Below are 288,358 nucleotides of genomic sequence, written 5' to 3' on the forward strand. Positions count from 1 at the left end.
CACCTTCGGTGCTTGGCTCCCAACATCGCTGCTGCTAACTTCAGTACATTTTTTTTATTTTTAGTAGCCTAGCTTGATAGACCTTTGATATGGCTACTGATGACGCCAAACCAGAAACCACTTATCTACGCGGAAGTGCTGCCACGGCCATTGTTTATAAACACTGTAATTTGTACTATAAAATGTACTTAATTTAGCTACTGTATATTTGTTCAAAGTACCTCTTAACAATTTACACTTCCCGTTTTATTCTACTGTAGCTCCTTGACACATTTAATTATCCAGTTGTATAACAATAGTATCTTCAGTACATTAAAATTTAATAAGTAATGCTCATTAACCACACCAGATAAGGGCTTCTCCTAATGATAGAAAAAATTCACCAAAATTAGAAATTGCTGTTGCACACAGGCTAGGCAATTTAGGAAAACATACAATAGTCAAATTGAAATGTAACTTAAAACCAAATAATATAATTCCATATTCCAGATGTCAAAGATTTTTATAAATCTCTGAATCCCAAAACCAGCAGCGTAGCAGACAGAAATGAGTGGAGACAAATGCTTCTCCATCACGCCACAGTACACAATGTACCAAGCCTTCAGCTTATCATCACATCAAAATGTTTGTGAGAATTATTTTTAGAAATGGAAAAAAAGTCTTGAATTGAGGGGGGGGCGGGGTGAGGAGAGATTGCACTTGTTTGCTGGTGCTCATGGGCCGGGCTAGGCGAGGCAGAGGGAGGAAAAAGCCTTTTTGTCTGAGTTAGGGATTCACTGGATTTCCCAAGCAGTCCCCAGAGAACTCATTCAACGCCCGAGATGGGGGACGCCTTTTTTTCCGCAACATTCATCTCTTGGCCTCGAGTCTGCAGACAGGCGGACGCTCGCGGTTCTGACGTCCCTCCCGCGAGAAATGACCTTTGACCTCTGTGAGCGCATTGCGTCTCTCTCCTTTGCCTCCACAGCAGCCTGTGTTTGGGAAACAAAGGGAGGAAACTGCCTCTAAACCAGTCACCAGCTGTTGAGGACCCACAACACCAGAATGATTTTTTTATTTGCATGTGAAGTGGCGCGTTTCAGTTTTGAGACACCAGCTGACTATGCTCGATCTGTGCGTGTCTGCTCCTAGGCTAGACCGATAGGCCTCTGATGACAAGTCAATATGATTGTCAGTATTGAGGTAACAGGATCTGTAGTTCTTGCTTAGGTACAAAAATTTGTGTATGCAGACTGTTCAACTGGAATGGAATTTCGTTTTGCTACAAGAATGGGGGGGGGCAGGTATGCTAAACATGCACCTCTCACCTAGAGGTCGTATGTCATCCCCACCTTACACCTGTAAAAACATGACTTCTAACAGCACTATGGCTTTCAAACACAGTATCTGACAAAAAACACTTTAAAAGGGGGGGGGGGCTGTCAGTGTTGCGAGCCACTTGTCTTTCCTGTTCTGCAGTTAAACCCTTTTTTAAGCACCATGTGCAAGATACGGGTTATTCACAAGAGACATATTCAGCCCTAGCTGAAGGTGTAACAAAAGGCGATGCCTCACAGGACTGTTTGAGCTTTGAGAAAAGACAAAGCTCAATTCCAAGTGTAAGCAAGTTATCACATTCCTTGAAGGAGTAAAGGCTGAGCTACTGGGCTTTGCAAACACCAACAAAGGGCTGGGTCTTTATAAACGCATGGCTGGATGAAGGCATCGCTGGTTTTTTGTGTGTGGGCAAACCCCGGCATTTTTTATATTTTGTTATCGCGACTGATTTGTGCCACACTTTCTGTGAAGTCACTGCATTAGTATTCACATTCTTTTTGTTTATCTCGAGGATCACAGACACTTTCATGTTCTTTCAGCTTCTTCATGCCACGGGCCAGACAAAACATCAGGGTAGCTGTGCTATGCTGTCAATCTCACTTCTTTAGGATGCTACTGTGGAATTCCCACCTATAAAGGTACATTAAGATGTTAAAAAGAGCAGCAGGGAGTGTCTGCCAGGTGGTAAAATGGCAGACAGCAGGGATTGAAAGGGGTGAGATTTCCACGATAATGTCTGAAAAAAGAGCACAAGGCTTTTCAAAATAATATTTATTTACTTTTAAAGCACCCCATGCCTTACGCGTGTAAAGTCTCCCAAATTTGTGATAAATGGAATTACTCACTATGTACAGAACACTAAATTAAAGAATATAATTTGGTTCCCATTTCAAACATTGCTTATGCCATTTTGTTTTTTAACTTGAGTTTTAAAAATGTAAACAAACCCTGAGGCCTACAACATGGGGAAATTCACTATTGGGGTTGGTGGCTCTCATGGTCACAAATGGTCCCAAGTCCCCCTTTTTTGGAGGTGCTTACTGTTCTCTGGAGTCAGGGGTGTGGTTTTAAGTTGTTTATGTATTCATGTAGCCTATTCACATTCAACTGAAGTTAGGAACATCTGCAACAGCGACATGACATACCCCTCGTTTAATATAAAGGCAATACCCAGGAAATGCTCACATAGAATGTCACTGCAACTGGCTTGGACTGCACCACATAATACAGTTAGCTACTTAAAATTATCTAACATTGCATAAAAAATACGGCAGGTTAGATTTTTCTTTTGCCATTGGCTGAGCAGTTACCCAGTTGAAAAACAGTTACAGCCAAGGAATAGTTGTGACATCTTTATTTGAAGCCATTCAGATCGAAATCTCATTCCCTGACAAAAAAAAGAAAGACGTTATACCCTGCTCACCTGTTGAAATTTGCCAAGGGGATTGAGAGGCCCAAAGCCATTTCACAGACTAACAGTCACCTGAACTACGCACCTGCGCCACAGTCGCTGTGGCTTGGTGCACGGGGGAAGTTCCAGGCGGCTGGTGACAAGAATCACTGTAGGGAACAGGCACACGCCTTCCCTCAGGTGTCTGCGGTGGCATCAGGGAACGCAGCTAATCTATTTAACGACCTCGATCGCTGTATGACTCCAGTAAATAATAAAGCAAATGGGTATGGCGTTCAGCTCATTTACACGCAGGCTTAGCATTTAATTAGCACCAAGCTCCAGCTGGATTTAACCTACGCAGTGTTAAAAGACCTGGACTGGCAAGTGCATTTTTATTCTGCATTCCACTTCCAGGCCAGCCCAGCCCAGGACACCACTCAGCCACCAGACCCTGGCTGAGTTCTGCAGGCTCTAAATAGCTGCAGGGGTTTCTGGAAAGGGTGGGGGGGGGGGGCTTTTCTGTACAAAATCATAAAAACGCACACTAAAAGAAATGCAGTGTTGAATTTCCAGTCTTTGGCTGGTTCAAATGAAATCACATTTTTATGGGTTCCTTGTTTTTTCTTATGTGGAAATAGAATGAAAAGTGAACCACATTCTAATTTTCAGGAAAAATGAAGTCAACAATTTACCTCTCAAAGTAGTAGGCCTAAATTGTGCAGTTTTGCAAACTTTTTCATTGTTGTCAAATTCAGTTGTCTTGACACACCCTAGAAACTCAAAGGAAGGTTTTCAGAAGTTGAAATTCGACCCTCAGCTGTTTTCTGAGGTAATGCAAAAACCGGAGGAACAGCTCAAATTTGACGTTTCATTCGGCAAGAGACACACTGTAGCACACTCGCACAAATTGTTCGGCATTTCACCCGGGACACAAAAAATAACCGCAAAAATAAAACGGGCTCCTCTCCAAAGTATCTTAACTCTACTCACGCTGTACGTTTTTCCAACCACCTTTCACATCCCAGCAACCTACACAGCTGGTTCTTGTCATTCTGCCAGCTTGGGTGTGCTTTGATTTGACTCACATGATTCTTAGTGAGCAGGCTGTCATTCAGACTTTGCCACGTGCCAAAACATAGCTCAGTTCATACCTGCAATTCTCACTCCAAAAATATACATGGCAACATTTATAAAATTGCTTACCACAATCCTACTATGACAGTTTCTTGTTTTAACATTACCTTACAATTACCGTAAGTGTCTAGCAGATACCATTATTATGGCACCTTATAGCTCCAATTAAGTTCATTTGCTTGGTGTGATCAACTGGGATTAGCTAAATGTATAACTAAATATATTATCCTTTTGCGTAGCTAGACGCTGAAGGGACAAAGCCAGTATCAAATTTTCAAGATTTTAACTCATCCAAAGGGCTGGATGTTTCCTACACTGCATCCAATGAAAAAAAAAAACATGTTTTGATATATTCTGTTAAAATTTAAAAGAGATCAGATTTAATAGCCATTTTCAAAGTGAAAGCACACTAGCATCAAAATTTACTAGTCCTGGACTACATTTAATTCTGAATGAAGATTCTCAATAAACAATTCAATTTACTCCATGACTAAGCTTAATCAGTGTCTATGAAACCAACATTAAAGGTTCAAAACAGAACCTTTAGAGTTCCTCGGGATGAAACTGTGGAGGAATCCTAAAAAGTTTATTAACATTACATTACATTTATTTGGCAGACGCTTTTATCCAAAGTGGCGTACAAAAAGTGCATTTCAACTACAAAACACAGGTTCAATAAGATACAATACTTATTTTGTACAGCTATTTCTAGCCAAGAACACAGTTTATGTCACACAGTGAATACTATTATGACCTAACGTCTGCAAAGCCAACTAGGCAGAAGAACAAGTTCAGTATTAGGACAAATACAAATGACAATTTCTAGCCAAGAACACAGATTAGTTCACACAGTGAACACTATTCTGACCTAACCTCTGCAAAGCCAACTAGGCAGAAGAACAAGCTACAGTATTAGGACAAATACAAATTGCAATTACAAATTAAGGAACCATTGAACTGCAGGAGAACAAAACATTATTTTGGTTGTTTGTTGTTCTCCCGCAACTAAGTGGTTTTGTGAGTAACCTATTAGGATTCCAGCAAATTTTCAACTTCAACTACGCACCTCTCATTTTTATAGCATAAGCTATATAACATCATGTAAGAATAAAATAACTAGTCTATATTTTTGACAAACATTTTGAGCCCGGAGAGTAACAACGACTTTGCATGGGAGCATTGCGTATTTGTGCCAATGGCCTGAATTTAAAGGAAATGTTAATTTCTCTCAAAGCTATAGTGTTTTGATTACCAGCGGCCCTTTGTTGTAGAGGTGCTAGAAACACCTGCATAATTTAAGCGTAAGTGTAATATAATAAACAAAGATCTCCACCTAATAAAATATATTAAGCAACTGCTTGCAAACCTCAGCAAGTTATAAAAACTTGAAACCGACTGTTTGAAACTGCAAGCTTCCGCTTACTCCCTTCCCACAGCGTGCACCTTTGATCATGTGTTCGGTGATGGCAGGAGTTACAGTGTTAGTCATAGTAGTGGTACTGATGTTGAGAAGCATTTGTCATATGAAGGACGATTCGCAATTTCTGAGATAACTGTAAGCCTATATAATATGGAAATAGAATTTTAATACAAAATGCGTAATAATAATGTAAGTGGATCTTGTGGAACAAACGTGATCCAAGTCAAATGGAGAGTCAAGTCAAGAATGTAAACAGAAAATAAATGAGACTGGAAACGTGTGCGGGGCTAAAATCTGCAGCATGCCAAATAAAAATAAGAGTTAGGGTCACTGTTGGTTGCTGTGACTGGTTTGTTAGTTGACAGTTTAATCAACATTAACATTAAAATAACATCAACTTATTTAGCTAGCTACATTATACATTCCGATGCAATGATACAAGATTTGCAGCCTTTAAGACCACTATAGTATCATGTTCTCAAACGCCAAACAATTCACAAGACAGCAATTCTGTCCAGGCTTATGTTCGCAACTCCGCAGTTATCCTACCTGTAGGCGCACTGTCGAATATCCGTACGTCGTAAGCCCCGGAGCAGCGGTAGTTGGCCGCAGTCCCGTTGTCCCAGACCACCACCACTTCCTCTGGACTTTCAAAACTCCGCACTGTCCCGACGTGGCCCTCTCCACCGTCCTGTTTCCCCCACTTCCAGTCCGGTCCTCGGATCACTCTAGCACCAACGCCTTCCATCATGACACGGTTATTCCTGCCGGTGGTCATTTACGAGCAGATACCTCAAGAGAGATTATTGCCAGTTTTTACTTAGGTGTGTAGGACTGGATGTTTTCTAACGCTGCGCATTTAGTTTCCTGGCTAGCTAACACGCGCCTGACCGCTGCAAATGAGTGTCTGATTGCGTTAAATTGAACAAAATCCAGATACCTGGCGTTAAGTGCTAACTTGACAACGTTCGCTGAACTCGCCACGTTAGCTTAACGTTACCCACACCTGACTGCTTTTTCCGTATTCAGAGGTCTTCCACGACTGGAAATTCAACAATTTCACAGCATCTTGCTAGCCAACGTTACCAGCGAAAAGAAACGCAATGCATCCAAAATGTCAGACTCGTTTGCTAAACAGACACTTGCCAACTGTTTAGACTATGACTTAGTAATAGCACTACAGTACAAGCTAACTGTACAGGAAGCTGAACACTAAGATGACAACATTACTAGTTATGCTAGCTAGCTAACGGCGACCTAGACAACAAATAAAGGCAACTCGCTTGACAGATAAATGTATCTTAATAGAACGTTAACGTATTTTGAAATCGAAAGAGGTTTTATCAGCAGTTAAATTAGATATCAGGGTTTGAATATCTCGCTAATGTTCACCCAGCTGGCGATAAACAAAATAACACCTCGAAGTTGCAAAACTTTACTCATTAACGCTAACGGTAAGGTAACTTACTAGACTATTGATAGCCAGCCTTCATGTGTGATCTTCGCCAGGAAGCAGAATAACTGAATGCTTAGAAAATTATACCGATCCCATTAACATAACACTACGCGATTTCAAAGCACCTACAGCTATCTTGATTTCTAGTTATTCTCCTTTCCAAGAAGTAGCTAACGGTATCCCTTTAAAACGGGGGGCCTGACTCAAAATGGGGGTGCTGCTACTGACTGAAGCTTTCAAAACAAAGTATGCTTGGATGGCAAGCGTTTTATTTTCCAAACTTCTTCTCGTCACCGGTTTTTCTGTAGCAGTTCACAAAAAAACGTTCCGAACCCCCCGTTTTCGTTGTTTTACCTTCCTAGGAAAATCCACTCTTTTTTCAATGCTACCTAACGTTAGCTAGCCAGCAAGCTAGTTAACCAGCACGGAATGGGAGATCTTTGTATTGCTTTCCACAAAAATTCAGCGGCAGAACTTCATTCCACCCTCTCCACGAAAACATTTACCTGTCTAGTGTCCTTTTTGCGAATGAATCTTTCTCATGTTTGCACCAGTATAACAGATTTGTGAATTTCCGTCTCTGATTAAGTATTTTAAGGTGGTTCGTTGTAGCAGAAACTCAAGACAAACGCGTCGCCATTATTGTCAATCAGAGCCCAAGTAGACGGAGGAGGAGACTGTGTGGAAAAAGCAGTTGCCGTGCGCGGCGCCTGACGTAACATTGGGATGGACCAAAGGAAAAGCGTGGCAGACGAAGACGCCAGCGTTGCTTTTCTCATCGCATTCAACGCGCACTGTCCACTGATTGAATTGTGAAGCCCATGTGAGACAATAAAGCCTATAATAGTTGAGTGCGTGTTTTGAGCGGACAAAAGCAACAACCGTAACAAAGTACGCGGTGAAAAACAATTTAAGGATACTTTTAATCTAAATAATGCCATGATGTTCTTCATGATTTCCCAGTTAGGGAATGTGTATGTTTACAAAATAAGAGCAAAGAAGTCCAGTCCCTTAGCTCCACCACTCCACAAAGTAACTGCTTTACTTTTAGCTACAAACTGTTGCTCCACATTTGTCTTCCCTGCTGATCTTTATTACAGGATCTAGCAAGAAAACAATGGCTTAATGGAAGCTTGCACAGAACGCTGCAATGGCCTGATTGACAAAAATAGAAATCAGGATATAACTAACTTTGAGTGAACTATCACTATCTTGAAAATTAGTACATAAAAAGTTTAGCAACAAACAAAATTTAATAATCATAAAATGTTACTTCTAACAGGCTCTATGATGATATGATTCATGTTGACAATCCTGTTGTTAAAGAGGGCAAATTCCATGTGCATTGGCAATCTGCTACTCTTTCAGTGATAGTGATGTTTTTGTTGTTCTTGTTGTTTATATAGTTGTTGTTGCATTGTACTGCACCACAGTTTTAGTCTATTGATGATGTGATAATGATTAATCTGTTATCAAATGCACAGGGTTTATGTCCAATATTGCTTTTCCTTCCATGTCATCATTACCTTAATAATACAAATACAAAGCGCATTAACAACAAAGAAGGAACTTTGCTTTATAAGAATTAGGATATTGTTGATACCCGAAACACCAGAAATACAAACATGCCTATAATGCAGTAAGGCTTATGATAGTATATATTTGGACTTCCAAAGATAAGTACCACAAGAGAAAATTTATTCAGTGGGAATTACGTGAGTCATTTCAGAGTTTTGAACTGGCTTCAGGGAAGAACATAAACAGAAAGAGTAGCGTTTGGAGTGGAATCTGAGCATGCTACTGTGGGACCATGCATGGAGTTTCACAATGATTGCTGTTGGGATTTCTGCTTTTCTTTATGCAGATTATCTTGATGTGCAGATAGTATAAAACCAGTGGTTTATCTTACAGTTTAACACTTACCTTTTTTTTGGTGGGCAGGAGGCATTCAACAGAATCCAAAAGTGGTTGGAAACCTGGCAAATGAAATACAGTATAACTTAATTCTACAACTATAATGTGTTCACAGGCAACTGGATGATGGGATAGATCATAACAAGAGTGTAAATCAAAGGAAGTTATATCGATGTTATACAATGTTAGACCCCACTTAGACAATTGTGTGCAGTTCAGGATATGTGGAAATTGGCAAAATATGAGTTCTGTATGAATATCAGGAAGTATTGTTTTTACAACTTGCCATTGGGTAGAATTGCCTGCCATGTCATGTAATAGATGCAGTGCTAGTCACTCTCCAGTTTGTAGGCAAATGGCAAGCACTAGATATTCTCTAATTTGTTGGTAAATAATGAGCATAGATGAACTGAATGGCCTGTTCTCACCATTATATGTTCTCATGTTCTTGTCACAAAATACCTACAGTCATTTAAGACAATGAAAGGAAAAATTACGCTATGAACGAGATTTTTTCAACCTCTTCTGTCCCTTCAACATATTCCACCTTTCCCACATCTTCTGGTAAAAACAGCAACATCTAATTTCATTGGATGAAATATGAAAATTCTCAGAGAAGTGATTTCCAGAATGTAAATCAAGTTTATAAAATACAAAAAGACATTCATAGCCATGCTCGGTTTTGTGGAAATCTTCATATTGAACACAAAACCCAAACCAAATAGACTAGCATATAATGATACAGGGATGCTATTTTTAGTTAATGCTCGCCAAGTTTTAGAATATACAGCTTGTGTATTTATTGTCTGAGGGAGCTGTTGTGATGAACAGCTGCATGGAACTTCTGTTGCATCAGCAGATCTGTTATTTGTTGTAATATAAACACTGAGCCTGCAATTAAACCAGATGTGTTTGGATGTGGTCTACTTCACCCTTCTCTGTCTTTCAACTACTTTCCCATTTTGTAGAGAAAGAATTTTTGTTTCTTTATGTTTGTTACATTTAAAAATACAATATTGCACACAAGTAGACAATGAAAGGATATGATAGAAGAAATAGGTATAGATTTTGCAATTAGTATATTCTAATAGATAACATGATGTACTATATAGTTCTTGTTTTTCTTTTCATTAATATTATTGTTGGTGTTGTTGATAATCACAATGTATATTTATAGCATAAATATACACTGTGATTATCAATAACAATAACAATAATAATAATAATAATAATGTTAACTATCATTTTAAGCATAGTATATTAACAAGTTCTGGTTAATATTACATAAATGATTAATTTGATTAAGTACAGTAAGTATTATTTTAAAATGATTTAGTAAGGAAAATATTTCTGTAAAAATATTCTGGCTCATTGTTAAACCAGTAATGAAACACATTTCCTAAGTAGACTGAATGATTGATAAATAAATAAATAAATAAATAAATAAATAAATAAAATCAGTCAGCTAACAGCATACATTATATACACGTCAACTACTTGAATCATTTCTATTATTTGTGAAGCAGTCTCTCTGAGTTCCACACAGTTCTGTTATTGTATTCAAATGCAGAGCTTTTTATAAGCTGTTCACAGTTTATGATAAAGTAAGAGGTATAGTAGCTCTTCCTAAATGGTACATAATTCTAAATTATAGCACATTACATAAATTACATTCTGACATTCGGAAAATCACTTTCTTCTGTATATAAATGTAATTTATGACTACTACCGTAGGATGGCAGCAAAGTCAAAACAAAGTCATTGCAATTTCATTCAGTGGCTTTTCCTATGCAGAGCATCTTTTTCCGATTGGCGAAGACCCAGAATAAAGAAAATATGGGCAAACTTGAATGCGTATAAGCAATAGCTTTTAATAGGGGAAAAAAAAACTTTTAAAAAATTATCTTCTTATTTAACAGGATGCACCATTTATAAAACGTCTTGGACTGAGATAGTTATGGCTACCTGCTGTGCATAAACTATGACAAAGCAGTCTGAAATTAAATGTCATATTTTGGAACATTACATGACTTCCAGAATGGTCTTGGTTAATTTCGATCAGTATCCTATGATGTGCAATATTCTATGTCTGCAAATAGCCTACAATACTAACAATTTTTGTTAAGCTTTCAAACACGTGATTTTCTGCTGGTGTTCTCCATTTAATTCCACCGGTTCGCTTATTTTTAAATCTGACAAATAAAGGTTATCGACGAATTAATTCAATATTAGCCTAGTCAACGTCATTATTTTAACAACGTGGTGTGCTCGCTAATTCAGCATGCATGTTTTTTGAAGACAAAATAATTTGTGTTTTCCCTCTGAAAACGCAAACCAGCGTATTTCGCGCAGCCTACGGCCTACTTCGTGCTCCATCTGTTATATTCACCGGTCCTCAGTGACCGATGTGTCCTCCACCATCCTCCCGAATGTGAGATACAGTGGTGACGGCCCACTTCTGCTCAGGCGCAGGCGTGGGTAAAATGCTGAAAGCCGTCTGCGCAGGTTCAGTCGGCATCGGTCTGTACCATGGAATGTCCTTACTGCAGGTGGTGCTCAGTTCATTCTGAGCGTGTGACGCTACTCTCGCAGCCTCTTGCAGGTTGATAAAGGAGCACCATCCCCTGCCTCTCTATTTTCTGTCGTCTTTCACTGACGCTCTCATCCTGTTCTCACACCGCCGAACGCCCTTAACTGCCCTCCAACGCGTGGTAACCGGGACTTGGCAATGATCGCACTGGCGTTCAATTTCAACGTTTTGACAAGGGACCTGTCATTATATCTGGAAAATCAAGTCAAAGTCGGGCTTTTCGGGTCTGGAGTGGGACTGTCCTTAGTACTCGGCTTCAGCGCCGCGTACGCTTGTTACTACTTGATCTCGGTAGCTAAGGTAGGGTCGCAGGATGTCGAATCGCTGTAGCCTATAGCTTGCTATGTTAAGTGATAAACGGGAAACCGAAGACTAAAATAACCTTTGATGTATGCTGTTGGTCATATAGCCTACCCTTAATGTGACTGTATAGGCTACTGAATATCAACGTTCTTTTTGCAGAGATTACATGTACATATTTCACTGTATTTATATTTTGGCAAATAATAATAATGATGATGATAATTTATTTTATTGGTGCTTTCGACGCAAAAATAAATGCATTGTGCAACACCGCAGCTGTAGCTTTCGTGTTTTCCGGTGTTTTATCTGGTTGCTTTATTACTCAATAGAAGCTTACTGTACCTGTGAATCCTTTGCCATTTTAATTTTCATTAAAGTAATACTTTTTATTCGATATGTTTCTGTGCTTATCTACAAAACAGGCACTTAATGCATGTGGGCTTCTCAAGCCATTTCACGTTGAATGGACACATAATGGGTAGTATAATTAATTAAAATTACTGGGTGAGCACATGTAATCAACTGCTGTTATGTTTGGAGGCATGGGGATTTTCTGATGTGGAAACAATGTAAATTGTAAAATACAGTAAGGTTAATATTTTGTATTTGTCTCGTAAGTGTTTGTGTCACAGACTATGTGCGTTTCTTCATAGTTTATATACTGTAAGTACAAAGGTTGCAGAACGCTCATTATAGACTTAGAGCTACTGGTTATTGCGCCATGACCCTAGGCAACTAATCATATGCGAAATATGGCATGTTCTGAATAGCCTTTAAATTCAATCTAAGCATAGAATAGTTTTATCAGAGTTTTCTACAAGAGTCTCATGATGTTATGCAAGAGATGTACAGAATTAATGGCTATTCAAGTATATGGAAGGGTGACAATAGCTTATGCTGAAATAGCCTGGGCTGACATTGTCGTATTGATCAGTGGTTGGGAGCTAGGCTTTGATTGTCTGTTTCAGCTGACACATGCTCTGATGTTCTTTAAAAACTGCTTTAGCAGAAGGATCACACAAAATGACTTCCACCTATCAAAGTAGGCGTTCAGTGCTGAATATGATTTGACTTCCTCCCAGAACTCAGGGCACTCCTTGCTATGTTCCATACTTTTCATAATTACCATATCAACTTAATAAACATAGAATTATGGAGGATGAATACGTGCACATGTACAATATTAGTATTGTTTTTGTATTCATGTAATATACGACATTTTTAGAGCAATTGCATGTTAAAATGATTCTGTGCCAACATTTGGAAGGAAACAAATCCAGCAACACTTAGAGGATTCCATGTGACAGCACTGCTGTTTAAAATGAGGCCGGGTTGGTTTGTTGACATTTTGGTGCCATTTTCCACAGGAAAGTGAGTTCTTATACATCCTGCCTTGTTTTTCAGAAACCACAACTTATTGCCGGAGGGAAGAAATTCTACCAATTTCTGAAGGAGCAATGCCCCGTGGTGTCAGAGACATACTATCCCACCTTCTGGTGCTGGGAGAGTCGGGTTCAAACGCTGCTCAGACCCTTTGTCACAGCAAAGCCAGTGGTCTGCTACAGAAAGTAAGACTTGATTTACGGTATTGATAATAATAATAATAATAATAATTATCATTATTATTATTATTATTGTTGTTATTATCATTATTATTATTATTATTATTATTACAGTACCTTATTTTTTAATGCAATTTTTGAGCAACTTTGTCTTGAAGAATGGGACGGAGTCCAAAGTTGTTCTTGTTTATCACTATTTTATTTGTAGTCAGATGAAGTATATGCAGTATTCTCAGAATTACGACCATGTTGGAATGTGTCCACCATCTGGGATTTCACACCACATCTCAGGTGCAGGTTGTCCAACAGATAGTTTGGCACCGTGGACTTCAATACCCTCTGATGTCATAGGAGTCAGAAGAAGTGTATAAGTGCAGAACCCAAGCCAGGTTTTTTTCACTGCGCTCTGGGATTATCAAGATTATAAATGGTTGGCATGATTACCTAATGGGCTGCTGTTGCGTGAGGTTTGATTCTTTTTCATCCACTTTTCAGCATGCAGGATAAATCTCCTGTTCTCCTGTTTGGCTGAGTTTCCACACGACATTGAAAGGAATCTTTTGTGCTTGTGCCGGCTCAGCCTTCCCTCTATAGCTCTTGGACTTTTTCTCCAAGATTGCAGCTTGGTCCTTCACGTTGCATGCTAATTTATTAAGGGTATTTTAAAGTCCGCTGGCTAATAGTTAGCGGGAACAAAAGAATAGAGGAGAAAATCGGAATTTGGTCTCTTTTGATCAAGCTGCAAACCCATTGGGGTCCCTGCTGCCCCGAACAGTCAACAAACACCAGACTCAGGGAAAGCAGAACACAAACCCAGTCTCAGTAGGGCTTCATCAGCTCTGCTCAAATAAATATGTCTTGCACTCAGGTGAAAAATGGAATGTATCCCATCTCAGAATTCTGTTAAGATTAATGTGTTTTAAGGCATTGATTTTCATTTTGATGACTGCGTATAAATGCAGCTGCTAAAAGCAACCTGGGCTCATTACACTGCCCCCATGCTAATGGACTGTAGAATGCAAAATGTGGTTTGGCATCAAAGTTCCCCAACAAATTTAATTTTTCATTATAAAAGGTGGTTGATGCAATAAAGATTTGTATGACCAGGACCCATTTCATAACAACCATAATGGTGGTAACAGTAAGTAGTATTTTAGTGCAATGGCTGGATTTTGGCCGTTTGGAATAGGGACTCCGTGCTTCTATGCCAGAATCTGCAAGGCAAGGCCACTATCAGCCTGACATGACTTCAGCATATGACACTCACCGAGTGAATACTGTAAAAATTACTCTTCAGTAATTTTGTTGTTAGCATTGAAAATACACCACATACACATATAAACACTCACACACACACAAAGGACAGGTGACAGTGTAAAAATCATTGCGAGCAGGACAGCCTCTTCTCAAAAAAGACGTCTGGCAAGCCACACGTTCCAGTTGCTGCTTTACAGCACCTGTAAATGAATAGACTTTGAACTGTGGTCTGATGAGGTGAAGAGCAGCACATGGTGGCACAGGTACTTCCCTACACTTTGCGTGGGACTCCGACCCTTTGGACCACTATCTAATCAAGAAGCACGTTTAACGAATGTATCACTGGTCCTTTGAATTTATTATACCGTTCCTTCAGTTGCTTTTGATCTAGGGCCAACCACCTTTCACGCAGCAACCACAGCTTCCCCATGCCTTGTCACATGATGTCAGAACCCCAGTGGAGCGCTTGTAGATAATGGTAGATAATTCTCAAATCAGTGACGGGCAGTCAGGGTCATCACTGTAGGCACTGTCTGCCTTGTGAAAATCCTGAATAATACCACTGAATTGTGCATGATTTTCCATTAACCTTTATCGACATAATTTTCTGCAATAGTGTACAGCATTCTTGGTCATATAAATACCACTAATGTGTGGTGAGCTTTGTGGTTTGAAAGGTACTGTAGGACATGCCTCTGAAGGCAGAAGTTTATGTGTCTTTCCATCAGCTTTCTTCACAGGCTTTTTTTATTTTACATGACGCAGTGAGAGCAGGTGACTCAGTGATGGCAATAACACCTAGCGCCTACCTAAGAGACGCTACATCCCTGTCTCAAATTCAGCATGACAGAAATTCAATGTTGCTTACAGGCCTTGCCAGCTGACAGATAATTCCAGAATTTGGCAGTGCCAGGCGAAAAATGGACTCCTGTCTCTCAACGGAACGATGCATTAACTTGTCTATAAGCTCCCCCCCTCCCCCAGCTTTTTAAGGAGGTTGGTCCGGTAGCTGCAGCCAGTTCACGGACTGGCCTTTAGCAGTTGTATTGCAGTTCCGTGCCAGCGGCCTCTTTCAGTGCTTCCTGTTGGTCTGTTTGACTGATTGCACGGGGTACCATCTGACCGCGGTCGCCCAGCCCGAATATTGATTCTCCATTAAAACCCAAGGCCTCTGTAATAGTCCCCAGTGACCACGCCTCCCTGTGGCATTCCCTTCCCACTATCTGCATAGTCAAATCACAGAAGAAGTATTGTGTAAATAAAGCAGGTGTCAGCAAGCTGGGCTGATGGGAGTACGCCATTGCGTCTGTTCAGTCCCCTTGACAAAAGTAGCAATTCATCTGCGGAACGACTGGTAGGCAATGAGAGTGTATCAAAGGCGCTTTGGAGCCAGCTCTTACAGTGAGTGCGCTGACCTGCTAACTTAGCACAAATAAATGGCCCTCTGTTGTTGTCCAAGTCATAATGCTTTTACTCGGCATTACGTGACTGGTGTTAAATCCTGAAGCGTAAGGAACGTATGGTGGAAAGGCGCCAGTTTCGCAGCTTTCAGTCTTTTGTTTTGGAAATATGCGATAATGCGCTGGCATTAGAATGATGCTGCCATTTGTTTCGGCATCATTCCACTGATGCCAATTTATGTTCATATATGAAATCAGAAATGCAAGGGAGGGATTTATCAATATTATATATTTAAATATTTGAATGTATTTACAGTAAAGGCAGATGCACTGTAAAATTTGCACGCAACAAAACTATGTTGTAATCTATGTAGAGATATATGGCATGTGAAAATCTATGAAAATATTGAGCTGATGTTTTGATACACTTTTGATATTCTCTCAAAACGTAACCCTTCCTAAACAGGCATTGTTGCTGCCTTGTAGATTAGGCGTCTTAACCAATGTCTTGGTAGGAGAATTTGTCTCTGGGAATGTCATAGATTTAAGGGATTCAGGGAAGAATTTTACAGTTTTTCGTACGTGAGCATAAATCGTTTTTTTTTTTTAACTCTCTCTGGAAAATTGCCTACTAAGAAGCACTGATTGTAACTGGCCTATACAAAATAAATATTTATCAATTCACAAAAGATTTATCAAAAAATAATGTAGCCAGACATGTATTGCGGTAATATATTGTGGCACCCAATCAGGGTGTGCTTTACTACATGTTGTGTCTGCTTTGTCTCTGTGTATACAGTGAGCTCATTAAAGCAGCAGATGGTGGCCAGATTTCTTTGGATTGGTTCGATAACGATGACAGCACCACCCACCCGGACCCAGCCATCCGGCCCACCATCCTGCTGCTGCCTGGGCTCACCGGAACCAGTCGGGAATCCTACATCCTGCACATGGTCCAACAGAGCCGAGAGCTGGGCTACAGGTGGGTAGCAGCCTGCGCTGGTGAAGACCTTGTGCAATGCTCATCCAGTCAATAAAAATTAATTAAGGCTTCGTTTAATTTCAGAAAAGTCTCAGTGAGTTCAATTAAAGCAGCATTGGACCTGCTGGCTAATTGGCTAAGAATGGACATTAATATGAAGCAGCTCCATTAACTGTGACTCCTGTGTCTAGCAAATTAGGATTACAGAGGATCTGTTTAAGAAGACCAGCCAGTTATACTTGCTGAAGCATAACAGAAAAATAAAAGCACAGAAATCACAAAGATTTAAGTTTGAAAAATTGATAAACAGCGAAACAGCCACAGACAGCGCTTGGCTTGAAAAAAGACTACAGTCCTTCTCAGTACATTTTTTAAAAATGTGCGGTATCACCTTGATAACTCAGGAAGAGGTGGGGAAGTGGGAGGTGGGAGGATCGTTGGGGGTGTTGTGCTCCAGCTATGGGTCTGTTAACCTGGTTGTTAGATGTCAGTTATCAGTTCATTTGCTTTGAACTCGCTCACCTCTGTGTGAGGATGGACAGACTGTCAATCACAGCACAGTAGCAATTAAACTCAACTGATTCAATTAGCATTTTAAAGCAATCCAAAGGGATCCCAAATGATATACTCAGCTTGGTTTTGTACTTAATGCAGTGCTGACTGTATCAGAGCCAGTTGTGGGCAGGAGTCCTTCATGGTGATACGTAGTTGGCCATAGTGTCCGCTGTTCCACAATAGTCCATTAGCTACCGCAGTTACAACTTGTCTGCTCCAGTTGTACAGTCCTTCAGTACAGTGACTAACTCAGCTCACCTGGTGGACTGCAGTTTCAGTGCTAGTGAACAGTTAAAAAGGGATGGGCCTACAGTTACATTACAGTTACATTGAAAGAGTTCAAAAATAGTAGTAAAATAATAGTAGAAAAGGATAACAAAGTAAATACAAGTAAATTCAGCTTAGCCTCAAACTAGCCTCCTTGAAAAGGCAATCCACCTTCACATGAACTTCCTAACAGTACACAGCTTTGTGACCACCTTGGAAGATCTCTTTGGAAGGAGTCCATTTTAGTACATACTTCATCCTTGTTTGAAATTTGTTAGAGGTAGTCTCAACCAGAGTGGTTCAAGCAGGGATGACAGGTAATGTCAGAAGGACACTGCAGGTGTTGCCCGTGTGCAGTTTATGCCGGCAGTGAGGCCAGGTGTGTGCTGTGTAAATCTGGACTGCTTACGGAGCTTCTCTTGCGCAAGAGATGCAGAGCATTGCAGTTTGGGCCCGCCCATTCACCCAACCTGTCCTCATTCTTTCAGATGGAGCAGGGAGGCCAGCTCAGCATCTTCCCAACTCTGTGCCTCCCGTCTTTATAGCTTAATGAATTACAGCTTACATCAAGCAGCTTTGCAGCTTAGCCAGCCATGCTTTCCCTTGCGCAGCAAGGCTCTCACAGACACACACACACACACACACACACCCCAGAGACACACACATGCATGCACGCACACACAGACACACACACACGCACACGCACACACACACACACCCCAGAGACACACACATGCATGCACGCACACACAGACACACACACAAGCACAGGCACACACACACACACCCCAGAGACACACACATGCATGCACGCACACACAGACACACACACACACACACGCACACAAATTCACTCCTACCCCCACCCAACTGCTGATTTTCAAAGGTAAACCAGGATAGGTTATGCTGATAAAGTTTCCATTCTGAGGACATGAACTTCTCTAGAGGGTGGACCATGGGGGGGGGGGGGGGGCTTGCTTTGTCTCTAGTGGGGTGAGAATCCGTTATCATCACTCATATCATAAGTACTGAGGTACTGCATTTTCCCCATTCCCCTGCCCCCAGTGTCAGTGAGTTTAAACGAAACGCCCACGCTCAGTAGGTGACGTGAAGGGAGGGTGACCTTGCTGCAAGCCTCGGTTTTCAGAAGACTGAGGAACATTGTGTGTGTTTAGGGTCAGTTGGCATTAGGTTTGGAAGGCCCCTCTCAGAAAGCCCTTTGAAGGATAAAAACATGGCCCTTCAGGCCAGAAATGTGGATTTGCATCAAGCATGCTGAAGCTAAGAGCAGAAAGGTCCACTGGCATTTGGAGGTATGTTGCCCTTAACAACAGGTTTAAAGGAGCAGGCTTTGAAAAGAATATGTTCTCTAAATATGAAAGACTGCAGAAGAACTGTGTAATTGCAATTTAGTTGGCAAAATACATACAGTATACACACAGTATACAGTATGTTATATTAAGTGCAATTATATGCCACATATAAATTAGTACATGCCTTTTGTTTCAGATGTGTGGTGTTCAACAACAGAGGGGTGTCTGGTGAAAGACTCTTGGTAAGGAAGCAATATGTAAACATTTACACACACACACACATGCACACAAACACACACACATATATGCTGTATCTATAATCTGTAACACATTTCTGCAGCCGATTGCAGGTGCTAAGTACTTCAAGTCAAATGTAATTACATTTCACTCGCCTACATGGTGCCTTTTGTATAAAAAAGTAGTTGCAATCGATAGGTGAAGTCATAAGTATAAATGTTTATCTAATTAATTTTTTAAATGTATATTTTGGACGATATAATCATGTTAATTGAAAAGCTTTTTGTATGCATGGTGTTAGCTGTTGAAAAGAGCTCAAGGGCATGTCAGGACACATCTACTCTTATAATAAGTTTACTCCGTTATTCTGGAGAGACGGATGCTGTATTCCGCTGTACATACTGCAGTCTGATTACAGCGTGTAAATTGCATGGTTTCATGAGCTGCAAATGACTAACTGTCAATGTGAAATGCTTGATGTGCACATTAATTCCTAAAATGTGAGGTGAATCAGCCAAAAATTCAATTGGTGAAACACACAAATTTGTCAAAGATATCTCCTGTTTCCCCTTGGTAATTCATCGACATTATACAGTTATACTTGAATACGTTCTGTTTTTATCTCAGCCTAGTGGAAGTGCACAAAACACAGGTGATAGGTAGTTATACCAACAGCACGCAGTAATGGTCAGGGAGCCAAAATGGTGGGTCAGATACCACTTCTCTCGCAGTTAATCTGAACCACTCCACTTAATCAAGCAATTTAAATGAGAATAATGTTTGTATTAGTTTTATAGATGTTCATGCATATTCATTACCTGCACTCTACAGATTTGGACATTATTTTCTAAGCACTCACCAGCTCTCAGGTTTTCCGCTTAGCTGTTCAGGGGCCTGTGCCAAATTCAGTAGTGCTGAGGAGTGCTGAAATCCTCTGGGGGAAAGTATTCGGCTATGAAAGTGCCGGCCTGCCGCGTGTGGGGAAAACGCACCAGGAAACCACGCTGCTGGGAATTGCGCCGTAGCAACGCAAATCTGCAGCCTCGCGAGGACTGATTTAGGATTATTTATTTCTTTTTATTTTGGTCATTTGGTGCTAAAACACTGATCCCAGGTCAGTATTATCCATCTGTTCTGGGATTAATGACACCTGCAGTCTCAGCCTCCTATGAACGACCTTGGCATATGTGTGCGCAGAGGCCATTTTGAGCAGCTGTGCATTAAAGCAAGGGTATATCTTTTGGATTTACGATGCTGACACCATGCTATCATTGTATAGCAATATCATGCTCCTCTGTCTTACTTTGCTGATGCCTTAATGCAGGGTTTATTGCTGCGTTTCATTTTTACATGCTATGCAACCTGTTCATTAAGATGGATGTTATTGGAGCAGGTGAAGCAAATGAGTGCAACAGCAGAGAATTTGGGCCTGTGACTTTGTTTCAGTGTGCATAGCTCTAACAACCACGCCATGCAATGTCTGCCGCGATTACTACATCACTACATCCATCCAACACTAGTAGGTCATTCAGAAAAATATCAGCATTGTTTTCATCCAAATATCAATATGCAAGCCATCTGATCTGTGGGATGGGTACAATGATTCCAATGTCCTATTTGATCTGCCATGAAAGCAGGTCTAAATAAATAGCTGTGTTGTCCGTTTTCTTGTACAGCCAATATTTGATTTAAGAGGGTCTCTCGTGGCAGTTTCTGGAAAGTGAAACATTGATGGTCTTGCGTATTCCTTGGAACATGTCCCACTTGTCAAGGAATTTTTGCAAGCTACCTACATAACTAGCTGGCTTTTTAATGGCCATATTTTTTAAATAACCTTTTTAATACAAATTAGAGAGGCCATGAAGTTAATTTTGTCATTGCAATCAGTTGTGAATGTTTACTTCTTTGATGAGCTGCTGTGTTTATTGCTTTGCTGTGTGGACAGTGAGGACAGCAGTTCGCAGTTCCCAGTTCAGACTTCTATTGCCTTTCCTTTGCTTCCACCCATAAGTCTACATGCTATCTAATTATGTAATAGAGTTGCACATATTATGTAATCATAAGCAGCTATCACCATATTTGCCATTATGTGGTTCTCTCCCAAATTGTGATGAAAAGCCTGCATGTATACAGTAAATGTATAACATGTTTCTCATTTTAAAAACGTTAAAAACCTTAAAAAAACTGATGAATCACGCATTGATTGATAGCAAAGATAGTAGCAGAGAATTTAGAGAATCTAGAGGCTTTGTGCTTGCTAACTGCTGTAGGAATGCAGACTGAGCATCTCGCTGTTGTATTTAAATTGAGATGTGTCTGTATGGAGCCCCTTATAATGTGGTTCCGGTGTCCTTTTCTGCTTCCAATCAATTGCTTTCGAGCATCATGTCCGTTGGCTTCCTGGCTAAAGTCCTGACAGGACCATGCCATATACAGATTAATTAGGCTTTTGCTTCAGCTGAAACACAAGACTACGTTTCTGATAGTGACCTGTCTGAATCTTCCAGCATGACTCTCATAAAGAGGAGAACTGGGGCTGCTGAGTGGCTTTTCTTGGTAAGACACTGTTCTAGTGTGTGGATAGGCCCCACGGTTTGGTATCAAGTCCAGACAGGTGGAAAACCCAGGCACCAGTCCTCTCCAGTATTTTGTTCCAATCACCTGGATATGCTAATAAACACAATTCTTCAGCCAGGAGGTAGAACTATTATCAGCTGGCCTAGTTGGCGGGTGAAAGAAACACATGGCAGGACCATTTCTTTCTGACCCCTGGACTTTCATCCTCTGAGTCCAGGCAGTGCCCGTGCCGACTGCAGCCAGCAGCCCCACAGGGCGGGACATAATTTTAATCACGCCATCATCCAGGGAGGAGTGGCTGATCAGGTCCTCACAGTGTGCCTGCACCAGCTGCACATGAAACATCCCAATGCAATGTCTGTGCAAGCTAAAATGTCTGGTATCGGTCGATAATTAGGTTATTGCTATGTTACCTTCCACCTAGTCAATGAATATCTAATCAGTACTCTGCCATAAGGGATTACATTGCAATCTTTGAACTATGAGTCATGTCAAGTGAACAATGTAACTGTTATACATTACGCACAGCTCACCTCCAATATATATTTATGCAAATGCGGGTGTGCCTGTGTGCTTGTGCACATGCGTGAATTTCTGTATTTGTTTTTAGTGAATGGTTGCTCTCATTCTCCAGTCTGTTAAAATCTGATGATTTTGGGTTCTCTGTTCCAGACCCCGCGGACGTACTGTGCGGCCAACACGGAGGACCTGGAGGCTGTCATCGCGCACGTCCAGGGCACCCACGTGGCCGCGCCGCTGATGGCCGCCGGCGTCTCCATGGGAGGGTACGCGTCACCTCCGCCCTCCCCCCCGAGCCCCGTCCGCTTGAATAACCTCCATTCTCCCTGACCCCATTCATGCATCGCGCAGCAGTTAAAGCCGCGGTATCGATTGCCTGTTGCTTAGATTCGCGATGCGCGCAGAACAGGATCTCGAACACTTGAGCCACTGAAAAATTTATGCGGAGATGCTGTCGAGGTGACACAGGCTTATCCATTGTCTCATCAGCTGAAACCCAGCCCTGGCGCAGACCAGAAGGAAGCGTAACTCTCCTCTTCCCTGAACCGAAGAAAAAAATAGAGCAGCCTCTTTCGCTGGCGAATTAATGCAGGCAGTTAATGCACAGCGTCAGGAGAAACGATAATGCAGCAGTCTAGTCTAGTTTCTGTCACGTGACCCACCCACTTCCCCTTTCCAGTTCTGCCAGGAGGAATATTCATTGTTACTCTTTCTTTTAACTGTATTGAATGTGTTCTGCACGATTAATAAGAGTTTGTAATAATTCATGTGCCTGTGCTCTGCTAAGAATCCTAATATTGTGGAACTGGAGTTGGATGAATAGTTTGGAAAAAAGCCCCTTGCATGTTAAAACTAATTTGACCAGCTGTTGCAAGAACAACACCTTACTGTACCTCTAAAAATGATGATTGACAGACTGTATATGAGCTCAATTGTTTTGCTCATTTTGTTTCTGATGTAGTCCCTACAGTATGAAAAAACAACATTTCCCAGATTCCTTTACTTCAACCTCCCCAACAGGATGATGCTGGCCAACTACCTGGGCCAGAAGGGGCAGGACACGTGCTTGCGTGGGGTGGTGGTGTTCTCAGCCGGCTGGGACGTGTTTGAGTGCACCGCCTCATTGGAGAAGCCCTTGGACCGATTTCTCTTCAACTCCTACCTCACAAGCTGCCTGCAGGCCTCTGTTGATAGGTCAGTGTGGGTATAAGGTGTGGCCTCCAAAGTGGAAGCACAGACCTGCAGGTGTGGCGATGAGCCCAGCCTGACACTGCTCTCTGCCTGTGCCAGCAGATTTCTGGCGCAGCTGCATTGGCAAAGTTTTCAATGACGAAACATATCTGACCCAGTAGTCATGTCGAGCAGCTGTTACAGTCACTGAACGTGGACAGCCTGTAACTGACTTGCATTGCTGCAGGGAATTTGGCTGTCTACAGTTGCATTGTGTAGAAAGCAGGGAAGGTTCTAGAAACAGCTCCCTGTGATTTTTAGTCGACTTTGCAAAACACGTCAATCTCGCTCATGTATATTTACCTCGTGACCCTCCCGTTGCATTAAATCATTCATTGTGATGACGAGTGAGTATTATGCAAGCACAGGGCAAAGAAAGCATCACATAGAGGGGCCACAGACGATTCTGCCACAGCGCCGGCGCAGTGCACGCTCCTGGCTGGTAACTCGAGCGCTGGTCGCCGCGTTTCTGCGTCATGTGACCACAGCCCTCCGTGCTTGGCACAGCCGGGCAGCGGGTTGAGTTCCCTCACTGACGTCACGCGCCAGGACCGGACAGATACATGCTGGTTCTGCCTCCCCAACTAGCTGACAACCGCTACAGGCTCCAGATACGCTCACTGCCTGTCTGCTTTGAGAATAAACCTGCTTTAGTGTGTTTGGTTCTGCTGGTGGAAAACAATGGAGCAATATGAGGCAGATATAGAAGTTACATGGTAGAAACACTACACACGGTTTTAAAAGCTAATTAAAAAATACCCACAAAGAAAATTGAGTTGGAATCACTGTTGGGACTGGTCATAGCAAGCTCTGTGGTTTGATATCTTTCACACCTGAATGACAAAACAGTCAATTTTCCTTACAGAAATAGAATATACTGTATATATTTTAAATATGTAGCTGTTTTTAATGTAAAATGATAATTCACAGTAATGCATTTTTAATCATAGGGCTATGCATTCCAATACCTGAAAAGGCAATGATTTGTATATCTGGTCATATATAGCAAAGTGTAATAGTGATCATGTATTATATTTAAATGTATATTCAGTATTTCCCATTTCTGTAAGGGTCGGCCTACCCATTAATCACAATCCAGGGATGATAAGGTGTTCCTCTGTTCTGGTGGAGATGAGCATAGGACCAGCAAAAGCTTAAGGGCTGGGACCAGGTTGCAGGATTACAGGAAATTTAGTTCTTCCTCCAGTCTGGTCTTTCTCATGCAAGTGTTTATGGCGAGTAAAAAATCTTTGTGGCGTGCTGCAGATATTTGATATGTCACCCACCCCTGTGGACAGACCTAAAGCATGACATATGACGTAAGCATGAAGTACAGTTTTGTTTGAAACAGCGCTAGCACTGATTGCCTAAGTGTGAATGAAACATACGTTTACTCTTTACAGACACCGGCCTGTGCTTGAGAAAATATTTGACATTGACCACATAATGAAGGTAGGACATTGTTGACTTGGCCCTTAAAAACAGATCTTTAAAAACGAGGTTAAATTTAGCAAACAAAATGAATCTGTGCTTTTCATGTTCTTTTGACCTTTAACTATTTGCCATTTTGAATGGCTTCACACAGACATCACTATCAGAACAATCTGATAGGAATCCAAGTGAGTCATAGGAATCCTCAGACCTGAGTCTAAAGATGGCTGTAACTGAAGGTTTTTTATTTCTAACATGGCATCAGTGTGACCAGTCTTCAGTTTTTTCAATTATCTCAATCAAAACAGAAAGGCTTATAGTGACTGAAAATGGCTCAGAAAGACATCCGAATCTGTCCTTCCACATGAATGTGTCTGCATGTAAAATCTTAATATCAAAACCAAATGGCATTCAGAAACTCTCAAACAAACCCATATTTCAGTCTGGTTGCATTTCCTTTCTGTTAGGCTTTGATGTCTAAGCAATAGCACTGGCTTATAGTATATCCACTCGGCACCACATCACCAAATGTCTCAAACCCTCTGCAGGCGAAGACTGTGAGGCAGTTTGACGAGCGGTTCACCTCCATCATGTTTGGCTACCGGTCCAATGAGGATTATTATAGGGATGCCAGTCCCATCCACAAACTAAATTCTGTGCAGGTGCCCATGCTGTGTCTTAATGCCGCAGATGATGTCTTCTCCCCCAACCACGGTAAGAGTTTTATATAGAAAGCAGACTTTAATCCAAGCGCATCATTGCTGCTGTAAAGTACATTGTTACAGCTGTTAATACAGCAGGGTTCACTACATACTGGCATGGATACTATGTAAGATCCAATTGTTTAAGATAGTGTCCATTTATAAATCTGTATATATACTGTCGCAATTCAGGTTAAGCACATTGCTGGGTATAACCCAACCTGTAACCTTTAGGTCCTGGCAAATCCGCATAAAACAATCCTATCCAATAAGACATTCCAAATTGGGCATGCACGCAGGGATTTGCTGTCTGACATAGAGCCATGGTAGTTTGTACATTAAATTAAATGATTCCCTTGAGTATTTTGGACAGGATGTTTAATTGGTTCTTTTTACTGTTTCTCTAAAAGATTTTTTGATTATTGGGATTCAACTGGTGGAGCCATTGTTGGAATTCTGTTTCTATATAGAATCATGTGCATCCTCAGGGACTGTGTTGCCACAGCAGCAGAAAATTAAGGGGAGCATTGACCAGTGCGTCCGTGGCATGCTCAGACCAATGAAGCGTCATGCTTCATTGTACCAAAAGAATCCCATACTTGAAAATGTTCGGACATGCCCAACACAAAACAGTTTGTTCACAGAAACCAGCAGCACATTCAAGTGCTGGATGAATGAGGTGGTCTTAGCATTCAGTGAAAACAAAGCTCACAGGCAATGCATGGTGATAAATTTTCTTCAAAAGGCAGGGCAGTTACTCACTGCTGAATTGTTCCCAAAACTGACTGCAGCAACCGTTCGGTGTAGTGGCGGTCATCAATCTTGTATCAAATTTTAACCCTCCCCCCCTCACGGGGATTGTAAATGACAGCTGTGGGACTGAAATTGCCAGAAACACCATTTGTCTTGTCTATTTTAAAATGGTACAAAAGGTGCATTATAAACCAAGATATGGATTTTTATTGAGTGGATACCTCTGGCTTCTTCACAAAGGTCTGCTAGGAGCCCATACAGTAATTGCGACTGGCCTCTGGTACATTAGAAGGATATGGGCTTAACCTGAGAAGGGATTTCTAAAACATGTGATCCGTTTCTGTATGGCCTGCTTCTCAGAAATAATCCTTAAACTGTGGCCTTATGTGGAAGTAAAAGAGCAGTGTGTTTCTTTCGGCCTTGCAGCGTTCCCCGTGGAGGTGGTGAAGCAGAACCCTCACGTGGCGCTGCTCATTACCGACCACGGTGGACACATCGGCTTCCTGGAGGGCATCTGGCCCTGGCGAAGCACCTACATGGACCGCGTCTTCAGGCAGTTCACCCAGGCCATCTTCGAGCACGAGAGCCAGCTGCGGGACCTTTAACCTCCCCGTCCCAGGCCAGCACCGTCCACCCCCCTCTCCAGTCTACCATGTGCAAAAAATACACGGCAGCGTACATTTCCAAAACCAGAAACGCACAATCGAGGTTCATTCGGTGTTAATGGCAAGGTGCAGAGTTCATGTTCAACAGCATAAACTCACATGCCCAACATTTTAACCTGTCCTTAGTCCTGCTGTGATTCCTAGGAGAATCCTGCAGATTATTCAGTTTTTACAGAACTACTGTAACAACTCATGTCACTTTTATGTTACAACATTTTATAAAAGGTGAACTCCACAAAAAGTCTTCATTTCATAAGTTGTCCCTAATGTTTAAAGCAGTTGATGCTTGCTGAATAATGTCTTGAATGTCTTGGTAACCTGATAATCTGGAAAGAAAGCACTGAGAGTCATGTGACCAGTAGCTAAAATCTGCATAGCACCAGTGCAGATCCACTGATCCTTATGTTATCTGAATAGGTAATCCAACAATCATTAATTTGTCATTTTGTCTTCAACTAATTTTTTTATAGTTCATTTTATTTTTTGAGGGGAGGGGGGGGATATTATTCTTAGCTTTTGGTTTTAGTCAGTCCTCAGGGCTTTTATTTTCAGTGCCGTGAAAACGTATTTGCCCCCTTCCTGATTTATTTTATTACTGCATATTTGTCACATTTAATGGTTTCAGATTGTTATACAAATGTAATATTAGACAAAGGGAAACTGAGTAAAAAAATAAAACACATTTTAAAAATTATTATTTAATTTATTAAATAAGTTATTAAACACTCTCATCACCCATGTGAACAGGTAATTGCCCCTTTAGGTACTCAGTCAACCAGTTAATCAAATCTCATCTATATGATCTTAAACCATTCGATGTGACAAATATGCAATAATATAGGAAATCAGGAAGGGCCAGATACTTTCTCACGGCACTGTACTTGCATTAGCACCCATTTTGGCTTTTGTTTGTTTTGTCATTTTTAGTTCTCCTTCTCCTTAATAGGCAGGGTACCCCTCACCAGATCACCATCAGTATTCTGTGTTCTCTTGAAATGTGATACACTCCATGCAGTGGACTAACTTTTTCCAGCTTCTTGCAGGTTGCACACAAAACCATCTTAACATGTACGTACACCCATAGTCCACCATTTGTCACCGATGAGGAGAGTGAAATTGTGATTTGCAGTTCCACAACCGTCAACTCCCATTAAAAATTGGTATACGTTGACATTTCATTTGATCTCATACTTTGGCTACTTTACCAATACAGTTAATGGCTGCTGTGAGTCGTAATGAATTAACATATAAATACCGCACGGGTAACACTTGAACCGCTCATATATGTTGTGACACTGATGTCTTGAGGAAGCCTTAATCCTTACCTTGGTAATATCTGACCCTTGTTTTTTGGGTAACCACTGCGGCTGGGGCTTAAATCAGATGATGTCTCTGCTCTACCCTTGAAAAGGTGCTTTTACCGTCATTTTGTTGCTCGTAAAGGTATAATCATGTCAAACACATTTGTTTTCAACGACGTTTTGTGCTGCGCGTAGCAGTGTGTAAGAGATAGGAATCGTAACAGCAGTTGCCCTGGATACGGACATCTGTTTTGCAAATACAAACGTATGACCGAGGCAGTGCATGATGTATCACTTTGTTCTGGCGGTATTTCTACGTTACTTCATTACGAAACTCTGGCTGGCGTGTTCTGGCTTCCTGTTGCATGAGCTGTCCATCTTTCAATATGCTGTCTTGAACCTTAGAACTAACAGACGTCATACCAGTAGCACAAAGGACATCATTTATTGCAACTTAATCCTGTCACATTCATGCCTATATAAGGATATTCTATTTAACACATTCATGCAGCAATACGATTTTAATATAAAATGCAAAATATCAATGTACAAATTTATGTACACCTGTATGGATTGTAAGTGCATAAGCTGTATTTAATAAATTATTAAATCCAATGCCATTTTGTTGTCTTTTTCCTAAAAAGGTTTTTTAACCACTTCTGTAGCACCCCCCCAAATATGCTGAAAAAAGACAAAATTCTGGACAAATCCTGGTATAAATTTGGTGAAAATACCACTACAAATGAGCATTCTGTGTTGTTTTTTCAAAGCTATGCATTTTCAAAAAGCCCATTTGGAGACTTCAAAAGGACACTTGGTAATCCAAATATAGTATGGGTTTTTAGAGGTATACAATACCCCCCCATCTACCTGTCCTTGCTCTCTTTGCAACCTCTGGTAGCAGCAGGTCTGGAAGATTGTAGAAAATAATTACATTAACTATCTAGTTCACTAATCCATTGATTGAGGTCCATATAAAATAGGATATAAAAAGTCATTCAATGAATATTGAGTCTTTTTTAGGAATAGTCTCAATAACTTTTTTTGCCGGTGTGCAACATTCTTGGCGTGCATCCGAAAAAAGCTATGGTTTATTTATGCAGGAGAAATGGTAAATGGACTGCATTTATATAGCGCTTTTATCCAAAGCGCTTTACAATTGATGCCTCTCATTCTCCAGAGCAGTTAGGGGTTAGGGGTTAGGTCTTGCTCAAGGACACTTCGACATGCCCAGGGGGAGAAATGGCAACGTCCGAAATCATATACTATGGACTACATGCTATATTATGTATGCTGTAATTAATCTTCCTTAGTATGTGAGTAAAAAGTATGATGGCTTTTCAGACAAGAGTCTAAAAAGCCATATTACATCATCATAGTAACGCGCCACTTCCTTTCTGAACTTTGCACGTTAATGATGCTGTGTACCGAAGATGTTGACGGCATGCAAGCAACCTTGCGGCATCTTGCCCTGTCTTGAAATTACCACTCGTCTTAAAAATGGTGCACGTTTAAGTACATTATATAACACTAATTCTGCAGTGTAGCCTGCATTACAATAAAAACTAGCTAGGTGATGCGACTTTGTGTAGGGAAAACAGAAAAAAGTTTCAAAATGTAAATATAATCACTGGTTTTAACTGCTTTCTGCTAAGCATAGTGTAAGACAATTTATAGAACTCTGCTCCTTATTAGACCTCCAAAAGGAGAACAGGCTGTTTACTGTGCTGACAGGGAGTCAGCAAGTGTGATTAAGAGGCAGTGCTCAGTTGCAAAACATCCGATTGGATTAGCATTATGTAAACCTTAGATTCTCCATAATACAGTGTAATCATGTTTTGTATTGTTGGAAAGCTGATGTCACGGGGAACGAGTTGGTGTCTCAGCTACAAAGGTTAACCCAGTGTAATATACTTACAGAGATTGTGCAGGCAGGATTCATTGTACCGTTTTGTCATGATTGTGTCTTTATTCGATGACTTGAGGTTTTTACTTGTATATTAGGAGACAAGTGCAATCAAATGCGTATAGCCATTACACCAATTGCATTTTGCACCATTGTAAATTGTCATTACTGCTGAACACACTGAACAATAAACTGCATTTCTTTTAACCTTTTCTTCATTGACTCTTATCACTGCACACCTGCCAGTTTAATGTCCTAATACACACATAGAACTTAGGATATCTGCACCCTGTAGTTACTCGCCTATACACTAGTGTCATAGCAGGATACACAATTGTATTTATTTAGGCTACACAGGCCAGAAAAACGTCCGCATCTACCAAGCTAGATAGCAATCCGTATAGAGACACACGACTGGCAGACAGCAGTCTCCTCTGTCTATGCATAACTGTTAGCACAGAGGAAAGGTTAAAATACAATTTTGGAGTCAGATAATCCAGATAACATTAAATTAATCTTGTTCCTGTAGCACTGGGTGAGACTACACATCTTTGGTGTGAGGAGAGGTTAAGTTCTGGTTTCTTTCTGTTGGTGACTTTGACGCACCATTTGGTATTTCTGAGGGGTTCCTTACAGTAGTGAAAGGTAATACTAACATTTGAATTGTTCAACTCTTTCGCCTTTTTGGGTTGAATGGCCCTCCGCCATTATTAGCTGATGTCTGGTTGCTTTGGTCGTGAAGTATTGTAATGTAGCATGACGTCTAAGTCTTTTTTGCATACTGTTTAATGCATACTACATTTTCAGACATTCGATCACATTCTCTCTCTCCTTCTCTCTCTCTCTCTTGCTTATTTCTCCCCCCTCTTCCCTTACCATAAAAACCTAACATGTATTTCAACACAGTGACTCAGGTCTTACTGGGCAGCTTGGTGATCTAGGACAAAGAGAACCTAAATGTTGTCAGCCTGGCTTTTTCAGCATTCTTTGTTTCAGTTCAGAAGGTAATAAACTGCCTGATCCTATTTTTTCAGGATCCAGTCAGCAGGGCCCTGGACAGATGGCCTCTGTTCTTAGGCACTTGTCATTTAAGGTCAGCTGATGGCATGATGGTGAACATTTTCAATGACGAGAAGCCAGGCCTTTAGTCCCAGGAACCTGGCGGCCTTCCTCCATTAAACTGCTTATGGCCATATGTTCTGCAGTCCAGTATGAGAGCAAGCTTGGGTGCCGTAGCCAAACAGGACAGGAGAGTGTGATTCCGACTTGTTAGCTGTTAACTTGTTATGCCGCATTTTGATGATGTAGCATTCTGTCAGGCAACCAGTATATATCATTTATAGTACCACTGAATCAGGGTATCTTGACATGCTGAATTTTTTTTTGAAGACTTCACTGTATCAGACATATTTATCCATTCACCCAGTGATATCATTAAAGGGCACCTGGGGATTTTGTATGAGAGATTCATTTGCCATTTAATATTTATCTTTATTAGAGCATGAAATCAATTTGAAGCTTCTTTAAAAGCTCCGCATTTGAAAATGAACCCTAGGGAAAACATTTTATAAGGTTTGTCAAGCGCACACACCAGATCTGTGGCCCTTTCATGGTTGGTTTGCAAATGTATTGTTTGTTTTTGACAAAAATGTCCAATCTCGGGATCCCCAGTGGATCCTCAGGATCCAGATAGGCCTGTTGTGAGCAAAGTCTGTTCCCTTCATTGGACTTTCTGGTTGGGTGAGCTTATTGGCCAGGATTTCTTGGTTTACACCTGAATTACTTACTCCCAGCCAGATGCCCACAGGCAATCAGTTGTTGTCACTGAAAGATTCTACCCTTGCTTGGGTTCAATTTTTCTTTTTTAAATAACTCATGTAAAGCTTGAACTGGACTCCTCGGAGGACAATGACATCACCTTGCAGTGCCTGATTGGTGTATTCTGAGGAAAAACTAAAAACATTCCATTTCTGTTTCCCATGGGATCCAATCACACCCCTCGTAGAAGCCAGCACAGCCCAAGCAGTGTTCATTTGGGAAGCTCAGGGTCGTAAAATGAAAGGAGAGGGAATGAAGCAGAGATTATAACTCCCCCACCCCCACCCCCCCCTCAGTTTCTGCACTTTATCAGCTTCAACATTACATTACATTACAGGCATTTGGGTCAGTGTTTCCCAACCTTTTTCTTTCATGGCACACTTTCACAAATTTTCAGAATATCATGGCACGCCACTCTCAAAATTACTAGCACCAGTGCAGTACTGACGTTGATGTCACGTGTCAAGAGTGAGCCTAAATGTTCTTTTGGGGGTTTATTTTTGTGAAGTATTTATTTTGCCTTTTGTGAATGGGATTTGTTCATTTGAACTTTTACATTGTTTAAATGATTTTTCACACAGCACATCGGTTGGGAAATGCTGATTTAGATGACTCTCTTATCTAGAGCGACTGACACAGCTTTTACAGTTTTTACATAGTATTAAAATATATTTACAGCTGGATATATGCTAAAGCAATCCAGGTTAAGTACCTTGCTCAAGGGTACAACAGCAGTGTCCTAACTGGTAATCAAACCTGGCTGCAGCCTTTAGGTTACAGGCCCATTTCTTTATTCAGCTTACTGCATTGCTGTCCCAACGTGACAACTATTCGCCTGCTCAGTGCCAGCCTTCCCTGGGAGTTGGGTTGCCAAAAATATCTTTGCGCTGTTCCACAGCAGTCTCGAGTTTTGAGGAAAAAGCGCTGTCCTTAAACGACCAGATTAGAAATAGCACTGTTGGGCGGTGGGTGAAAGATTTGGATGTTGAACACATGGCTCTCTCACGACCTCACACTGACCTTCACTGTCTGATTAGACACCATTTTCTTCAGCTGTATTCCATGCTAGTTATAAACTGTTCAGGAAGGTTGGCCTGTATGAGCAATTCATTTTGAGTGATGCAGCATATTATCTGCCCAGTTGCCATCTGCACTTATGGCAATTATCTAAAATTCACAGAAAGTATATAACCTCACCCTTACTGATTATGGTCAATGCATTTGTTTTCACAGGCTTACAGCTGATTTTATCCTGTTTCATTCCTATCTCTCTCTCTTTCTCTATTATGATTTATTAGACTAATTGCTAGAATGATTGGAAGTATGATGTCAGCATTAATGCAGGACTCTCAGTGGAAGAATCAGGGAGTGAATTACAGTGGGGCTTGGGGGGTCTGACCCATCTAATTGAGACTTGATCTGCCACTCATGACACTAAGAGAGAACATACTGCAGGATTTGAATTACAGGGGAGACAGGGGGAGCTCAGCTCCCCTGAGAGAGTACCGAGCCCCCCAGTGTGCTATACCCCCCCCCCATTCATGATCTCACAGACCCAAGCCCCCCCCCCCCCCCCCCTTTTTTTTTAAAAACAAGCCAAAGTGCAATTCAATCTCTGAGAGGAATTATGGTTTGATGACCTGGAAGCCTGGAGAGGGTGGGTTTTTTTTTTTTTGCTTTCTTGCTCATAGCTGTATTGCACCTGAATTCATATTCTGAGAAGGCCTTCGTCCATCTGCTTCTTCCTGTCAGCCACAGGTTTGTTTGAGTACATGCAGTCGATTTGTTCATAAAAATTTACACCTGTCCCTCAGGAGGAAAAAAAGGAGAGAAGCAGAATTGTTTTCCCAACGAAACTGTAATTTTAAAGAAATTTTCTTCTTGTCCTTTACGCCTTCTGAACACCTCGGTGGAAGCAAAGAAGGGGGATGGGGGAGGGGTGGACCTATGCTCATGATGTACAGTTTTTCTCAAAAACAGGCTATGTCATGGTCTGGATATAGTCTATTTTTGTGAAATTTGTGATATAGAGAATCAAAATATAGTGATGGGTTCGGAGTGTTTCTCCTCTGGAATTTGTGACGCCATATTGTATCAGGCAACACTAAGGGCATAGGTTGTTTAGAGAACAAAGAGATAGGCCCTCGCAGATAGGATGGACATGTATACCCAGTCAAGGCCCCAGAGGGTATTTAAACCAGGCTAGAAGACCAGCGGGGTGTGGGTCGCTGTACCGTGTGTTGTGTTTCAGTGACCTTCCCATTGCCCAGTGTGATTACAATAAACTTTTACTTTCTTCAGTAAAGTGTTTGTTGTCTTGGTGAGTTCCTCCATCGTCCTGACTTTGACTCCATGGGAAGAAGCTGGGTCCTAACAATTGAAATCTGTTCTAGATGAACAAGATAATACCAGTGGTCTCGGAGTACCCAGAGCTCTGCAACTGTGCAATTAAAGGGGAACTGAACATTATTTTGAGAGGAAATTAGATTTGAAAAAAAGCTCTCCAAGTTGCAAAAACATATAGATAAATAAAGCATTTGTCTAAAAAAGCCGTCTAAAAACATGCTGCAGTCAATAAAAACATATGCGAGCCACACATACTATCATTCCATAAGGCCGTTTACAGAAATGGGCCCAAAGGAAAACAAACTCTTTACTGTGCCAGGTTTGTCAGGTAAAGGTAACCAACACAACATTCACAAAACATCTAATTTGGACATATTAATTTGGACATATTATTGCAAGTACCATTTTGGGGAATAGCTATTCATGGATAAGTTCTGGGTGGTTTGTTTAATTTCACCGCAACAGCGCCCACTAGCGAACATGACCATACTCTTCTCTTCAGGAAAAATTTGGCACAAAATTTGTTCACGTTTACTCTTTGGTGGGAAGCCAAGCTGGATTGTTTGTTTCCTCTACTCCCTTAGCTCGTAAGAGGTGCTGTTACCAGAAAATGTTTACACACGTTTTTTCTCTATATAAAAAAAAACATTGGAACAGGGCACTGCCAGGCCTTGTGTCCCCTTGACACAGTGGGAGTTCATGGCTCACAGCTCCACAAAGAGATATCACCTGTGTGAAGACCGCACGTCTTTTAGGATGACTCATCTGCCGTTTTCATTTATTTATTTTTTGGAAAATGTATTACAGCAGGTGGACTTCGGTAATGCTGACTTGCAGCTACCAGGGGTATCACTTTATATTTTCGTTCCAGGCACTTTTGTTCAGAACAACTTTCATCTTCACTTTGCACACTGTGACCCACTTTAGCAGCTGGCTATGCCGTTAGGGTGAGGCACAGTGCTCAAGGGCAGTGTATCCAGCTGGGATTTAAACAAATGACCAGCTGGGCCAGAGGCTGATACTCTAACCCCTATGGGACATACCACTGTTGTACAAGGTTGCCACAAGCATTTTGTTCTACAGAGGTGCACTATCACACGCCAAGGGAGACACCCCGGGGAGGGAGATGCGGCAGTGCCGGGGAACATCGTTGTCTGTCGCATGGAGAGAGAGAGGGCACCCACACAAACATGAAATCAAATAAACGACCCTCTTCACTCTTCCCCCTCATGGGTTCCGGGCAAAAACAGTAAACTAAAACAACAAGCTAAAATAACAAAGACAAAAGTAAAACGGCACGACCACTTTCCCATGCGTCGCCCGTAGCTGACCCGCCTTCCCAGCCAGGTCCAGCTCCTCCAGCATCCCAGCTGAGGATTGCTTTTTTTTTTTTTTCTTCTTCTTCTTCTTTCTCTCTTTCGTGCTCAAAATAAAATAAAACAAAACTCATGCCTACACCCTTGGTGTGAGCTCCCAGTCCCAGCCCCAAACTGTGGAGAGCAGCACACCTTTAAGCACCTGGGCTGATTAGCTAATGCAGCCCAGGTGCGTGTGCTCTCCACCAGCCGGCGCAGCCGAGACCAATCCGAGACTGCTACATGCACATTTCCCTGGATCCTGTTCACATTCTTTGTGAGAGTCGGTGATGTATCGGCACTTTGACTTGGTAGCAGAATTGATTGGTTGATTGATTGAAAGTGTATCTGAAGGAATATTCCCTGAGCCTTGGAATGCCTTGAATCTGTTTAACCCAACTATCATTAACAATGCTGGTATGCTGATTATGCTGGGAAACTGAAAAACAATGTCTGCGGAAGAATAGTACTGTTCGAGTTTGCCTCCAATTCACTTACAGGCCCTCCAAGGTCAAGCAAGTGTTCCTTGGAAAACTTCCTGCAATTTAACAGCATGATTTATCGAGGCATTCCACAGAAAAGTCTTGTGTTCATGTGACAAATCGTGACTGTTCTTTCCTTGAGAGATGAAAGCAAATAAGAACATTTTAGCCAAAAATCATTATCAACCTAATTGTTATTGTAATTCATGTTTCAAAGTTAAGAATACTGAAAATACAAAAAGGCACACCGTGCATATTTTTTTAAATGTTTTTTTCCCCCTGCAAGTCACAAATCTCAAAGTGCATTGAGATCTCATTTAATATTAGCAGCTATGCTTGCATTATTCTCCCCAACTGAACCAAATGTAGTTTTCACTCCTTGAAGCAACAGAGACTTGACTCCTGAAAATGCTTCCAATTTAATGTTTCTAAAAAGAACTACAACCAAAAGCCCTCATTTGATATGTTTTTTTTCTTTTTTGTGCATGCACAATTGAGCATTCACTACTATAAGCCTGAAACCAAACCCATGTTGTCTGATCCATGACAGTGTGATGACCCCCTACTCTGCTCCCAGTGCTGCTCATTGTGGTATTGTTCACAGGTGCCTGAAGTGTAGAGCAGAGGGTCGTTGGTGCAATTGGGAGCACCTGTGTCCAGGGCTCCCAGAGAGATTAAGATGCCTGTCTCCAGTTTGATTGAGAGCTCTCTGCCCACTGTTTGGTTTCTGTTTTGGTGTTGGCTGTGTTTTTGGTATAATTAGGTTATTTTAAACATATTTTAAATGTGAATTTGCTTTTTAAATGCTTCAGTGTGCGTCTCCCTTTTTGTCATGCCCTTGAGCCAGGTCGTGACAATAGGGAATAGTCTTGCTACAAGCCAAAACTTTTCATTCAAGTGAGCAGACATGTATAAACCCACTTAAAGACTGAAACTGAATCATCCTGGAATTTTCATCTGTGTATATCCTAGCGTTGTTTATGCACGTAGTCCGGATGCCGTTCAAAACGCAAGTGAATAGAAAGGCAAAGACAAGATTTTAGCCCATCGTCCTCCATAAAAACTATTCATTTAGGCGGCCACTTTAGCCATCTGCAATCGTGCAAATGTGACGCAATTTCACCCAATGAAATGTGAATATAAAGTGACTATTTCAAAAGTCCTAAATGTAATTCATTCTGAAAGCTGGAGGCTTTCAATGATTTCTGATGGAAGAGAAAATTCTGTCAAAAACGCGGCAGTAACTACAGACAAAACCTCCTTCTGAATAAAGCATGTGACATGGGATACAATCTGTTAAGTACCTGACAAAAAGAACTTATTTTAATACCATTTTATTACATTCATTTAATCCAACCAAAAAAAAAAAAAAAACATCACAATTCTAAGTCGTGTGTTCACAGAATCAACGAAACAGTAAACATGAGGTAGATCACTCAGGCGACAAGGACGCCGTTGGTATAAAAAGGAAACAAATACAATATTTATTTAAAACCAACAGCAATTACATACGACATTTTGAAAAGCAAATTGTGTAACATGCCATCTTCTTGTTAAACGTTGAGTTTTAACGGTCAGATTGTTTCTTTAGATGGGCACTGCTATAATTTTTTTTTGTTGCACTAATAACGGATTTGAATGTATTGCACATTCACTTATGAATGAATTTTTGGCAGCGTACGTGCACAGTGGCTGGGTGATTCTAGTCTAATTTACTGTTCATAAATCTTCCATTCACTGAAACATCCTGATCAGTCCAAAGCAGTCAACAGGGCCATACTGACAATGCCTAATCGGGACACAAATAAGATACACAGCCAGCAAACTACCACATACCCCGCAATGTACCAGCATGAAAATAATACCCAAACAGTGCTGAGCAAAGCTACTGCTGCAGGTTTCAACCAAGCTTAAAAGGACTACAGAATGCAGCTTGGGCAAACACTGTATGGCTACCTCCATAAGAAAAAGCTTGATTATCAGTTCAAGATAGCTTGTGCAGTAATAATGAATCCATTAAAAAACATGACTGAATCTCATTTAAATAAAATATTTCTAATAACAGAAATGCAAGAGTTACCCATAAATGACACAACAATGAATCTCATCCTGGATCCTTTGTGCCTTAGCCATCACAAAACAGTAATATTTTCATTATCAATATTTGCCGGAAAAAAGTGACCATGGACTACAAAATCACAAAACCCTTAACATTTCTAGGTTTGGTTTAGTGTACTAGTTTTCTTATAATGTAAACAAAGCTTATCACATTTTATGATAGTATCAATTTCTGTAAAACGTGCCAGGTGACCCCATCAAGACACAGGATATACCGTTATTTCCCACACACTGTTTAGGATCCACACAGTTTTATGTTGTGGTTTCAGATTATTTGAAGTGGAATGACATGACATCACACTATGTGAAAGTCAAGGTAGGCATCTCAAAACAGCTTACGTGTGGATGCCCTGAGCACAATGGGCTAGACTGAATCATTTCCCTTTTTACAAACTGACATGGTGTAAAACTTGATATGGTGCCCTTTGATTTTTTTTGTATGAAAGGTGGACCGAATGAATTTGCCCACATGAGTTTAAAACTCCCCATCAGAGTAACCCACTCACTGACAAAGGCAGTACACTGAAAGATCGGAATCTTTTAGCTTCATTTCAAGAAATTCAGTGAGGGTGTCCCTGTCATAAATTAGTTTCAGATTTTTATTGACCTAGTTCCACTGTTTTTACCATTTAAACTTACAGCATGATCCCATTTTTACTGAAAATTACAGAAAAGTGGTTAAAGCATGACACAACAGGAGAACATGACATGTGACCAGAGAGTGTTTCAGGTTGAATACCCCTGATTAAAGTAGTGAACCTGAACAGCGTCTGTAAATACTGATATGTATACATATCTTTCAAAAAGTAAGGACTTGCAATCAGAGCTCTATTAAATCTAGGCAGGAAAATGACAGAAGGCATATTGTACGGAATACCCTGTGCACTTACATACAGAAATATTCCTACCCCCGTTGGTGGGTATTTATAAATCTGCATGTTGATTTGACCTAGTGATGACTGCAGTAAACAGCTTTTTCTCCCTCAGTCTCAGGTTTCTGTGAGAAAAACCTGTGTTTGCAATAAAAATCGGTTTCAGGTAGATGAGGTATAGCTGAAGCCATCAATACTTTCAGGCACGTAACACTATGCAAGAGCTGGTCTACAGGCACGTAATGTGTAAACAGAACAGTTTGGGCAAAGCACACGGCAAAAGCTTGCTGTTAGTCACAAAGGTAGTGATAGCTGTACTCAAGGGGGGGGGGTGGATTTTGTCTTTTGCCAGTGTTATGACACTCCCTTAAGGCAGTGCATGAACCGTGTCTGAAATACTTTTCAGACACGGGTCTGAACGACACAAGCCAAACGGCAGCAAAGAGTCTAGCACATGAAATCCAGTCTTCCCACTAGCCAGAGCCATTAGTCATTTGTTAGCAACTGTGCTTAAAATAATAAATGTAAAACTACAAGAGGCTGGGTCTGTGTGGTGAGGGTTGCCAGGTTGTAAGATTGAAGGCACAATAGAAAGAGCAGTAAAATGCGTTCATACTGCATCGTTTGGCATCCCAAAGAGGTTTTGACTTTGCTCAAGGCTAGTCTTTGGTCACGGTTTGATTCATGACATACTCCTGTGGCAGTGTTGTTTGATGGATGCTTGCTGGCCTCCGCATGTGTGGAGGAGGGGGGGGAAAGAAGAATACTACAGAGTCAGAGATGGTGCCTTATCTCTGAAGTCCAGATGTTGCGAAACCTTGCTCAACACAATGCGAAAACAGTGACATTCAAAGCGTCCATTACTTTGCCTTAAAAAGTAACACCTAACTTAAGCCACATTTACACCCTGAGAGAGAGTGTCCGTTGAGTACAGGATATACAACAGCTGGGGCGGGGCTTCCCTGTTTGCAACACATAAGAGTCCTTCCCATAAATAAAACACACAAAAATAACATTCAAGTCAGCTCCTGGGAAAACCGTGCAAAAAAAATAAAATAAAAAACTAAACAAAAAAAAGAAAAGAAAAAGACCCTCCCTCGGCCTTGCTTCGGCCCATGATTTTGCATTGCTGAGGGTCGTACTCTGAATTGCAGTCGGGACAGGCGGAGGACGCCCGAGGGGGTCCTCACGAGTCTGGGTCCGCGTAGGTCCCCGTTATAGTGCAGCATGGAGTGTGCAGAGCGTGCACGTCTGCGCTGGCTGGAGATCGGCGGCCGCTGGGCCTGGCCGCTCTTCCGCTCCGGCCACGGGAAATGATTGTTGGTCCGGCGCCCGGCCGGACACGTTCTCCGCAAGTGATTATCGTCTTGCGGGGAGGAAGGAGGGCGGGGTTAGGCAGGTGGAGGGCGGGGTCGGGGTGCGGGGGTTCAGAGAGGCGGGGTCAGATGTGCCGGCCCGTCAGGAAGTAGAGGGGCTGATCCTCGCTGCAGTTGGCCGTCTGGAACTCGTCCCGGAGACGGAACTGCCACTCGTCCTCCAGTTCCAGCCTGACGATGGTCTGCCGCAGGGAGCTGCGGTCCTGTGAGATCACACACAGCGTGGCACCTGCGGCGGAGAGAGAGAGAGAGAGAGAGAGAGAGAGAGAGAGCTGGATAAGCTGTAGGATAGCTGAGAATGACATTGGCTCACTACCTATCCATCTGAGTTGTAGGGGTGGACCTTCTTAGCCCACATTGCTTATTAACATTTTGGTCTCTCGATGTTTATCTGTTGTCATGGGTATATCTGTTACTATATGGTTGTCACCATATGCTGCAGTACAAATTGGCAAATAGACATAATAAAGACTAACTGACTGACTGAGTAACTGACTAAATAACTAAACAAACAAAACAAAACAAATAGAATACAATCAGCTTTGCCACCGTGCACACGAGGAGTGCTCAGTACTATGCGCCACACGTGCACTGAGACGCGGGTGCAGTTAACGCTCACCTTTGAGGAACCGGAACTTGCTGAGAAGGCTCGGGACCACGAATGAGTCGGCCAGGTACAGAAGCAGCCCACTGAACACCACGCCCCGGTGATCCACGCAGGCAGGCTGCGGCCGCGAACTCACGTAACACACCAACACCTGCGGAACCGCACACACACGCGCACACACACACACACACACGCGCACACACCACAGTCATTTCTCAGTCCTCGTCAAAGAACCACTCCTTTCTTTTTCCAAGCTATGGTGTCTGAGTTCAGCGTAAAAGTTACAGTACTCGACACCATGTTCATACAATAGTATCTAGAGGCACAGTACCTGCAGAACATTCAATATTAACCAAAACTAATGGAAGCTCTTTTTCATTTAAAAGTTTGATCAACAGAAAAGCACTACTGAACATTATGTGCAAGAAAAAAAACTGGTATTGTGACAGTTTCAACCATACAAACGCGTTCTTAGAATCAGGTCTACACTATGCACTAAAGCGATTGGTCGGATTCTATAGTAATATAATCCAGCCATTCTGACATTTTTGGAAGGGCTGGCTAGGATCCAGATCACATTTGGAGGGTGCAGAAGATGCCCAAAGCTCTGTGGTCGCCTTGCGGTGCACTGAAGACCGTGGCCTGACACGGTCAGTCCCTCACCTCAGGACCGAGGTTGAGGTAGCTGTCGATGGACAGCAGCGGGTGGCTGTGGTTGCGCACTGCCTTGGGGAAGAGCCTGTGGCCGCTGTGCTGCAGGAACTTCTCCAGCAGGAAGTGGGGCGGGGCCGCGAGCAGCATGTGCTCGCTGTCCGGGGCGCAAACGTACTGGGAAGGGCTGATGGGGGCCGGGTTCTCTGACACCTGTAGAGAGCAACACACCAGGCTAATTACGAGCTGCACCAACATGCGCACAAAAGCACACACAGGTGTACTCACAGATGTGAGTGCATGTGTACAAGACAGTAAGTGTAGCTAAAACAGGGGCTAGGTAGTTAAACAGCTATATTACCAGATTGTAAAACAGCATGTCCATGATGATGAGTAGGACTACATTAGCCAACAGCTGATATATAGCTAGCTTGGATACACTAGTAGCCAGTTAGCACATTTGTAAGCTGTGTAGTTGTCCTAGTACACAGTTGGTGTGACTACACTAGCATATAGCCAATTAGCATGGCTACATTAGCAGTCTGTTAGCAATGAAACAACCCTGTCAGCGACACAGGCTAAAGGACAGCATGCTGATTGATTACCAGGATCTTGGGCGTGACGCTGAAGTCCCTGTGTCCCCCTGAAGGGATGCGCTTCTTCATCAGGCTGAAGCTGTTAAAGCGGCAGAGGAGCAGGCCGCTGCTGTGGGCCTGCAGGTTAAAGTCCACCTCCTCACAACTGTACCTGCACTCACATACACACAGGGAGAGAGACCGATCAGAACCACACACACACACACACAGGGAGAGAGACCGATCAGAACCAGACACACACACACACACACATACACACAGGGAGAGACCAATCAGAACCAGACATGTACAGGCACACACGTATGCACAGACCAGACACACGCAGGCACACACACAGGGAGAGAGACAGATGAGAACCAGACACATGCACGCACACACGCACACATGTACACACAGGCTGTTTATAACCCATAGATTAAATGTGGTTTGGATCTGCCCATTTCTAAATCTGTCTTTGGCAAAAATCATTTTCCAATGCTATGTTTCTCTTCACAACATCAACGAGTTTAGCTGTTAGACACTTTTACCAGGAGCAACGGAACCAGGAGCAGAGTCTGTCACGCTAGCATGGCAGCAGCGGCTGCAGCGGTAATAGCAGCGGTAGCCCAGCCCTCTCACCGGTTCAGGTCATACTGGACGTTCTGCGTCAGGTCCACGTTGAGCATCACAAAGTGGTGCAGGTGGCACCGGGAGAAGGGGGCGGTCCCGCGCCGGGCGGCCAGCTGGCTGCTCCACTTGCGCACCCCGCAGAGGGCGTACAGCGTGATCTTGGGCGTGGCCTCCATGTGCTGCAGCACGGCCTTGAGTGAGACGTTGGTGTAGCCGTGCGACCCCTCCACCGCGTCACTGTCAGAGGGACAAGCCGACAGTTAGCGCATCAGATTTCACATACAGGGCACTATTTCAGCACACAGTCAATACTGTAATATACTGAATACTGTGAATACTGAATCCCATCCAATTAATAAAATGAGTTAACTGTCATTTGACTCTTGCAAGAACCCAAAACAGCCTTGACAAGATGAATGTTTACAAAAGACCCCAAGAGAAAACAGAAATACATTCCATAGCAAAACGACTTTCATTTTAACAAAATGCTGTCAAGCTTAACACGGCCTGCATACATAGTTTATTTTTGTTTTACAGAGTGTACATTATTTTCAGCCTGAATATATCAAAACACCAAACATGAAATGACAGAAATGAAATTGCATTGTACATTGTGTTGGGGAGTTTTGAAAAGAATGGTCATCAAAAAATGATTATTCAAAAGAATAACTGAATAAAAATCTAGAACAGTACTAGTATTCCCTTAAAACAATGTCAACTACTAACATTAAAATTTGTAATAATACTAAGCCAGTCAACAGAAAAACTTGTCCCATTGTTACAGGAAGCATAAAAATAGATAAAAATGATTGCAGTGGTGTTCATCTATAAATATGGTTCTGCAGTGTCACTGCATGTTGCATGTGCATGCAGATGCCTGCTCAGGCTCAGCGCGCGAGCTTGCGCGGGTTAGCACGCTTAGTACCTGCTCTGTTCCTGGGGCTGATGGGTGTTCCACAGCACGCACGAGTCATCCATCATGACCACGAAGGGCCACACGTCCTTCCTCCTCCTCCCCTGCGCCTCCTGGCGGCTCCTCTCCCGCTCCAGGTTCTGGTGGGACAGCTCCTTAATGAGGAACCGGGCAGCTCCTGAGAGGAAGAGAGCAAGCCGTCCTACTCCATTCCACAGGGAAAAGCGGCATTCGCGACTCCATGTCCAGGACAGGGTGCATGGCCTGGGATGGGCAGCTTTATGCATGAGCTAAAAGTTTTGTTCAAAAATATAATAACTCCAAACATAAATCACTTTTATTGCATGTTAAGTCTACCATACTTGTGATTATTGTGGAGAGGGGAGATGCTCAGAAATATAAAAATGGTATACAAAAATGATACATTTGCAAAACAGTAAGCACTTTCTAAGTTAACTTACACTGGCTTAGTTAGAAAAGCTAACTGTTTCATAATTGTTACATGTCAATCATAAAGCCAGGCAGCTAGCATGGTAAAAGTCTAACAAATGGGGTGAAAGAAGCAGTAGACTTCTCTGTGCATTGGACTGCAGAATGCTTTTACATTCTATCCGGTTTATTCATAAAAGCAGCAGCTGGTAACAGCTTTGCATCATGCAGAATACGTGCAGTGCTCGATTTGATAAATTCATAAAGGTTGCTTCTGAATAATTACTCAAACAGCGTTAGTGTATCTTTACTTTGATCGTCACAGCACAATAAATGGAAACAGATACATTAATCTACCTGCAAACATCTATATGAAACGTCTGTATTACTGAAATGTACATTAAAAGATTATGTCATTTTTAAGTTTTGCATTAAAACTGCACTGGGGCGATAATCAACAAGCCTTAATGCGTTTAGGGAACTACCACTGAGGATGGTACTGACCCACTCCGGAACTGTTGAATGAGGCGGGGAGCACCAGAAGGATGTGGTTAGGCCAGTACTTCCTGTAGAGGGGCATCTCGTACTCCTTCACCACCAGGATGTGCAGATGGGCAGCACCCTCCATAGCATGGAAGATGTTGAGCAGACCATGCTCCTGGCGCCCCCTGGTGGGGGTGAAGATTGGGCTCTTCAGCAGGTCAGGGCCCTGTGACAAACCAAAAGAGTCAGGCTCCCTGTAATCCTGTGCTATTGGTGAGTCACAATGATCAGCGCTTTGAAAGGTTTAAATCATTAGTGACAAATTTTGAGGCAAACTGATTGACCTGCATATGTTTTAGCTAGCCCATTCCTGTCTCGTATTTATTATTGTGATTTACTTGTATTTTGTTGAATGTTGTATGTCTGACGCTGTGTATTGACTTATGCTGCTGCCTATCTTGACCAGGTCATGCTTGCAGAAGATTTTAGATTTAAGATTTTAATCTGAATGCGCCTTCCTGGTTAAATAAAGGTGAGTAACCACGGTGCTGTCGCCCGGGGTGACAGCAGGCCCGCTCACCTTGTCGGAGACCAGGGGAAGGCGCATGCTCTCCAGCTGACGGCCCTGCTGGCTGAAGATGAAGTGGTGCTCCTTCGACTTGGGAATGAGAAAGTGCAGTTGGAGCTCCTCCCCCAGGCGGGCGGAGCTGATGGTGTATGAGTGGAAGGTGTAGTCCGACACCTGCAAGTACGCACACACACATATACGCAAAATAAACAAACATACAAAAAGGGGAGACAGAGCTACGATTAATATTGGACAAGGAGAACAAATACAGGGGAACACAATTCTTGTGACAGTGAGGCAGTGGTGAGGCGTGTCTTATTCCTAAATCATTCTGTGATATAAATACATTTTCTGTACATGTCAATACAGTAATCTGACTGAAATATATTGAATATTGGTATATTTGAATCAAATCCTTGAGGCAGAATAAGTACCATCTGGAAGAATTACAAAAAATGCTCTGCCTCATCACATAAATCAGTTGGAGTTGGGTTTGCCAGCTACCTCAAATATTAACAAGCTAGTTCACAAACCGTCATTATAGTACCAGCCCCCCTAGCTAGTCCGACAGTACTGTTATTCACATACAAAATGGGCAAACTTCTCTCAAATTTGTTATCATAAAATTAACAAAAGCTAACCTCCTCCATACCCCCAGACTGTGTCCAAGCCAAGCCCCTTTATAATCAACCATTTACACAATTTCTGCTGCACAATTTAACCTCAGATGTGGGATAGACTATAAATATATAAATTCTGACCTGAGTCACAAGGCTTGCCTCTCTGTAGTGATGGCACTGTTCGCAGTGGTGAAATGCATTGTGGGCAGCAAACTTTGTCAACATCACTGACATTGTGCCATGCTTAGCAGGCCCCTCTTGCTTGGTTTCAGAGCTCTGGCCTGTACACAAAAAAATATATGAATACAGAAACGTGAGTGGTCACATATTCTGAAATCAAAGTTACAAAACGTAAGGATACGCATTTTATGAATTTTCTGCCTGGTGGACTGACCTTGTGCGGACTTCGGCATGCATTCACTATAAATGGGGCTGGCCCGTCTGAACTTGGGATCTCGAGGGAAAAGGTCAAAGGCCATTTTTTGGATCTCTTCAACGTCTGGCCACTTCATGCTGGTGGGTAGCGTGGTCTGTGAGCTCTCCACTTGGTCTGGAGAGAGGTGAGAAAAGAGTTCGCACATTAGGATGGTCACGTGCCCATAGGTGTGTTCCGGACAGAAAAAGAAGGCCTTCCTCACCAGCTCCGAGCTCGTCCTCGTCATAAACCTCCACTTCCTGCAGGCGGATCAGCATGCGGAACAGGACGCGCAGGAAGTGCAGGTAGGCCCCAGTCTTTCCCACCTAGAAAAGCACCAACATCACATAAGCCACTGGCCGAGACTGGGCGGTCTGTCGCTATAACACTATCAGAGATACAGAGCCTGTTCTAAGCTCTAACTAAGATTCAGACTTCAGTCTGTGTGTTCATGTAGGGCCCACACAACCTCTGATGCCCTGCCATTGTGTTTATATCCAACAACCACTGGCAAGAGATATTCAGATTCAACTGATTGGATGGAACTGAGGAGCGGGAGGTAAAAGAGGCGGAGCCTTGCCTGCGGTGGTCCACTGAGCATGAGGCGGCGGGGGTGGGGCGGGACCGGGCCGGCGTGGCCCGCCTGGTTGCTGTGGTCGGCGTGGTGCTGCCGGGCGCTGGTCCACTTGCGGTAATAGAGGGACTGCTCGGGCCCCGGGACGTCCTGGCGCAGGGGGGGCCGCAGGGGGCTGCTCCAGGCCACGTCGGCGTGGGGGAGGAGGGAGGAGGAGCGCAGCTGGCCCCCGCGCTCGCCCGCCAGCAGGCTGTAGGCGGCCCGCGACAGGATGACGGTGCGGGGCGTGGCGGCGAGGGGGCTGCCGCAGCGGGGGGGCTGGCTGGACTGGCTGGGCCGCTGGGCCGAGGACGAGGGCGAGGAGGGGGAGGAGGAGGAGGAGCAGGAGGGAGAGGAGTACGTGGACTGGGGGGCCGAGGAGTTGGGGCTGGACAGCTGGCTGCCCTGGGAGTCGCACTCCTGTTTAACCCCCCCGTGGGCGACGCCCCCTTCCTCTGCCTCCGCACCACCAGGCCCAGAGGCGCAGCTGGAGGTGGAGGGCTTCTGGGTGGAGGAGCTCACGCCATTCTCTGTGACGGAGCCTAGAATGGGGGGATGGAGGGAGGGAGAGGGGAGAAGTGGTGAAATAAACCAAAGGAATGCACTCTCCTCCAAGAGAAGTTAATTTTTTCATACCTTTTCATACTAACGCAGAATTTTTGACACCACAAATATCAAGAGCCAACAAATATTAATCTTGGAACAGAAACAGTTGTGTTTTATTGGGTTTTCACAGGGCCACATCAAACACAACCTTTTGCTCGAACCAAAGTGCTCAGAGCAGATAAACATACCTAATGTCAACTATGCTTAACTTGAAATGTTTCAATAAAACTCAAATATGTCAGGATAGACAGTGTGCAGGGGCCCTCTTTTAAAAAAAGAAAAGCATTTGTTTCTTTTTAGCAAGCAAATAGTCCCGTGAGGACCAGGCTATGTCCAGGATGAGCGTACAGCGGCGGCGGAGGGATATCAGACGCTCACCTGAGGTTCCCGTGACGGCGCTGCCGTTGCTCTGCGGCCTCTCCAGATCCATGGCGAGGTCGTCGGGGTCGCTGGGGCCGGGTGTGGTGCTGGAGCCCCCGTCCTCCGCCTCCGCGGGCCCCCAGGGCTCCTGCTTGGCCCTCCCGGACACGTGCGTGCAGGCCAGGCCCACCTCCTGCTCCAGCGCGGTGCGCGTCAGGTAGCTGGAGTCGATCAGGCGCAGGTCGCAGTACTTCAGAGATCTGAGAAACGCACAAACCGCTCATCAGCCCGCGCACACGTGGGAGCCCTTCCCCGAGCACTGATCACAGATCAGTCTTACAGAGGGGTCAGAAGGAGGTGTTTGTGATGTCATCACTTACCTCACTCCCCTGTTACTAGACCAGAAGGCACTTAAATAAAGGCTGTCGTAATATGCAGGTCAAACACACAGAACCCATAGTTTATGAGGTGGATGATTCTGATGATTTTGCACAGCTCATCGTACTTGAACGTAAATTGGTGGACTGGGGCTCCACACACGGTGGATGTTTCTAATCAGGTATCAGGTAATCCATATAATATGCAAAATTACTGAACGTGTGGAATCATTGTATAGGGATGATTTTGTCATTCACATTGATAAGACTGTACCCAAGGAATTTGTTAGCCTGTAATAAGGCTGGTCTCTAGGTGTCACTCTCTCTTTGGGATTGAATTACATGGGAACAGACAAGTAAATACGCTCATTGTCATACCATACAGCTCTGGACATTTTTTTAAACATTTTTTTCCAGGGCTCTATATAATTCATACAATGCCCAAGCATACCCCTAAATCAGGGGTGTCCAATCTTACCCGAAAAGGGCCGGTGCCTGATTCAACTAATTAACTAATCATGGTCTGCAATCAAGTCCAATCAGGTGTCTTAGAGCAGGGTTTAAACAACAACATGCACCCAGACTGGCCCTTTTCAGATAAGATGGGACACCCCTACCATAAATATTTACAGTGCTGTGAAAAAGTATTTGCCCCCTTCCTGATTTCCTCTATTATTGCATATGTGTCACACTGAATGGTTTCAGATCTTCAGACAAAATGTAATATAAGTCACACGGGACCTGAGTAAACGCAAAAACACATTTAAAAAAATGTTTTATTTATTTAATGAATTAAGTTATCAAACAGTGATTGCCCCTTTGAACAGCAATAATAGAGGACATCAGGAAGGGGGAAAGTACTTGTTCATGGCACTGCACTGTATGTCGCCAGCACCTAATATGAACTTGGGCATAAATCTTAAAATATGAAATATGCAGAATGGGTCTTTGTATGTGGGGGGCATGGAGTAAGCATGGGTACGCAGCTCCCTGCAGAAAGAGGGCGTGGCACCTTGGGAAGGTCTCTCCCAGGGGGTCCTTCCCAGTCAGGATGACGATGCAGGGCAGCCCCTCCAGGTCCTCATAGGTGTGCGGCACCCAGTCCTCACTGTCACAGCCCCGCCAAGCCTGAGAGACAGAGCACAGCCGCGCAGACACACACACACACGCGCGCACGCACGCGCACATACACACACACCCACACACAGACACACAAAGACAAAGGCACAGATTTATCACAATAATATTTAAACTCGCTAGAGTGTAATTGGCTCTCGTCTGTGAAAACCATTAGGTGAAGGTCCTTTTCTCCTGCTAATGGTTCTTTTCTATTTTCTCCTTGCATATTAAGGGTCATTAGAAAATCGGTTGACGGGAAGATATAATGATGGGGGTGAAATTATCTGTTTTACTGAACTAAAAGCCACACAGTATACTACGATTCTGGACCCGCAGTTACTCAGACTGGGGGGAAGTGGGTCTGTCTGGGTGCACTTTTTTCTACTCATGGTCAGGAGGTCACACATTTTAGTTGCTCAGAACAAATCATGGCCTATGTTGCCCAATTAGAAGTTAAAACACAAAAATCCTCAAAATAGAAACAGAAAATATAGCACAGAAAATACATATAGATATAAGTTGCGATTTAACATTTGAAAATGATTCCATTGCTCACCTTTAGACGGGCGATGAAATGGGGCGGGAGACTGAGCTCGGAGGCGGGGCTTCCCAGCAGCACGGCGAATCGGAATTGGAGCCCCAGCCTGTCGCGCACCTCCTCCAGCCGCTCGCGCGCCAGCATGGCCAGCTGCAGGGAGGGGACCCGCAGCAGGAGCATGTGGCCCCGCCCGCCCTGGCCCCGCCCCGGGGACCCGATCAGGTCCTCCACGATGGCCCGCGTCTCGGGGGTGGTGTGGTCCCACAGCGCCGGGGCGGCCATCAGCGCCATCAGGGCCTCGGTGTACTGCTGGATCAGCAGGTAGCTGCGCACCACCATGCTGTGCAGGTGGAGGTGCCTGAGGCAGCCAGACGCGACCAGTTAGACCAGGCCCGGGTAATTCTGCTCCTGATGGGTCTGTGTGTACGCAGGTTTTCTTTCCACCAATTACCCTAGCTAAATGAGCTAACTGGCTGTATACGCCAACACTGGTTCACTAGTATATTAGATCACAGTAACACGTTTTATGCCTGAAAATGCATTGGTTTTATTGTCTTTCGATGAGGGGGGTACATATGGCACTGTGGGATGTGGGATGCTCATGCTGAAGCACTGAGACAATTTTGAGCGCTGGTGTTTCCGGCCCACCTGTTGAAGACTGACCTGTCCAGCAGGGCGTTGACCATCTTCTCAAAGGCGTCGTCGCAACGCAGGATGGGGCTGGCCACGCCCCATTGCAGTGAGCGGCTGTAGTCGCTCAGGCCAAAGTACACCTGCTCCTCGGGCGAGGTCTCCCCCTGGTGGACAGACACAGGACAGCCATCAGCACATCGCTTCTCAGCTTGCCATCGACGAGATTGGATGAAAAGGCTCAGTCAAGAGCCACAATGGACAATTCACAAAGGGGAACAGCGCTTTCTGTGTTCAGTTTCCAGGAGGGGCACTGCCACTGTACCCTTGAGAACGGCCCAGTTCCTCCCAAATCACACAACAAATGGCTGATGGAAATGGTGCAAAGGGGCCAATGACAACTGTAGCTTATCTTTTGTTAAAAAAAGTAGAGCAGACAGTTAAAGGACAGAGCAGACCGTATTAGGCAGAGGGGTACGGGGAGTCTCGTATATAGCTTGTGAGCCGCCAGCCCAACGGAGTGCAACACACCTCACCAAAAATTAAAAACCTTAATCATAATGAGTAACACTGATCACAGACGAAAAGTCCAGGGGTCAGAAAGTCCTGCCATGTGTTTCTTCCACCCATGAGTTCAGCCAGCTGATTTCGCTAATTAATTCTACCTCCTGGTGGAAAAATTGTGCTAATTCGCAAATCCAGGTGATTGGAACAAAACACTGGGGAGTACTTTAATATCTGGACATGGATTTTGCACCGCTGCCTTTGGCTCAACAGTGCTACCATTTTAGGAGCATTTGCCCCTGAGAATGCATGTGTGCTAACTGAAAAAATCATTTTGGAGCTCATCGCCTAAGTGGGATACATTAGTGTGCTAATAATGTTAGCATAGGGCCTGGTATGGTCACTGTGCGGTACGGGCCACTCACCGGGCTGTCGTGCTGGGGCCAGTGCATCTCGTTGTGGATGCTGATGCGGGTCTGCTGGGTCTGCAGGGTGAAGGGGAAGGAGCTGACCTGGAGCACCAGCAGGTTGGTGGCCTCCAGGACCTCCTGGCAGTTCACCACGCGGTCGGCCAGGCCCTGCGGCTCGCCGTGGCAGGCCGAGCCCAGGAGCGCGCTGCGGGGGAGAGGTACGCACGGGGAGCGGGGGTCAGAGGCAGCACACACCCCCGCCCTTCAGCCGAGCGCTCGTGTATCCCTTTCACTAAAACCCCATCACAATCTTGTTTTGGAATTCATCTTTTGAGCTCTTACGTTAGCGTTCTGCTAGCCGTTCTAGAATGAGGAGCACAGCCTGTAAGCATGTGCCCATTTTACACACGGACGGCCAGACAAAACTATACGAGAGCTTATTATTCTTTGATTGACAAAAACACTTTAATTCCTGGAATACCCAGCTTGATGAATGGACAATGACAAATGTACCATTGTTGTTCTTTGTACAAATAGCTGATGGAAATCGTACAAAGGGGCTGATGACCTTCGCAATAAAAAGCTTTTCTTTTGTTAAAAAAGTAGAGCAGACAGTTAAAGGACAGGTAGTAGGCAGAGGGGTACGAGGGAGTCACAGCCCAACAGACTGCAACACACCTCACCAACAATTAAAAACCTTAATCATAATGAGTATGACTGCATGGTCTCACAGCCTACACAGCCCATACAATTCGCGGCACCTTATTATGACATCACGAGAAGGTGTGGCCGAAGTCATGGAGCCTTACCTAGTCAGGTCTACATGTGAGTTGTCATGGATGAGGATGTGGAGGGTGCAGGGATTCTGCCTGACCCTCCGCAGAAAGGCCTCGATTTTGGGGTGGACTTCGCTATCCAGACGAACAACATATTTGTCTGACTTCTGATGGGCAGAGACGGCGTCCTCGACACCAAGATCTGTCAGAATTCCTGGAACAGCCAGAGGTGACAGGAGGAAGAGGACAAAGCAGGTAAATAAATAAAATTGTTTGGGACAGATGCTATTTTTACATGACGACTGCACTGCATTACAAAAAAGCCACCATTGACTTATTGGCCAAGATGCGGTTGTTCTTTCAGTTAGTCTTAGCCCCACCTACCCGATTGTCTGATTCGCTGTGCTGTCTGGTGCATCAGCACCTGGGAGGGCGGGACCAGTACGAGGAAATCCACTTTGCAGAAGCGGCTCAGGTCCAGGCTCTGATTGGCTGATTCAGAGATGGAGCAGACCTGGGAGAGGAGGCAGTGTGCCACGCCCACTTGCGGAGGGTAGATCTGAAATGCCTCAGTGATTGGATCTGCAAGCGGGTTTGGGGGATTTGTTAATTTCATCTTGTCATCTACTTACAGTTTAGTACCACAAGATCTCTTGCCATGTAAATGAATAAGTTTTACAGAGACAGAATGAGAGAAAGAGAGAGAGAGAGAGAGAGCTCACCCAAGTCTGCAGTGGGCACCATAGCTGCAGCCTCCTGTGTGTGGATGCAGTCGCTGATGTCTGCATGGAAGGGTGGGGTCACCAGCTCACCCCTCCTCTGCTGGAATCTGGCCAGCTGCCTGTCCAGGCTGTCCCCTGTGAAACAGCATCGCACCACCGTTACTCCCCCCACGCTGACCCCACTGTGGCCTTAGTCAAAGGGAGGAGCCTCTGAAGCACGTGGCTGATGATTGGACAGGCTGGTATGGAAGGTAGCGCTGTGTAAGACTTCTCTCATCAAATCTGACATGCTCTCAGGGTTCCATTCAACTGCTGAGCCTCAGGAAATGGAAATGTAGATATTCAGTTTTACAATATGAATTATGATTATTATTTTTAACAAGGCATGTGGGTAAATGGATCGTAAATAAACTGCATTTATATAGCGCTTTTATCTAAAGCGCTTTACAATTGATGCCTCTCATTCACCAGAGCAGTTAGGGGTTAGGTGTATTGCTCAGGGACACTTCGACACACCCAGGGCGGGGATCGAACCGGCGGGGATCAAACCGGCAACCCTCCGACTGCCGGACAACTGCTCTTACCTCCTGAGCTATGTCGCCCCCACAGCCCACATGGCACAACTCCAGCCCATTATCTGGCAGGCAACCCTTTGAAAATTATTTCCAACTCATACTGTACGATCTGTAATACCAGTTCTACTGGTACTTTTTTACATATCTTCTGGGATTGTTGTTCTGGATATTTTGGGTTAGATCATGTGACTGGTTCTTAAGTTGCTGCTACAAACATCTATATTGTGTTTTTTGTAGTTTTTTGTTATCTTGATACAAGGACTGACTGGATGACAATTAGTTTTTTTCCAGTGAGACATGATTTCTTACAAATAAATGGCTGAAAGCATTGCTTAAAATAGTAATGGTTGTTCATAAAACCATTATTTATTGACTAAATAATAGTTTCACTAACAAACATTGCTATTTTAATCGTGTGAACGGAAATGGACATGTGGCAGATAGAGGAGGCGAAGACTGAGGAGACTGACCTAGGGAGGTGGTTCTAAAGTGGGAGGCCAGGTCGCTGACTTTGCCCGTGATGAGCTCATAGCTGATCTCCTTCAGGAGCTCATTGGTGGTGAGCATGCTCTCTGCCAGGGCTCTGGACTGGTACTTTCCTGGAGAGAGAAAAATATAATTTCATGCATCTGATACACAGAAACATATATACACACATTCACATGCACAAATGCACTACAAAAAACATGCAGACACACAAACATGTGAAAACACACACACACACACACACACACATTCAAATTCTAAAAATACATACATAATGCATAAATATATAACTACATTGTACAATATAATCTGAAATCATGTTTGGAGCAGTATGAATGTAAATGTTCATATAGAATATGAATGCAGCAGTAACTGTAAATCCTGAATGTGGACTGTTTCGGGGGCCCATAGAGGACGGCGCACTCACCCAGCACCAGCACGCAGAACTCTGTCCCGCGCTCCGGGGAGGCGCAGATGACCGCCACGTAGTCGGGGCGACGGGGCCGGCGCGGGGCCTCGCCCAGCGAGCGCAGCGCCTCGGAGATGCCCTCCCCGAGCGAGCTGTGGGCCAGCAGGACCTGCACCGAGTCGCCCGAAACGCTGGCCGCCAGACGCGCCAGCCAGCCCAGCTGGGCCGGGGGCACGGACGCCCCGGCCTGGCCCTGCCGCATCACCCGCAGGGCGATCTGCTCAAACTCCTCCCGCAGCGGGATGTGGTCCGGGCCTGCGGGACGAGAGAGAACATGGAGCGTGTGGGGTAAGGGGTGGAGGAAGGACCGCAGCACACTGTTCGCTTTGCTGGACCCTCACCCGCGAGGCCTCAGTGTATCGTTCCCAAGCATTACGGGTAACATAATCACTGAAGGTTCATTTGATTTTTATTTAGGATAGAATGTCAGCTAGAATCCTACAAAGTGACCGGTCAGCTGATCAGGTATGAAACTGGATGGGCCATATGCAGTTATGTCTCCTCATTACCAGTACCACTGATGCAAACAGGCTTCAAACCAGACCTGAGTCAAATAATCATTTAAAATATGTTATGCCCATTCAAATTTGGCCATGGTCTTCTTCAAACTGAAGCAATTCACCCGTCCCACTTAAAAAACTGGAAAATACTATCAAAATTAGACAAAAGGAAATACCTTGTCACTGTTTCTAAAGACTGCAATGTGGAAAAATCAACAGTGTTTGATATAAAGAAAATTCAGGACAAAACAAAAAAGATAGGAAGGGATGCCAAAGTGGAACCATTCTGAAAGCTGATGTTGAAAAACAAATGAACGTCCCAACGAGATCTAAATTACTGCTGCTTTGATTTTTGGTTATTACCTTAAACTAAGGTTTAAGTCAGAGATCTTACCTAGCCGCACCAGGTACTGCAGTGTGAGCAGGACCATGACCTCTGTGTTGGGAAGCTGGCCGCTCGGCACACCAAGTTCCTCCAGGCTCTCCCCGCTCAGTTGTCCGCACTTGTAGCAGCTCACCAGTAGGGGGCTCACCACGATGTCCCCCACATTGCCAAAGAAGTATGGTAAAGTACCACAACCTGGAGTCAAACGGAGAGTGAGGCAAGAGTAAATATTGATCCAACTCACAGAAGCGTGAACACGCTCTCATACACATGGGCACCAGCTGCCTTTCAGTTTTATTAGGTCACAAAGTATTCTCTGACAAACTTCACTGGAAAACCAACATGATACACCTGAAGCGCTTTCTAGGAATAATAAGAATGTATTTTTGAACTGAATCTATGATAATGATAACCGCTTAAGGGAATTACGGGGAAGGTAACAATATTTAGACATTTAGATAAACTTTAACTAAAATCAGATAAACTCCCGTTGGGGTGTCCTGATGTGAACTGTATGTTAAAAAGCACTGTTATGCAGGATACAATCAGAAAAGAGTAAATCAACAAGATGTAAGGAAAGAAACATATAAAAAATAAAACTACAATAAGATCTGAACTTTGATAACATAGTCAGATGTTTGATTAGGTCAAACTGGCACAGGAATACAGCAGTCTAGCTCAACTTATCATGCCTGAATTGTGAAAAAAACATGTTCAATTCAAAAAATAACACAGACACACGCACACACACACATACACAACACAAATATTCATAAAAGATGCTAGAAGGAATTCTCAGCTGTAGGCCTCAGAAAAGCTAACTTTTTTGTCTTAGTGTGAGAAGCAACTACTGGCTGTGATAGGTGCAGGTTTTTGTCACATGACAATATGCACCTATGAGGATGACGGGCCGGACGCCAGAGATGCTGAGGAGGTTGTCGGGGACTATGACAGTCTCTCCGGCAGGGAGGGGCTGGGGCTGTAGGACTCCTGATGGCGGTGACCGAGGGGTAGGGACTGGGTAGGATTCTGAGGACAAATAATGTGACACGGACATTCAGAAACTGCACAGGTACAAAAGCAAACAGACATTCTCAGAAACACGCACAGTTGACAAGTACGAGCCCATTTGAAGGTCAGTATATACTTGTATAATCAATGAAAGCCAGAGACACTGTTAACACATGTATGAAAGCAAGCCTGGATCAGATCAGCTGAAAAATATGCGCACAAGACCTGCCATCTCATTACTTTCCCCCGCTTTCTGATTGGAGGAGCAAGCACATAAAAGGTCCCTAAAGACACTACACCCCCCCACCAGTCCAGTGGAGACCTCCTTGAGCCATCCAATTTCACATTTCTTCTGCACTGACCTCTGACCCCGTTCCCATGGAAATACAGGATCAATGGTTTCTTGACCAAAGAAAATGCCATAGCCCTTTTCCCATGTCAGGGTGGCTGCCTGGGACAGCTACTTGAAATGAAATCAATAGATAATACAAGAGACATCTATATCCCCTGCCCACACAAGGACACACATTTAGTAGGCCAAGGCTGCGTTAAGTCACTGTAGGGAACAATTTAAGGCCCTGTATCACACCAATACACTTTATTATGGAGGAGCATTGACTACACCGGTACAGTCTCATAACAACTTAGTATCCATTACTGACAAAGGACCCCTATGATACTCCCACATTGAGTATTGAATAATAAAGTACGGTATGAATTTGGAAATTATTATGAGAGCCAATTATGAAGCAGTATAGTCCAATCAATATATTTCCTCCTTAATATGGATTAGTTGTGCCTTGTTACAAAGGCCTTGATCATTGTAAACCATTGACTGTTTTTCTGTAATTTTGGATAATAGTGCTGCTGAAAATGCTTCTCTTTTTTATGACATGTACACTAGAAAGAATTACACTTGTTACCCTTAGAACCCATATTAGTTCTCTAGGTTGACATTTGTTTTATGTTTTAACTTAAATTCTGATGGTCAGTACCTATATTAGGTAATGCATAACATGTTCACAATGTAAGTACAGCACCTCAGGCTCAACCTCACTATGAGAGCACTGTATGTTAATTTGGGACTAGGCTCCAGGAGTCCTGTTGGGTGAGTGTTGGATAATGAGGGTTGCAATCGTGGGTACTGGTCGACAGGGTGGTTTGGACCCGTCTGGCTCTTACCCGACAGACGGGCCATGGGCCTGACGGCTGGTGCTGGAGCAGCGGGGACGGGCACAGGAGACCCCGGGTGCCAGCTACGATGGCGCTTCTTAGGGGGGCCCGAGTTCATGGCGGACGAAGCTGGTGGGGAAACAAAAAATGGGCAAAGGATTCAACCGTGGACTGGATGAGCAGGGTATGAGCCAAACCACAACACCTCTTCCCAAAGCACAGCATCCCCATCACTGTTCTGGGACACTGGGTTTACTCCAATTTGGCCAGTCTCTAGCCAGTCAACCAAAGCCAGTTCCTCAAACCTCTCATAAGAGTAATAATATTTTAGCTCTGATGTAAGATGAGTAATCAGCTCAACAGGCAAATATCCTGAAACTTTATTTACTTGTTGAAGAAATGTCATCTCTGCATTACTCCCTGTAGGGGTGAGACCCACCTGAGTTGTGCTGGGCTGGTTCAGGCATTCGGTATCCAGTGCTCTGGCTGATGGCCTGGGTCCCTGTGGGTGGGGCTATGGAGGGGCTTAGCATGCCCACTCTTCCTCCATTAGTCAAGCTGCTGGTCAGGCCATTAACCCGCAGAGCAGTGGGAACTGCAGTTCAACCAAAACATAAATTCACAAAATCAGCTGCCCATTTTTCACTTAATCTTTTTTCAGTAAAAAAATCCTTTTTCATCTATTATTCTATTGCTGTGTCCCTTTAATGGTCAATTTGTAAAACTGGATTCCACATGAATGAACCACAGCTAGAAGAGATATTAGCTAAGGTCTCTGACCCTACAAAAGCCCAGAACCTTTTTAAACACACACCATTTTAAATTATTTCCAAAAGGATGCAAATATTAAAACATGGCCCTCAAGCAATAATAATAAGAATATGTAGCATGTCATCAAATTTATTATTTTTGTTCATACATCAAGTACACACACATATACACATATATATATGTATCATTTCAATATATTTAATTTATGCCTGCATAATGCTGGCATAATTATGACAACATCTGTTTATTACCAGAATTGAAAGCTCATGACAAGCATTATACATCTCTGTCATAACGCATGCTGCATATTTTATGAAGAACATTTCAAATTAACTGTCACAAAGTGTCTTTTTTATTGTCAGTGTAGTAACATCTGTATTAAACTAATACAGTCATGACCAACCAACAACCAACTGTCACTGTTGTTATGTCTCACTTTTTTTACAACTACAAATATGAACTTATCTCTATATACCTTACATTAATGTATTTATTATAATACATATATTTTAACAGCTAAACAGGCAGTGTGGCAATGTACAAGGTCTGAAATGATCTGCTGACATAATTAGAATGCACGGCTCCCTAATAACCATCCATAACAAACACTTGTCATTCAGAAAGCGTAGATGAAGCCATGCCGATATTGGCACCGAGCTTCAGCTGCATTAATACAGAGTTTTGCAAACTGTTTAAGAGGAAATGAGAGTCGATGAGGACCGGTGAATTATTGATTTACTTTCTGCGCAGGGTTATCGATAATTCATTGGTGCGGCGTGTCACGCGTCAAGCGTTCACAGGGCCCCAGCGACACGACTGTAACGATCTGTTTACATGGCAGTGGCCGTCGGCCTCGTTATCTTGGAAATGGTCTAACGGCCTCAACAGCAGTAATGCACTGAAAACTAATTATAGGGTGTTTCCTTGGTGTCGATGTCGTCGTATCCAGGCAGTAGAGGCAGCTAATCCTAACGACCTCCACCAAAGCTCCCATAACCCCTTGCATCTGTCCAAATAAACATGCCTCCCACACGGTACTGTTATTGCATGTCGTTTTAAGCACATTTTTAATTTTAAATATATTTACATAGATATGACAGGGAACGAATGCGTGATCATGTCCTTTTTCACTTTTATTTCCATTCAATATTTTTTAAGGGGTGGTTAAACTGTATTTTGGACAGTACAACTCTGGCCTCTCAGTCTTTATTAATTCTTTCTAGCCATTACTTTTGATGTGACAAAGGTCAAAACATATAGGATTATTTTACCTTTGACATGAAATACAGGATTTCAGACAAAAAAACAATTGTGATAATTTCAAGAATTTCAGAAATTCATCATAAAATGAGCAACAAAAACTGCAGAGTGAGAACAAAAATGAATCGTTTGGAACAATTCAGCATATTTCAAATTGCCTGTAGGAATGTATCTTTGATTGAGCATGGAATAAACTCACTGGTTGTAATTTAGGTGAGAGTGCTGAGTGACAGGAAATCCCTGAGGCAAGTCAGCCATTTTGAATACAGAGTACATAAATGGAATGAGAAGGCGTAAGAACATTAAGATGCCCCTTCATCCCATTCACAGCACGCCTGTCATTTTAACAACTGCCAAAAAAGTATAAAACATATAACATAGCCTGGTTTTGAACAACCCAGAGGTCTCAAGTTGTATCATGAATCCTGGTATGTAATCCCATGAAATAACAACATTCTATCTGTGTGAAATAAAATAGGAGAGGATTACTCCACATAAAGAAAAAGCCCTGTACCTATAGGCAAAGTCTTGGTCCCTTGGGGTGGGGTCGAGTCCCTTGGTTTGGGGAATAGGCACTCCCTCGCCAGGTCCTGGCCCACACGTGGTCCGGTGGTAGTTGTGGATTGGCTCCCAGTCAGAAGGGAATCTGTGGGGACACAGGTTGGGGGGGTTGGGTCATTGTGCTTTAACAACTATCCTATAGGACCACAGAAAAACCTGGTTCAATTGGACTAATCCTCCAGTAAACAGACATTAGCACCAGCTGTGAGTACGTTTATTCTTAGCGTAATTACTGCATAAGACATTACTGTGCTAAATGACATATTACTAAATTTAGTAATGCACTCTGGTTGGAACAAAGGGCAGTAAAGCTTCAACAACACCCCTTCACATGCCTTTAGTTAAATTATGACCCAAAATGTTTTTTTACAACAATGAACAGCATTCATATATTTTTCAAATAACACCTTGATATCACAATTTTATGTGAGTAATGAACAAAATAACACATTCTGGCTTGGTCTTAAAATTGCCAGAACCTTGATCAAGAAAATAATTCATGATGAATTCTGCAAAGTAACTACAACAAGGTTGCCATAGCTAATTTAGCTACCTATAATACAGTCCCATCACCATTAATAAACATTTCATTTAACCTGAATGAACATTTATCATAAAGCTATTTAAGACAGTGCTAGAAACTAATAAATAACAACACATAAAGATTTAACAGAATCGAAATGCAACAAGCTAAATGTAGTTACAAAATTTTGTCATCAATTTTTAAAAAAGGCATAGTACAGATGGCCCATGGTATCATTTAAAACAGTGTGTGACACAATTCATCACTATCAATAGCTGCACTATTGCTTGCTTCTTCTCTCAGACATGCTGTTTTCCATCCGAGCACAGATGTGACTCATCCCTGCTTTATGCACTCTTTTTCTCCCACTGCTGTTTGCTAAACACTCGGAGCTTCCTGCCAGATGTCGTTTGAGACAGCACGGGTCTCTTATCCACGTTTTTGTGCTCCATCGCAGTCCTTCCTGACGGAGCGTGACCACCCGAGCTGGGAGCAGGATGTTTGGCCAGGCGTTTGATAGCGGGCTGGGCCCTACCGCCAGAGAGTTTCAGCACTCCTGACTCGAACCGCTAACTCTACGCTGTCTGTAGCTAAGGGCGTCCGTCTAATGAGTAAATTAATAAATGTTCGCTCAGCAAACTTTGAGATGCTTCTAACTGTCTGGCAAATTCACCGCAAAATGGCTCCGAAAAGGCTCAAAAACATCTCCTATGAAATGATGAAGAATTACAATGCTGGCCCCTGTGGCAGAACGTCACCCCTCACTGTTTAGGGTTGTAAGGCTTCTTTATTACATGCATGCATGCATGGAGAGATCTCTACACGCAGGACAGCAAAACATCCCTGGGGGAAAGGGCAATGCTTATTGGTAAAAACACAATATATACACAAACCTCTAGTCATGTACGCCATAGTTCATCTAAAGCTCATCTAAAATTCAGTGTTTTCTCTCTTCTTATTTCTCTTTTCGCCAAGTTATACAATCAGCAAAAGCACATATACACTTACACTATACACTTGTATTGAACTTCCACACCCCCCATATCACCCATATCTTCCTCAAATTTGGTATGATCAGTCCCAGCTGTGGGCTTCACCTATTGCTGGAAGAAAATTGTTCTAAAGCATGCTTGCTGGCCCCACCTGCACCAGAAGCAATGCTAATAACCTGAAGCGACCGTGTCATCGCTCTTAGCCACGTGTCTGTGTGTGGCCCACCTGAGGGAGAGAAGGGGGAGGAGTCACGGCCGCTCGTCACCCCTTTATCCTGGTTTTTTGGTGAGGATGAGGAGCTGGGCTTTGACGGGGAAACAGTACTGCCGGACTGCTTTGTTTTACAGTCTGAAGTAGAGAGAAAAAAAAGTGCATCAGTACTGCATCAATTATGTCTTCTCTGCCATTGCTCATACAATACTTACTGGTTTTTCTGAACTACCATAAAAATGTGTAAATTGTGACAAAATGTAATACTGTATTAAATGTAGAATTAAGGTTCAAGTTAACACTGCTCAACTGGGTAAAAGAAGAAGAACTCAGTTTTGTGTTTTAAAACAGGCAGGTAAGAACAGCCCCTGTGTCACCTTTCCAGCAGATGAGTGGTCCTTTACACAGAGCACCCTGAGAGTTCTGCACAAGGTAGTACTTTAAGTGCTTCTGTTTCTTAGGTTGTGTGGCCAGCTTCAGGTTGATGTGGTTTGAAAATTCCGTGAAGTAGCGGAACCCCTTCTCCCCACAACCCACGCAATTCCCTGAAAATCCTGATAGGACACACAGAGAAATGCACCTTTGTTTTTACAATCCATTCTGAAGAAGGAAAACAAGGGATTTTGCACAGGAGCAATTATTTCTCATTTTGTTCCAGTTAATTCAATATGAATCTCTAAATGCTATGAAAACAATAACAGGCTCAACACACAAATTATTTAATAACATGAATTTTACATTTTAAAAAAAGGCTTCTGTTTACTTCCAAAATGTAGAAAGCTTAATGAGATAGCAACATTTTCAACCAATCCCACTGGACATAATCAACAGTGAAGAAATAAATGATTCAGTAAATCTAAAGTAAACTTGCAATGTGAACATTTTCTGAAATGAAAAACAAGCAGGACTAAATGTTCCTGTTCCCAGAATAGTCCAAGCTGCTAATGAACAAGAAGTCCCTATGAGGAGACACACCGCTATTAAAACTAGCCGATGCCTTTAATGTGATTTCAATATTGGTTTTAATGAGGACAGTTTATCTCCGTAAAAGCCCAAATCCCCAGACAGCCATTAAAGGAGCCCTTTGTCTTCTGGTACTGACCTAAAAGTGCATTTTTCCCGTTGTCGTCCGGCAGAAAGCGCCTGTCCACTAAGCAGACCAGTATGTGTCCGGGGATGTTGGGTGACTTAGCCCCAACTAGTTCAAACCCGGCAGGAACCTCGATATGTTCCGTCCCCATGGAGACCAGACGCAGGTCTTTCCCGGCCTGGCAGAACCCTAAGGACACAGAGCAGACTCTTCATTTTACCATGCCAAGTCTGGAATAGTGTAGCAATATTAATTTATGCTAGCGCATGTTACTAGTAGCAGTTCTTATAAACCAATACATGTTACAGTAGCAGTACATTTTTAGTTTCATTTTTATCACAAGCATTCATTACATATCAGCACAGGCCATTTTCCAAGCTAATAACAACAACAACAACAACAACAACAACTATTTTGGTACAAATGCAGGTAAATACATATCAGTAATAGTTCATTATTTGTCAGATGTACAATACATTATGCAAATATAATGAAAAACTATCATGTAAGTGTGACGCTCCTGCTGTGGTAGGATATTAGAGGCCCAGTAGGTCTCTGTGTCTTGGTTTCTCTCTGAATATGCAGGTCAATACACTTGTTCTATAACAAAGGCCTGTTTAAAGTTCATTACTGCCAGTGTGCACTTGACCACTCCAGCACATATAAATCGTGGAAGTACAACAGTAGGCAAACAGGTGACGTGATGGGGAAACGAGATGCAATGCATTGTGGGATTGCAGGTGTACCGTCCAGGGTGCAGGAGCCATCAGGGGGAGGGCCCTGTAGGTAAGGGATGGGGGTGGCGCTGGGGTCGGAGGCTTCCTCGTCCTCGTCCTCCTCCTCATCCTCCATGTCCTCCTCCTTGGTGCTGTTGGAGGCTTGGCTGGGGCGGAGCTCCTGGCCAGTCCGCTCCGAGTACTGCAGGGAGATCTCCATCCTGGGCTTCATGTCTGTGAGGAATGCAGCCAAGCAAATTACAAATGAGCACCAGTATCACCATGCTAAAGAAACACAGGGGACTCTGGGTAGAAGATCAGAATAATTGTGGCTAATTTTTATTACACTTTTGTATTTGAAGTCAGATCTGTTGTACGTCTCTTTCAGAGCAATTCCAGAGCAATAAAATTGGGGGTTACCTTTCGGCCATTGTGTTTTTATTGTGATCAATGGGCGGTTTTAAAGGCCATAGTTAAGCCCCCCATGCAAAGAACAGGGGTGCGTTCAAAAGGTCATGCATTAGGCTGTCGGGTAGCATGGCCGGCTAAAGCGCTCAGCGATTTTCCCCACGGTCTAAGTGGCAATCCACGACATCGCTGGTGCAGAATGTGGCCAGCAGCCCCGATTCTACAGCTCGAAACCGCGAAGCGCATTCGACAAGCTCTGGACTCCACTTCCCATCAGGCCCTTTGGAAAAGCCGGCTGCGCCTACCTTCGGGGTTGCCGCGGTAATGCTCTGGCTCCAGGTAGAGCTGGGTGAAGAAGGGGCGCGGAGCTGCGCTGCTAGAGCGCAGGGAGGCCTCAATGGAGCTGTGGAGCGCCTCCTCAAAGCGGGCTGACTTCAGCTGGCCAGCATACGAGTTCCCCATTCTCTGCAGGGGCAAACGAGACATCCAAACAAGGCATCAGCTGCAGAGAGCACGTAGCACGTAAGCACAATCCACCTCCCCCCGCGTCACATCAATGACAAGTATATGAAAAGTGTCTGAAGATCTGCTTCAAGGTCATAGTATCCTGCTGAAATGAGAGGAATGCAGAGAGACAGAAGGCTGACCAGGGGCACACCAATTTAAACGAAGCCACTCCTACTTGGGGCAATAGAACACACCCCCTAACAACCAACTGGCAAACGTTAGTGAGGACAAAGGTTAAAGGGAAAATGAAATAAATCTCAGACTTTTCAAACTGGGAGATTGTCACACTACATCTGTTGCTTTTGCAGAGAATTGCATGGCATAGAGATACGTATGGATGGTTATGGATAGATTATGTTTGTTAAATTTAGTTAAAATGCACACTACTCTTAATATACTCCCCAAAACAAGGATTTATTATGTGCTAATGTTTCAGTCCAAATGGTTTACTGAAAAAGGTACGAATAACAAACGTCAGACATAATTATTTTGGGAGAGTACGAATGCACGTTTACTTTTTTAATGATCTATTTTGTCTCTGCTTAGAACCCAGATGCATGTTTTGCAAAGCTCAGCACAATTAACACATTTGAGAATGGTTACGTGAGTCAGTAATTTTAGGTTTACATTGAGAGAGGAAAAAGTTACATCCAAGTGAATGAGAAGGAACCAAAAGCACTTCATGAGGTTTCAGGTTTCATGGCCCCATACGGTCTACCATTGAAACAGCTGTCCTTGAACTGAATTTGGCAAGGGGCCGGACTCCCAGCAAGAGAAGGCAGATTGTGCTGCATCTTTGCTTTAGAGAGGATTGGTGCCAAGCTCTCTTTGGCCCAATTCAAATTCACAATATTGCCACGTACTCTTCCAGCATACATTATTCTTAAACTAATAAGCTCATGAGTACCAGGGAGCACAGTTTAAACCCACAGTCTGGTGGTTAAATGTGTAGGATTTAGTAAAAGGTTACCATTTTGTTTTTTCCCCAACCATTAGCTTTTTTACTCACAAACTGAAATGTAAGCAGCATGACAATCCTGAGTAGTCTGAAATTTTAATAAAAACCCACTGAATTTTCAGACGAGACAAATATCCACGCCGTTCATTTTTGGTTACCATTTAAGATTCTAAGATTCTAACTTTCAAGAACCTTGTGTGCTTCTTTCTTCATTTATGAATCCTTGTATTTACAACTTTGAAACTACTATAAACCAACAAGGGCATATTTCACAAGCCCTGAATGGACCCGAGCAGCGATGAAATTATACAAAAGTCATCGGCTGAATGGGACGTTAGGGCTAGTCAACAAACACAACACCCCATCTCAAATATCAGAAACACAGCGCTTCAAGAATAAAGTCCTTCGTCAATTGAAATAGCGGGTTTAGACAATGTTTAACAGCGCTTTATCAGTTCTTTTGGTGATGGGCTGAAAAAAATAAATCGTGGCAGTTTCAAGGGCTTGTGTAAAAAACGTTTTTTGGCAGCACATTGAAGTCACAGCACTTTGGAAAGAGGATACCAGAGTTGAGGTCAATTCCATTTAAATTCAGTAAAATCCTCGCAGAGCATGATAAACTGAATTTCTATTTGTTTCCTTAATTTATTGACTTCAAATGGATTTGACCCAAACCTTGAAGGATACCGTCACTTCAAAGCGTACAGTGAGATGTTTTTTATCAATGCCTATCACTCTGCATGATATGTTATCATAACTAACACGAGACTAGATGGATTTACCATGAGGTAAGTATTCTGGGAATTTGGTAAGATGTTTTTCCCCAAATCTAGCTGGCCCAGACTATTGAGGAAAACACAGACATGCGCTGGGGTTGGAGGCAGACCTTCACCAATCTGGAAAAGTCCGGAAGGACCGGTCACTATGCAGGACCTGAGCACAGATAGTCAGCCAGAATGAGCCGAGACCCAAGGCTCGTCATTGGCTGGATCCCCGCAGGAGCCCAGAATAACAGTTTCCAGCCCTGCTTTGACAGCGATAAGCTGCTTAACCCAATGGAATCATGGTGCTTTGGTGCTCACAACCAGCCATACAGAAGCAGAAAGAGGGAGAGATGGAGAGGAGGAGCACCACCTAAGAAGTTTAGATGACCTCCTGTCTGTTGCAAAGGCCTTAGACATTAAAGGACCACACCCAGGGCCCCACATGCCCAAGAATACATCGCTCCGGTCCTTGTGTGAAGATAAGAGAAAAGACCAAAAGGAGATGGCAGTACCTGCACTCAAATGCCAGAAATAGGTCTGTCATCAATGAGATCTCTGTTTACCTCTCCCATGCCATTCCTGAGCTCCCAGAAACAAAAGCATCACCGATAAGCCAACCCCAGTGCCTGGGTGGCAAAGCTAGACCACTGTACACTGACCCAGGGGCATTGGTGAGAAACACAAAGCACGCATCAGCAAAGCTTTGATTAAAGGCTGTGGGAGACCACGTTTCAGGGCTTTGTACAAGAGGTTTCCGGTAAAAGTGATCCTCTTAATTTGGTTACAATTTCATGGTGCAAAAATGACATTGTTTTGCAAAAAATTCTTTTATTTAAAAAAAATAAGCCTTTGGGATCTTCAGAGCAAAGAATCCCCAGTACAGTTCATACTGTTTGTACAGGGCAAATTCTCACACTGCGTATTCAATATCTGAAAGCTCAGGGAAAACAATAACACACGCGATCCGGCTGACCAATGGTGTGACTTCATAACTCGGCCGACCAATGGTGTAACTTCATCACTCACTCAGTCACTCACTCACTCAGTCACAGACATTCGCGTTTGTAGGGCTGGCCCCGCTGTTGCGTTCCAGCCAAAAAAGTGGCAATGACCCGAAATGTATCAAAGCATCTTCCTGAAACCCCATGCTGTACAGCACCTCTCCACCACTGGCATTCCAGCGACCACTTTGCTTCACCGTATTCCACAGACACGAGGACGGCAGACCTCATAACACGTGTTCTTACAGAGCACGAGAGACGCTGGGCGTCGGGGTCCAGTTACCTTGCGATGTGGCTCTCAGATGCAATGGGACATGTTCATCGCTGCCCCCTGTAGGTCAGGTCAGTGCTCAACTGTGCCACTCTACCATCTGGGGAGAAAAAAAATAAAAATGAGGTGCTGCCATATGAAATGCCAGGAATTCCCACAACATAAAGCCCTTCCAGTGGGAAAGAATAAGCATTTTCTGCAAAAGGAATAATAATTAAATGAAATGGTGATTATTAAAAATATAACTACTCCAAAAAAACTACTGAATGTGACCACTATGCAACATGCAAGCCTGAAAGCTACAACCAAGTACATTACGGAAAATGGCTACTGAAACACTTCACTTAAATAAACTGTTAAAAGATATCTGCAGGGAAACTGCTGCTTGGCTCTTTCTGTTAAGGCACTGTTCCATTAGATCGAGTGTCAGCATACTGTCCTGTTCAGCTGCACGTGACCCTTCTTCCTCCAATCCATGTGTGTACGAACTCAGGTTGCGAGCACAGACTAACATCACATGCTTCAGGAGAGCACACGTTTGTTTGTATTTAACTACGCATTTTTACTGAACCAAATCGGCAATAGATGAAATTGCACACTTCCTTGACAATTATTTTGCTTTTAACATTCTTAGCTAACGCTATAACTTGAAATACTTATGACCTCAGTGCTTCAGGTGGTTAGATGAATGAACTCAATATGCATAAAAGATCAAAGGTCATGGAAAGGTGAAAACACAAAAGGGCGCTCTTATTTACCCAATTTTGTTTGCACTGCACACTAGTAGACTTGATGGTACATACTCACCAGTGTGCTTACAGTACATAAAATACTTGCAAGCACACAATATTCTTGCACATAGTATGCAGTCAAGAACATATATAAATATAATAGGTACTGACAACAGTGATACAGAACACACAGCAATGTTTACCCAAGATGAAACCAGCAAAGCCTTGCAAAGCGCATTATAGCCACCGACTGTCAGAGGGTTTGAACTTCATCCTGCCAAACGTGGGTTAATCTGACTGAGAATGGCATCTGCTCTGACAATGAGTGCAAACTAGGGATTTGAAAACCCTGCTTTGCCTTGACCGTATACAGTACCAGATTACCCTTGGTGAATGATTACCCAAAGCTGACTGAGCTAATCAAATAGCTACAAGCTGAATGCAGGGGGTGAGAGAAAGGACAGAAAGCAGGGTAGTTTCAGAAGCAGAGCCTGACTATCAGAGAGCTACTTCAGTGGAAAACACTCAGACAACGGTCCGGATAAGGCCGGAAATAATAAGGCCGAAAAACATCTTCCAGCCTGCATTACGGAGAGCTTCAGATTGTTTTTGCCTCTGATTTGAAGAACTAGGCTGACAGAGCAGCTGAGCTGTGTGAGAAGGGAAAGACTTGTAATCTTGCTGGTCCTTCAGGCGTGGTCGGCAGGGGCTGCTGATCCCTCGCCACCTGAACACTGATTGGTGCCAATGACATTCAAGTGGCTCTCGACCAACTGCTGAACTGGCAGGAGACTTTGTCTGTCAGCAAACAGAACTATGGGTAATGTCACACATCATGCATTTTCTCCTCTTTCAAAAAAGGATTCAGAAATGGATTTCAAAAAAAGATAATTTGTTAGCATTTTTGCTGCTGATGACCAATTAATTTTCCTTTTGGCCACAATTTTTTTTCACCAATCAACTGAATTTTCTTCAGTTCTAACACTGTGCGATACTGCTATGGTGGCGTACACACAGTGAATGTGAGTACGTAAGATCTCAGAGGCCACATCTGTTTTCCCTGTTCGAGACTATTTAAGTGTCTCAATTTTGTAACTTAGCAACACGGCCTATTTTTTTGCCAGTTCTGCGTGGCCGAATGCGGCACATCTCCTCATGCAGTTTGAACAGTTTGTTCAACATTTATTTGTTTAACAGGTAATTTCAATGAATTACATGTGTTTTAGTCCGACCTCAGCCCCAAATTACAATCGCCACGGTTGTTTTTCCACCTCAACACTTAACCTCAACATAAAGCCAGTTCTAGTATTGAATAGTAAAACAGCCAAATTCAACTACCCCAAATCCCTCCCTTCCCTCTCCATGCCCCCCCCAACCACAATTTCTTTCCACTTCATTTGCATAATGACAATACATACAAATGCTTTAGCCACCTTACACCACTGCTACATTACTGATAAATACAAAGGGCAGTACTTATTGACTGCGCTCTGCATTTAGATAATTGGGAAAACGTACTGTACATGGAAGCAAGAGGAGGCTTGCCGTCTGACCCTCGAGTTAGAGCATTACAGGCCAACGCTCATCGTACCTCACCAAAAACATCCGCAAACACAAAATTGACCCGGGCCCAATTCTGGCACTCTGTCCCCCGCGCCGGACCAGTCCGGCGGAGGGCCCTGCAGACGCCGCAGTCCACCGCCAGCAGCCGCTGCACCGCAGCGCAGGGAAACGCAACGGCCGGTTGTTTCAAAGCCTCCGTGGGGTAAAAGCAAGGCAGCAATGAACCTCGGCTAGTTGTGCGCGAGAGGGAGCAGACAGTGGGAACTGGATTACCGGGGGAGGGGGAGAGAAGGCCAAAGCGGTGGCTCTCCTGCGAAAGAGGCGTTAAAAGCCCAGCTCATTAACACCACCAAGGACGTTTATAAGACTAACAATACGGTCTTATAAACCTTGACACCAGAGAAGAAACAGAACCCAGGAGACTGATTCCCCAAGCCCTTACCTGCCATCTGATCCACTGAGGTTCCTGAGGTTCCTCCTAAGTATTCTCAGAAGACAACCTTGTACTCCACACCCAGCAGAGAGAGAAAATTACACTCAAGCCCTGTGTTTCATTGTAGTCATTAGGTCCACCTAAGATGAGGCCGGGGGAAAAATATCCAAGCAGAAACAGGCTTTGGTTTAACGCAAGATGCCTCACATGGCCTTTGGTGAATCGGCCACCGGTTCCTGTGTGATACTCCTCAGTTCTGACATCAAGCTCTTGTCCCCTGCTCAAAAGCTTAAAAATCTGCAATCTCTCTCTTTCTCTCTCTCTCTCTCTCAAACACACACACACAAACACACAAACACACCCTTCCCCCAGTCCCACCCCTCCTGATTCTGCCATTTGCTCTGAAGGGGGTGGGGGTGGAAGAGGGGGTAGGGGTGGGAGCACACATGGGCTCATCCATCGTGGCCCCGCTGACCCCCCGTGGTGGCAGATGCGCTTATAGGGCCGCCCTGCTGCAGAGGCTTCAATGTGGCCGCATACGAACCGGGAACCGTGGACTATGACCGCGTCAGTGACACCAAACAGGGTCCATAAACCAAAATACAATAAAAAATCTCCCACCCCATCTCTGTCTCTCTGTCCCTCTCTCTCTCTGTCTCTCTCTCTCTCTCTCTCTTTTATTGGGGCCAGTTTAAAGGACAGGCAGCCTTTGAGTATGCAGGGTCAAAGCTTATACCTCATGTCCCAGTGCAGGTCCAAGATTGGGCTGCTCCACAGGGTGTGCATTACAGACACTACTCACGCTGCTGGAATACTTGTCCAGTGGTGGGAATGCTGGCTTAATAAAGGACTCGGATGAAAAAAAAAAATTCCCTGTTCATTTTTTTAAAACTCTGGATACACAGGCCAACGTACCTTTTGTGTAAATTATGTGATTTCCCTATCCTTTTACACCGACGACTAACGCGGTGACCAATCTATGACCTCTCACTCACTTAGGAACCATTTATTGGGGGTGGGAGGGGGCTTCCCATTCAAACAGCAAATATCATTCTCAATCTGGTTGCTTAAACAGCTTGAGAACAATGTTCTGCAAATGCTATCACAGGGTCTTCAGAACACTAAAGGAACACGAAGCACTAGAGATGAGATGCAAACAGCCTCCCTCCAAAATGACAATAAATAAGGGCTTGGGCACAACTTTCAGCAGGAAAGGGGGGCCATTTTGCTCGGCAGACTGGTTACTGAAGCAACCTGGATGCTGTTTTGACTAGGTGAACGCCAGCCTTTGTTCATTATATAAGGCGACCTTGGGGAGGGAGGAATGATTTTACACAGGAAGTGAATGAATGAACAAATGAACGAATGAATAAATGAATGCAGAAGGCACAGTCTTGGATTTCAAGCTCCTGAAGAAGCTGTCTTGATTTCATCAACTGGCAGAATGATTGCACATTCACATGCTAACACAAAAATATACGCTACACTTAGAAAACAACAGAGCATCACAAAACCAAAGAAAAAAGCAAATGAAAATAAAAAAATGATAAAGAAACCAGAGAAAAATACAAAAGTTCTTAAAAACAACAGTGTTGGTGTTTTTGTGGATTATTATAATTTTTTTTAACTAAAAGGGCTTCAATTTACCAGTACCCAGAGTAACACCCAAAGCCAAAGTCTCTCCCTGTATGTTGAAAGATCACATGACGGGAAAGGCCCTCAAAAACAGAAGTGGAGTAAACCAAGGGCTTGTTGAGTAAACAGCAGAAGGTTAGAATCAACCTTAAGGAACACCAGCATGGCTGCAAGCTTCTTCTAATTACTGCTACAGCTCTACAGAAACACACTGCTTCAGCAACCGGGATTTTCCTTCTCATTAGTGGGATCAAATGAGGGCTAATCCCGCCCGGGCGGCTCTAAACCTATGCCCCAGATAGCATGGATAGCTGATCGTAGGGAAAAGGGCTACCTGAGTGTAGTATAACAAACGTGCGGTTTCAAAGCATGAGACGTGACCTTGCATGAAAGGACAACAGTAAGCTTATTGAGCCGTTTTACAAAATAAGATGGAAACATTAAAACAGATGGGTGCTCCATCAATTATGAAAATGAAACTGACATTAAAATCTCAAATAGGTAAAAGGCTCTACTGCAGCCCAAGAGTAAGCACAGCACAAGGGAAAGTAATGCTGTGTGGATGCCTACTATTCAAGCATTTGCTAAACAAAAGTCCTTACAGTACATAGAGAACATCTTATGTAGTCCAGTCTATAGCCGCGTTTCCACCGCAGGAACTATACCCCGGAACTAGGAACCTTTTGAGGAACTCAGTGCGTTTCCACCGCAGGAACTAGGGTCTAAATTTAGTTCTGGGGGCTTTGTTTTACCCCCCAAAACGTTCCTGCTCGGGGGGTAGTACTTTCCGAAAGTACAGGAACCTTTTGGGTGGAGCTTGCAGCGCTGAACTTTTCTGATTGGTCGAGTACTCGTAGCATTTGTGTTGTATTTATTTTCCGCCATTACCCGCCATGTTTGAAAATATGCAGCGGCAAACCAATTTATTTTCATAATAACTTAAAATCAAACTTGTATGTTATGCGGCGCAGTAGCCTACTTTTGGTTATAGCCTGTCAACGTCTTGGAATTATAACGTGTGCTCTTCTGTTCTTTTCTTGCTTTAGTATTCGTTTTATAAAATGCTAAGCATTCGTGCTGGGACAGCATATTACGTAGGCTACCAAAACATTCAAACGGATTAATTCGGTTGCTGAATATTTTCTTCCGGATTTTCTTTGTTAGCCCGTTGTAATTGACTCAAAACGTTTGATACAGTTATGTGAGGTATGCGGTAGTTCTGCATAATTAACATTGGTGATACAGTAAAAGCAAACTGGAAATCACCGCACTTTTTATCCGGGTAAAATAACAGGTTAATTATAGTAATCTTCCCTTTAGCTTTTTCAGACTGCTGTAATTTTACTCAATTTTACTGCCATTTTTCAATTCCACGAAACTCATTTATGGTGCATGGTTCGCATCTGGAGGGCACACTTCGCTGCTCGGCTAGCAGTAACTTCGAAGGAAAGCAAACGGTGGCTGTACCACTACTAATTTACATTTTCACGCAAGTCCGAGTTTTCGTTCTATTCTTGTCATTTTGCGATTAGCCTATATGGAATTGACGACGAGAAAGTAATAAAACAGCAAATTGTTTACAACGTGTGCATGTTTTCTGCTGTTAATTAATGTGTTTGAGAGGATATATGAAAATCAATAAATACAAAAGTAACCATATATAGTCATTGTTGGTAACCCGTTGTATATAAGTGGAATAAACCCCTCCGGGCTGTCCCGGTTATTAGAAAATAATGTAGGCTACTTCGGTGGTAGTATGGGGTTACAGAAGAAATCATATGACAGATGGACCGACGACAACGTCAGTGGGCTAATTTGCCTAATCTTCGCGGTACTTTAGACCCCGGTGGAAACGCAGACAACCATTGGCTGAAGGAACCTTTTAGTTCCTGGTAAAGTAGTTCCTGGGACTGAAAGTTCCGGGTAATTTTGGTGGAAACGCGGCTTATAACATATTACCTAGTTCTCGGGATTCAAACATGGAAGCCCACTAGTTTTCATTCCAGTTCCTTGACTCAGAGCATAAAACCAAAGGAAACAGAAGCTTTGGCCTGATGATGAACAGAAGAGTTTGTCTAAACATTACTCATGAGTCCCATCCCTCTTTTTCCCCTTCTTTAACTGCATGGAGAATGTTTCCCTGGAGAAAGCCTTTCCATTTACTGCTAGAGAATGTCACGACATAACCCGACTCCTCGTTCTGTCCAACTCCGCCCTGGCTTTCAATACCAAGGACACAAATGTGACCAAATTTAACAAATGAAATCAATAGTTTAATTGACAAAAACACATGAACAGATAGCCTTGATGGAAAAAGAAAATAAATTGCATCTTTGGTTCTTCTCAGGCCACATGCAGTAAATTATTTATTTATTTTTTTAAATTTCTAACAGATGCAGGTGGACATTTTGGGCTAAACCTTTATCGCACTTTATCGCACTGATGAAGGCTTGGCTGACTGCAATAAAAATAAACTGCTGAAACTAGAACAAAATAGAAAGGTTAGCACTGACTGCTTTGTTCTATATTAACAATACAATTCAGAGTTCAGGCTTCTCTTTCTTTCGTCATTGACAAATACAGAAATGAACACAAATGCACCATGTACCGAGCTAGCAGTGTTTTCTGACAAAATCTGGTTCAGAATATATGACTATATTGGCAGAGAGAACAAAGCACAGGCATCTTGTGACCTAGCGCAACCCTGTACTCATTTTTGGGAACCCGCGGTCTCCAGAGACACTGGAATGCAGGTTTGATTTCTGAGCCCTCCTCCTTTTTGGAGATTGTTTCCTTGAATGGCGCTCCAGCGCTTTGCATCAGTGAGTAGAAGCCTGTTTATCTCACAGGACACAATAAACACACGGGGTCAGGGCTGTAAAGCTGCGCTCTTGTTTTTACAGCACGCCCACCTACCCCACTTCTTAGCGTATCTGCTAAAGCTCACATCGATTCAGCCCACGGCCACAATTTATCAAAACTTCAAACTGTAGCAGCAGTGTTTGAGTAATGCTAACGTACTCTGAAAATAGCATAGAGCATTTGTGATCAGCAGGCATGGTGGGTGCTTTAGACTAGTACAATTGTATTGTTCAAGATGTAAATATGAATAGGACTTAGTGGGAGATGTGGAATTTTCCAGAACTTTCCAGAGAGAACTGAGCACCCCTGGATTTGGAGCTACAACAGAGGTTTTCCAATTATTCAGAATTAACCACTGCAATAATTCTGCAGAGGCATAATGTTCATACAAAATGCTTAATGCGGAAAAAGAAAGCCTAAAAGCAAAGCTGGCCATAAATGTGTCCCACATGACACCTTTTAATCTCATTCTGAAGATCTGCTTTTGACAAATGAGCATCAGGTGAATGAGGGGAGTGTACGAGGAGCGGGGGAGGGAGGGGGTGCTAAAACACACGCCGAGGCACCTCCCTCGCTCGGCCAAGTTGCTGCTCCTGCGTGTTGACTCTGACCTCCCTGCGAGAGGCTCCCGCAGGAAGCGCGCTCGGCGAGGCCCCGCTCAGACCGCCCGCCGGGCCCCCGAAGTGCGAAAAGGCAGCGGCGCGGCTCGCTCAGGCGTCACGCACCCGGCCACGCAAACAAAAGGCCGCATTCCCCCTGAATGCCATCACTGACATCGGCAGCAGAGCAGAGGCACAGCCGGGGGGGTGGGGGTGGGGGGGATCCCGGCCTGGGGGCAGATTAGTCCCAGGACTATTGGGGGAGGTGGAGGAGGCAGGGGGTGGGGCTTACGCAGAGACAAAAGGAGCATTTGGGCAGATGAAGAAGTCATCATCATTAAGCCACTGGGGGGTTTACTGTCCAGTTATAAAAAACTCTTTTTAAAACCAAGGAGAGAGGATTTCAAAGGGGGTCGGGGCTCCAAGGCAGGCGCTGGGGCTGCCTGGGGATTGCGGGGCCAATCCATTAGGGGCCAGTCGGCCTTTGTGTGCAAACAGGGCTGAGGGGAGCACTGACCTTGCCACATACGCCACCGATGGGGATGGGTTTAAGGGCAAGGTATTTAACCTTAAACCAAATCCTGTCCTTAGACAAAGGTCAGGATAATCTATTAACAACGGCCCCTGGACAGCCCCTCATTAGAAACTTCCCAAACTCAATAAAGAGGAATGAAAATGTTAACCCTTAGAAAGCGTCTGATAAACTCACTAAACAGGAAAACTTTTAGGCTCTTTAATCACGTCCAGAGGGAATGGAATGGATATAGTTAGTATAAAGTTTATCATGATCAAAACACCATAAACACCAAACTGTTAAACTGTCAAATTTGGACATTAACTATTGAGACAGTGGCTTGAACTTGAATGAAGGGCAGTGACAACTTTCTTTCTATTGACTGCGGATAAGAAAGCAAGATGATTTACAGGTTTTCTTATAGAAAGAGAACAGGACAGACCATTTAAATGCCCATCACAAATAATGAACATTTTCTGAGGTAAAAATCAAAATCAAAAGTATTGTCACTGGAATTAAACTTATGAATATAAACAAGAGCTCACTCATTTTCAGAGTCTGCACTGTGGAGTTTCATGCAAATGTATTTCCAGAATTTAAAAAAACATTCTAATTCAATGAAAAGCAATTACAGTTAAAGAATTGGATGGGTTATTGCACCACAGAACGTTCTTCAGTGAACTGTCATCAGCGAAGAAAATATGGCCTGTTGAAACAAGGGGCTCATTATTCCTGCTTAGTGCATTAAGAACAGTTAAGAGTGGTCAGCAGTCTGGACTGCTGTCTACCACTGCTGATTCAGCAAGATGAGCCACTGAATTTGAAAACAGATGGTAACCAATCCACCCCCACACCCAGTACTCACACACAGCAGTGCCACACACACGCACACACACACATGCAAACACACGCGCACAAACACACGTGTGCGCACACACACACAAGCACACTCACACATACACAACATTACACACAGTACCCACAAAAAAAGACACATGCACTTACACAAACACAAACACACACACATTTGCATACATTATTACACACACACACACACACAATACTGTACAGACTGTACCCCAAAACACAGGTGTCATAAGGTGCCCCTTCCACCAGCTGGCCTCTGAGTCAGTATGTGATTACAGTCATTGTACAGTCGTTTCTGCCCACTCCTCCCTGGGATGGACTAACCCGTGGCCATCTGGGCTACGGCGGGCCAGTGAGGTCATTGTGACCTTGCTAACTCCTCCGGTCGGTGTAATATTACCGAGCTAGGGGACACACAGAGGAGCCGCTGAATCTTTACCTTGCGCCAGCCGTGAGGTAGCTAATGCAGCAACACTCAAGGTAAGAGCTCTTGAATAGCAAGCATCCATGGACATCCACGAACACCAAATGCTAAAGCACATCCATTTCATTCTCTGGCTGCTTCAGGCAATAATTATATGTCACATATCATGATATTTTACAACCACTGCCCCTCATTTAAAATTAAAATTTATATAGTAGTTCATAATTTCCTTTTTTAACCCAAATTTATTTCAGATGCATTTTTCCTGTACTGACAGCAACGCCTTTGACTACTCAACAGAGAGAAGAAATTAAATTCAGCATGAGGACCTTTCAAAATCTTGCGTTTCTATGACAACACCCTTTGACAACATTCAGGCAGATCTCATTAATTCTTTTAAGCAAGCACAAATCATTTTCACTTCTAACAGTCCTCAAGATCACCAAATCACAGTGGGATTTCAGACTATATGACACAAGATGTAATTTGTGAATTCTGGATAGACATTTGTCTTTGTGGAGATAGAAGACCTCCTAATCTTGGGGCAGCTTATGACCCAACAAATCTTGTACCGTGGATGCATCTGGGTTTTTCCGTTTTCTGGAAACTTAGGTACAGCAGGGTACCCCTCTTATGTTGTAGTGAGAATCACTATTAAAGTGTAGTGAGTTACTACTAAGGTGTAGTGAGAGTTACTACTAAGGTGTAGTAAAGGGAAGTAGAGCAGTATCCAGCTGCTCATTGCTTCAGTCTCTGCTCTGACCCCCCCCCCCCCCCCCACCCCCCCACCCCATTTATTGGTCTGTTCCACCCTCTATCTGAGAGTGGACTTGGCCGAGGCAGGGGGGTGGATGGTCTTCTTTAAATGGCCCTTTAGACAGGCATATTTGTTACAGGGTGTAAAAGGGCAGTTTTAAAGCCGTGTTTAATGTTGGTCCTGTATTATCAGGACACTGCGTCTTATCAGGCGATGGGGGAAGGGGGTCAGCCAGGGGTCAATACCAGAATTGGGAATTTGAATTTGTGCGATTTTGGAGTGGGTGTGTGAGCTGGTCTGCAGGGCTACTAATGGATTAAAAAAGCAATTCCTTTGGAAATGCACCCAGTAGTTACACAGGTACACTATCATCCTGAGCTTTCCTTAATATTCTCCAGAGGATGTTTTCCTGACTTTCATCAATCGCCCTTCCTTGCTCAGAGCAGTGGGTAGTTCTTACGATGATCCTACAGTGTTACAGTACAGCCACCCACCTCTACCCCCTTCCCCCAATGGCTCCTGATTTCCTTAAAAGGACCCTTCAATAGAACTGGCGCGTCAACAATGAGGGTCCCTTGAGCCGCAAGCCAGGGATCTCCTTTCCCAACCCCCGCTTCCTGTGAGGGTGAGCCTACACATCCATCATCCCCCTCTTCCTGACTACGAATGCTGCTGTCACAGTGGTCACTGCTGCCAATGGACGAGGGGGGGGGAAGTGTTCATTCTGATTGATAAGGGCCCGTCGCCCCGGGTTACAAAGCCAGTACCTTTTAATCCCATTCCGTCTCACCACAGCAGTGGCCATCCTGGCCTTGCAGACACACTGCCATTGTCTTTATGGGAACAACAGATCTGCACTGCTTTTGTTAAGTGCTAAGCAATTTACGCCAACAGGGATTCTGCTATCACATTTAGTGTACTGCACAATAATATCATAAATAATACAGCATAAAATATCACAGTGAGCTCATTCAGGGAAGCCACATAGACAATATATCATCCTAAGTCTCATTCATGAGTTTATGAGTCTCTGTTCTTAATCTTAAGAACCATATATTCTACTATGCTGAAACCTACACAACAAGGGTCATGCAATAAAAATAAAATAAATATTTTTGAAAATATTTTGATTACAACATGTTGTATTACTTCAAAAATTAAAATCCTTCAGTTTCTTTTTCTGCTGGGTCTCAGGAATATATGACATATACTTATAGTAACTGGAGAGTTTTTACTGGGTTTTAAAGGGATAGTTCATCTGTACTTTTTTCTGTTTAGTATACTTTTTGAATTGGGCCAGACAGTTTTTTATGTGAAAGTTATTTCACAAAAGTTTATTCGAAAGTCAACGTGCCTTCCACATGACTTGAATACTGGCAGTGACACAGAAATGCTGTGTGTTAGGGCTAACCTATAAACTTATAAAAAGTGGAGTCAGCACTCAAAACACAAAAGGATGTCACGCCTTTGGAAGGTGTCGACAACCAACCAAATCCAGAACAGGGATTTGGCTCTCTCCCTTACAAAAGTGGGTAATCGCTGTGAAAAAATCATAATTTGAAAGTGGGGTTTAAATAATATTGACCTACTCATTGAAAAACTATTTAAAATATATGCTTATATTTATCTTCCTGGGAAGTTAACACAGACGTTTCTGACTGCACCAGGTCTTTGTGTTAAAATAGAAGTTGAAGACAAAAAAGAAAAGATAGCTGAATGGATCTTTACCTTCTAAAGCAGCGACACCCATCGAGATGCCTTTCTGCACATTCATGCAGTCTTCCCACCGCAAGACCAAGAGCCTGACCCTCACTGAGATCTGCCCTAAAACCCTGCCCTTCCCAGGTAAATATCTGGCGTGGTATTATTATCAAAGCTGCATGCTGGGAGAATTGTTGTTCCCTGTGACCAGGAGACTAAACAGGCAGCTGGAATATCTGGTTCTCAACTAAGTTGGAATCCTAGGATGGAGCGGAAACAGACACAAGTTCCAAACCTGTAGAAACCTTTGATCTGCGTGTTTAACACCAGCTCCAGATGGGGAAATCTGTTTCAAAATTTCCTTTTCACATTTCACTTACAAAGGAATTTTACATCACAAAAAGAAGAAAGTGAGAGACATTTCCAGAGAAGGAGAGCTACGCACTCTACTTTAGTTTAAGTCACAGGCTCTGGATAAGTGAGAAATCCAGTAGACTAAAGAGAACTACACAGGCTTACTCCCCAAATTAGTTATTAATTACTGTGGCAATCATAGGCACTGGGGTAAATGACTGAACATTTCACTTGAGACATTTTTTAAAGTTGATTTTGTCAACTTGGTCGTCCAGGCTGGAGAAGTCGATGTGCTTGTAAGCCACCAGTTATTTAATTAATGATTAACAACCAGTCTATGGCCAAAGAGATTGACAACATCAATTGAAAGTCTAAAAGACTTGAATTAGTTACAGGGTTATAAAACTAGTATCGTTTACACTTTTTTCAAACAGATCTCTACATTTTGCATATCATTAGTGTCACACAAAAAGCTTCCATCTCAAAAAATGGAACAGGAACAACAACAAAAAAAGCTTATTTTAAAAACTTACTGGATGAACTCTCATACTGTCCATGCTGCTTGTACAATGTCAACAATATGCAATACTATGCAGGCCCATCAAACATTTTTTTTAAATTTTTTTACACAGAGTAAACAAATGTTACAGCACAATCAGGTGATAAGCTATTCTCAATAAATACACATAATCACAGGGCTGACGTACTGGAAAAACCCATTCCAGTAGGTCAACAGCTATTGAATTTAAGCATGTTGAATTTTTATTATCTTTTATCCACGGGCAGTGCACTGTTGATACAGGGCCACAGAACACGTAAATCCATTTAACATCTATAGAATTCCTGACAAGAAGCAAATGTGTTTTGCTTTTTTAATGAACTGGAAAGCAACCTTGAAGCATCATCTCACACACAAGTTGAATAATCTAATGTGGAAGTTTTCACATACAGCACAAAGGAAGTAGTTTACAGATGTGAGCTAGGGAGTGTCTACCAGAATAACATTTTATAGCCCCAGTAAAACAAACCACAGGGATGAAGAGAGCGTCCTGAACTTTTGCGCTATTGGACTTGAACGAGCGTGCCTCCCAGTGAATGTACTGAAGCTTCTATACACGTTCTTTCTGCAGCTGACATCTTGTTGAAATCTCCCACCAACTGATACCAACAATTAACACAATAAAATAACGTCCATCTCTGTCATACTCATCTGCAAGCTGCTCATGGCAGGCATGATTTTTAAGGTACGACTGTGCTTTCATTACATGCGCTCTATTAGCACCACCACCCACTGTTTAGGAGACCCTGTATGGTTTGCTTTGAGATTTGTTTCCAACTAAATTCTGCACTGATTATAGTTATGCTACTAGCCAACTGCTGTTTATAAATTATGAGGCCTTGGAAGTCTGGCGCTACACTAACCTTGATCTACTGGATACAGAGTCCACAAGATGCTTTAGTGTGCAATAAGAGTAGGAACAGACCATGATAACACTTCAATAACATTTTAGAAATGTTGTCACAACGTTATCAGCTTGTGGCTAGGTGTACAGCAGCAAAATGATCCAACCAGAGGAGACAATGATAAAGATACACTGTTCAGCAACAGAACTAAGTTTTATTTCTGAATATTAGACTTGAGTATAACTATAAGGCTAGTTTATCATTGCTCACAAATATCAAGTACTGTTTTGAATGTCAAACTGTTCCCACGAGAAACCAGAAACACAAATTTTAAGAAAATGAAGATCTCCCCTGCCTCATACTGCTCGGCTTATGTTGATTCACAGGCAGGTGGAGACAATCAAGCAATCAGGCAATCAGGCAACTACCTCCACCTACACTACCCAGACCAGCAGAGGCAGGGGACGTAACAGTATAAACTAGGATCTTGTCACGCACATTCAAAAACCATTATTGAGCAACAAGGATAAAGTCAGAATTATGAAAATCAAACATTACAAGAATTAAAAAATGTTCACTCTCATACAGAACTATTTTTTCTAAATTATCATATTAATCAGTGTGTTGATTAAAATACACATTTTAAATTTGAGCATTTTCGCAGAAATTTGCTTGAACAGATTGCAGAGTTTGTAGTTAACACCACTGTCCCTGCTGTCGACTACATAGAATTTACTCAGAACAATGAATGACGTTCTCACCAAGTAAATGTGTCCGTGTAGCCTTGCAACACAGACCCGGGTCCTCTGCCTCAGAATTGGAAGGATGCTGAGCGGTTGGAAATGCGCAAAAACTAAACCACAGATCACATAGTACTATGTTCTAAGTTCTTCAGAGGATCAGGCCTGATCTGTAAGGCTTGTTCTGTACTGAATGAGTCCTGGTTCAATCAGCTGTGTGAGTGGCTGAATATCCCCCAGGCAGTGGAGTACTGAACAAAACTACCACAAAGCACAGGCTGTGCTGTGTCATGTCAGTGCCGTGATTTTTGGCTGCATGTCATGTTCCTCCTGTGTGTGTGTGTGTGTGTGTGTGTGTGTGCAAGCGTGAATGATAAACAGAAAAAGAAAATGTGTGTATGTGTGCGTGTGTGTCCGTGTGTGTGTGTGTGCGCAAGAAAAAAATAGACACACCGAGAGTGGGACAGAGACAGACTGTATATGTATGTGTGTAAGAGTGTTTCAAGAGAGATAGTGTATATGTGTGCATGTGTGATAAATAGGTAAAGAAAATGTTAGCGCGTAAGAGAGTAGAAACAGAGAGACTGGGTTTTTCTGTGCATACATGTGTGTGTGTAAATGAGACAAAGAGAGTGTGTATGTGTGTGCGTGAGGGGGAGAGAGAGAGAGAGAGAGAGAGAGAGAGAGAGAGAGAGAACAGGAATGTGTCTCAGGGAGAATGAGCGGACAGCCCTGGGCGTGACCTCTCTTGGCGGGAGTGAGCAATGTTGGCGGCGCGGAGGGTCTGGTCACAGTGACCTTGCACAGGCCGTTACAGCCCGGGGCAGCCCACATCCAGAGCAGCCCTCCAGCCCTGGTCCTGGCAGAGCAGCGCAACACTGACCTTGGTCTGCAGCGCGGACTGAGCCAGCGCAGCCCCACGCCGGCCGCGCTAACTCCGCCGCCACGTTGGGAGAGCGTTCCATGCCGGCTGGGACGACACTAGGGCCGGGTTTACAGCACGTCAGATGACGTAATAACTGGCGAATGACGACAAGTACATCCCAAAATAAAGTCTACGCAAAACCATGTTCAATACCATATAACAGAAGTCAAACGAGCACTCTCAGTCTCAAGTCCACTGGAAGTGTAAGCACTGCATACTGTACATGATTCATAAAACAGCTTATGAGGCCACAGGCATCCAACACTGTTTGCTATTACCTTATAGTACATGTTACAAAGTCTGAATGTCAGCCCAGGCTAATGATTTCCAGGATATTTAAGAAGAAAAACAACAACAAAAAAACTGAACAAGGGAAACAGCATAATCGCATCACGTACCCAAAATAAATAATCACTGGAAGGCCACGTCACCCAGGAGTCTTCATAAATTGATTTGTTGCCATAAGTAGTAGGAGAAATCAACCATTACATGGCAGAGAACACAGATAGCTTTGTACTGAAGCCTGCTCTTAGCCTCAAGCGAGCTGATTAAAATGCAAAATGTTTTCTGAACACTGTACTTTTCATTTAAATGACTCCTGTTGCCTTGGTTGAGTAGGCAGGTGACTGGTGTCATTACACAGAAAGATCTGAGACTGTTCTCACAACGGTCGCTGCTGCTTTTCGATAGGCTCCTGGGTCCTCCGCCTCAGAATTGAATGAACCACAGACTGACTGCAAATGCACAAAAACTACAAGTTAAGCACACAGTGATGTGTATCCCACGCATGAGTACACGCACGCTAGTCTACGCGGGTCGTTCTGTCCGGCGTAGTGGCTCGTTAAAAACACGGCGTGTGAGTGCTTGCACCTTCCTCTGTCCGTGGAGTACACTGTGAAACTGCTACAAAGCAGTGGCTGTGCCCCGTCAAGACCGATCCGTCATTTTTGGCTGTATGTCATGTTCTTCCAGCATGTATTTGCATCTCGGTGCAGAACAATCTGAGCTGATGGGCAGAACAGTGTGTACCGGACCACTTGACAAGGGAAAGAAAATCACAGCTGGAGCTTTGATCATTTCATAACTGCCTGAATTTCAACAGGGAATAATGAGCAGCAAAGTAGTCATTACAACTACTGGCTTATGAACTTGCTGGCTTAGGAAGACACTTTCATCCCAGATACACACTGTGAACGCCTAACAGAAAACATCAATGGTTTACATGAATTTATGTTGTTTGAAGCCTGTGAATTAGTAGAGGATGAAGTCTCAAACAGGGGTTGATATAAAGATGTTACAGCACAGCAGGTACTGTGACTGTGTAAAAATGGTGCTAGCTCAGGAAAAGGTGCTTTTCCAGCATATTGTTGTATGGTACTGAGATGGCTCAACAATAAAGCTAGTGCTAGCTTGCCTGCTAATGGAGGGAAGGACATAGTCCAATGCAAAAAATGACAAAAAGGAAACTCATACTCACATATGCCTAGAGTGTTGTTACAAACTAGCCAGCTAATGTTAATATCTTTATCCATTCAGTAAGAAATGCAGTATTAGTGCTAGGAACAATTATGTTCCAGGTTTGACCAGCTAATGTTAACATTTAGCTGATGTAGTAAAATTCATTACATTGTAGCTGATCTAACCCTCAGGACATTGAAAGTTGAGGATAATTTCGATGGACAAAATTGACCATAGTCCCTTATATGCATGTGTTGTTACTTAAATATCATGATTGTAATATCAACAAATATACCTTAACTCATTTCCAAAAGATTTAAAATAAACATTTTAGCAATTTTGTCATGTTCAGAAAAGTCTTTCTTTTAGTTTGGCATTGTAATGCGCTACACTCCCAAAAAGAGTTGAATAAAGATTTTTTAATGAACTCTGGAAGCTTGAAGCAAGGTAAAGTCTGAAATGGCTGTGTACACTGTCTTTCAAGATAGGAACCCTTTTACATCATGTGATCTGGGTGGGGGTATTATTTTCTACAGATTGTAAAAATACAAGACCATTATTTTTGGATTAATGTTTCCTTTTGAGTAAGTGGAACAAATCCAAAACATTCTCTGAAATTTGTTTTACAAAGATTTACGAACACTCAACTGCTGAAGACATTAGCTAATAATAACACAGTTGCTTACTCCATTGACCTTTCCCCCCTGCTGGTTACTGTAGCTGACAAACAGTAGCTAGCTAGCCATGCTATGCTCATGCTGTGGAATGGACACTACATGACTTTGTAGTCATCAAATAAATGGCAATGGGATCAAAGAGTAATCAGATGTAAAAATCTGCGCCCGCAAATTAAAGTTCAGCTCAGGTTGTAACTTGTAAACAGGTGTCAAAGGGTACATTTTCAGGTGAGTTGTTAAAACACACAGCTAGTCAACTACAGGACTCCAATAGCTAACTGAAAAGGGCCTGACCGAGCCACTCACAACCCCAGCCTCAGCTCCAGTTGGGCTAGATGATTTAAGATAAGACCAAATAAGACCAGTTTGTCTACTTAGGAACAAGATGTCTGCCTTGATCTTAGATCTCCCCCCACCTTCTCCCTGGAAGAGAGCAGATTCCTGCGTCGGCCTACAGCGTCCTAAGCCACGCGTCGACGCGGGAGATAACCTGCGGCAGGGCAGGATAAGCATCCGTCACCGCCACGCTCTGGACCCACTGTGACCTGCCAGGAAGACGGTAGCCTGGGGTTTGGAATGAAACTTGCAGGCTTCTTGGATGAGTGTAGGCCACAGGCTCCCCCCACATCAGCCCTGGACTTTCAGGTTTGGCTTGGGTGAGCGCCACACACCCGTGAGTCGCATGCATCACAAAGGCGCTGTCAATTTCACAGTCACAGCACACAGCAAGGGGCATTCACCTTGTGGGCATCCTGTAATCACTCAGCTTTGTACAAGCCCACCCCATCCTGTCACAGAATCAGCCAATAAGCTAATGGCTGGCTGTTCCCAAAGCAATGAACCATTTGCCACTGGTGAAAGAAGGATCCGCCCCCACAAAGAAAAGTATGAATGCCTCTATCCTAAAGATTTAACCAACCTGTTTTTCAGGATAAAACAGGTTACATTTTGTTTGCTGAATGTGGTGTGCTCTCATAACTTAGCACAGATCACCATTTGTCCAGAAATGACTAAATTGCCAAACATGATGCTTGCCCGGCATAAGGGACTTCAATGTCCACTGAAATGGGTCTGTTGCCGCTTTCATACAAAAAACACAGAACACTGCCATTACAACTGAACTGGCAATCCAGTGGCTTCTAGCTACGAAGTATGGCAACGGTGATACTGTGCGCTGCATAGGCTATCATTTATTTGGTGTCCTTGCTCCCTTCAGTTTTTTTATTTTAGAACTAACACAGCCTATTGATGGATATCTTACTGAAACAAGTCAAATTCTGCATGTTCAATCCAGCAATGTTACAGCTTTGCTCATACTGTTGAAATGGAACATTTACTAGGTCTTGAGCTGAACCAATCGCCGGAGCAACTGTTCCAGAATGCCGACTCCGGCTACCATTCACACATGACCCCTAAGCAGTAAAGTTCTGGAACACTGCTGCTTAAGGCCGTATGTGTGAAAAGGGCTTTTATGAGAGAGAGAGAGTGAGAGAGAGCGAGAGAGACAGAGAGAGAGAGACAGAGAGAGGGAGAGAGAGTGAGAGAGACAGAGAGAGAGAGAGCAAGAGCGAGAGAGACAATTCTCCTTTAAATTCACGTCTGAAAAAAAAATCATAATTTAAAATAAATGCAAACATTAAAATTTAATTTAATTAATTAGCAGTTGATTATTGCATTATTTAAAATATATGAATCAATGTAGCCTATATTTTAGGTATGTTTACCTTACAAACGGCATGCAATTGCATTAAATAATGAAGAAATATAGTACACTTGAGTTTGAGTTTGATAATGAATTTGAATTTGAGAGATAGAGGCTGAGAGGGTCAGTAATCAAAGAGTCAAGTTCACGGCCCGCGTCACCGGTGACTCTCACAAGAATTTATCCTCACGCGAGCCCGCCCCAGCCAAGCCGCTACCCCACAGCACACACCCACTAAAGCTAAGCTTTTCCAAAAATGCTGCTACATCCTGTCCCGGTCAAAGGTCAGGGGTCAATGAGCTCAAGTCAATGTCAGTTGCACACATCTTAATATCATTTGAGTCCACAGGATGAAGCCATTATTTCTCATGTCACACTCTGACTGAAAGAAATTCACCAAATGCTAAATCAATTATTCCTGTCACCGTAGCATTCTTGCGTTTAGTAGCCTATAACTTCTAAGACTGAATTATATCTTAGCACCCGGACGGAGAAGTGAAACCTGGACTGAAAATATCAACCTGGATTTCAATGCACTTTGTAACAAACGCTGTTCCCCTCTGTGTTCAGACTCAGCAGATTTCAATCCCTTACCTTGGCATTTCCCACTAAAAACTGCCTATATGCAGTAAAGTATTGGTCCATTCATTTCAGTTGTAACAAAGACACAACTGCTGATCTTTAAGAGCTTTGGAAAGGAGGTCTCCCCTCTTGCTAAAGGATCAATGCACACAAAAGGAAAGGGGTCGCTGACCTCTGACATCTCCGTTTAGGAGCGGGCAGGGCTGGGGCAGCCCCCTGTGAAATTAGCTTTAGGGATCTCACTGTGCAGCCGTCATTAAATTTGGTCCCTGCAAACCCCCCACCCCCCCCCCCACCCCACCCCCACCCCCACCCGCATACTGACCCATGCAGGACAAGGGTGCCTTTTTTTAAAAAACTTTCGCTTGCTCACCCTCCCCTTTTTTAAAAGCCCTTTGCTTTTCCCAGCCCCTTTCTTCTTAGCTCCCTCTAATCTTCTTTCCCTTCTCTTCCCTTCTACTCTTCCCCTCTCAGACGCATGCATGTGTAACATCACTGGTCTGAGAGCAGCTTTCTCTGCATCTAAACCCAATTCCCCAAGGCACGCAAGTGACACGGACAGGCCTGGGATAAGCTGAGACTGCCCATCAAGAGCAGGAAGAGTAACCACGGATCACAGTTTAAAATGATTCAGTCTAAATTAACCACCCCACCTGCTCACCTTCCCACCTTTCTCTTTCAAAGGAATGATTTTGTGTATGCATTACTCAAGAAGACACACTTAGTGATCTGATCCAGCTGGAATTGGTACAACACCTTTTATAACTGACTAATCCCCTTTCAAACTGATGATGACAGTGACAGAGGCAAAAGACTAGGCTTCCTTTATCCTTTTACACTACATGGAAAATAAAAGCAATTACACACTTGTCCCAAAGGAACTCAAAATTGTGCCAGAATAATAAATATGAAAAGATTATAAAAGAGCTTAATGTGTCCACACAGCTTGTGTGAATTTTCACCATGATTCTGGCTGGGTACAAGATGTACTCCTTCAAATAAGCCCAAACAAATCCCCATAGAAAAGGAAAGAGGAACTTCTTGCTATAAATAGCGGTCTGGAATGAATGTTTCGTTTCAGGCTGGATTAATCTTCACATTGAGAGAACAGCAGTTTCAAACCGTTCAGGTTTTTGGTCAAAGACACAAAATGGCTTAAGGAGGAATGAGAATGAATTTTTTGACTGGGTTGGACAAGAGGTTGGGTCGGACAAGAGAACTTAAATCATAAAAAGGCGAATCCCGAGAGTTGGGCTGTGTTGGGGGGGTGGGGGTTTAAAATCGTGTGTTCCTTCTCTGCCGCCTGTTCACTCCTGTTCCTCCTGTGACCTCAGAGTTCAGGTCAGATCAGGGGTGCATGCGTGCGCGAGCATGTTCAGGCGTGTGCGTGCGGAGGAAGGGCCAACATCCGAATGACGACCGGAATCTTCCGGCGGGCCGGGTCGCGGCACACGCGTGAACGTGACCTTCGCACCCCGACGCCGAAAGGCCGCCCCCCTCTTCGGGGGGCGCTGACCCGACGGTAATGAGTCGCGGGGGCACAAAGGCCCTCAGGAAGCGTGGGGCACCGGGACTGGGCCCAGGACTCACGCGGGTCAGCGCGCCACCTCATCAAAGCCTCCACGCACCGCGGCCCATGCATTTATAGGCTGATTTGTGACTAAGCACGAAGAGGCGAGATCGCTAGAGCTCAACACGGCAAGGTCTGACAATAGAGCCTAAAAACTAGAAGTCATACTGCAGGTACTCATCCATCTATCAATGTACCTTTAACACTTTGCCTGGCTTTGATCAGAAATGTCATATAGCCACAATCAATAAAAAATGTGAATATATGCTCCAACAATGCTTTTTTTGTTGTAGACCATGGCTTCTTTGAACAAGTACAATACATACACATATCAGTCACTGCCTTGCAAAAATGATTTAAGTACAATGCAATTTAGTTGTGCAACACATGCTGCATTTTACACTAACAGTGTGATAGATCTTCTGACAGTGAAAAACATACCCTTTTTTTGAAACACACATTCTTGAATCTATGAGCCCATCTACATTTTTTGGAATAAAAATGAATGAGCCACTTATACAAATGGCAGGTGGTATCTGCATCAGTGGATAAAATATAAGACACAAGAGACAAGTGAGACAATGCAGTACAAAGAAAGCTAAAATATAAGCTAAAGAGAGAGAACCTTCCCTTGACTCATCCTGCATGTCAAACGTCAGTCAAATGATTTCAAAATCACTAGCCACAAAGATTTCTTCAGCTCTTCTTATGCTTTTGTTTCCACCGCCATCTGCACACTCCTGACATGGCCCACTTGAGCCTTCTGACCTCACAATCTCTATTGGCGGCTCAGGACAGAGGGCAGAGTGAGATTGAATTGGACCTAATCACTCATCCCAGCTGTCATCAAAGGAGCCATTCAAATGGAAGCCTATTGATCACCTCCATTTGTGATGTTTCAGTGTTTGTTGCTGCTTAGACAATCGGCTAATTGGGTTGCTGCAACAATCACCTTCAAAAGGAGGTTTTTGGTGACTCATGTGACAGCTGGCCCCATGGGTTCTTTTTTTTATTTTTTATAAACAGACTTTGTTTAAAAGTGGACCCCAGGTGCTTATTTGACCAAATAATACCCAGTGAAATGATTGGTTGGCCACACCAGTCATTTTTATATGGCGGCCTTGACCACGACATTGACTTGATGTGTGCTTGGTACGTTCAACTGAAATGTATTTCAGGGAGTTCATTTCAATTAAATACTTGACATCCATCCACAACCAAGAATAAATACATACATAAATAATACATGTTCACTGAACATCAGGAACTGCTTTCAAGATCTAAGTGGATGTACACTGGTATATGGTTAAAAAACAACTAGTTTGTTGATAGCAGAATTATGCTCCCTTTAGACATACCATGTGTATGTATTACTGTACATGAAAGTCAGAGGTTTTCATACCATTGAAAACAAGATTAGTTACTTATCTTGATACTAGACTTTCACCACTAAATTCAGAAAGGCCATAATATAAGCGTATTTGTTATCTGGTCTAATAAGTTAAATTTAGCATCCGATTTGTTTTCATGGTAAATTGATAAGTGTCCTGATACAGACAAACGCAGCGTTGTTTCTTGAAATGAGATAATCCATAGCATTCGTTATTTATTCACAGACTTTCTCCATATTCAAAGTCAAAATATGAAGCAAGTTGGTTAATGGGAAGCACTGACTTACAGGCAAAAAGGCTTTGGCAGCGATATTATTGTTCTTGGCAAGTAAGTACTTTCCACAAGTTCCGGTGCACATGAAATGAAGGAAAGCTATTGCACAACAGCAAATCCGACCGGCAACCTGAGAGTAACAAACCTTGTCTCCATCAATTATTGGACACATTCACATCCTCTTTCTGGATCACCTTATCCTGGCTCAATGAACAGTGGGAGACAAGGCTAAAGCTCTGAGCCATTGTCTGGTCACAGTAAACGAGAGAGGAAAAAACCAGGAAGGGAAACTTTCTGACATTTGGGTGGGGTGGGGTGGCGAAAGAGGTGGCAGTCACTCAAACATTAGTTTGAATATAAAGATGTTTCAAAGCAGCAGTGAACAGAAGAAGCGGTCAAGGGACAATTGAATTAAGAGGTGGCGGCTTAGCACTCAATGGCTGATGTCACAATGGTCAATGGGGCGTCTTAACCTACAGAGACTTACAAGACAAAGTTGATCAGGGAAGAGGCAAAAAGAAGAGAAGAAGTGTCTCTTTTTTAGGCAATGGTAAGGAACCTGTCTTCTGGCATCTCTCCCGGATTAACTCCAAATTTTTCCTTGCAGGGGACAAAGGCCACCTCTCATGAGGCCCAATGCCTCCCTTACTCTCCCACCCCCCACGGGGACAGATGGCCCCAGCACTGCACCCCCATCCCCTCCCACCATGAGAGACATTTCTGCACATGCTCAGAGGGGGTTTGCCCATGTGGCAGGGCCTGTTACACAAGCCAATTATATTAGGCACAATCAACACTTTCAGGGATCATCTAATAACAGACTAGAGAACTACCGGTTATGCTTAGCAAATCATCTGAACTGTAAAACATAACATTAATCTAATAATAGTACCAAGTTTCTAGTCAGCCAATAGTGGGTGGGAAACGATTAGGTTCCCTTTCAGACAGAGAAAAAAATAGCTAATTTATACTACCAACATAAAATAAATATATATGCAACATTCAGTAATGTGTGTCCACCATAGGGAATACAACCATAACCTTTTAGAGCAAGAGCATTTACTTTCAACAGCAAGATACATCCAGATGTTATTTTGCTAAATAAAGTTTTCAAGTGTATGCAACTGCTAGGCCTATATAACATCATAAGTAAGGATTCACAATTGGCTCATGTTTATCAGATCGGGGCCATTTCTTATTGGTTAACTTATACAATTATGCTTGATCATGAGGGCTGCATTTTGAATTAGATAAAAGTACATCATAATGGACATATTCAGCTAAATGTGCCGTTAGCTTTGCTATATCCAATGAAACATCAACATGCATAATGTTCAAACACCATTTTTAAGGTTTCTTAAAACCAGAAAATTGAGGTACATTTTTACAGCAATACATATTTCGGGAAAACAATTAAATTAGCTTTGCACTAGTTAGTTAGCTGTTTTTTCATTTGAATTTGGCAGCATGAGGAATCTCTCAAGGCAGTGTTAATTTTGAGCCCAGCTCCAGTCCTGCCATGTGAAAGTGCTATCTTTATAATGTGGAGATAGCATTCACATATGGTGGCATCAGAACTGTCCTCAATCACACTAAAAATCACCTCATAAAATGTCCACATGTGACTTCCCTTCTTTTTCTCAGGGAGAGACATTTTGCAAAGGCATTCAGTCCCATCTTGAGTAATCAGCATGTTGCTTCACCACATGTTTTGTCACACCCGTGTTCATCCTTATCTTTTGGTTAACCTTTTTTTTTTTTTTTTAAATCACATCCTAAATGAGGTTGCTGTATGTTTTTCAATGGTTTGGTTTGTTTGTGGACTCCGTAATGAGCATGTATTAGTACATTTAACTGTTTTTGCAATATAGTATAGTCTTTTTTGCAACATTCTGAATTCTAGAAGGGTTTCTTTCTTTAACCCTAGCCCATCCTGAAACACATTCTCCAATTGGAATGCAAGTTGGGGTGGGGAGGGGGGGGTCAGCAACTCACTATGAGGTCCACATCTGATCAGAGTTATGACTCCCTGTTCCCACCACCCCACCCCCAAGGGGAAAACCAGTCTCCTAACTTGTCCTGCATGGCTGCCATTTATTACTTTATTATGAGAATACAAAAACCACATTTAAATTACCCACGTTCGAGCAGCTGAAGGTTAAGGCTTGATGGTCTCAACACTGCACTTTGTTAATCAGAATTCCTCAGATACAGTCAGTATACCAAACATAAATACATGTCTCACAAATCCAAGAAACAATAATGATAGTCTCGAGCTTACGGAGTACAGATTTATCTACCCCTGTAAACCCTAATCTAAAAGAGTGCTAACTAAATACATGTATTTTGTTGGTCCACAGCTGTTTGGTGTTTACTGAAGTAACATATGAATGAAATAAAAGAGGATGCGTCTTTACACCCCGTGCCATTTGATGTATTCTAATGGCAAATAAATTCACAATTAGGTGCTGGAGATACTAACTAAAAAAAATAACAAAGTAAACTGTTGCAAGTGAGAGTGTGTACCATTCCAAAAACAAACCAAAAGAGCATTCATGGTCTTGATTTTTCATAGGGGAAGAGGTGAGAGCAAGGATTTGGCAGTGGCTTTGTATGCTCATGAAGGCCACCCGAGTGTCTTCTGAGGTGGCTCTTCATTCTTGGCAATGAGAGCATTTTGGCTCCGTCACGTCTGTGTCACGTCGAGATCCCAAATAGAGATGGAGGAGTAAGCAGATTTAAGGATAGGCAGAGGAATGCTACCAAAAACAGTCCGGCCCCCCTCGGGGAAACGGGGACATCGAAAGACACAGTTGAATGTCCAGTCGGGAGCTTGCCTGGATAGACTGGTTTGGGAGCTAACTCGCGTATTTACTTATTTCTCCTGTCTGTGGTGCCCATGGGCATGAGATACCAGAAGATTTCCAGTGCTGACAGTCCTGCACTGCCAGAGGAACAGTAGCCCTGAAGAGTTTGCTCCTCCCATATTCCCATCTGAACTGCTGTAAGCGTGAGTTATTTGGTCATGAATTATACCGCAATATCTCTAGACCATTTTGGTGAGAGAAATATGTCCTACATCATCGTTTTCAGTTTTTAAAAAAATCATGCTTCTGTGCCCTCAAAGAAATTTTGGTGATCTAACATTTTAAACCATATGTGTGGTTTAAAATGTTGGTTTGGAATGAATTAAAATGAGTCGCACATTAAAGTGTTAATATTACATGCAGCAAAGATGCCTGACTTGAGCATATCACAATATTCATAATATCCTTCAAACCATATAAGTATTTATGGTAATATATTCTAGTGTGAGTGATATAGGCCTAGCGGCCAGCCACTCCACCAACCACTCTCTTCCTGCCAAGTGTCCATTTTAGAGAAGCGTTTGCTCTGGCACCACTCTCCACTGCGGCAACATGCCTCAACCAGTCCCACCCACATTTTTTGATAGGCTTCTTTTGTCAGAAGTTTTCTTTCTTTTTTTACCTGAAATGATTTTGTATTTGTGGTGATTCTGGGCCAGAATATTCAACAAATTCACCCGGCACCAGGATGTTTCTGAAGGTTGATCATTCCTGTTTGATAACAGCCATCTTCCAGCTCTCAAATCCAATAGGCTGAAAGCTTGTTGTGTCTGTCCCGCTAAATTTAATCTTTATTTATGCCTTAAATGTTTCTGACCTCCATCTTCCTCAGCATTCCAAAGGCTCGCCTGGCTGTGTTCACACACATAACGAAAAGACATAGGCTATAAAAGCCCTTACAACAAGGGTATAACTCCAAGCAATTTCAAAGTTAAAGTTTCATTTTATGAAAGTCATTTTTATTTTTTCCCATTTTGAATGTTTGCATTAGGCTACATTTTGTAGACCTGAGCTCAAACCATGTCATATGGTATGTATTCAAGAGTTCTCATTCATGTATAACGAGTATTCATTAGTATTTTATTGTTGAGGATGGATATCTTTCTATTTCCCATTGTTAACAATTTCCTGGACTGTAAATTTAAATAAATACATTTCTACACTTCACAGGTATTTTTACCCAAATATCCAGTCTGTCTTCATTTTAAAAGATGACTCTTATAATACACCTTGCCGTACTTCAGTTCCAACCTATTTCTGTAAAATAATACATTGTTTTTTTCGTTCCATGATACCACAATGAACAGTCTCCAACCAAGTAACCATCTTTGGACGGTGTAAACAACTGACAAAAAGACAACTGAGGATTATGCTAATATTTCACGAAACTAGGCCTGTCTTCCTTTCAAGACAAATAAAAAATACAAAAGTTTAACCACAGGTAGCACAAATATAAGTTCAGACTTGTTTGCAAGGGATGTTACTCTGCGTTGAATAGCTTTGAACGGTGTGAAAATTACAACTCAAACTGAAATTCACTGACTGACATATGTCAGCCAAACCAAGCGCACAAAACCCTGGTCGCCGTGACACGTCCTTTTAAAAAACAACCGCCAGGAATAGGAAATAAGCAGGCAGTCAGTTAATAAATAGGTTTCTAAAAGGGAAACAAAAGCATCACGACAAGGTCTGACCGATAGTCATTCCCAGTGACTCGAGAAGACATTTGGGCATATCCCTCGACAAAATATCGATCGGTCCGTCTCACATGCCCACCGCAGAGACCAAGAGAAAAGGATCAGATAAGTTACTGAGACTGTCCATCTGCCCCTGCTCAAGATCCCTCAACCGAGTCCCTTAAGAGGAACTTCAGCTTTGGGTCTCCTGTCTGCGCAGAGGGGGTACACTCCAGCGGCCACAGCACAAGACGCCTGCTGGTGTCTGAACCCCCACCGTGCCGCCAGATGTCCAATACTCTCGGTCCTATATTCTCTCACATTACCAGGCACTTGCTAGACTACACTCCGGTATTATGATCCTTCACCACGCACATATGAAAAGTATGCATGCATGCGCTGCAAAATACAGTGTTCTGCAAAAGTATTCAGGCCCTTACACAATTTTCCTGAAATCATGAAACTTTCAATATACTCTGAAACTCCAAATTGTCCAAGTAAAATATCTGTATGTAGCCAACAAATAATTAAAAATTAAAAACAGAGATGTCTTAAACATGCAAGTATTTAGATGTTTTTGCGATAGAGAACATAAACCCGTTCAGGTGAAAACACTTAATGGATGTACTTAGTTGAATCACCTCTGTTTGTGTGCAAATATAGTGGTTCACATGATATCATAAAAATAATTAAAGACATCAGTCTTTGCAAGGGTCCTTAGCCAAACAGTGAATTATAAGAGAAGAGTCAATACTCAGTCAGTTAATATCCCAGTTTGAGCAGGGTCAAGTCAATCATTAGGAAGTTGATAAGTGTATTGTGCCACCTGGAAGCTAGCTAGGCCTAGATCACGTGCTCCCACAAAACTAATCAGCAGGCCAGGGACAAAACTAAATAAAGAAACCACACTGAGGCCAACAGGGACCTTGAAGACTGGCTACATCTAGCCAGCTAGCTGACCAGGTTATAAAGCTGGCTTGCTAGCCAGTTAGATGTCCACACCATCTAGCCAGCTAGCTGTAGCCACCTAGCTAGATAGCTAGCTGGCTATTCATTTAGTTTGGAAGACAAGTTTATATGAAAGGCTAATCTCAAACTGAGACACTGGCGGGTGGTCTCTGTTTAGAGCAACAACAGTTTTATTTTCCAATTTGAAACAATACTTATAATTGTGTAATTCATTAATTCAGTGGTCAGTTATTCCATGGATTAGTGTAATTTCTGTCCTGGAATATGGGCAATAGGTAGTATTTATCTAGTACAGGGGTTCTCAAACTAAACCTGTGTATGCTTGGTCTCCACAAAGCCACAATGGCAAAGATGTACAGAAACTAGCAGTTAATATTCTTAATTTGCACTTTAAATGTTAAGTGAGGAATGATTTGTCCTCTTAAAGACACACCATGACAAATGCCATCAATAAATATTCACATCACAGGATAGTCAGATCAACAAATGCTTTCCTTTAGCGTCATATAGCCTACAGAAAATGACTCCCGGAGAAAGAGGATACATTTTCAACTGAATACATTGGCAGGTAAAATCAGTGTGATCGTAATTACTGAAAATACGACCACTGAATGTATGGCAACCGAAACTAAACAATTTGTATAAATTAAACAAAAATCAAAATGGAAGCAAATAGTAACAAGCAAAACCTGCCCTGTGTTAATAGGTTTAAGGGAAAAATTGTGGAATAAATTATTTTATTTTCACCAGAGCCAGAGGTCTGCAAAGGGAAGCTACAGTCAGACAAGCCAGTTTTGTACAATTACTGAACAGAGAGGCTATTCAACCAATTACGTGAAATTAATACTTTTATCCAACTAATTTAGGTATGAAATAGCAAACGGTCTGAATACTTTTCACAATGTACGTCATACAACAGAAGTGATATCTTGATGCAAAGACCTAGTGCTTGTGTCCAGCAAACACAAGCGCGCGCCACACCACCACTGAACTCTATGCACGCCAAACACAGCAGCGATACTCTCAATTTAGCACAATCGGGTCTTCTTGATGGAACATGCGTAAAATTAGCACTCTCAATAATCCAAGGGTAAACGGCCTTGAACAATTTTTTAAAAATTACAGAGAATATAATTACGTGTATTCAAATCATAACTAAACGATGACTTTGTTCAGCATTTTTCCAAATCACTGGCTTCAAACCACAGCTAACAGTCCAGATGCATTCACCGAAGTAGACTAAATTAGCCATATCAGAACAAGGAGACCGCTATATGCAACATTATCAACGCATATAAACAAATGTAATTAGTATAAAAAGATAACAATATCCAACTAGCTAAATAAAAAATACATGAAATCAGCCTTATTATTTCAAGCTTAGCTGCAAGGTTTTCAATGGACTCAAACAGCATACAGTTGTTGTTTTAGCCTACAGGGCAGATGTTCATTTTATTTTATTTTTTTTGCTGTGCTTTCACTTTGACTTGTTTACTTAAAATTCGCATTGAAACAAGGCAAGGCAAAAAACAAAACAAAGTTTCATACAACAGATATCACACTTAAAAGAAAATTAAGACAGTTTAAATAGGCTACCTACCATTACCTTTGATCTGAAACCCCGTAGCCCACAAAGCGAGACAATAGCAACAGTGGACAATTGCATCCTTTAGGTAACAGACCAGACTGAAAATCATTTACATTCTTATTGTCAATATTCCATTTAGCATGTTTGGCCAAAAGCACATGTATAAAACTAAGAGAGAAAATGTACCAACGTGCATACCCCAGTCTGCTTGGAAAAACAGCAACACTGGGTCGATAGGATTTGCAATGAGCGTCAACGTGTTTTTATCGATATATACTTCACTTGGAACGATACACTGGGGCGACGCCAATATTAAATTTTTCTTTAACGCAAACGCGTGTTTAAGTGTCCGTTATATTCAATTGCATGTACGCTACATAGAACCAGCCTATATATAAAGTGGGCTACTCAAATTCTGACTATGACCCGTGTGATTATCAGTGCATTCTCGACAACGAGCTATGGAGTTAATTCTACACCAGACATAACAAGATAAACGACTCCGATGTTTTCGACGCGTAGTATACGGTGTAGAAGGAAAGAGAACTCACGTTTTTTCTTGCAGAAAAATCTTGGAGTTCTCGTCCATTCAAAAAAAGACAGCAAAAACTGAGTCGCCGACTGTCTTCTAGCAGCGTGACGCTAGCTCTACGGATGTCAGTATGGGCGATCGGGAGTTTCAGCATTACGTCACGTCACTTAACCTCACTGTACAAGCTGGTTGGGTAGACTGCAAGGCAGTAAATCGGAAAAGGAAAAGCAGTTTTGTACATTGAATAATAATAAAAATGTCTTGCCGAATTTGGCAGCTGCATTATAAGTACAATTACATTTAAAACATGTTGTTTAAACCCCAACCTAGAATTATATTTTGACTTCAACTAGTAAGATCACAGAATGTTCTTAACTGAACATTCTAACACTGATGTAACAATCACCACTGGTAATAAAAAACAAGAATTTTGAATTTTAAAAAATCGCAAAAAATCTTTCAAAGGGCTAATAGGTCACCCATATTCTTAGATAACGAAACGGTTTAAGCGGTTTTCGTGCTACGGTAGCATACAACTTTCTATTTCATTATTAGTAATAGCCTACCTGCAAAATACAACATCGCCTTGTGGCTTTTAACCTGAGCTAATGTGTCGTATCAGCGGAGATCAAGACATGTCAAAAAAAAAAAAAAAACACCACAAATGAAATAAATAGCAGAAATGAGAACGTATTTTGAAACAAATACTTTATTTTATTGCGATGCGGGTAAGGGGAAGGCTTTAGTGCGTAGCTCAATTGCTCAACAATGTCAGCTTCCGAAACACAGGAAAATGGAATCATCTGGCAAGTGTTTTATATATAAAATTGAAAATATTTTTTTTATAGTCGTTAACCGGATATTATATCGGCTTACTGCCTGCAATGGCTATATTGACCAAATCTGGACAGATAATTCTTGAACTAGGCCCAAAGTTCCACGCCATTCTGAGGTTATCCTGGATCAGAGAAAACATAGAAGGATCTTCATTGCACGCGATTGTAAATACAATAAGATCAAATGACACCGCAGTATTGATTGTTGCTGTACAGCTGTCTTCCAAGAGAGCGGTGAGATGAACCCAATGATAAATGGCTGTCATTGTTGTGAAGAGAAGCCACCCTTTTAAATTTATTGCACATTTCATAGGAGAATTGTTCAAATAGTCTACAATTTTTGAGGATATTTTTTTTAAATAAAAACGTGTATTAGCATACGCATGTTCCAACTGTTTTATTTATGGCACCATTAAAAGTGCATTTGTTCACTTTACAGGTAAAAAATACTTTCACACATGAGTGATAATAAGGTTCACCAATAACAGTAAAGCTATATTGTAAAATTGAGATATTACCTTTGGTCATTACAACCCAGTATCCTGGCCGTTTGGCATTAGGGGAAAATAATTAGTAAATAAATATATCCTTAAAGAACTTAATTAATTAATTAATTAAAATAACATCTCGGTAAATAAAGCAGAAATTAGTATTATTTTGTTTGATGTGAGGCGTTTATTTTTATGTATTTTTACCCTGTCATGGCCAGCAGAATTTCAGACACAAAGGTGCAGGAAGGTTGCTGTTCCCATGGTTACATCAGACCATAAGTTCCAAGAGAACTCTCGTGGACAAGGGTCTTCAGTTCTCTCTTTGCTGGGGCCTCAGGTGCAATTACAATTAAAGTGCTCACTATTTCAAAATAATACAATTGTTCAGAGTATTGACAGACTGGTACAGAAAGCATTAATATCGCAGTGAAAAGAATCAATGTGATCAGAAGTATTGCTACGCCAGTATGGTGTCATGCTCCTCAATATATAGACTGGCACAGTATATTAATTGGATACACTGACTGAACTAAAACAATGTTACGTTATCTCTAATATATAGGCTAAATATAGGGTCAAAAACTATGACGCATACAACCACTCAATCTACCTTAATTCATTGGGAAGGTAGGCTAAAGGGCAAGACATCTCCCCAACATTCTATATGCATGAGCAATATATTTTTAAAATCAAAGTTTAGAAACATAAAAACGGTATTTGAAGGGAAATAAATTACTGCATATGTGCGAAGAAAAGTTATTGAGCTGCGCCCTCTATTGGAGAAAAAAATGTATAGTGTAGCAGCAAGATCACCTTTCCTTCTCCCGGCATTTTCATTAGGGCGCGTCTTTGCACTGTACGTTAAATGCGTTTTTAGATAGATCTCTTGCCAAATCATATTCCAGAGCTATATTTCTCTTTATATTTATACTGTCACCAAGTGTAGCTTTCCTTAGCGGAGAAGTATTACAATGTTTTTTACTACATCTTATCAAAGGACAATTATTTCCGTTTGTCCTCTGATATAAATCCCTTTACTATTTACCATCCCATTATGAGCGGTCCTCGTTATGATTTCAGAAAACGTCAGTAACGAGTATCATTCCTTTGGGCGACTATAGATTCACTATTCACAATTAACATGAGCAAACGTAAGCAAACATACATTCCCCACACATCTGTTAGACAGCCAATTCGTCCAGTGGTCTGATGTTGTTGGCTATCTTAAAGCAAAATGAAGAAGCCAACTACATGGGAACAAACAGACAGAAAAGCAAAATAAATAAATAAAGCAACAGTCAAGAAAATTGCTTACAGAAAACCAGCGTGATAATAATTGTGAAATGAATGTTTTGCATTTTAACTACATAATAAATTGGATGTGTTTTAAGAGCTCCTCAAAGAGCAGGCTAGTGTCATGTTGAGGTAAATGCCATAAAGAAACAGAAATTTAATTTGAATTGAATAACAAAGTGATGTAATATAAAAATATACATATACAGTATTTTTGAGTCTGTGCAAAAGAAATACTCAGCCCATTCAATTGCTGCTACTTGAACCAATTACAAATACAAAAACAGTGAAAGATGAATTGAATTAAAAATGTGCTCTGTAATTAAATATGGAACAAATGTAATGAAAAAAGACTGGGTCATCATGTGACCTGTTTTAAGCACCTTGCAGACTGGATTTCCATCCAAGGCCAGAGTATAACTTTCAAACCACAAGCTAAAGTCTTGTTGCAGAAGCAGATTTGTCTTAAAATAGTAATAAAAAGTAGTAAGATGCTGACCTCAAGCACTTGTCGCTCAGAACTCATTACTACAGTTCAAATGCAAATCAGTCACTTGCTGTTTTTGCATTAAAGAGATGGTTCAGCACTGATACTACTTCACTTTGAGAGGGCAGAAGAACCTGGGGAAGATAAGAGGAATAGGAATGGTAATCAAATGAAGGAACATACCTGGTAGAGGGACAGGGGGAGAGCAGGAAAGGTTTTAAACTCCAGTTGCATATAGGTTTGATAGTCCTACAAAAAACTTATTCACTATGCTTCACTGGAGTGGAATACAGTGTGTTCCTGTGATACCATAGTTTACAAGTCAGGCTTGCACAGTACATTATTTTACAATAATGTAAGTTTACATAGTTTCAAATGCCTCCATGGAGGCAATTTTTGAGAATGTATGTGAAATATGCTTTAAATTATAGTACCACTATAACCACATTTACTTTAAAATTTGCATAGACATAATTTGTATTACAGAAATTGAAGGTTGTATTTCAAAAATGCACTTGATCATGGAACTAAAGTCAATTACATACTACCACTACTACTACTACTACTACTACTAATAATAATAATAATAATAATTGTTATTATTATTATTATATAGGTCTATATTGTTCTCATTTAAAATTAGCATCTGTAATTTTAATGTATTTGGTCCCTGTCCTTCAATATTTCATTATTAAAAATTATAATAGCACTAGAACCAAATTCATTTTTAAAAATTTCGTAGACACCTAATAATTGAAGGTTGCCTAAATTAGTTCACACATTATGTTTTTCAAAAATGTGCTTGATCACAGAAGTCTATTACAATTATAATTAGTATTAGTATATACAGATGGGTGACAAATTAAAGGAAAAACCAACATGAAGTGTCTTAGTAAGGTGTTGGGCCACCACGAGCCACCAGAACAGCTTCAATGCTCCTTGGCATAGATTCTACAAGTCTCTGGAACTGTGGAGGAATGGAACACCATTTTTCCAAAAGATATTCCCTCATTTGGTGTTTTAATGATGGTGGTAGAGAGCACTGTCTAACACGATCAGTCTAAAATCTCCCATGGGCGTGCAATTGGGTTTAGATATGGTGACTGCGAACGCCATAGCATATGATTCACATCATTTTCATACTCAAACCATTCAGTGACCCATTGTGCCCTGTGGATGGGCAAGTGGACCCAAACCATGCCAGGAAAATGCCCCTCACAGAATAACAGAGCCACTCTCACTGTAAGAGTCAAACATTCAGGTCTGTACCATTCTCTTAATGTACGCCATACATGCACTTGCCCACTTGTTGAGAATATGGTGAAGGATGACTCATCTAACCAGAGCCTATGGCTTTTGCACCACTGAACCCTCAAATGTGCATTCATCTTTGTCATGAGGGGTTTATGTACTGCAACCCTACTAAAATATCCCTCTCTATGTAGTTGTCGAAGGACTGTTCCTGTTGATATTCTGCTCACGTCCAACATTGACATTCTCAGTCACATGGAGGATAAGTTCCGGAGGAAGAGTGGCTCTTCTACTTTTCCTTACATATCGCAATAATGCACGGTCATTGAATGTGCGATTTCGAACATAATTTTCCACCCTATTTACTGATGTCTATTCCATAGATCTAAATGCAGATGTCACTTTTCCTATTGAAACACGAGCCAGTTGAGCAGTCATTGTGTCTGAAGCTCCTGCCATTCCTGCCACAATAATGATCCCTCTTACAAAGTAAATCTTTTCCTTTTGCCATCTTCATCCAAAGCAAGGTCAAAACTGGGCCTGCTCAGAATTTTTATACATGCCACAGAGCACGATAGGATGTTAATTGTTTAATTGTATCTTGCAGTACATCTGTATGGAAGCATCTGCATTTGTTATGTTTCTCCACTCATTTATTCAGGTTTTTCCTTTAATGTGTCACACGTCCGTAGGTCTACGTTGTTGCCATTTAAAATTTTCAATTTAGTATCTGTAATTTTAATGTATTTGGTCCCTATCCTAGACTTTTCAAGAATATCTAATATTTGGGATAGACAAATTATGAAATTTCATCTGTTTTCATAAAGTGGGTAACAATCATTAACTTGCTGGCAGATATATTGCTTCTTTGTAGGCCACCCGAGGGCTTGGGGTAAGAGAACAGAGCAAAAACCAAAGATCACCACTGACTATGAAAACCTTGATATACCTTTATTTTTCTTTAAGCCTCCAGTAAATGTAGATGTACTCCAGTAAAAAAAAATTGGGATGGCAGGTATGCCATCCTGCCAAGTTACGCCTTGGCGGGGGCATGCCCCATACCAATACAGCACCGCACTGAGAGTTTGGCACTTTTCAGGGTTCCCCACAGAAATAACCACAACAGCCACAGACACTCAGCCCTTAAAAACATTAAATTCTGTACATTCTGACCCCATTTCAACAGATAGATTTCATAAACAACTTCACATGTCCACACAATAAAGCCCCAAACTAAAGGGATTTTGCGTTTTCTCCTTCTTCTTCTTCTCTTTCTTCTTCTTCTTCTTATTTTTCCTGCTGCCTATCCCACAAACAAAATGTTTCCCCATTGGACATTTTACCGACACCAGCCAAATCTTCACCTACATGACCCAATCAAAACCTTGCATACACACGCTAAATATCCATACCTTTTTACTCTGAAACATTTCCAGTTTGAACAGCTAGTCTGCCTGTGGCCTAGTGGGCAAGGTTACAGTCTTGGCAACATGGGGTCCTAGATTCAAGCCCAGCTAGGAACACGTTCCTTTAACCTGCTTTTACCCTTACTAATAATTGTCTACTACTTCTCAATTATTGCTTTTTCACCGAAAGTGTACACTGCATTATGACGTACCGTCTGCACGTTCACTTATTAACCGGCTACAATATTGCAAAGCCATATGGATTCAACAGGAGCTCTTCTGTGCTTACTGGCCTGTGTTCTTCTTTAAAACCACGGACAGGTTTGCTAATGATATTGCACACATTGCATAGCTATGTCATGGTGCTGCACTAACAAAGTCACAGACTGGTAAACTTACGGTTGAAGGATTGAATCCCGCCTCGCCCTCAGGCAGATAATTTCCTCTTTCACACTAACGTTTTCTTACGCTTATACTTGCTTTACCAAAACTCACTCAAGGCCACCCATATGCATTTCATGACGGCAAATGTATTCCTTTTATTAAAAAGTTACACCAGTTCACCACTGTGCCATTTCTACTAACTATATTTCTTCACTTGGCTACGGTACAAAACCACGTTTTGGCAAACGCCACGTTTCTTCATTCATGTTACCTCGCCCTGTTCTCTATCTAGCCACATACAAACAATTACTACGTATGTAGGCCTACGTTCTGCAACTCCCCATTAAAACATTACATTTAAAATAATGACTCACTCATCATTATAAGTACTAGTACAGAACATTACAAAATCACATTAGTGGAATAGATTTCACACGTTACTTAATCCTCCACTTTAACAACTATTGTTTTATACCGACTGTTATATATAGCCTACCATTCGATAAGGAAACTAAGCTCGCTCATGGTCACTTCATTTACTTCGCACTATAGTCTGTGATCATGTCAACCTTCACCTACATGTCCATTCTGCTAAAAACATATTGTTTCAACTACGCAATTTCATCATTTCGCCTAATTTCTCTCACACTGTTGTTATTTTCTCATATGCAAAGCCTTCTGGGACATATGCGTCTGCTCCTATTCTCCACTATCAAGTTTTCCGGTTCTAGCTTAGCAAAACAGCGAAGAGGATTCCTACCTGCAGATAAGCCTATCAAAATGCCTTATAAACCTTACAAACACTAAAAGTGCATCTCCACGAAATAACAGACAACGGAGCAGGACAAGGGTACACAAGTTGTGACCCAGGGAGCTCTAATTCTACGGGCTTGCTGATTCTTATCTCAATCAAGGCTTGTTGGATGGCCGTCAAATCCGTGAGTACATACACGGGCCATATTTCACCTGCGTTTCTGATGCGTTTACATTTACGCCACCGCACCCTTTGTCACAGCCACTGTTTTACATGTATAGCAAACCGAAACTGCTAAACGGTACACGCTCATCAGACTGTACAAATTCACACAAGGATAGCCATAATCCACAACCGTTTCTTACACTCATAATAAAACGCTTTGCAAAAAGAAATATCATCTCATAAAAAACACAAAAATGGCAAGTTACTCACACATACAAGACATACACTGTCTATAACTCATTCATTCAGACTGCCAAAATCCAGGCCTGCCATTAAAAGTATTGATATCAAAATGACGCCAAGTTATGGTACTATGAACAATATAGGCTATCTTGCCTCACCCAAATTAAATAAGATCTATTCCAAAGCAATGCTACCCAATATTTCCTCAATTCTTTCAAGTCACTTGGCCCTGTGTATTGTAATCTTACCATTTTACAATGTCATGCAGACTTTGTGTCAGATCAAAGTGTCAAATATTTCGAATTGCCTCATGGAACACACTGAAATTCATGTAGAAAACTGCTGGTGAGTAACTACAGGAAGCATATTTCTCCAGAAAATGTCTGTGTATACTTGCTTCTGAACTGAATTTGAGTACATGCACAAGTTATTGTATATTTGCTACGTAGAATAAATACTGCATGTGAAATACATATTGTACATACATACATAGAGAACTTCTTTATCCCCATGGGGACATTTCCCTCGCAGCATGTTACATTCACATTTACGAACAGACATTTATACCAAGAAACATACAATCATTCACGCAACAGAAAGCCTGGCCAGCGAAATACATACATACCAATACAAACTGGACATATAGATGCCTATTCAATCAATCTTGACTGTGAGAACGCCATCCACACATATGTTTGGCCTGTCCATGTGCTGCATGCTTATACACACAGGGCCAAGTGACTTGAAAGAATTGAGGAAATATTGGGTAGCATTGCTTTGGAATACATCTTATTTAATTTTGGTGAGGCAAGATAGCCTATATTGTTTGTAGTACCGTAACTCGGCGTCATTTTGATATCAATACTTTTGAGTAACTTGGCATTTTTGTACGTTGAAAACGTGTTTTTTTTATGAGATTTAAGTATACAACGCGCCCTCTATGGATTTCACCTGGTACTGGATGAAATGTTCCGTACCAGAAATCTTTTTTTTAGTGGGCACCAGATGGCAGTAATTTTCCTTCATTTGCAAGTCAACATATTTAACAGAGCGCTGTAAATTCCGGGGAAAAAACACTTTCTGGCACAGATGCGATTCACAAATTAATATGAGCGAACGTGGAGACGAGTAATGTGGCTTTTTCTTGCTCCGTGATACATATAGAAAAACAAGCTTTCAGATCTGTTCAGCAGCGATCTTATGTTAATCGTTCTTCCAGTCACTCCATATATTCTCGTGTTTTCTCGCAATCACTTCAGTTTCCTCACAGAACGGCATCCGTGCAGTGTAGGGCAACATCGTTGTATCTGGATCACATTATTTCTATAATTGATTTAGTGGTTTACATTTTTCTGGCACGTTAAAAAAGGCTTGGCTTCAGAGAAACCCTCCAAGGGAACAGATGGGCCTCCCGGGGCCTTTGCTCATTCAGATACTCTCCGTTTGCGCGTCTCACAAGTGTGGGAACAGCGGAGTTCGAAACTGGTCAGGAACACAGGAAGAGTTCAGCCAACCTAAACAGAGGACTCGGATTTCAGGGGTTATTTTCCCTACGTCATCTTGGTATGAACGACAGTGTATTAGCCTTATATACGTTGCCACCAATAACGGCGGCAACCAAAAGAATTTATTCCTTTACCCGGGCTGTGATACCATACATTTGAAATGTGATTATAACTGTCTCGCTTCATTCCGTGCGCCTGTGTATGGGAGTGACTAGGCTACATAGTTCCGTTTGTTGCCATGGATGCATCTTTTCAATGCTAAATATAGACAGACACAGTGGAAAATGTTTAACAGCGGACATATTTTAATGGCAGCTAACATTTTGGCCAAAATGAATATAAAATGTGCCAATTTTAAAAACTCACAATTAACTTTGGTAGACAAAGTTCTGCCAGACAGATACTTTGGTTATCTCTAAGAGACTCGATAATTTTAAGAGGTTAGGCTGCTTAATGGTGTTTATGTCGAGATTCTGATTTATTTTGCATTATTTGTCCTAAAAAGGAAATGGGCATGGCTCGGCTATAGTTAATTATTAATTACTGACATACACCATCCATGTTGGCTACTATAAATTCAACTGCCATATGGCCCACAGATGATGAAAGCAATGCATGGTCCTTTACTGGTTTGGACATTATACTGAACGTGTTGAGACTGCAGTAAAGAGCATTGGGAAGCTTGCATTAGTATATTTTTTATATTGACATTTGCAAAGTTGCAAACTTTTTCGTCAAGTGAGAACTCTATTGCTTGAGTGTATGCTCAGTGTAAGCTAGGTGCACGCATTTGAAGATTTAGGGATTCTGCTAGGCCTAACATAAGCGTCCTGAATAATGATCATCAAGCCAAGCTCTGCACAGGATGTCAGTTTGCCTGCGTGCCGTCTGACGTTCGGCCCGTGACACACCCAGTCTTGCGGTTTCGTCTTCCTGTCAGCAATCTTACCCTGACGGCGCATTTCATCCTCTACCTAAGCCAGGAAACCAGATTCTGCCCACAACAGCAACTGAAATCACTCGGTGAAGCAACGGCGGGTTAACAGAAGAGATGTCAACATCGGCATTTGTGATTCGCAAAGCGGTCAAGCCGCTAAAATCGACTAATCGTATGGGCGTTTTCCCCCTCAGTATTTGTAGACCTGCTTGCTGGGCAAGGAGGATCTTTTGCCCTTGAGTTCAGGGTTCAAATTTTTTTCTTCTTCTCTTTTTTTTTTTTGAAGTGCTCTGGGAAGATGTGACATTATGAGTACATATGGATGACAATTTTTTACCACAGCAAGTAAGCTAGCTCACGCTCTGTTTCAGTCAAACCTTTATTTAAACCTCAGAAAAGCATTGAGGGAGAGCCCCTCATTCACAATACTGCCGAGTTACAACAAAAGAACAAAGAAAAAAACCAACCAGTTATCTCTCTCTCTCTACACCAGTGGTGGCATGCATCCATTACCACCCTAAAACCACTAGATGTCATTCCCCACTCTGCTGTAAGAATCATTACAGGTGATAAATTTGGTACACATCGCTGTCTTCATGAAATAGTTGGCTGGATCTCTGTGTGAGATGCACTTCAGGTCCCCAAGATAAGTCTGCCCTAGGACAGACTGCTTTTGGCTTTTAAACATCGATATAGAGCATGCCCAACTTTCCCAGAGGGGTGTGTGGACCCTGAGTTTCTGTCTAGCTAGTTAGCTTGACTCAACTGATGAAATTATTCCATGCTTTGAACCTAAAATTTAACGACCAACACCGGGCCAGCCAGCAGAAGATGGGCTCCCCCAGAGGTTTCTTCCCTCATAGAGCCCTGGTAGTGGTGAAAAGGTAGAGGTTCCAAGCAGCGACCACAGGGCCCAGGCTTTTACAAACTAAACCAGCCTTCCTGATACTTCACAGTATTTGAATAATCTGAACTTTCCCTTGTAATACCACTTTTTGTCACTGTTATCCAGAATACCCTCCCCCCCACCCCCACCCAAATCTCACCACATTCACAGAACTGCCATGTTGGGAGACCGAATTACAGGCCCCACAAAACACTGCATCGGTTAATCTTCAGCCATTTCAAACGGTTCATTTTACCACCATTCCCACGCGCTCAAAGCAGAGTCTGGGAGACTGTAGATAAAGATGTGTTTATTGACACATATCCATCAGTGCGGCCTCCAATGCAATTAAAACATGCAAGTAACCCAAGACAAAAAAAAAAAAAAAAAAGATTGTTTCCAGTGCTTCTTTCAGTGAACACACCTGCAAAGCCATTTTTCAATTACTGAGGAGGTATTCAACACTTCCGCTTACAGCTGCTGTCCCTGTCGGATGCGATGCGTCGATATGCGTGGGGTTCGAGTGAAGAGATGCAGCCGTGAGCACAATAACGTGAACGGATTATATAACGAGGCCTTTGTCAGGGCGCACTAACCTGTGTGCATTTGAGCATGTCAGACTCCAGGAAGAGGCGTCTCATTGGTCGACTGCATTCTCATGCCCTGTCACACGCCTCACAACTGGGGAGGAATATTTCTGATAAAACCACAACGTGAAAAGCCTTTTTTTCTGTATTTAAAAAATAGTATTTAAGATGTTTGTCTTGTTTTGGAGATTTCTACACAAACAGATATGGCAGTAAAATTGTTATCCAAAAGTTAAGGCACTAGGTGGGCCAAATGCTACACCAGTTAAGTGTTCTACGAATAATTTATAATTCAAACAGTGCAGTTTTACTTTGTTTTTTGTTAACTTAATGTTCTCATCTCCAACCATTTATCTATGAATCAATGTAAGGCAATACATTACAAAATAATAACAATAATAAAAATAACATTACAGAAACAATGTACCCCCCCCCAAAAAAACAAAAAAAAAAAACACTCAAAGTCAATGGTTTCTTTTAATTGTCAGGTCTCCTAATGCCAATATAATTGGATATCCTTATGGCTTGCGCAAAATAATATAACGATAATTAAAAATGCATAGATTTAAATGATAATCTTCTCACTCCTTCCCCCTGTGTTCAATACCCCATACTCCGTACCGAATATTCCCCCCCACCCAAAAATGACACAGCAATTGTACTAATTCCATGGAAGAGGGTTGTATTCCGGTCCAAGTCAAGGGGAAGGGATCCTTAAGGCATCAAAGTCACATGAGTCATTAACAGAGTTCTCCCATGGGCAGATTTTCTCGTTGGGTTGAGGGGGGGCCTCCCTCCTCACAGACTGGGCTGGCATCCATATGCCCCCCCCCCCCCTCTACTCCTGGTCCACCTCAGTCACCCAGGCTCCCAAAAAGTCCCTCCCCACCATGCAACCCTTCCAGCGTGGATATGAAGCTGGATTTGTACCTGCAGCTCCCGCCCGATTCCTGTTAAGAGCAGCGGCGCTCGGGGAAGCCGTCCCCGTTCCCCAAAGCGGCTGCCCAGGACTGCGGAGAGCGTGGGGTCCGGACGCTGGAAGCACGGTCGAGAGGAGGGGAGGCGGTGGCCTGGTGACCCCCTGAAGTTCGGGACGCTGCGGGTCAGTCCCGTTTACAGACCCACCATTTGTTTTTTTGTTTTTTCCTTTAAATTTTTATTTGCTTTTTGTCTCTTCGTTTTTAAAATCAAATTCATTCGCTGTGGAAGATACTCGGGTTCTCGGAGAGGGGAAAATACCAAAAGAAAAAAAGGGGAAAAGTCCCAACAGACTCCAGTGGTGCAGATGGTTAGCTGGAAGAGAGGAGAGAAACAGGTAAGGAAGCTGCGTGGTTCAGTTAGTCTCCAGGCGGGTACTGTGTAAGACGGAAATGTACCAAAGGGCTGAAAGGACAGGCGGCACTTCGAACATTCCTTAATGGAATAACCCAACGAATATTCACTTTGAGTGAATTGCTTCAGAAATTTGCTCCACTCGGTAGGGAATTCCTCATTCCAACTGCTGAGCAATCTCTATTATTTTCTAGAAATTTAAGTGAAACAAAAGGGGAGCAAAATATAGAAGTCAATTGTGCTTAAACTGTGCTTTAATGAAACTTTAATAAATGTAGTACTGTTCCTTTAAACAGCAGAATTAACCACTGGGGTGTGCCAGGCTGAGAATTCTCTCACAAAATAAATATATAAATAAATTCAGCTATACTGGCGAAGAAACGCCCCTTACCACCAGTGAGAGTCAAACCATTTTTTATTCTATTTTTTTTTAATTTTTTTCAACTGACATATTCCTGCTGGATATTTACTCTAGCCGTTCAGGTTAAACTGGCAAATACAAAGTAGGCCACAGGCACTGGCCCTTGGGTGCAGTGCCTCATGAAGGAATGTACCCAATTACTTCCACAGACATAAGGCCGACTACCACCCTTACAGCCGTTTCACAGTTTCTCTTAGGAATGTGTGATGCACCTATCATTCAATCTGCTATTTTTAAGAGAGCTTGAATGCAAACTGTCCAATATGTTAATATTACCCATCGCAGACAGTTTTGTGACATACATTTCTACTGCTTGCAGTAATATGCGTCAAAATGTTTGCAGTAATATGCGTTAAAAAAACTTCCAGGGCCACAGTTTAAAAATTGTGGATTAACTGCACACAAAGTTGACTCTGATGAACATTCCACAATTAAGGCCTTCTTCCTTACAGTAACCCTGAGAAAACATACAGTGTGAGCGCTTGGACTCCACCTGGAGCACAGCTGCAGTGGAGGATTCGCAGATTTGAAAAACCCGAAAAAGGTCTGACTTCTCAGAAGGCAACTGCCCAAAGAGAAGCGTTTTCAGCCCTGTAAGCTTTCTGCCTTAATGTTAGGGATTTTTATGAGAGACTGACACCTAGAACCACAGGTTCTAGTGCGGGTTAGTCCAGACAAAAAAGGCGCAGCGTACAGCACACCCTGGTTAAAGGAACGTGGATAGAAAACGAGAGTGAGATATCAGGAGTAAGGCTTCTTCTGTTATATAGGGCTGGAGACGGTGATGATGTCAGCATGTGCTGGACGTGGGGTCTGCTGCCTGGGGGCTTGACAGCGCTTTGCTACAAGACAGGAGACAATCGACAAGTCAAGCCGTTAGCCAGCGAGCTGGTACGTCACACCGTTAGCCAACAGCATCGCACGGCACACCGTTAGCCAATCGTCACGGCCAACTGGTACCCACCACCACGGGCCTAAGACGGAGCACTGCAGACAGGAATGCCAGACTGCATCCACACACCTGCAGCTTTAAGACCCTCCGGATGGGGTCACGTCTGAAGGCAAGTCGGGCCTGTGCTGTGAGACCCGCTTATAATAACATGATAACAAGAAGCAACTGGCAGGCTGGATACTACGCATACTGTGTGTGTGTGCGCGTGCGCGCGCGTGTGCGTGCGTGCGTGTATGTGTCTGTGTGTGTGTGTGTGACGACCCCCTACTCTGCTGCCCGTTGTGGTATTGTTCACAGGTGCCTGAAGGGCAGGGCAGAGGGTCTTTGGTGCAATTGGGAGCACCTGTGTTCAGGGCTCCCAGAGAGATTAAGATGCCTGTCTCCAGTTTGAGGGGGAGCTCTCTCCCCACTGTTTGGTTTCTGTTTTAGTGTTCGCTGTGTTTTTGATTTTACACCATACAACATTGCTTCAGCATACCTTTCATACATCCACTCACCTACACTACTGATAATGCTGACTTTCACACCCCATGTTTGTCTTGTTTTTGGTATAATTAGGTTATTTTAAATAAATGTGAATTTGCTTTTTAAACGTGTCAATGTGTGTGTGTGCATGAGCTTGTGAGTGTGCATGTACATGCATCTGCACAGTATGGAAGCAACTTCTAGGACCTAGAGCCAGGCCAGCATTTCCACGTCCTGTTTTTAATCTCACCCAAAGCCGATCTGAAGGCTTGGTGCAAACGGACCAACAGAGCAGGGTGACTGACTGTACTGCGTGGATTAAAATGACCGCCACCGGGGACGGTGGGCTGGAGCTGGACAGGCGTCGGGTTCCAAACTCCCCTCCAGCTCCGGCTCTGGAGCCTGGCTCCTGACCGCGCCCGGCAGTGCTCACCTGGGCTTGCTGGAGCCCCGGCGGAAGGACTGGTTGGCGCCGGACCGCGTGGACATGGAGCGGGGCGAGGCCCGGGTGAAGGTGGAGGGCGGGGTCTTGGGGATCTTCTTGCCCAGGTGCCCGATCCACTTCTTCTGCTCGTCCTGGGACAGGGCCAGCAGCAGCATGTCCCGCGCCGAGGTCACGTCATAGTTCACTGTGGGGGGGAGACGCATCCCGTTCAGATACCCCACCCACTAACCCATTCATATCCAGTCAAACAGTCCCAGCCTAAAGAACATAAAGATCTAAGGACATATGCGCTATTCAGTTTGCATTATACTACAGACACAAAGACGGGAGCAAACACAAATGTAGTGTAAGTTCTGCATAAATACTGTCACAAATACACTGCTTCTTATATGAAGATCAAATATACTGGCAATCAAAATTTGTCATATTTTGACATTGTAAGGCTGTTCTGATTTTTTCTTCTACCACTGTGGAAAACTCTTTATAATACTGACTAGCCTGCAAAATAAGAAACTTATAAAATGTACTGCGATGTATATTGATGCAAAGAAATATCACAAAATATACCAATTACCACCACTTTGGTCTCATTTGAACATATCTAAATATAACCAATATCTCTAACCGAAAATGTATCTGAAAATAGATTTGGAGTATGTGCATGTTTTGAAATGGGCTACTCAAAGCATTACATTATATTTGTAATGCAGGGCAGTATGTCGTTATCCTAAATCCGTTCCAGAGCCCCCCTGGGCGCAGCACGCACCTTTGCAGGGGGCGATGACGTCCTCCTTCTTGTCCAGGTGGTCCTTGTGGCACTTGACGTGGCAGCGGCGGCACTCGAGGGCGGGCGGGGGCTTGAAGACGTGCCACAGGGGCTTGGCGCAGGCCTCGCAGTTGGTGGGGAAGTGGTAGAGGGTGGGGATGAACTCATGACCCTTGTGGGGCAGGCAGTTGGCCTTGTCGCCCTGGGGGACCGTCTCTATGTCCGCCTCTTTCCTGCACTCGCCTTCGTTGGCGTAAAGGATCTGTGTGATGGCAGAGGAAAAGAAAAAAAAAAACACTCAATGTCTGAGGTCAAAGGTCGAGGGTCAGCTCTGTGCGGTGTGGCAGTAGTAGGGGGATGGCTGGAAACTCAGAGAGAGAGGGGACAGGTGAGGCATGCCAGTCAAGATCACATTTCCAAACATCGTAACATTTCCAAAACGCACTGCCACGTTACATGCATTCACATTAGGTCAAGTTCCTCTTAACCCTGTAACAAACTACTCAACGGAGCAGTGCAGTTTTTCTTTGTACACAGTAAAATGTCCAGTGTTAATTCAACCCTAACAGAGTATATGCGAGTCCAACAGCAACCATATGCACGGTGTGTGCCATCATGAAAGATTCAGCCCTGAAACAGCCCGGGTGTTAAAATTACAGTATGCAACAGCTTACAACCAAGAAAACCAAGTCATGTGAACTTGCTATGAACTGCTGAAAACCACAGATTCTTCCTCTTAACCAATATGAATTTCCGCATAGAGCAGACAAACAAAAAAGAACAGTACATGGATCAAATGCTGACTAATCTGTGAGGTCATTATCAAGATCCCAGTCATATCTATAGTGCTTAATACCTGCTTGCCTGTTCTCATACGAACACTATAGAGTTCACAGGTACAATTTAAAAATAACTGTCATTAAACTTTAAATATAATAACTGCCAGTATGAATGAATGGCGACACTACAACATGCTCTGTCTGTATTACATTTACATTATTACATTACAGGCATTTGGCAGACGCTCTTATCCAGAGCGACGTACAACAAAGTGTATAACCATAACCAGGAACAAGTATGACGAAACCCCTAGAGAGAAGTACCGGTCCAAGTGCAGGGAACAACCGCATAGTTCAACTTGGACCCTGAAGGTTAAACTGATTAACACTAACACAACGAGAACGGGAGTGCTACCTGGAATATCCGGGGAATCTCGTCCGTGTCGGCTCGGTACACGTCTCCCTGCGTGACTGGACGCACGTGGAACAGTTTGCTGTGTGAGAAGACAAAAAAACTGAGTAAAAGGGGCCAAAAACCCACCCAAACGCCCGACTCCACAACCTTGGTTACAATCTCTCTCGCAGACTCAGGAAAAGTGTGCTCCGACTCGCAGTTTGCCTGCTTCAGTTTTCCTGGTCATCAAATATTGCTGGGATGTGGTTGTCACAGTAACTGCGGAACATTTTGATTTGTGACAAAAACAGAGAAGGTGCAGAGTTCCTCTTTTTTCTTTAGCGAGGCGCCATCTAAATTTATGGCAACTGCAATTAACTGAGGAGTTATGAGCTCCAAACAAATATTGCTAGAAGATGCTGTCCACAAACTGCTATAATCTGACTAACCTAAACCTTTACTCAGCTTCTACACTCTTCTACTGTCCTTGTTGCAACAGAGTGAATGAAAACCTAGGCAGGGAGACGCTTTTTGGTTTTTCCCCATGCAGGAACTGCAGCCTGGCTTAAGGCCAGAATGCTCCAATATGGCAGGTTCTTTCGAATGACACTAACAAATGCGTTACACAAATCTGAACGTTATTTTTTTTACATTTTGTGGCCCATATGACGAATGCCAACTTCTGAATAACTTACTGATCTGAATCAATCAAAGGTCAACTGCTTGGATGCCAAGCAGACAATGCAACAACACTACCCCACTGAATGGCTTTCAAACCTTAATTTCCTTCATAGCGACTAACCCTTTACTGTGTGAGTTCACAAATATGTGATTAGAATGTCCTCACCTGAACATTCTAACGCAACAATCACTAGAGGTAACTGAAAGCAATGGAGTTCTAGAACAAAATTTCGAAAAAAAAATTCCAAAAAACCTACTCTTCAAAGCGTTCGGTTTGTGTGGAGGTTGTGTTCAGTAACGAACAGGAGCGGACACTCACTCAATGTCGAGTACCATGGAGGGGTTGGACTGCTCCTTGTCCTGCTCGTCGTTGTAGAAGAGAATCTTCTTGCTGCTGACCACCACGTACTGAGAAACAGACAGAGGCCCGTGAGTGACAGCACAGGACCGAGGCGCTGAGAGGACGACCTGGGCAGCCTGGCGAGACCGCTGCCTGTCAGGTGACCACAGCAGGCCTGGCGAGCCTCCGTCAGGAAGCATGCTGGCCTCATAGTCCCAGCGTAACAGTGTCCTCCCAAACATGGCCACTGGGAATAATGCATGCACTATTAAATCCGGCTTTGCTAATAACTAATAGTAATAGTAACAAAGATAATTACAGCACTTTATCTACCGAAAGCACAAAATATCACACTCACCTGCTTCTTCCATCCGTAACGTTTTATGTTAGTACGATTGGGTATCGATAGCCACCCTTCAAGCCTCGATTCTGGGGATAGAGAGCCGCAGTGATTGACGAGAAAACTCAAAAATCGCTTTCTCGGTAAAATAAATTTTAAAAAAATGTTTTACATAAGGCATGCAGTGATTAGGAACAACTCTTTGAGCTCTCAAACACAACTGGAGATGACAAAAGGAAACCGAATCGCACAGCAGCAGTGTCACGCCCACAGCCTGCCAAAATATTTCATTTTTTTCCAGAATTACCCCTTCTTTAAAATGATGGCAACACAGTCCTCCTTAACCAATACCAAGCAGCGACCTTGACATTTGGGCCGTTCTCAAGCTCTGTAGACTGGATTATAAAAGCAAGAAGCAGGAGGGGACGCATGTGTTAGCACATTAGCGGTTTTGGGGGGGGTGGGTCGGGATTGGTTAATCGGGAACTGTACGCCACCACGTTAAAGGCTACATTCATTTAATTCAATCAAAAGCATGCTTAGGTACAACAAACTGACAAAACCAATGTCACACAAGTAGCAAAAGGGCTCTGCTTTGTGAGGTGAGTGTGTTTCTAGGGAAAGAGGGGGGTTCCCTCCCTGTGGGGATCATGCTAAAAGAATGGGGAAGGTAACTCCCGCTACGCGCTCGCGGGAAGCCCACCGGAACCCCGGGGCCCCCGCGGACTCAGGGAGCGCTGAGACCGGACTGTTTTCAGGCACTTTCGAAAGTCACCCAGAGCGAGCCGGGTAATCTCAGACAGGGGTCCTACTGCACCGCCATTGAGTTCTGATTGGGTTTTGACCAAACCCCATCTGAGAGAAAGAAATGAATTTAAACTGAAACAGCATACTCTGTGTGGCAGCCAGGCAAATTTACACATGCACTAGCCCCTTAAATGGAACCATTCTAACTGTTCCATTTCTATGTCATGAACTAGCTCAATGCTATGCCCTCAACCCCGTTTCACCAGAACACAAAGGGAGTGCCAAATCCTTTTTAAAAAATGCAATGTAATGTAAAAAATGTAATGGCAAGCAGTTGCGAGAACCTCTTTGCTCAGGTCTCTTTCCAAAGTGCCTTCCAAACCATCCGAGGATGCATTTCCAACAGAATGAAGACCGAACTCAAAGCGAACAACGAGAAGATGCGGCCACACAGTAACACAGGCCAGGCATGACGGGGGAGGGGCTCCCCCCCCCCCACACTCCAGGTTACTCACAGAGGAGAAAGGATAGAAGATACAGAGGTAGGGAGAGCAAGGAGAACCAACTGGATGTGAGGGAATAAGAGACGAGAGAGGAGTTTAACACTGAGACACTGGCCATCCCATGTATATCAACAAGGACTAACAGGCTGGGCTGAAGATGAGAACAGCCAACATGGGGCGGTATGGGAGGGTGGGGCAGGGGTGGGGAGACGGGGGAGTCGATTCACAGGCTACAGCATTACAGCAATGCTGTGAGAACGTTGATATAACGGCTTAAGTCACCTGTGCGGACACAGCATTTACAGAGAGGGTGGGACCACTGCCATTTGGTTGTGTGGTTTTTCTAGCAGTGAATCATTTGGTCAACAGCTAAGTTGTTAAGGAAGCTTTAGGCAAGTGTTTTAAACTTTTAATAAAACTATTCTTGTAACGAGGTGCAGATTTGGTGAAGGAGTTCAATTCAAACAGCAGCCTGTCATTTTAGGGATGAGACAAATGCCAAACCCTACTAGAGTCACCAAATGGTGAGTGTGGTTTTTAAACTGTTCAAGGAAAAACGTCAGACATTCCAAAAAAAGGAAAAGCTATACATTCCTATCATAGTTAAGGATGATTAAATCCACATTAAAAATCTAAATTTTCCATCCTCAATTCCATTTAAAAAAATAAATAGATAAATCAATTTTTAAAAGTAACTCCCTTTTCTTTTCAGGCTGTCGACTGTCAACAAGACATAAACAATAAACCAGAGAAAAGCATGAAAAATAAATAAATATAGCTTAGACACAGGGAACTCCTTTTCGCACCAGTGCCTGCAACGGCTAACCCTCATATGTCTGGTGATTGACTGGTGGTGATCAGCCAATCAGAGGTTGTAAAATATGGGGGGGGGGGGGGGGAGACATCGACCCTTAAAATTGATGGTGATGGTTGCGTTCAGTGGAGCCCGCCCTCTGTGAACGGAGCGCCGAGCCCCACCCACGGGTGCCGCGTGTCTACCTGCGATGTTGCCGTCCGTTTCGTCGGGCTGCAGACTGGTGATGCTGGAATTTTCCATGCGCAGCTGCAGGTCGTTGAGTTTCTCGCGCAGCTGCTCGATGTTGCTCTCCTTGCTGTCCAGCTGCATCTGCAGCTCCCGGGTCTCCTCTGCCAGTTGCTGCATTGGAAAAATAAAAAACCAGCCCCGCCCCCAGCTTAGTCTGCGGCACCAACTGTTGCACTGCCCCCTCGGGTGTTAAGAGCTGTGGTCAAATGCTTTCTAGACCAAGCTTCGCTTTGACACCAGTCTTTGACAATGTGAAGCGGCCCTGCTCATTCAGTCTTATCCCTGCCGCACAAAGGCCCCCAGCTCACCGCCTGCAGCTCGTTCAGCTCCTTCTGGTACTTGACGGCCATGTGGTTGAACTTCTCCTTCTCCTGGTTGAGCTCCAGCTGCAGCTTGCGGTTCTCCTTCTCCTTCTTGCGGAGGTCGGCCGTGCTCCCCTTCTTCTTCTGGTCCAGCTTCATGTCCTTGCGGTTCATGATCTCCGCCAGCTTGTTCACCGCCTGGAGGGGGAGGGGTCAGGAGGGAAAGGCGGCGCAGAATGACAGACTTGCACGGTGTAAAAGCTCCTATTAACTGGGGTACAGTGAGCAGGAACCAGGAGGTGGACACAACAATCACAAACTTTCACACACTGAAGAACTATCAAAGACAATTTACAATGTTTTCACAGGTAAGTGTAAATCTGAAAAAATCTAACTATAAAAATAACCTAGCCTAGCTAACAGGAAAATTATGACTTTATGACCTCAATACTCACACTTAAGAGTTGCGAAGGGTCGGATTTTTGTGTTTGAGCTTTAAGGTGGGTCTCCAACATGAAATCTGCTATTCTAATATTCAAGTTGTTCTGTGTATAGCACCATGGGTTAGACCAGACAGAGCACCTTAATGCAAAGCAAACACAACTGAACTGAATGAAGTGCCAGTGTATCCACGGGGAAGCTGATCTTCCCACTGTGACTGTGCACTGGAGGCTCACCTGAGTCTTGAGCGTGCGCTCCGTGTTCAGCACCTTCTCATAGTGGGCCTTGACTAAATTCGTGGTCTCCTCTTTTTGGTTGGCGTACTCTGCGGGGGGAACAAGTCGTTTTTTGGAACAACTGATCAGTACTGCCCAATATCAAGAAAAAATTTCTGATGAAAATCCAACTGTGACAAGCAAGTCAATTTTGTAACAAATAATTTAATACAAACAAGATTACTTCCTTTACACATCTATGAATTAGGTCTGACTCTGGCTCAGCAAGTTTCCAGCCTGAATAACGAACAGATCTGTTCATGCTGAAACCTACATAATGTCACCTGCAACCTTCTAACATCCTTACTTCCTCCCATCCCTCTAGTCATTCTCTTCATGTCGGTGTGCTGTCACCACACAGCTCTCTTGTCCATCGTCTGCTCTCGAATCTCTAAATCAGAGGTTCCCAACCCTGCTGCTGGATATCTACCGTTCTTGTAGGTTTTCACTCCAACTCTAACAAAGCACACCCCTCACAACAACTAGAGATCTTGTTAAGCTGCTAATTAGTAGAATGAGGTGTGCCAAATTAGGGCAGAAGTGAAAACCTACAGGATGGTAGATCTCCAGGAACAGGTTTGGGAACCACAGTCCTAAACCTATGAGGTCCTCTTCTCACAGTCCTTCCTTATGGACGCCCTTGGTGACTGGCTTTTCATCCGCTCGTGAAATTCGAAGCTCCGTATCGAACCGTCGTCTGCTTTCTCTGCCCTCATTTTCATGCATGTACCTGATGGGCTACAACCTGACTATAGCTTGTGGATACCATTCTCCATTGACTATAATGATAAGTGTACCTCGCTTGCTGTTCCTCCTCCACCAACGACGCTTACCTTCTTCCTGTAAACGTATCTTTTCGTCCAGCTCCGCCTTCTCCTTGCTGAGGTTTTCCACATCTTTGGTCAGAGTTTTATTGGATTCCTCAAGCTACAGCGGGAAAAAAAGTAGATTATTCTGTTTGCTCGTTTATTTCATCAATATCTGTCAAAAACAAACTTACTGATTTCCCTGTTTTGGAATTCCTAATTGTACTGGTCAGCCTTTCCCACTGCTGTCAAAGTCCTGCTTCAGTTTGGCAGAGTGGAGGCTAGCCTGATGGACTAGCCTGTGTAACCTTATAATTATCCTTCTTTCCACTCTATAGTCCTCCAGCTGAGCTTCTGCACTTTGCCACAGGACAAGAGGAGTGGAACAAAGGATTGTGTGAACATGCTATAGCAGGCCTGGCCTGGGAGAGGCAGTAGATAGGTTTACAGATTACATGACATTTCTGGGCTTGCATGTTACATTTTTAATTTTTATTAATTTTTATTGTAGCACTTTGGGTTGAGTGCCTTGCACAGGGGTAAAACGGCAGCACTCCAGCAGGAAATAAAATGTCATAAACCCAGCACTCTGACCACTACACTAGGGTACTTGCAGATCTTTAGAGCATGTGTGGGGCGTGGCCTTGGCTGCACTGACCCGGGTGATGGTGGCGTCTCTCTCGCTGATCTCCTGCTTGTAGCGGGCGGTGACCTTCTTGTTCTCCTGGCTGAGCTCGAAATACTGCTCCTCCTGCAGAGCCCTGGCCAGCTGCTCCGACTCCGCCTTGGTCACCGTCAGGTCCAGCTGTGCCGACAGCGATTCCCTGAAACACGCCCACTTTCAGAACAGGCCCCTCCCAGCACAGGGGAGGCGGAGCGGAAGACTGTTCCCACACGCGCCATTTACACACAAAAAGAACACGCACAGATACGCACGCGTGCAGTATCTACCGCTTGCGCATGCACGCACGCTCGCTCACTCACTCGCACGCATGCAGAGACCATTTGAGCGTCACAAAGGTTTGGGATGTTTAGTTGGGAGGAAAAGCAGCATTTCAGAAAGTTCCAGAAGGCGGCTGCCCTTGGCCTTTCCCAGGCGTTTGGGTTTCTTGTGTGTGCAGGACGCTCGCAGCGCTGCTCCCACGCCCACTCCAGCCGCGTGCCCCAAATACAAGAGCACTAATTAGAGGCTGGCAGCGTGGCACAGGGGACGGCCGGGGCCTCTGTGGACGGCTGCGCCAGGAAGGTCAGGGGTTCAAAGCGGGGGCGAGCCGCGACGGGGCCGATGCCGAGGCCGGCGTCTTGGTCTGGCCAAAGGGCGTGGGGGAGGGGAGGGGGTGAGGGGGTGAGGGCTTCCTTACCTCTCGTTGTGGAGATCCTGCATCTTCTTCACCGTCTCCTGGACCAGGCGGTTCTTCTCCTCGATCTCCTCCTTCAGCTCCTTCACCTGAGTCTTGTACAGCGTCTGTGAATAAAAAGGGAGGGGCTTTAGCTTCAGGCTCCGCGAACGGCGCGCTAGTCTTTAGCTTCGGGCTCCGCGAACAGCGCGCTAGTCTTTAGCTTCGGGCTCCGCGAACAGCGCGCTAGTCTTTAGCTTCGGGCTCCGCGAACAGCGCGCTAGTCTTTAGCTTCGGGCTCCGCGAACAGCGCGCTAGTCTTTAGCTTCGGGCTCCGCGAACAGCACGCTAGGCTTTAGCTTCGGGCTCCACGAGCGACGTGCTAGTCTTTAGCTTCGGGCTCTGCGAGCGACGTGCTAGTCTTTAGCTTTGAGTTCGCGAGCGGCGCACTAGTCTTTAGCTTCGGGCTCCGCGAACGGCGCGCTAGTCTTTAGCTTCGGGCTCCGCGAGCGATGCACTAGCCCGGCTGGAGGACGCGTGAGGGCGGAGCTGGAACGGGTTCAGGGCGGCCGCCGCAGCAGGAAGGAGAACAATGTGCCGTCCTGCCTGGCTATGAGCGGTGTGGAGGAAGCAGCAGAACATTGGGTGAAATTCCTTCTTCAGGAAGAGCCAGTTCTCCCCTTTTTAGCTGTACTGCTGGCCAGAAAACCCTCGGCCATATAGCAGTAAACATTTACAATACGGCTGGTGCTAGTTTCCTCGAAGAAAATTAGTGATCTGATAAAATAACTTTTTGCAATAATATTTGCCATATAATTCACAATAATAACAATAAATTTATGTCATTCATAATCATATTACACTGGTAACAAAAGTAGGATGAAATAGCTGGAATAAGCTGTGGTTTGGCATTTTGATCAAAACTAATCTTGGATACACTAACTAATATTTAAAAACCCAAGGAGCAATTTCTGCGTAAAATTTAAATGTTGCGCAAGCTAGCTAGAATGTGACGTACCGTTTTTGACTTTTCATTCAAATGAAGCACTTTCCTCTTTGAATCTCACAATGCATCCAATGGCTGTGTCAACAGTCAATAAACAACACAAATGCCAGACACTGAAAGCCAATTGACTCAAAGAAACGAGTAGGATAATTATTTTGTTGTTGTTCAAGTCTGCTCATTGGAATCTTAAAAAATACCATGGAATATCTGTGTTTATAGAACGCAGTGTACTTTCTCCACTGCATTTCTGATTTTTTTCTGCATAAAACATGCAGAATCCTGCTTTAACGTGACCACAGGATTCCATTCAACAGTGAGTCCGCAGTCCCAGTACATCATCAAATAGATAAAAAGATTAATAACAGCTTGCATACGCTCTGCATGCAGGTGGGAAACATTTTCCCAACATTAGCCATATTTTTCAAAACCAAATTATGACCACCTTGAGTCATTTGCCTTCTAGCCGCTTGGCCAGACATGAATGAGGTCATACGAAGAGCAACACTCATTGCAATTCAGAATTCTCAGCTCCTGAGAAAAAAAAGGCATTCATCAGGCGTATGAAGTGAACTTAACCAGCAGGGGGAGCACTCATATCCCAGTGGCACTTCTGTGCTTTTCTCACACGCACACAAGCCATCAGCAGCAACTTTGGACTAATAAAACATTCCTGTTTTTTTTCTCCAATAAGAAAATTAAAGAAACGCCAAAGTTATACTCAAACATGTACACAAAGAGCTTCAAATCACTTGAGCTCTTCAGGGAAACCCCTACATCGTTAAAAAATGTGTGAATCCAAATCCAAGGCGAACAGGGTATACCGGCACGCAGAGTTTGTTCTCGCTGCTTGCTCAGAATGTCAGAGCAAACACAAGGCTCTTTATGATTTGTGAGGGCAAGTTACAGGGTGCTCCTTATGCCAACACACAGTCTCATAAAGCTGTATCTATCCGACGCGGGTCAAACACGAGTATTCAACTTCATATTTGAAAACTGAATTTGTGATGTACTTAACGCATTTACAAATATGCAGGCCACTGCTTTTCAAATACAAATTATTTTTATTCAATGTACTTAACATACTTTGAGAAACAAACACTTGCATTTGAAGTATTTCTTTCAAAAAACTTAAAAACGTAAAAAACATTATACCTTGATCAAATATCACACCCAAAACCTAAAGCTGGCAGGATCAAATACATCCCAAGCTTAGGCATTCTCTGCAACACGCAAGGGTCCAGTTAAAATACAGAAAATAAGGTGGTTATCAGTTGGCTCGTGCTAGTGCATAGATCGGCCATATTTCACCAAAATGTTTGTAGTTTTCAAAGTGACATAAAAATACATAAATTTTAAGAGTTGGAACCTTTTACTGTACACTATATTTCACAGTAAACGTTTTTGTAGCTACAAGCCTTAATTTAAGCTAATGACCTATAATCAAACCAATTATAATTGAGATGTCAACAGAACATTATTTTTCCAGTGGCTAGCTATATTTTACGCATACTTTTATATTGGGACGTAAATTTGAAATACGTTTTAATATTGGGACCAAACTTAGAAATGTAGTCCCTCTCAGGGACTCATCAAATAAACATAACAGCATAACCTAGTGGACTACAGACTCAGGGACCCAACCTCATAAACACAAAACTTTCTCGCGACCCACTTTGGATCCAAACCCACAGTCAAATAAACACAGAGATATTTCACTAGTGAGTGTATCTTGCCAGTCACTCTCCGTAGGGTAACATTTCCCCCCAGAGAAGGGCTGGATGTAGGTGAGTGCACAGCGACGGCCTCTTATACTCACAGAGAAGTACTGCTCTGCCTCCAGCTGGTCCTGCAGCTCCCTCATCTGCCCCTCGTTACCCCTGTACTGCCTGCAGGAAGCAAGAGAGCCGCAGTCAGTTTGGGCCCCGCCCGCCAGACGCGCGCGCGCGCTGCCCGCGTGACACCCTCACCGCACCGCCGCGCGTTTCGTCAGAGCCCAGACCGCATCCGCCAGCTCTGTGTCTGTCCTTTGTCAGGTTCAGGGGAAAGGAGAAAAGAGAACTGCTGTGAACGTGACGAGAAACGACGTGCTGGTGCGACCTCGCACAGCGCGGGGGAGGCGGCGGCGTTTGCTCGCGCGGAGAGCGCTGGCGCTTTCTCAGTCCCCGTTAGCGCGGGGCCGAGCCCGGGCAGCGGCAGGGCTCCGGAGGCTCGCTCTGGGAGTTTAAGACCTGTAAGCAGGAAGTGATGTCACGTCCAGCCAAACCAAGCTGGGGATAAAGCCGTGGGAGGGAAGGGGCAGGCAGGGGGCATCCCTTAATCCTGCAGTGTAAACATCGGCGGGGACCGCTGTGACACAACTGGATGTGAGCTGGGCCACAGGAATGCCCCCCCCCCTCCCCCCCGACTGGCACAGGACTCTGACCTCAGGATCGAGGCTTAATTCAAAACACTGCACCAACCAACGAAATCACAAGAATTTCTGAAACTACCGACGATAAACTAATAAACGCAACTGAAGCATGTTTTGTAACTTATACTCGATAAATGAATGGAACATAATGTAATGAACTAAAGAACTGAATGATCAGACTCACCTCAGTTCAGAGAGGTAAGCTGGGATGCAGTACTAAACTACATATCCTGGGGGTCAAAGCGAGTCACAAACCATCTCTTTTATAACAACTCAAAAATGTTTACTAGGTTTCTTCCTAGTTGCATCTACTTTTTTTCTCCCTGACCCCTCCCCCCCACTCCTTTCAGCAGGCTCACCCTAGACTCCCAAAGATTCTTAAAGAAACAGTACTCCTTTCTCCACAGTCACCTTTGTTCTATCTACAGATGGAATCAGTGGCTATAAAGAGTACAGTTCAGAGATCAGAACAGAGGGCTGGTACGATGCACGGCCTGGTCAGCATTGGCCACCGGTCAGAAAGGAGCGCTCTTCCCATTGGTCGGCCGAGCACTCACTTTGTGAGCTGGACCAGCTGGAACTCCAGGGAGCGCTTGCTCTCCAGGATCGTGTTGAGCTCCTGCTTCAGCTGCTTCTCCGAGCCCTTGAGGCGGTCCGCCTCCACCGCCCACGTCTTCAGCTCGTTCTGGGCCTGCAGCCGCTTGCTCGACTCCTGCTCCAGCTGCACCCGCAGCGCCTTCACCTGCAGGGGGCGAGAGAGAGAGAGAGACGGCTCAGCAGATCTGTGTGTCTGTCCCACCATTTCGATGCTCGTTAACTATTAATCCGCAGCTTCATCCCAATCATACACAGTATATAACACAGAAGGTATAAACCTATTAATACCACCCAGCCCTGATAACACCATTAACCCTAAGTCCCAAGCATCCTACATCATTGCTCCTTAATGTGCCTTTGATGATTTAATTTTTTACAATCCCTCTTATATCAGACTCTGAAAGGGCAAATCCGCACCCAGTACTGCCGAATCACGACTATTCCTGAGACTGTTTAAAGTCCTCCAAGATACACCACTTAGACCAAGCAGAATTGTGCCCGCTGTCAGTTGACAGTCTCTACTGACTGATGGTCATTATCATGAAGCAGCTAGTTGAAATTCTAGGCATCTGGGACGCCGCTTGTCTTGCCACAGTTAACATCATGGATTTCTCTGGTCACAGCGTGGTAACCCTTTCCTCCAGGGACCAGACTGACTTCCTGTGTCATATGATCTAGTTCTGCTTGAAAATTCAGCTGTGATGAAACACAAACCGCTTCACTGAATAAACAGGAAACAGAAATGATAATATTTCACTTTACAGTGCTGTCAGATGGTATCAATATATCCCTAAACTTCCCAGCCCTAAGATTCTCATGTTCCAGGCCTGAGCCTGGCCGCTGATCCAGGGTCAGTTTAGCTCATTCAAACCATTAACCTAAAGGAGTTGTGTGAAGATTAAGACTGATCCTAGGTCAGTGTTTGAGGGGTGCAGTTTTCCCCACTTGCCTCGTCCTCCAGCCTCTCCTTCTGCTTCATCAGTTGCTCCATCTTCTGCACCGACTGCTTGAGGTCAAACTCCATCATGGAGCACTGCTTCTCCACCTCCACCACGCGGCTCTCTGCCCGCATGCGCGATACGCTCTCCTCCGACACCTTCTGCTCCACAGCTGCACCGAGACAAGGGGAGAAAACATGAGACTGCACCGGGGCCCCTAAATATCACCACTGTTACCGCATCATTACCGGAAACGGCAACTTCCACAGTTATGCTAGTTTGCCTTCAGTGTCATGACATAACCACTGAGGGTGCATTCATTCTTTTTTGTTTAGTCAAAGAAAATTTAAAAAAATATTTTACATAAAGGTATATTTCTCATGCAGAATAGACTCAAGGAGTTTTCAAAATCTGAGTTTAATGAATAATTTTGTAAGGAACCTTAATAAGAAAGGGTGCATTTTGGAACAGAACATACTGCCCTCACATTATAACCCGATTACAAGAAGTCAAATTCTTCGAACAAAAAACGTCACTGGATTCAAAACAGTTTCGGTTTTCATTTTACAAGACAAGCAACCACAGAAAAGAGTGCTTCCTAAAATGGTTCAACCAACAAAAAATAAAGCACCTTCAAACACTTTGTAAAATCCAAGCACTGTCACGACCTTGAATGTTTTATATTAAAAATTGAGCATTGTCAGAGTTTTCAATGAGCCACGGGGACCCTTGTAAGTTGGCCAATCTCTCTGCCCGGTAGCTGGGCGGAGGCGGGGCCTGGCGTAACGGCGGCGATGCGTACCGTGCATGGCGGCTGACTTGGCCTCCTCGATGGACTCGTATTTGTCGGTGAGCTGCCCCCGGGTGACCATGTGCTCCGTCTGCTCCTGGTCCAGGCGCTGCTGCAGAGTCTTCAGCTTGTAGTTCAGGTCAATCTCCAGGTTGTTCTTCTCCTGCGCACAAGGAAACCACACGGGTCTCAGACCGTTTCAGAGCCTCGATCTCCGCAACCCGCAGACAACCAGCCACTGACACCACCGAACACTCAGGAATACTCCTGTACTAACTCTCTTACAAAGGGCCCTGGGTTTCAGTGGGCTTTAAGGGGTTACATTTGTGGCAGTGGGGTAGTATCTGTCCGTGCATTGCTGTTTGAGTGAACAGAGAAGTGAGAGAGCAGCGGTCGGTGAACGGCTGACCTTCTCCAGATTGTTGCAGCGTTCCTGGGCCTGTTTCCTTTCTCCCTCTACTTTAGACAGACTCATCTTCAGGTTCTTAATGTCCTCCTGAAGACTTGTTATCCGGGCTGCAAGACACAAACAAAAATGTATTAAGTTTATTTAAAATACGGTAGCATACCTTCATAATTTTACTCACTTACAGAAACACCGTCACCCACAGCTAACATTATCAGAGAATAAAGGACCCTCATCAAAAGCTGTGTTTTCCCTTTGTGATTGGCCACATTCCTCAAAGATAATTCCAACAATGGGAATTTCCGACAATCAAACATGATAAAATTCCCAGCTGTGCACAGCCAGTCTACACATCTGAGAAACTAATGTATAAATGTTTTCAAACTGACTAGCCAAATATCTAGCCAGGTTGATAACACGTTTATCTTAAATTGGCCTTAAAAAATTGTACATAAAATCGTGCTACTTACTTGCATTGAGTGTCTGATTATTTACCACTTGTATATTATCAATAATATCAACACATCCTGGGCTTTGTCTAGCCAGTCAAATGCCCTTGACTGAATTCACGTTTCCTTACTCTGGGCCAAATCCTAAACTGGTTTGTACACTTTGAAAACAATAATTTCAACATGAACAATGCATCGCGTATTTAATTATTAAAACAGGTGACATGAACAGGTGGGCCACCGGCAGGCAGTGAAATGTTCTGGAAAGTACTGGGGGGTGGGGGGTGGGGGGGGGGCATACCTTGCAGCTCGCGGATCTCCTCGGAGCCCTGGCTGTAGTTCCTCCTCTCCGAGTCCAGGGCGGCCTGCAGCTGGAACACCTCTTTCTCCAGCTGCAGCTTGCTGTTGTCGGCCCCCCGGCACTTCTCCTGCAGCTCCCTGTTCACGCCCTCCAGCTGGCTCAGGGTCTTGGCCACCTCCGTGTGGCTCTTCCTCAGCCGCGCCGCCGTGTCCGACTCCACCCTCAGCAGGTCGTTGGCCTCCTCCAGCTGCCAATCGAGTCACACCGGGCGGGGTCAGATCCCTGCCCTCCTCGCCCAATTTTCTAACTTATGTGACGGAGGACATTTGCTGCAACAACCCACGCATCGCTGCTAGAACCCACGCATCACTGTTACATCAGTAACCAGATGGGACAAACATCAAACTTCCCTTCCTGCTGACCAGCGCGCTCTAACCACTGTCGGTCTGCCAGTCAGCGGGTAAGTGTCACAGCTCATAAAATGACCGCGTGGCCTTCCGATGCATTTACAGCACCTGCCCTTCACAGCAGCGGTGTAACTCCACAGCCAGACCGTGAAGAAAATCACACAGAACGCTACACATTATCTGCAATGGATATACTTTGACAGGGAGGTGGCTGTAAATCAGTGGTGGACATTCCCCCGGTCAATTTTGTAAAGCCCATCCAGACTACAAAAATGATTTCTTTGTGATCAATTCTACAAGAACTCTGACGCAATCCAAATTAACATCTCTCTTACACATACACACCTTATAATCTGTATTATATACTTATTAGATCATTTTGGACTATCTTGGTAATTTTTGAACATCATACCATGGACACAAAAGAGCAGCACTATTTTGAACGCTATAAAAAGGGCACTGCGGCCATTCACAGGTCGCATGTACTCCAGTGAGAGATGAGGGATACTCTAATGGCACTCCTCTGTGCTAGAGAGCTGGCAGGTATCTCCGGCGGCACTCACTTGCTTCTGCAGCTGTGCGATCTTCTCGTTGGAGGCCTGGGAGTTCTGGCTGACCTTCTTCATGTCTTCCAGCTGTTCCTTTAAAGTCGACACTGAGCGAGGGGGAGAAAAAAAACAGGAGATTTGAGACCAGTGCACCCTGGCCTGCTCCGCCCTGCATCGCCCCCCCCGCCCATCCAGTCCCGTCCCGTCCTGTCCGAGCTCTCTTTCGGCGACGCGGGCAAACGCCCCGGCCGTCCCGCACACGGTTTATCACTGTGTAATATTTCTTTCTGTGATATCGTGTTTATGGGCGAGGGCCCCACATCTGCCACTTTAAGGGCTTACTGCGTGTGAATCCACTTAGAGCGACCCGCTCAGCCGCGTTACGGACCGCAGCGAGGGGGGGTCGCGCGCGGGTTAAGACGGCCAGTTAGCGCTGACGGGCAGGGGCACGGCGGGGGGGCAAAGCGCTCTGTTTCGCCGTTAATCCGCTCGGGCGCAGCAGCTGTTCAGCGCCCGTGGCGACGGGAGACCCCGGGACCCACGCTTCTTAGCCAGGCGCCGGGTTTCATCTCCACGCAGATGTCAGGGAAATCCATCAAACGTGTCGTGAACACACACACACAAGCGCGCACACACGCAACCACACACTCGCACGCATGCACGCACACACACAAAGCTTCAGGGTGGCACTAATCGCGTTCGAATGTAAACGTAGATATCGATTTCTTCCTCCAAAGTATCCCATAGTATCACTTCAAGTCTGTTTCTGCAGACCCCCCATTACACTGGAATAAGTCTAAGTCAGGGCTTAAGGCATCTGGAGATCCTGTAGGTTATCATTGCAACCCTAATTTGGCACACTGATTCCACTACCTCACAGCTGAACAAGATCTCTAGCTGTTGAAGGAGGTGTGTTTTCATAGAGTTGGAGAGGAAACCTTCAGGACGGTACATCCCCAGGAACAGGGTTGGGCAGCCCTGGTCCAAGTGTTAAGAAAGCACTCTCTTCAGGAGAGGAATACACTCAACACTGACAGATGAGGGATGGACACAAATGTGTTCAGGGCATCAGAAACGGGCGGAGGTGGAGATCTAACTGGGGTGTGGGGCGGGAGGGGCAGTTAGTGATGGGTAAACTGTGAGGGGGGGCGGCGGGGCAGGTCCGCTCACCCTCGTTCTCCACGTTGCGCCGTTTCTCGGCCTCCTGGTCGGCCTTTCTTTGGTACTCTGTGGCCCGGTGCTGGATCATAACCTTATCCTTCTCCAGCAGCGACACCGTGGACTCCACACTCTTCCTCAGGTTAGTCTGAAAGAGAGAAAGAGAGAGGGAGAGGGGCAAAGAGAAATGGGGAGAAGGAGGGGAAGCAGAGGAAAGCAATGAGTGGGAGAAGAGACATGGTCAGAGAAAAAGGAAAGAAAAAGGGAGATCGGCAAAACAACCTTCAATTTTGGCCCAAATGTTTACAAAAAAGTAAATGTGAATGAAAAACTTTTGTCTTTGCCACACAAAGATTATATTAGACTGAAATGGAGAGCTTGTTACATGTCTGGCGTGTTTTTTTTATTTTTTACAATCTGTATTTAATCTTTATGACAACACATTGTAAAAAAAAAAAAAAAAAAAAAGTAAAGAAATAAAAATCAAGGATCAAATGAATTACTTTAGAACATCATAACACTTTTCATGTTCAGGAAAAACATGGTTTACCACATTAACAAAAACCTAATGCTGATTGCCAATAGTCACAACGCTTTGTGGGATGAATGGAAGACAGCGCAACAAAAAGGCGACCGGCCTCATTAAACATGACAAGCGGCCGGATCTCAGGCCCCTCCCCTCACCTCCTCGTCCAGCTCCTTCATGATCTTGTCCAGCTTGGTGTTGGATGTCCTGGAGAGAGAGAGAGAGAGCGAGGGAAAAGGCTGTTAGGCGCCCAGCGAGGTTCAGCGTGGCGGTAAATGTCTCACGCTGGCGTCGAGCGGTTGTTAGCGGGGGGGCGGGAGGGCCGTTTAGTTCAGGGAGGGGGAGGCGTACACGGGCTTGCGCTGGCCGCGTTCGCGCACTGCCGCAAAGGTCAGTGGAGGGAGCGTTCTCACACAGCTCCGCAACCTCTTGGAAAATGCAGGGAGGGCTGTGATACCCTGAACAACCCTACTGCAGAAACAGATGGTATGACACATCTCACAACCCCATTACATATACACAACTATTTTTAGACCCATTGTCATCCAGGGTAATTAGTTGAAGACCTTTTTTAAATAAGCCTTCCTTCTAATAAAATGCATGTTCACAATGGTTTCCTAAGATAGGGGTTACTGGATTGTGCGCATTGTGAATTAATTTAACATGTGGATGTCATTTCTATGTCTTGAAGATATTTATTTTGGTTATTAGTTAGCATAGTTAATTTGCATTCATGCTTTAGTAATGTTACATATATACTCGCTGGTCTGGGAATGTCGTTAGCCAGGTCTAGCAAAATTACTCATAAATCAGATGGATGCACTTGCTCTCCAACAGAATGACTTACAATGATTGCAAATGAATGTAACGTTAGACGAATGTAAGGACGGAATGTAATATAAGGATGGAATGCAATGCGATGTAAAGAATGAACTCGCCTGAAGGACTGAGTAAATAAGCGTGTGATTGATCAATGGACTAAAATACCCCACGAATGACCGAGCGATCGACCGACTCTGCGGAACGCGGGGCGCGGGACGGGCGGGGTCGACCGGCGCACCTGCACTTCTGCTCCATCTCGTCCTTCAGCTGCATCTCGCAGTGCAGCTGCTCCTCCAGCTGGTAGATCCTCTTCTGCAGGTTCTCCAGCTGCGTGGGAGAAGAACCGAGCATCGCTGTGAGTGTGACTGCAGGGTCTCTCACCGGAATGCAAAGCAAAACTGAGTGTGGAGCTCACACGGTCAGTCACTATCAGGCCTGCAATCAGGCTTTGAAAGGCCCGGCCCCCAGAGAAACGGTCAGCGGCGGTGACGGGTTGAGCCGCGCGGGATCGAGGAGCGAGCGGCGAGCTTTCCCCAACACCGAGGCACGCGCCGGAGAGGAGCGCTCGCTCGTTTGGCAGGGATGTCGTGGCATCACCAGGGCGACGCTTACCTGGCTCTTGTCCTCCTTGGTGGAGCTGCAACGTTTGTCGCTCGTCTTGGTGCTGGAGCTGCGTGAAAACCTGAAGTGGGGCGGGGGGTTCCATCTGTCAGTCATTTTTAGCACCTCACAATCGCCATTCAAAAAGTTACTGCCATAGTACCCCAAAACGTCTACATTATACTCACTGGTGACTGCTATAGTCCCCCTAAACTTCTACATCATACTCACTGGTGACTGCTATAGTCCCCTAAACATCTACATCATACTCACTGGTGACTGCTATAGTCCCCTAAACTTCTACATCATATTCACTGGTGGCTGCTATAGTCCCCTAAACTTCTACATCATAACCACTGGTGACTGCTATAGTCCCCTAAACTTCTACATCATACTCACTGGTGACTGCTATAGTCCCCCTAAACTTCTACATCATACTCACTGGTGACTGCTATAGTCCCCTAAACTTCTACATCATACTCACTGGTGACTGTTATAGTCCCCTAAACTTCTACATCATACTCACTGGTGACTGCTATAGTCCCCCTAAACTTCTACATCATACTCACTGGTGACTGCTATAGTCCCCCTAAACTTCTACATCATACTCACTGGTGACTGTTATAGTCCCCCTAAACTTCTACATCATAACCACTGGTGACTGCTATAGTCCCCTAAACTTCTACATCATACTCACTGGTGACTGTTATAGTCCCCTAAACTTCTACATCATACTCACTGGTGACTGCTATAGTAGGTGAACCCCACAAAGGGGAGCTGGTTGCCCACGAAGGCCTTTGGTATGGGGAAGGTCTCCTCATCGCCCCTGTCCTCCTCGATGTCGTCGAAGTTGCTGGTGTCGATGTCGCTGCTCAGTTCCGGCACCACGGGGGCGGCGGCTGGAACGAGACCGCGCAGAGTCAGAAGTGGCGCCCCCAACGGGCGAGGAGGAGAGGCGCGGCGCCCGGCTCACTAGGCGACATCAGCACGAGGTTCCCGCTGGGGCCTGCCACGCCCACGTCACCATGTTTCAGCCCTCGCCCTCGAGAACAACTAAAATTATGTTTGGCAGCTAGCCTGTTCTGAGCGGATTCTGAAGGGGTGTAGCTCCCGAAATAAAATCATGCAGGTATGCAATTGTAATTTATGAAAGCCTACATCAAAGAAACCAACCAGTGCGTGGCTATTACCATAACACAGGCTTTACACAGTGCAGTGATTATCATTTATCGAGCAGGCCCATAATTCCAAGTCCAGGTGATTACTGCCGTCCTGGTGACTGCAAGCACTGTGTGGATGTTTGCTGGGGTTTTGAAATGAGGGGCGGAGAGCCAGCTGGCCCCACCTTCCAGCGCCCCCCAAAAAGTACCGCCCGGTGCACTAATGCAGACGACCCAGAGAAAAAGATGTCAGAGGCTGCTGGGTTTACTCGCACGCTCGGCATGGTGCAGCAAATCCCTCCCACCCCCTACCATCACCATTTGCCGCTGCGATTCACAACTTTTCTGCGAATAAACACAATCTAGCAATGCAAACTGTGAGGAAAAGCAGTCAAAAAAAATTTCTTGCAGCATGTTTGTATTTATTTATTTTTTTTACAAGAAAACGTGAATTAACATTGTTGTCAATATAAGTGATGTGGGCCCATTCCCATAGAATAACAAGGCTTGCTAATGCACGAGGTGCGATTGCTGGAAGCGTTTGAGTCGCCGGGGTGAAAGGGGTTTTAGCACGGAGGCTGACCCGAGCCTTGCGATCTGACTGCCAGACGGAGGCATGGCCTCTGAACGTATGCCTGGAAACGCAACCCGCTCCGGCACTCAAACTGTCAGAGTCGATGCTCAGAGAACAATGGAGAGCCGAATTAGCTTGAGGTGGTTTCTTTCTTCTGATGTATCGCACGTTCTGATAGCGCCCTGAGGCTACAGTCTGCCGTCTGAATCAGAGACCTCTGCAACCGTGGCCGGTTCACGTTTTTAATTTGGCTGTGAAGAGGAGGCCACGAATGTGGCTGGGCCCACAGATGTGATGTGTGGAAAAGATTCATGCATGGAAATATTTTCAGATATAAAACTCAAACCTGCTCAGGCAGAATTCACTTTTTCACCAAATGCTCTTCACACTAGTGACAACTGCAACAACCAATTGTAGAATATCTTGGGGAAAAAATAATACACACAAGCAAATAGCACATACAATGCACACATGAGGCTTTGTGGACCCCATAATGGGCAGAGCAGCCATGCGACGTCAGTCACTGCCAGAAATCGGCAAGCAACCCATAATGCATGACGGCTACACCCGTGGTGGGACTTAAGAAGCCAATCGCATGTATAGGGCCAAAGTCTGAGGAGAGCTCTGAGCAGCCCTTCCACACCTGAGAACTCCCCCACAGCTCCCACACAAACTCACCGTCCCTTATGCTCTCCCAGGTCCACTGGTCGTTCTTGAAGAAAGGGTGGCGCTTGATCTCGTCCACGCCGTTTCGGCCCAGACGCACTTCCCTGTAGGGGAGGAGCAGAAAGACGCGGTTTTAGGGGACGCTTCGGGCGGCCTCGTGTGATTCGCCAACCGGTCTCTGGCTTCCGATGACCCCAGACTCGTGAGCGAGCGAGGAAGCGGCAGACGTGAACCCTGCCACCTCAAACTGGTCGATGGCTCCGCCCATTGAGAGGCGGAGCACAAACGACCTTCGCCTCATCACTGGAATGATTTTCTTATATGGACTGGGAATCTGGATGGCTGTTTTTTTCCCTGATAGTTCCTGCTGTGTAGCAGGATGGCAAAAGCACATTCTAAAAATAGAATTATAGGAGGAGACTGAAAGATAGTATATTTATACTACTGCTATTTAATCTAGTCATCTTACATTTTAGATTGTTTGGGGGCAAAATTTGACATTTGAAGATGAAACCCAGCAAAACATCAAAACAGTGGTCATTACGCGGCTGAAACGCCTATTCTGTCTGCAGACGGAAACTGGATTGGGACTTGAGGACTGCGGCCATGCTGCGGTTTCCCAGCAGCCCCTGCTTTGCTGTCTCACCTGTCGGTCAGGAAGGCGCAGATGAGGTTTTTTGCGTCCTTCGAGATCTCGCTGTCGTCTGGGAACGTCAGCGCGTTCTTATGGTTCATGATCTTGCTGTAGGTCCCCACCAGTGAGTCGGCATAGAAGGGCGTGTCTCCTGCAAGCAAACCACAGGACACGCATGTGAACAACAGGGGGACCAGCCGCAGCCAAGGAGCCATACTGAAGAGCCATACAGCAACGCACGCACATACACAAGCAATCACACAAAGGAAAGCATACACACACACACAGCACAAAGAGCTTTCAGGTGGCGAGAGATCACATCCAGCTTTTGACCCTGTCGCTAGCATGCCATTTAGCAGCATTTGGCCACATCAGACGGTGAATTGCTCATGCCCGTTCTCTGAAAATGAGGGCACTGACACAGCAACACTGAAATAACAAGATACATGCCATTCTTTATTCCACGCCCTTTCACCGGGCAGCATGGTGAATGCATGCCATTGTTCGATTCAACAGAGGATAATCAACTGCATCGGTTCAAATAGTGCTTTAAATACAAGTTTTTTTGTTTGTTTTTATACAAAGCTTCCTATTGAAAGCTAATTTCAAAATGTATGGTCTATTCAATGTGAATGCCCGTTTACCAGAGGTGGCTGGACATCATTTTGGTTTGTGACTCACCGACGAGCATTTCATAGAGGAAGACTCCGACAGACCACCAGTCGCACTCCCTGCCGTAGTAGCCGTCTCCCCCCTGCGACTTCAGTACCTCCGGCGAAATGTAGTCAGGGGTTCCCACTGCGGTGTCGCATCGTACCATACCATCCTGAGAAGCGGGACACGGTGTTAGCCCACAGGGAGTCCATTTTCTAATTCCCCAATTGAAATTTTTCATAAGTGATGGCAAGCCAACTTTCTGATAAAAAATAGTGATAGGCGCAATAAGCACCACCCATAATAAACCTGAGAGACGAATGGTAAGCAGCATCCAGTAACCTCAACTGAGACAGGCGCATGCCTATATATAACATGTTGCCTCGACAATCCTCTGCCTACAGGCCTTAGGAAAACAAGATTTGTTCCTGGTTCAGGAAACCAAGCTTTATTCTTTATTTTTTTAAACTAGATTATCAATGTGAGTTTTGGCTTGACACCAAACAAGTCTGGTGTCATGCCAAATGCAGAGATATTTAGATCAACAGGTTAGCGTTTTCACTATTTCTTGGCTGAAGATTTTTAACAGCTATATGCATAGAATGCCAAAAGCAGTAAATCTTGCCATCAGCACATAAGTGGAAAGTGAAAAAGTTACAGAAGATACAATATCATTGATATACAGTGTAAACAAGACTAGCCCCAAGACAGAACCCTGAGGAACTCCTGTCATGACACAACGATTCAGATCGTATACCACCTAAAACCACACACTGTGGTCTGATTGGTATTTGAGAGCTGTGGTATTGAATTAAGGAGTGTGAGAAAGAATGGGATGGTCAACAGTATAGAAAGCCTTAGACAAATCGACAAAAAGAGCTGCGTAGAATTGACGATTGTCCAAAGCTGACAATATCATTTACAACCAAGGAGGTAGCAGTGATGGTGCAACGTTCAGACCTAAAACCAGACTGTTGGTGACATGGTAGTAATGCATACACTTGTTAACGTACACAGCCATTTAGCGGTAAAACAAGCAACAGGACAAAATAGCAATGCATTTATTGCACTATTTTGTATTTCATTCCATTCCATTATCTATTTTAGCATTCCTTGCACCTTGTAGCCATAAGGGAAACAAAAATCCCCAATTAGGGGAGAAAAAGAATGATATATCTGAACTGAATGTGAATTCAAATTTTTGGAACAACAGCTGAGGTTTTTCTCATTAGCTAATAGCCTTTCCAGGTGGACATTATACCTTGTTCATCTTCATGCAGGTCCCAAAGTCCGCCAGCTTCAAGTGGCCCGCTTTGTCTAGCAACATGTTGTCTGGCTTCACGTCTCTGGAGGACGACAAAAACAAAGCGTTTATCAGACGAGAGAGTGGCAGAGCGAAGAGGAAATCAAACCGTTTGACGCCAACTTCTCAGTCTCAAGAGCCGTGTTGGCTGAGCGAAGTGTGGTCCTCAGGTCAGTAGGAGCCAGTCTGTGTCGCGGCGACAGACGAGAACCCGAGCGTGGGTGCCGCGGCAACAGCTCTGAAAACAAGGCTGCTGCTGTGAAATTTCCTTCTCTCTCAGCTCCGCTGCCATTTTTTTCTGTTCAGTTCCAAGGGATGGACAAGTCTGAACACAAACCTGAACATTTTCAAACCCGCTGTGTGAGAACCCCATCGCGCTGGAACCACTCAGATCAACGCTGGTGCCAACGACAGACGCCCAGCAAAAGGACAGGTTAATAAATACAGACGCCCCTGGTTCTGTGAATCCCAAACCCTACAAACACTTTCTTTATGACGGTTCCTTTGTAACACGAACACGGAATGCAACGGGATGCAATTGCCCCTTCGTGCAGTAACTGTTCACTTTTAGCTGTTTTAACAAACTACACTTTACAAAGGAGAACAATGACAGTGAAACCAATAGAAAGTAAATACACAAACGCAGCAGACTGCAAAATGAATCTTCTGCACCACATCAAGAACGGCAGGAGTCAAAACTGCCACTTGATGGGGAACTGCTGGGTGAGTGTTTTTAAATGCTCCAATAAAGGGGGCGAAACGGCAGCAAGTTTCGACAAACGGCACTTGGGTTTCTGCAGAGAGAAAAGCCAGGATCGGCCTGGTACAAGCCCTGGGCCATGGAAAACTGGCTGACAGCGGTATTCACCGCCCAAGGCTTTCGAGTCCTCAGATCCATCTAGGGCAGCATGAAGGGGGAGGGGTTAGATAAGAAAACCCACTAAACTAAAAAATAAGATGTTTGTGTTCAATTCAAACCGCACAATTCACAGTCTAGACCTGTCACAACCTTTGCTCCTGCCAATGGGTGACCTCCAACCCTGCCAATTGGTTACTTTTCCACTGAGACTAAAATGTAACATGAAAGAGATTCAGTGAGAGAGACAGACAGAGAGAGAGAGAGAGAGAGAGAGAGAGACTTTGATGTCCCTTTACTGGAACATCATAGTCAATTTATTACACCAGAATAAATTCAAAAAGAAAAAAGAGAGAGGGCGAGGAAGAGTCAGAAAGCGCGAGAGACAGAGTGAAGATGAGGGAGAGTCAGAGAAACAGCGAGAGAAACCGTGTCAGAGAAAGAGAGAGCAAGCGAGTCAGTGCACAAGAGAGATTAGAGGGGACAGAAAGAGAGGAGGGGGAAAGAAGGAGGGAAGGAGAGGAGAAGGTGGAAAGGGAGAGGTGGAGAAAAAGGAGAGAGGGAGAAGAGGCGGCGAGAAATAAGAGAGGGAAAAGAGACAGTGAGAGATAAAGGAGGGAAAAGAGGAGGGGGAGAGAAAGCGTCGGTACCTGTGGATGAAGCCCATGGAGTGAATGCCGTCCAGCGCCAGCACCACCTCGGCGGTGTAGAACCGCGCCCACTTCTCCGGCACGTCGTAGTTGCTCATCAGGTTGACCAGGTCGCCCCCGGGCATGTACTCCATGACCATGTAGAGGTAGCGGTCATCCTGGAAGGCGTAGAACAGCTGGGGGGAGGGGACACAAACAAACCACAGAGTCAAACGAGGGCATCCCTGCCGAACAGCGGTCCATTTAAAGACGGCCACGCCACATTAAATTGTGACTGGAAATCTCGTGCAAGATCCCTGATTTATATGTAGGGTCATGTTTGGTCAAAAAGAGGGTCAGTTATGAAACTGCTTTTCTTTTTAACAAAAAAAAAAAAAACTTCAAAATCCGCCCAGGAAGGGTAGGGTTGAATAAAAAAAAACATTTTTCAAGAATTTGCTCACGACTCAAATCTAAATCATACCTGACACACACTTCCTCTCTCCAGCACTGCAGCTGGGCTGAAAGCCCTCACTATTTCAGTGCACAACTTTAATACATTAAAGGTTAACTTGGACTATGAAACCGCAGACTGATTGTATATTTCATGCCATAGCGAAATTCCAATGTTTCATGTGGTTTTCCGTATAAATATATATATATACACATTAGGAATGCACAAATTGAGCCCTGTATCGCATTTATAAAATGTTAAATGTTCTCTTTTGAAGTGTGGTAAATCAAAAATCGTAATGTTTATTCAATTCAGCTGCTCTGTTGCGGTTATATAGTGCAGGCATGCAGCTCCCAGCGGTCCGTGCAGACCTGCCAGGACGCATCGCGGCCTCTGAACCGCGAAAGTGACGCCGAGCGCTCACGATCCGTACCTGCACCACCCAGGCGCTGTTGGCGAACGCCATGATGTCCCTCTCTTCCCAGAAGAAAGCCGAATCCGACCGTTTGATCATCTCAAACTTGCTCAGCAGCTTCATGGCGTACACCTTCCTCGTGGCCTTGTGCCTTACCTGGACGGGAAGACGAAACAGAAGGAAAACTCAAGCTTTTCATTTCATTTTCCAGTGCGCTGCGGCAACCGGGTTGCTATGGCAGCAACTCTAATGGCTTTGTGACAACGCTGAGGGGGAAAAAGGTGTGAGTTCTCAGTATCAGAGGAAGCAACGTGTGGATTGTAAGCCTAGAAAAGAGAACTATGCTGGACCCGGCCAACTTGCAGGCCTGAACAGTGCATTTCATTCACACGAGTCGGCTGAAAAGATTCTAATTTGTTACCATCGCAACAAATGTGGATTGTGACCGATTGTGGCCTGTCTGTGCTTGTGGAACATAAATAGGCCTCGTGCAGAGATAAGGGTATGTTTTTTTTAAAAGGAAAATCAAAGCACATGCACTACAACTGCAAGTCTGACAACAGACTCCCTAAATCTGAACGGAAACACAATTAATCATAGTCCAACTGTAATGAAGAAATTGCTCTGCTCACGTCTTGCTCTGTAAAAGTAAAAATGAAAGTATGACTTCATAAGATTAGGCACTTTCTGCCTCACAGCGATTCCATCCACAACACAGTGATGGAGGAACAGGATGGATAAAGCACACTGTCCAGATCAAGTCCTAAAGCGCAAAAGCGTGACCCAAAAACGAGCGGCCTAGACGCATCTGACCTCCCGCTCTTCAAAGCCTCGGTCCGTCTCCACTCACCAGCTGCACCTCCCCGAACGCTCCCCTGCCGATGACCTTCACCACCTCGTAGTCTTCGGCTTTCATGCGCAGGTCCCGGATCTTGCTGATGGTGTCCTTGTCTGGTGGAGGGGAGATCAGTCAGAGAATAAACTATTCAGTAAGGGGCATATTCAGCTCTCTGTTCTGTCCTTCCACTGACTCTTTGACTGCACTACACAACACCATGCATTCAGTGGTCCCCCAGTTGATAGACCAATGTTTCAACTACAAAACACAGCCTGAAGTGATTCTTCACTTGAAAGAAAAAACACAAAATTCAGAAACTGGTCAATTAAGAATCCAGGGCTTTGCATTTGCGTTCCACACAACAAGAATAGCCTACATTAATGCAAATCAATGGCTATGAAAATTACACTCCCAGATTAGAGAACAGGCAAACAAAAAGATATTTCGGAGGATCGGAGCCCTTCAAAAGAGAGCTTTCATAGCCAGAGCAGGGACAACCCAATTTTCCATTGCGTTTGCAAACATAGGCCCCACTTGCTAAACATGAAAAACAGAAGAGCTGCTTTTGAAAGCAACTTTTGAAGCAGGAACCAAACAAGAAATATTCACTGTTGACCCTTGGCTGCATTTTCAGTTCAGGCTTTTTCAAGTGGAGGTTCCCTTTAATGTCAAAATTGTGAACTTGTTTCGTTCAAAGATAAGGATGAGGCACAGATAACAGTACAATAAAAACAATGTGTGTGTGCTGTGACATGCGTACTGGAAGATGACATTAAGTCCACGCCGAGCTCTCCGTTGTGAACACTCAGTAGATATAGAGTAGAGTCTTAATGTACAACAAAAACGCATGAAAACATAATGGACTTATGAGTTTAAGAAAATGGGGGCTGGAGGGACCCCTGGAGCGATATGGGACACAAAAAAAGAGACTGTTGAGGATGAGCACGCCGAAAGTGCAAATTTGTGCAATGAAAATTCATGTGCCAACGTGCTCGTCCGTGACGGTGCCTTTAGTGTGCCACGTGGCTGCAGGGTATCTGAGCTGAGCCACTGCAGAGCGCTCCTCTGTGCTGAAGGCCTCCTCCACGGGAGCATCTGACGGGAAGCCCTGCGACGGGGCCTCCGGGGGCCACGGCTGGCTGTGCTTTACAGTCACTGCCCGGCACAGTAAGAAGCCTGCAGTGGCACACGCTACAATCAGGCCAGTAAAAAAAAATGCATGGATTGCCAGAGGAGCAGAAAAGCAAAGGCTTGAACAGGCCATGAAATTTTATGTCCTTGAAATCTTGAAAATATCAGTCATCGTTAAAGCATTGCTTGTTAACCTCTGAAAGCATTTAGGCCTACTGTACATATTGAAGTACATATAAGCCTAGTGTGGGCGTGTATCATTACCAAGTATGTCTAAGTTAACTAGTCCAGGGCCTTAAAATAACAGCACTCACTGTCTATATAGAACTTCTTGAGGGAATTCTGATCTTAGATCCATATAACCAGTGCTCTAGGACTGAAGAGTAATGGCGTAAACAGGCACGTGACTTTGAGGGAGGAGTTCGGGGAGATCTCCTTCCACGCTGTCGAGAACCAGCGTTAAAATTCAGCGTGCGTTACAACAGCAAAGGCACGGAGGCCTCGTCCACTTTAACAATTTCTGCTTCCCCAGAGGGGAGATTACATTCAGCCAAATTTGGTCATAGCTGAAAAGGATTATTTTCAATTCACACGGGTCACGATTGGTACAGGCACGCATGGAAAAAAAATTGGGGGGTGCAAGACATCCAAGTTCAATTTATCTAAAAATATAGTGAAAGGCTATTAAAGTGAGAACGGCAATGTACAAGCTGTTTCTAGTTACTGCTCGGTTTCACTGCGCTTGATAGCTGCTCTAAAAATGGTTTCATTCCTAGAAGAAAAAAAAAAAATTAAAAAGGAGTCATTTTGTTCTTTTTACACACAGACGTTATAAAAGGACGGGGATAACTAGAAGGGAAGTTGAATGTCTTTCTGTCTTACATAATATAGAACCGTTTTAAAAATGAAATAACTTCTTACTCACTTTGAAATATTGCCAATAACGGCATGGGACTGTAACTACATGTTTACAAAGGAATCATTCTATCAGACAAACAAGCCCCATTCATCAATCTGTGAATGACACAATGCAAAGCGTGTGTGTGTGTGTGTGTGTGTGTGTGTGTATAGGGTCAAGGCGGATTAATCACAAAGGAAGTGGTGCTATGGCCTCCAGGCAGTAGAGGAATTTCTCCCACCCAGTCCATTAATGTCCGGCAATGCGTGTACACTTCATGTACTGAACACATTATCGGCTATAGAACACACAATGCTATTGAGCTCATCACTGCACAAATAGGCCTTTCTGACACATTCACAGCCTAGGTATACAGGCTGGGATTAATGCACCCCAGCAAGTAACTATGGCCCAATTCCGTGCGTGCCCGCCTGTATGTGCCTGCGTGCGTGTTGTATGTGTGCGTGTATGCATGCCTGCGTGCGTGATTTAAGTATGCATGTATGCATGCATGTGTGTGTGCGCATGCACGTATCTGCAGAATGTGCAGGTCTCTGTGCAGGCCCCCCATTTAAATATGTAAAAACCACCTACCAACTTTCTATTCATCGAAGCTTGCTGAAGTGGCCTCACACTCTGGAAAACACCCTTCACCGCTCACTCCCCCCACCACAATACTGAACATGCCAGGGCAGCCGGATTCTGAGCCCAAGGGGAGACCCACAGTAAGCGCGCCGGAGCGTGCGCGGATCGTCGTGTGCGGACCGTCATGTGGGACACCATGTGGGTCGCCGCGCCGCCCCGTGAAAGCCCCTTTGTTGGAAATATCGGGCAGCAGACACGGCCCCGCCCAGCCCCCGCCGGGGCAGTGACCCGAAAACGCACGGCTCTCCCCCACCGCCACCAGCCCCAGGCTTCGCTCGTTAGTGCTGATGGAGGTGGCGGGCGTGGAAGACTCTTCGCTGAGGAAGGGGATTAGGGGGAACTTATGGGATGTACTTACATCTGTTCAAGAAGTTGTCAATGCTCTTGTTTTTCCTCAAGGCCGGGAAGTCCAGGTCGTAGACCAGAGCATCCAAACCATCCTAGAGAGAGAGGACAAGCTGCTTTAGAAAAAGGTCAACAGGCTTTAACCGTTTGAAGAGTGTATTTCCTGGAATGTTTTTTCAAAATTCGAAGTCAGTCAGTGTTCTAGAAATCCACTGCTGTCAATTACCAATAGTGATTATTAATTCAGCATTAGGATGTTCAGTTAAGAATGTTCTAAACAAATATTTTTGATCGTATACACTGAACTTAGACATTGATTTAAGGGTTAAATTAACAACATTCTAGAGGAAAATCAGTTGAAGGTTTGGAGTATTTGATTGGACACAACAAACATTTATAGGCAGGAGCAGTCAAGACCACCCGTTCAGGCTTATGTCACGTCCCCCACTTTTAAACGTTTATCAATGATCAAAAATTAACATTTGATTAAGCAAGCAATTAGCATCTTTTTTTACACTGCAGGGTGTATTTTCTAAAGCTGAAGAGGACCATTAAACATTCATTACTGAGATGACTCAATGAAATGAAGACTTTGGCTCAGGTCAACAAGTCACTTTCCAATTTTTGTAGACAGACAGGAAAGAGAACACATTTCTCACCCTAGCTCAGATGTCAGCCTGACGTAACAATGAGAGTGCAGGTTTTCCGATTTAGTTTGAAATCCTGTTTCTTTTTTAATTGCCTGTTTCCTCCCTGTTCAAAGCTTACAGCATTACCATACGATTTTTTTTCCCCATTGCTTAATGACCAATTGCTTTAAAAGCTGAATTACATGACAATGTCGTTTTGTGCCCTTTCACTGGATACAACTACCTTATGTCTAGGATTACCCTTGATACGAGTATCATTTCACAGGAAACTTATGTTCGCAATACCCAGGTGCAGGGACAGACCAAACATCAATGCTGTTATGACTGGTCTCCAATCAAAAATCAAAAACAGACTCCTTTTTTAAAATCTTAAATACTGTTCCAATAACACATGTAAAGCTTTATAGCCATATATCTTTAAACATAAAACGTTTTTCATAATGTTTTAAAAACGTCCTTGCTTCAGACTTTAAATCTCCAACACAGACCGTCCCCTTGACTGACAGATGTTGCTATGGTGACCTGAACTATAATGAAGCACATCTAATAGGTAAATGGATGACTTTTTTTCGTAAAAAAGAAGGGAAAAAAGACAGTTACAGGTCATTTATTGATTCTGTGCTTTGACTGACAGTTCAGGCAAACAAAGCCGTATCACACTGATATCAACTTTCCGGTGATGCTTTCCAGCGGTTTTTCTAAGTACAACTTGTTCTGCATATTTTGATTTCTTTTTTTGGTTACTTAATATCCAAGTTATGCGGTGATTTAATTAAAGAACGTATTTCAAAGACCTGACAGGTAACATGATAATCTGGAATGCCCGGGAAATCAAATTAGAGAACTATGACAAGTATGTCAACCACCACGAGGCCTTGTTTCAGGTGTCCCCGTTAACAGGAGATAACAGACTGAATTTCCACCTTGAAACAGTACAGCCACGACTGACAACCTGTTCGCTATAACAGAAACTTCATAATTACACCTTTATTTTCACCCTGGTGGAAACTCAGAAGTATGAACAATTTTCAGACAGAAAAAAAACAACAGACTTCTGGACTGGCAACAAGCGGATATGTCACAGTCTGTCTTTAAGAGCCCTGCTTGTAACGAGGAAGCAAGGTGCCATTGTCATGTCATGCTTTCCCCGTGTGTTGCCTCAAGCCGTTCGAAGGTGACACATGCCCCAAAGGACGCGAGCCAGAAATGTCACTTTTTCAGTGATGTCATGGAGCTTTCTCCCGGAGAAACCAGAGGCAACCGCGCAGACTGGAGAACAAAACCAGATGTGCGCTCGCTGCGTCAGCTGCTCCAGTATGTGCCAAGGAGGGACTCCTGCGTTGGGTAAATATGATAAGGACTCTTTACAGGGCCGAGCGCTCAGTCATATCGCAGAAGCAGCGCTCGCATTTCCCAAACTTTTCTGGACTGTGTTAGCGATCCAGTACATCTGGCATGGTCCCCAAGTTGGGGTCAATGCAAAATCAAGAAAGTGGGGGGGTGGGGGAATCTTATGTAACAAGAGTCGTTCCTTCAAAAGAAATTAGTCACTTTGTTGACAGGCAGCCGTTCCTTTTTTGAAGGTGTTGTAGCAACCATGTTTGGTAACCAGAAGGTACAAGCAAACAGATGCGATTCTGGAGAAGGGCATCAGCAAGGCAAATAAATATTCCAAATGGCAAAGTTAAATAAAAACAGGCACGACGCCGATCGCCGGCGAGGCTCCGCAAACGCGCTGGCCATTTCAGAGGAGCGAAGAGAAGGGTGTGAGGCAGGGGGAACTGCGAAGGGGAGAGGCGGAGGAAAAGCCACGTGAGCAAATATCTCCGGCTCTGGCTCGCGAAAGACCGCCAGAGTCAACACGGGGGCTGGGGAACAGGGTCGCAGAGACACGTCTGAGGGCCGGCTACCTCCGCGCACCGCCGAGAGGGGGCCAGGGGCTGCGGTCAAGAAACCCACCTGACCGCCAGCGCATTCGGCTTCAGGAGGAAGAACAATGTCCGACAAAACGCCACTAATGATGACGAGGACAAACAAAGGCTGCTAAACGCATTGGCGTTCTCTCGCTCAAAAGGCAGACCATTTTACGTTTCTCCAGTATAATAATCTGATACACCATAATCTTGTGGAAATATATTCGCAATAATCATTTTTGTTTTGTACAAAACTTTTACTTTGAATAATGTTCATTCATTATTCATCCTTTATTACTTCCTTCCTCCAAAACAAAAAGGCCATTTTTTTTCATAATAGCAGTTGCATTGGGATAATGCAGGGAGGAGCTGGGGAGGAAGGAGGTGATGATGGGAGATTACACAACGTCTAATCTGGAGGGCATTTAACCTTTACACCGGGAGTTCAACAGTTCAATTTACAATTTGTCCACAGCCCTTTTCATCCATCTTCTGAATGCTTTCCTGGCTTGTTGAAATCCTGTGAGGGTTTAGTTTGAAAGGAATTCCCAAAGCAGGCTTGGATTCTGGGTGGGCTGGGGCAACCCAACGCCTAAAACTGGATCGAGACAGTGGTACTGTAAATATTTGTTTTTCATCAGAGATTAATTGCTGATGAAGGATACAGACAGATTTTGATGAAAGCCTTAACATTTGCATGTATAAAAATCCTGGCTGGCTGCATTTTTGAAGGATTCGTTTCATAATAAATGACAAAAATCTAAACAATGCCTTATTTGATTATGTTCTTACTGGCAAAGGCCCTCTCTTTATTAAAAATAAATAACTCATTTATATAACATTAAATTCAAAATGTAAGATCACAAAGATGTAACATTATTCTGACACATGTGAACAACAGAAATGACAGTTATAACCACACTGCAAAATGCCAAGACACACAGCACTACTTTTGTGTAATATATGGCTGTCACAAAAAGTTTGAACTCAATGGCCAGTGGGGTTTAGAATAAACTTGCAAATTTGAAAGGTCGGACACCTTGAGTTCAGTTAATAAAATAAAATAGAATAAGATAATGCCTAAAATTGTGCTTTTGCTCACCGAGTCTCCATCACAAATTCTCCATGGCACTCAAGTGTGTGGCAAGGTGTGGCTAGGCTGAGTGCATGTAAATCTGCAGACCTGGCCTGGCCCTGCCACACACAGTGACACAGTAGTATGATTCACATCCCTTCTGATTAATCCCAAAAGCAGGGATGTAAATAATGGAAAACATCACGGGAAGAGAGACGGTAGCAGAAATCCAAAATGAGGCAGCGGTTATTAAAATGAATGATACAGACACTGCCTGCCTCTCAACCTGAAGCAGGCCAGGCACCGCACATGGTTTCCTGACTACAGAACAAGGCTACTGAAACGCATAAATCTGCCTGAAACGCACACATCTGATCTGAAGTACTATACACCATTGTGGGCCATGAGTCGGACTCCTTACTAAATGCGTTCAGAATTAATCACATGGGTACACTGAATAGGTATCATAGCTATTCTCAACCCATTATTTAATGAGAATGGGTCAACTAATTACTGCGCAACAATAGTCTTAGCCTGTCCTGTTCCTGTCATCCAGGGACGTGCGTGCAATTAATAGGCTAAACTTAACGTTTAAGGACGCATCTTCGTTTGGAAAGATCCATGCAGTCGGACAGAGCCTGCGTGTGCTTAGCTCCAGAGTGGCACGTGTTCAAAACCAAACCGACCAAAAACAACCTTTCAAAGCAAATTCCCTCTGAGACCATCTTTAGGTCACATGAGCTACAAAAGGAAATGACAAAAATGTTCATTCTTTCAGGCCTGGCTGAATGTGTGCAAATGTGGGAAAGCCATATTGGACAGGGTGAAACATTATGTTCAAAGGCCGATGATCTTCTCTTTACGCAAGAGCTTCCGTCATTGTATGACGCAAGGCAATTCTGCCTTGTGTGAGGGACTACAGGAGGGGAAGATGGATTTAAAAAAAAAAAAAAGTCAAACAGGCACTGCTGGAGGATATCGGCTAATCTAATCTTGCGGCACCTTCTCCCTTCTATTCGCCAGCCTGCTGACCGCACACTGACCCCCCCAGCCAAGCTCAAACCGTGCCAGGCAGCCGCTCCTCAACAACAGGAGAGGCCCAACTCTCAGTGGGCTGAATCCAGCCAGGGGCTGAAAGGAAATAGAAAGTAGAACTACGATGGAACTGAAATCAGCAAGAATTAAATCAGCTGGGGGCTCCAAGATATCCGAAAAGCTGATGAGGCACGGATGAACTGGGGGGTTGGGTGCATCAAAGACATGGACAGTGTGAGCACACCACGGTTTCAAAGCAGGGAAGGGTTCAGCCAGACCCTCGGTTCAAATTTATATGTTCTTTCACCATGACAGAACTTTGCTGATTATAAAACCTCAGGTAATTCTGCCCTCTGTTCTTAATTGTTAACAAATGTCATGACACAAATGAAACGACAGTTCAAAACCCTTACTCAGGATGTGGTGTGGTCTGCTGTCCCTATGAGTCATGTCCTCACATCACCTCCAATCACATGCAAGAACATTCTAAATTTTAAGTTCGAGAATTTTTCTCTCCAAATTTGGAATGGCCCACTCAATCGACACATTGCTTCCCCCCCCACTCCACCCACGCCTCACTAAGGGCCACTGCAGCCTAGGCGTGTGCAGTCCTTTGAGGCGCACAGCTGAGAGCAAGCGACTGCTTTACACACTGCAGGCGGGCCACCGAGAAAACTGCAGGTTGGCTAGCTGTGACTGGAGAAGACTCATTACAGCTGGAAGCCCGTGGCTGCTTGGCACGTCATTGGCTGAAACTAATATAGTGGCAACACTTGCCAAATCAGTGTTCTGCTGCCGACTCAGCCCAGGCTCGAACCTCTGACAGCAGGACTGAACCCATGAGTGCAGAAGCGCTTCTCAGCCGAAATGTGCCAACAGCCGCTGGTTGTTCACACAGCAGTCTACCAGGTGAATGCAGCACTCCTTACACAGAGGCGCATAGTTCAAGAGGAACTGCCATTTAGACTGCAGACCCTCAACAGACCGCACTAGTTGCTTGTGTGGTGTGACAATGCTGCCTACTGAGAACACTGATTTCATTTTCAACAGTATGGAAAGTAGGCCTAAGACCCGGAAATGCATTTTTGTCCCTCATAGGGGACAGGTTTCTGTTCTTAATCTTGAGAAGCATATAGGCCTATTCTACTTCACTGAAACCTACGCGAGAAGGGACATTCATATTAAAACTACATATTTTGAAAAATATTTTCACTACAAGATGGTTTTGTCATCCAAGACACTTGTATGTCAAAAAATAATAATATTTAAACTTTTTTTTCTGCCGCAACCATATATCAAGCATCTTCAAAAACTCCAAGCAGTTTTCCAAACATTATCTTAATTCATCAAAGTCAAGCATTTTTGAGGTTTAAGAAAACTCAAAGGTTCAAGATGCCAAACATGAGTTGCTTCTACTCCCTGACAAACGATCACAATACGACCTCCATTATATCACCGTGTTCCTTTGTTGTTTGTCAAATGGGTAAGTGCTGACTGGAACACCGGACCCCTTAGGCTTAAGTGTGAACATATGTACTCGGTACACTTTTCAAATGACTTATCGCCAGTGCCTTATGCAGGGAGGGGCAGAGTTCTGCATTTTTTCACCTAAAGAAGGTAAGGCCTAAAACAGAGCTTGCGAGGAGAAACGTGTCGCGCTTTTATCGCCTGCAGGACTGATTACAGTAATTCACATCTCAGCGGGCTTCCTGCTGAACCCTCGCCAGCTTGGACTCGCACAAAGACAGGACAGCCCGTGTCCCGACAGAAAGGAAAACAGACAAAAGCATGCGTGGCACCACTGCCACCTCAGGAGTCCTGAACCGGCTCGTTCATCCTAAAACTGGTTTTAAAATGTATACTTCACTAAGACCTTTCATGAAGGAAGCTTACCAGGAAGAGCAACTATTCTCTCAGAATCCACACAATCCTGTGATTTGTTTTGATTATTCCTTACTCATCCAAGTAACTGAATTTTAAAAAAATGCATTAAAAACATTTTTTCAAATTTAAAATCACCATTCTCTCCAAGTCTCATCATACGACAGGTCAGGCCTTTGTTAAACACAACAGGGTCTTTTTTTCTGTGTCCTTGCACAGGAACACTCTTCCTGCCCACCTGAGGGGTCCCCATCGCACCCTCGTCTTCAAATCTGCTTTGGCATTTCATTTAGTAGCAGTACTGCATTTACAAAAATACAGCATTGAAACACTGCCAGTGCATGCATCTATCATTTTGAAGTTTAAAAAAAATAAATAAATAAATAATTTTTTTATCCAGCCTTGTCAAATAGTCTGAAATGTGCGCATTCCCTTTATGAAGATTTCTGTATCTCCAGCATGTTGACCAGAGCTAATGCAGAATACAAAAAATACTGAAATATTTTCATTAGTGGATTTTTTTAGGCTGAAGTGCATTTAAGGTGTCGTTAAAGGAATCATTATTCAATGGGTAATATCAACGTAGGGGGGCTTGCTCTGCAGCATGGCAGTAAGTCTTAGAGATGACTCTGCTTTTTCTCTTCTGGAGGTGCCTGCTCTCTGGTTGTTATCTAGGACAGACACAAAGCTGGCACAGCACAGGAAGACCCGCTGGGTGCCAGGCCTTTAATGCCGGCCCATCTTCAGACAGCCTGCCAAGCTTACAAACCGTGCAACCCGACACCGCTGTGCAGCGCAAGCCTCCGCGTGGCTACGCTGGCACTCGGGCGCCTGCCACTTCCTGTCTTCGAGGTAGGCCAGGCTCTAGCAGGTACGCTTTTCAAATCTGCACACCAGCACCACCTCTGCCAAGTAAAATGAGCTATGGTCGTTCCATATCTTCATATAACATGATAATCAATACCAATGCATAGCAGACATGCTCAGTTTTTATTTGACTCCAACTGAAGCCCAGCATCAATGGATCAACGACCCAGTCTTTCCTTCAAACTACAGCACCATAATTCAGTCTAAAAGCAAAAGAGAAAAACTTGAATGCGAAGGCAAGATGAAACGCTTAGCTTGCACACAGCCACCTGTGCATTCCATGGAGGCTTGTGTGAGGATCTTAAAAAAACTGCCTTGATTCAAGGGGTCATAAATTGTGCGTCCATTCATCATTCATTCATCATGGAGGAGTACAGCGTTATAGTGAAGCGAAAGGAAGGTTCCCCTTGCTGTTAAACCGGTTCTTTGCATTTCAATATGCATGCCTACTACACTGTATTGGTATGGCCCAAGTTTCACAAACACAAAAGCCACCAAATGTTTCAGGAATTACTGAACATCAGAAACACTTTGTATTAATGGTATGTGAAACGCCTGAACAACGCACGCCCTTTATGGGACGGGCCACGCCATATTTCACACAATTATTTCACCTTCTGCTGTTCGACAAGTGACTGACTGGCCGTCACCAGACCGGTCCAATACCGTGACACCGCATTATGGATACACAAGCTCAGTTCCTGGTCACGGTCCATCCCTGTCCAGCAGCTATAAATCCACACAGCATCCAGCAACGGGAGGCCGTGGTCAAGCTGGAACAGGTCCTAGGCGGCACTTGGCGGCGCGGAGCGACAGCTGCTGGACGATGGCCGGCTCGGCCCTGTGTTTACACTAATTCCACGAGCGACGCGGGTGGACAGCGAGCCAAAGATGATCTGGGAGAGGCTGAAAGAGCAGGCTCACACAGAGCCCTGCCAGGTTTTTTCACACGGCTTGGGGAGGAGGGGGGTGAACATATACAAACACTGATGGTCAGAATCCGCAGTGCTCTGTCCCTCTGAGGGACACAAATAATACTGAATCTACACCATCTCTGCTCTTAATATTAGTGTGGAATCCCCACTTCAATGGCAAAGCACAATTCAGCCATGATTCAAAAGTTGGACATTTTTTCTTAAGCATTTTCATTATTAATCAATTATTCTATTGAGAATCTATTGCTATTACAGGATTCTACACAAACATATTTTCCAAGGAGCACATGTGCTCCTGAATTGAAAAATTCAGGAGCACACTAATGCATCCCAATTAGACGTGCTAAATTATTTTTCCAGTTAGCACATTCATTTTCTGAAGAGAATACTCCTGAATTGGGAGCATTGTAGAGCCCTGTATTACTATCACAGCATGCTATTACTGCACAATTTCAGTGCATTACTGTAACATTTCGCCCAATGGAGACCCATAGAGGGCGAACTGCAGAGGAAGCGCATTTTGAAATCTGCCGATACACACTTTGCGATCGAGGTGCACACCCATGGTCCTGATTAGAACTCGAGACCGTTACCAACAGGCCCACTCAGCACTGCTCGAGGATTCCGCCCCAAAACTGCGGTCTGCCATCTAGCGTGACGATTGGTCACATCGGGACACTTCCTGTTTTTGTAGGTCCAAATCCAGTTCCCAAAAAGCTGTGCTGCTGAATGCAGAGTGGAATGTTTTAACGCTGCTCAGCGGAGGAGTTGTTCACTTAATAAAATCCGAGGCACATAGGTAATGTAAGAAAATGTACTACCTAAAAAAAAATGGGCTTAAAGTGTACACATTGGTCTGTTAAGAGGTAAGGCAGTTTAATGGAAACTAGGAAGTGTCAAACGCTGATCTACCAAGGTTTACAGAGCACTTTTCGCTGCCGTTATGCAAGCATTTCTTGCATACTTTCCAAGCTTCAATGCACATTAAGGAACGCAGATATTCAAGGCATTGAACCTTTTGAAAATTGTCAGACAAAAGTATGCAAACGGACCGACTGGTTTGCTGATTAGATCAGCCGATAAGCACCTTTTAGGTAGACTGGCGTGGCACTCGTAGAGCCGATCATGCCAGACCATTGAAATGCTCTGGAAAAAAAACCCAGAAAACACTTGAGTCATGACTCAAGACAACAGTGCAGAAGACTACAAGAACATTAGATCCCAACACTAGCAAAGTCATATGCTCTAGTTAGCAGAGGTAAAACTATTTTTAAACCGGCGATAACCTAAGGATCCAACTTGCTAACTTTCTAAAGTGGCTCAAGTTAGCCTGTGCAGATACTATTTGGAAAATGTTCAATGTATGTTGGAAATCCAATATTTGGAAATGGCAGCACGTGCGCAACCTGTTCTGCCACTGCCTTCAAAGACACTGTGCTTTCAGTATTTGTGCCTTCTGCCGTCTCCAGGCGTACCACAACATCAGGAGCGCGCAATCCTCGCCCTGTGGAGCCACAGGATATGCAGGTTTTCACAATTACTCAGCACTTAATTAGAGCTGACAACTCACCTGCCTTCCAGACCAGACTAAGTATTATTTCCAGTTAGCATCAGAGATGAGCTGCAATCTGAGAGAAACTATCAAAACATGCCTATTGTATGGTTATTTAAAGACTGAACTGATGAGTGAATAAGCTACGAAATGTATACAGGCCAGGGGTGGTCTTCTGTAGTTACTCTGCACTTAATTAATCAATTAAGAGCAGTTGATTACACAAATGGTTCAAATGGTTAATTGGGTCTGAATTGGGTGCCTATTTTCAGGTGAAACCAAAAACCACCAGAGCCTGTGGCTCTCCAGGACCAGGATGGCAGACCCCTGATAAAGGACAACAGACTGAAGACTTCTCAGTTCTTCCCTGCTGCACATAAGCTCATTAGTTTTATTGTGAACCATTTCTCAGTGAGAGGGTGTTCATGATTTTGGGATGTCTGTAAGGTGAAAAAGACCTCTCTCTTGGTGAAACTACTTCCTCTGTTAATATCTGCCTCTTCTGAAAAGGAAGTGCTAAAGCATGAGGAAAACAACAATTTGAACTTAGATACCCTGTAATATGTTCCCGTTGATGATACCTTCCCATAGTTTTGCATGCGAGCATATCCCTGCTTGAAGTGCTGCTGAACAGGCATTCATGTTCAGTCATGCATAGTTTTATAATGTGTTACACATTCAGGTTCTGTGCAATAACTGCATAGAATCTTTACAAACATTTCATTTTTGACAAACACGCCTGCCACAATTTAAATTTGATCAGAAAAACGGCAAAAAGGTAGGTCATATTCTAGCCTACAATAATAGACAGGCTTTTGGCAGACGATTACAAGATTGAGTGTTAAAAAACAAATAGCAGTGATGACAAGCTAACTGCCTAGTAACAACATTACAGCACACGCGAGATATCTGTAAAGTAAGCAGGCCCATGATAAGGCATATGCACTGTGAGCATTAGGCCAGACTGCACCACCATATTGTGGCAGAAGTGACATTGGCAGGATTGAGCCTAATCTCTGGTAATCCCGGACGTCACCCACAATGAGGGCAGACAAAGCGAGCGATGCTCTCGCAGACTCCTGGAAATGGCGAGAGCGACGGGAAGACTCCTCAGCAGCATACTAGACTGACCTTGCATTTAAACACCTAATTTCAGAAGTTTCAGGGTGAAATACCGGTAATGTGATCCTGATATTAAATAAGAATAGGATCCTGATACGGTACAAATAAAGCCAAAATGTATTCACTCATAAAAGTGACAGGTCCAAAGTGACTGCGTTGACAGATATAGAAAACTGCCAAAACAAACAGTGCTTTAAAGGATCGGCATGCAAAAGTACAACTGTCACAATGTTCCATCTCAGTGAGTTAAAACTGCTCCCAACTTCTTTGTTCCATCATGGAAATAAAATGAGTTTGGGTCAGTGCTTTCAAAGTTCAGCCATTGGGTTTTACAAAAGCTCATACGGTTTAGAGCACTGGTTCTATGCAAACATTTGGTTACATACGCATACTGACCTAATAAAAATATTTTTATGCTCACCATATTTGTCCATGTATTACATTTCCTAGTTGGCTCGGTTCCAAAAACGCATTTGAACTCATTAAGCGCATCTTCAGTTTGGAAAGTTTGGTCAGCCTTGGTTTGGAGGGGAGCTTGAGGAGGCACTGTGTTCAGAGCCTTAAGGTGACGGTTTGGCTTGACAAGATTAAAAAACTACTATACCCAGTTTCCCCAATGTTTTATGAGACGCTACACAACTGGTTAAACTCACAAAGGTTCTACAACCTTCATAGATAATTTCATTCAAAAGCACAGGATGGATATTATGGTACGGCAAAGTCTGTAGCCAAGGTGAATTTAGCCTAGGCTGCTATTTGACATATTCCTGGTAACAGATGGAACTTTCAGAGGGCGCCCCTCCCCCACTGCCCTGTGAATCCTTCCTTCCAGGTGCCAAGGGAGCCAGAGCGTGCGCTGCAAGGAACAGTCTGCCCTGCATTCGCTGTGGTGGAACCCACCATCCTCGTCGAAACGGAAAAATGAGCCCGTCTGTGGATTAAGTGTGAAAACCTCTAGGAGCGCCGTCCCTTTCAGAGGACGGAAAATAAGATAACTGGGATGCCTAGGGTTCAGTCAAGTGTGCATGGTGGCAGCTAGAGGAGGAGAGGGGGAAAGACAGAGGGGGAGGGAATGCGGGAAAAGTTTGGGGGCGGGTGAAGGAGGAGAGGGTTGGGGATCAAGCCAGGCACGACAAGACAGCCTCCGGCAGCAGATGCCTTGGAGCAGGGGGTGGGGGATTCACTGCTTAACTGTAGGCTTTTCCACAGCATTTCCTATTTTCAGAACAGCTGGCCAGAGATGCTATACAGACTGTTAAGACCCTTGTTGGCTAAAGGAATTCCATGGGCGTTTCCCAAGTCAAGCCCAGTGCGGATGCTGTGGGATTTGTCCCCTTAAAATTCACTCAGTCAAGAAGAAAAAGGGAGAGAACTGAGGAAGACTACTTGGAGCCATGAGGAAGGGAGTGTACAGCAGGCAGGCTGGGCTGTCGAGTCGGCTGCCCGCTGCCCCTGCGGACTTCCAAAGGCCGATAATCGTTCAGCCAGGGATCTGCGCTTGGAAATGCACGTTTGCATAACTTCCTGCCGCAGAGCGCTCCGGACGGCCACAGCTGCATTCCTCAACAGGACGGCACACGTCAGAGAGCTATTTTAAGTATGCGGCCAAACAAGTTCCCGAGGAGATGTGGGGGGAAAAAAAGAAACGCCTGAGTCCTAAGTCACAAAGTGATCTCTGTTTTCAATTAGCAGCCCCGAGTCCGGGCTTTTCCTTCCACACAATGAGCGCTGTATTATTTCTTGGGTAAAACGCACGGAACTCGAAACCAAAAAAGGAAAGAAAAGGAGAAAAAAAAAAGAGGAAGCACTGCCTGAACTGGAAAGGGCCTTCCGTGAGAGCCGGACCTTCTTAAGGGACGCTGCGTTCCTGAAGCGGGGCTGGGCGGCCCGACTGGGGCATCGTTCCTGGTAGCTTGGGTCTCTGCTCCTGTTCAGGCCCGGTCTTCCCAGCGATGACTCGACTCCCCTTCATAGCTCCCGCCTGAATCACTTGCAGAGCTTACCAGCTGCAGGGTCTTGTGTAGTCTCAGCCAGGACCAACAGCTGGATCCTGCATTTGGGCTCAATACCTTGTCAGCAATCACGATGCGGATCCCTTTACAAAAACCCAATCGTTCCCCTTAATTTCCTGGTTGCAACAGGGAACACCTGAGATGGGGCCAGCGTGAAATGGAATAAGATTCCTACACTGATACTTTAGTTCATTTCCACCAGCCCAGATCAGCTGACCTTCACTCTGTTGAGGTGAACAGTCAATAAGGTCAGTGGTCTCACGTGGAAATGATCAGGGGAGCAGGACTACGAGGCCTCCTGAACGCAAGTGAAACCATTCCCCAAATGTCAATCAAGCCCACCGTTTTCTGGGGACAAACATTTTGCTAATGTGAATTTGACAGATTCTTTTTTTACGAGGATTAAAACTGCCATAGTTTTATGGCACTATGGCACTTACTAATTTTTCTCCTCTAGAAGTTTCAGCTCATTGCGCTATCTGGATTGCCTTATATCGCAAATTTCAGGGCTGCTGGAGACTCCCGATTGGCTCTCAGGGCATCCCTAGGGTCTGAGTCAGTTTTAAGCTCACATGGCATTCAGACTGTATTTATGTCTGTGCTCTAGTCTCGCCCCCACTGATAGGGTGCGGCCACACAAAGGGCCTGCTTGTGATAGGCTTTCTAAACTGTGATACAACGCCTTTTTGGACTGGATTTTTATTAAAGTCATCATAGATGACCCACTACTTCCGCCTTTAGGAAACAAATACAGCCAATATATTACTAATACAAACGTTTCTACAACACCCACTACATTCATGTTTCAAAGTTAAATGAAATATTGGCTGTATTTTGCAGCAATCATCTGACTCGGAATGACTTTTTCAATAAACAGGAAATATGCGGTAGTAGTTTAACTCAATCTGAACGTTTAACTCAATTTGAATGAGTGGATCCGAAAAATAAAAACAAAACAAAAAGGCCTGTTTCTTAACACATTCCTTTAGATGGGGCACTTCAGTTTCTATAAATAAGCGTTTGTTCGTGTGAAATGTAATAACTATGGATCAAAGTGATCAAGACTGCCGGACTCGGGGGAGGGTGCCATGGCGACTAACTGTAATTAACCTGCTTGGCTGTGCTCCTTCAGCGCTCACAGCCAGGTTTTCCGCCCTCCACGCGGCTCTGAGGCGCAGATAAAGGAACGCGGCTGAGTAATGAAAGGTTTGGCGTGGCACAGGGCGCTGCAGGATTTGTCAGAATATCCTTCTCTGGCTCCAGAGTTCAACTGCACGTCTGGCAGAGACTGCGTCTGATTGGATATTAGCTGACTGCGGTGCGACAGGCACTGCTCCAGGGTTTGAGGTTGGTGGCGGGTAAAGAGGGGGAGGGGGGAGGAGGGTAAGAACACCCTTGGGTGTCAACAGCCTCACAAGTCCCCAAAAGAAGTTATTAATAATCTTAGCAGCAACAGGACTTCAGAATTTCTGTTTTTCCCTGCCTAACAAAACAGGAATTTTACATGAAAACACTGAGGATGTCAATTTACAAAAGATTGTTTTATCAGAGTAATAGCTGTTTTGACAGGATTGTTGATTGTTTTCAGCTTGCAACATGAATGAGGGGAGAAAAAAAATGCAAGACAGCTCCCCACATTTCCCTGGTGCAACATTACTGCTTACCTAAGCTCGGCACTACTGTAGCTGCTTTCACAGACAGAACGGTGAAATTTTCAATCAATCTGGTCAGACAACATACAGTCTTTTTTTGGGGGGGGGTTCACATTCCATGCATTTTGCAAATCCACAGACTAGGCTATATGAATCCTAATCACGGCAAGGATCCAGAAAACAATAGCCATAGTAAGTTCTTAGATCAAAAAATGTGTTAACTCAGACAAACATTGATAGAATGTTTGTTTACATTGCAATTCTCTGCGAAATCATTGTTGTCCATGTGACTGTTGCATACACGCCGACAGTGCTGAGTACATAAGAAATGTTACTGTCTGCAGTTATACATGCTCTCTGGAGCAAGATGAGCCCAGTCACAAGGTTCTCTGACAAGTACTGGCCAAGCACTCTCCCAGTAATTCCATAGGGACCTGCAATTTACTATTTTTTGTAGCTTTAGTAAAAAACAACATAGCTAGAGTGATGTCTTGGTAAAATAATTTCAGTTTTGTGTGCTTGATCTGGCAATGTAACCATTGTGCTCAAATGTTAAAACTGAACATTTATAGAAATATTACTAGGTCTCAAACTGGCAAATTGCTGGTGCAACTTTTCCAGAAAGCACACTCTGGCTGTTGTTCGCACAACCTCTAAACAATAAACTTTCAGAACCTCGCCAGGCAAGGTTGCATGTGTGAAAAGGGCTAGTGACTCTGTTCATCCAGGTCTGATGCTACAATTACTAAACCAAGCCTGGTGCTAGGCTACCTTCTGTTTACTCAAGGCTGGTGCTACAACTGCTTATGAACTCAGCTCCAAGAGGGCAAAACAATGAATGGGGCCAAATTAAACACACCAGCCTAGGCACTCAGCTGGGTAAACGATGCCGGCTTGGCCACAGGTTCGCGAGCAGTCAGTGATTTGTGATTACCGGGTGGGTCTCGGTCTTGGTTTAATCTGCCCCCTGATTTAAAGCAGGTAGTCCTGTCTGCCCAGGAGCAGATGGAGCCATGGTCCATACAAACAGTCTATGCTATGCCCCACCCCCTCTGCCTGCCTCCGCCCGCCTGCTGTCATCACCCCCTCCAGGTCCCTGCAGGAGGTGAGCTGAGGGGAAGGCTGGATGACTGAGCCACAGAGCCTCCTGGAGTGCACGCTGTATCTGTGCCGACACGGGCAGCCAGGAAGGGCCAGTGCATCCCAGCGAATGTGGGCCAGAGTTAATTCTCCAACGAGGGAAATTATGTCCACAAAAGGCTCGATCAAACTCAGGCCACGAATAGGATTCCTTATCAGTTTGCAAACACAAGACGATATGCTTTTCTATAGTGCATGCGTGCCATTGCTGAATGACGCGGAGTACAATTTTGACAGCCAGGCTGTGCAGCATTAAGAAAACAAGCATGGTTTATCTTGTTAATAAAATATAGGATGAGATGGTTTCCCAGAGCCTAACCTCTAGAATAAACGTTGCACATCTTCACCTGAATCTGCATTTTCTTTTCCTTGTGTGCAAAATACGAAGTGACAAGGTTCCCGGAAAAACGGTTGCTGGGAACCATTTTGCCGGATGACGCTGGTCGCCTGCCACTTCCCGTTTGCAACAACGGGACGTTTCCTATGCGCTCGGAGCACTTGGGGCACGTGTGGACTGAGCGCGCCCCGATCCCTGCTTACGAGGCAGTTAGCCTCCACGTGTACGAGGGTCGGCGAATGATGCACGCTCCCTGGCATGTTCACCTGAGCAATGCGTCAAATTGCTCACCTGGAAAGTGACATGGAAGACACATGGGGGGAGGGGAGGGGTCTGTGATGTAAGCAGCAGGGAGGAATACACGAGGAGGAGGAGTTGCGTAGATGGCAGAGCAGTGCAGAACCGTTGGGGGATGGGGGTTAGCTTTAGAAGAGGGGCACTTCCCCAGTCATGGCACACCCCCCCACCTCTTTCCTTCTCTGTGTCTCAGTCCCCCCCCCCCATTCCCTCTCCCTGTCTCAGTCCCCCCCTCCACTCCAGGTCCTGTTTCTGCAACACTGCATCTGAGCATTATTAACCAAGGCAGAACATCCAGGGAGCAGAGGCCTTGTTTTGTTCCAGGAGAAAAGAATGTGAAGATTAGGTCCACCGTTTAGAGACCTTACTTGTTTTTTTAAAGGGGTCCGTCGCTTTCTCATCCCTCGTTACAGCCTAAAGACTTACCTTCGGCAGTCAGTGTTTCCTTAGCCCGCGGTTCTGACTGTGTTTCTCTCCAGACGGTGAGCCTTTGCAGATAGCCTCTGCGGTGCAAGGCATGCTTGCATAATCTATAGCTTTAAATGACATGCCTCCTGGGGCTTTGGGACTCAGCTAGGCCTAATCTCTCAGAACGTCTGGACATCTCAGTCTTTACAAAACAGTGCCGAGCGTGAGGCCCGGAGGGGTTGTCCCCTCAAAGACTGTGTGGTTGGTTACGTGCAGAACAGAGAGAGCAAATCCTGTGTGTTTTTCCCATTGGAGAAAAAAAAACAAAAAAACTAATAAACTGCACAGGAACAACACTGAACACCTGCAAGTTGTACTTTTACTGCATATTTTTTAGTCAATCGAAAATACTGAGACATCAACTGCGGGGGGAGAAAAACCAATCATATTTAGAGGTTCATACATGAGATGAACATTTAGGTGACATTTTTAAGGCTGTTGTGCAACATTAGTGTTGCCCGAGTCCTTTCATCCCTTCTCTGCTGACACAAGTGGCAGAAATGGGACATTAAGTAACACTCCCACTCCTGATTTTAAAAATACCGTAGCTCGTTTGAGTTAATTGTCCAGTAAATCTGCCTCCCTTATATGGAGTTGGCGTTTACAGGCGCCCCAATTATTCTGCAGGGCTCCAGCCCGATAGCCAGTCGCTGCCAAAACCGGCCAGGGATCTCGTTCCCCAGCCAGACGCGGCGGGCCGCTGAAGCTCTTCCTCACACGGGCATGTTTCAGTTCATTACATGGCCGACGGCCGTCTCATCTCCCATGAGCGGCGCGGCAGCCCGAACGGACAAGGGCCTAATTAGCCGGGCAGCTGCTACCGTTTAGGTGCAGGGATAGGACACTGCCCGAGGGGGCTACATGGTTGTCCAATAGCATCACTGGAGGGCATCCATTCTGACCAATGGCAGCAAACTTCCTGCCAGGGAAGCTCCCACCGGAGAGTGGCACATAAGTGGCACGTGTTTTCCTCAGCACGTCAGGGCTGACAATGAAAATGCAAAAACTCAACCGCAATTAGGTATACTGTTACAGTCTGGAAGAGAAAGCTGCAAAGGTAATCTAAGAAAATGCTTTTTCAAATAACCGAGAGGATGAACACACAAAAACCGCAAACTGGGGGTAAACTGCTGAACTGCACTCTGGGTAACATGAACCACTGTAAGACATCCAATGCTGCATGTCTGCATTTTCCCGACTATAACAATCAAAACGCTATCAAGTATTCCAGTGCAGCATGGAGGAAAAAAAAGATTTTGAGCTCACATACTGGGCACATAGCGTTCTTTGGTAATGTAAGGCAGCCATGTCAGGACATAGCCTAGGTGATGTCTATATAACGTTCTATAAAATTAGTTTCTTTTTTTTTTTTGCTTTACATTTTAAAAAAATCTTTTTTTGGTTTTGGATTTCTAGCTTCTAGCTAGTTTTCAGATTTCCTTATAATCATACGACATATTTAGTTTTTATTGCTGTATTCAGTTGTACTGAACTTTTATTGTGAAATAAAATCTACAATGTGAAACTGAAATGCATTTGGAAAGGGTAACAGGTTAGAAAGGACTGCCATAGCTTTCAAAAGCAATTTGAATGACGGCGACTTGATGAACAATAACCAAATTACAATAAAATGAATCAGACGGGTGTCGTCTGACACCGTGGGGCTGCAAAGCTTCCTGAAGGCTTCGCAGCGGTCACAACAGGAGTCGCTTCAACATGTTGCTATAGCTTGGAGGCAGATGTCAGGATTCGTGCTTTGTGGGCATCTCTTTGAGTTGCATCATTAGACTTAGTGTACAAACTCCAATGTGTACAAGCTGCTTTGGAACCGCCTCATGTATTTTCCTGCTTTAGACCACAAACTCCAAAATAGCCACCACTGTAAAGCCAGCAGGTAAATAGCTTTCATTGCACAGAAAACTGTCTTGCCCAACTGAAGACGTATATAAAACTGAAATAACACTCTTTTTAAAACCCAAAAACAATCAACAATTCGGTTAACATTTACACTTTAAGTTAACTCCGCCAAAATTTGCACAAAGAAAGCCACTGCATCTCAGGGCAGCCGAGGCACCAAGAGGGTCGTTATTGGTATGGAGTGGCAGGAAAATGCACAGAAATTTTTCCACACAGGGAAGCTAAACTTTCCACCAGCTTTCCACCGCATCCTGTGCTCGTCTGCACCAAAACCAGGTGGACGGGCAACCTCGGCGTGTTTATGCTTCACGTTTCCAACTGCCACCTCCCCAGTGACCGCTGAATTCCAGCACAATGCGGCCATTGAGGCTCTCGGCACGGTGACGTCATGGTGACATCTTTCGGGCCTGGCTGTGTACAAAGCAAGGGCTTCTCTGTTTTTGCATCCATTAAGATCGTTTTGTGAGGCTATTGAGAAACCTGTATGTCCCGATACGATTTTCCTACTTTTTACATTTCATTACATTTCAGGCATTTAGCAGACACTCTGATCCAGAGCAACTTACACACAATTTTTGCATTTTACCTAATATCCACTTACATAGCTGGATATAGGCCTATACTGAAGCAATTCGGGTTAAGTACCTTGCTCAAGGGTACAATGTCATTGTCTAAACTGGGAATCAAACATGCAAACTTTTGGTTGTGAGACAAATTCTCCAGCCATTAATCCACACTGCTACCCTAACCTCAAAATACAGCTGAATTCTGGAGAGGGGAAAAAAGGAGTGATTCTCATGCATTTTATAGGGGGTTTGGCCTCTTTCCAAGGGTCGGTAACTTGGAGAGCCGCCTTCTGCAAAGCTGTCCGCCTGAAAAGGAAGGGCTTGGCCGCGGCGTGGTTGCTGAACTGGGCACGGCAGCAGGGAAAATACACCAGGCATCTCCTGAAGCGCCCTTTAACCCTTTCAAGAGTATCTGGAATGTTTTTTCAAAAGTCAATGTTAATGTTCTAGAACGTCATCGCTTTCAATTACCAGTAGTGATCGTTACATCAGCATCAGAATGTTCAGTTAAGAACATTCAAATCACACATTTGTGATCTCACACCTTAAAAGGATAAAACTGCTGGCTTTCAGGCCTTCGGGCATGAGGCTATAAACGCAGGGATAACAGGACTCTTACTGTGGGCATTTGTTTCATGAGCGCCTTGATCTGGCAATGTTTTCATTGCCATTCCCAAAAGCTGCAGATTCCTGATCTCTCTTTCTCCCTCTCCCGCTCTCTCGCTCATTAGAAGCATGATGCCGCTCCGCTTTCCGTTTCTCCATCGCCTCCAAAGTGATGTCATCTTCACTTTGATGAAAAATCTACATATTTCACTGCCTCTGCTCGTCAATTGCACTCGGTATGCAAACACTTGCACACGGCCACTTTATTTCCATTTACAGCAAACAGAACGCCTACCTAGAAACATGCTATGTACCCAACAATCCATCGCTAAGAAACGGCCATGAACTGCAACACAAGCCGATTTCCTCTCTCTCTCTCTTTGACACACACACACACACAAAACAGACATTCCTTTTCCTTATGAGGACCCACAGTGAGAAACCCTATCACAAAAGGATGTCCAAACCTAACCGAGCCTTTGCAACAGAAAAGCATCTCTTTGGAGGGCCAACGCTCCCCCGGCTGACTAAAATGTAGCCAGCCCTTAACAGGACCCAAGCCCTCGTCTGCGGAAAAAAAAGAGCTCGCCTGTAACCGCAATATGCCATCCCAACACTTTCACTTCCAACTTGTGAAAACCAGAGCCTTGGGCCAAGCCACAGCTACAGGGCAACGGGCTCCACTTCCAAAACGAAGACGATGCAAGGCGAACCGAAGTTCGGAGGACTGAAACAGGAAGCGCCATTGCATTTGAAATGGAGGTGAGCGAAATTCATCAGATGGCTGCACCGTTATGTCTGCATTCCTGCACATGCTCAGTGAGTGAGGGGCATGCCGGGCTATGAATAGCAGTGTCCATTGTTGTCTTAATGGCTAAAAATGTGACAGACTGAGAGTAAACAGCTGACCGGTGCGGTTTACAACCAAAAGGCACGGAAGAATTTGGGCAACAAAACAGGGGACAGCGGCTGTGCTGGCACATAGCTTAGTATCCTCAACTTTCCTTACTTTTCTAACCAACACTCGTGAGCTGGTCGTCGCGGTTGTTCCAAGGAGACTGGATGATGTCATCATAAAATTCCAGTCATATGACTGACTTCAACCCTTTAACGTCTCTAGGTGCCAGTCACCCACAATTTCCTCTTCATCCAGCTGCAGAAAGCCTGCTTGGAGTGCCAGGGTTTTCTTTCCACTGAGCTTGTATGTATGGCAGTAGGAGTGTGTGCAATTACCCAGCAGCCTTTCTGGGTGCACAGGAGAAGAGTGACCACTTTTTTTACCCAATTTCTCTAAAATGCAAAACAAGTGCAATATGTAGAATTCTGCTGAAACAAACTTCATCTGCCAACGATATTGCGAGTTATTTAAAAATAATTATGCCCAGTATGGTTCTAGAGATTTGTTGTTCGCCCACCCAGTCCATTCAAAGGCTGGTCAGAGACCCAGGAGTTTCTTATCTTTATCGCCCTCCTTGAGCATGAAAATGTCCTCCGCTTGAGCTCATTAATGACTGTCTGGCCCTTCTCACTCAAAACTACAGTAATCGCTAACCGCAACCATCTCTCAATGGCCTTAAAACAAGAAAACGGTGAAGAAAAAGAATGACATCACTCCACAGTTATTGCTTGGGTCCAACACTCGGTCAAACTGACTATTTAGATCTACTACTGCAGAAAAAAAATTCTTTACAGGAAAGAAAATTTGAATGGTTGAAAACAAAAGGCTATTTACAAAGTGCCACATCTGTGATGATGTTGAACCAAGCAAGAAAAAAAGCACCATTCCCTAGCATGGAGCAGCACTACGGCTTCCTGAAAAATAAAATCAGAGGAGCAGAGTTTGACGAAAACAGAGTCCCCTGAGTGCAACAAATGTTCTGCCAGGAGCCTCTCCTATCTGAGCCCATACCAGGCAAGTTCCAACAAATCAATTCCACTACTGCACTACGCCGGGCCCAGCATCGCCCTGAACAACCATGTGATTACATCCCTGGCGACTAGCAATTAAGATGTATAAATATAACATTTCTATTTCATTTCCAGGCACTTCATTTCTGAGAATGCTTTCTGCCCTGCGACCTGCAGGCCTTCCCTCACGAGTCTGTCAACAGGAGCCCCCAAACAAGATACACCGCTGAAAAGCAGGGGAGGGGCGCTTTAATGGCCCACCCCAAGAAATTGTGGCTGAGGGCAGGTGTGCGTGCTCGTCCAAGTGCCGGTTCCGTAACCCCAGCGAACATTCCAGTTGGAATTCCGAGAATCCCGCCTGTCCGGAGCGGCTCGGGGGGGCCCGCTCCGGAGTGCGGTGCTTGGAAGGGGGGCCGGCGTCGCCTGACGGTCCTCGTTTCGGAAAGAGATAACAGGCTGCCAGACCCAGCCCCGGCCCCGGCCCCGGGCCCCCGTTTTGGGAAAGGCAGCCGTGAGAGGTGCGGGCCAGATCCGTTTGTCACCGCCTGACCGATAACGGAGCACAGCTCGCCACAGCGGAGAAGGACCGGGGCCAGGGGGGTGAAAACACAGGCTGCAGCTCGGGCCTAAAAATACTTCCCGCGCTATCAGTGGAAAAATACCATAATTGAGCTGGTCATAAAACAGGCGCTGCATTTTTGGGGTGCATGTGTAATAGCTCAAGGCAGCAGCTTGACAAATAGACGCAAGGTCTAAATCTCGGGAAATGGTCTTTTGCGTCACTCGCGGTTTTTTCCAGCTCTCACTGAAGTCTTTCAACTTCCGTGACTGTCCCATCATCCTAGAGAAGGCTTATCCTTTTTCCACATATCTTCCAAGAAGGTTAATGGTAACTTTCACAAAAAACACCAGCCCAAGAAGGACCACCACAAGTAGTTTCACAAAAGTACACAGCAGGATAATACAATGTATTATCTGAAGATAATCTTAAAGACTTTCAAGGAACCATTCACTAGAAAAAACCTCCAAAACCACTAAAGAAAGGATGTTCAACTTTATTCCTCGAAGAGATGTCATACAGGTTTGGCATATATAGCTACTATCAGCATTAAAGAGAAGCGGGAATAGATTGACGTATTCCAAAACCAAGAGCACAGTGCCTGAACATAGTTTCCCAAAGATTGAAGGATTTAGTCATCATAAAAATAAACCATTTATTTGCTGATAACATAAGAGGAGATGCCATAGACAAGACCGCCCTCATGCCAATGTCTGCTTGCGCTAGTCTGAGGCCTGGGCCTGACCTGGTCCACCAGGAAAAGGATACAGATACTAAGCCCAAAAACTAATGCCTACCAATCACAGCAATAGGCAAGAGGTTGAAAAAGTTTTTACCAGACTGCCGAGGTGTTGCTCAAATGACATACCATCCCAAACACAGAGCAAATAGTACTGCACAGCAGCATATCAAGTGTAAAACCATATCAGTCAAAAACAAAAAGTCATTTAATTGAGGGTGTGTTCCCCTTCCTCTTCAACTTCACTGGCTCCGCCCTCTTGCCACTAGGAGATCAGCTGGTGCAGCGAACAGCACCCAGAGGGGGTGGGGCAACTGGGTGGAGTCTGTTTCACCTGGGATAATATACAGCATGCTGTCTCCTGGCTCAAACATATAAACTGCTAGTTACAGTACCTCATACATAAGAGAGGCAATGCTGGCTGAAGATGCCTACTGCCCAGAGAAGAATTAGAGAGAAAATAGTAGTGCCAGACTAAGGCCACTGCTGGACAATGTTTAGTCACAAATATGCATGTGCTGCACTGACATTTCATCAGACAAATTAAGAATAGGCTACTTAAAGCAGTGGTAACCAACACTGTACCTGGAGATCTACCATCCTGTAGGTTTTCACTCCAACTCTAACAAAGCACACCTTATTCAACAGTCAGAGATCTTGTTGTGCTGCCAATTAGTAGTCAGGTGTGCCAAATTATGGTTGAAATTAAAACCTGCAGGAAGGTAGATCTCCAGGAACAAGGTTGGTTACCACTGACCAATCGAAAAGAACATTCATGAATGGAGAACTTCTTGCCCTTGACTCAGCTTTAAACACTGAGAAACCTGACTATCCAGAATGAAGGCTGAACAGATTCAGGGCCAGATTTGGTCCAGACTAGGGTCCTTTATCACATCAGGGTTCTTAGCACCGTTCACTCATCTTCAGAAGTTTCCTCTGAAATCACTACCACTCTGCTGAAACCATGCATGGGGGAGAGAACCATCCAATACACAAAAAGACGTTCACTCAAAGCAGGACACAGTGCTTCAAAGGAAGTGGAATAAAGCAGCTGCACCCCACCCTGAAAAAAAAAACAGTGAAAACAAAACTCACAAAACACTCCAAATCTGGAGTTCTGGGTATGGAGCCAACTTGTCAAAAAACACTTCTTTCGCCACATAATTCCACCCTCTGTTTAGAAGCGTGCCACTCAAGGATACTGGTAAAGCCACGCCACCTAACTTTCCATAGCAATTTAGTTAATGCGTTAAGTGCACACTTTGCCCTGTAAACTCCCATGTTGCAGCACATTACAGACGAAGCCGAAAAATGAAAAAATGGCCGTTTTCAAACGCTGGGTGAGATGCAGACAAGAGGTTATTTGATTGGAATGGAATTTTATTATGCCGTGGGTGGCGGAGAGGAAGGGGGGCAGGGAGCAAGCAAAAGCCTCCATTCATCGATCAGAGACGACTTGAGGGGGGGGAAAAAACAAAATGCTTGTGTTCGGTAGCTTCAGAAATGCAGTCTTCACAGCACTTTTATCATTAGGATTCTGAGGCTGCTCGAGCGGGCTGTGGGCATGAGCTGCCATGTTCCTGGGACAGGGCGGAAGGTCTGGCGAACAAAAGCAGCACTTTTTTGGTCAAATCAGGGGCATACAAATCTGTAATGGTGGATATGATGGGCTTCCGCTGCAAAGTGTTAAGAGCGGGTGGGGGGAGGGCTGTGTCCGTGTGGGCACTGGCCTCATTGGGTCATGTGGTGTGTGACGTTACGTGGAAGCCATGGCAATGGCAGGGGGCTGAGGTGGTCTTGGCTGATTTGCGCCAGGGCAAAGTATGCTGTCTGTCCATCCTGTGGGAGCGGTGCGTGGCTCTGCGCTCTATGAAGGGGCACGGACCTTTTTTCAAGCAAAAGATTGTTTGGCAAACTGTAAGTCTAAGGCCTTTGGCCGTGTGTAGGAGCAGGCATTATGGCTCTGCCCAGGCCATAATACATCAGGAGGTCCATGGCCATTGTGTCAAATGGCCTCAAAGCCACGACTCTGCTATTGTGTCAACAGCCATCTTGCACCAGGCGTAGGCAAACCAGATCCACAGAAAACTCTCTCTGTCCAAACCAAACCAAACCATCCAACCCAAATTAAAATGACAAGGGCTCTTCAAAGGTATTATACCCATTGAAAGTCAGAGATGGTGCACTTGTGCTGCTGAGAAGGGAGAGGACATGTCTAACTGCTGAATGAACTGGAAGGGTCTAAGGCCTTTCCTGTAAAACAGTGGGAATGCGCTGTGCCATTACATAATCCAAACTGCTCGGCTGAGGGCTTTTTCCGTTTGTTTGGATTTCAGAATCTTCCACTACATTCCGTTATCTTTCTTATATGTCATGCCTGGAATCTTTTCAAAACAAGGACTTGACTCTGCAAATCAGTGGACCTCACAGCTCCCCTGGAGAAGGGGAGGGCTGCAACGGACAAAGGTCAATAAATGCATGAAAACACAAACAATCACATTTCGCTCAGGCTCCCTGAAGGCGGACGAGCAGCGATAATGCGGACTACGAAACAGCCATCTCCAAGCCCTAAAGGGGGACTGACATTTAACCCTTCAGATGCACTACTTGTTCCTCAGCTGGGGCAGTTCTCTCCCACTGCTAAGCATTCATGGGTGTTAACTGTATTCCTGTGCAAGGTATCCCAAATAAATTAAAATAACACTCCTAATGCCTAGCTATACAACAGACCTAACCTTAAAGGTGGAATTTGAAAGTTTTAATAAATTAATTTTAAAAACTTGCTCGTTCTTAAGGTGAAATTCCATGAGCATAATCAAAGCTGTGATTCAATGCAAAGTTTTTTGACATTAATTTAAAGAGACCACTTTAAGGCTCTCCCTCTCTGCAAAATCCATACTTTAAAAAAAATAGCTGAGTATCAAATCCACTGTGATGATGAATATAGCACTCTTGTGCTGGTAGATTTAAAAATTGCTTAGTACTCATTTAAACAATTCACAGATTACATTAGCATGCGTTTCAGATTCCAGTTCCTTTTTTTTTTTTTTTTGCAAAGGAACATAACACTTATTTCCACTTCAAGTTCCATAAAAAACAGCTCCAGTGCTTTTAAGAGCCCATATTACTAACATTCCAAAATTCTCTATTTGGAACATTATGTCATTGTGGACAGAAGAGAACTTGGATTTCCTTCTGAACTTTTTCCCTGTGTAATGAGCAAAAACACAGGCAATGTGTGCAAGGAATCTATCGTGTAGGCTACTCATTGGTGCATAGGCTTGTCATTTGATATCATTCCACAATGGTCATACAGGAAGAGTGAGATTACTGTATATCCGAGATCAATGTTCACAAGCAATTCCATGTAATGGCAAGGAAATTTTTGTTTTGAAAACTGTCATAATGTCACTACGTCAGGTGAGAGGAATTATGATTCATGAAGAATGGTGACAGCACATGTCACTCCTGGATGCGACTATTAGTCATTAGTTTAGTGAGTATTAGCAATCAGCAGCCGCAAAAATCGCCAAACAGTCAGTAACACAGAAAATGGGAATCGCATACTACTAAAACACACTTATAACAGGAACTACTTTGGTACACATACAATGGATAACTATATTGAGGGCGACACGTCTATGCTATGCCAGCGTGCACATCGGGTCTGATAGTGATTTGATTAGATGGTGAGCTGAGTAGGTGTTTGGAGGGCGCACTTGAATGCTCGCGACCCGAGAGGCTCCTGCGCTTCCTCCGAGCTGACGGACACATACCAGTCAGATAAGCGGGCTGGCACTCGGGCGTGTCAGCGGCGCGGCTGACCCTCCCGGATTAACGCTGCGTTTCCGTGCTCTGACCGCAACGGGCGGTCGAGGGGACCGCGGGCACGAGAAACGATGGGTGTGCTGAAAAGATGACCGAAGCGTTCGCGTACGGTGCGAGAACATGTGCGTTCCGTCGAGGTCGGCCGTCCCAGCTCCCCAGACTGATGGAGTCAGGGCAAGAGTAACTAGACTAGTGAGAAAAGGGAGGCGGGGATAAGTGAACCCGTTCACACGGAGGGGCAGGTAGGAACGGGCACCTGCGTGACTCCTCCCCGAGGGCCGCAGCGCTGATGGTGCGCTCCTCCCCTCTCGCGTCACGACGCGCTGAATTCAGCACAGTCATCAAAATACCCACCGCCAGGCATCCCGTCACAGACTGATTCAACACTGGAGGGCTGGAGGTAAAGCTGGGTTGAGATTTTGTAGAAACATGCCAGCTCCAAAACCACCTTTCAGTACTGCATTCATTTGCTTAGTTGGCCCTCTTGCCCAGGGTGACTTGAAAAGAAAACCATTTAAACATTTCTCGACTTATTTACAGAAAGCAATCACTTTAATCAATGTTATCAACCTTTAGGACTATTTATCAAGGAGCAGCTTCGGTGGGATCTGAGGTCAGGTAACCTAAAATCTTGAGCTGCCCTCACTAACTACAGCATAATTTATCAGAAATGACAGGTCAGCATCAAACACATGACTACACAGGCAGTCTAAGCTTCAAGCCTCACCTGATTTCTCTGGTATAAATTAGGATAAATAGTTTCTCCAAGCTATGCCCTAAGCTTCATCTTCATCAAATACAGAACAGAATATTACGGATCCCGGAATTTTCCACTGAAACATATGAATAATAAGACTTGAAAATGTGGCAAGAATACAATCTTCCAATACTACATTATATTTCTGTTTTAGGGTCTATCATAGATTAAATAAAACTGATAAAAATGAAAAAAAATCTTTATTCTTTATAAAGCCTCAGAGTTTTTTTTTTCTTCTCCAAACTACATTTTTGTGGTTTGTTGTGTTCAGTGAATTAACAGCAGACCTGTACATTTTCATTGAGAACAGCACCAGTCTGCTATCGCATTCTAAAGACTAGTTTCAGATAAGACGTGCACCAATGTGCACAATGCAGTGCACCACAAGATGAACTTGGTCATGAGCTAAGCCCAGCCATTTCTTTCCCATATATAGATATAGAAGCGACACATTTAGTAACTGCACGCGCACACTCAAGGTAGGTGGCAGCTGGCTACAAAACATTGTTCTAAACGCACTTCAAATGACGCAGTGCAGAAATGCAACCCTCTCAATATTTATCAAGACGACAACGATATCGTCCACCTAAAAAATAATTTTGATATCTACCCAATGTAAGTTACGAGATCCCTTTTCCTGATTAATGTTACTATGGCCTAAGGATTTCGTTTCAAAATGCTACCTCATGCATGAAGGAAGCATTAAGTGACACTAAACTCTGCTGATGCAGTAGACAGTCCCCCAGGGAGATTGCATTCACATGACTGTTAAGAAGAGCCGCCAAATTCCCACATGAAAAAGCATAAATAAATTTAACAATGAACATCCTCGTATAAAATTAACAAATTTATTTAATAGGTTTGTTAGCTCTAGCTACTTATAGCAACAAGACACAAGATCTCAAAGTAAACATGTCATCTATGATTTATTGTGGCCATCTTTCCTCCAGAACCCACGCTATCTTTCTTACTAGACACTGATTTGCGTCACATGTTGAGGCGAAATTCGGTTTTACAGGAGCCCATTCCCCCATGATGAACGTTTTCCAAACACAATTCTGTTCTCATGCGAGAGTCTAACTAAATTTAACCTTCCAAGTAAAGTCGGCACTAACATTGGCGAAGTATTACCCAAACAGTGATAGACACTTTCAGGCTCATCTGCTATGTGGCTACTATTAACAATTGCTAGCTAGCTCACCAACATTAAACAGTTAAGCAAAGACTGTATTTCAAATGCATTGCGCTGGAACCTAGCTACATTCACTACCCAACGTTAGACTAACTTGCTAGTTATTCGAGAATTGTGAGCTTACTCGTTTTGTATTCCGTTAAACAGTTAGCTAGCCTAGCGTTTAAGTTACAGAAGTCATTGACTTTCCTCGGCTTGACATCTACCTTCTCACACAATTTATTCATGAATCAATGCACGCAATGGTGTAACCAGGTAAAATAAATTAACTTCATTAGCTAGTTTGCTGACTGGTTGACGCCAGACAACAAGCTAGTAAACGAGCTTATCCAAAACGCCTTTAAAATACTATCGCCTTCTTCATAACAATTCACGTTAGCAAGTGGATAGTTCTACACAAATTAGGAGTTCCAGTGTTTCTGAAGTTGGCGAAGTTAGTGATAACATGCTAACGTTATTGTTCCTGAACCAGACGTCAGCATATTTAAGTTAACCGGCTGGCATTCTATATAACTTAGCTGGCTAAAATGGCCTCTTCGGATGTAGCTGCAACCATAAACTTTACCCTATGGAAATAATTTTGGAAGGACTGCACGCTAAGTTAAACAGATTGCAGCGGGTTTCCTAACTGGTAGCTAGCTAATTAGTGTTCATTTTCCATTCAAATGTACAGCGAAGTCGTTACAGTTCACCTAGCCAAAATGTAAAAGCAGTCCAAGTACTCATAAAACAAAGACTAGCTTGCTAACAAACACAAAACACCCACTGTAACAAATATAGCCGAGCTCAACCATAGCTAAACCACAACAATTTGCATTTCAACATAGTTATACGAAACTTACCAGTAAGCAATCAGTATTAATTTCTGATTTCGGGTCCTTCAGCATGGCATCGATTTTTTCAAAACGAGCCTCCAAACTTTCGCCAGCAGACATTTTCGCTGTCAAGTCGAGTTCCACGCCGTTGTAATACTAAAAAAAATCTTGCTAGCTAGCCAGCAACTTCCCTCTCGTTTGCTTTGCAGTAAACAGTCGTCTTCAAAGAAGTTAGTTATATCGAACTAATCAAAGAAACATTGCGTCTTATGCGTTTTTCACACTCAAGACACTTAACGAGATCTATGATGACCGAAAGTAACATTTTAAGAAAACACCGTCCACTTTTTCCTTCTCGTTTCCCCAAGTGTGCTAGCTCGCTAGCGAAGTTTGATTGACAACTTCAGCCACATACACACAAAAGAAAAAGAGCAACAGATAGCCAGCAAGATCAGCTTCCCTGTACAGACGGAGCCATAGCCTGCATCGACTGCGCTCAATATTTTTAAAAGATAAAAGGTCCGTTTTACATAACTCATAAAAGTAACTCCCGACAACTATTCTACTCCAGGCCTGTATCCATATGAAGGGGCCTTATGGGGGAAAAAGCCAAACGGGTCTGACAGCTGCAAGGTAGAAGTGGCGAAAAACTTCAGCTCCAAAATTCGATCAGTTTGAAACACTGTCGTGATAAAGCGTTTCCTCGCAGCCCCTCTCCTCTACACCTCTCATTTTTAAAGACCGAAGGCTGTGGCCTCTGCACACGCGTTGAATCCTGTAGATTCTATTGGGATAATTCAGCTTTAACTCGATCTTCTTTGAAAAGCACAAGGTGCCCGAGTTCTTCTCCCTGCACGACAAACATGTCCGCCTTCCTGTTCAAACACCCGAAGAAGGAGACATTCGAATCTACAAGTACTGCGCAGGCGCTCAAGTTGCTACCTACAGATTTAATGCGATGGGACAAGTGTGCAAACTGCGCCTTTTCGATGGCGGGCAGAAAGCACTTGGGACATTCGCGTGGTTTGAGCGCTCCCTATGAGTGGAAATGCTTATGAAAGCCTAACGATTATATTTAAAGACAGAGCTTTATCAAGGCTTTCATCATGCATTATATTCTGTGGCTCGAAATGTCAATAGCACGAAATTTACCTCAGAGTTTAAAAGGTTCACGGTTCCAGTGTGGGAGAGGAGATTTTCCTCAAAAAGTGCATGGGATGAATGATGGTCAAAAGGTGAGGGAATCATGGCACTCCCATAGAAGCTGCACAGAGCATAGGTCTTTAAGAGATAGATTTTTCTGGTTTTTGCTTGTTTGTTTGTTTGTTTTGTAAGTTTGGCTATGTCAGATTTTGTGTATGTTTCAATTGGCCATTTCAACATTTAAGTTTCTGGACAAATGTCCAAATTTGTTTGTGTGTGTGTGTATGCATGTATCTGTGGTTGTCTGAATATGTGCATGTGATATGGTGAAGTCAGAAACTTGATTATTTCAACCTACCCTTGAATATTACAAAGGAAATAATACTCGAGTAATGTTCTTTTTTGTGTATAATACACAGGGAAACTAACAGAATTTACAATGTTCAATTTCCTTAGTATATAATGCAACCTTTCAGAACAATAGCTGTGCATGTACATTTATGGATGTGTTATTTTGGGACATTAATGGTCCGTGTTAGCTGTATCCATAGCATTGCTTCCCCATTGATCCTCCCTCTATGCTGTTGTTAAGGTGAATTTGAACATCTGTCAACTTCAAACCACTACAGGCCCAGGGTTTAAGTAAATGGACATTCAACTTCTCAGTGTACTTTCATACCCCTGCAAGACATTGATTCTTTGCTGAGATCAGAAGAGCGATGTGATTATTGCCCTTGCTTTTTTGGCTATCACATGAGAATGACGCTGTTAAGACGATACCGTGAGAAAGCAAGGGCTCTATTGTCTTTCAATTACAAACACTTAGCTTATGTAAAGACAGGCTTTGTTCAACATTCTACTGGGAAACCATGCAGCTGGGAACTCTCATATCCACGCTTAGTAATTATTCTTTTGCATATTTTGTGACAACGGGCAGTCCTAGTCCTAGACTGCTCTGATTGGTTCAGCAGTCATATTTTTTTTGTGTGTGTGACTGCTGCCCCAATCAGAGCAGTCTGTAACTTTTTTTATGCTCTTTCCTTTCAGCTGCCCCCTTGACCAAATCCATTTCTTCTGCTGGTTATCCATAAATCAGCAGTTCACCTACCCCATGCCACACAAGCTCTTCATCTCTGCCCTCGTGCACCACTCCTCCACAGCACCATTCCCTTTCACCTTCCCTCTCTCCAATCCCAAATGTGACCAAAGATAACACAGAAGAGGGCCAGCTGGACTCCTTGGTTGTGGTTGTGGATTTCAAACAACTTAGGTAAAGGCACATTTCTGTCAGGGAAAATTCACATTTCAATTTTTAAGCAGGAATAGCAAAGTGATTAACGTTGAAGGGGCATTCAGGGAATCATAAATAAGTTCACATTTGCATTTATAAGGCTAAAATTATTAGGGATGGATTATTACGCATGGAAACATAGTTCATCTGCTCAATGTAGAATAAGATCTATTTCTCCATTTCAGACCCAGTATCCCTAACATTGGAAATACCTGCTCCATGAATGCAATATGTTGCAGTGCCTCTTTGACCTTAAGTCTTTTTGCAATGACATCATCGAGCAGGAGCAGAGCTGTATATTCCCTAAGCTGCTCAAGTAAGGACCTATTAATGTTCATGTTATTACTGTATGCAGTCCAGAGTTGTGATTTACTGTACTGTCACTCTGATTACTAGATTACTAGACTTATTGTGCCTCTTTCAGATTTCACTAGAAAAAAGCACCTGTTCAAAGTGTGGACATGGCCTGTTACGCTGTTTCAAGTCTGAGTAGTGTTAATGTGAGAGAAAATTACTCTACTTCTTCTCTCTCGCCCCCTGCAGGTGCTTTACTGACTTGCATTCATATAGGGCCGGTAACGGCTCACAGGAGTTCTGTGGTGACAAAGGAATTCTGAGGAGGAATTCTGGGGAGATAGCCAGTGGCTGAGAGAGAAGGCTCTAGTACACATAAACACTGCCACTCTAGTCTTCACATTCACATTGTGTGGACCAAGCACAGCCCGTGTCTCACAATTCCTCCATTCCTATCTCTGCGCACTGTGTTCTGTCCCCTATGGCACCTGTTTCTCCATGTAGGATACCCAATCAAACAGGGATGTACTTCCCTCTGTGGTTCTCTATTTCTCTGTCTCCAAAAGCCATGTCAGAGGTGGTTAGGGATGAAAGATACAACCACCTCTCAGTGGATTTGGTCCAAAAGGATAGCCTGGACCTCTATTTCACGGCTAGATCCAGTCATACACCAGCGATACTCACTCTTCTGTTTTATCTTCTGATGACACTAATATTAGCACAGCAAATTTAAGTACTACCCATAATACAGTAGAACAGTAATTCTGACTCTGGAACATACTTCCTGTAATACTAACCCATATACAAGCACTGACCTTAGTAAATACTGAGTGATACTGACTGCCATATTGACCCTAGTGCAGAGTGCCTACCGTCTTACTATGTGACCGAAATTGACATGAACACTGATCCAGGTTCAGAATAAATGTGATCTGCATCAGATCCTTGAGTTGATTTGCTGCTGTGCTGTTACATTCTTGACAACAGAGCTGAAAAGTGCATGCAGGAAGTGTTTTGGAAAACAGGCTTCTCTATCCTTGATGTTCAACTAATCTTCTTGGTAAAGTATTGCCTAATTACGTCACTCATTATACTGTAAAGCAGGGATTTCCATCTCTACAGGAGAGCTATATGCTGTATGTTCTTTGTTGCAGATAATTATTGATCAATTAAAGCAGTGGATATGTTAGCTCAGCTCACCTGGTTTCTTGGGTCTACACAGGTTTTTGATATTAAGATGAAACCGTGTCTGTGACTGTCCTGGTCATTGGTTGGCTGGAACAGTCATGGCTGGTTATGATTACAGCTCAAAGGAAAGGACCTGAGCATGTTTTGCTGTTGGAGGTACATATGAAATATCTCCCTGTCGCTCTGTGCAGAGTCCTCATTCGCCAGCTGAAACATTTTTAGGTGGATGCTCTTGGGAACATGAAGAAACTGATGAACAGGATTCCCATTCCTGTGGAAAAGACTGTGAACCACCACTGCAGGGATGGTGTGCAATCACTTCTCGAACTGGACAATAGAGAATGGTGAGTAAGCATACACATATTCACAAATAAATACACACACATGCACGTATACTCACTGTCCCATCAATATTACCTCCACCTACACAAACTCCATGTTTTGTGGTTGCTACATGTATTCACATACAGACGGTTTTACTTTCACCTGGATGCTACCTGCACATGTTTGTATGCTTGTGCTCCCACATTCCCTGTCACTAATGCATCCATTTAGATATATCAGCACACCAAGCCTCTGAAAAAGAACCACCTCCCCTACTCCAGCTGCTGACTGTGTTTGTCCTTCTCTGTTCCCATGGTAACAGCATCAGGAGCACAGCCCAGAGGATCAGCGGCCTTTGCAATGCAGTCTAGCCTCCCTTTGGCATTTTGGAGGATGGAAAAAGATTGCATATGTCAATGTCAATATGTAAACTATAAACATATATTATATGTATTTATATATAAATAATTTATAGTTTATATAGTATTAATTCCCAGTGCAGCAAAACCAGGTTGAGCTTTTGGAATCGTACGAAATTACTGATAGGCTGTTGCCTGTTGCTCTGGGGTTCTGTTTGGCTTTTTGTGAAGGACATTCTACAGATAGAGGTAGGAGGAAAGGGAGGCAGAGGAGAGGACAAGACAGAGGGAGTGAGAGTAGGAGGAGGGATAAGACCATGGCAGGCTGACATATTAGTTTCTAGGCTTGTGTGAAGATGCTGTGGCCTGTTTCTGAATGCAAGCATTCTCCCCCCCCCCCCCCCAGCAACCTCAGGCAGGCTGCTATAGTCTCACATCGGAAACAGCAGAGGCTCTGGTAGGACAGACAGGAGTATGAAGATAAGAAGATAAGAAATCACTGTTCTGATCTCTGCATTGTGTCTGTCTGACAACAGGGCATTATGTCAGTGATGCACGTGTACAATGCTGAGCAGAAGAGTTGGCTCACATTCAAAGATTGCTGACAGTTATGTCAGTTCTGCACTCCAGTCAGAGAACTGCTTTGTATCCTCTTTTATGAATACATGTAGTAGACTACCATTCTACTACCGGGTAATCTAATGCCATTGTGAATTGAAAGTTCTTGCACAAAGAAGGAGGTATGGGGTAAGATGTAAGATGTAAGCAGGGAGCAGTGAGGAGGAGCACACATTTTTCTGAAACGCATGTCAACCAACTGCTGATGTCTGAGGAGATACGGACATCCTGCCAACTGAAATTCCTTGAGTGACATACTGCTGATAAGTGCTACCCTGTGGTGCTGTTTTGTACTGGCACAAACCAGATTCAACACCAGAGTATGGGTCCTGGGTTCAAATCTTGGGGGTTCACTGACTCTCTGTTACAACCTGCACTCTCTTCCCAAATAATTTTCTATAACTAAACAGAAGTAGCATGTATCGCAGATGATCTAGCAAGCATGTTATAGAAAAATTGGTAAGCGCAGAGTTGACAGTGTCATCAGGGTCAACAGACAGTACACAGCAGACTAAGATAAAAAGATACACATTATCTATACATAGTCCTGGATCTTTTTAATAATGCTGCTCTGCGACAGTCCTCGGCATCCTGAATAAAAGGCATCCCTCAGTTTGGTTGCCAGGTGATGGCCAGCGACGTCTTTGGCTCCACGTGTCTCCTGAAGGGGGTTATCAGGCAACGGCACGTGTCTCCTCTCCCGTGCTTACAACCAGGATCTCCACAACAGGACCATGACATCATCTCCACCTATACCAGACGGAAACAAATGCAGCAGCAGACAAAACAAAACAAAACACAAAGCAGGGGAGACAAAAAACAGAGTAACGTAACGTGGTACTGATATCTACGGCTATGGCCAATTGTGTGCCACCCCTGCAGGCTGTTGGCCACAGTCAGCATATCACACCATGAGGCCCATCCACAAAAAGAGCACGTCATAAAGACCAGCTATCCAGCACCCCCAAACTGATTAATTTTGAAGAAAAAAAAAAAAAGTAGTCAGTGTTTTGTCATGTGCGTCAATACTTTTGGAACTATACTAATATTATTTGCATTGATACTGTGTATTTAACTACCCAACATTGCATCATATTATCATTTATCCAATTGTCATTTATCAAACCATTTATTAAATTCCTAATGACTATTTACTATATTATCTATGGAGGATCCATATCAGAATCCTTTTGTGGCTCACTCTGCTTTCATCAGTGTCTCTTTATGTCACTTAGTGCTGTGTATCGGGCAAGGCAAACATGGTTGGCACTTCTGTAAATCCATTATAATCTGTTTTTAAGAAAGTGTGATATCACTTAAGCACAGGATCGTGCCCTTTGGGTAGAATGCAGAATGGTAGTGTTTTTGCCCCAATGTTTTACTTTGACTCACATGTTAAAGATAATGCATTATCTATGGTGTGATACTTACACATCACATCCACTGAGGAAATTGACCACTGACAAAAGTCTATGTTGCTGCAGCCCACTCATTCGAAAATACAAAAGAGAAGGCTAATATTGCAGAGCGTGAAATGATTTATTTTCATTTCTGACCAATTCATGTATTTTCAAAGACACTATAAAATCTATGTACCCCAAGCAATTAAATAAATAGAAAATAATAATAATGGCTTCAGCCTCAGTTTGTTTATTTTTCATTTTTTAATGTATTGTAACCAAAGTTAAATAATGAACTGTTCCTTTAATACAACGTCCTGTCCTCACAGTCGGATTATTGCTGGAATACTTTGCTGCTGAGAGCGACTAGCCAGCCAATCCAAGTTAAGCATTACGTATCCCCCTCAAGTCGTTCCAGTCAGCCAAAGTGTAGCCCTTGTCGGAGCAGCCACTGTTCAGGATTTCCACACAGATAAGTGGACTGTGGTGAAGAACCTAACTTCATTTTCCTTGCCTAGCGGTCTTCTCGTGAAAGTTGTCTGCTCACTATGCAACCCTACAAGATACATATCGTGCTCACAAATGAGACAGAGAATGACGTCACCATTCCAGCCAAGTGTATCATTGCGGTCCTCTTGGGGAACTCAATGCATTCCAAACTCCAACATTTGTGACTGAAAGGATTGTTCATTTGGCCAAATGACGTTATATTAAAGGGACAGTCCATTATATAACCTGGGTTACATTATTTTCTAACAAAACTAAGAATGCATCATGTTTACCAGTGTTTTCCCTACACTTGCCACATAATATGGTAAACCACTTTTCTAAAGGTTCAGTAATATAATAGAAATGTTTTGACTTCACCCAAGAACATGGCCACCACATTGTTTCATTTTGCAGATACTCTTATCCAGAGCATTAATTAATGTAATTAAGTACAGCACATAAATGTTCTCATATAGCTCAGCGCAGCAGTACAGAAAAAGATAACCAAAATGCCAAGTCAATGTGTTTAGTGAGCGTGTTCATTGCTTAGAAGGTTATATTAAAAGCTATGTCTAGTAACATTAGTTAAAAAAAAAAATCCAAGTTAATTTTGTTGTGTCCTTTTGTGGCACAACAGGTTTGAAGTAACTTTCTAAAATATTTGCATTAAAATATTAACATGGATGTTATACAATCATAGGCTATCATGAAAACTCAAAACTGTATTAACTCAAAACTGTACTATCTGCCAATAGAATCCATTTCCAAACACAGCCGTGCGCTATATGGTAGCAAAATAGGACACCACAGGTTTCAACTCAAATTTTACCACTAAAGTTAGAAAATGTGCAAATAGCTTGGGTGGCTTTTTTGTAGGTCATATAGCTCGCTCGGTGTGGCCAACATTTTTATTTATGAAAGTAACTTCTCACCACAGTTATTAATTTGACATGGACAGTGGACATATGCAGCAACCTAACTGTTTGTTATGGCTACATTCCTGTCTTAGGCTCCAGGGTGGGGGTTAGGATGATTCCAAGGACCATGACAGGGGCCCTCAAAAAATTGTGCTGCAATTGTGCAGGGATGGGGTAGCCTGGGGTGATGGGGCCCAATGTGAGATCGTTTCACGAGGCCCCAGAGTCCATGGCGGTGCCCTTGACAACACCCATAATATGTACAATATAAACATGCTAAATTCAGCTAGCAAATCTCTTTTAAATTACTGTCAATTTTAGATAAATGTTAACATTGCGAACAATGGCCTTCTTCATTGTTAATTCCTTATCAATGTGTTGATAGAGTGCAGCTACAAAGCAACACAAAAATGAACTGTGATAGATTTAAATGTATTTCTTTTAAAATGTCATTTTATTTATTTGGCCAAATTGACATCGGCAAGGATTTTTATTTTTTATATACCACAGAATATGTCTGACTAACTTCATGGTAATATTTGCTGATCTTCTCGAGTTACATTTCCAGAAAAAATTATTAACATAACTGTAAAATATATAACCGACAGTAGGCCTACCTCGAGTTTAATCAAAAACGCGAGTACTGTGCAGCGTAAGATAATTTTCATTAATGTTGTGGTCTGATTCAGCGAACTTTCCGCCCGCCCTCCTCGATCATCGTTCAGGTTGCACAGACGAAGCCAGAGCTGGTCGATGTTTAACCAGCGTGTAGTTGCAGCGTCATCGTGAGGAACTGTTTGAATGAAGTTCGGGAGGAAACCTACCGACCAAAACAGGCACCCCAGCATCTGGAATTAGTTAATTATATCATCAAGAACAGAAAATGCCCGTGTTTACAGGTAAGCTGGTATGACTTCAAACACCCTGCCAAAAGCTGTACGATACAGAGAACTAAGGCACGTGTGTCTGTTACCAGTTAGGCCGCAGACAGGTCCAGAAACTCCCTGCTTGCCAAACAGTTGGAACTGGGAAATGCTAACCCCCAACGGCAACATGCCTTTATGTTTCACCGGGATACGTGAAGAAAGTGCATGGCTAGCTATCCGGCTACTGAGCTGTTGGCAGCTATCTATAGATCGCTACACAGTTACACCTGTACAGTCATATACACAATACTATCAGTTTACATGTTAAAATATTGTGGAAATGTTAACTAACTATATCCAAGCTATCTAACTTGCTAGCGAACTAATACTCTTTTTTAACGCTGCTGTGCTAGATTTTTGGAAGCTCGTCTGCAGTAGTATTCCGTTTCCGAACGAGCTAGTGTTAGCTTGTTAGCTACCTAGCAAAAAAACTTGCTACCTAGCTTTTGCTAACTTCTCAGTACAACAGGGTTTACAATTTGCTTATTCATCCTTACTGTATAGCATTAGTTTTTATTACCAATACTGGTGAGCAGCTCTGATTTCGCAAGAGTTTATTTCGACCGAGGTTTTGGACAACTATCCAGCTGGTGTTACCTAAATCAGGTTTTTTTAATCTTTGGCGCACCTTTTTAGCTAGCTAGCTTGCTAGCAATATAGCCTGTTCGCGATGTCAGCTAGCTAACGATAAAGAAGGGCCACATCAAACGCTACGTTAGCAAGCTTGAGTTGTTACTTCAGTAACTTCGTTTATGGCTATCTAGCCAAACGTTTTTTCATATACTGTGGGTAAATGTCAAGGCATGTGACTGACGCCCTAACGTTTTGTTTTCTCATTCTTGTAGGTACGTGGTGGGTAGAATAAGTTCATTGAAAGAGCACCCTCGTTTACAATGGATAGTCTAATAGTTAAATGTGACTGACTAGCTAGCAGTATCCTCTATAAATGCTTGACTGATATGTTGGATTACACAAATAGTTACTTTGAAATGGTTATAGATCGTGATGTTTGTTAAAAAGCTACATGGTAAGCTAGCAGTAGCTACTCAACGAACTAGCGCTATAATGTAAGCAAGCGTCGTGCATCTAGTTAACGTTAGCTGCCTAACTTCTCTTTAAATTGTGCACAATCACCGTGTTGATTAGGCAAGGACATGCATTAAATAATGTGATTAACTTAAGTAATTTGGAATGTGCAGTCGTCACAAAATGCAAGACAAAAAGTGTAGCATACCTGGCAATGATGTTACTAAATTTTTAATCGCCTCGTGTCTAATATAATAGACATTTTATAAGTTACTTTATTCATTGTGTTACGTATATTAATTTAGTTGTTAATGTAATCGACTAGTATGAGCCTAATAAGACTGCTTCAGTCAGATTGCTTTAGAATTCTTAACCCGAAATGTTCTGAAACCTATTGGATGTAAAAAGTCGTATTTAATGTTTTTCATACTTGCTTTAGCTTTAATTCGATGCATTACTGTGTTATAATATCTACTTAAGATGCTTGATTTGCTACAAGTAAAAATATGAGTGGTCTGTCTCCCTCCTCCCAGTGAATGTGAAATGGGGGAAGGAGAAATTTGATGCAGTGGAGCTGAACACAGAGGAACCACCCATGGTTTTCAAGGCCCAGCTATTCGCCCTGACAGGTGTACAGCCAGACAGACAGAAGGTCATGGTCAAAGGAGGAACACTGAAGGTACTAAATGACAGTATGCAATCTAAAAACCCCCCAAAAGCAAGTCTCCGGTTGTGGCAGTATAAGCTTGAAATAAACAACATCTGCAGCCACCGTCAAAAAAAAAAAAGACGTAAAAATAATTTATTGGTTGTGCTCGAGTTTTAGACTGAGGTTTAGTTTAACTGCTTCTGTGTGTTCCCCTTCTCTTAAGTGCCAAAGAGTTGCTTTTTAATTAGAGCATTTTCCTTTAATTTCAGTGTTCGCCAAGTTCATGACAAAAAAAGTGAAATGAGCAGGGTAGCCTTCAAAAGCTTGTATGAAGGATCAAGTGACAGGATCAACTCTTTATCGTAGTTGTAGATGTATTTGCTCTTTGCTACTGGCTCAGGGCGCTCACACTGAGGGTGAAATTGATTGATCACAGCATCCACAAGAACAGCAGTTTTAATATAGCTTCTCCTTTAGGTGTAACTAGACCTTAAGTTGAATAGTTAGTTTTCTGTCCTGCAAAGATGAGTATAGTTAAAGGAGCTTTAATCACCTTAAACATGTTATCTTGTTTCCTCAGGATGACGAGTGGGGAAACATCAAATTGAAAAATGTAAGTCACCTTTCTAATGTTGTCTTCAAAAGACATTGTCTTAATGTAGCTCCTTTCAGTTATGTTATTTAGGCATCGCGTTTTAGGTAGAAATGGGGAACGAATGCTTGGATTTGGGAAAAGGAGAAACCAAAGTGAGCACTCACTTCCTGTGCCAAGTAGAAAAGCAATGCACAGAGGCATACATTGTTTGTGTCATGACTACGTCTGTGATTAAGCAGTCACGACAGAAACTGTACAGGTTGTTGATTAGTGCTCTGGAGGTCATCGTTGTGCTGTAACCTCCCCTCTTCAGGGAATGACCCTGCTCATGATGGGGTCTGCCGAGGCTCTGCCTCAGGAGCCGGCCGTGCGCCCCATGTTTGTGGAGGACATGACTGAAGAGCAGCTCGCCTCAGCGGTGAGTCCCCAAAGCAAGAGGCCTAAGCGCAGCCTACTTCCTGTAGCACAGTTTCCTAAATCATGGATGTAGAGGGCCTCCTCATCGATCTAGTTTATTTTGCTCTGGGGGAAGGTTTCGGTTAAAAAAAATAAAACATTTTTTGGTTCATTCATCTTTTTCGGTAGCAAGTGTTGGTACCTATCTGCTAACCTTCAATGATAAATGTGTGTTCATGGTACAGCTAGTTCAGTGCTCCTGATGCAGTACTGCAGATTATTCATGTTATGTACCCAGTTGGTTGCAATTGAGTACATCCAGACTATCCCAAAAGGTTTTGCTTATCCTCCTGGTACATATGTAATGAACTGGATGTCAGTCAAGACTGTTTTGGGCTGGTCATCAATCAAAGCAGTTTTTGATTTTCATATTCATACCAAAACTTTGAGTTATTCCAGATTAGAGCATCATCAAAATATTGATATAAAAATACATTTTATTATTATTTTTTATGTAAAAAATTCAGATCAACAATTTTGTTTAATGCATGATATGAATGCATAAGATTAAAATTATGGATCAGTTAGTATTTTTTTTTTGTGGTTTTAGCGGTTTTTAAATCTGTAGAGCAGAACGTTTTAGCCTTCTCAGAATAAACCAATAATCACTTGAAATTCGATTGGGTTGATCTGAAGGCAGAGCAATGGAAATATATTCTTGTTCTGACTGAAGTACTTGGGTTTTCTGTCAGGGTGCTAGTGTCTCTGGGTAATTGTGTTCACAGATGGAGCTGCCCTGTGGCCTAACTAACCTGGGGAACACCTGCTACATGAATGCTACTGTGCAGTGTCTGCGCTCCGTTCCCGAGCTCAAAAACGCTCTCAGAAGGTGGGCAGTTTCCTCTCTGCGTGAACGCCTTCTCTCCTTCTCAACTGAGGAGCATCCTCAAAAACCCTACATTTTATTAATAAATCAAAGCCTATGTTGGATATTTTCAATTTAGATTTGAACCGTTGGTCTTCTGACGCATATCTGGTACCTGGTCAAGCAACTTGGTTGTCTGACTGGTCAAACCTGATTTATTTATTTTTGTCACTGGAAGGCTCTGATTAACTGACCTTTCCCCTTCTCAATGCAGGTACTCTGGTGCCCTGAGGTCTTCAGGAGCAAATTCTTCTTCACAGTACATCACAGCAGGTGAGAGAAGACTCGCGATACAGTGCGCTCTTCCCTGCTCTTTCAAGGGCTGCCCCGTTGTCTGTCGTTATTTTCTAAGCTGAGAGAACACGCGTGCACATTTGCTAAATTTGCCTGCGGTCGCGTCTCCTTTTGGCAGCCATGCGCGACCTGTTCGAGTCCATGGACAAGACCTCCTCCAGCATACCGCCAATCATCCTGCTGCAGTTCCTGCACATGGCCTTCCCGCAGTTTGCAGAGAAGGGCGACCAGGGCCAGTACCTCCAGCAGGTGGGTGAAACGGCCACAGCAGCCGCCATCACAGCCCAGCCACCTAGCCTGAACAAACGGCCACCGTCGGTTCACCCACGGTCTTTAAGTAATTAAGTTCACCCTAAGAATCCATTGTTTTGTGCTTTATAAAAATGGACTGATCCTTTGTAGCTTGAGTGGGTGGTACAATCCAGTGAGTGTCAGCTTGTCCTTGCTGCGTTGTAACTGTGTGACACTTTGGAAACATCAGGATGCCAATGAGTGCTGGCTGCAGATGATGAGGGTCCTACAGCAGAAACTGGAACCAGAGATTCCAGAGTCTCCTATGGAGGTAAGTCAGACTGCGGGGGTGGGGCTGGGGTGTTTTCTTGTTCTTTTAAATGCCTTTTCCTCTCTTATTCCTCTATTTGGATTGCTTGATCGTGCTCAGATTTCAACAAGCTCCTCCAAAGTGCATAGTGTCAGCTGTTGCTTTCTGTCATGCCCTAGTTCTCAAGTAGGGCTCGCACAGACAAGTCCAAGGGAGACTCTACGTGCTGCTGACTGGACAAACTTGTGGGTGCGCGGGTTGCTGCTGTGCGATGAGTCATCCGGGGTCAACTGAAAGCTTGTGGTCCTTGGGTGATGGTAGAGCCAAGTGTGTGCCACCCTGTGGGGCTACAGGCCACCGTTGGCACTGAGTGTCTGGATTTTGCATCAGACTATGGGTCTCATCCACGTATTGGCACCGCACCTTAACAGCGTGAGCCACCTAGCTGCCCAGGGGTTGGTATATATTCTAACAACTAAATGATTGGGACATCATGCCCTGATGATACTGAGCTGGAAATTATTATACGACTGTACTGGTATTTAGCAGACGCTCTTACACAGAGTGACTTGCACACGACTCTTTTTTTCTCCTCTTCTTCTTTTGGATATTTACGAAAGTAATTCGGGTTAAGTATCTTACTCAGAGGTACTGCTGGGTACTGGGAATCAAACCTACAGACTGGGTTACAAGCAGAGTTCCTTACCCATCATACTACACTGCCACCCCAATTATTAATCTTCCCATTTTAGTAGGCCATTTACAGAAAGCTAATGTTTGTAAACATCCACTGAAGTGTCCGAAGGCGATATCCGAAACCTCAAAAAAGCCTGGAAATGGCTAGATATTTCTCAGTTGCCAGTGTCGTCTGTTAATTTTAACAATCTGCATTGCTTGCTGTGTCAGATGATCAGTAGAGCCTACATATTGACCTTGGGGTCAAGCAGACTTCTTTGTGATTAAGTTCCTTGATACTTTCTTTTGATTGCAGTCCTTTAGGGATTCTCAAATGTCAAACAATTAATCACACATTTCAAAAATTTTCACATAAAGCACATTCACATTTTGGCTGACCTGCAGATAATGCAGCTATTGATTGACTTTTGGCTGAGATTTACAGTAGTTTGATTTATGATTCTCATTCACATTTAAACAGTTGTGGTAAACCGCAGGCCTGTAGTTGCCCATTTATCATGAACACTTGATTGGGTCTAGTAGGAACATCCCGGTTGCCAATTTAGTGTAATCAAGGGAGAACCATTTGAACATTAATCTCAGCTAAAATAAAAACTACATCAATTTAAGGGATTTTAAAGTATCCAGTAAATGCTTGATTGGGTCTAGTAGGAATGTACCGCTTGCCAATTCAGTGTAATTGAGGGAGAACCATTTGAGCATTAATCTTAGCCAAAATAAAATCGACATCAATTTAAGGGATTTGTGACTTATAATGTTATAGCTTGAGAAAGAATAGTGGTATTCCCAAGTGTCTGAACTGTCAAATTTATTTGCCTCTGCAGTCCATTCATTTGATCAAATGTCTTAATAAATGTGCCAATTTAATGAGTATTAAGGTTGATATTGGCTAACAGAAGGAAATGGAACACTTGTAAAAAACAATAGTATTTTAAATGTAACAATGTCCTGTTTTCTGGACAGAGGCTTCCTTTGAAAATGAATTTGTTTGTCTTCGCCCCCTAGACTGACTCTGAGAGTGGAGACACTGGCGCCGCAGCCAAGAAGAACTTCATCGACCAGTATTTCGGGGTGGAGTTTGAAACCACGTATCCTGCAAAATGACTTGTGGGGCGGACCTGCTTTTCGCTGCCACCTTTTGGAGCCTGTTATTCCTTACAGTGAATGGATTCCTGACAATAGCAATGTGGTCTTAAACCATAACAGTCTATTAAATCCATGGAAAATTCATGGGAATGTGTGGCCCAGTTGCATTGAAATTTGAATAATTAAAACTTAAAATTAAGGTAGTCACAGAAGTGTATGGGAAATCTCGATCGGGACACCCCTCCATTTGAGTCAAGCTCTTACAAAGGGCCTCATTCACAAAACTTTTCTTAAATTATTAAAAATGTTCCTACAAAAAAACATGAGATTCATGACACATGCAGACCTTTGTTTCTGAGCATATCCTTGGTGTATGAGATGATGAATGCTGGCTGTTTATAAATTTTATACGCAATCCAGTTCATGTGATTTGTAAGGAAACAGCCATGAACAAATAGAAATAAGAAAAAAGTGATGAATGCCGAAATGTTTTTGGAAGCATACTTGTATGCAGTTTACGATCAAATGTGATCATACACGTGTTTCATGAATGAAGCCCATTGACTCTTCCTGAGCATGTCAACTATGGGTGTGCTATCAGTTACTCGGGAAACAAATGAGGTGTTCTCTGTCACTGCTGGTGGATCAAGTGATGCACTCCATATGCAGTTATTGACATAAGTGTGAATGTTTATGTAATGCTTATGCTGGCACCATTTAGTGTTTATAGATGAGTTGTATAAGTCTTGTGAAGGATCATTCAAGGAATGTGTAGATTAACCAAAAAAAAATGCGTGCCTACTGTCAACCTCTCAATCTATCTATGGTGTTCTTTGAAGTTCTTCCCCTTAACCGTGCCTCCCAGCATGAAGTGCACGGAGTCTGAGGAGGAGGAGCCCGCCATTGGCAAGGAAAGCCAACTCCAGCTCAGCTGCTTCATAAACCAGGAGGTGAAATATCTGGCAACCGGTCTGCGTCTGGTGAGTTATCCAAGGTTTCCAGGTTGGGGAGAAGTTATCAACAGTATTAAACTCTAGTCCTTGAATTCCCTGAAAGTGCTTGGTTTTTTAAAATTTTTTAACATTTATAAACATGGACCTTGACTTGCCATTCCTGAAACCTCTTCTCTCTCTGTCACAATAGCGTCTGCAGGAAGAGATCACCAAACTGTCTCCATCTTTGCAAAGAAATGCTTTGTATATTAAGTCCGTGAGTATTGCTTTACTGTCAGTTTAATAGCTGGGTATATGATTGTTCAATGTATTGCCGAGAAGCTGCACTCTTACCACGTGAATTGTTTGATTACAAATCTAAAATTGCGTAGAGCCAAATAAAGAAAAAAAAAGTCTTTGCCCCAAACAGTTTGGAGCTCACTGTAATATCACCGAAGGAAGCACTTGAATGACTTGCTTTCATGTTTTCAACTTTCCTCCGCAGTCTAAAATCAGCCGATTGCCCTCCTACATGACCGTTCAGATGGTGCGCTTTTTCTACAAAGAGAAGGAGTCTGTCAATGCCAAAGTCTTGAAGGCAAGTCCTTAAAAGCCAGTCGTGTTGGGCCAGAGGCCGCGCCTCGCCAGCGTAGGATTCTAGATCCTTCTTTTTTCCACGGCGCCCGCACGGCATGTCCTGACTTTGTGTTCCGTGTGACTGCTTGCGCAGGACGTGAAGTTCCCGCTGATGCTGGACGTCTACGAGCTGTGCACCTCCGAGCTGCAGGAGAAGATGGTGGGGATGAGGTCAAAGTTTAAGGAGATGGAGGACAAGAAGCTGGAAAAGCAGCAAAAAAATGTAAGCATGCTGCCTTCTCAACCAATAAGAGCTGCGGATGGAACCAAAGTTTTGTGTGCGTGTGTGTGCGTGCGCGTGTAGAACTACTAATTTGTGTCCTAATTGGCCAACAGGCGGAAAATAAGGTGGCGACAACAACTAAAAAGGAAGTGAAATACGAACCTTTTTCATTTCCTGAAGGTGAGTGTGCACATTACACGGCAATTTCAGAAACATTTTGCACACACAGTATACAATAAACATGTTTTATTTTCCACGCTTTATCTGTATGTGATTTGTATGCATGATTTGTACGAGTTCTGAATTATGTTCACAGTTGTATTTAAATATCATGGACTGTAGGGTTCTTTGTGTGAAATCATAAAAATAAACATCAGTGGCAGTAGAAGCAGTGCACGTTAGGGTATCGGTTTCATAAGTTTTTACATTTCATATAGCAGGTGATTTCTTTCAAATCAGTTTAAATAAAGGCGCATATACTTGGGCTCTGTGAACAACAGTATAGATTAAATGAAATCATCTAACAAAAAAGAGCACTTGCCGTAGATCAACTTCGTAGTGCACTCGTAACCAGAACTGGCTGACGCTCAGTTGATGCTAATTGAACTGTGTGGAACATTCCTATTGGTTTTCCTGTTTTATTTGACTTTTTAACATTACGCAACTACATAAGTGCGTCTTAAGTTGTGTGCGTTATTCCTCAGACCTGGGCTCCAACAACAGCGGCTACTACGACTTGCAAGGCGTGCTGACGCATCAGGGGCGCTCCAGCTCTTCTGGCCACTACGTGGCCTGGGTCAAGAGGAAAGAAGGTACGACGGAACCTGTCCACAATCCGTGCTTGCACTACGGGTCAGGCTAAACATTAGCACGTTTGAAGGAGTTTGGCTTGCTTTATCTTTATAGTCTTGCAGTTGTATTTATCACATTTGAAGTGTACAGCAACACCAGCTTTTCATCTAACTCTGCCCCCTTCGTAATTTTAAAAGATGCAAATTGGGGTTTGAGAGTGGAGGAGGGAGGAGTGATAGAACCAGCCGTTAATGTGTCATAGGCACGTCGCTTCCCAGAACATTGCTCAAATGGGTGTCTGCGTTTAAACCACGTTTTCTTGACTTCGTTGTACAATGTCGTTCAAGACACGGATGTTCTATTAGGCAGGGTACCCCCTGAATAGCGCCTTGATAAGCCACATTCCTTCAATTGTTTATTTTTATTTATTTATTTATTTATTTATTTATTTATTTATGTTTTGCTTCCCCCTTTTCCTCTAGACGAGTGGGTGAAATTTGACGACGACAAGGTCAGCGTGGTGTCTCCAGAGGACATCCTGCGACTCTCGGGTGGCGGGGACTGGCACATCGCGTACGTCCTGCTGTATGGACCCCGCCGACTAGAAGTACAGGAAAGCGAGCAACAGTAACCGAGGGGAAACTTAAAGCGGCCATTTCAGAGCACTGTCTGCATAGATGTGCAATAAATATCGGTGTCTTTAAACTTCTGACCTTAATTTTTTATTTTTCGTTTCAATAACCAACACGGATGCAACCCTCGTTCATCCGTACGCATCATAACCCAACGAGCGGCCTGTCGGACAAGGTTTCATTAAAGCCGAAAACTGGAACCGATTTAAAGAAAAGGGCAAGCCCGAAGACTAGGCTGACAAGTGTAGCTCCTCCATTACCTTACACATGAAATGAATATATTTTTTAAAAATTCTTTTGACCTGTGAGATTTCCATGCTTTATTATGTGGTAGTGTAGTATTATTTTTGAAGTTGTACGTGGCCCTGTACACTCTTGGCCGAGCTGAGTTTTGCTGGGGAGAACAGGCTTTGTCACATGCCCTCATGAGCATTCCGTAACAACGATTCACCAGTTGTTGCAACGTTTATCGGTCCCGGTCCTGGAAACCTGTTATCTATGGTTTTTGGATGAATCACCTTTAACTAGTTTGACTCAAATTAACTGCCCTAAAAGTGGACATACTGTATTGTATCTTATTGGCCAAAAAAAATAAAATAAAATGGTGTGTTCTATTAAACTTAACTGAACCTTTTCATTTGAACTTGTTCAAATCTGCTCTTCATGCATTTTGGGAAGTTAAGTTAATTGAAAAAAGTTTGCTGGCACAATGGGGGGATCAGGGTCAGGACTGAGAAACCCAGGGCTTTTTGCTGGGGGGACTAGGAAAAAAAAAATGGCACTTTGGGTGTCACAAGAGCCACCCGACTGCGTCTTGCACTTGTTTGATGCGGAAAGATCTATTATTCTGATCAGCAGTCCATGAAAACATTTACAGCTTTGAGGGTGGATCTTTCTGAATGATCGGGAAAAAAAATTAAGTTCTATTCCAATTTCCGTGATCGTTTCTGTATAAGATGGTTTTTGCAATACAAAAGCATTGCTCTTGTAACACTGCGTATCTTGTCTTCGTAGAACAGGTTATTTTCTTCTGCTATATACGCATGACTCGTGAGCTTTGCTCACTGTTGCCACGGTGAGCCTCCTGGCTCGCTTCATGTCTTGGCATTGCAGCCTAAGTCTTCTATGGCCACCATCATAAAGCCCAGAAAACAGAACATTGTTTTATTTTTTTGTCGTAAGTTATTGATTGCTGGCTTTTCGTACATGGGAAAAATAAACGGTTATACTGAAGCTGGTCTCGTGATTTGTGTAATTTTTAGATCCAAAGCACCTCATGGATCTGGCTAGGAACTCGCTCACACATGTTTAGCAGACTGAAGATCTTCCACAAGGGGGCGCTATAAGCTCTCATGTAGCACCCCCAAATTTCAGCTAATTAAGTGAAAAATTAGCTGAATGTTTTCAGCACCATCTTACTACCAGCTGCCCATTTGAATGAAACATACTATACAGGACTTTTGGATTTCTGTCAGAATTTCATTAACATTTATTTATTAACATTCTACCGCAAAATATTTTTGTGTGCTTGACTCAGTCCTGTGAGATTAGGGATGCAGGGGATACAACAGAAAACAATATATAGTGAGCATTTGAAAGCGTTTATGCCTAAAATGGCACCTCTCGTGTATCCAGTTGGCTCCTGTAGCAGCTATAGATTGCTTTCCCCCCTAGTCAAATGTAGGCAACGTACAGGAAATCAAGATGGCTACATTCTCAATACTGTTACAAAACATTTATTTCAACAACTAGGTAAAGTGTTTTTTTAAAAACAAGAAACGGATGAAATAAAAACAACAGAAAATGGGGTAGGCGGGTTGGCTTCTACGTCTCGGTGAGGATCTCGGCGATCTTGGGGAAGCCGGCGGTGTTGAGCGCGGAGACCAGGTTCTCCACGGTGGCCTGGCTCCCCTCCCGGTCCTGCCAGGCCACCAGCAGCAGCTTGGCCTGCATGTCCACGTCCTCGCTGTCCGTCTCGATCTCGCGCACCTCCACCGCCTTCATCTCCAGCTGCCCCGCCAGCGTCTTCCACTGGGCGCCCAGCTTGGCCGCGATCTCGTCCATCTGCTGGTTGGATACCAGCTTGTTCTGGATCCCGGGGCCTGGGGAAGACGGTGCGACTCGTGAGCTGTTCCCCCAAGGTCACATTTACACCCCGGTCTGAACCTTGGCCTTTGCACAATCTGAGAATAGCAGCTGTTACACCCACAACCATTTTACACACTACAGGGACCTAACATTTCTAACTGCAATACCAGAGGCAAAACGAAAATGCGCAGTTGTAACTGAATTCAGCTGACTTGCATTCATCCATAAAGAACAGCATATCAAGTGCAATAGCTACAATTATATTTATATACAGTTGTGCAATGCTTATCAGACAATCGGTATATAAGATGAGTCAGGCTGGCGGGCGTCCAAGCAGTTACAATTAACTCACTGTCATTGCTCTCTTTGAGAAGGTTGTCCCCGTTGTCATCGTCGTCCTCCTCTCCCGTCTTGATCTCTTCAGAGGGGAGGTCCTTCTGTGTAGGGGAAGGGGCATAAACAGGTTGGGAATGTGTTTTTCCCCACCCCTTCCCCTTTCAGCACAGCCATCCTTCAAAAATCAATTGACGACATGGCAACAATACAGAATGTGGTTTGCTAGCATTACAAAACCCGCATGGAGGTGGCGGGGCCAGGGCACTGACCGGCAGCTCTTTGGCTAGTTTGATAACCATGCTCTCCAGGTAGTCTGCCAGGCTCTTGAACTGCTGATTGGTCGGCTGGAAGAAGTGTGGGCTCCGTCTGGACAGCAGCCGGAGTGCCCTCCATCCGTAGTTGGAGTTCCTCACCACCCTGCCGGGGGAACAGAGGGCTCATTCCTTCAAATACACCCAAGGATCGTCTGCATGCTAACCTGCTGTTCACCTCCGTAAGTTCTGACAGTCTGCATTTGCTTAGTGTCAAAATGTTAGCAAAATTCCTTGCCAGTGAGATGGCTGCAAACGCCATTGCTCAGTTTTATTCATCCCCCTGAGGGCATCAGGAGTCTTGGGAGAACACCTACTGTGCCTGACCACTGAATGTCTATATAATACATTACTAACCAGATTCCAGGCACAAGATTTTCACAGTTGAAAGACATTCAAAAATGGAAAGCATTCTGATTTGCTGGCTTATATTGAATATTCATGAGGACGTAAGGTTAAATGTGAATTTATTGCTCTATAGCCTGCAGTGGCTAAGACCTACTTATCACTCATCGGAACAAACTAGAACTAAGAATTCTGGACCAGTGTAGGAGCTGCCTGACTAGTTCACATATAAAACATCTGTGATACACCGTGTCAAAACTGCCATAAGAGCATGTGCAGGCAAAGACCTTCAGAGAACCTGGACACTTGCAATGTAGTAACATCACAATAAAGTCAAACGAGTTTGAAAACCTTCATAGCTGTTTGGAGATTTAAAAAACAGGTTGTGGCCAGTCATTCTCCGTGCACTACATGTTTTAGACTGGATTTTTCTCTTCACTACTGATCTTTCGGGGCAACTTTCAATTTGAATTTGGATCCCTGTAATGTCTTCCATTAGCCAGTCCAACCGTGCGTGGTCTTTTGCTGGAGTCATATGGGGGTGCTTTGAACATACTTGTACGCGTCTTCAACCATGTTGGCTGGGTCGGCCTGCTCGATGGCCTCCTCGAAAAACTCCTCCAGAGTGGGCATGAACTCCCTGTAGCAAACAAATGTGTTACTGCAGCAGTGCCGGTCTAGGGTCATCATTCATTCTTGAATGCATGATATTTTCTATAGATTTGTTTTGATTGTAAATGCATTTTATTTTTTACTTTGAGATTTCTGAATTTGATTGAAGTCACGATCAAAGATGAAATCCCTGAAAACATGTTGCTCTGTATGTTTATATATTTTAAAATCCAAGCTTTTACCTGCTGTCTGACTTGCAGGCTTCCATGTTGTCTGGGTTGAGGTTCCAAAGTCTTGTCAGTTCATCACTGTGAAATGGACACATTTAAGGTCAGAGGAAGTCTTGGAGGGGTCTCTACATATCCAAACGATTGAAATTGCCCATTTTTGATGGGAAAATTAGGTTTCATGAAACAAAAAATTGGTGAAGCCATGGCATTCTATCTGAGCTTTATATATTTTGCTGTGACCGGCAAAACTGATTTACTCTGTGATTGACAGCTTACTGTAGCTCTGCCCTTCATCACTGCTTACAGGGAGCCTGGTAACAGTTGACTTACTTTCCCATGAAGATCTTCCTGTCAGGGCCCTTGCCCAGGAAGTCCTCTGGGGCCTGCCTCTTCCTGGTAGGGCGTACGGGTTTTGCGTCAGCTGGCCTGAGGTACAAACACACATGCTGTGGTCAGCAGGCTGAACCAACAAAGCATCTTTCTCAGTGACACTCAATGACATTTGTACTTCTGACCAGACTAGTCTTCAGGATGGTTGAAGACTGGGATGAACATTTCCAGTATATGAGGATCCAGGCAAACCCAATTTATTTGGCTAGCATCCTTTTCCATCGTTCCCACTTCAGTATGCTCTTCACATTCAGTTACCGGCTTCTGTTAAGTACCTTTCTTTTACGAAGCTAGGGCATCCCTCATTTTTCCAAGAGTTCCAGTTCTCTTCTGTGTTCAAGATGTGCTATCAAAAATGAGAACACAGTTTATTCACGCACTCTCGGGTGTTTTTACACACCAGGAATGGTCACATCATTCAGGGTCGCGAGGTACTGTATATCAAAACACAAACCAGCTTTCTAAGAGCCACCCATTCATTCTAAATCCTAATGTTTTTCTCCCAGAGAATTGTTAACATCTCTTACAGAAGTCAAACAACACAAAGGTACAGGACTGATATTTTTCCAGGAAGTTACCAAAGTTCCCTGCAATAACCATGCAAAAGTACACCACCATAACAGTGGTCATTGAAGCATACAGCATATCAACAACCTGCTATGTAAGTCTTATGAGAAAGAGGTGTCTGAACACTGACTGTATTCCACTAAAAAAGCAGCATTGAACAGAATGCTGGGACCCTTCTTAGTTACAGCAACGTGTCGGTGCATAGGCAGCTTACCTCTACCATGGTGGCAAACTTGTCCCCGTCCGGTGGAGTCTCTCTGAGCAGCTGGAGTAGAGGGGAAGGATTTTGTCACACAGTATCCTCCAAAGTTGGTTATGCAAATAATGGCTCCACGTGTCTCATTTGCCTTAAATGCTGCAGGTGGAATTAGATGTACAGCGCATCAGGGTAAGAGATGCTGACCTGGTACACCAGTTTGGTGGTGTCCTCCATCCACAGGCACTGGTCATCATTCAGACTGCAACTGGAGCTGCAAGCAGGACAGGGAGGTGCAGTATTACACAGGGTAAAATAACAGTGTGCTGCAATTCAGCTTACTTGGACAACACTGTTCAATCAGTTCACTGAACAGACCACTTTTCTGTTGTTCTCGCTCAACTACATACAAACTTACACACTTGGGTTTTGCCTTTTTAAGCTTTAGAATTTAAGCCACCCCTTTTCCTGATATGGCCAAGTAGTAGTATAATAATGCACTGCTTTGCAGAATCGCATACTGCCTGAATGGATGCATACACACAGGTTTTTCTGGCTTACCTTTTGAACTTGACCTGCCCCTTCAAATACTGAAAGAGGATTAAATACTGCAGAAGAATGTGGCGCCTGAAGTTGCTGTCGCTAAGCTGCAGGTCCATCAACTGCAGAGAGAAGACAGGAGCACTTGGAGGGCATTCTAAGCAGGACACACACCACAGCGCAGCTGGGATTTACTAAAGAGCTATGTAAACGGTTAGAAGACACAAAGTGCACTTGTACCGTAGTGTGTGCACTGTCACAGCAAATTACTGCTGCACACCATGCTCACAAATAGCAATGCCCCATACTGAGAGACATATGCAGGTCTTACCACAGGTGTTCTTTACAGTGTTAACAGTTTGCGGCCCTAAAAGCCAGAAGTAAGTAAGCTTTTTTGAACCACGCTTCCGGGTTGGCCGACAAAAAGACATAATTACTGTAACACTTTATCAGGGTTGTCCTAACTAATCTGAAAAGGGCTGAAGTGGGTGCTAATTGCCTAATAAAACCAACAACAAAAAGTCAGACAGTCTGCTCTCCATAGTCTGTCCTTATTCTAGGAGACTCAGGTCAGCAGCAGGAGGTTCTAATGCGACCCACTGTCACGGGAACTATGGATTGATGTTCTGTTGTTGGTGACGCTTCATGAATATTTACATTAAAGCAGAAAATCTAAATATTTGATATTCAAAGACAGCATATTTTAAGCTTTCAATTTTGAGAATGCTGAGCTGACCATTTGGTTAGGAGACAGAGATGGATTGTCTATGCTTGTAGTAAACAACCTCTGGTTTATGCACGTTGGCAGTTACATTTACATTATTTTTATTTAGCAGACACTTTTATCCAAAGCGACATACAAAAGTGCATATCAAGATCATTGGAACAACAGTTGCTCGTCATTCTCTGGGAATCCCAATGCTCTGCTGAAGCAGGGCTAAAACCGACAGGCGGCGTTTGTTACCTTCTCGCTGGTGAGGAACTTGGCGAAGTAGACATGCTCGCCGCCGGCCGTCCTCAGCTCCTCCAGCTTCCTCTTGGAGGCCTGCGTGTCGTCCAGCTTGTAGCTCTTGAACACCGCCAACGTCTCGTCAGAGTACTGAAACGCACGTGCACAGACAAACTCCCATGTATTATCAATTCATGTGTTACAGAACTGCAGTTCATTACAGCAAGAGAAATCCATGTAAATTTAACACTGTTCATGACACGGAACCCTGCGTTTCTCTACTAAACTTTTATTTCTTAGTAAACGTGAATGAATCCCAGGCTTTCTACAGTATTTCTAATGCCCAATTTAAGCTTTTCCATAAATAATCAGTTTTCTTGTTCCTGTACGCACGCTTGAGTAAAGCTCTAAAATAAGAATTTTTGAGTAGACAAGATGGCAGTGTGCCCATTGAGAAAGGTTTTGGCAAATTGGGTAGGCATTACCTTGAGAAAGGTCATCCAGGAGAATTTGTCATAGCACTGTACAGGGTTCCTGAAGTAGTCCTGCAGGGTCCAGAACTTTCTGTACAGGTTGTAGTCGATGGGGATGGAGCTGTCCACAAACAGACACAATCAGTCATTACACAGTTGAAGGCTGAACATGCAGATCTTTACGTGCTTCTCTGTCATGATACATCTTCTTTGTATAAACCAATTATGCTGGGAGCTCTGAAAGTATTCCTGTCCAAACAACAATGTGAAACCAAATTTTCTTATAAAAAAGCACATCAAATTAAAATTTAAATGGCTAGAGAGGAACATTTCCAGGTGACATGCAAAGAAATGTCTGGGAGAGAAATTCTGCCATCTGTGGGCCCTTGGTTAGAGAAGGTGCAAACGAGAGCTGGTCTCCCTCACCAGGGTGCTGGCTCGTCTTCGTCCCCCATCTCGCCCTCCTCCATACCTTCCTCCTTCTCCTCGGTGTGCTACGGGCCAAACACAGAAACTTCTGTAAAATACCATTTGTCTGGAGAACCACATCACAACTCTGACCCAGTAGCCACATCTGGGTGCCAATGAGACAATGAGCTTGCTTCGCTCGCTTACTTGCTACATCCACAGGTATCCGTTCCATCACAGTTCTTTCAGAAGGTGTTGTGATGTGTTCTAAACTTAGTATGTGCAAATTAACTCTAGTTAATGTATAGTAGTGGGCAGAAAGATTGCTCTCATTTTTGGATGGTCAGTGAGCACTCCCATGTTTTCAGACTTGGTGAAAACGTACACCTGGATCTCAGAGCTCAAAGTAAAGAGCTCTGACATACTATGTCCATCTTCAGCCCTTCCCAATAAAAACTATGAAAATCACAAAAAGAATTATGTTATGCATCCACACAATGTCAAGCCCAGTGTTTGTTGGTACAAATTAATTTCTAGTCTCTTACCTTCTGGCCCAGAGTGCTCTCCTGCTCATTTTTGTTGAAGACTGTGACATTGTCCAGGTTAAACTGGCTCTGGAGATTCAACCCTGTGAACACAAGAAGATGAATACCTTTGTATCCCAGTTTACGCACAGAAGGAAAATCACAGAGAGCATTAAGGACATGTCCTTCCGAGCTCCTGTAAAAACAAACACAATCCGAGCTTCTGTCTGCAGATTGTGCCGTCTCACCTGATTTTTCTGACAGGGGGAAGAGGCGGGCCAGAAACAGCTGGATTCGCCCACAAAAAACAGTGTTCTGTGACTTGGAGAGCCTCCTCAAGAGATCTGCAGGGATAGAGATAGATAGTCATGGGTTATACAAAAATACCATTTTATTTTCAACTATCTCAGTCTTAATTTATTGATCGAAAGTCAAATGGAACACTATACAAAATGTAACTTCACACATCATGTGAATAACACTTACAATGCTCACACTTAGAAGAAAGCACGATGAAATATCATATGGACAGGACACCAACAAATGTATGTAATAAATGTATATTGACAATATTGGACTGCTCTTGAAACCACCTCACAGTGCAACATAAAAGAAGCAACTGCTTATTTGTAAATAGCGGAGTACATTTGCACTTTAATTCCACAAAAACAAAGCAATTAATTGGCTAACAAAGAAAGGGCCAAATTTACAGTACTTACCATTACACATCCTTAACAAGTAATTCTTCCCCGCAGAATAAAATGAGTTCTAAAGACAAAAAAATACAGATAGAAATAAGATTTTGCCCCAGTCGCTCTTAAAACTGATGCCCTAAACTAACTGCAACATCCACAAGTGACGGCTCCGAAAAGCCTCGTCGCATTTTCTGCGTCTCCCAACCAGGTACAGATCACAACCAGGAAACAAAAGAAAGGCCGGGTATGCTCACCGATTTCCAAGTGGACACATTATCCTCCACAAAGGTGAATATCTTGTCGCATTGGTCCAGTGGCAGGCAGTCCAGCACGTCTCCCAATAGCAGGAAAGGAGTCGTGGCTGAGCAGATGCCTACAAGAGAGCGAACGCATAAACACTACTGAACAAAGTCCCCCCGCCAGTGAAATTTGCATCAGTTAATAGGCTGCCCGGCACAAAGACACACCTTCAGTGACTCCATCGATACTCAGGTAAATGAGGGACAGGAAATCATCGCAACTGGCTTTTTGTTTCACCTGAAGGAAAAAAAAAAAAATTACGACTTGTCACTTCTCAGAATCTAGTGAGCACCAAGGCTCCCAAGATGGCATTGCAAAGGAGGTGGAGATTTGACTTCACGTTGAGATGGGTTTTTCTAAACAAAGGAAAAAGGGTGCATCACCCTCACACTCTCTCGTGCCCCACTTGTAAAAAAAAAAAAAAAAATGCACAGATAAACAATTGAAATGAGAGGAAGAATTATTAAGACGGATAAAAACACGTTAAAACTATCCTCTATGAAATAAGAATTGGGCTGCTTTGTATAATTACATACAGCTGATCTGTCCCCCCACAAGCACGTGTTTACCGCGTCGAGAAAACCCCCTGAATACATAAGGAGAGAAGCCCAAAACCACACAGAAAGGGGTAACAGCGACTTGCGCTCATCTTTTAGTGTTGTGATTTTTCATGCACACTCACAATTTCCTCCTCCAGGACTCCTCGCAGGGCTTGGTCCAGCGTTGTTTTCTTTTCTGTCTCACTGTGAAGCAAAGCCACGCCATTTAAACGCATACTGTATGAACAGATAGTGACTATAAGAGAGCAAGGTCCGCCAGATAAATGAGCATGCAACCCCCGAAACGTCTGCAGTTAAGTTAGCTATAGTGTACGTACATCGATAACTAATACCTTATTATTAAATGTGAATTATCAATTCGATAGAACAAAAAGTGCTTTGATAACTGCATACTTTACTAGTTAACTACATGGCGTAGTATTACGATTCCCAATTGAAATAAGAGAAAAATCACAGAATCAGTGTACTGTGACCATTAGCAACTTACTTTCCAGGGAGCTGGTTGAATACAGTTATAAGGGACTTGCTTGTTTTGCTGTCCAGTGCGCTTCTTGTTGCAGCCTTTTGGTATAAAAACAAAAAGTTTACGTACCGTAACGAAGACACCTGAATGCACATTTAAGACTTAATCAACATACTTGCTAACGCTGCAATACTATTACCCACAAAGAAGTGCCAAGCACACACTCGCTAATAGCACATAGCTAGCTAGCAGGGCATATTCACAGCAGTTCGCTACATTTGGTCGATTGTTCACACTCTAATATACATAAGTGAAATCTAACGGTAACTAAAAGATGATATTTTATTTATTTAGCTTGCGAGCTAACAGCCACCAAAACACTGTCAAAACAGTTAACGTTATCAGGCAAGTCTAACCAACTGATAAGTTGGCTAGGCAGCTAGCGTTATCTTTAACTCCATAGGAAGACACGTTTATTCAACGTTTGAGCAAACCTTTCAGGCAAAAGCACCAATCTCGTTTTAATACACATTTTATGTGTGGAAAAGTTAACTTCTTACTGTAAATTTGTCTTTGGCATCATTGAAATGGAACATGGACGGAGACATCTTTATTCGCAAATTCACTACAAACGCGTCCTTCCGTCGCAAAGGAAGAGAGACGCCGGAAATGAAGACAAAGATTATATTTATGAAGAGCTTCCGTAGGAACGCTGGCTACAAATAAACAACAGCGACACCCTGTGGCAATATATCAATAAACAAAATAATGACCATTGCTAATATTGCTAATATTCTTAACTACTCGTAACAAATATACACTACGGCGTTTCTTATCGTAGAAAAACATATAACAAGACAACACTGCAGTTATTAAACCAAATAAAGACTTAAAGTTTTAAAGACTTAAAGATTGTTAAAATATATTTAAACAATCTGAGAGTCATATATGTGCATTTGATCTTTTAAATAATTCATGTATGTTGATATAGCTCTATGTAAACATAGTCAAGCTTCATCAGCACACACTCACACACTAATAATAATAATACAAATAATAATAGTAATAATAATAATAATAATAATAATAATAATATACTGTACTACATATCCCATATATTTCTATATTTATCTGCATATGTGTATTTGTATGTACCATATTCTTCTGTAATGTTCTTTTTTTGTATGTGACCTTTAGAGTGTTTTTCCATGTTTATACTACAGGGCAGGCGCACGTTGGCAAGCATTTCATTGCACATCGTACAGTACATGTCCAGTTGCGTATGTGATGAGTGAACTTTGATTGATTGATTGGTTGGTTGGCTGGTTGGTTGATTGTTTGATTGAATGAAAATAACAGAAATTCATGAATTGATAATATAACAATCAGGTAATACAGGTAGTAGATTCAGATGTAGGTAGAATTTAGAGCAGGTACCTGTCACACAGTGTGTGGTAGCAATATTTAAACAAAGCTGTAATATGGATGATGATTACCTGCATGACATTACTTCCAAGCTTGTATTAAGAACTTGCATTTCATACTTGTGTTAACCACTAGGTGCTGTTCTTTGTCCAGTAAAAGCATTGGGCAGAATTGTTTGAGCTTTACAATTATTTATATAATTTTGGAGGACATTCATACAAGGAAAATACCAACCTCCGCAAAATTCAAATCTATTGCTGGGGTTCACGTTCCAAAACCTCTCTGGTTACAGGTAACGTGTGCAGCTGGTTTACAGACCCAGTATCTTAAGTCATAAAAGCACCAAATTTCATTGTGATATTTTTAATTGCGTGTGTGTGTGTGCTTGCGTGTGTGTGTGTGTGTGTTACAACTGAACAGTACCACTTAAAAACTGATAAAAAATTAAAATTCATTGTTATTCTTGCCTCCCCTCACTCTCACTGGAAGGCTGAGAAAATGGATAAGTATATTTATCTCATACATGTGCTCAGGCTACAATTGTTTTACATATCTCCTCAGGCCTTTATTATTTATGAGAGTAGGTGATAGTGTATGAACATTAGACAGCACTATGAATTAGCAAGCAGAAAAAACCCATGTTATTCATCCATGTGCTGGCAGGTGTTTAGAGAAGTGTGTGTGTCAGTTTGTGGGGGGCATTATTTAATGTTCTGGTCCCTGCTAATAGCATGGAACGCCTGACTCACTGAGTAGTATTTGTTCTCCTCATCTGTAATAAATGGACAAGTGGAATGTGAATGATTCCTGGGGCTGGGTCAAATCACGGCCTTCTCAGAAAAAGAACCTCCCTGACCGTAACTCTGACGTGTGAGAAGTGAGTAGAAGCAGAGAAATGTGTGTTCACCGAGGCCATATTCTATCAGCACAGCAGGGGCTGGACTAAGTGGGAAAATGGGGCTGGTGGAGCTGTATTGTTCAGAAGGCGACTAAGTGTTCAATAAATTTAGGGAGAGGAAGGCTTCGTTTATAAATGTGTTTCCTGTCCTGAGGCTTGTTATGTTCTATCTCCAATTCCCACCCACTTCCCCGGTCAAGGTATGATTTGCAAACTGTGGCAATCAAGTTATCCAACCACCCCCTTCCCCTATTTGGAGTGCCCAACAGCACCTGTAGGTCTGTCCCACCCGTGCAAGGCCAGTTCAAGCGGGTGCGTGTGTGGTCAGCCGCCGCTTCTTACCGCTTTAAAATGCGCTGGCTTATCTACCTTGGATGCTACACCTGAGGATCTCGTAGATGACGCAGGCAGACTGACCTGACAGACCAGATGGGTTTAGAGAGGAAGGGGGAATATTCTTCTGAGTGAAGCTCACTCTCCTGGGTTGATGCTATGACAAATTACTGTATGCACCACTCAGCAGGACTCCTGGATACAGTACATGCTGACTTATTTGATTGCAGATTCCGTAAGGGCCATAAAGCGCATCACTGCACTAAACAGCAGTATCTCTATAGGATATAGCACTCCGGAATCGCATAGCAGGGATCCACAACAATGGTTCTGGAGAACCACAAGGTCTGCTGGATTTAGTGTTAACCTCAAAATTGGCAACTGATTCAGGCCTGAGAAACCAGGTGTGTTAACTGTAAATGACTGCTTTAATTGAAAAGTTATGCGTTGTATAACAATAAAACACAGTAGATACTGTGGGGCTCCAGGAATCGGGGACCCAAGCCTCTGCAGATTTCATTTTTGAAAGTACTGCCAAAACGAAGTATAATTTTAGCCTCTCATTTTACTGGAACCCTTGACAAAGTTGCCATATCTTCTGAAATATATATCTATATGTAGGAGTAAGACAGTACAGTACATACAAATGTGTCTAGGATGGCATGGTGGTGCATGGATAGTGCTGTGGCCTCACAGCAAGGAAGTTCCAAGTTTGAATCCCAGCCAGGGCCTTTTTGTGTGGAGTTTGCATTTACTCCACGTGGGTTTCTTCTGGATACTCTGGTTTCCTCCCATAGTCCATAGACTTGCAGATATGGCTAATTAGAAATACTAAATTGCCTGTAGGTATGAGAGTGTGAGTGAATGGTGTGTGTGCCTTGCAATGAATTGGTGACCTGTCCAGGGTGTATGCTGGCCCCTTGCCCAATGCATGCTGGGTTAGGCTCCAGTGACCCTGTCCAGGAATAAGCAGGTTAGACAATGGATGGATGGAGAGGCGTTTAATATATTACACACCTTTACGCATATCATAAAATAGCTTACACAATAACTGTACTGTAACATTATCACATATGGAGACACTAGCATGAACCATTCAAACAGCAAGCCCTGCAATGCAATAGTAGAGGTTCATTTATTCAAGGATATCCTGTTATGCAAAACTTGGGATCTTAACGGCCATTTGCAGATTAAAGAGTCCTTGACATTCCATAACACATTCACTAGGTTTTGATTTTTGAGTTTTAGGCATGTTTCACTGCCTTGAGTGAGGTTTTAAGTTAAATTTGAGCATGTATTCCCTGAGATTTCACCCTGCTGAGTATCTAAAACAACACAAATCAGGCCCTGTGGTTTGTGAACATCATACATTCCTTCCTGTATTTGACTGAAAGACACCCTCCTGAGAATACCTTTTAAAACAAATGATCCTTTACTTCCATTTTCCGCAAACAGGACACATCCGCAGGATTCCCTGGGGACGCGTTCTAACATCAAGCTGTCAGTTTGGTAAACATTTTTGGAAGTCTTTCAATAGTTGCCGTGCCTTATACACCTAGATTCTTCTTGAAGGTATACAAATTTTACCTTGAGGGGGCTTGTGATAATAGTCTATTGTTTAGAATCAAAATGAAGGTGTGTTGAGTCACTGATGAGGCAAACAGATGTTGGCACAAAGCTGTTGAGTGATGGTCAACTGAATTCCTTCTGGCCTCTCTACCTCCAAACTCTTGGAAGATGTAGTGAAGGGTTTCTGAAGTTATATCACAGTTCATGATAGGCATGCCCAAGGACAGAAACCCCATTAGCAATGGTCATGTCCCTTCATATACAATCATAAGTCACATAAAAAATAAAACTGTTAACTATGATGGTTGAGACACACAACTATGACTGTTAAGAGTGCAGAGTTGGCCATTTGGTTAATCAACAGAATCTGCTCAGTGGGGCAGTCCAGAAGCACTGAAGTGATGAGGGTAACCATTGTCAAACCGAGTGAGTGTAACCGTTATCAAAAGTTTGTACTGTACTGCATTATGAATCAAATTCCCTCCTTTGGTCTGTCTCTCATCGCAGCACAAGTGACAGAGCAGAAAGAAACTGTTGAACCACTGTGTTGAACATTTTAGGGCAAAAAAGATTCATGATTGATTGGATGAAATGACGAAATATTTTCAGCGAAAATAGTTTCACTGCTGTTTTCATTGCCATTTGGCATTGAATCAGTGTTTAATTGCTTGCCTATAACAAATAAACAAAAAAGAAATAATCCATATTGATTAATTTTTATTTTAAATATCTAATCTTGTTTTGTGTAATAATACTATTATTAAAATTATTTTTTTTTCTTTGATTATGTCACTTCAAGTGAAAATTTGTACTGGACCGATACGTATCGATCAGGTCTCAGTGCATTAGACCATTATATTTACCAGTTGATACACAAAATATCAGTTTCACCTGCTGTTATACATTATTGTACACATCCCATGATCGAGCATGTGAAATGTAAATCTCATTTAATTGAATTAGAATCTATTTATACTGTTTATGCGGGCAATTTTACTATTTCAGTCATAAGGTGAAATGACCTTATCCTTATTGGCAAATGACACTTAAACATGTCACAAAGGTACCCTTGCTCTAGTACTTTAGCCTTTTTATAGCCACACAGATGAAATCCTGTGTTATCGACTCTCCAGTGCATAAAACAGAACCTCAGACTTAATCTCATGGGTGGAGTGCCATCCCCTTCCTGTCTGCGGGGGGTGCTGGCCCCCTGTTAGCACCTGACAAAAAGCAGCTTCGGGGGAGGTGACACGTCAAGCAGCCCTGGGAGGAGACTGAAGTAACCACACCGCAGGAACACAAGCTTAAAGGATGAGGAATCTCTCCCCCTTCCCCCCAACACACACATACACACACACTTAAAGGGGACATGCACATACAGACTCTCACATAAAGACACACACGCATACATGTGCACACACACACACTGGCTGGAATTTAGTCAATTAAATAAAAACATCACCATAAACACAGTTTGGTGAATTCAACAATCACTAAAATAACTCAAAATTAAGTTTGTAAAGAAAGTGAAATGTTAATTTAATGCATACACCCTTGTGTGGAGCCTTAAGTCCCTGAACCACAACACAGAGCCACAAGCTCCAAGGACCAAGAATCTATTGCTCTCGCTTTAAACTTTTTCCTCCAGCGTGAATGCCTTGAGCTGCATTGAAATAAGCCCAGTCTTACACTTTTCGCATTGTGGCACCCTTGCATGGTTTTCCTCCAGAAATCATTGTCAGGCTGTTGATTATGTGGAGTGGTGACTGGACTTCAGCCATTTAAAACAGTGGTGGCTAAGTTGTCTCAGCAAGTCAAAGCCCGCTCTAAATTTGTTCCACCCGGATTCTTTGTAACTTGTTTACTATTATTCCAGAAAATAAAATGTCCATTATGTTCAGGTTTGCGCAAATTACACAGCAAATTATTTTTTAAATAATAAATTAACATTGAGCAGATTCCTGCTTTTTGCCCAATGCACACTGGGATAGGCTCCAGCACCCCCCCTCCCCCCCGTGACCCTGCCCAGGATAAGCGGGTATAGATAATGGATGGAGCAGAACAGTGGAACCATTGTGGACCATTATGACAATTTAGCACCTTGGTATCATTTAAACTGTATTGTCAACGCAGTCCCAATTTTGAATCTTTCTAATCCCTCCAGAATTCAATTCTGATTAAGCTATATTCTAGAAGCAGATTTAACGTCCTATCAGATTGGCTTCTCTCTCAGCAAACAGTCAGGCCGGAAACATACCCTACGCAAGCACGTGATTGCAAATGACAACGGCAGGCCGACATGCTGTGAACGCATGCCCTGGCTGTTCATACTCAACATGTCCCTGTGGAGGTAATAAACCCGAGTCCTCAAGGGGGTGATTCAGGACAGCTGTGAAAAGACGAAGCGGAAGACTTAGAATCACCTGGCTGAGTTCATGGGTGGAAAAAACACATTGTAGGACTTTCACTTTCTGACCCCTGGACTTTCCACCTCTGTTCTGTAGACATGCAAGTCTAACTGAACCTGAACTTTCCACTTTGGGTTTTCCTACCTCTGCTTACAGGTACAGGTAAGTCTTCAATCTATATTTAAAACAGTGGTTCCCAACCCTGTTCCTGGAGATCTAGCATCCTGTAGGTTTTCATTCCAACCCAAATTTAGCATACCTATATCTGCTGCTGAACAAGGTGTGCTTTGTTATATTTGGAGTGAAAACCATCAGGATAGTAGATCTCCAGGAACAGGGTTGGGAACCACTGATTTAAAGCAGCCATACCTGGAAGGACAAAGGCAATTTGGCTATGCAGCTGTGTACCTGCAGATAAATATAAAGCCCTGGCTCAAAACTGTGACTCATAAGTCCAAGCCTATAGTCTTGACACTCAGAACACATTCACAGTTTCTGGGGTGTTGTATTGTGCAGCAGTCGTTCCTTATGTAGCCTATAGCATTTACTACGTAAGCAATGAAGAGCGCTATATAAGAGCTTATTGTATTGTATTATTGTATTGTACTACATAAGCAATGCACCAATCGACCTGCAGTTAAGGTCCTCATGTATTTGATTGTAAACAATGCCCAGGGAAAGTTGAATTGAAATATAATCTGGTGGTCATTTGTCATAACAGATTTGTAAGAATTAGAAATGCAGATGCTGCAGATCTACAGAGGTCAGCCGTACAGGGATTCACAGAGCCATACCTAAGGGCTAACAAAACTGGTCACTAGAAAACAACAACAAAGCCAGCTATGGAATTTGTGAATCACTGATTTTGCTTTAATGACAGAAGGGGAATAAAACAATTGGTAGGTGTAAGGGGTGGTCTTGTTATCAAGAGTCTGCTTCCTTCCTCCGATTCAATGCCTGGCCAAGAAAAACTCACCAACGATGGCAAAATGAACGCCATTGCTTTTTTTAACACTCTCGCTCCGTATAAAAGCAGATTAGGTCCGGCTGTTGAGTCTGTCAGTTTGTGGTTATTAAACGATTAGCGCAGGGAGTGGGCAGGAGCAATCAAGCGTGTGAGGGGACCCATGCAGTCTGCAAAAATGACACAGTGTGTGAAATAAAGCCTTGCTTCTCTCTGGGGGCTTTACTGAAACTCAAACCTGCACATAATGCATATAATAAATGAGTTTGTGTTTCTGTAATATGAATTATGAATTTACTGAAATTCATCAAACGAAGGAGGGCATAACATGGGCAGAACTCTTAGAGCACATATTTGGCTTTCGTAACGTGTGTTCATAAATAATGGAGAGCAGAGTTGTTAACGTTTGATTATTCAACCAACACTTTCCCATGCATACCATGGAATTTCTGAAGGCAGTTGTCACCTCCCTGTGACAATAAACACAGGAATGAACATAAATTCATGCTTGTGGATACACAGTGTTGCACAGATACACACATTTCTAAACTGAACAATAAAGAGGATGGAGAAAAATGGTAAACGTCATGCTCCAGCTCCACATAACCAAAACGGCGAGACACATGAATATTAGTAATTCATATTCCTCAACAGTTTCCTCTGATGTTTTTAGTATACACTTGCATCAGAAAGGGGAACAATACACAATATTTGCACTGGAAACACCAAGATGTTTAATTCAGTATGGAACTAGATATTGAATACTAGGATTGAATCCATATGGACCCTAGAATATAGTCCTTAGAATTTAAATCCAGAATCATACACCGATCAGGGGTATCAGGTCCAAGGAACTCCCAGAAGGGAGGGGCCAGTGACATCATGGATCACTTTCACCCACGATTACCATACTACACAAGCGGTGCGATAAGTTTAGCACTGAAGCCATGGTCTGGGAAAATTTTGCTTTGACCGAGGGGGAGGCAGGGAAATGATAATTTACACTGATTCCAGCTCCACAATGCATCACCAATCACTATGCACTCTAGCCATTTGGACCACATTCTTTTTAAATTTTGGCAAAGGTCCAACAAAGCTGGGAAGAATGCTCAAGAGAAAGTATATTCAAAAGAGGGAGTGAAAACAGTCAAAACTGTTAAAACTGAAGGTACAGGAGTTCATGTTTCGGGGTTCTGGCTATCTGTAGGGACCACAAATGTACGGCATGACCTCATCATTAAGAGCTACACCCTCGTCAAGCCCATGTGGTCATTATCACTCGGACAAACATCCGAAATTCCTCAAGATGGGAGTCTTGAGAAAATCCACAGAAAACTAAACTCCCTTTTCACAGTAAACAGAGGCAATGATGGAAGAGAAATCTGAGCTTTTGTTTGGAGAATCACAGCTCTCCACATGCAGACCAATTCCTGAAGACAAATTATCGAAGCAAGAAATTTTGGCATTCAGAGGAAATTCTAGAGTTTGTGGCAATTCTTGTCAGGAGGAAACAAATGGTCAGCAGTAAATTTCATTGACACCAATGGCAGTTTATTTGGTTGAGCAGAAAAAAACCATAGCTTAGCCAATGCAATTTTAATACATTCAGGAGGAAGCTCAAAGCATTGCATTTATATTTCTTCCCATGATGCCATCTGTTCTTCAAATACATTCACCCTTTGGTCCACTGGGCAGCACTACAACCTTCAAGCAGTGGTTCTTGTGCAGGAGCATCCTCGGAGCCATAACACAGAACCTTCAGGCGCTCGGTGAGGTCACCCAGTTTGGGGTGGAGGAGGTAGTCATAGACAAGGGCAGCTACCAGGCCCCCGCTGATAGGGCCTATCCAGTACACCTGGAAAGGCATTACAATTTAAGTTGAACCAATAAGATGCTGCATGTAAACAGTCAAATGTGTCTGAAGATGAGGAAAATTCATTTAGCATCAAATGCAGATTGAAAATGAAGTCTAAAATAGGAGCGCTGTGCAAAGAATTTCCTAAATTGAGCCAGTGACCAGATATAAACTGGAATCACAAATTTTCCCTGAGTATAGTAGCTATACAGTAGCTCATTCAGAGGGATAAAAACCCTGGGTTATAAATTCGTTCAGAGAGAGTAGGCTGAGCTAGACCAGAGATACCAAGTGCTGGAAGTTAACATTAAATTTGAATACAACATATCCCCTGGCTTCAGAGGTGTAAATAAAAATAAATGAATAAAAATCCAGGTTTCAAAAGCAAGTCCTCCCCGGTATTTTGATCCAATCACCGGGATTAGCCAACTGGTACAATTCTATAGCCAGGAGATTAGGAAAACTAATTGGTTAAGTCAACTGGCTGAGTTCATGGTTGGTAGAAACACATGGCAGGACTCTTACTTTCTGACCCCTGGACTTTCTGCCTCTGCATTTCCAAAAATACAAGGCATTAAATTAACTGCAGAGGACTAATTTTTCATATGAAATGTTCAACTTGCAAAATGGCAAACTGATTGGACTAACCAGGGCATACGAATACAAACCAAATGACAGCACAGCATTTGGATTTTTTTTAAGTTTGTCAAAATGGTTACTTTTACTCCTATGGATAACCTAAGAGGTATTTAGAACACTTCATTTATAAAATCAATTTAAGACTTACATTCAAGGTTTCAGTATAAACTTTGATAAACCAGTTTAAGTCAGCCATCTTACACCTTTAACTAGTTATGAGGTGCAAATAGGGGGGGGAAGGGGGAAGAGCAATATAAGGAGAAGCAAAAACAATGTGAGGTGCACTTGGGAGAAAATGTGTAAATATTCTGCAGCTTGGAAACCAGGAAAACAGCATGCTGCTTAGCAGAATGTGACAGTTCACACTTTCAACCCAAGAAGATTACATTTTATAAATCACGGCACTAGGAGAAATAGGCCTCAAGACAAAAAGCACTGATATATGAACACAAAGGTGAAAGGACATTTAAGGCATCTGTTAAAAATGTTTACTGGTTTATGCACATTCGATGTGTGGGTGTCTGTTTACAGTTATCTAAAACAAAATGGGACTAACTGATTTCATCATTCAAAAGGGTCCCGTCTTAAATTGAATGATCCATGTAGTAAAATGCAAGTTAAATCTGACATCTTAAATAGTCTTGGGGGCTTTTTTGTTTTGCATTCCAAAAAATGACATAGGAAAGCCTACTCTGGTAAGCAGACCATGAACGTCCGCTACCAGTTTGACAAAGGTAAATTTTAAACCAGAAATACTCCAGACTACTAGACTAGCCAGTCCTGGTCTACTTCAGAGACTACTGAAATACATCTACAGTGATGGGATATGAAATAAGCATTCCATTTGTTAACACAGGCAGCGAGAGAATGAAAATAGCACGATCAAAGTTAGAGGCTTATGGAAAAAAATGGCAGTAATCAATTTACAGTTAAAGATCCTATAAACATGGTCAATATTTCAGGCTGCAATCTTGAAAAGACGACCCAAATATCACTCCACTCATTTGAACTATGACGTACCCAGTGGTTTTCAAAGGCTCTCATAACGACCGCTGGGCCAAAGGAACGAGCAGGGTTAATTCCACATCCGGTGTAGCGCATCTGTGGACAAACAACTTCAAATCAGTTCGGCAGCCAAGGCATAAGCGGTGCAATTTGGGTCCTCTGTACAAATCAATTAGCCTAAATCAAATGAATCAATACTGATGTTTTAAAATCTACACCTTACATTACAGTTATTAAAGTATTCACTGCAATGATGCAAATCAAATTTGGCTAGTGCACCTAGTTAACTGGAAATATGCAGTTTAGCTTAATGATCAGGAAATGTCAACATTCATGGATGAAGGAAGATATGGTACATGGCATGCCCATTTCAACTTACTGCTGCAAGATGACCCAGACCCACTGAAAGACCAATTGCCAGGGGGGCGGAGCCGGTGACATCAGACCGCCTTTTATCTGTGGTTGCTATGAAGCACAGGACCAGCTGAAAGGTTGCCAGGAATTCTATACCGAAGCCTTGAGCCACAGCAACACCATTTAGCTGTGAGCAGGCAGAACACACAACACACCATTGAAAAGCTTCCATCACACCTGCATCAGCTACACTATTAGCCTGCACGATAAGAGTGCATTAACATACATTGGTGAAAGCTATAAAATATATTTAACATACCATTCATATGTTGTCCCCAACACCAGCAAATTCCTCACTTTTGACTGTTACATGTTAGACCCTCCAGGGAGGACACTGCCCACCCTTGTTCTAGATGAGGGGTGCACAATAAGGGCTGATCCGTTTCAGGATTTTGCACCAACTTCTGCTCTTATCAGCTCAATCACATCTTGACCTTATTTGTACAAGCACTAGCTACAGCAGCAGACTTGGTGTACCCTAAAGTTTTTACCATGATCAAGAGTGAACCAGCTTAGTTTAGAGAGCAGTCAAAACTAAAGATAATTGGTTGCAACAAAAACCAGCATATAGACCTGCCCTCCAAGTTGTGCACCCCTGTTCTAGACATAACTAACCAACCACCTAGCAAGTGGATTAGCCCAGTGTAACTTATCCTGTTCCTGGAGATCTACCATCTTGTAGGTTTTAATTTCAACTCTAATTTGGCTCACCTGACTCTGCTAATTAGCAGCTGAACAGGATCTTCAGCTGTTGAATGAAGTGTACTTTGTTAGAGTTTGAGTGAAAACCTAAAGGACGGTAGATCTCCAGGAACAGGGTGCTCGCTAGCCTACTGGATTAGATGTACTCTGTTCGTTGCAGAAATTGTTATACTCCTGAAAATTCTTCCATCAATTCAATCGATTTGAAACGTATTCGAGGAAGTTCAATTAAAATTTCTGGCGCGACACGCGGAACCTCTCAACCAATCAGTTATTTACAATAGTTAAATACTTTCGTTTAACAGGATAAGATTAATTTAGGCCATCGAATTCAATGGATGAATACAATGCAAATACTCATCATCACGGTCCATTTCAAGCAATAGCCTACATTGATGAATCAAGAACAATACGATCTAATTAGCAGTTGTGTTGTGGCGAATGCCCACAACAAGAGGGTGAATAACAACATTTTGATCGGAAAGCCCAACCAAAGGTTTTGGCCACGCTTGTCCACTCAATCACTCATTTCGCGATCAGTAATGCCAGGTCGCTCACCTTGTTAACTCCAAGGGAATCTGTGGTGTTCGGTCTCACACCATACACAATGCCGCTGGCAAAGACTGCCCCAAGCATCTGCGCCAGAATGTAGAACACAGCTCGGAACACGCTTATCTGACAGCTAATGAGCGTAGCCAGGGTAATCGCTGGATTGAGGTGGGCCCCGCTTACATGACACAAGCTCTGAGCCAGGGTGGCAATGGCCAGACCGAAGGATAATGCGACCTTCACTTCTTGCTGTGGGCCGGTGTCTTTGTCCCCGACTGCAGCTGAAATACCAACGAATATGAAAAGAGTCATGCCCAGCAGCTCGGCCAGAACGGCCCTCCAGAAGGCCCAGGTTTTGAGTTCTCTCGTCATGACTATAGTTAATCAGTAGTAGCATGCAGTGGTTTGCTCAGAGTTGAGGTAGGCTATGCTTTCCCTAGCGATCAGGCTTGTACAACAATAAGAAAAGAAAATATCCTATCTTTTCTCTTCTTGCCCGTCGTAAACAGCCTACCACAGCTGACGAATAGGATTCAATTGCTCGTCATTTTCTGACCTATTAGCCCTGGCCCAGGTGTGCATTAAAGTCAAATTGATTCCCGTTTTCGTGCAAATCAGCTTTAGCTTTTTCACTAACGTAGGTCTGTCACCAATTAATAAAATAATTAACCTTATAGCACATTACATAACATTTTAAAGAAATTTAGATTCTAGAACTAATCTGATAGACAAGAAACCCACATTCATAAAACAGTTGCAACAATAACATTCACTTCAGAAATGACAACAGCGAAAACCAGCAGACAAGGGATTGCCAGTGTTTTAACAAATATAGGGACCTTAGGTCTACTTCTTTCGTAATATTTACAGTATGAACCACCTTGGCGCATTGTTAGTGTTCTCTCAGTGGTCTCATGCAAGGAATTATAAGTGCTTTAAATTTTTTTTTTTTTTTTTTTTTACATTTTCCCATGCTAATTATCTTACGTGTCCTACACAGTTTAGCATGTGTTCTTGATCACATAATTTTCTGCAGTTAATGCGGAATTATGTGATCAGTCATCACACTTGTGCTTACCCCTACACAATTCCCTTTTAGTACATCAAAACCCTAACCCTAATTATTATTATTATTATTATTATTATTATTATTATTATTATTATTATGATGTATTACCTGCAACAATAGCAAAAAGCCAACTGCAACAACCAGCAATGACCTGGAACATAGAACAGTCAATTCATATTCCTTTTACCATAGTATTTTGTTTTTAGTGCAGCGTTAAAGACATGTTGTTCAGCATTTCTTACAGCAATTTTCTTACTGAATGTGGTAGAGAGCCTGTATAGGGTAATGCTAATCCAAATCGCTCTGGCATTGAGAAGAGAATAGGGTTACAAGGTGGTACACGAAAAATGTAGCAGGGTGGGCTGAAGTTATGAAAGGTGTTCCAAGAGGTGACCGGAACTACTCTGAGTCACTAGGGTTTTTAAAAATGGAAGCTCTTGCTCTGAGGAAAGTATTCAACAAATTCAACAAGCTGTAGGACCTTTCTTTCTCCCACAGTTCAGCCCAATGCCCTCATACTGTGCACACAGATTCAACACAAAGCAAAAATAACAGCTTCAGTATCTTGACATAGGTGTGGGGCGGGGGCGTTGGGGGACAATCAGTTAAGACTAGGACGGCCACAGTCATGATGACTAACTTCCACCGAAATTCCAAGTTACTCCTGACTCCAGATTGCTCAGTGAAATGATTTATGGGAACTGGGTACGCCCTGTCTTGCTGACTGAAAAAGGCCAAACACCCTTCAGGAAAAAGAGAAATTGTGTGGCTACAGGGGCTATTAAAACCTTGGGAAACGCTAGGGTCAATGGTGGAAGGGAAGAGGAGGAGAGGAAGGCTAAAAAAACACGTCTAGGCATCCACAAAGGGGATTAAATACACCTGGGGGCAGTTGGAAAACATGGCACTCGACCAAAACCGATAGACTCAAATCACTGGTGGCCGGTGCTCTACGGGAAACAAAAGGCCGCAGTCAGTTAGAATAGGTGTGGGGAACGCCATTGGCTGACAGCCAGACAGAATGCATTGACTGCAGTGGACTACACATGTTATGTTTCGGTCCACGTGCGCCAGTGGATGTATGGAAAACAAATTACTAGCCTCCCCTAATGAAAGGACCACTGCGATGACTGCCTGCGGCCGTGGTTTGTGTGTACTACAGCCCAGTGGCGGTTCTATAATGCGGGGCGCTGGGGCGCCGCCCCCCTAAATGTGAAATAATTATAAAATAAAAATTGTTTACTCATACAATGCGCCTGGTAGTCTGTCAGCGCCTGCCAGCATTCATTAAAATTGGTTCCAAAATCAAATTGTATTTGGTTAATTTCTGTGTGATTATAGCCTACTTCCTGGGTGAAGGGCGCCGGCCAAATGAGTGTGTATGTAAGTCTTTCAACTTTTGGCAAGCAGGTGACCTGAGGCTGCTCTCTAAATGGTTGCTTCAGATTTTCCACGGGGCGCAGCTCTCTGCGCCCCAGACACTCCTACTTTTATTGGCAGCAAATTGGTATTGTTTTTATGTTTTTTGATCTAATATGGTTGGACAATTTTCGACACTATCTTTCATGTTCACGCCCGCCGTTAATATAATTACGGATGCGCGACTGTCACTCCTGCTCCTTAGCTAGCTGACCGGTACTTCAGGAGATGGCAACTTCAAGTAGAACCGCGGAAATCAAAGAAAATTTGGTTATTTCCTTACAAAAACGCCCTTTCACAAGTTGTTCTGGAAGAAAAAAAGAGGATAAAGGAGCTAGGACCGGACCGACCCATTTTACGAATTCAGCAGCAGGCAAGTGATCGAGGACGAGCATACACCCGGAGCGGGCTCTTGTTATGACAAGCGGAGTTGGCTAGCTGGATAGCTAGCATAGAATGTAACAGTGGCAGTAAAAATGACTTTAGTAGTTCCATATTTAGAAATTGAGCTGTTGTCTGTTGGTAACTTTAGGTGATGTAGGTGAAATGGGAATTTTGTCATCTCTACAGATTATTTTATATTATTAAGGAGGGCAAAATATGTTCAAGTAGTGCTACTGGCCAGTGTTTAGGCAACATTAGTGTGTTGTGTTGTTTTTAGATTTATTTATTTATTTATTTATTTATTTATTTATTTATTTGATTTTATTTTATTTGCTGAGCTATGAAGTGCTGCTTCAGTTTGTTTGTCCCCCACAAAACTGCGCCCCCCCCAAAAAAAAAAAATTTAATCACCAGCCGCCACTGCTACAGCCCCTCCTTATTCAGCACGGTTCACACAGCTCTACGAGTGACTCAGCAACATCACCACCTTATCTTTTCAGGCATGGCTTCAGTAATGGACAATATTTACTGAGGGAATTTTATACTGCAGTTATATTTGAAAGATTGTGTGACATTTCAAGAATGAAACATTTTTAATCCTCCTATCTTGACCTTGCCTCAGTGAGAAAAATGCTAATTGCAGTTCATTCACATAAACATTCTGAAGTCAGGTCAGTTCAGTGTTTTTTAGGTGACTCACATTAAATTCATTCTGTTGCTATTTGTGTAGCACTGTAATATATGGCTCCATTTCTGTTACGCTGTTGCACCTGAGTTTATGTCAAATGTTCTTAAAATGAATTAAAAACTGCTGTACTTACATACACACATAATAGCTGGTGAGACCTTTTACATTCTTGCAATATGGTTCACAAGTGCATTTCTGCCCCAAAAATGATTCTGACCCAGATGAATCAGACTCTCATTTTTATGTTGTGACATAATCCTTTGCATATGAACTTGAAGGTGAGTGTGAACAGCAATGCCATTTCTTAGCTAAAGAAGAAGGGTTAATGTGGTTCCTTTGTATGTGGAGAAACTTATTGCAAAGGCTAGAGAGAATGAAATACTTTGAACCCTCATAGCTCTTTACTGCTGCGCATAGCCCTTACGCCTTCAAGACTGAGAAAAAGACATCAGATCAACATTCCAGGACCTCATAGTGATACCATAAGGCACTTTAATTATCAAAAAGTGACAGAAAGGAATGCAGTAGTGAACACATGATACAAATATAGTTTTAAAAATTGAAAATTACTCATACATATACATTTACAAAAAGGAATACAACTGTTTCCAGAAGCACATACAATTCTACCTAGTTAAGAATACTTAAAGGGAAGTATCTTTGTAACATTTCTCAAGTACTGAAGCAGTCAAAGTGCATGCTCAAGAAATGCAATTTCCATTTGACTAATGTGTGACTTTGTAAAAAAAAAACATTTTCAGAACACATGACCATGGCTTTACAGTCGGATTGGTAAAACTCTAGAAAACTGTACATTGCTTGACACAATTTATTTCACTTTGATGACATTTCGACTGCTGGCACGTCGTCTGGTCCATTGACATCGTAGTCACCATCTGGGCCACTGACCAGAACCTTCATGCGCTCGGGGAAGTCGTCGAATTTGGGGTGGAGGAGGAAGTCGTAGACGAGGGCCGCTGCCACACCTCCGCACATGGGCCCCACCCAGTACACCTGAGAGTGAAGAGGTTAGGAAGAGTGAAGGCTGAGAAACCAGGCATGCTGAATAGAAGCTAGAGCTTCACATCACATCACAGCTGTCCATGACACCGCCACGTTCCTATTAAAAGCCACTTCATCTCATCTGTGGGTCAGAAGCTACTGTGTAATGAGACTAGCTCCTTGTGCCATTTTTAAAAGTCTGTTTTTGAAGGGTGAAAACAGTAAATGGAATTGATTACTTAAAAGGCACTGTAGAGGGAGGTCTGTTTAAAAGGCAGAAATGACACCAGAATAAAGTTCAGCAATTACACACGTGACTTACCCAGTGGTCGGAGAAGTCACCCAAGATGACGGCTGGGCCGAAAGACCGAGCAGGGTTAATCCCGCACCCAGTGAAGCTGATCTGTGGGCATAAACAAACTCGGTTAGGACCTCGGTCAGCCAATAGCATGCAAATAAAATGAGTATCACTTATGATTGGAGTCAGCACTCATTAACTGTTCACACCTAATTTATATAGCAGATGGGAAACTCATGAAAGCGTTCCTTGATTAAATAAAAATATGGTATAATTAATTAAATTAATGATGCTACTACTACTACTACTACTACTAATAATAATAATAACTATTATTGAAAATGCAGTTATTTCATTCACTCACGGCTGTTAGGTGTCCTAGAGCCACCGAAAGCCCGATTGCTAGTGGGGCGGAGCCTGTAACGTCACGCCGTCTTTTATCCGTTGTGGCAATGACGCACAGGACCAGCTGGAAGGTGGCCAAAAGCTCCACGCCAACGCCTTGACTGGGGGTGATTTTGTTTAGCTGTGAGAGAAAATGAAATGAAAAACACATGTGTTATTATAGAACACATTTTAGAATTAAATTCAAATAGCCTTGTATTATAAATAAAGAACTGGAGATATAGATGCTCAGTGTTCTTAATAACAAAATAATTACTTCTGAGCTGAACAAAGTGCAAGTGCATTTTAAAATAATTAAAATTAAAGTTCAGCTTTGGCATTAAACTGTTTACATCTGATAATGACACGTATTACATGAAACATCAAGATTTGAATAGTTTTAGAGAGTATGCTTGATGATGCAGTACATGAAAAATACGCTTGAGGGCAGCAAAAACAACATAAACTGAATATGTATACAGTCGATGACAAACTAAAACAACATCACATAACTGCTGTGCATTTATAAAATTGTTTCTAGACACCTAAAAACAATAAATAAAACACTACACTGGGCACTTTTTGGGCAGAATCTGAAGTTTTTATGGTCTAAAATCAATAATTGACCTGTCATATCCATTTTCCCTGATACAGATATGTTATGCAGAATATCCAGAGTAGCACTTATAACTGTTAATTATTTAATTACCAAACTTGTGTATCACAGCTGAAGAGCTAGGAATCAACTATATTCCGCAACTGACACTCACAATCCAATAATTCAAATGTTATCGTTGCTCAGAGAAGGATTTTTGCAGTCTCGCATCCTGCAAGTGTTCACAGCGCGGCTCGGTGCGAAAGAACGAAATGGCACTCACGCTGTTTAACCCCAGCGCCGTGACGCCCTCCGGTCGGACCCCGTAAACGATGCCGCTGGCCACCGACGCCCCCAGCATCTGCGCTACGATGTACATGACGGCCTTGAGCATGCTGATCTGGCAGCTGGCCAGCATGCCCAGGGTGACGGCCGGGTTGAGGTGGGCGCCGCTTATGTGGCCCAGGCTCTGCGCCAGGGTGGCGATGGACAGCCCGAAGGCCAGCGACACCTTGACCTCCTGGTCGGGGTTGCTGTTGTTGGGGTTGCCTATGGCCGCCGCTATGCTGAGGAATATGAAGAGGGTCATGCCCAGCAGCTCAGCCAGAACGGCCCTCCAGAAGGCTTTGCTCTTGAGCTCCTTCATCATGGCTGAGCCCCCAGTGGTCCTCTGTGATAGTTACTGACGGGACTGCGGGCTCCCATGCCATTTATAGCCTCGGGCTGCTAGTGGGAGGAGGCTGGTTCTTTTTGCAAAAGTGAATGGGAAGGGCCCACTGAATTAATGAGAAATCCTGAAGCTTGCCCCCCTTTTTTTCTTTTCTCACTCTTTCTACTCTCCTCTTTCTTTAGAGTTGTCATCAGGGCTGTGGCTCACCCAAACCTCCCCCCCACATTTATCTCTCAAACCACATGTAACAAGATTGACGCATCATTGACATTACAAACCTTGCACACTTCTGATGTTCTTGCAAGCTTTGTGAATGGCCAGGCTCTGAAAGGAAACAAGTGCTGGTCTATGGATCTTTTATTTTTGTATTTATTTTGACAGGGAGTATAACTCAGAGCCATTTAAAAGGATCATATGGCTACATGAATAAAATGCATCAGAAAGAACAACAGTAATAATGTTGGGACAGTGAGTGGGTATTTAGGTGATAAACTAACTTCAAAACAGTTATTTCCATAGTCTTTAATCCATAATGAAACAAATAAAATGTCTTTACATGTGCCCAGTTTTCTTCTGGGAAAGGACCAGTACAGCATTTGAAAATGAACTTTGTGACAGCGAGTGACCTGTTTCCTATAATATAACACCAAACAATGGCACAGGAAAAAGCATATATAGAGGGGAAAAGGAAGTTGTTCTCATCAGAAATATATGAATTAGTATTTATGATATTCCATATGAATTAAGTCTTCAGAAACAGAGGAAAAAATAACCAGTTTACTGCCTTTGATTTTGTCACATTCTCATCCTAGAACCTGTGTAAATGTGTTTCCTTTCAGTGCTGATACACATTAAACTGCCTTTGATTACCTTGGTTTCAATAAAAAAAAGGCCATAACATTTTACAATGTAGTTGTACTCCAAAGGGAAATGTTTCGGAAATTAAAGAATAAACATTAACCAAGGCTCAAATAGTCAAAGATTCACTGGTGATCACCCTGCAATTGAGGCCAGGGCTAAAGCATGCAGTGCCAGGTGAAGAAAGGTCACTGCGGGTCTGCTTATTTAAGTTTGTGTTTCCTCTTTCAGGCAATGCTGCAAGGTCCTTAAGGATTTGCAACAAATTATCCTGCATCTCAAAATTTCAGGAAATGAAATTTTGAAATGCTTTTGTTAGACTCGCGCAATCAACGTCAGACTCCAAATGTCACCTCAGATGACTGAAGATATTTATGGCTCATTGTCAAGGACCCTGTCTCCTTTGGGGGAAGGTTTCTCGGTGAACATGCCCATTATCCCATTGTTCTTATAATCAAGTCCCGTTTAAGGACAGATAATCTCACGATTGCGAGCACTGAAGGTGCATTTACTCTATGAGAAAGCCGAAGGCACATTTGTACAGCTTTCAACCCCAACTGGGTTTGAAAGACGTACAGCAATACCTCACTTTAACCCTCAGAAGGGGTTACCTTGAATAGAGCATGAAGCTGCAATGAGGTTATCAACATAAATTGTGATATTACTGGTCTCTCCACAGCATCTCTGTACCTGTTTGTTTTAAACGGCCTGGAATTTCAGATGTTCTCAGGATTTTGTTTTGAAATAAAAAATTATTTTCACGCCACGGACTGTGGAAATTTTTCAAAAAAATGCTTTATTCAAAAAATTTTGCCTTTATTATGTTAGACCACAACACCTAGTTCAGTTTTGTTGTTTCTTTCTGTGGATGTCTGTAGATACTAGTCTAGGGGTGTGCAGGGATGATATTGCCTGCATCTGTTCAGCTGACACAATAATCTGTGTCTGTATTCAGGGGAAGGAAGAGGCTGTGACTTAAGCCAGAAAAAGTTCCAGGTTTCTAGCCTAAAGTACATTGGCATTGCAATTTTCTATGCTTCCAATGTGTTTGAAATTTTATTAAAAACAGTACATTACTCTTCATGAAAACTATCTTTTTCCTATTTCTCCATGCAGAATTTCCAAATTCTGTTTTGAGGTTTTTTAGTGCTCGAGAGGTCACAGGTCCAATTCCCAGGTAATGCTAGGCCACTTATACCCTTGAGCAAGGTACTTAACCTATATTGCTTCAGCAAATATCCAGCTGTATAAATGGACGGTGTGTAAAAATGTAAGCTGTGCAAGTTGCTCTGTTATAAGAGTGTCAGCTGAATGCCTAAAATGTCAATGCATAATGTAAATGTTGCAATTAAGATGCACCATATACTCTGTAAACAAACCAATATATACAAAATATATCAATATGCCCTAGATATTTATATGTGACACCTGAGACATGACAGGAAAAAAGTTTATGTATTAAAATTATTATTTTTTTTTAAATCTAAGTGTCTTGGATGACAAAAACATGTTGCACTGAAAATATTTTCAAAACATTATTGTAGTGTAGATTCCAATGTAGTAGAACATGGTTTTTGACTCAGGTGCCTACAAGGAACAAAAATGAGTTGATCTTGGGAAGATATGAAAGACTTTATTGATATATACTTGATGTGCACTTGTGTCTAAAACTATACTATATAACTATATAACTTATTTATGCATAAATACATTCATTTCATCAACTATCCTACCCTCTTCTAGGCATTTAAACAATTCTTCCATACCTCAAATTAAGAACATTGGAAAAGGGCACCTGATCTGACTGAGATAAGGGGACAATTTCAAAATATCCACCTCCCCTCTATGTTGTCAGGCTGCACAAAGTCAGGTGGCACTTTATTGTGTTGTGTAAATTGCTCAATGGATGACTAAAAAGAGCCAGATAGAGCCCAGCTTAACACGCCTTCACTGATATGAAGATCTTTGTGATCCTGCTGTAATCAGTATTTGCTCTGGTGAGACATGACACTTGAGCTAATTATAGTTTGCGATGGCCCTCACGTGAAAGTCACTCTAAGCAGCAAATTGCTCATTGTTTCGCTATGCTAGAAGAGCCATGCAATGTAACAAGTTAGTACTGAGTGAATACTACTCTCAGGCAACAGACATAATCGCTACAATGGAATGTCTGCTTCATCACAAGAAAAGCGGTGAAAGGTTGCCATGAATCGATCCAAAGTGTTAACTTTAGGTTCTAGTTTGCTTCATGGATATGAGGGGGAGACATGTCTGTTGAATAGCTTCATGTGTCTTTCAGAGTTTTCTATAGGTTTATTTTAAAATAACCCATTTTATTCTGTTTATTTTTTTCTCCCGTTTCTGGAATGGGCCGTCGTGTTTGTAGGGCCTGTGCCGTTGCTGCGACATCCCCCATCATTTTGGGAGAGCGCAGAGTAGCACACGTGTGCTCTTGAGCTTCCAGCTGAGCTGCACTCATCACATCGGAGGATTGCGTTCGTGTGAAGGTGTTGCAGGCCAGCTGGAAGGGCTGATTGAACAGGGGTGTCACTCTTTGGAATAGTCAGGGTTTCATTCCTGACTGCGGGGTGTGTCACGTCACTAAGGACTAGTGCTTAAGCTAGATGAACAACCTGGAAGACCCTTTTACACTTATAGAATACCTTAGAGTATATTAATGTAAGCTGTTGTTTTTGCTGAACCATAGTAGCATAGTAGTTTTGATTGATTAAGGATAAAAAGTTACATTTATTATTCAACTGGATTTTGTGTAAGGCATTTGTACAATCTTTCATGAATACTAGACATTTCTTATGGGATTCAACAAACAGAATGCACGTGCGCATGTGCACACACGCATGCACACACACGCATGCACACACGAACACAAACATACATGCACAAACACAAACAAACACACACGCATGCACACAAACACAAACAAACACACACACACACACACACCTTTTATGGTGTGAATCACTAGTTTTTTTGTTGGTTTCCATCAATACATGAAACAAAAGCCCCAAGTCCTGACTTGAATTTAAGGATCGTGTCCAGATCACAGATTTCAAAAAAGAGCATTCCGTGATGCCAGGGCATAGCAACCGTAAACAAATTGTTATTTGTCCATTTGTCACCCTTGCCTAATGGGTGGACAAGGGTGTGATTGAATCACACCATTACTAGATCTTGATGATGAAACTGCAAACTGCAGCTATTTGAAATCTACTGAGGAATAGTAAAAAGAATGAGCACGGTCCATTTTCTTGCTGGAATCGCTTTCTTATTGGAGTTCTCCCAGCAATTTGTCATGGCGATGCAGTGTTCACATGCATTTACGCGCTTGAAATTCTTGAACTAATGCAAACAGTTCAAATACTGTGTAAGCAAGCAACGTTGTCCTCTGATTTTATAGAACTGATGAGCTAAAGAGGTAATGCACCATCGGTTTGCCTAGCACAAGATCTCAAAGGTGATAGTGATTTTGTTTGGCAGGAGTCTATGATTCCCTGCTCAACGTCAGTGTGTTTTGTGCTCTGTGCCAAAAGTGCTGAAATAAAACGCTAAGCCACTTAATTAGAGCACAAACCGGCACCGACACATAAACAGCGTTCCAGGTACGCTCCATTTTATGACTGTGAGGGTCAAAGTGGTCAAAGAGGAATGCATGGAGCACTATAACATATACACTCTGCCAACCTACATGGCGCAAACACGCAATCGTGTCGGGGGGTTGAAAGGACTCTAAAATGCACATTTCCAAGCCCCCCCTCCCCCCACAAAGCATCAAACCAAAGGGGGGCTGCTCTGGAAACAGCGTCCTGTTTTTCACCGAGTTTGTAATTTTGGCGGATCTACAGAAGGTTTATGCTAATGAAGTATGGGGGGGGATTATTGGAAACACCCAGGGTTTCTCAGTACTCTGGTTGAAAATAAAATCTGACTATCCTGAAAGCTTTTGTCTGTCAGGGGGATGGGGCTGGGGTGAGCAGCGCTTTAACAATCATTCGTTTGGCATGGGGGATGGGGGTTTGAGGCCCAGGGGACATTCCGTGGGCCACAGTGATCCATGAAATTACATGTGACAGAGTAGCACTCGTTTTTGCTAATTGGTCAAAGGAATCTAATTGGTTCATAATTTGGTAAAGAAATGTTTGCATTCATGTGATCAAGGGATGCGTTTGTACTCAGAGACTGATTCCCATGACACATTCAGGCCAGAGGTAGTATCATAGGAACAAAATATAGTGTCAGAAAAGCAGATAATCCGATAATGCATTCCTTGTTACCAGAATAACTCAAGTAATAGCTCTGACCGACACACTCATTTTTCCATGTTGGACTGAAGAGGACCATAGAAAATTCAGTACTTTATCTCTGAACATAGAAACATCCTAAACAATATCTCGTATCTCTTGGTCATGGCATCCACACTGTATGAACTGTTTTGTACACAAACTTCTCTTATCACATGATTTCACAGAATGGAAAATTGAATGTCGTATCAGATGTAAATCCTTGGTTGAGTATGTATGTGGTTGGAGATGTTCAGTTAATTGTTATATTAAATATAAACCTATATAGATGTTTTTTAAATCGTTGTTGAAGGCATAACTGAACCAATAGAAATGGTAAGTTCCAGGCCATCAGAATCCAGACCACTAATCCATTAACAGCTGATCTGTGTGAGTTCAAACTGTGAGTTCATCTTGAGAGAGAAGCAACACTGCTCAGTTTTTTTCTTGGGCCAGTACCCAGGTACTGCTGCATTGTAGCTCCCAGCTACTAGATGGGTCAAGTCGCTTGGAAACAGACCGAGACGGCCGAACCGGCCTCTTTGGTGGAAGGGGTCTGCCGCCAGGCTGCGAACGACGAGGGCAAATTTTAAAGGAGCGAATTTTGGCTGGCAAATTGACATCCTGGGCATTGCAGACACTGTGTATTTGAATGGGACGGCCGTGGTGGGGGAGACTGGTTATGTAACTCTGTCCATGCGGAGACTGTAAAGACAGAGGACGCTCCAAGCTCACCGGCCAGCTTTGCTCAATGGAGCCCATTCAGTTCCAGACAACAGTGCCATCAAGGTCCAAATTACAGTCACGAGGCCCTCCCTCGTGACTCTATGAGGAGTCACCCAGGAAGCAGCCAGGGACTCAGACCAATGAGTACACCTGAATATGTGAATGTTCCTAAATCAATCACACACTCTCAATCTATCCAGAAAACCTAAAAACAGACAGCATGGATGCATAAATTTGGTGTAATCTGAACAATTTTTTTTTCCAGTGCATCCATCACAGGAGTACAGTTCTCCATAAGGAGCCCTGGGTCCCACCATGTGGGCCATTCTTTGCTTGGCTACTGGCCAGTGCTGCTTGCAGTGATGTTTGATTTTAAAAATGTGAGAAGACAACAATTGCATTAAATTCATCAGCACCAATTACCTAGCTAGCCAACCCAGAGCATGTTTGCTCTTAAATATTTACGTATATATTTAAATACACATGTTGATATGTATTTGCATATGCTGTCCAGCATTATGTCAACTATTTCTAGTCTAGAGGTTCTTCAATTTAGTTTGTTCTCTAGAATAGAATATCATGATGAGACCAGACCTTTAGTCTACATTTACATATTATTTGGGAACCCACAACCTATGCGTTACAAGCCATTTTCTGAAATGTTACAAGCCATTTTCTGGAATCAGTATACTACATAGTATACTACATTCATTTTTCCGAAAATAATCTTATGAAAATCCAGAGAGAGAAATTTTTTTTTAAATTTAGATGTAGGCTATTATGTTCCAACTAAACCACTATCTGTGTCAATTTATATATTATATATTGCAACAACTAATGCTTATTTCACCCTACATGAGTATATACTACCCCCCTTGCGTGAGTAGACAGATTGACATAAATCCCATGTGCAATTTAAAGATTTAAAGCTTTAAATGCTGAGTTAATATATTTTTTGAAAATGTCATAGTATATTTCTGCCCCCTGTTGTACAGTAGTAAATTGTATATACCAAAGAAATGTTTTGCTATAGCTTCATTCAATAATGCATCAAGTGTTGTGATGCAACAAGCCCCCTCAGAATAAGAATTAAAACAATTGTAATTTAAGAATTTAATTCCCTAACAGTGCCTTACATTCTTTACTCTAATTCAAGTGTCCCCTCAATAAATTTCCGCTGGACCTGCATCGTCTAATAATTCCCTGAAAAATGGAAAGGTCAACTATTTAGCGCAAGGGGTCAGCATTTTTCTGCTCCCTGCTGTCAAAGCTCTGGAAGCTTCTGATGTTCAGAGGATTTCCTCTCCATCTACATCTCCATGTCATTTGTTTACAAAACATCCTCAGTGTTGCGTTTGGTGTGGTTCGTCAAGACAGGAAGTATTCACAATCCTAATGTTTTTTTAATGGTATCTTGCTTATCTGACTTCCGCTGAAGGATTGCAATTAGTGTACTATAGTGTTAACTGTTTATTTTAGCAATCGCCTCAATAGGACTTCCTCTGCTATTGCGTACAGCGTGTCTGATAAGGAGGAAAAAAGTGTCAATTTCTGTCTACGGGATGGTTTATCACAGTTCGAAATGTATTTTTGTTTGGAAAAAACTTTATTTCTTTGAATTAAATACAAACAGCACATTAATGTATTATCTATAAGCAGTTATTGAAGACAAATTGATCTTCAACCTGATGAATATTATGCCAGACACATTATTCATATATATATATATATAGGGATGGCAGGTATGCCATCCTGCCAAGTTACGCCTTGGCGGGGGCATTCCCCCTACCTATACAGCACCGAGAGTTTGGCATTTTTCAGGGTTCCCCACAGAAATAACCACAACAGCCACAGATACTCAGCCCTTAAAAACATTAAATTCTGTACATTCTCACCCCATTTCAACAGACAAAATTCATGAACAACTTCACATGTCCACACAATAAAGCCCCAAACTAAGGGGATTTTACGTTTTCTCCTTCTTCTTCTTCTCATTCTTCTTCTTCTTCTTATTTTTCCTGCCGCCTATCCCACTAACAACATGTCTCCCCATTGGACATTTTACCGACATCAGCCAAATCTTCACCTACACCACCCAATCAAAAACTCGCATACACACACAAAATACCCATGTTTACTCTGAAACATTTCCAGTTTAAACAGCTAGCCTGCCTGTGGCCTAGTGGGCAAGGTTACAGTCTTGGGAAAATGGGGTCTTAGGTTTAAACCCAGCTAGGAACATGTTTCTTTAACCTGCTTTTACCCTCACTAATAATTGTCTACTACTTTTCAATTATTGCTTTTGCACCATATCTACCCGCCGTTCACCGAACGTATACACTGCATTTTGACGTACCGTCTGCACGTTCACTTATTAACCGGCTACAATATTGCAAAGCCATATGGATTCAACGGGAGCTCTTCTGTGCTTACTGGCCTGTGTTCTTCTTTAAAACCACAGACAGGTTTGCTAATGATATTTCACACATTGCATAGCTATGTCATGGTGCTGCACTAACAAAGTCACAGACTGATAAACCTCCGGTTGAAGGATTGAATCCCACCTCGCCCTCAGGCAGATAATTTCCTCTTTTACACTAATGTTTTCTTACGCTTATATTTGCTTTACCAAAACTCACTCACGGCCACCCATATGCATTTCATGAAGGCAAATGTATTCCTTTTATTCAAAAGTTACACCTGTTCACCACTGTGCCATTTCTACTAACTATATTTCTTCACTTGGCTACCGTACAAAACCTTCTTATCAGCAAATGCCATGTTTCTACATTCATGTTACCTCGCCCTGTTCTCTATCTAGCCACATACAAACAATTACTACGTATGTACGTTCTGCAACTCCCCATTAAAACATTACATTTAAAATCATGACTCACTCATAATTATAACTACTAGTACTGAACATGAGAAAAGCACATCAGTGCAATAGATTTCACACGTTGCTTAACCCTCCACTTTAATGACTACCACTTTATACAGACTGTTATATATACCGTTCAATAAGGAAACTAAGCTCGCTCATGGTCACTTCATTTACTTCGCACTATAGTCTGTGATCATGTCAACCTTCACCTACATGCCCATTCTACTAAAAACATATTGTTTCAACTACGCAATTTCATCATTTCTCCTAATTTATCTCACACTGTTGTTATTTCCTCATATGCAAAGCCTGCTGGGACATATGCGTCTGCTCCTATTCTCCACTATCAAGTTTTCCGGTTCTAGCTTAGCAAAACAGCGAAGAGGATTCCTACCTGCAGATAAGCCTATCAAAATGCCTTATAAACCTTACAAACACTAAAAGTGAATCTCCACGAAATAACAGACAACGGAGCAGGACAGACGGGTACACAAGTTGTGACCTAGGGAGCTCTAATTCTACGGGCTTGCTGATTCTTTTGTCAATCAAGGCTTGTTGGATGGCCGTCAAATCCGTGAGTACATACACTGGCCATATTTCACCTGCGTTTCTGATGCGTTTACACTTACGCCACCGCACCCTTTGTCACAGCCACTGTTTTACATGTATAGCAAACCAAAACTGCTAAACGGTACACGCTCATCAGACTGTACAAATTCACACAAGGATAGCCATAATCCACAACCGTTTCTTACAGGGTCACTTTGCATTTCTCACTCTCATAATAAAACGTTTTGCAAAAAGAAATTATATCTCATAAAAAACACGTTTTCAACGTACAAAAATGGCAAGTTACTCACACATACAAGACATACACCGTCTATAACTCGTTCATTCAGACTGCCAAAATCCGGGCCTGCCATTAAAAGTATTGATATCAAAATGACGCCAAGCAGTCTGAATGAACGAGTTATAGATGGTGTATGTTTTGTATGTGTGAGTAACTTGGCATTTATGTACGTTGAAAACATGTTTTTTATGAGATATATATATATATAAAAAAAAGAATTTAATGATTGCAAGCACAGATGCTTGGATGGCTATCAGAATCCGTTTTTTTGAAAACAATGGAATCTTCATTGGTTGAATGAAACATCTAGCACATGTAGGTTGAGATGTGATATTTTCATTAAATAAAATGGACGTTATCTTTAAATTAAGGCTCCATGAAACTGCTCAGTTTCATTCAAACAGTTTATTCTGCTTAATAATATGTCATCAGGATCATGACCCCTGGTTAATATCCACAATCGGGATTGGCCACATCTGTAACCAATGACAGCATACTGCCTTGCTCATGACTGACTGATCAAAGGAAAGGATTGACTTGATGCAATGCCTATAGGGGGATTTACTCTTTTTTGTGTGGTGTTCAATGCTCTGTATACTTGGCACATTGTCATGGATTTCACTCATGAGCAAACTCTGACATCAGTACAAGCCCACTGAATGACATGTTTCTTCTGGGATTGCATTCATGGTCCAGATAGATAGCTCCCTCTAAAGTGCTTGACAACAACCTGTATTTTAGGTCATACACTGAACTTATACTGAGTATGAGTATGCTGAAGGACAAGCGTGCAGTGCATTTCACTATAGCAAGTGTATAAATGATCTTGGCAGGACGCACTGTCAAGTGAAGAGAGCTCCTCAGTATAAAAGCCCCCCCTTGAGCACATTGTATGGGATTCAATGAAGTCAACTCTGAAAAACTAGCCCCATAGTCCCACGACAGACTCTTTGGACTACGTGTGGATCAAAGGATGACTCGTCCTGTGCAGTAAAAGATCGGTCCTTCATGTAGTTTCTTACTGCAACAGAAGGATAGAACGGGGTGTTCACTTTGCTTTGCAGCTATAACAGCATATTTAAGTCAGTCAGTTATTTACTTTTTAAATTATTCTGTTACAGAAATGAATACAATTATCTATAGATATAATAAAAGTAATAAAATGATGCTCTTTCATTTTAAGCTTACTTCAGAAGAAAAAGAGGAAGCAAGTCTCTACACGCTAGTTAAGATCTGACTGAACTCTAGCGTGCTGGGCTCAAGCTGCAAATGGTGTAGCTGCATCTCATCCTTAAACACCGCAGCTTGCATTGGACAGTTATGGAAACCTTATGGTACCCCATTGAGCCCAAATGGGTCACACAGAGCTAAACCCATTTCTCTCTCGCTCCGTGGCAGAAGCGAACCGCTCCATTGTGTTTGACGCGGTGCCGCACGGCGGCGGGACAGAGTGCGTGCGGAGGCCTCTGAAGTGCGTGCGAGCTCTCCATCAGCGGCTTGTGTGGGCCCCACGGAAAACAGGTGCTCTCTGAGGCACATTTGAGCATTCGCCGAACCCCAGATTGGTCCCATTGTCATGGATAATGCCCTCTCCTTTGTTTCTTTATTACCAGAGTGAGGACCTCATGCAAGTCTCCTCCGAGTGTGTGTCACCTTAACAAAAACATTTCTCAGAGCCTTGGCGAGAGTCCCGGCGACACCATGGTAACCATACACGCATATATTGCCTTTATGGACTCCCTGCCGACATCACCTAGCGAGGCACTGTGAGCACGGACGGCCTTGCTCACTGACCAGTTGCTCGAACCGATATCTAGTCATTTCAATGGATGGCCCTCGTGTGAACTTTTCCCCATAGATCATGAAAAAGACTATCAAATGACATGGAAAAGATGGGCATTGTGTGGCTGCTGGTATCACAGAGTCAATAAAAGCATTCTCAAGATGTGATATGCACAATGATAGCAACTGATGTTCTGAAACAGTGAAAAAATGCATTTCTTTGACATATTAACACACTGACAGTGATAAAACGGTGCCTTATACTTCAGCATCTTTATTAGACACCAAAGACGACTGCCATGTTGATGCTGTCATCGGGTACTAAAATTTAGAAGACATTATGTGCTTATAACTCTGTATTTGTCTTTAACACGTGAAATGTGTTAAAATGTATAACACACAAGTGCAAGAAATATGCTAAAATTAGCCAAGACACATTTATCATTTCATAGAGATATTTGTTCATTCAGATTTTATATTGAACATGACTCACTCATTTCTATATCCTAACCTAATTCATATTGTAGTACAGATAGTTCAGAACATTGCAGATGGCAATTTGGCCATCACCCCATTTTATAGTGTTCAAGTAACAGCAAGTGTGTCAGTCTCATTTGGTAAAATTCCACAGTCAGTAGTGCAATAATTCTTATCTACCTTATCTGTGAAATATCTCATATCTCTGTAATATCTAAAAGGGACCTTTGAGATCGACACACATTCAAATTTAAAAATAGTTATATTGTCCCAGAAAACAGCACTAAACTCAAGACCTACATTCCTATGTGTTCTTCTAAACAAGTTCAAAGAGAAGTATTTTACTGGGGCCTGGAGCTGCATATTGCTGAATAGATAAGTGAATGATGCAAGAATGTTGTGTTCATTATTCATTCAGCTGCCAGGATCTGCATGTTTATCAACTTCTTATGTCCTTAATCCTGCAGCTACAGCTACACTGCCTTCTGAGGACTCAAGAAACATAAATTAATAAAATATTACAGAACAGACTGACTTTGCACTACTTTGCACTACTAAGCCATTGCAAACATCAAACCTGGAGACAGCATAGCATCTAAATAAATGGTCTGACAAATTCAATCTTTTTTGTTATTAAATATTTGAGGATTAAAAAAAAAGTTTTATTGATATTAAATAGTGGTATTCTAGGGGACAAGACATGGAATAAATGTTTCTCAAAAAAATTGTGACAAGTCAGACAACCCCTGTTTATGACCATCTATAAAAGTGGCTTCTGATTACAATGACTTTGATAGTAAAAACTGAAAGGTCAGTAAATGTGACCTCTTTCCTGATGCACAGATGTCCTGATGTAGAGAGGTTCTAAAAAAAACAATAACAAGTCTGAAGGACCGGCTGGTCACCTACATCGAGTGAATGTTTTTTGTTTTCCGAGCCAAAAGGTTCACCAGAGGGACATCTATTCAATTCATTATCTCACCCATCTGTAGCTGAATGGTGCTGGTTACTGGCTGGTCAAGACTACGTGGCCTGTGACTGCAACTTGCATCAGGGAGCCAAATATTTCTAAGTTACCTAAGCAAAGTGCAATCTGGCTGGGTGTGGTTGTCATGGTGTTCTCAGATTACTTCCATTTTGGACTCAACTGAGGTTTTTGTTAAATGTTTTGTTAAAATGTTTATAAGATGTGAAACTTGGGCTGTGCACTTTGATGGTCTGGTGGTAAAACAAAGTCATGTTCAGAAAAAAGTGTCAAGTCATAAAAGTCATGTTCCTCAGTGTTTTACAATCCCTGTAACTTTTACAGTGAAAACACAAAGATCATACAAATTAAGATGTGTTATAATTTCCAGATTACAAGAAGTTAATTATACACTGCCAAGGACCGAAAAGGTCTACAGTGAGCAGCTAGGTGTCTGTCATTTGACTAATTATTGTTAATTTAGGTTTAATAAGAACAAATGCAGAAACTACTGGTATAATCAGTCACTACCGCTCACATCCCAAACAGCAGACTACAAAATATCATTTAATCTACTTATTTGTTTTCATTTATTATAGACAAATAGCTGAACTGCTGGTTAGTTTGCAAAAAACTATTGACAAAAAGAAAGGTCATTCATTAAAATCCATTTATTGGAGCCTAGAAACTGTATTCCTTTCCTATTATGAAAAGTATACATATTCAGGAACAAGATTTCAAATGCCCCCCTTGTTATGCACTTCCCAGTGATTTAGAGGTCACTAAACACAAGATCATGTAATGTTAACAGAGAGCAAAAATGAGAAAGAAAGAGAGAAGGAACTTGGAGGTGTTAGGGAGGAAAAGAGAGAAAATACAGCAGAAAGAAACAAGGAGGCAAAGAGAGAGGGAGAAGGAAGGAGAAAGAGAAAAAGGGAGACAGGGAGGGAGATTTTTGCATCAAACGTTCATTTAGTGCCGTAATTCTTCAGCCTCCAGTGAGCCTACTGCTGATGTCCCCAGGTGCCCCCCTGTGTTGATGTCACCTCTCGTGCCGACCCTATCCCAGATCTTTTTAACAGATGTGGATTTGAATCAGCTGACCATTTTCTTTTTCAGAAACACAAGTTTGTTTTTCTTCCCTTTTTCTTGTTTTTTAAAATTTATTTATTTATTTATTTTTACTGTTTTGGTTACAATTATTTGAGGTTTTCATTAAAACTACTTTTTAAATATTTGATAATTGTATGTTAAGCTGTTAATGCACATCTTACCTCAGAAACACTACAATCAAGGCAAGTGATTCTTTCTGTGATGGAGGTGTAAAATTCTTTAAATCTAGTGTTTGCAGCACTTTAGTGCAGGCTGTGAATTGGCTCTGCTTGTGCTGCTTCACTATATCCCACACTAGATGATGCAAAGCCTTCCAAATTCTCTTACACGCCCCAATTTTTTTTTTTTTTTGGAGTACTTTACGTGCAACGGTTTCTTGGCTTAGTCATTGAGTTTTTTTACTGCTTCCATTATATGTCTTCTCCAGACATCCTGCCTGCCAGTAATCGATAACTGGAAACTGCACGGAATTGCATTCTTTAGTGTTTTTGTCTGATGCTTATCTGTTAACTTCGCATGAAAATTGTATGTATTATTTTTAAGGTTTCAACAAAAGTACAGTTCCTGCAAAAGCTGAGAAGACATTTTGTCTTCAGTATCAAGCCGGACTCATTAATATCAAATTACAAAACAATGCAACCTGTTATTGAATGAGAGAAGCATTTTAACTGTACTTACATTGTAACTTAACTGAAGACAGTGTGCTTTTCGTATTTTTGATATTCTCCAAATACAATCCCAACATTTACATATAAGGATATACATATTTGAAATGTGGAGCAAGGACCTTCAGGTGCAGCCTGTATTAACCACTCAGTCATTGCCCATCTTCCTCGGTGGTCTGAAGACGCATCTCTTCAGACTGTACCTGGAATAACAATCGCTACTCTGCAGGGCACTCCCTGGAGAACTAGACTTAATGTGTTCATGGCTATGAATAACCGTTACATAATGAGTATTGTACCTTATCGGACCTTTGTTTTGTAGTTGTTCCAGTGACCTTCGGTATGCACTTATTGCATGTCGCTTCAGTCGCTTGCCAAATAAATGTAATGTAATGTAATGTAATGCAGCCCGCTGGAGCAACAAATGTAAACATGAATTTCTGTAGCCTGGGCCAAGCAAACCACAGTAATGACCAAATTATAAAATGAATTATCTTAGCATTGCACCAATTATGTGCAGATTTGAACTAAACACCAGTAAATTAAATAGACCCAAAGAGGCAGCAACTACACTGAGACTAACCGAGGCAGAGCAATAAACAGTGATGATCGGATAAAACCTTGCTGTTCCATACACGCTGTGCTCCTGAATGTACAAAAAAAAAAAAAACACAAATCCTCACAGCAGGATGAATTTAAGGTATATATTTTAAATGCTACTATTTTTAATGTAAACTACGCCTTCAAAGCAAATCTGCCAAGAGTTTCCTGATTCTGTCAGACTACAATATACTGACTTGGAAAAAAAAGAACAGAAAAAGACTGATAGCAGTGCAGACAGAAAGGCAACTGGACCAAATCACAAAGCGCAGAAATAGGGGAAGGCCCGGCATCCTGTAGGGTGAGCGTCAAAAGGAGATCCCACCTCCCCCACCCCCCCCCCCCCCCAAACAGCAGGCTTGGCGTCACCTTTAAAAGAGTGTCAGGGAAGGCCGAGCAGAGCGCTCAAGCAGAGGGCTGGACCGCGGTGAGAATCGGCGACTCCGTCATGGTTGCACTGGGTCAAATTGAAAGGAAGGGAAGGGAAAAAAGAAGACTGTCAGCACAAGCAAAACAAAGAAGCCCTTTGCCCACAACCAATGCCGTTGAACCGCCATGCTACTCAAGGTCACTGAACAGTTCCCTAACCGAATGGAGAATTGTAGACTGAGGAAAGGTGCAAGGTTAGAAAGAACTTTACAAAATGCACGCGAGGACTTTGGAACATGGAGTGCGTGAAACCCGTGCAACAGAGCTTAGGCTGTTTGTGACTCTTCTGCCTCTGGAATCAAGACAAGAGCATGACTTGATCACTGTGCTAACGGCCTACGCCTTCAGTCGAATGACTCTTGTGAGACTTGACCCCATGATTGCAAGGGCTGTGGGTTTTATTCACACTTGGACCACACCAGTCACATTTTCAATGTTACACTACACCATGCTGACCTATCTACGCGGGTGTTTGGAAGGGAGCAGGCCACAGGCCAATCTGAGAGAGAATGGGGGAGGAGACCTAGATCTTCAGGAAAACTGCTAGATCGTGACATTTGCTGAGTGTTGTGTGATTACGAGGGTTTTGGCTTTGATACCTGTTCAGAGTACACCATTTAAATCTGTATAGGCAAAGCCTATATGAGCACCTGTGTATGTCATTTTGTACATTGATATGTGATTTGGGAGGTCGTACACAAAGAGTTTCAGTTTTATGAAGCTAAATTATGATTGACCATTACAGCAGCCTTTATGTGGGACTGTTTTCAATATAAACCTGTGACTAATCTTGTATTTCCTCAAAGAACCTGAATCACCATCCACATAACTCCACCATAACTCAGTCTCACCTATCTGTAGCACTATTGGGAAGTTTTCAAATTTTTCTTTTGAACACAAGTGGTGTTTTGTGGGAGGTGAAATGTGTTTTGACCTCAGTTCTCACTCCTACAAGTCAGTAAAATAAAATCCCATGACTAAGAGTTTATGCTCGTGTATGCTCTTCCATGGAATCACAAGCTTTCGGAGTATTAGAACATAGGTGTGGACCAGCATAGTTCACTTTTAGTTCATCCTTTTAAAGGTAAAAAAGAGGTTCATCTTCTGTGACATCAGCATGTGGAATCCCAAAGAGTGATCTTCAGCGTTAAAACCTGTAATTTATACAAACTTGAGTAGCCTACCACAGCACTCTTGGGCATCTTTACAGATGTATTATGGTGATAACTGAGACATTGGCTGAACAATTTTAACTGTTCCCATAAAATTGCCACAATAAAGCATTATTCCAAAGGTGAAACTGGTTTTCCTACCCATTTGAGAGTTGATTTGTGCAGTATAGTTTCTGTTTTGTTAAATAAATTATTGATATTGATGTATGGGTTAATTTAAACCGAAACCTTCAGGCATGTAGGTAAGCTAAGGTCAAGCCTATTACTGGCATTTAGGACTGAGGCCATATATTATTATATTCACACTATAATGTGTGAATTATATCTATGGATATACTGTTATCAAACCACCTTGAAAATTTTCATTGGTGCATTTGAAACATTTTTTTTTGGAAGAAGGTCTTGGGTTCTAATCTGGCCAGGGCCTTTCTGTGTGGAGTCTGCATGTACTCCCCGTGTCTGTGTAGGTTTCCTCCGGGTACTTTGGCTTCCTTCCACAGTCCAAAGACATGCAGGTAGGCTAGTTTGAGACTCTAAATTGCCCTTATGTATGAGTGTGTGAGTGAATGGTGAGTGAATGGTGTGTGTGCCCTGCGATAGATTGGCAGCCTGTCCAGGGTGTATTCCTGCCTCTTGCCCAATGCACACTGGGATAAGCTCCAGCACCCCCTACAACCCTGCCCAGGATAAACGGGTATAGATAATAGATGGATAATAATAATACTGCTAAGCACATAAAATACATCGAACTGGTAGTAGCATAACACTAATTCAAATGCTGAATGTAACCATCTCATCGAATGAGCAGAAAGCCATGGGCACCTTCCATAAAATTTGTAATACTGAAGTTCTGGATGGATACCCTTACACAACAATGAGCCAGGCTCAGATTGCCACTCTTGATATGATCAACTGAAAAAAAAGTTGGAATGATGGGGTGGTTTGAGGTTCATGGCAAAAGCGTGTTTCGAGTCAAGTTTGACACGCTCCTCCCTCTCCTCGTAAAAACGACAGTGCTGCTTGGCCTGTGTGCAAAAAGGGAGTTCTATCCCTCTGTGAACAGGAATTTACCATCGGCATGATAGATAGCATGTTTCGCTAAGTGGTGTATTAGAATTCTCAGAGGAGGCAGGGGAAAACTATCTGGGGGGTACAGGGCTTGGCAGTGTGCCAGGGAGTGAAGAAAACATCACTTGTAGGAGTCTCTGTTTGGGCTTACGTTTGCTTCTGTTATCTCAAGGAAGATGCAGCCTAAGACACAGCTGTTGCTACAGAGGTGTAGAAACCATGCATTTCATTGCACCAAGACCAGCTTCACTGTTCATTCATTTGTTTTATTTTTGTGCTCGCTCAAAACTTGTTGCCACTATTTGAAGTCTAATAACACAGCCTTTCATAATGAAAAGGTCTGTGAATAACATCGTCTGTCTGCTGTGGTGGAACGTTTTGCCTCTGGAACAATAGAGTGCCATATTGTGTCTCTGTTTAATTTGGCTAAATGGTGAATGTGGAGTGCATGTGGAAATATGCCTGAATGTGCCGAGCAAAATATGTTGGACAAACCCTAAGAGTAAATCCATGATATCACAGCTTATGTGACATAAATAATAAGAATACAAACAATGGCAAGGATATAAATAATATATTGTCAGAATGATTTTACATGAGCATATGATTCCATTTTAGTGTTTATGAGTATGATTGGTGATTCGTGAGCAGTTAAACTGTTTGGCAGGATAAATTGGCATGGCAGGTATGCCATCCTGCCAAGTTACACCTGGGTGGGACGGCATGCTGCGCTACTCATCACAAATTCTGTGATAAACTTGCCCTTGCCGCCCCCCCCCCCCCCCCCCCCCCCAAAAAAAAATCTCGCTCTGCCTCCCAATCACACCAGTCTACATCCAGGACTGGCTATGATGTATTCGTGTTGGCATGTATGTATGTCTACGCATAGTCTACAGTTATATGCACTGCATATCATTTTCTTACACAAACACATTGCAAAAAGAAATTATATCTGAAGAAAAACATGTTTTCAATGTGCAAAAATGCCAAGTTACTCACACATACAAACCACTATCATTACCACTTGCAAAATCAAGGCCTGAAAATAAATAAAAAAAACTGACATCAAAATTACGCCAAGTTACATTAAACAATATTGACCATCTTACCTAACACAAATTAAACATGCTGTATTCCAAAGCAATGCTGCTACCCAATACTTTCTGAATTATTTCAAGTAACTTGGCCCTGTGTGCTCTCTTCTTACCATCTGAACACATTCTGGTCACTCAAAGTGTCACATCAAAGTATCACATAAAAAATGGCCACATGGAAGAACACATCATTTTTATGACTGTTTTCAACACTTGATCAACACTTACACACCACAAAGGATATGTGCTTTCTCTGACAACACAGGATATAATGTGGGTGGTCAAAATACATGTACAGTATTACTAATTGTATCAGTCTGTTGGAAATCAATGACGCTATTATTTATTTATTTCTTTTTTACAGTTGGTGAAACACAGAAGGTTCATTTTAAGTACAAATGATTCTTTTCCCTCACCCTAACACATCATTGTACTCTTTTCTGAGGTTACCTCGGTATGCGATCAAAACACCAAACACTTTCACAGAGATCGTTAGGAGCAGTATGCAGTCCAAGAAAGGTTCAGATCTTGGGTGGGGCACGTGTTTCCTTGCCCTTGACAGTGACACTTTGCCTCAGTTGCTTCTGTCAACATTCAGCTCCGCTAACTGCACGACGTCAAGCTGAAATCGCCATTCACTGCTTCAGATGGGGGAGTATGCAGAGAAAACAAACGCAATGATGCAGTTAACGAAAAGATCAACTTTTCCACGCCAATCATGTAACGGGATCTGTCCACGTAATGGTAGGGATGGGGGGTCCGGAAGAGCAACGTCCAGCACACGCCCAAAACATGGGGTTGTCCCAGTTTAAAACCGACACTGGAATCCCCCTCAAAGAAAAACACATGTGGAAACCATCTCTGAAAAATGTGAGGTGTTTTGGTGATGTATCTCACATCTGTATTTCTAGCATGGTCATATTTGTTGTGACAGAAAATGATGTGAGCATTTATGTAAGGCAGTATCTTGTGACAGAAACACCTGCTTAATCCCAATGAGTACTTGGGGTGCTATTCACCAAGACTGTTCTAAAGAGATGTCCTCGGGGATGTGTTTTACTAAAAGACGTATATTTTGTATATATGGCTTTTGCTGTTGTTGGTAAATTCTAAACTTATGATTTGGTTAATGATCCAAGGATGCTGTGGGTAGGAATACATCTATAGGTTTCATAATATAAGTCTTTAAAAGCGATTTTCAATAGCAGACGCAGATATGATAATATGATTTCACTATATACGTACCTCCTTTATCAACTTGTAGTGTATAAATCTGACCAAATGACAAATGCAATTTATTAAGGGTGTATTGCAGGTGGACCTCCATTTCCAGATTGAAAACACAAATTTGACTGTTTCACCTTTGACTATTGAACTATTTTACTCTGAGTTCTCAGTTAATGCAATCTTGAATTGTTTGAGTCTTTGCGAAGAAAGGTTAGAGAATCCCTTCACTTAAGAAGCCAAGATTAACAGATGTTCTCAGTAAAACCAAAAATCATTCTCTGAAGAGCCTGCAAATATGCAGTTTGGATCTCCTAACTGACAATGTCCCTACCCTAGAAATAATGCCTTCCAGTAATGACTTCATGACACCTGCAAGAGCAGCCTTTTGGTTGGAATTCCAACAATGAACCACACCCAGAGGTTATACATCAGATTAGGGTGCAAATAATGCAACATTTCATGACATAACTGTATCTTAAAACCAATTTTGAAATAGCCTGTGATCAAAACTGTATCACGTTTCATTGTCTGCCAACACTTCACAACACAGCTTTCGTGGCAGCATTTTGCTACGAGCTGTCGGACACAAAAAAATCATCTGTAGCCACAGGCACTAAGAAACAAATCATGAGACCCATCAGTCCTCTAGTCCCCCCACCCGACTCTATTATACACACCCCCACCACACCCACGCTCCTCCACCAGTGGCACCAACAAAGTAATCAGACAGTTTCTCAATGAATACTGAACACAGCGGTAACAAAACAAACAGAAACCTCGCCTTCAAACATGTAGTCTGTACAAATTCACTGGCTTGACTGGACAATACTATAGAATATTTATAGTATATTCCTTTGTCACAGAGGTGGTACCAGTATCAGGATGGAGAACACGCTGCTGTTCTCATGGCCAAGGTGTACGGATCCTCCTACACATGCTTGGTTTGATTTCTGGGGAGTACGTTGTGAGACAATGACTGGAAGCCAGTAAACGTTAAAACAATAGTAACCTCAGGCTGTCTAGTATTTTTCTGATTGCACGGAGCACGCCCGGGTTTCAAATCGGAAGCGCGACCTTTGTCAACGGGCCATAAATCAAAACAAGACTCGTTCCCAGGGCAAAAATAACATCAGAGAAAGAGAGCATTAAAAGTCTGGCAAAGCCTCCTATGGTTCAAAGCTGAGGGAACCTGATTAATTGCTCTTCTTCCATCATATCCCACTCTCCTCGCGTCATGAGAAAGGTGATGTTTCCACAGGACCCACCCCCCCCAAATATTCCCGCCAGTTTTTACGCATTTTTCAGATACAAGAAAACAATGAAACAAAGGATTTGTTATTTGGTGATTTATCCTGTGAAAGTGACTTCTTGGCCCACGCCAGAGCGGCATGTGGTGTTTGGGGAAGAGCAGTGAACTCTGAAGCCAAGGGGTCATGTTTTTTTGTGGCAGGTGAGGAAATCACTGCTGTTCCTTTGTGCAAGTGTACCTCAGTTGCCCCGACATACATCCAGTCATATAAATGAACTATCGGGTGTGTAAAATGGTGAGTCACCCTGGATAAGGTAAAGAGACATATACAGCAAGCTCCATAAAGTTTGGGACAATATTTCTTCCCTTCATTTGGCTCTGTGCTCCACAATTTCACATGTGGTTGAAAGGCAGATTATCATCTTTTATTAAGGTGTATTTTTTTAATACATTTTGGTTTCACTATATAGACATTACAACACTTTTTATACATAGCCCCCCATTTTAGGGCACTATAATGTCTGGGACAAATGGCTTCACAGGTATTTATTGAAATTCAGCCATGTTCACTTTCAACAATTCTTCCCAAAATTTTGCATAATGCAGCAAAAAAATATTTGATGTCATGTATGCATCACAGACTCTTCAGCTTATCAAAGCTCTGCACTCTTTCCCAGAGTAAATGACTCTAGCACTGTATCTAGGCTGCTTTTCAGCATCCTCAAGGCCTCTACTTCCTACAATTCCTGATAAACAGATAATCATGGCGTGTGGAAAACATTCTTCCTAGCATCAGTATAAAACTAAAGTGAACTAATTTCCACCTATGGCCTCTTGTTCTCCTGACAAAACTCAATTTGAAATTAAAAGTAAAATATTAGTAACTGGCATAATATGATGCAATACATGACCATCACACCATCATTCATTTTAAGCCATTCAGTGATATAAATGCTGTAATTTCAGATTTATTTGGGATGGCAGCTTAGTGGAACCATTTCATGTAATGTTCAATAAATTGATTAGATGGATTCTCTATTTTAAACGTTCTAAACTGCAGTTGTTAAAAGTTCAATTCACATTTGTTATGTTGGGGATTTTTATTTATGATATTTTTTATTGAATTTCACCATCAGGATTGAAAAACAGGTTTTAAAAAAGGCCCAAACCTGCATATTTGAATTAATGAAACTACTGTATGGCCACAAATTTGATTTTTATTTTGGGAGAAAACTTTGTTTGAGTTTGAGTGCTTTCCATTTGAAATGCAGTATAATCTAAAAGCAGGACACTGCAAAACATTACTTCACTAGAATGACAGTAAAAACACCAGGTTTGACAAAGTAATTAAATTCTATCACAATATTATATAAATCCCACTCCTTCTTCCTGTAATTAGCCGTTTAAGTGGAACAGAAATAATGTTTTGCTTTAGTTCTTGTAACAAAACCAAAACATATGCACTCACATTTTCTATAGTAATACATCATATTTAACATTACAAAAATTATTTTTGCAAAGCAGACTCAATTATAAATGTCTAGCACAGTTTATCACAACCACACCAATTAGCAAAACATATTTAACTTATTTTAAAAATAGTTTAAATATCTCTCCTGCAGATTTATTTTTTCCTATGAGCCTGTATTACACTAAACTGATTCTAATATACTGTGCCTGCTCTTCTGATGGACACATTGTTTTATGATGTACTACATTAGATCCAAAAATGAAACTGACTGTGCCGTTCTAGAACTACTGAAAGGTGGATATGGTAAGAAACCTTATATAGATATGCTGAACTGAGATCCGCTAACCAAACCTAATGTGTACATTACTATTGTAACAGTATCCGGTGTTTGTGGAAAGGAAACCATTTTAACACACAGTGCGCCTATGCATTTCTAGGGAGAAGCTCAGAATCAGGGAGAGCAGGAGCAGGTTCATAAACACATCCCAGGGTAGGAAAGGAGAATTCCAGAAATAGAGGGTCAGAGCCATAGGATTTTAAATTAACTTTTTTAAGGATTTTAAATTAACGTTCTGGTCCACACAATAGCAAACTAAAGTTGACAGGAATGGAATCAGAATTTCCCCTAATTCAAGCAACATCTCTATTGAGAAGATACATGTAGAAATATGACAATACGTTGGACAGATTTTATGAGTTATGAGGTCCTTCTCGGGGATGATGTCTTGCCCGCGAGATAGCTTGTCGCAAACTTTGGACGGGGACCAGGGCGGAACTTGTGAAGTGCGTGTTTATCAACAGGACATGTGTCTGGACAGGCCTGCATCCTTTCTCAGGAAGATATCCACAAAGGCAAGGAGGGATTCAGCCTGATCATTTGTTGCAGCTGCGATAAAACCATAGACACAGGGGTCAAGGTTTAAAAACATCTTGGAAAAATGAACGCTCATAGAAATTAACATGCAAACTCCTGAGAGATCCACAGTGATGAAAAACAATAGTATAAATCATAATTGTGAATGCTTGTGTTTTTGTTTTCTAATTAACTAATACTATTTTTTTTGCTTATATTTGGCACTATTTTGATTTAAAAGAAATAAAAAAACAAAGGAATCTAAAATAAAGAAAAACAATATGAAATGTCTGTCCTACATTGTATGTGCACAAATAAAGTATTCATTGTAACTGCCATTTGAACAAATCATTTTCAACAAATCCCTCAAAAATTTTGCAAGATGTAAGAAACAAGAATTTTTGATGACAAGGCATGCATCGCACTCTTCAGCTTATCGAAGCTCTGCATCTTTCCCAAAGTCAATTACTCTAACACTGTGTCAAGGCTGGTTTATATTATCCAAAGGGTCCTGACTTCCTACAACTCCTGATTGGATGATAAATAACAATGTGAAAAAATACTTCCTAGCACCAGTATAAAACTAAACCGAACTCATTTCCACCATTCTGCTGACAAAACTCAATTTGAAATAGTATTCAGTATTAATTTGTGGCATTATATGGTGTAATTCAGTACATGGGACTCAAACTTTAATATTCAGATATTCAGTAATTTAAAACCTGTAATTTCAGATTTATATGGCATGACAGCTTAGTCAAACAATTCCATAAAATGTACAATAACTTCATTAAATGGATTCTCTATTTTGATGCTGCTAAACTGTTGTTAAAAGTTAAATTCACTCCTGTTTATGTTTTAACTTTCTGTGCATGATGCTGGCTGGGGAGCCAGATTAGTGTGAAAATTCACAGACTGCTGCTTACAAACAATATGCACACTGATAAATTAATTGCCTCCTTATTATAATAAAATATACTTTTTTCAGTTGTGTTTTATTTTCAGCCAGGGCATCAAGCATGCTGGAGAAGGAACTGCTTTTAAACAGCTGTATGCCTGCCAACAGAGACTGACTTCCATTTAGGGATTTTCTATTGAAATTTAAATAGGACAAAAGGCATGTGTTCACTGACCTGACGTCCCCCCGACAGACCACAGCAAAGACCAGCGTCAGTTTAGCATGACTTGCTTGTTGGCTTTACTCCGTGGGCGTTCCTCTGAGCGTGACATGTTCAAGTGGCGTCGGTAGGTTGTTTTTCAAGGTTGGGGTGGAGCCTTGGAATCCAACAAACACTGGGTCTCTGTGGCAAAATAAACAATCAGAATAGCTTGCACCCTTGCCAACACGTAAGGCCAAGTAAAGAAAATGTGAAAAGGTCAACATCGTGTACCCTAGAGAGTGCAACAAACCCATTCAAGGGATGTCTGTGATGTGAACAATATCCTTCTGAAATCCTGCAGAAAAAAATCTTGGATAGCAAAAAACATGTTGCAGGGAAAATATTTTTTGAACATAATTTTATTTTTATTTAATGTCCCCTGTAGTGTAGGTTTCAGCATAGTAGAATATATGGTTTTTGAAATTAAGACCAAAGGCTCATGTCAACAGGGGACATGAATGAATTGCTGCTTGTAGGTCGAAGGAGGATATGGGAACAACAAAAATGTTTCACATGTATGAATATTCACTATATTGGAATTCTTAATTTAGAAGTTTTTGTGACAATGGACTGTCCCAACAATATTTTCAGCATTATCCACAATTTCTTTTTTTTCTAACAATTTGTAAGTAATTTGTAAAATAATAATTGCATACAAACCACATGTTCAGCTAGTAGAAGCTAAATAACGAGTAAGTATTAACAAGTTAGCAAATGAAAATTTTTTTTTGCCTTCAAACAAAGCTACAATGACTGTGTATTAATGTATATGTCAAACTGTTACACCTATAGAATGGTAGCGTTTAAAGAGTAATTGCACTCGCTCTTTCAGGCTGGCTCTGTCTGCTACACAATTTTGAAGAATGCTTCCTGTACATGTCCATCTCATTTGCATAAAGTATTTTCTATGCAAATTAATTCATACTACCCTGCTGCACCAGGCACATGAAACTAAGATCAAACTAGGCATTGCAGATCAGATATGAATCAAGATTCAGCAATTACATGGCTTATTACTCACCTCAAATGTTTCCAGAAACATATTTTAGTAGGCAGTTTGTGTGGAATATGAGAAAGTTTATCAACAGGCCACCATGTTGTTCCGATCTTCCAGGCCGAGACCAAGGACATCAGTGAGTCTAACCAATCAGGTGCTATCAAATTAAAAAGTCAATGGATTAATTTGTGAGCGGCAACAATTTTCCTGCCGGATATCTTGATTAAAATTTATATGATGTAGTAGTACCTCCAAAGTGGTACTCATGAGTGGGACAGGGCCAGATTGGAATGCAGAAAGAAAATTTCTAATGTTAGGGGGTACTAGCTACCAAGATGCTTTTCTACCAGTTTTTTTTTTCTGCCAAATGATACTATTTCAGAAATGTTTAAATAGCTGTATAGATTAAAATGTTTCATTATAAAGTATGCATATAAATACACTTACAGCTTAAAAAATGTGATCTAGAGTGTAATTACTGTTTAATAGAGAGCGGTCAATAATTAAAGTAATATGATATTGAGGATCTTGGTCTTCTACAGTATCTTTGGCACACAGGGTCCACTGAGATTGCCGTAAAGGTTGAGTGGCACCTGTGAATTGGATGCTAACACCAGTGGAACAGTTAAAAGTTCTCATATTTAGAGAAAATGAAGCCTTTGATTTTTCATTAGTTTTTATGAGGGGTACAACATTTTGGTACCCCCCCCCCCAGTGCATAAAAAAGAAAAGTGGTTTTGGTAAGTAAGTCTGACAACTCTCTAGAGACAAGAGATGATGGATCACCTAAAAGAGAGATTGGTGGAGTGTTGGGTGGGAAGCGGGGAATGGCCAGAGCTTAGAGTGAAGTCATTTGACGGGCTGGTCAGCATCAGCAAAATGAGTGAGACTTCAGACACAAAACCAGACAGCTTCTAAGAGGAAACAGGATGGCAAGAGGCTCTTCAGGCCTGAGCCACAGGACCTTAAATAGACTAGTTCCTGCTTTTATCTAGTGCGGACTAAAATGCATGTCCTACTCTTTGGAGGTCTCAACACTCCTGGGCGGAGGACCAGGGCTCCCCACACTGCAGGTGAGATACATAGTTAGCAAAAGCAGGGACAAATGTAGACCTCTAACAGTTTACCTTCAGAAAACACTACACTACATTACAGACATTTAGCAGACGCTCTTATACAGAGCGACTTACACAACTTTTACATAGCATTTCCATTGCATCCATTTATTCAGCTGGGTATATACAGAAGCAATGCAGGTTAAGTACCTTGCTCAAGGGTGCAACATCAGTGTTCTACCCTGGAATAAAACCTGAGACTTTTAGATGACCAGAGCAGCTCCTTACCAATACTACACTGCCGCTCCAAAAGACACCTTGAAGATACATGAAACAAAATTTGAGGTTTCTCTTACAAATAAATCATCATCAAATACATAAATCATTGAGTTACGGCTGGTCTGATTACGTCTGATTACGTCTGATTACGTCTGCATTTGATTGTTCCCCACATAACAAATTTGGTCAGTTGTTGCAACGACTGGATGGTAGCTTTTTAAAAATGTACAGTATGTGGTAAACCCTCTCTGGAAAATTAAGCCTGCATAAGATCCAACAATCTGGATTCCTGCTCTTTCACTTTAATTCCAAGATTCAACAGGCCTAGCAGCATTCATATCTCAAAGTCTTCATGTAGCATTAACATTAAACAGAACATATAGACATATAGAATATATGCAACATATAATTTATCACCCTTAGGAGAAATATAAAGCAGTGCGTACATGCACAGTCACATAAACATAAACATTTTGGATGGAAAAGACTTAAACCCCTTAAAAATGTGTTTTATGAACGAAGTCTCCGCCATGTCGCAGATTCCGTTCCTCCTGAGAAGCCGCCAGACGCGAGCGTTCAAGACGCCACCCGCTCAGCTGGAAGGGCCGCGCCCCTGGCATCAATGGAGCCGGTCAGAGGCCGCGAGGCCGCGAGCTTCCTGACAGGAACGGCCGGGGCTTCCACGGGGCCAGCGAGAGGCGCTGCGCTCCTGGGGTCCCCGCGAGAACATCAGCGGGGGAGCGTGCCGTCGCTTGAGAAAGCACAGGATCTTCTCACAGTGATAGGCACCCCCGGGGAGCGCAATGCTCTTCTTTCTCGCTACTTGCTGAGCATTAGTTTTTCTTGGGAAGGATGCAATCTGTAGGCTACTTCCCCCGATTGTGTGTATTTCACTCCAAGAACAAAAAAAAGGAGGCCTCCATCACTGTATGGGAATATTGCAGGAGGGTAATGCAAGGTAAGCTTTTCTGCGCTGACTGGACTTGTGATTCATGCAATGAGTGATATCCTTTGACTACTTAACAATGCATATGGCAACTAATAGTGACCATGGCCTACCATGCAAATGCTTGCTGTATAATAATAATTTGTAGTTACACACACACACACACGCACACGCACCCACACGCACACACACACACACACACACACACACAATCTATGATTGTTTAATAGCCAAAACAAAATTAAAACATTGCATTAATAAACAAAAGGGCTTTGTGCAAACTCTGAATCTAACAAATTATGTTCTATTCCACAAATTCCAGAGATGTAAATGGGTATATAGGTTATGCTTATCCTAATTTGTGTCAGCACAGAAGAGGTCTGATGAATGAACCAGAGTTACCTCCGAATGAACTCACAGTGGCGCAGGAATGACCACGTGGCCATCTGTTCACCAGAAGGTCAATGAAGCAGCCAGGACAAGGCTTCTTTCTGCATCTGAAGATTGTAATATCTTATCATTACCAATCAATGTGACATCTATCACTTTTCCACAAGTACTAGAAATGGCTTGTATTTTCAGCTGCTCTTGGTCTGTCAGCACATCCGTTTGAAACATGTCAGCGCTAAGTGGGATTGAGACTAAGGGGCATCACTTTCACTTTTCACAAGATAAAAGCTTACATTGCTGTTAAGAGCAATACAATAAAAGCAATGCAAAAATCAATTTTGAAGAGTGAATTTGCAAAAATAAAAAACACATAAAGATGTCTCTGTAGGTTAAAAATAACCCGTTCATATTTTTACACTTGAAACATCATGGTGGCATGTTTCTTTAAAGCTCTTTCATTTGAATGCAGTGAAGTAGGATGGGATTTGGTCCCCCACCACAGGATCCACACGTTTCATTACTTTGACTCAGACGTTCCATTAGTTTGACTCCAACGTCTTTCCTGTTCATTTCACCTTCAATAAGCCAAACTGACCACTTCCTTAAATCTGGTACACAAGATAACGAAAAAAGTACGGTGAAACAGGAACGTGAGATTCATATTCGTTCAGCATTTGGGCTCAGGGAAAACAGTCTGCGTTGGACGGCAACATCCCCCCAGCCAAATGAATGAAAAAGTGCTTCCTGCTTCACAGCATCCCTTTCAGGCTGCCTTTCTCCCTGAAACCCCCTGAAATGGAAGACTTCTCCCATTTTCTGTCCTTCCTGCACAGAACAAAAAGGAACACAGAAAACCTGCCAGTATCTTGAGGTGAAATAAATCAGCAGCCACATTCACGCGGTTCAATGCAAGTCGGAAATGGCCACAAACCTGACACAGGAATAGTCTTTCCAGTGTCACTGGCGACTGACATTTGAAAAAAAAAAGAAACTGGGACCATTCACAAACTGCACAAGAACAAGCATGTTAACGATTCCTTTGGGATAAAGCTGCAGAACTTCACAGTGGCACACTAGGCATGCCGTTTTTAAAATTTACTTTCCTGGTCTCTGAAGGTGTGAAGAAAAGCTCAGCAAAGCAGCAGGGCCTTACATCCTAAATCGCAGGTGCCCTCTTTAACCCTTTTTTACTCATTAGCACCTGTTAATCTGGGTGAAAATGTTAACCTGCATCAAATAAGCAATATGCAATACTGTATATATTATCTTTATTTCAGTTCCAAACAATTTAAACAATGTATATAGTTAATGGTTGCCATTTACCTCTGCTAGATCACATTTAACAATGATGTGATTTATATAAATCCACAATGATGGAGGCATTGGGGGCATAAATCATGTCTATCTGTGAAAAATTACAATGAAAAAAGGTTTTCATGCAGATAATTGATATTTATTGTTTTGAACTGACATTCTCGATTATTTTTCATCTTTATCTTATATTTGAAGAAACCATACAGGCAAAATGACATAAAGAAAATGCAGACAATGGGCAAATGGACACTGGTTTAGTTGGTTGGTTATGAAATACATATCTCAAAAGTGTCATTTTTCTTTTAAATGGGTCAGTTTAACCCAAACCTAATACAAAGGTTAATCTGAGTTACTTTTTCTTTTTCAGGGAAACGGGACAAGTCTGAGGTCAAAAGCCGCAGTAGACAGTTCTGGAAAAGGAACACACTCACCTCATGTTTCTGTCTGCTCTGTGTCAATCAGTCAGAGATAATCCAAGGAACCCTCTAAGTAATCTGGGATAGCTGCCAGGGACATAATATCTTTGCTCTTCTGACCATTGCTAACAACAATGCTTCCTCTTTCAGGCAGCTAACAAACTTTTTCACAGTAAAAAGTTTTTCTTTACAACAAATTTTATTCCTCGCTTCTCCCCCCCCCCCCCCCCCAATCTGGAATGGCCCAGGATTAATTGCATGTCCACCTGCAGTGAACTTGCTTAATTCAGGAAGGTGTACACTATCATGCCACTTCCCTGAATTAGCTGCATATGTCACTGGGCAGCCCCACACATAGATACCCTTGACACAATTTAATTATTTTTGAAATCTGTTAACACTAAAATGGTTTATTACGGAGAATGCCTCTAATTTTAAAACAGAACCTGCATTGTTCCTGGAAGCGAGAGTTATGACAGTGCTAAGGTCTATAATACCACATGGTCCCATTTGTTAAAGTGTGGTGAATGCACAGCGGGGGGATTTGGCAAGTAATTTGTCAGTGAGTGAAGCTCGGAGGCTACAACAAACAGAGATGGTTTGAAATCCATAATCCACGCTCCACAGAAACTTTAGTTCTTCTATTCAACAGTAAGTTGTGGAATCCCTTGGGAAACATATTGTGTCAGCTTGTTTTGAGATGGAACTGCAGTAAAAAATATGTCGTTTAATACGCCGGATCTCAATTTAAGGACAGTAAAATATAATAAATAAATAAATAAATAATGCCTTTTCTCTCTAATTTGAATTGCCCAGCTGTATACAACCACACTCATACTGTGATTTCTGCCAATGCAGGAGTGTGTAGACAAGCAGTTGGCAGCTGCTTCTTTTGGCAGCACAGCCAAGCTTGCACACATGGGTCAGCGGAAGACACATTATGTGCTGCTTATGACTTGCAGAAGTCAGATTGGCCATCACTAGTGAACAATGAGACACGGATCCCAGCTGACTGAACCATTCCTAACCTTAGGCAAAGCTGCCACCAATTACACATCAACCTACCAGCCACACATGGCACTGCTCTGTTTGGGATTCAATACTGGACCATGAGACCCATTCAAGCACTGAAATGCTGCCTTTACAGGAAGAGCCACCCAGCAACTCTATCTATCTCATTTCAAATGCATCCTTTAGCCCACAAGAAAGCACATTTAAAGAGTCCCATGTTAAATTATGTGACCTACATATAATCCACATACTGGATGAAAACACCCGTGTGTGTATGCATTTCAATTGTTAAAGCTGTGTATTATCATTTTTAGCACAGAGTGTTCATAACTTTAAAAATACGAGTAGACATGGACTTTTTCAGATAATGTATGTAATTCCACCAGCCACAGACATTTGTTCCACATTAATGTGTAAAATCAAGTATGCACTTGGACATTACACAGTAGTTCAAATTTTAATTCCATAAAAGCCTATGAACTGTTTATAGGGAATGTGGTGGGCCTCAAAATAACAAAGGTTGTATTTACCATGGAAATGTCTTAATTTGCTTTTTTATACTTTTCATGTGTGTGTTTAAATATATTCAGATGGCAATGAAATGTACACCTGCTAATATTTAAAGCAGACTCAAAGCAGACATCTGCAGTTAAAAAAAAATAAATTGGTGGTTGTGTGTAAATCATGAAGGCCAATATTTAACATTGGACTATTATCATTATGCTTCAAATGGGATATAAATATTATTAGAGATATGAAATCTGGGTTACTCTGTACTGTAGGTCATGTAGACTGAGAAAGATTGCAAGTGATACATTTTCATCTGTTGTGACTTTCCAGAAATGATTTACAATTAGATGATAGGAATGTTAACGATTAATTGATGATACATTATTCTTTATTACACAAACACAGCAATCAAGCTTAACAATTAAACAAAAATTGTATTTAGGGTCGCCTAACGTTTTCTCTTGGAGAAAATATGCTGTTTCTCTTTCGGAGAAAATGTAATGATTTAAATGGTCCACCAGATAAAACTCTATATTTTAAATGATTGAGATAAGCTTTTACCAAAGGGCCAGCTTTCGGTTCTCAACCTGAGGACCAGATATAAAGTCAAAGCCTGCTGATATCTATGATTTTCACCCAAAAAGCCACTCCATTGGGCTCCATTCATTTTTGACAGCAAAATATATATTTTTTCTTGATACCAAATAAAACAACAGTATTTAGGGAGGGAGATGGGCTTCACGTAGCCTTCTCTCACCACTGCTCTGTGCTTTCCTTGTTGCACACATGATTAGGCATGTTACCAAGGAGACAACTGAGCATGTCTGTTGAGTGAAAACATGATACGTCCTTGTTCTATGTGCTCCCCATAGGTTTCTATTTGTGTCGCTGTTTAAATATTATATACTTTTGGGCTTGGACAGCTATGACATCTACATCCATTCATTGGTGTATGCAGTACATCATAGTCATGTAGGTGGATCCAGCAAGGGGAGAACAATCCTGCATCTGGCACTGTTCTAGCTGTCATTGCTATTGTATCATAATGTCAGCAAATTACACTGAATCGCTGTGTCCGTAGAACCAGCAAAAGCATTTTGGCAAAAAAAAAGAGGGCTAAAAGAATAGGGCTGTCCTTATGTGGTTACAGAGTGCCAAAATGATCCAACTCAGTGACCTGAAGGCATCATTCCCAGACATCTTCTTCAAACTCACTGATTCAGTAAGTTGTGCAGTGCAGTAAGTTAAGCAACACTGCAGCTTCAAGGCATTTTGAAAATTTCAATGTTTTTAATATATTACTAGATTTTGTCCTAATCTAAAGACCTGTAACTGACCACTTCATTTATCTCCTATGAAAACTCCACCAAATTCTCCCCTTCGGGAGTTGGATCTATTTCAAGTGCCTAGGTAAGATGTTTACCATTCCATTTGCCTTGCTCTTGGTGAGTTGAAATAATGACCTATCAGTGTGATTGTTACAATACAGTTTTGTAACTGCAATAAAGGTTCTTTCATGTATTATTACACACATGAAGACTGTATCCTTTGGCTACGTCGGTACAGTTCTACTAGACTATTTAAGTATTGCAGGGAGAAAGAAGAGGTGGTAAATTATCCAAGCTACGTTGATTATATTGCCTTTTCATCAAAATATAACCATCTAAACAAATATTATTCTGTACACTGCTTTCACATTGTGGTAGATATTTTGGTCTAATGCATTTTGAATGAGGGTGAAAACAAACCCATTCACAAGCCCTTCAGTCTGGAAAAGTATTGCTTCTCGCATCATTCACATTTTTATTGGTGAGCTTTGTAACATTAGTAAATAGAATTTACCTTTATAACAATCACTATTCATTTTTTAACATTAAAATTAATTGATCAAAGAAATTACGGTATATATGCATCCCTAGATGATTAGTTTGGTTTAGTTGACTGTTACTTAACCCCCTTCAGACCAGACTTTTTGTTTTTAATAAATCCTTTGTAACTGACCATCTATAGCTCACCAAAAATATTAAAAGGGATGCTGTGCATTATGAATGCACCCATTTGACAGCATTCTTAATCCACCTTTAAGCAGAATAATTATACTTTTGTAAGCCCTGCAGCACAAGGCTTGAGAGAGACAAGTTGTGAGTGACTGTTAGAGTGAAGTGCTGTCTTAGATTTTATGAAGAAAAGTAAAGTTCAAATGTAATGTTTTTTCAAACAGCTATTCCTTTTCGCATGTGTGGACTTAGTAGACTTAGTGAGGTCAGTTTTTCAGCTGTTACACTCCATAGAATTCTGGTGTACAGTGTTTTCTGTATGTGTGTTAAAAGCCCCTGAAAGTAATTAGAAAATAATCTGAAGACTACTTAGTACTTGTGTTCTCCAGGGAGATTTTGAGTCCTGGTGTGATGGAAATGCTGCGTGTCTGACTTACCTGAGAGACTGAGTTTGTGTCAGTGGACGGACATCCTGAAGGGGACTTTTGTAAGACTAGCTGAGGAAGAAACCTGTGCGTCAAAAGACAGTGGGAAAATAGACATGCTTCAGCATGACATATGCAAAAAGAAACACAATTTCCCATGAGAAGCCACGTGGGTCTGAAGTGAGATAAGGGTTAAAGGTCAAAGGACCGATCCTGGAAGTATCCCTGTCTTCTCCAGGAGACCTGATGAGAGGCCTCTGCTAGGAAAAGCACATGAAATATCCATCCCGAAAGCTCCAGAAAGATACAGGCGCATGAGAAAGCGTGTATACCGTCTCCTTCCAGTATCCAGTACAGACAGCCAGATAAGCAAAAGTCCCGGGGTTGATTTATACGAGCGGAAAGGCTGAAGATGTTTGGAATGGAAGGAAGAGATCGGGTGGTGGGTGGTATTTCCACACAGGTGTTTTAAGAGAGCAGAAACACAACCATGCTTAAAAGACCGGTGGTGAGAGAGGAGAGGAGTTGTTCGTATTTCACTGACAGAAATAATATATTACCCTTGAATAAATACGAAGGTAGGTCGTCTTATTGTCATATTTTTCGTGAGAAGAAATGTAGCAGTAATGCAATTTACAGACTAAATCAGCCACTGTCCCACTCTGTATAATCCGTTTTTTTTCACCTGTGTAGATACAAAAGCTTTTATGATCTAAATATGTTTTCCAATTACTTGTCCTAATCAAAGTGGATATTAAACTCCCATTGGGTTTTTTTCTGGCATGCTAAAAAATTCCAGTAGGTTGCAGAAACATTAGTTGTTCTACATTGGTTTCCTTAGTGCTTTGAACTCCAAAAGGAATTCAGGAAACATTGTTTTATAGTTTTGTGTGATTCTGGAAAGAGCTGATTTACAACATGATGCTGCATCTAAATCCTTTTGCCAGATTTTACATTTCTGCATTAACTGATCACGGCATGCTGTTGAAAATTAATGTAATGTAGTAATTATAATAAAGACACAATCAATTTTAAATAGTGACAGGAGCTCTTTCAGATTAGAGCACATCATTTCTGTGTTTTCGAGCAAATATTCTTTTACATTTTTCAAAAATGTTCTTCTCATGTTTTTATTGCTATGTAACAGCTGTTTGTGACCACTGTATCAAAATTGTTCTTTTCAACCATCTAAACACCAAATGTTGTCATTAAACCGTAATACAGCCTCTCTCTCTCTCTCTCTCTCTCTCTCTCTCTCACTCTCTCTCTCTGTAACACGGACTCACATACACTATCTCTCTCTCTCTTTCTCTCTCACACACACACACCTACACACACAAATGCAAGGTAGTACACAAAAAGTAAATCACCTGAGTAAATTATAGACAATTACATGCAAAACAGAGGCTTAACTTGTTGGTGTTTTAAGAGAAACGGTGTCTGTTCAAATAATCTATATATGTCCAATGTTAAAGGTGCAGATATTTCTATAACACGTGAAAAAATAGCCTATATGCTGTAATTTGTTTATGGTAGATCGCAACTTATCTGACTTCCCACTCAGCCTGCCAGCTACTCCCAGGCTAAAGATAGTCAAGTGCTAGTACAGGATAAGCCCGGAAACAGATTGCATTAAACTCAACGACCGAGCTTCCAGTACATTTCCAATGTGCATTATATATTTTATATGCTTTGAGTGGAAAAGAATAACAACACTCTCTTGCTCCACATGCCATAGTGTGATAAACAAAAGGTTGCACTTTGCTCATGGTACAGTGATTACAGATCACACACACACACAGACACACACACACACACGTACATGGACACGATATAGGTGATTTTGTCTTTTCTCTGTGCTGTTCCCCTAATACTAAAGTCAAAAGTGTAAATTGCTACGTGACTGCAATTTCTAGTTTTCATCCGTAGCTCAAGTTTGAGCCAAGAAAAGTACTCCAGGGGGAAAACAAAATCAGTATTTTTAAAATAAAAGGATGAACATTTGGATTAAGTATCAAGGCTCATTAGTGCTTTGTTATCCTACCTTCAATTTAAACAAACAGGCTTTGTAGATTTAGTGTAGCAATGTGCTGAAAGAGGATGTATAACAACATTAACCTGAGGGGGCAATGGTGCCAAAGGGCATAATGCTGAACTCATAAAGTCCGTCAAGTTTGTCATCTATATCCTCTCTAAATCCATGATAATAGCCCACAAATTATCAAAAGGAAGTTCTGCTGGGCTTAACATATACATTAAACTTAACAATAATCAGACAGCAGTGTGAAGTAGTGGTTCAGGACTTGACCTCGACATGGTCCGAATTCTAGTGGGGCAGTTCTGTTGCACCCTTGTGTGAGATATTTAATCTTGAGTGTTTCTCTGAATATTCAGCTGTGTAGCTGCATTTTAGAATATAAAATGTTTAATCCCGGAAATGGTAGAGAACAAGAGCATTTACCATATGCACATAAATGGAGCAACATAATGTTCGGATGTTGTGCTAGAATTTTTCTTTTCTGAATGTGTACAGCTGTTCACAAGTCTAAAACAATTGCCACTTTTATGAAAGAAAATCAACCAAAATAATGTGCTGTATTTGTTTTTCTGTTCCTTCAAAAACAATCAAAATTCTCAACAACATCCTTATGAATACTGAGTACAAAAGTGGCAAGTAAAACATTTTTTCCATTTTGCACACATGTACATGTACCTAAAGGACACAAAATGGAAGGCATGAAGGGGTAATTTACTAGTTGTTATGTAAAATATGTCATTGCCTTACATACATTAATTCATGTGATAATTAAGAGCACTTTTCTTGATAATTTATGAAACATATTGCAGAAGCATCAATCAGTACTTACATAAATACATTTATCTCTAGCAGACACCACTGCAGAACTTCATGAAATGTGTTATTAATGGTTTCCTCTCAGTTGTAGACTTGAAAGAATATGATATATGTCACTTCAACACATTCTTTGGGCTCTCGGAAGGGTCATTTGACAGCTTCCTGAGAGCAATAGCGGAAAACCTTTGGCAATACAGGATTTTACTTGCCACTTGCCATTGTTGTAGTAATCAATACAATCACACCAGTAACTTTTTACAGACAGACACATGCAACATAAAGAATTAGGGCCTGCCCTTCAAAAAATATTTATCTGTTTCATGTCGGCATGTCTTTTTGCCTGTAGTAGTTTTTGTATGTTGCTAAATGTTCTCTTGTCAATCCAGGATATAGCCAATAGACATGTGTGTAAATATAAAAAAGCTTTTTTCAAGCTTTCATATTGGACAAAACAGAAATGAAGAGAACAAAGCACAGCATTTTTCAAACACAAAACCATGAACACAAACATTAACATAACACAGAGATAAATTCAGAACAAGGAAGGTGAATGAGATACCTGTTGTCAGAACATGACATCCTCTCATTGTGATGCACAGTATTCTGGGAACTAAGCAAAATTGCAATTCAGCAATTCTTTTTGGACTTTTCTTATAAAAAAACACCAGACTGGATATCTATGGACATTACTCAAAACAACTTATTTTAAAAACTATATACAATTGATATGAAACATCTTGATGAGGGGTGGACATCTGTTGTGTGGGCCCATTTAAGAGTCTACAACATCCGAAGAGAACAAATATGTTAACATTCTGCAATATATGTAATGCAAATTACATGAACTTTTCTTCAACCTCAAAATCTTTCATGTTATTACTTTATAAAAGCCTACAGCAACATCCCGGCATTAAAAGTTAACTAACAGGCTGTGCAGTTACCACACCAATTCACGATCTCAGAAGTGTCTGTCCCTTAACCTTTTAATGGGTGAAACCATGCCCACATTATGAAGATGCGTGATGTGATCCATTTCCCACACATCACAGATTCTGTAAACCCATCAGATACTCATCTCCATATTCTTACCACAGAACATTCACCCAGTGCATCCCATGAAAACTCATGAAGGGGCTGATCAATTAACTAGCTGACCAATACTTTTGCAGTGGATGTTCTGTACAGTAATATAGCACTAGGAGCTCCTATTAGCAACATTATCTTGTTAAGAAGTAGGGAGGACAGAAGGAATGCAGGAGCTGGCTACCTGATTACTCAAGAACAGGAGTGTCCAATCTTATCCAAAAAGGGCTGATGTTTTAGCCCAGCACCCCGACACTTTATTGAAGACCAGGATTAGCTCATTAGTTTAATCAGGAGTCATAGTGCCAGCCTAAAAAAAAACCTGCACCCATATTGGCTCATTTTTAGATAAGATTGGACACCCCTGCTCTACAGAATCTGTGCTAAAGGTATCTGGTCAGTACTTTTTTTGGTGCTTTGATGAGCAAGTTACTGCAGTCTAATAATTTGGCTTGTTTACATCTATCACAGGTCTTCTTCTACATCAGGCCAGTACATTATTAAAATGTTAGGCAGCACTGCATAACATTACCCTTCACTTAGCGGAGACCAATCAAAAATCAATTTACGGAGTTCACATTAAACATACTACTCATTTATACAGCTGGATATTTCATCACGCACTGCAGGTGCCATACCTACACTATATGACCAAAAGTATCTGAACATCTTGGTCTGGGGATGTTTTTCATGGTTTGGGCCAGGGCCTTTAGTTCCTGTGAAGGCAAATCTTAATGGCACACCATACAGCCATATTCTACATGATTCGGTGCTTCCCCAGCGGTTTGGGGAAGACCCATTCTTGTTTCAGCGTGACAGTGCCCCCCCGGCACACAGCGAGGTCCATATAGAAATGATTTTGTCGAGAACAGTGTGGAAGAACTTCACTGGCCTGCACAGAGCCCTGACCTCAACCCTGTCCAATTGGAAAGCCAACTGCGAGTCAGGCCTAATCGCTCAGTCAGTGCCCGACCTCACTAATGCTCTGCTGGCTGAATGGAAGCAAATCCTTGCAGCAATGCTCCAACATCTAGTATAAAGCCTTCCCAGAAGAGTGGAGGTTGTTTTAGTTGTAAAGGCCCACAACCGCATATTAGTGCCCATAATTTTGTATGAGATGCTGGATATCACGTGTCCACATACTTTTGGTCATGCAGTGTAGCTTATGAGTTTAACTTGTATTGGTGCCAGTTTCATTTCAACTGAGTCAGTAAATGATTTAATACCACGGTAGGAACAATTATTAAGCAATCAAACACAAGACTGTAGGTACAGTTTCACAGGTTTCCTAAAAGACAGGAATGACCATGAATGTACCTTTTGACAGGCGGCTTTTGGCGGTCTTACTGAGTGTCAGTATCAGGGTGCACTTTCCTTTCCCAGGGTCCCTTATATTGCAGCTAAACAAGTTCTCGGAGTTGAACTTGAACCTTCAGTCTCTAGGTTTTAACATTTTCTACGTGCACTGTTTATCTCAGGAAGCGCTGTAATTGACCCTCTGTCATACTCTGTCATGACACTATGGGGGTCACATGACAAGGGCATGGAGAAGCTGTGGTTAGGGTGAGATAGTGGAGGCCCACCGAAAACAAACGCAGCCGAAGAAGGGCAAGTGATGGAATTTTTCCATGGGATAGAAGTGATCCATTCAGGTGGAAGTTGTTTTTGTTGGGTGTTGGGATTTAAAAAAAAGGCTCTGTTTCCAGATTGTCAGCAGTACAATAATTTTTTATACTCACGACAGGATGCCTGTCATTAGGCTCACAAAAGAAAACACAATTTATTGCAATCTGCTACTGTCATATATCCTATTCAGCTTTTTAGTTTATGTTCACAAATATCCTACATTAACTGCGTGTATGCAGAGGGTGGAAGTTCTCCAACTCAAACATGTTCAATTTCTACAACATATTATATTTATAATGAGACAATAAGAAGAGACATTCAGTGCTATCAAAAGTCATTTACAGGTGCTATGTTTTTCCTTTTTATATAATACATCCAGGTATTCTGGTTTCTTATAAAATCTTCTGAAAGAAATTGAAATGGCAATAATAGAAGTCACCTCATATATTGGTTACTAATAGACTGGAAGGCATATTCTGTACTTAGAATGTCTTATCAGATATTGAAATAGAGGATGAAGAAATACTGAATGAATTACTTAAACTAAAGACAAATAAGGCTGCAGGCCCTGATGGCATGTGCCCAAGAGTACTCAAAGAGTTAGGTGTGCTCATCTTTAAACCACTGGCAGGTATTTTTAGACTCCTTAGAACCTGGAGAAATACCTGAGGACTGGAAGCAAAGTAATATAATAACAATATGTAAGAAAGGGGACCGTACTGATCCAGGAAACTACAGGCCTGTCAGTTTAACTTGCATGACATGTAAAATACTGGAATTTATCATTTGAGACAAATCTACCAAGTGTTTTGATTATAACAAGGCTTATGATATTATATACTTAGATTTCCAAAAGGCATTTGATACGATATCACATGAGAGACTTGTTAGTAAAATGAAGACAGTAGGAATTAGAGGACGTATTTCAGAGTGGATTTGGAACTGGCTACAGGGTAGAACACAAAGAGTAGTAGTAATTATAAAGATATTATCTGAGCAGGGAACTGTTGGAAGCGGAGTCCCACATGGATCGGTGCTGGGACCACTGCTTTTCCACATATATATCAATGACCTTGACAGGGACATAGAAAGTACATTAAATTGTCAAATTTGCAGATGATACAAAACTGGGAGGCCCAGTTAATAGTTTAGAATCTACCAAAGTAATCAGAGAAGATTGAAATAAAATCCAGACGTGGGCGGAAACCTGGCAAATGATATTTAATATAGCCAAATGTAGAGGTATGCATGTGGGAAATAAAAACATCAGGCAGGATTACTTTATAGAAGGAACAAAATTGGAATGTGCTCAATATGAAAAAGTTTTTTGAGTAATGGTTGATCAAAGCCTTTCAGGTTCTAGGCACTGTGCTGTGGCAGTAAAAACGCCGACGGAATGCTGGGATATATAGTCAAAAGTATTGAGTATACCTCCAAGGACGTTATGCTTATTTTATATAATACATTTGTTAGACCACACTTGGAGTATTGTGTGTAGTTCTGGGGACCGCACTATAAGAAAGATATAGAGGCTCTGGAAAAGGTTCAAAGAAGAGCAACCAAATTGGTATGAAAGATAAAAGCTACGAGGAAAGATGCTTAACCTCTTCAAGCTTAGTAAAAGGAGGCTCAATGGTGATTTGATTGAGGCTTTTAAATTCATAAAGGGGATCAACAAAGTGAACTACAAGAGATTTTTCAGGTTGAGTTCTGTTAATAAAACAATGGGACATAAATGGAAATTATCAAAAGTTCAATTCCGTACAGACATTAGGGAGAATTTGTTCATGCAGAGAGTAGTCAATGCGTGGAATAGCCTGCCAGGTCCTGTAGTAGAGGCATAAACTCTGGGGATTTTGAAGACTAGGCATGATACGGTGTTAAGTACTATTGAGTCTGTAGGTAATCAGAATGCCAATTTAGTCAGAAAAATGGTGATCATTGCTGGGCTGAATGGCCTATTCTCGTCATTACAGTATATTATGTTATGTTATGTGATTAATAGACTATAACATCCAGTTTCATTTGCCAGAGATGAAAAACACGCACATGAGGCTGGCTCTGAAAATGACTCTTTTGAGGAAAATATTTCATGATGTGGTGTTGGAGCATTTGCTATGAAAAACCGAGATTGAGTAACAACTCCTCGTCTACTTTTGAGACACAAGAGACAAAACAGGCACATGTGTGGGCTCCTTTTTGCACACACAGACTGCAGACACATGCATGCACGTAGTACATATTCTTTTGAAAGTTATTTTCTTACAGAAAATCATAGAGACCCATTAACTATATTTAAATGCAGTTTATTCAGCATTTCCCATCACAGTTTGTGGTAATTTTGTTAGACATGCCCATCACTTAAATTAAACATAATCTAGAATTTGAACAGGTTCTGTAATAATGATCATGTTGTACAACTGAGTAAAAAAAGTCAGGGGTAGAGCGTAGACATCCTCTGAAATCCCAAATGTACGTGCTTCAAGAGTCATTTCGACATGTACTTGAAATTCCAGATAAAGCAAGTATGTGGTTATCTCCAAAAAACAAATTATCTGAAAATGTAGCATAGCTCCTTGGGGTTCGGCTTTGTTATTGGAACTGTTTGGCTTTTCTGCATCACAAGATCATTTTTCTCACCGTTTTTGTCACAACATTACGGTTGTTTTTAAAAAGGGGCTAAACTGCAGGTATGGGCCATTCGTTAATCACCCATGCCTTACGCAATTCTGGGACTGGATTGTTCTCAGCTTGACTATTTGATTATTTTTACGAGGCTTGGGTGCAGTGTGCGTGGTCTTCTGCTAAAGCAATTACACAGATAGGGAATCACTCATCACCATGAGGTACCTGAGTGCTTCATTGTTATCTTCTGAGCCGTTGCTGTGCGCTCCTCGCTTCAACTCCCAAATCCCCATTCCTGCACTTCTGGGAGCACATAAAAAATATTCCAGATTTATAGAGAAATAATGTGCGGAATGCTCGTCTTGGGTCAGGTTTTTTGGTAGGAAACACGCCCAGCCTTGACCTCCACCAAACAGCACAAGTGGGAATAACCTGGGGGACCAGTTCCCTCCACCTACAACAGATGGAGAGGCCATTTCATAGGAGGAACATGTATGTTGCAGTTAAGGTAAGATGGTCAGATTTCCAGTTGAGATGGAATCAGTTTCATTAAAATTAAAAAAAAAAAAAAGAATCAATCAAAACACCCAGTTAATTGGAGCTGACCGGTCTAATTCAGCTATCGCCACTTTGCTAACTACATCACTAAGCTTGCTACACTGCTTGTCATGACAATGGAAGAAATGATTAAATCAGAATTAGATAGTGAGTAAAACTGGCTGTAATCACTTCAGCTTCATTTACAGACAGGTGAGAGTTTATAATCATACTTAAACCCTTGTGTTGTCTTCATATTATGTATGCACCCCATGTCTACAGGGTAAAAAATGACCCACCCTTGCCATACCCCCTGTGATAAAGCCCCTTCATTGAATTTTAAACCCTGAATTAATCTGGAATTAATGTTGAAGCAACATGTCATGCATCAATAAATTGGTGAACAACTGTTTTCCTACTTCACAATCCAGATAGACTGCATTTCTTCAGTCTACACCACTAATTTTTACAACACACATAATTGATTTTTTGTTGTTGCTGTAATAGGTGTGTGGTGCTTATGCGACTTCTGATTTCATAGCTGCAGGGTTAAAAAAGACAATCTTTGTACCCTGATGGTGTGCTGCTTTTACAAAAACATAAAAACGAGCAATATTTAACTTTCTCTCAAGGTAGGGTCACTCTATCATCAAGTAATCAAATGTAACGCATAAAAAAATGTAGGGGGTTTTCACTGTTGTTATAGTCAGGAAAGGGTCAGTTTTGACCCTGAGGACAACACGAAGCTTATGCTCATCATTTATAACTGGTTTATCCAATTACTATGTATTTGAATTGGTACAGATAAATTAGGCAGCACTTCGCAAATTGCTTCAAAATATTTGCCTCTATATTACACAATGGCAGTGATTTTCCTAAATATATTGACATAATAAGGAGAAGTCACTGAGCTGGTTAGCATGAAATGGGAATCGAAATGGAACAATGTGTATCTACTCACCAATAAAAGTGAGCAGCATTTAATTTATAATGGAACAAAGACACTTTCTCGTAAAAGAAAACTAATTGAAAATACTCCACTGTGCTATTTATGGTCTTTCAACCTTGAGTGCCAGGAAACAGTCCAAGGGGGTCAATGAGTTATAAAAACAAACGCGAGTCCATTCATGGTCTTTCAGCGCTTATGGCACATCCACATACTGTAGCATATACTCACAGACAACATGCTAATTATCATTAGCATCTGGGTTGTGCTCTTTGTAGATTAGAATTAGAACAGACTGAAGTGTGAAAATAGTTTATTGTGGCTGCTGTAGGATAATTGGTTAAGCAGTGTAATCTGAGATGCGGTTTGAGTTGGCATTTTAATTGATCTGAAATGGATTTTGGAAGTATACTGTACCAGAATGCTTTTTTCCCTGTTAACAAATTTAGAAGACAACATGTCCAGTCAAAATAAAAGTCTTGTTACCAACTCATCTACTGATGAGATTTCAAACAAGTAATTTCAAATGAATTGTCACAAATGGGAAGCTTTCCATATTAATCCTTCATAGGTGGTCTTGACTTTCTGACCACAAAAATCTTTATCAGCTTATTTTATGAAATCAGGGCAATAACGTATGGTCTATTAACATCTGCATTTCCTAACACACAAATTTGTTAAACTAAACAGACATTTGCATTATCATCTTGCTGATACGACTGGATTTCACTCCACTTAACGGAAACCTAAAACCGCTTACTCGTTCTCATGAAAATTACTTCAGGGAACAGAATGTGACTATTTCAAGAATTTTTAGCATGCTCAAGGGCTTAATTTACTCTTTTACCAAATAGTCACTACCAGCAACTGATGCTGGATTGTTATATATTTATTTATTTCACAGAGAAGTTATTCATCTGAAGCATCATTTAATGGCTGATGGGGTTTTAATTTTCACAGCTATGGCGCCACCTAGTGACAACAAAACAAGTTGACAAAATTGACATTTGAATGACATGAGTAATTAATAACATGGTACATAATCAGAGGTAGCATGCTGTAAAATTAAACTCATCATCCGGCAAACTAATACATATTAATGACTTAATTCTGTTAATAATATCATTACAAGATGTGAGGAAAACTAATCAGGAAAGAACGTTCCAGTGTACAGAAATGAAGCTCCTTAGTCCTCATGGAGAAATGCTGGATATCAGCTTTAAAATGGCATTGGCTTATCATCACAGATTCACGACTATGCCTTATCATATGCATTGTGAAACCATTAAGTATCATTTTCCTGTCACCACCCAGTCACCCACTCAAAGCAAAGATCAGGTAACAAGCAGAATTACTTGTTACCCAATCTTTGATGCTGATGCTGCTTGCCTTGTGGTGTAAGCCTCCATTTCTCTCTTTTTGATCAAAAATTATTGCCAGGATGTTACAGTAATACCCCCATCAATCATTGACTGCTCCATCACACTCAGTTTTAATTGCCTTCACATTGACCTATGCAAGTCTGGATTTTCAGCACAACAATGTAAGCTTTTTCCGTAATGTAGCATCCCTCATTATCTCTCCTCAGTGGGACTTTGACTACAAAATCTGTGTGCTGTTTGGGATAAGTCCCATCTTCCCAGTAATAATAAAAAATGACATTATTATTATTCGTAAGAGTGGACTCATTCTGAGTTCATATGTACATTCATGTAACGGCAAAGCAATCCCTTATAGCAGGACGAATGTCCATGCATAGTTTATTGTTGTTTTTCCTTTATAGCCAGTAATTTTGAACTTTTCCAATAAAGGCCCCATTCTGCATAAAACATATTGTAACCCTTTAACATATCAGTACTGGCATTTAACAACACGAGTGGCTAGAGGCAAGGAGCTTCAATGAATCTGTGCCTTAGATAACACTCAGAGGGCTTAGACTGCCTGGGGGAGTTCTAATGACAAACCTGAGGGGGGGGGGGGGTGGTGTTCTTATGACCACAGGAAGTTTAAAAATCAAGTCTTCTGATACCTTCCTGCTGAGGCAAAACACACCAGCATGCCCTGCTTTGTTAATATTTTTGACACATTTGTTTTTTGCACATTTTTGGTTCAGCTTGTTCTATGATTATTTTTCTTTGTCTCAAACAACCTATAATTTTTGTTATTTTGTTTCAATCCGTCAATGTACGCTGTGTTTGTATTGTTAATAAGGGACATTTGTACTGGTTGCTCAGAACTGATGCAGTTCTGACAGATACCTGTGTTTGTTCAGGTAGATGCAGTACGTATTATTTGGAACTGAACAGCCCAAAAATACTCAGTGTCTGGGTCACAACTAGACTGCCTGTTGTATTTCAAATAATGCAGCAGATGTCACTAGAACTTCCTTGGTACTGTAATATAGTACGACCCTGGAAGAACACCTGGAATATTACTACTGCATATTATTAGAGGCAGGGAGAATTCTAAGTGAACAGAATAAACTAATTTGCATAAAAAAGATGTATTCATAGGTCACAGGTAAAGTTTATGAATATAATGTCCTTGATCAAAGCTGTGCTTCTTCTTAACACAGTTTTAAAGGAAATACAGTAGTTATAGTTTTTGCATTTATGGTGCAGTGGCACAATAATCTTACACATGGCAAAAATGCTAGCGATAGATTGGTGACCTGTCCAGGATGTTTTCCTGGGATAGGCTCCAGCACCCCCCACGACCCTGACCAGGATAAGCAGGTATAGATAATCAATGCATGAATGGATGCCAAAAATGCATTTTTTTCTTCTCTTTTAATGTGCAAATGTACGTCTTACTCTTTAATCTTCAAACAATTAGGATAGAGACACTGCATAAATTCAAAGGACTAGCACAATCTGAGTTAGTGCTGGGGTTTTCCTGACCAGTAGAGGCCACTGTTGTCTGTGATCAAAGTGTAAAATTCTGAATGAGCCCAAAACTATTATTACTTCCATTGCTGTGTTTTCATATAACACTGGATTGCATTCTACATAGGTTTATTCCCTTTAGGGTCCTATTGAGTGCTACTGGGACAGTCACATTGAAACAACTGTCCTGTCTCAACAGAAGGGTGAATTTCACAACAGTTGAAGAGTTTCCTTTGGAGTTTTTTTCCACACCTGAATGGAACACTTTACTGTGGGATGCTGTATTAGCAACCCATTTTAACAAGAGAATGGTGCAGCAGGACTGCCAAAATAATAGGCCTGTCACTATCCTCCGTACACTGGTAGCTGAGCTCTTGTACCTTTTCAGCATTGTGCTAATGACAAATTCCACCAGGGGTCAGTATGTTGCAATAAAATCAATCATGATAACACTCCTGGAAAGATAGAGCGCTTAATCGCATACACAATTAATCTAGTTCTATTTAAAGTGTTCTTTGCAACTATTTTTACTGTCTTGTATTTCAATCAGTATAAATCACATAATGTGGAAAAAATAATATGGCTTTATGATATTAGCACTGTGACTTTGCCTTTGCAACGCCAAATGCAACACCACATCACATACTGTCGTCAAGCTTGGGAAAGGGGCCATATAGGAGTATATTATTCACTTTTTGTGCACGTTTCCCCGGTCAGTGATTTATTGACCATGTGGTCATAATATAAACAAAAGTTCAATACGGCCTTACAAAGAAAATATCCAGGCATTGTTTTATGTTTTCTACAAGATGGAATATTTCAGAGGAGAGAAAATTGCCTATGTGTAATCCTGCAACACTGGTTGGCTAAAATGAGAAGAGTTTAATAAAAACTGGAGATCAGTTACAGAGCCTGACAACAGCACAGAAAAAGGGCAACAACGCAATCTCACAGAGCCCTTTTGACAGACAGTATATCATTTTAAGTGCCCTGCATTAAGTGGGTGGACCCAAAGCGACAGACCACGGTGGCCAAATACATTTGAAAGCTGGAAAATTAAATAAATAAAACACACTCAATACAGCAGAAGCTGCAATAACAACTGTCACCCTCCTAATGCCCTCAATCCCTGCTGACCTCTGATCAGTGGGAAAGCACCGCACACAAAGCTCTCACTGATGACTGCAGATCTGAGATCAGCGGCTTGAAATTAAGCTACAGTGATTTCATTCAGACGGCAATTTAACAAAGGTGAAAAAAAGCAATGAAGGGAAATTGCCATAAGGACCGTTAAATTAGAACTGTATCCTCGTGTACTATAGGGAGTTCCCTGGGGTTCTGGCTAGATTTCCAACCTGGCTTTCACAGTCTACCACCTAATCATCCCTCGGATTAATTGTTAAAAATCGTTCTCTTCCTCTCCACCTCAGCTGACGTGTGGTGAGGGTTCTGGCGCAAAATGGCTGTCGTGCATCACCCAGGTGGGTGCTACACATTGGTGGTGGCTGAAAAGAGTTTCCCCTCATCAGTGTAACGTGCTTTGAGTTTCAACAAAAAGTGCTATATAAATGTAAGGAATTATCATTATTATTATTATTATTTTATCCCAGTCGGATAATTTCTAAAAAGCATTTTGGGATGCAATAACTTGCTTTTCATGCTAAGGTAATGAAACCAAGAAATAATGTGTGTGGATTAATGTGAAGGTTCTTCGAGTAGTAAATGGTGAGCTAGTTTATCACAATAAAAATGGAAATGCAGGGTCCCTGTTTGAATGCTGAGAAGAAACAAGCCCTGCATTGAAATACTTGCAGAAGGCCAATTCATAGATGGAGAAAAACATTAATTTTGGCAAAATGAAAAGTTTCAAGTAGATACCTGTGTGACAATACTGTGCATATTTGGATAGGATGAGGGAATACATTCCTTTCTCAACAAGCTTGAATTGGTCTATGTTAAGGCACACGAGAGATTCTACACAATGTAGTTTTCCACAAATGCCTCATGGTCTTTTTTGCAATCTCAAAATACTTCTTTCCATCCAGTTTTGATTGTGGAACTATTTGCCTGTGAGGCAAACATGGTACCCGCTGTTCTACAGAAACCATTTCTTCTCGTTTATTTGTCTTAATTGCTTTTAATGCTGAAGTAAGAAAGCAACACATTCCTACAGAATAGAAAAATTTCTTCCAGCAAATTGTGATTCTGTAGTGTAGTGGTTATCATGTTGGTCTAACACACAAAATATATTTGGCTTAAAAACAAACAAACATTTTTTGCATTGAAAGGAGCACAGTAATGAGAACTGAGAAATAGTGGGTGCCGATTAAGGTGAAGGTTCTTCAAGTAGCATTCGTGAACAGTTCTTTGGCAATAAAAATGGAGCTAGCTTGAATGGTGAGAAGAAACAAGCCTTGCATCAAAATACTTGTGGAAAGTTGTTTCAAGTTGGTGTTTCATCCTACAGCAAAACAATGATTCCAAAAACATTGCTGTGGCAAACACGCCTGCCACAGGCCACCGAAGTGGCTTTCCTTGGGGCCCTCCAGCATAGAGACACAGGGAGAAGATGTTCAAACAGTCCACATTTATTTGCAAGGGTCGGCAAGATGTTATAGCCGAGGAGCAGATGTTAAAACACTGTCATGACAGAGAGGCTCCCCTGTGTGGGTGGGGATGGCAGATTTAACCTGTGCGCACCGATTACCTCACTACGCACAGGTGCAGCCACTCCTGTTCCTGGGTCCAATTAGCCTGGCCAATTCTCTCATTCTTAACCAATCATCCAATTGGCCAGGTCTAATTAGCTTGACCCAGGGCAGGTGTGGCTGCTTAAACCAGCCATCCCCACACCACAATTGCTTAAGCAACAAATGAGTTTTTCCAAAGCCAAAAACTGTTTTCAAATGGGTGATATGGGTATTTGGTATTTTTTCATTAAATAAATGAAATTATTTAAAAATGTGATTGTGTTTACTCAGCTTCCCTTTTTAATAATAGGCGAAATCAGGAAGGGGGAAAATATGTTTTCCTAGCACTTTTTTCAAGGTTATGTTTCATAATAACAATATAACAATAATAAACATTTACATTACGGCCTATCATCTGGACCCTTCTGAGTGTGTACTGAACACTGCACCTGGAAATTTTTAGCTTGTTTGCAATTTCTTGCTGGGAATAACTTTCTTTCACAATTATGTTTAATTGGCTCCACACATCTAAACCTAACACCGTCTTCTTTGCCATATTTCTAGCAACTTTAGCGCCTATTTCACTTGCGCAGCAGGCTAAAGGCTACCACGGGTAGCTGAATGCAATTAGCTGAATACCATAAAAAATTAAATAAAATAAATAAAAAAACTCTGCATATGCAGCTTTTTGTTTGAGTGATAAGTATTCTCAGCATGTAATGAACAATTAGCATTCTTTAAAGAAAATTATGGTAAAAAAACTGCAGATTGTTTGACTGATTAAACGACTGATTGACAGTAGTCCTAATTGCTCAAAATATGTCCACCTGGCAATGTTGTGTGGTGACATGAAGGGTTAAAAAAGCAATTGACAATGAGCCAAACCTGTTAACTGAGTAAATCAAAATCATGGGGGCATGCAAATTTATGCTTGCAATTACTTGCACTAATTATGGAATTAACTGGAACAAAAACCAATATGCACAGGGGTCCTCAGGGACTTCTGTCATCCCCATAATGGAAGAAGGAACAAGCTGCTCCTGTACAGGTCTTTAACTGTGGAATGCTTTTTAGGATAAACATCAGGTCTGAATTGTACAGTCCTTTAAACCTTTTTTTTTTAAAGTCTTTGAATATCCCTGTATTATTAATAATTTGCTTATAATAATATTGTGATATATCTGTAATTATATCACAATATTATTATCTGCATTGTCTGGTTATATTTATTGTAATGATGATGATGACTATTTTACCAATTTCATTTGGAAACAAATATGTACGAGAACAAATAAATGGATATGCTTGGATTATTTTTCCCCGAGCAAGCAATTATCATAATTATATTTTCTCTGAAAATGATTTCCTTCTTTGTGTCATGGACAAAAAAGCCTGCCCCCTGTCCAGAGAGACTCATTTTCTGTCAGCCAGTCAAGGGTCAAAGGCAGTGAAGGGCGCAGAGCCTGAAGAGAGAGAGAGCGAGGCAGACGGAGGAGCCCTTATCAGCCCAAAGGCCTTATTTATGCGCCATTCAGAAAGATTTCTTTCAGGAGCCGGGTGGACCGTGAAGTGCAGAGGGACTTGGTGAAACTGGCCACTTGACAACGAAATGCATTAGCCTATAAGTGGAAGCAGAGATGGAGGTCAGTCCAATTAATGCATAGAATTTATGTAGGTTAAATCTGGAGACACTTGCTTATTATTGCTGCTTGCCCCAATCACATGCACTTCGGGCTGTATGCTTGTGCCAAACCCTTTGATAACCTATCTGAGGAGAATGCTAATTACATTTTCTCGCAACGTGAAATGTGACTTTCAAGGCAGACAAAGGTCCACCAGGAATTCCAATGAACCAAAACACTTACATGTATAAAATAAGAGCCAGGCCAGCCACATCTCAGGAGTATTTATTGGATTCCCCTGCAAAGAAAATTCTGCAAAAGTTGATACTTTGTAATTTACTTGTAAATTGTGAATATTCACTTGGAATAATTCATACATTTATTGTACCTTACCATAAAAAGAAATTAATATTTAAAAGGAAATAAAAAAAATGAATAGACACGCTAAATAAAATACACTCAGTACAAACAAGTAAACTGCCTAGACCCCTTTATCATCTGAGGCTAAAGCATGAATTGCACCAGTAATATAAAACAGGAGCTCCAGCGATAGCAGATTGTCAGAATGCACCAGTGCATGAACCAGGTTGGGTGTGCTAAGGAAGTCATTTTGATGAATGCTTTTGTTTAATACTGGAACAATGAGGCATGCAGTTCCAATAAGGCTTGTCTTTTCACACATAAACGTTCTTGAAATTTTTATTTCTAAAATTATCTTTTTTAAAGTTATCAAGAAAACACTTGATAACAGGAGCATTCAGCAAAGTAAACGGGTTGATATTGATCCTCTGTGGATGAGAGGGTATTGATCTATGCAATGAAAAATGATGACATGCATGTGGCAAGCCAAATTTTAAAAATATGATAGATATCTTAAAATGAACATATGTTACGTTTTACAGATATCTGCAGCATTTTTCAGTTTTGTCACTGTTACATAACCCCCCCATCTCAACCTGTGGTGATTGACTGATAATCAGCCAGTTAATATTGGCCCTTTTCTAGTCTTCAATATCAGATTTACTGTTAGCCTCTGCTTAGCAAATCCAAGGGTACCCTCTTGTGTTGATACTGTTTTCCCGCTATTTGTTCCCTTTCTCACTAAATAATATAAATTAGTTTTCTACTTTATATGAAAATAATACTTTATTTCATAGGAGGCAATGGAGCAGATTTTGTAGCTGATAAGCTGTAGAGAGCTTATTGTAGAGTCAGTTTTAGGGAGTTTAACCCAGAACTTAACACCCCTGCTCCTTTGAAACCATGGGATCTTTAATGACTACACTGTTCACAATGATTCAAGACCGAGGCCTGTATTCACAAAGCAGCACTGGGTGGGATCACTGATCTATGATCATGCTTCTCTTGTCCACATCTGACCCTCATACATTTTGAGTCAAAAAGCTAAACTTATTCTAGATAGGTGCTCCTACTCTGAGATGTTTTTATGAATGAATGAATATAAATAAATCCACCTAAATCAAAGCAAAGTCTGACCAGTTCTGCTTCCCAAAAATTGACTGATAAATGAGCCAAAGACAATTCTGTGTACAAAATACATTTAGGGAAAAAAAACCCAGTCCAAAGTCTTTCAGAAGTAGATGTAAACCTGGCCTAGCCTGGCCTTCTCACTGAGAACACAACTGGAACTGGATTGAAGGTTGGAACTGCAATTTGTGCTGTTCTATGGCAAAACTGGTCCTTGCCAAGAGGTAGATGAGTTTTGCATCCTTTTTTAATTAAAATTTGGGGCATTTCCCTCCCAGAAAAGCACAATATTCCAATACAGACTGTAATTCAACTCAATTTAAACCCTGTCAGTGTTGAAACTGCTCACTGGAATTCAGTTAAAACAATACATTTTCTCCACCTGCAATTTAAAATATAAAATGGAAAGTTATTAGAAGTTATTAGTTATTAGAAGGAATTCAATGTCATGGATGACAAAAAAAAAAGTATTTTCCTGGATACGGAAAATATGAATAAAAAAGGATTATTTATAGAGAAAATAATGATATGTAATGCTTTAATTTTAATACTACTGTACCTAATCCTCAGTCATGCCTGGAGTGAACTGTATGCCTCTAAACTTAAAATCTAGACAAAAAAAAAGACTTCATCAGTACATCACAGAGAAGATAGACAGGAAATATGCAACCTACTTTATTCCTTAAATAAGATACACCATTGTTCACAATTATTCAGAGTTGTTTATATCAAGATTATATAACACCTATTTTACCACTGTGAAGAGGTCAGATGTGGTAAAAAAAGATTTGGCATTGGGATTTGAGATGCTTCATAAATAATTGCAATTGCAGTCTCAATGTTCATTAGAGCCTTGATGCTTTGAGTTATTTTTGTATTATTACACAAAAAGAGAAAACACTTTTTTAAAAGTTGCTATTCTATGAAACAAAAAGCCTAAAAAGCTTCATGAGCAATGGATTGAGACCAGCGCATTTATTATTTTACTGCTGGATTGGAGGTTCTCAGGGCAAGAATTAAAATGTTTCCTCCTTTAATTTTAGTGTTAAGGAAAACTGACAACACATAGTTCAATGGCTACATGTAGTATTTATTAGCCCTTGAAGTCAATGAAAGTCAGCTAGGACCGCTGAATATTTCAACAAGGAAACAGTAGCTTTGTCGAAACCTTATTAGTGTCCATGGATGTACTTTATGGCAAAAAGGCAGTGTGCTGGTACTTTAGAAAAGTACTGTATGTACTGGGTGTAAAAGGACTGGTCTGTTTGTGATCATAACATGACATGAGTAAAAGGCGGCCATTATAGTGCTACTCTGCCTAATTTATTAAATGATCATATGATGTGAGTGAGCATACAATCAATTACATATATATATATGACAGCTCCAGACATGGTGTACGCACATCCCCTTGTGGTAGAAAAAGAGCATGGCAGGGTATTTTGTTTTATGTCTGAGCTGAAACAATTACGGTAAAGTATATGTCAAAACTATCCTATGACCTACGACTTTCCTATGAACACTCCTATACCAAGGCTAATATGAATCACCTGCCAGATGGACAACAGAGCATGCTTATATAAAACACAACGGCAATAACACAATATGTGAAAATGGTTCCCTTCTGCTGTAGAGAACACATTGGCATTGGCATATCCTACTGTAAGGTATGAAAGGTTAGCAAACACTTATAAATCTGTTTTGAGAGGACAAGAAATCACTGACACCATAAGAATAGGCCACTCATTCTTCAGCCAGCATAGCATTTATTCACAGCGATCCTTTTTAAAATGACCTGCTTACAGACCATTTTCTCTCAATGTTAAACATTGATTTGTATTGTTGACAGCCACATGATCTGTTGCCAAGGTGACATTTTGGCAGGATGTGGCATGTTTTCAACGGGTAAAAATAAAGCATAATTGTGTTTTTGTAACTGTATCGTTATGTGCAGCTATGTGTTGGCAAGTGCGTACAGAAATGTATTTTCAAAAATGTATAACATTATTTTCAAGTAACTGACACAGTAGGCAAAGCAGTCGAGTTGGCAAGAATGTAGGTATAAACACAACATAGGCCAATTTCTGGGAACCTGGAGCCTATTATTATAATTTGCAGTCTTTTGAGTCTGAGAATTCTCTTGAAACAATTGCTTGCTTATTTGTGTTTGAACAGGTATTACTACTAGTTTGATCTATTATATATTTGTTTACTATAAGGGATAAAGAAGGGTATGAAGGTACACAAATGCTATTTTATGCACCGTTTTTGTGATGTCAAAGTGTTAACCCACCTATTTCTGCTTCACAAGCATTTATCAGTGGTGATCTTGGATGGATCTGTGGCAGTTCTCAACATAACACAGCCTGCAGCTTGTACCATGGGCATACATAACCTATGTCACTATTTGGAAAAGCTGAGATATCAGGCAGTCAATGATAACTTTAACTTACAAAGAAACTGATAATAGAAGCAGAATACCTTCAGGAGGTAGCTTTACTGACAGAGAAGAACCTTGCACTGTAAACTTGCTCCTAATACTCTCCATGTACTGCATTTTATAACTTGAGAATAAATAAATCTTAAAACTCTTAAAACATTTCTTGATATAATACAAAACTTAGGAGCGACTCATGGCACGAGGAAGGAAAGGAAGGAAAACTTCAAAATTTGTGATTGATTTTCTTTGAAGAACAAATAAAATATGCAAAACATAATTGTCTGTCCCATTTGTGAGCACAGATATTCTGTCTGTGGTTTTCAACAGTTTATTTGTTTTGATTTTGTGCAAAATGATGTGTCTGCAGCACACACTTTTGCCAAAGCTATCAATTTGATGGAATTGCCATCGTTTATTACATGCTTATTTAAAAATGTTTGTTTAAAAATGCATATAATTAAATATCCACTTTTTCTTCTGGGAATAATTATGCAATTTCTTAATGGCACCGTTGTAACAGCATTGTGGCTGTGGGAAACTGTAAAAAAGGGTGCACTGCTGCCTTGTTCAGCAGGGTTAGGTTAGGGTCAATTCCATTTCAGTTCAACCAATTCAGGAAATGAATTGACATTCAAGTACCAAACAGAAAAGAATCCTCATTCGACTAAATTAATTTCCTGAATTGTTCGAATCGTAATAGAATTTACCCCAACCATGGTCCATGGCTTGTGGAGAGCAGGGATGTTCTATTTCAGTATGGCAGAGGCACACAACACTTTATCCAATACCTATAATATTAATACTAATATATCTCACTCACCTAATATTAATACTAATATATCCCATTCATCTGGTTATGGATCTTTCAGACCTCCTGCCTAATGGAAGAATTTCCATTTTCTAAACCCCTCTACATGCATGTCCATGCAGAGAAGTATGAGAACTGATCACAGTTGTGGGGATTATAGAAATCCATTCCCCAGGAGAAACCTTGCTGCATACAGAATGCTATAGATTTTTTTCTAACAGATGTTGGGGCCACTAAGGGTGAGCTCCTCTCTGTTGGAGAACACATTTTCTTGCAAGGAATAATTTGCAAGAGCGCACTTCTGTGTTACAGTCGCTGGGGCTTGTCTAAGCTGATTTTCCTCTTACATGATGGAATCGCTGTTACAGACTATTATGCGTGCTGCTGTGTGAGGTGCAAATGCAGGAATGGTGGTTTCTTTATCCATTTTTGCTGTTTTTGATGAAGAGTTGGCATTGACAGTGAACCACAGTGAGTGCCTGTGGGATCAAATCCCAATTCAGTTTTTGTTGCCAGAACTTGGTTTTGCATGTTAATTGACATTCCTGATATTTGAATGACCTCGAAATGCCCAGCCTGGGTGCAGGAATACACTGTATGAAATCTGAAATTCTTCTCTGAAGCTCAAACCTAATTCTATCATTTCATGCAGATACTTTTCACTGTACACAAACAATATATAAGATATATATAAATATGGCTAGAAAGGCACATGTGCTGCAGAAAGGATTAAATATCTTGTAGGTGCCAGGTTACAGACCTTATTTTAATTCAGAAGACATTTTGCAATGATTATAGACATGTCCGAGATGGAAAAGTTGTGGGCGAAAGATCAGGAGGGCACCAGTGCCTGTGCTGTCAATCAAGTTCTCCTCACACTAGTTCTGCCAGCCTCACATTTAAACTGTCCCAGGTCATGCAGGAAAATTCTAGAGTGGGGGTGGCCAACCTTTCTCCTGGACAGCCACACGGTCTGCTGGTTTTACCTTAAAGTCAGCAACTAATTCTCTGCTTAGTGATTACCATTTCTTGCATCTATCCAGGATTAGGGTTGGCCACCCCTGTAGAATACAACCAGCCTTGATATTGGACAGATGTCTTAAATTCACCTGACTTGATTCAGTTAGAATTTAATCCTTGAGTGAAATTATCAGTAATAAGGAAAAGAACAGTATAACTGTTAGCAACTGTTTACTTTAATAATTTTGCATTGTGCAGATGTCTTCTTGTAACATTTTGTCTCACTTTTTGATTTTGAAATGAAATGCTGTACCTGATTGCTTTAGTTGCAGCAACCAAATCTTATTATGTCCAAATCAGAGAGACACTGAAATGTAATGTTTTTGATTGATATTACATAAGACACACATACAGCACATACATACACACGTGAGGATTCACACATGAAGGCACACATGCATACACAATATGTATATACATATACTGTATATCCAATATATTATGCAATTCTCATGTCATTAGTCCTGTTGTACTGCAGGTCATGCATAATTGTAGCTTCACTGTGTAGCTGATCAGTGTAATGTTTGCTCTCTGTCACAAGGGAGAGTGACACCATGAAAGAGAACTAAATGACACCCTTTTTGATTGGTGGAGCCATTAGTGCATTTGCAAAAAGCATTCTGAAAATCACCTACTATTGAAACACAATCAGCAGACCTGTACAGGCTTTTGTGCACTGTTATTCTGTATTTGAATGAACTGTTGCTCATTGACACATACTGGGACATAATGATAGAGGTCGTCCAGTTACTGAAAGAAATAAGCAGACATATCAAGGGCCGACAGCGCTTTTTTGTGTTTAATTTATTTTTCCCAGTCGATGAAGTTGTGCGGGGAAATCTGTTCGGCGCCCAAAATAACCTTGATACTGGTCGTTTTGCAGAGGCTGCTCTAGAAACGTCAATGAGCTTTGAAAAGGAAGAAAAGGACCCCAAAACCATGTCATAAAATTCCAGGCAGCTTAAATACACTACGTTGGGGACCTGAGATAATGTCTGAAAAACTGAGAAATTGTCTGAAAATTGTTCTGTTCTAATAACATACAAAATGAACAAGTTTGGTCCTGAAGTTTAACCATTATCTGATCCGCTTCCTTGTCCCAAATGAAATAATTTTTCACTGAGTTTATTCAAATTTGCACTTATCCAATTATCTGTTCATAGACAAACAAACGGGGATGATCACACCCTCATCCCCTTACAATGTTCCATTTCAGTTGGAAAGCCAACTCTACATTTCTGCACCCAGGGCTTCTTCTTCTTCTTTGTTGATTAATGGCGGATTGCATTCAAAATTGTTGCCTTACCGCCCTTTTCCATCACTTCATCCCTCTCTTCACTGAGAAGACCTCTGCCATACTGTCACACCTATAGTCTGATCAACAATCCTGTATATCCTTTAAATTGGCCATTACATTTCAACACCCCTCACTGTCAGGAGCAAAACCCTGAATATTCTTCAGTCCAAATTCCTGCTGCACTTCCTGCCCAAATTCTGCCCTAATAAGCTCCTGTTCCTCATAATATCTCGGACATTTAATCAGCACATGCTCATCCTCCTGACAAAATGTGCATTTTCTTGTTGGATTACTGCTTTGGATAAATAATGTTTTATTTAATCTACTATGTCCAATGCTCAATCTTGACATAATGGTTTCTTCTGGTCTATTCCTCCCCCTGCTATGACATCTAGTGTACATTAAATGTATCTCATGCAAAATTTCTAGATGACTCTGAGACTTAAAGGACTTTTAGACATAATACTCATTAACTCTGAGTTAGAGTCAATGCAAATACAAACTTTATGTGGTCATACATTATCTTCTACTCAGTGTAGAGCCATTAAAATGGCAACCATTTCAACTGTATACACGCTTAAATCATCTCAGAAATCAGAGAGAACTGTTTACAAACACTTTGGAGCTACAAAAGCCATTCCTGCTATGCCCGTTTCTGGTTCTTTGGATCCATCTGTAAATATTAGTAAATGTCCTAAATGTCTTTCATGCATATGGTTAACGGATAACATATCCACCTCAGCTCTACTTATAATTTCAAGTTCAACACATGCAAATCAACCAAAGGGGAACTCAACATTCATGGAGGCACTACAAGTGAAGGGGTGGTAGTAGGGCTAAATGTTTCCCCTATGAAAAGTGAAGATAAATGAATGAATTTCAATACTGAATATTAAAATAATAACCAATGATGTAACATGCATAAATTCTTTGAGGTGGTAGGCCCAAGCACTTATCCAAATAAATCCGACCTAGGATGAGGTTTACTAAAACAAAACATTTTTCGTAGGTAGGTACATAAACTGTACGAGTTTACTTGTTGCTATGTCGCTGAATGATAGCAATGTGTGGTGGATCTTTAGTTTACTTGCAGTATAGCTACATGTTTACTTGGAGTTATAAACTACTGGTCATGGCTATAACCCAAGTGCATTTCTCCATGTGCTCCTTTACAGGCAAGCCTTCTCTCTCTGCAGGTCTGTGTTCGAGACCGTGCCTTCTGCACGTCTCTCTAGCTGAGCAGCAAAGAAAAGAATGGCAAAGAGGAGAGACGGAAACGCACATTCTACAGGTGTTTACAGGAAATACCTAGTCCATGTGATCAGTAGTCAGTCTGAGCTATTGACCCAAAATGGTGACCAGTCTTTACACTACTCTCCCCATCTATTCTACAAGAGCAGAATCTAATGTTGTCTCTGATGTTCCCAACACATCTGTGAAACTGCTTTAGTAGGGTGATTATCCGTATGTCCCTGCCGGCTAACCCAGTAATTTTCATTTAACTGTTTCCTATGTATACAAAGTGGCATCTGGCCTGCTTCTACATGTAGAGCACATACTGCTGATGTTTTAACGGTCCCCAGACATAATGGTAAAGCTTGAGCTTGCACTTTGTATGATTCTTTCAGCTCTCTGAGTCTCTGATGCTGATCCATACACTATACTCCCATAATCTATTTTTGACCGAATCAAGGCTATATACATATAGATAAAAAGAAGAGGGACTAGCTTGCCATTATGTCCTTACTAGACACCTCATATAACTGTCTTGCGCTATCGTATGATTTGGTGTATATGCTGAGATCATGTTCACCTTGAGTCAAAGACCATGCCTAAAAATAAAAAAACTGCACACACTCTCCACTTCATTGCCATACATTCACAAATTCAAACTTTCATTTACCTTCTTCCTAGTAAAAATAACCACTTTGGTCTTATCTGTTAAAAACTGAAATCGGCATTTTAAGGCCCAATTTTTTGCTGCATGAATTCCTTCTTGTGCCATTGTCACTACATACTGACTGTTTCTTCCCCTCTTCCACAGAGACCCTTATACCCTCAGAGTCTTCCTTGGAGCACTTAGATTCTACTCCTTCCCCCACACATACCGTATTCATAATCTCCCACCTACACCTGTATGCCCTTACGGGGTAACCCAAAAAATCAAAGAATATTGATAGAATATAATATTCTAGAATATATAGAATATTTCTATTATCCTTCAAACACCATCAGGACTGATACACTATCTCTCTTTTCAGTTTAACTTCGTAAGCTCTTAACACTCAGGATTGTAATTTCATCTGCCCTACTTATGCACTGCTCAAAAGGGGGGGACCTAACACAAAAACAGCTGTTGCTGTAAAACGGTAAAGCATATGCATGCAAATACCATGAAATAAAAACGGATTTTCTGTACTTATCCATCTTTTGATCTCAAATCAAAATGCTTTAAGTATAAACTGTAGCAAAGGCACAAAAACATTTTTCACTGTACCATTCCCATACATTTGGAGGGAACTGTACAAGAATTATGCTTCATTCATGAGTTAACTCGAAAGATGAAGATTTGTAAAAAAAAAAAAAAAAAAATAGTGTAGACCTAATTGTGACTTCACACAAAAGATCTGCCAGGGGGCTTGTCAAAAGGCAAAGCTAGGAAAAGGTGCGTGTCTGGTGGGTTGTGTTCCCTTTTTGCACATGGGGATTTATAGCCTTTAAATAATTACAGTGTGTTCTGAGCTCTCAGAATGTTCCATTGTATGCAGCATAATGCGGAGGTACAGTGGAAAGGACGAGAGGCTATTAATAGGTCTTCCATATGGCAAGGAGCACTTCCTAAGGCATAAAGCAGTCCTTTTACATTGAGTCAATAACATGTAGACTCACAGTGGGACTTCCTGTGGACTAGGGCTGTCAGTTTAGTATCAGATTTAGCCAGTGTCCTGTGTTAACCAGCATTTACTAATCATGAATATTTGATTATGTGCAGTTAATTTAATTTGTTGATGCAAATAACTTAAATTTCTAATGGCTCTGGTTCTATGCAGGCTCTATTAGGCTCTTCTGTTATGTTCTTATATAAGTTTAAAACAGTTTGAAACACTAGCAAATTGAGTTATTGATTGGTTTTTGTCAAAGATAACTGTTGGACAAAAATATTTCTGTCCTTTTATACTTATTTAATTAAGGTTTGGGGATAGATTGGGCCTGGGTTGATACTGGATTCCTTATTTATTTTGGATTATACAACAGGCTGGCAGAATACTCGATTCTGATTGGTCCAATGGTGCGCGCTGATTTTCAATAATGGGACACCTCAGCCTTTTAACAGTTCTAAAATTAATGCACAATACAATCCAGCGTTCTAAAGCAGTTAAACAGAAACATTATTCTTTCGATTTTGAATTATTGCTACATCCCCTCCCCTGTTCAATGTTCAATATCACAATTGATGGCAACGTTGAATCACAGTTCTAGTTACTGTACCTAGCTTCATTTAGGGTTGCCAACCATTCCGCAAAATACACAATCCTCCCTTATTGGACAGTACTATAGGTGTTCCGTATTTAACTCATCGGTACAGGATGCATTTTCTTCTGTATCTTCTTGACAACGGTAAAACAATATGCCCAAAGAGCCGTGGAAGAATATTTCAATTTCAGCTTATTAAGTCGATAAAGTCAATAAATATAAAAGTAACTAATACATAGACATTGCTGGTAATCCATTGTATAAGCGGAATAAACCGCTTTGAGCTGTCCCATTAAGCATCACCACCCCCGTTGTATATTATTTTCCAATGACGGGACGGCCTGTCCTGGTTTATTCCTAACGTATTAATGGCTAAGCTTTAAAATTTATAAACATTCATTATTTTTTCTCTCACTTCATTTCTGTCACTGGTGATTCTCTGACTTGACTGGGACCGGAAAACTGAAAAAGTATTCAGACAAGGTGAACAGGTCCAAAGCTTTAGCCCACTGAATTCTGGTGTCAGGCTTACTTTCATCCTAAAGCCTAATGGATGTGGAGAAGGGTGGACATTAATTACACAATAATGTGGAGGCGTACAAATACTGTATCTGACGAAAGCTAAAGCCTGAAATGCCTGAAGGCAGTCTATTGAGCTTGATTAATTGAGATAAAGTGTGTTTTAAATCTTAACAGCTGTGGAATCATTTTTCACAACTCAGCCCGAGTTTCAACACACTTTACAAATACTGTAAGAGGCTGGTAATAAATGAAGTATTAGTATCATTAATTTTCATGAGATATCAAACTGGATAGTGGATGTGACTATATACCTGAGGTCTGCCTGCAGGAGGACCATTAAAAATTTCCTGATCAATTTGCATATTTGCTTTTGTTTCACTGGAGATATATTAGTCTTCTAGATAATTTCTGCTGCTATACGTATGTGCAATATAGGCAATTATATGCATGACTGATATTCTCTGCTATTTAAAGTGCACACCACCCACCATACAAGTACAATGGAGTAAGGGTCAAGAAGCCCTTGATGATAAATAAAAAAATATGACATTGCATAATCAAACAGCCGTGTGGAAAACATCTAAATGCAGAGACTTCTCAGCCTCATATTTAAAACCTACGCTCACAATGTCATTGCTAACACAGAGCCATACTCTGGCCTCTTATTTACAAGTGAGAGCTGACATTATGTGATCTGTTTGCCCCTCAAAGGGATGAGGCCATGATGTAGGCAAACCATAGGAGCCCTCTGGATTGAATCTTCTTCCGGCTGGCTGGTCTTAGGCTTTTACATCTCAGTGTTTTCACTGACGTCCGCATGACAGGAATTTACATCTGGGCACAGACTCTTTCCCATCAACATATACGCTCACTCAGTGACCTGGGTAATCCATTCCATTGGAGGTTTATTCTCAAATGTGAACAAATTGTAACTCATAAAAGCCCCTTACCATGCTCGATTTGCTTTGTTTGCTTGAATTCACCAGTTTAGCAGGGATGATTGACTCTGCAATTCACTCCCACAGTTAGGGTTTGAAACCCTTGCTTTCTGTATTGTCAGCCCATACTATTCTGGACACAAGTGATGCTTTAGCCGTAAGAATATTTGATTGCTCTCACTCTAACCATGTTACCTTACTATTTTAGCAAATGATTTGAATTTAGCTAGCTCATCCATCATCACAACCTCAACAATTATGCAAAATAAAGCCAAAACTGATCTGGCCTTGTAGACACCCACACTTATTGTTTGAGACCACTTTTATGGCATGAGCAGTGTTATGCTTCCACACCGTGTTCGGCTGCCATACCTTTCCTCTTTAGTATTTACTACAGCGGGGGCAACATTTAGTTTGTGGTCTTATCCTTTCACGCATCCATATTATAAATTTATCATTAGAGCTTTAACCAATATGGATCTCCAGTATGGACACAGGCTATTTCCAGTGGCTGATGAACAGATGTTGATGAAGTTAAAGGTTAAGTGTCAGTCAAGATCAAGCAGCTCGCTGCAGTTTTGGTGAAGCTCATGTCTTCAATTTGCTCCCTTTCCTCCGGCCTGCTCAGACCACATCAAGGGTATATGTTGTGGCGCATCATATGGTGGATTGCTAATTTCGGTTTCATGGATTATATTCTGTCCAAACTGATTTAGTACTTTGCATGTATTGTTTGTTACCTTTTTTTCTTTTTTATAATTTAAATTCCTGTATTGATTCCTGTTTTTAATTGTTTATGGCTGTTCTTATACAGTATGAGGTATTGTATTTCATTTTTTTTCTTACACCCATTTGTAATAAGAAGAATGACTATAAATTCAACGTGAACAATCTTTTCATTTTAAGTAAGTGGCCGTAAGCAAGTAGCACAAATTAATAGACTGCATTTATAAACAGAGTTTGATGATTAATGCAATATTTTGCGACAGTTTCTCTTTTTTAGCATAATATTTGCATTATGTAATACGTGATATTTATGAGCACTAAACTGCACAGTGTTTCCATAATTTGTGCCAGTGCTGTATATGCAAGCTCCATGCATTAGCTACATTATTTAGTTATTTCCTCCCAAGCTAATTTAACATAATCTGGAAGCGCTCAATATCATAGAGACAGATAAACAACAAGCCTTGTTATTATTTTGTATGAGGATATAACATTAGGTAGCCTAAAAATGAAGTTCAAAGTGTGGGTCATTCTGGCAAATGGAGGCAAAATAATAACCAAGGAGAAAGTCACCTGTAATGTATGCAAGCAGCAATCGCCTGTTTTTTTCTCTTCTAAAGGAAATCTCTCAGTTCAGTTTTGTTTAACCTTTTGGCACGTAGGGTCACATCGGTGTTACAGCACTAGAGTGGTCCCTGAAGCACACAGTCACACCAGTGTGATTAGAACACACAATTAGAAAATCTATTCATGAATGGTACAACAATGAGCATTTGATTTAAACCTCATTCTTTCTATGACTAAATGCACTTATTTTTCACAAAAAAATTAAATAAAATTGTGCCAAAAAAAAAAAACTCTTTATATCTATACTCTTTATCACACCCTGCTGACTCCCTGTCAGCGCAGCAAACAGACTATTTTCCTGATAAGGGACACACTACTGTAAACCTCCCTATAACTCCTTATTCAGTCTTGCCCTTTGGAGAAATTGACTTGGATAAAACAATTCTCTACAGATTACAGGCCCGGTTGTTCTGAATACCCCTCACACCCCACCCACGGTTTTCTCAAGCTGAAAATTACAAGAAAATGTCACTGTCCTCACTGTAAACCTGTGACAATTATTATTATATTGGTAAAACTGCTATGGTAGGGGAACTTTACATTTTGAAATAGCTTTATGGAAATGATTTAAACAGAAGTGATAGGGACTAGGCATCATGCATATATGTGAGTAATTCTGTCTGAACAGGCAAGTGCTGGATGGGGACAATTTGGCAACATTACTCTAGCGGTAAAAGTCAGACGTTAGCAGTATTTTACAGACCAGGCACGTCTGATTAGACTCTCAGTTTAGATGATAAGTGGCTGGTTATTAGCTTTATGGCACCAGTGACAGATTTAGCATGTCTTTACCTTTTTTATTCTCCCTAAATTGAAATTGCCAACTGTGCCACTTGCGTGACCGCTGTGTCACCCGCGCCAGGAGAAGGTGAAGTGCGAGTGCTTGGTGCCAGTTTTCCACACCGCAGCCCTCACAACATGTCGCAGGAGAGCTAGCACAAATCAGGTGCACGTCTCACCGATGACAGCAAGCTGCTCAGGCGTAGCAGGAGGTGGCCTGATTACACTGGTAACTTCAGGAAGCCTGGCTGATTTAAACCTACCCTACCTCTGCTGGGACGAAGCAAACTGCTGAGGACACCGGTCAACATGCCAGCTGTATGCTATAAATATGTATATACAATGAACAAGTGTAATCACTTAGTGGGTTTTAATTCATTAAACCATGCAGCTGATATTGCGATACAATCGGTGACTTAGAAACCAGTCCTTTACTTGTATACTGTTGGAGCTCTTGACTACTTGCGTGGTGTGTTAATCCTCCAGCCTGCAGTGGATTCATGTGGCAAACCTGTTCAATACCGCCATCTCATTTGGTCCCAAGCAACATATTTAATAGACGGACAAACGCTCGTTATTTTCGGGATGAGGCCCCAGCCGGAGGGGGCATATCACTGAGCCAGTCATTGGCGGAGCACTCCTTCAATAGTGTCGTGGTTGCCGAGATTTATATCCAAGGAACCCAGTCTTAAACCATGGTGAGCCATCGTTTTGTGCCTGGATGATTTGCATACAGAACTATTTAGAGTGGCTTATTACCGTTTCTGTGGCGAGGTGTTCAAGTGTAGTTTTATGTACATGCATAAGTGTTAATGGTCTTCATGTGTCATAGGTAACTTATTAAATGGGTTAAGTGCAATTTTAACACATAGGTATTTTAGTGAATGGGCATAGTGCAATCGTGGTACATTCTTTATATGCATCCTACTGAATGGGCACAGTGCAATCATAGGCCTTCTAGTAAAACGGGTGAAGTGCAATCTGAATATGATATAGGCATCTTAGTGAATGGAATGCACTTTGCTAATCTTTTTCATGAATATTCTCTGGGTGTGGGTTTGGAGGATGAAGTGCACAGGTATCCACAATTTTAAATAATGTAGATAAAATATGTGCAATTTTGTGATGCAAATAAAAAATATTTTATTACTCTCCTAATCTGTCTATATCTGATTGTACTGAGTATTTTGTCAATGAGTAGCTGTATTGTTAATCAAGGGAAATTATTGTAAACAAACCAAGAACAATAATCAGTTTAACCTTTTGAAGCTGAATGATGCAATTTGTGTCAAAAAGCACTGCCTTTTTGACACATCTCTGTCGAATAACTCTTAGTTCTGAACATAGGATCGTTCAGCA

The 288,358-nt window shown here is 42.3% G+C and overlaps 8 protein-coding genes and 3 long non-coding RNA genes across 25 annotated transcripts in view; 3 read left to right on the forward strand and 8 right to left on the reverse strand.

Moving 5' to 3' along the window:
* The window catches only part of mib1 (mindbomb E3 ubiquitin protein ligase 1), a 105,131-nt gene extending 97,717 nt beyond the window's left edge, over window positions 1-7,414 (reverse strand). For 7 of the 9 annotated variants that reach the window (XM_035428838.1, XM_035428835.1, XM_035428834.1 and 4 more), the window contains exon 1: window positions 5,814-7,414. In XM_035428838.1, coding sequence (XP_035284729.1) covers window positions 5,814-6,042 — 229 coding nt within the window. In that variant the 5' untranslated portion in view covers window positions 6,043-7,414. The remainder of the gene's footprint in view (window positions 1-5,813) is intronic. The other 2 variants (XM_035428832.1, XM_035428831.1) reach the window with 2 other exon arrangements.
* Window positions 7,415-11,131: 3,717 nt separating this feature from the next.
* On the forward strand, window positions 11,132-28,892 carry abhd3 (abhydrolase domain containing 3, phospholipase). Its single transcript, XM_035431530.1, has 9 exons — window positions 11,132-11,524; window positions 12,932-13,095; window positions 16,546-16,728; window positions 19,060-19,105; window positions 22,350-22,462; window positions 23,217-23,390; window positions 24,830-24,878; window positions 25,406-25,571; window positions 26,738-28,892. The coding sequence occupies exons 1-9, from the start codon at window positions 11,363-11,365 to the stop codon at window positions 26,914-26,916; spliced, it is 1,236 nt and encodes a 411-aa protein (XP_035287421.1). The 5' UTR covers window positions 11,132-11,362; the 3' UTR covers window positions 26,917-28,892.
* Window positions 28,893-37,543: 8,651 nt separating this feature from the next.
* On the reverse strand, window positions 37,544-98,658 carry greb1l (GREB1 like retinoic acid receptor coactivator). Of its 2 annotated transcripts, none has more exons than XM_035431569.1 (34): window positions 98,543-98,658; window positions 67,741-67,828; window positions 64,533-64,692; window positions 63,850-64,053; window positions 63,116-63,292; window positions 62,391-62,567; window positions 62,029-62,151; window positions 60,241-60,372; window positions 58,135-58,290; window positions 57,705-57,824; window positions 56,406-56,540; window positions 55,521-55,706; window positions 54,585-54,881; window positions 54,142-54,270; window positions 53,097-53,231; window positions 52,759-52,956; window positions 52,408-52,588; window positions 51,614-51,803; window positions 50,718-50,851; window positions 50,073-50,412; window positions 49,410-49,525; window positions 48,039-48,280; window positions 47,022-47,596; window positions 46,665-46,767; window positions 46,421-46,576; window positions 46,168-46,307; window positions 45,419-45,580; window positions 44,860-45,064; window positions 43,939-44,104; window positions 43,023-43,250; window positions 42,414-42,555; window positions 41,821-42,021; window positions 41,170-41,308; window positions 37,544-40,779 (listed from the first exon to the last, which is right to left on the reverse strand). In XM_035431569.1, the coding sequence occupies exons 3-34, from the start codon at window positions 64,687-64,689 to the stop codon at window positions 40,616-40,618; spliced, it is 5,910 nt and encodes a 1,969-aa protein (XP_035287460.1). In that variant the 5' UTR covers window positions 64,690-64,692; window positions 67,741-67,828; window positions 98,543-98,658; the 3' UTR covers window positions 37,544-40,615. The 2 variants fall into 2 exon arrangements, with proteins under 2 accessions (XP_035287460.1, XP_035287459.1); XM_035431568.1 differs by having other exon boundaries at window positions 50,703-50,851.
* Window positions 98,659-109,451: 10,793 nt separating this feature from the next.
* rock1 (Rho-associated, coiled-coil containing protein kinase 1) lies at window positions 109,452-175,014 on the reverse strand. Of its 2 annotated transcripts, none has more exons than XM_035429262.1 (33): window positions 174,130-175,013; window positions 144,293-144,374; window positions 141,273-141,373; window positions 140,441-140,578; window positions 139,575-139,750; window positions 138,027-138,111; window positions 136,793-136,937; window positions 136,124-136,262; window positions 135,490-135,581; window positions 133,817-133,976; window positions 133,090-133,159; window positions 132,716-132,804; window positions 131,814-131,862; window positions 131,142-131,277; window positions 129,987-130,078; window positions 129,017-129,263; window positions 128,270-128,376; window positions 127,873-128,023; window positions 127,082-127,242; window positions 126,093-126,277; window positions 124,942-125,011; window positions 122,144-122,247; window positions 121,441-121,606; window positions 120,810-120,903; window positions 119,938-120,026; window positions 119,267-119,458; window positions 118,913-119,069; window positions 116,682-116,752; window positions 116,303-116,391; window positions 115,324-115,402; window positions 114,130-114,391; window positions 113,352-113,547; window positions 109,452-111,041 (listed from the first exon to the last, which is right to left on the reverse strand). In XM_035429262.1, the coding sequence occupies exons 1-33, from the start codon at window positions 174,220-174,222 to the stop codon at window positions 111,038-111,040; spliced, it is 4,071 nt and encodes a 1,356-aa protein (XP_035285153.1). In that variant the 5' UTR covers window positions 174,223-175,013; the 3' UTR covers window positions 109,452-111,037. The 2 variants fall into 2 exon arrangements, with proteins under 2 accessions (XP_035285153.1, XP_035285152.1); XM_035429261.1 differs by lacking the exon at window positions 109,452-111,041 and adding an exon at window positions 111,522-112,343 and having other exon boundaries at window positions 174,130-175,014.
* Window positions 175,015-175,036: 22 nt separating this feature from the next.
* Window positions 175,037-178,730, forward strand: LOC118233468. Its single transcript, XR_004766530.1, has 6 exons — window positions 175,037-175,337; window positions 176,293-176,515; window positions 176,722-176,852; window positions 177,818-177,890; window positions 178,210-178,362; window positions 178,665-178,730. It is a non-coding gene; the product is annotated as an uncharacterized LOC118233468 (long non-coding RNA).
* A 4,100-nt stretch (window positions 178,731-182,830) lies between these two features.
* On the forward strand, window positions 182,831-193,707 carry usp14 (ubiquitin specific peptidase 14 (tRNA-guanine transglycosylase)). 2 transcript variants are annotated; one of them, XM_035429857.1, is made up of 16 exons: window positions 182,831-183,024; window positions 184,611-184,756; window positions 185,307-185,339; window positions 185,635-185,739; window positions 186,503-186,606; window positions 186,857-186,915; window positions 187,055-187,185; window positions 187,418-187,498; window positions 189,179-189,261; window positions 190,125-190,239; window positions 190,403-190,468; window positions 190,697-190,789; window positions 190,922-191,050; window positions 191,164-191,230; window positions 191,755-191,862; window positions 192,325-192,473. In XM_035429857.1, exons 1-16 carry the CDS (start codon window positions 183,009-183,011, stop codon window positions 192,471-192,473), a joined length of 1,485 nt encoding a protein of 494 aa, XP_035285748.1. In that variant the 5' UTR covers window positions 182,831-183,008. The 2 variants fall into 2 exon arrangements, with proteins under 2 accessions (XP_035285748.1, XP_035285747.1); XM_035429856.1 differs by lacking the exon at window positions 182,831-183,024 and adding an exon at window positions 183,786-183,896 and having other exon boundaries at window positions 192,325-193,707.
* A 487-nt stretch (window positions 193,708-194,194) lies between these two features.
* Window positions 194,195-203,126, reverse strand: thoc1 (THO complex 1). The gene is made up of 21 exons (XM_035429855.1): window positions 203,022-203,126; window positions 202,486-202,559; window positions 202,121-202,181; window positions 201,606-201,675; window positions 201,393-201,511; window positions 201,163-201,211; window positions 200,692-200,787; window positions 200,465-200,547; window positions 199,938-200,005; window positions 199,524-199,632; window positions 199,054-199,188; window positions 198,111-198,211; window positions 197,757-197,823; window positions 197,568-197,618; window positions 197,062-197,132; window positions 196,727-196,822; window positions 196,409-196,474; window positions 196,111-196,194; window positions 195,168-195,315; window positions 194,915-194,999; window positions 194,195-194,576 (listed from the first exon to the last, which is right to left on the reverse strand). The coding sequence occupies exons 1-21, from the start codon at window positions 203,067-203,069 to the stop codon at window positions 194,299-194,301; spliced, it is 1,959 nt and encodes a 652-aa protein (XP_035285746.1). The 5' UTR covers window positions 203,070-203,126; the 3' UTR covers window positions 194,195-194,298.
* An 8,457-nt stretch (window positions 203,127-211,583) lies between these two features.
* Window positions 211,584-215,780, reverse strand: LOC118234673 (aquaporin-1-like). 2 transcript variants are annotated; one of them, XM_035431381.1, is made up of 5 exons: window positions 215,406-215,780; window positions 215,232-215,309; window positions 213,937-214,098; window positions 213,573-213,653; window positions 211,584-211,913 (listed from the first exon to the last, which is right to left on the reverse strand). In XM_035431381.1, the coding sequence occupies exons 1-5, from the start codon at window positions 215,592-215,594 to the stop codon at window positions 211,731-211,733; spliced, it is 693 nt and encodes a 230-aa protein (XP_035287272.1). In that variant the 5' UTR covers window positions 215,595-215,780; the 3' UTR covers window positions 211,584-211,730. The 2 variants fall into 2 exon arrangements, with proteins under 2 accessions (XP_035287272.1, XP_035287271.1); XM_035431380.1 differs by having other exon boundaries at window positions 215,232-215,778.
* Window positions 215,781-219,237: 3,457 nt separating this feature from the next.
* Window positions 219,238-221,764, reverse strand: LOC118234674 (aquaporin-1-like). The gene is made up of 4 exons (XM_035431382.1): window positions 221,345-221,764; window positions 220,447-220,608; window positions 220,107-220,187; window positions 219,238-219,796 (listed from the first exon to the last, which is right to left on the reverse strand). The coding sequence occupies exons 1-4, from the start codon at window positions 221,708-221,710 to the stop codon at window positions 219,617-219,619; spliced, it is 789 nt and encodes a 262-aa protein (XP_035287273.1). The 5' UTR covers window positions 221,711-221,764; the 3' UTR covers window positions 219,238-219,616.
* An 18,662-nt stretch (window positions 221,765-240,426) lies between these two features.
* On the reverse strand, window positions 240,427-248,875 carry LOC118233154. 2 transcript variants are annotated; one of them, XR_004766462.1, is made up of 4 exons: window positions 248,455-248,875; window positions 247,693-247,825; window positions 246,645-246,812; window positions 240,427-241,352 (listed from the first exon to the last, which is right to left on the reverse strand). It is a non-coding gene; the product is annotated as an uncharacterized LOC118233154 (long non-coding RNA). The 2 variants fall into 2 exon arrangements; XR_004766463.1 differs by lacking the exon at window positions 240,427-241,352 and adding an exon at window positions 243,734-245,544.
* Window positions 248,876-248,877: 2 nt separating this feature from the next.
* Window positions 248,878-256,354, reverse strand: LOC118233153. 2 transcript variants are annotated; one of them, XR_004766461.1, is made up of 3 exons: window positions 256,024-256,354; window positions 250,367-252,155; window positions 248,878-249,927 (listed from the first exon to the last, which is right to left on the reverse strand). It is a non-coding gene; the product is annotated as an uncharacterized LOC118233153 (long non-coding RNA). The 2 variants fall into 2 exon arrangements; XR_004766460.1 differs by having other exon boundaries at window positions 250,351-252,155.
* Window positions 256,355-288,358: the final 32,004 nt, after the last annotated feature.

The sequence above is a fragment of the Anguilla anguilla genome, chromosome 8, assembly GCF_013347855.1.
Source record: "Anguilla anguilla isolate fAngAng1 chromosome 8, fAngAng1.pri, whole genome shotgun sequence".
NCBI lineage: Eukaryota > Metazoa > Chordata > Actinopteri > Anguilliformes > Anguillidae > Anguilla > Anguilla anguilla.

Excerpts from the sequence above, each read along its gene's own strand:
- abhd3 (XM_035431530.1), top strand. The coding sequence starts at position 11,363 with ATGATCGCACTGGCGTTCAATTTCAACGTTTTGACAAGGGACCTGTCA. Across the intron at positions 19,106-22,349 it reads TGTCTGGTGAAAGACTCTTG|ACCCCGCGGACGTACTGTGC; the intron begins GTAAGGAAGCAA and ends TCTCTGTTCCAG. Across the intron at positions 25,572-26,737 it reads TGTCTTCTCCCCCAACCACG|CGTTCCCCGTGGAGGTGGTG; the intron begins GTAAGAGTTTTA and ends TCGGCCTTGCAG.
- greb1l (XM_035431568.1), bottom strand. The coding sequence starts at position 64,689 with ATGGGGAACTCGTATGCTGGCCAGCTGAAGTCAGCCCGCTTTGAGGAG. Across the intron at positions 62,568-63,115 it reads CGGGAAAAATGCACTTTTAG|GATTTTCAGGGAATTGCGTG; the intron begins GTCAGTACCAGA and ends GTGTCCTATCAG. Across the intron at positions 46,577-46,664 it reads CGAGGACGAGCTCGGAGCTG|ACCAAGTGGAGAGCTCACAG; the intron begins GTGAGGAAGGCC and ends ACCTCTCTCCAG.
- rock1 (XM_035429261.1), bottom strand. The coding sequence starts at position 174,222 with ATGTCTGCTGGCGAAAGTTTGGAGGCTCGTTTTGAAAAAATCGATGCC. Across the intron at positions 144,375-174,129 it reads TTAATACTGATTGCTTACTG|GATGGTTTGGATGCTCTGGT; the intron begins GTAAGTTTCGTA and ends CTCTCTCTCTAG. Across the intron at positions 133,160-133,816 it reads ACCTACTATAGCAGTCACCA|GTTTTCACGCAGCTCCAGCA; the intron begins GTGAGTATGATG and ends GCCCCACTTCAG.
- usp14 (XM_035429856.1), top strand. The coding sequence starts at position 183,845 with ATGTCAAGGCATGTGACTGACGCCCTAACGTTTTGTTTTCTCATTCTT. Across the intron at positions 190,240-190,402 it reads TGGCAACCGGTCTGCGTCTG|CGTCTGCAGGAAGAGATCAC; the intron begins GTGAGTTATCCA and ends CTGTCACAATAG. Across the intron at positions 191,051-191,163 it reads TGGAAAAGCAGCAAAAAAAT|GCGGAAAATAAGGTGGCGAC; the intron begins GTAAGCATGCTG and ends ATTGGCCAACAG.
- thoc1 (XM_035429855.1), bottom strand. The coding sequence starts at position 203,069 with ATGTCTCCGTCCATGTTCCATTTCAATGATGCCAAAGACAAATTTACA. Across the intron at positions 199,633-199,937 it reads GAAGACGAGCCAGCACCCTG|CTCCATCCCCATCGACTACA; the intron begins GTGAGGGAGACC and ends GTTTGTGGACAG. Across the intron at positions 196,823-197,061 it reads CCTAGCTTCGTAAAAGAAAG|GCCAGCTGACGCAAAACCCG; the intron begins GTACTTAACAGA and ends TTTGTACCTCAG.
- LOC118234673 (XM_035431380.1), bottom strand. The coding sequence starts at position 215,594 with ATGACGAGAGAACTCAAAACCTGGGCCTTCTGGAGGGCCGTTCTGGCC. Across the intron at positions 213,654-213,936 it reads GTCTGGGTCATCTTGCAGCA|ATGCGCTACACCGGATGTGG; the intron begins GTAAGTTGAAAT and ends GTTTGTCCACAG. Across the intron at positions 211,914-213,572 it reads GAGCCTTTGAAAACCACTGG|GTGTACTGGATAGGCCCTAT; the intron begins GTACGTCATAGT and ends ATGCCTTTCCAG.
- LOC118234674 (XM_035431382.1), bottom strand. The coding sequence starts at position 221,710 with ATGATGAAGGAGCTCAAGAGCAAAGCCTTCTGGAGGGCCGTTCTGGCT. Across the intron at positions 220,188-220,446 it reads CTCTAGGACACCTAACAGCC|ATCAGCTTCACTGGGTGCGG; the intron begins GTGAGTGAATGA and ends TTATGCCCACAG. Across the intron at positions 219,797-220,106 it reads GTGACTTCTCCGACCACTGG|GTGTACTGGGTGGGGCCCAT; the intron begins GTAAGTCACGTG and ends CTTCACTCTCAG.